This window comes from Heterocephalus glaber, unplaced genomic scaffold, assembly GCF_053883595.1.
Source record: "Heterocephalus glaber isolate CG9 unplaced genomic scaffold, H.glaber_assembly_v1.0 deba00000347, whole genome shotgun sequence".
In the NCBI taxonomy this organism is placed as follows: domain Eukaryota; kingdom Metazoa; phylum Chordata; class Mammalia; order Rodentia; family Bathyergidae; genus Heterocephalus; species Heterocephalus glaber.
Window position 1 is genome coordinate 45,722,842 of NW_028258143.1, and position 244,996 is coordinate 45,967,837.

At 35.6% G+C, this 244,996-nt stretch overlaps 1 protein-coding gene, 1 long non-coding RNA gene and 1 pseudogene across 9 annotated transcripts; 1 reads left to right on the forward strand and 2 right to left on the reverse strand.

Annotated features, from left to right (window-relative positions):
* Window positions 1-9,643: 9,643 nt before the first annotated feature.
* Csrnp3 (cysteine and serine rich nuclear protein 3) lies at window positions 9,644-198,565 on the forward strand. Of its 8 annotated transcripts, XM_087199774.1 has the most exons (7): window positions 9,644-9,878; window positions 22,784-22,954; window positions 41,810-41,895; window positions 121,461-121,631; window positions 172,717-172,976; window positions 185,136-185,432; window positions 187,948-198,565. In XM_087199774.1, the coding sequence occupies exons 3-7, from the start codon at window positions 41,883-41,885 to the stop codon at window positions 188,992-188,994; spliced, it is 1,788 nt and encodes a 595-aa protein (XP_087055900.1). In that variant the 5' UTR covers window positions 9,644-9,878; window positions 22,784-22,954; window positions 41,810-41,882; the 3' UTR covers window positions 188,995-198,565. The 8 variants fall into 8 exon arrangements, with proteins under 8 accessions (XP_087055900.1, XP_021094219.1, XP_087055912.1 ...); XM_021238560.2 differs by lacking the exon at window positions 41,810-41,895 and having other exon boundaries at window positions 9,678-9,878; XM_004857599.4 differs by lacking the exon at window positions 22,784-22,954 and having other exon boundaries at window positions 9,725-9,878.
* LOC106010461 (interleukin enhancer-binding factor 3 pseudogene) lies at window positions 24,724-27,045 on the reverse strand (annotated as a pseudogene).
* LOC147829945 (uncharacterized) lies at window positions 103,908-104,358 on the reverse strand. The gene is made up of 2 exons (XR_015446810.1): window positions 104,238-104,358; window positions 103,908-104,096 (listed from the first exon to the last, which is right to left on the reverse strand). It is a non-coding gene; the product is annotated as an uncharacterized LOC147829945 (long non-coding RNA).
* Window positions 198,566-244,996: the final 46,431 nt, after the last annotated feature.

The following is a 244,996-nucleotide window of genomic DNA, read 5'->3' on the forward strand; positions in this document are numbered from 1 at the left end:
TGGTTTAAGTACTCCCTACTTACATACCTTACCAGTCTCACAAGTAGAATCCTGAATCTTACAAGCTAAGAATCCAGACTCACTTGTAGCTTTTTTGGTTCACATACAGCTTTTCTTAAGGTCCAGTTGCAACACCAGCCATGTGGCTGAGTCTGAAGCCCCAGACATATCTTCAGCTGCTAGAAACTATCTTGTCTCCCTTTACTTCTCTTCCTTCATTTTCATATTTTAGGAAATATTTTCTTTCACTCCTAAACCTGATCCATTCGTACTTAAGGGGAATAATACTCCTTTCAGGAAAAAAATAAAACAACTCTACAGTTTATTTAAAAGAAAAATGATTTTGGTTTTAAGATTTTGCTAAGCTTTTGTTATTTTGTACAATTTGCTTCTGATTTCTGCATTTGAATGTATCTCTGGAATTCCATTATAGAAATCAAAGGTATCCCATTCTAAACATTATAGCATAGATCTCACTTCTTTCAGAAAAATATACACAATTTACTAGATTACATCCTATATTATAAGCTCCCAACTCAAAATTTCTTCATTTCATGTCTCACTTGTATCACTGATAAAAATTCAAATACTTGAACTTATTCCATTGGCAAGGCTGTGACAAAACCAACACTTTCTAACATGGCTGTTGGTTTTCCTACAAACTAGAAGGGCCTCTGAAATTTAAAAATTTGGTAAGTTCTGACAAAACTGCATATGCTTATACTCCTCAGACTATTATATCTCATTATTTTAAAAAGTGACCAAGAATGAAAAAATAAGATTTTTTTCTGCCTTTCCTGTAATAGTTTTAGAAAAAAGAGAAGCTAAAGAAAGTAAATGTGATTCCACTTATTAAATGTACAAAGATTAAAAGGATTAGAATATCACTAACTTTCAGTTTCAAATAAAGTGATGAATGCATATGTTCTGATTCTGAATACCTAACATCACACAAAGAAAGTCAACACAACATTGAATTGATAGAGGTACATGTCCAACCTAGGAGTAAGAAAGCCTGAAGGTGATCAAACCTGTGTATTTAAACACCAGAGAAATGTTTTAAATAACACCTTGGGATAGCAACCAGCAAAAGCAAGATTATGGAAAACTACAAGATAGAGTAAACTGCTTGATCAGCAAATCAATTATAACAGGGAAGACAAATAGCAGAAGATAGATCTGGGAGACTTACAGATGGAAAGAAAATACCTGCAATATGCAGAGTATGGATGGACTGTTTTTGGATATTGATTTCAACAAAAACCTTGAAAAAAGAAAAAATTTTTTATTTTGTAAATAAAATTCTCCTGTTCGCAATGTGCAATTATATAGTTCATTTATTATTCTCCTGTGTGAATAAAATAAATGAACTGCAATATTTTACTTATAAAATAGCATTCTTTTGTTGCTACTTGATTTCTTTTAATATTCAGAAAAAGTCATATAATATAAATAATATATTTTCAGAAATTCTTGTAATGAATTTGTTTTCTCTCCTTTTTGTCTTTAAAAATAGATATCATTATATATTATGGCTATGGTTTCTTTCTATGATAAACACAAATTTTCTAATAATTTTCTAATTACTAAAGAACAAAGAGTGCTACCCCCAATATTATTTAGTAGAAATGCCTCCTGGGTTACAGCAGAGCTCAACTTACAGGTAATAAAATGACAAAGCATCTTTTATTTCTGTCACTCGCTCTGGGATGTCTACAGAAACAAGATGTACAGTCCTGTAATACCATCATAAAGATTTACACGAATTGTTCCCTTCTTTCAGATAGCTGTTACTTTCCTCAGTGTTACATACTGTCATTAAATTCTCCACCCTCGCTATTATGGCTTCCATTACCACCCACATGGCACTACAGCTTTATCCATGGGTGGCAGATGTTATCACCATATGTCATCCGATCAATTTTCCATTCAAGGGTAATGCAATGTTTGGGGGAAAGCCAACTCACACTTTAGTAAAGGCTGTCTCTGTAGTCTTTACTAGCCATAAATGCAAGCATCCTTTCAACTTCTTGGCTCTGATATTTAACCAAAAAACCAGCAAGGATTTTAGAGGCACTTTGCATGTTTTCATGTTAGTTGGGCTTTTTCTCTCACTGTCACTTGCCAAATTATTCCCTCTGAAGGAGGATGGCATTATTTTGTTTCTTCTACTTTTATGTATTTCAAAATAGTCTGAAGAGAGAATCATTTGATAGATGAATAGCAAAGGAATGTATACCTCTCAGGTCTGGCTCATGAGGCTATCATTTATTTTTAGGATTTATATCTCATCTCCTTATTGCCAGAAGTTAGCATTACTCAGAGTTTAGAATTCTTATTCAATATTATTATAAGGAGCAGCTAAAGTTAAGGGAAGAACAATTTGCGTGTGCAGCTCTGATTTGTGCCCCCCCCCAACGTTCTTTCTCCCTGGCTCTCTCTCTCTCTCTCTCTCTCTCTCTCTCTCTCTCTCTCTCTCTCTCTCTCTCTCTCTCTCTCTCTTTAATTGCTGCTTTTTTCTCTATTTCCTCCCAACTCTATGCCAGTCTTTCTGTGGGTTTGTATATTTTCACATTTATGGGACATCTATGATTTGCTAGCCACCAGGTTATGCTGTGTATATTTAAATATTAAATGAAATATAATTCTTCCAAGACTTTTAATGCTTGACAAAACACTTTAAATTATCTTGAAACCAGTCCAGTCTAAATCACTCATCTCCCATGCTCATGCTGTGTAACTAAGTAGCAGAATATGTGCAAGGTGAAAAAGTGGAAACAACTACCTGTTTTTATTGTTCATGAAAATATCGTCCCCTCAAGTGATCAAAGTACCTGCAATTTGGTGCAGACATTTTTGCTTATTTTATCTATGTGTGTTAATATTTTAAAGACTCAGATTCTATCCTTTCAATTTTTACCAATTACAAGTAATCCAAATCTCACAGTCCAATAAAACACCTAAATTTCAATCATCACTTTTTCCAGATATTTTTCAAGTATTGCATATTGTTTTTCACATGCAATAACCAATACTTACTGTAACATTTCAAGTGTAGACAAACCGAATTTTTATATAAAATAATTATTTTTTCTTTTTAAAATAATTCTCATTTAATATCCTTCCAGAAAACAGGTTGGTTGTGTGTGTGTGTGTGTGTGTGTGTGTGTGTTGACAACTTGAAACAATGTGTTTAGAAACTAGCCTCAAGTGATATCAACCATTTGCTAAGTTATGCTTGGTGCTTAAACATCATGATCTTTGAAAACTCACAGTATTGTTTTTAACTTATTTTCACTGATTCCTAACAAAAATCACCAACTATTTTTATTCTTTCATGCTGATTTGTAAAGTTTACCTTGGTTTATTTATTAAAATATTTCCTAGGAGTGTAAATGGAATCAGGAACATATTTTACTGTTTCTCAAGAATATTTTATTAATATACTTTAATTTTTTGTAAAACTAACAATTCCTTGGGAGCTCTTGAGTTCCACTTATTATTATAATCCATGATCTTCTTCAGCATTTATTCCTCTGAGGTGCCTTTCCAGAGCAGGAAGTATGATTACTGTTTAAGATGGATCTTTCCACATTGACTAATTTAACACTAGTTATGTAATGTATATCTGTATGATACAGAGATATATTATGTATATTTTATTTAAAATATAATTTTTCTCCAACACAATGGAATTTCCATGAATTCAGAACGCTTGGTTTTATTGCAGTATTTTAGAACCCAGAATAGGGTCTTTGCATAAAAATGAGGAAAACTTATTTGAATTCATACTCATGTTACTCTTTTTTACAGGCTACCAATGATACACTTATTAATTTCCACTGACCTGAGTGGTTTTATAGAATGACTTGTAACATCTCTTATTGTCTGTGTTTGCTACAGGCCACACTGGTCTCCTGGAATCTCTAGAAATTCAGAATAACTGTTTCAGTCAGTTGCAACAAATTTTACCCTTGAGTCCTCACAAATATTTGGATGGCTGCCATAGAGTTTTGCTGATCTGTTTAATCCTGTGTACTGATTAAATTAGGAGTAGTCTTTAGTGCTTTTTATCAGCTTTTGATTTGACACTTGTGAGTTTCAATTTCAAAAGCCAGTGGAGGAATACTTTAATGACTTCAAGGAAGACTGTCACGAAAAATGATATTCTGTATTTTATTTTTATACCTTGATACAAGACCAGTCATCCTCAATAGTACCTCTGATCTTTCAGCTTTCCTTAACATATTTGAGGGTCTTTTTATCTCTGCAAGTTTGATTCTTTACAAGGGTCTTCTTGATTCTGAACTACATAATTTTAAAAATTAATTTTATTGGTACATTTAACATATACAATATAATGACATTCATCAATGGAAAATTGCACCTTTACATAATCCATCTTGGTTCTTATTTTTCCCCCTTCCCCTGCCCTCCCTTCAACCCCTCCACTCCTCTCAATCTACAAAGACTTTGTTTCCATTTTTTCTTTTTCTCATATTAATTCCATTCCCCTCTTTCCTTTCCCCTACCCCTCTCAATCCTCCTTCCAGTCTGCCCCTTTGCTTCCTATTTCACATTATCTATTATACCTTTTCGTCCTTATTTACACTTTCAGTTTCTCACACTAGAGAAACTATTCGGTATTTACATGTGTGTCCTATTTATTTCACTTAACAGTATCGCCTCAATGTGCATCCATTTAGCTAATTTTTGATTCATCAGGATTACCATTCCTCAAAATCTTCCAAGTTCCATTTTTGGTGAATTTTTAATTTCAAAAATATGGATTTTGTGGAGATAATCTCTTTAGTTAGGTAATAAGAATTTTTACTTAATCATTTGGTTTGTTCCAAGCCTCACTGCTTCCTCAGATGACATTTATATTATCCTAAAACCTTCTGACCACTGCTGGAAGGAGGAAACCTCACATTGATAATGCATAAAAAATAAATTCCTTCTTATTACAACCTTCTCTAATTTGGGACTTTATTTTTTCTTTTTGGTACCAGGATCGAACTCGGAACCTTGCACTTGCAAGGCAGGCAGCAGCACCACTGAGCTAAGTCCCCGGCCCTAACTTGGGACTTCTTAAACACTGGTAATTCTTTTACTCTTCTTTTGAGTTATTTTTATTTCTAGTTTCTAAAGAGCCCTCCCCCCATCATGGTATTCAACCTTTTCATTTTATAATATTTCCTTGGTCATAAAATATTTTTAAAGTCACTCAGATGTGCTCTCTGAAGATCTGTTACTCTTCTCTAACAAGCAGAGCAACACGCAGCAGAGCACCTGCTGTCATCCGTTGTCCACCTGTCACTAATCTTTGGGAAAACATCTCCCATCAACCATGCCAGCCTCTCCTACCCATCGTGTCCTGTCCATAAGTGGCAAGGGCCTTTTACTGTATCTGCTTCTATTCAGTTTCTTTATACAGAAGCAAAATTCTGGTGATCAGTGCGCTAGAAGAGTTATGTTCTGATTATGTGTAAAGCACTGAACTTGTCTCCATTTCTTTATCCCCATTCATTTTACAACCACAGCAGTATGTCTGTAGTGCCTGGCCACTCCACAGAAACTGAGCACTCTCAGTTCATCAAGAACTAAAAGTCAAACACAATGGATGACACCAATGCTTCTGTACATTAATATGGTGTGACTCAAATGAGAATCTTGTTAAAATGAAGATTGTGTTTAGATCACTGTGGTTCTGCTTAATGCCTCACATTCTACATTAGAACCAGTTCACAGGATGTCTAAGCCAATGTCAGGGAAGAACAAGCCACTTGATTTCACCGTAACCTTTCGTAGGGCAACTTCCCAAAATTCTCTATGCTTCTGGATTTACTTCACTTTTCTGACTCTTCTTGTTAACTTCTCCTCCTACGAAACTTCATTCTAATTATTCTTTGTTCTTTAAAAATAACCCCCAGAGTTTCATTCTAAATTTACTCCTCTTCTTCCTCAAGTGATGACTCTCACACTTTTATCTATAAAGAAAGTTATTCGGAAATTTATTAAAAATGGAACTCCCTCATAACTCCTCCATAGATTTTGATCCAATAGAAAGACTTTATCAGATTTAAAATTGAAGTCCATTAGTCTTCAGTTTTAATTCTTTTGTTTTTTAGAAAAACATTTATTGGTACATTTTAGATATACATAACGATAACTTTCATCATAAGGAATTTGTATCTGTACATTGGGAAAAAAAGAAGCAATTTACTTCAATTTTGATTCTAATAAAGTCTCTCTTTTTAAAAAATATACTATATTGTGTACAATTAAGGGATACAACATGAAATCAAGATACATTATGGAGAGTAAAGAAAGGTTACAGTAGAGAAACAATTCATACATCCATCTTTTCACATAGCTACCAATTTTTCTTTGTTTTTGTGGCAAGAGTAAGTAAAATCTACTCATTTAACATGTCTCATATATAGTACAATTGTATTAGCTACAATGATGATGTTGTAGATTAAATTTCTAGATCAGCTTTTCCTAAATATCTGCTACTTTGTGTCTTCTAACCTCACCATACGTTCTCTCCCTACACTTTTTATGGCAACCATTCCTTTGTTCTATATCTCTGTATATTGAATTCTGGGTATTAAAGATTCTACAAATATATGAGAATTTGCAATTTATTTCTTTTGTGACTGGCTTATTTCATTTAGTGTAACATCAATCCAGGTTGATATATGTGACCAATGACAGGATCTCATTCTTTTTCAGGGTGGCATAATATTCTGTTGTGCAAATGTACTATATTAAAAAAAAATCTATTTATACAATGATAGACATACAGTCTGTTTCCTACATCTTGCTATTGTGAATAATATTGAAATAATCATGGAAGTGTAGATATCTTTACTATACTGATTTCATTTTCTTTAGGTATACACTTGAAACAGTGATTGCTAGATCTAGTTCTACATTTGGTTTTCTGAGAAGTTTCCATACTATTTTCTATAATGGCTATAAAATTTACATTAGCATCAATAGTTCCCTTTTCCTCATCATCTCACCAACATTTATCTTTGACATTTTGATAACACTTATCTATTATAGTTTGGATCTTCAATTTTCCTCAAGGGCTGTGGGCTGTTGAAGGCATAGTCCCACCCCATCATGCTATTTGTAAGGTGGTGAAACTTTTTAGTATGTGGGGTGCTAGTAAGAGGAAGTTAAGTAATTAGGTGCATGCCCTTGAAAGGAATTTTGGAATTCCAGTTCCTTCTTGTCTTTTTCTTTTCTTCCTGGCATCCATGAGATGAGCAGCTTCCTCTGTCATACACTCCCAACAAGATGTACTGTCTTGCCACAAAGCCAAGCAACAACGGACTGAAATCTCTGAAACTGTGAACTAAATTAAACCTTTTCCGGGCTGGGGATTTAGCTCAGTGGTTTCTCCGACTGCTATGCAAGCTCAAAGATCCGAGTTTGATTCCTGGTACCAAAAAAAAAAAAAAAAAAGAATGGAAACCTTTCCCTTTTTAAGGTAATTCATCTCAGGCATAATGTTATCAAGATAGAAAGCTGACTAAACCATCATCCTACAGTAAATCTCATAGTACTTTTGATTTGCATTTCCTTGATTGATGATGACTTTTTCAAATGGCTGTTGGCCATTTTTATGTCCTTTTTGAAGAAATATATTTTCAGGTTATTTGTTCATTTTTGAACAGGTGTTTTTCCACTACTGAGTTATTTAACTTCTTTGTAAATTTTGTGTATTCATCCTTTAGGGCACTTTTCACCTTTGATTGCTTTAATCCTATCATAGATAATGACAATTTCTAAATCAGACCTACACCTCAGATTTACCCACTAGTTCACCTATCTACTAATAGCACCATTATCTAGCTAGAAAAAATTTTAAGAGTTTATGTCCAGAAAACACTTGACTATGAGTCCTTGTCTATAGGAATCGTTGGTATCAAAATCAACTGGGAAACTTGGTAAAATCACTGACTTACAAACCATTTAAATGTTGACCCTGAGTCTGGAATAAGGCTTGTGGTATTGTATTTTTAATAAGCCTTCATCTAATATCCCCAAACCACTTCAAGAAATGTTGTCTCTCCAGCTGGACATGGTGGTGTACAACTGTAATCCCAGCACTAGGGAGACAGAGACAGAAGGATCACCAAGAGTTTCAGGCCAGCCTGGGATAGACAGTGAGTTCAAGGCCAGCTTGAGCTATACAAAATGAGACCCTGTCTTAAAGAAAACAAAACAAAACAAAAATGTCTCTCCTAAGGATTCATCTGGCCCTTCCTAGGCAGCAGGATCACAGAGTCTTTGGAGGCACCTTCCCCAGTAGAGGGCTTACGGTGTGAGAATAAGCGATAGTTGAACCTTCTTCATAATCTCTAGCAAACCTCCAAACAATTCTAAATAACAGCGCAAACTAAAACCAGTACTTGGCTCTGCCCTGCCTTGCCTTCCTTTTCCTTTTGCAGTGCTAGGACTCAAACTCAGGGCTCGTACATGCTAGGCAACTGCTTCACCACTGAGCTATATCCCTGTCCCCAGTTCATTTCTATATAAAGGCAGGTATAGATCAAATCACCGGCCACTGTTCCTCCCAACAAAATTCCCTTAAGCCCCTTTATACAGTTATTTCTGCACTACTATGGTTTGCCTTTATACCAGTTATGCTTCAAAATAAGGAATACATGCATGGGCCCTCTCTCTTTTTGGACTTTTCGTATGAAGATACATTATTAATTTAATCAATTGAATGGCAAAGCCTATAAACATCACAATAGACAGTACCTACCTCTATGGTGAAGATAAAATCCATTGATGTTGACACAAACGCTTTAATTTTTATTTCCCAAGGAAGCTTTTCTTCAGACCACCTCCACTAGAAGAAGCTCAATTAATAGCATTTCTATCATAAAGAGTCCTGGTTTGTATTTTTTTAAAATTAGCTTCCTTTACACTACAGATGAATTTTATTAGTTGCCTAAAGGAATTCTAAGTTGATGTTTTCTTCATTGTCCTTTTATTCCTGTTATGCCTTTTAGTGCATATGTGCAATTGTATTGCCCAGTGTTATGAGAATAAAATTAGACTTCAATTAGTCATTTTGAGAGGTGGCAACCAAGTGGCTAATCCTTTTGAAATCTTTAACAAACCTCGTTATTCTCAGATTGATGCTGGCATTTAAGGAATCCAAAATAATACAAACCACATAAATTTGACATATATGAATTGTGTTTTTTATAAAATATGTTTTTTATACTGAGTAGGCCCTAAGCCTAGTTTTAAGTGGAAACATTGCCAGGGGTTGTAATGCAAACAGTATTAATGTTTTGATCCATTGGAATCTTGCCTCTACACAAACGTTATATTCATGTTCTGTGTCCTTCTCTATCTGCATATCAAAATGTGCAATAAAGAGGTAAAATTTTTTCACTAAAAAAAAAAAAAAAAATCAATGGGAGCTGAAAGGACAAGCAATTTACTCAGGTTTTACCAAGATTGTTTTGCTTTGATTCCAGGAGCTCAAGGCACCGATTCACTCTAGTTTTCCAAACTCAGACAGGAAACATTTTAATTCAGCTGAGGTCACAAGCAGACATTTTCCACAGTTTAGAGTTATTCTTTGACGTATCTTTCATCCTTGCTTTTCTCCCCGTAGTTCTCTTTTCGGCAGCCTCCCTCTCTCAGCTGCAGGGATTTGTCCTCCACAAGAATGGGGGTGGGAGGGAACAAGGAATGGAAGCGAGCAGGGAGCAGGAGCTAGAGAATGCCAGGATCTGGCTTTTGTTATTGGTTGGCTGCCGCCTGATGGCTAGAGGAGGGAGGAGTGAATTCTCTTCAGTGTGTTCTGACGGAGCTGAAGTCCAGAAACCATATTACAGGTAAGAACGAAAATATTATAAAAAAGGAAAAAGAGCCTTATATTCTTTTTTGTGTTTTCGAAAGAGAATGCTTCTCAATTCTTATTGAAAAAGAGTATACTGTGAAAATTATTCTGACTACATTTCCAGGAAATATGCCCTTTTATTACTTGAAGAAGCTGTACAGTGAGCTGTTCTTTCTCGCTACAAAACCCTCTGCTGGTAAAAAAAAAAAAAAAAAAAAGGAACCCAGACACCAGAGGCATCTTTTATCCTCGATAATTTTCTCAGCAATTCTTATTGAAGAAAAACTGTTAGATAAAATGAGTGTGTGTCTTTAAAAAAAAAAAAATTGAAGCTTGTATTATTGGGAATCAAAGGAGGAATGAAAAAGCTTGGTAAATTCCACAGGTCCTGAGAAAATGGAGCCTTCTCAGAATATACAATATAAATTCAGTGTGGTGTCTTTTAATGCTTACAATACAGTAAATGGTCTAGGAAATATATTTTTGCACGTTGTAGACTCTTATGCTAATTTAGAATGATCTGTGTGTATTTAAGCCCTTTTACTGAACTTACTTCTCTCACTTAATCTTGTGCTTTTGAGTAAATGTATCATTTTATCAATAAATATTAAGCTCAATCGTCTTTCTATACTTACTGTCGTGTGGGATCATTTTCATTTTCAAAGCTAAGAAACTAAATGTGAAGAATTAAATATTGCTGTAAAAAATAGCATTTTAGCAGGCAAGTTTCACTGGTAGTTTCACTTATCAATCAGATATATCTAGATAAGAATTCCATCACACCATTTATATTACTGGCTATATCTTTAAGGTTTCATTTTCAGTATCTCTAAAGTTTTTATTTTGCTAGTTGCTTATATTTCCTAACATTGCCTTTTATTTTTCTCCAGCGAAAATGAGGAAGATTTATAAATACGTAGGAATGAATGACATACTTATAATAAAGACAAATGAAAAATAATTTTATCCCAAGTATTTTAATCATATACTGATTTTAATCCATAAGTATAGATCATTAAGGTTGAGATACTCCCATTAAAATTAAGCTGTTAAAATATTATTACAGACTTGGCTATTAATACCTGTTGATTATAATAAGTGAAAGTTTTTTCCAGCTATAAATAACATCTGTATGTATGTTTAATGCTTCTTTTTATTGAATCATAGACTAATAGAAATGACTATATATTTTTAAGGATTTTTTTGGTCTTGTTTTTGCTTTCTGCATTTGTTTGGGAAACAGATTTATCTTTAAATAAAGAGATACAGTTTTTGAAAATTGAAATAAATGGGCAAGAAAAACTACTGGATACTGAGTAAAGATTATCTACATGAATGAAAAATTTCCTTAAACTTCCCAAATATACTAAATATAGTTCTTAATGTTTTTATGCACTATATGTCATAATGACCTAAGCAAACATTCTTGCATGGCTTATTTGAGCCTTTTTTGATTTAAAAAATGATATAATATTGAAATTTCACTGTTTCAAATTATTTATGGATTTTTTTTCTGATTTTGGTTTTCCAAGCAAAATAATTGTTGAAATTAATCCATCCCACCTACTAGATTGGATTATGAGGCAGTATATAAAACCAGATAGTCACCTCCTGAAATGTGTTGGTGAGAAATAAGTCAATGAAACTACATATTTTAGAAATTGTAAATTCTGAGCAAAGCTACCTCTAGGAATGAAGGGGAATTGATGAAAATTAGAGAGCAGAGTTCCACATGGTTTTAAATTATTCTGTTTCCTTGGAAACCAGCTGCTGCAGATGCATTTTGCTTTCTTTGGCTAAAAATATCATCCTTTTAATAATTGCTGAGGGAAAGGTTCTGAATAAACCAGAATATATTGTTGCTGCTTTTTATAATTTCCTTAATGGTTTACATATTTTGGATGAAAAGTAGATAAATCCTTTCTCAATCAGCATTTCCTATCAGCAACTGGCAGACGTCTGGAAGCATTACAACTGTGGTAGTTTCTAATATAGAGTCTACAGGGGAAGTGTATGTGTGTGTATGTGTGTGTGTGTGTGTGTGTGTGTTTGCTGGATAGAAGGCAAGAGAGAGAAAATAGCGTGAAAGAAAACAGTGAAGAGGCTCCTGTCCAAGTGAAGGATGAGACAAGGCAAATGAAAACCACGTAAGGCAGCCCAGAAGGGAATGGCAGGCAGGACCATTTTTCCTCCCCTTGGTATAAATTTTGTAATACTTAAATATAGGTTTTTCATGAAGATCACTAAATAAAATTCTATCCCCTTTTGCAAAGTACTTTATTTCCTTTTGGTATTTACAGTGGTTAGTAATATACTCAATAAGACAACAAAATTTTTAAATATTGCCAAATTCAACCATAAAAAGAAAAATTTGAGATCACACTATGGGTAACAAGGATGATAAAATACATATTTTGATATAGTAAAATAAGAATATTTTAAATTGAATGTTTATACCATGTTTCACTAATACAACCATTTCCTTAACTGTATAGTTTACCTAGTAAATAAAAATTTCATTTTTCAATAACCTGAAAACTGTGTTAATGTTAAGGTAATATATTTTAATTTTAATAATAATTATTATATCTGAATATGTGTACTTTCAAGCTTCATTTGAAATTTTTTTTGTTTTATTTTAAAATTTTAAAATTTTATGTGTTTTTACTGTATTAAAAATATCTTGGATATCATCCTACTCTTCTCTAGGTAATTTCTTAGATTAAAATATTTTCATTATGTTTATTTTTTAAATTTATTTTAAGATGGTCATTGCAAACACTTTTTTTTTTCTCTCAGTATTCATTGAAAGGAAAAATAATGTACCAGTTGTGGTTTTCATATATTATTATATTATGTATAATATATTATATATTATATGTGTTACTATATATTATAATATATTATATAATGTATTATATGTATTATATTATATATAATATAATATTATTATATATGATTTTATTATTATTATTTAGGTGAGGTTTATTTTCTCTTCACCACTAATGTAAATATTTTTGACATGTAATATTTTATTTTCATAATATCTTAGTCTATTAGATTTAGTGTTGGCAGTGTAGCAAGTAAATTACCACACATTTAAACCATGTGTTAACACTTATTGAATACATTATGCCCAGTTCATTTGGTACAACACTACTTTATTTTTGAAAAGGAGTTAGTATAATGGCAAGGATTTAGATATTATCATTTAACATGAGCAAAGAACTTCAAGGACAGCACCTTCCTTATAAACACAGATGACGTTAAAAAGTACACTAACAATGAATCAGAGGGAGTAGTAAGTAGACTATATGATCTGTGTGAATAATCCCTATATGAATCACAATCCAAATTATTAAGTTTATTTCAAGTTCCTGAAAGTAACATATTACCTAGGCTTATTTTTAACTGTAGATAATGAAAAAGTACATGTTAGTAGTGTCTACTACTTCATGCTCCTTTATTTGCTAAAAGTAGCACACCACAATTATAGTTGAGTTTGCATGGCCTCTTGGGTTTCTTTTTTTTGGTACTGGGGATCAAACTCAGGACCTTGCACTTGCGAGGAGGTGCCAGAACCACTGAGCTAAATCCCCGACCCAAGGCCTTTTAAAAATTACAAAATGTACTAAGAAAATTGAAATATTAAATAGTTTCTTCTATAATATAGGTAGTCCACTTTATATCTATAATGGAAAATGTGCTAGTTTGACAAATAACCCCACATTGCTGGAAATGGAGGGGAAAGATTTAAAATAAAAGGAAATAAATCAGGTGAAAAAAACTTATGTCAAATTTCACCATGTTCACATTGTACTTAAGATAATCCAAGCAAATGAAAAGTAGCATTAACATTTGTATCACAGGACATAATAACTCAAAAATATTATTGATCTCATTTTGACTCATATATTTAATATATTTTGATAGTTTAATGTAGGGCTTATATAGGAATGGAAAGGAGGTTGGTCCAAAGCAGCATTATTATTTCTTAATTACCATTTTTGTAAATCAAGGAGGAAGGAATTGATTATCAAAGTAATGATCACATTTGGATACTTGACATACCTCAATGAATGAATTGAGCAGATCAGTAGATGTCTCTGAATTGCCTAGATTTCAGTTACAATGCAGTGTGTGGGCTGACCTAAAATATTTTTAATGTGCATGTTTTGAGAATATAGTCTTAATATAACTTTTCTAATCAATTAATTCAAGAGTATGATGATCTTGATAAGTGTCAGTACTAATTCTAAGCATCACAGATTAGTAAGTAAACCACTTTTCCATGAGATAGGCTTTAGGATTGATTTTAGTCTCATGGCTGACAGGGTAGTCAGCCTATGGTTTATTTCCCAAGAGCCTTTACATCTAATTCCATCTAAGATTAAGAATTTAAGATGTTACCTTCCAAAATAATAATAAAACACAGTTCGTACATTTCTTTATTTTTGACTCATGTACATTAACGAAAAATGACTTCAAAAAGAAACCACCAACAAAAGTATTTTAATGTAAATTATTATGTCTTTGAAGAACATTTGCTATAAAACCTGTTGACAAAAACTCCTTTAATTTTCATCTTTTATTTGTGCATATTTTGCTGTTTTAATCTAGATGCCTGGGACTGGCCTATAGAGATAATTCTTCCTGGAATCCTCCTTTTACAGTGAAGAAACAAAAACATAAAGTATGGTTCTTTTAATGGGAAGTTAAACATTTGCTTATGCAAAATTACAGCAGTAAAATACTATATGTTTGTATTAAGTATTACACAAATTGTATTAAACACAGAGTGAAAAAAAAAAGAGTTCAGGGAGTCTTTGAGGAACGTGAACAAGGCATGGTGTGGCCATGTGGTTGATGTAACCTCATGTGAATTTTAGAGTTACATAGAATTTTCCCTTTTTGACCTGCTCCTGGCATACAGAGTATGATGGATTTGACTCACTGTCATGGTGTCTTTGATGTTCTGTAAGTTTGTTCTCAGAATAAAAAAATGCATTTTAGTTTTATTTTCTAACAAGTTTCAAAAAAGTTTCTGTCATGTAGATGTATCACAATATACTTAATAAATGAAAACAAATAATTTCCTGAACAGGACTCCTGAATATATTCACAAAGAATTTCATTTCCTTTTTTATTCCCAGGTTAGGCTAGCCATGAAGAATCAGTATCTGTCATTATTCATTACTCAGGTAATACTGATTGTGATGGTGTCAGCATATTAAGAGAGAAAGATTCTGGAAAAAGTTTCCAAAGTCATAAAAAACTCATTATTTTGTTAAATAAAATTATTTTCATGTAGCTTCCAAAATTCAAACTTAAAATTTTAGATTGTTTAACCACTGCAATGTCCAAATTGGCAAAGGGCACCAAGTAGACCAAATTGGTAAATAGTGCCCCCTGAAGACACCTAGTGGTATCAAATGAGAAAATGAGCTTGGTAACTCCACTGTGATCTTTATATAAAATATAAGTGTGGCTAACAAGATCAAACCTTATCCTGTCCTATGCCACCTTCCATGGCTTCTTGGTGTGGTCAGTGCAGCTGATATTTTGACCTTTCAGTCTTTTGCTTAACCATCTAAATTGTAATTCTTTGTGACAAGGTGTTTCCTTCTCTCTATCGATACTACCATGCCTGATAGGCAGTTTATAGTAGAAAACTACATAATAAAATGAGTACTCTTGACAGATAGTCATCTAGCCTTTCCTAGTATTCTAATGACAGACACTTCTACACTCTAAGATAATCCTTTTCTTTCATGTACTTTTCTATTAATATTCTTCAATGTAAAAAAGTCCATATCATGCAAATGTTATGAAGCCACACAGAAAATTGTATTGCAGATTTTTATTGTATAAATTCCCCTTGAGTTTTCATATGCTAACATGGGATTTCACCTGCATACATTGCCCATTTCATGCCTTTCTGCTTTTTTTCATTATAATAGTATAGCCAGCCCTCCATATTAGCAGATTCTCTTCCACAGATCATCAACCATAGATTAAAAAAAAAAATTTGGTTTAAAAAGTTTGGGGAAGGGACTGGGGATTTAGCTCAGTGGTTCCGCTGCCTGCCTCACAAGAGCAAGGTCCCAAGTTCGATCCCTGGTACCAAAAACAAACAAACAAAAAAGTTTGGGAACATCTAGATATTTAAATAAAACTTATTTTTGTCAAGCGCTTACCATGCCAATGCACAATGAGATTCTCTGAGAATAATATGTAATATTAAAAATTTTCTAAACATATTGGATCATATCCTCCCTTCTCAACACAAAAAAGATTGACTAGTAAAATCATGTGATCATGTTTTGTGTATGCTATACTAAACATTTTTAAGGCTGACGCATATTGACTGTGTTATTGAAGAACTTCAATATTGATTAAATGAGGATCAAATGGGAAAACAAGTCATGTACAGGGAATTTCTGGAAAGGAAATGGACTAGGGAGATTGGTGTCTATTTAGAATATCAATCACTGCTATTCATCTCCAAGGGAAGTAGTACCTCTTTTCTTTTTATAATGGTAACCAGTGAATGTGTTTCAATTGTTTTTCTATCCTGAGGGCCTAGCTTTGCCTAACAGCCTTATAATAATTTCCAACCAACTTAGGTATCTGCAGTAATTCCATTTTGTTTACATTTGTTCTCTATAAAGACAATTCTGGAAATTACTTCTTTGCTGTTGGGTCTTGCCTTCTAGTTACCTTCACTTCTACTTACCTTCAAATAGTCTTTCACAGTTTGTCAAATATTTCTTGAATCTCTAAGTAATAAAAGATGCCACTGACTTATTCATGTCTACTAAGAAATTACCTAGAAGTCCAGGTAGATTTATTGAGGGGGGTACAGCAGGACCATCAAGAGCATAGTCTATGGGAGACTGAGGCAACCTGGGCTTTAGTTCCAGCTCAGTTACTCAGTACTTTTGTCAATGTATGTGAGTTACTTACATTCTATGCTTCATGTTGCCCAATGAAAAAACACAAACAATACTTAGTTCACAGTTACTGTAGATACAAATAAGAAAATACATTCACAGAATTTAGTTTCTAGCACCAGGTAAGGACTTCACAGTCTAGTTATGATCTAATTTAGTTAAACAAAGCAATTTATTAACCATGAAAAAAAGAGAGGCAGGATGTATCATGTACAGATGCAAATTCCCTATGATGAGGTGCAAATTCCCTATGATTATCATTATGTGTATCTAAAATGTACCAATACATGTTTTGCTAAAAAAAACACCAAAATTATTTAAATAAAATAAAAATTTAAAAAGAACTCTGAGAAGGCATCCATGTGTAGAGTGCCTGTGATATATTTTCTCCTCAAAGATAATGTACATCTGTATAAAGTGTTCCTAAATACAATATTTATATAATTCTTACCAGGAAAATAAATAGGCAGTCACACACATACATAGAAAATTATCTTTTAAAAATTTTAGTATTCAGAGAAAAACAATTTCAAACAGTTGAGGCACCATCAGGAATCAAGGAATAGCATGATGACTAAAATGTGCCTTCATATGTGGAAACATTTGAGTTTAAATCTGACTCTAAGTCCAGTACCTCTACGACCTTGGCCTCATAACCTAACCTCTCTATGCTTCAGCTTTGTCTTTAAATTGTATTAATAATAACAATGCCTATGTGATGTGGGTGTGATACAGATTAAATGAGTCAATACATGTTACATTAATTTTCTATTGCTAAGTAACAAATTCCGTAAACTTTGCAGTTTAAACCATATAAGTTTATTAAAGTATGGTGCGTCAGAAGTCCTGCACTCTGTGGGTAGCTGCTTTACTCAGGGTCTCACAAGGCTGAAACTAGGGTATCACTCAGCTAATCACTTGTTTGGCTGCTCTACTTTCAAGCTCAGTCTTGCTGTTGGCAGAGTCCAACTCTTTAGGATGGTAGGACTCGGGTTGTCTATTTCCTCCTTGCTATCACCTAAGGGCTATTTTGTGTTTCAAGATGCTTATACATTTCTTGTCGTGTGTGTAATCCCTTCTAACATTACACAAGGAATCTGTATCACAGTGAATGCCTCCCATTCTCAGTATCTGACCACTAGACTGATTTCAAAGATATATGTGATTAGCCCAGACCCACTTGGATTAGCCTACCAGGTTAGTTCATAAGCAAAATTCTTTTTTGCCATACAAACATGAGCATAATACCTGGGGTTGTATCTCACCATGTTCACAATCCTGGGGTTATACAGGGTGCAGGGCATGTACTACGGGACACAGGTAATATCAGGGGCCATCTTAGAATCCTGCCTGCTACATGTGTTAAGTACTAAAACAGTGCCGGGCACCAGATAAGCACTATACATGTGTTAACCATAATTATTATTTTGAATAGATGGCAGAGTTTCAAAAACAAGTTTTAAAAATCACAGCATTGCCAAAGGTGTGGTGAAATCATGCTCCAGTGCACCATTAAGGAAATACAAATTGGCAGAACATTTCTGGCAGTCAAATTGGCAATGTGTTTGGGTAATCCAATATTTCCATTTCTAAGAATTTGTCCTAAACATATAATCAGAGATACAAAAACCTGAAAGAAGATGTTAATTATCTTGTGATTCCTAACAAATGCATGAAAAGAAACCAAGCTTTTCTGTTTAGAAGTTTGGTTAAATATTGTGGCATAACTGTTCAATGAAATAGTAGATAGCCTTAAACACAAAAATAAAAAGCAAATAAAACAAAACATATGGATTTGAAAAACAAAAAATGTCAAAGGGACATACTCATGTTATAAATGAAAAAAATCACAGCTTATTAAATTGCATATGTCATTTTAATCAAGTCATACACCTTCTGGAATATGAAGTAGGCTTTTGTCAAGAACTAGTCACTTGACCAGATAAAAACATACCTTAACAAGCTGCCTCAGATTGCTATAGATCAGAGTCTTGCTATCACCTCACATGGCAGAAGGGAAACTGGCAGATTCAGTGTCTGATGAGGTCTACAGTTCTAGTTTCTTTTCACTGTAACTTCACAGCAGAATGATGAGAGATGACTTTGGGGGACTCTTGGAAAGGCACTAATTTACCCTCATGATTTAATTACCTCCGTAAAGCCCCAATTCCTAATGCTATCACCTTAGGTGACAGGATTTTAGTACGCATTTTAGAGGAACACAATCGTTCACACCATTGCAGTCTGTTTGATAAACATGCATACTGTAACTATTTTCATATTAGAAGTACCAGTAAAAATTACATTTTATATACCTGTCAGAAAGAATTTTTGTACACAGGAGAAGCATATCTGGACCTTGGAAACATGAGACTTTCTTAGGAAACATCGAAGTGGGATTCAGAAACATCTGACCTCTGACAAATACATAGCAAATATTGCAATTTTTGGTGCTAGAAAATAGATGTTTCTTCCAGCTATGTACTGTCAAAAACAGGATGCTGAGTTAAGAGGATGGTATTTATTATCATTTAAGGATTGCTTTCACTTGACTATGTGGATATGACCCACTTTTTTTTTTTTTTGGTACCTTTCACTTGTGATCCAGGCAGTGCAACCACTGAGCTAAATCCCCGGCCCAAGACACACTCTTTTAAGAGCATTCATAATAACTACCTTCTCTCTTACTTGTCTTCCCTTCTACTTACTACTGCAGACATCTGAACTGCAGTTATGTCTTCATCTTCCTCACAACTTTGTCCTGTATGGTCTTGCTTCCATTGTCATGGAAGTAATTATCATGTGGCAGTTTGGGTAATACAACCTAGAGTGTATTAAAATGGAATCAGATTGGTGAAAACAAAGTAGAATGAAAATCTCTCTGATTCTATGGGACTTCTTTTCCACTCCATTTTTGTGTTTACTCAGTTATGTAATCATATAGTTCGGTTTTCCCTCTAATGACTGAAAAAGAACCTTCGGAGCCTCCAGGGCCAAGCAGTATAAATATGAATGAATCTAAAAACTTGACACAAATTATTTGTATTTACTTCATATCAAACAAAGGAATCAATTAAATACTTTTTAGTGCAATAATTCTAAATAGTTTTCTACAACTAAGGTACAAGATTTGTTAAAAGAATCTACACTAGCTTTCAGTCTCTCCAAGATTTTCTACAATACTTCTAAAATCCCCACAAGTCATTGAAGATAAGAAAGTTCCTCTAAGTAAATAAAAGTTACATTAGACTTCTAAGAGAGTTTTAAAGCTGCAAAACACTTAGCTTTCAATGAAACAAGTCAACACAGAGCCAAAGTCCTGTAATTGCTGCAGGAGCAAGTAGTGGTGTTGTATTTGAATTTTTTTAAATCTTTTTTTTTTTCGGTACCAGGGATCAAACTTGGGACCTTGCACTTGCGAGGCAGGCACAGTGCCACTGAGCTAAATCCCTGGCCTCTAAAATCTTGAATAACTAAATTTAGGGAACTTGGTGGGTAAAATAGTTATTAACCCTGCTTTCAATTTCTCATCCACAAATAAATCCATGACAATGACTACCACCCATATATTGCCTTTTTCTACCAAATTAAATGAAATATTTCCTTAGTGTCATAGAGGAAAGCTTACTTTTCTGTTACCTCTTTTTATTTGACAAAACAGTACTAAAAAGAAGTATAAGGTCCATGAATCTAGTGCTGCTGGAAATCTAGCAAGTAAGATGTCTCTACCATATCAAACAATTGGTAAATCTAAAGACCAGAGGTAGACCTGGGTAAAAAAGTAATCACCTTGCTTTAGGAACAACTTTGACCTTTCTCCTCTTCTAACTTCTTTTTTTTTTTTTCTAACTTCTTAATTCTCTTCTGCTCTGTAAGGAAACCATTGCCTATTTCAGGTAAGGCTTTCTGACTTTAGCTACTTATTTGAGTCATTAAGTCCTCTCTAGGTATTTTCTAAATTCTAGACCTTTGTCTTTTTCCATCAAATGTACTTTCCCTTACGATAAAGCCTCTTTTCTTATGAAATAAAAAGATAAGTAGTCCTTTAAAAATATAAGCCAGATCAATACTTTACCAATTAAACCCTGCAGAAGCTACCATCCTGCAGAGAAGTGGCCAGAGTCCTTAAGGATCCTATCCAGTCTAACCCTGGGCACCTGTCTGACCTCATCATCTGCTGTACCCTCTCAAGGCCTTGGCACACAGCATTCCTTTGTCTCAGACTACTATTTCTTCAGAAGTCCACTCTGCTGGATCTATCACCTCCTCCAAGTGGACCTCCACACAGTGACATTAGCTCACCAAAAGGTTTTTCTATATGGTGCCCTAGCCCTAACTCACTCCATCATTTAACTCCATAGTACTTCTGTGATGTATTATACATTTAACTTTTTATCTGTTTATTGTTTGTTTACACTTTCTCCAATAAATTCTAGTAAGTGAGTATTTTTTGGTATATTGCTTTTATAGCATTCTCCAGTATCAAATATAGTCACCAGAATCTTAGAGAAGCTCAACAGATATTTACTAAATAAGTAATGAAAAGCCTCTTAACAAAAGGTAGTCAAGGACCTCCCTTCTGTAGAATGGCATGTGACCAGTGAGAACATTCAGAATCCCTGGGAAAGCAAATAACAAGAAAAAATGAGTCACAGGTGCTGAGGGTTGAGGCTGGCAGGATACAAGTAGGTAAAGGCAGATGTGTGTGTGCCAGCTTGACACATGGGGAAACAAAAAATTCAGAAACAGAGACAGCTGGTCAGCAGAAGGGGCCCAAGGAAGTATAGCCACCAAAACATTAATTTACTCTCTACAGAGTAGATTTAACCGGGAAAAGATGGAGCCAAAATGACCAGGATCTGTGTAGTCATTCCACTCTTTGGCCTGGATTTATCTGCATTTTCTCATTCACCACAGTTCACACTACGTACTCTCTCCTTGATCATGAGGTCATTTATTATTGTGCTTATGTTATAATTTAAAAGTATTCTTGGTACCTTTGTTACAAATAATAGACAAAAAGAAGACTAAGGACTTTACGATTTTATTACATCTGACCTTATTACTCATTGAGGTTTCTTGCCACTGCAAGAATTTGTGTTTTTGCAATCCCTGATCATATTCACTGTTTCTGTATAGCTGTGAAGAAATTTTTACTCTCAGATTTCAATGATTCATCTCATTTGACACTAACAAATTTTTCTAAAAGATGCATCAGGCTGTATCTGACTTTTACTGATCATATTGATTCAGAGAGTGAAGAGGCTTAAATTAATGTTTTATGCAGCAAAAGATTTGGGGACTGTGGCTTCCCATGTATAAAATCTATTCAGCCAACCTCCTTGCCATAGGACTGGAGTATTCCCTGTAGCTCTGCTGAATTGACTGGAAACATGATAAGACATCTAAATTCTGCCAGTAGAGCCTTTCCTAGCAACCAATTTGATTTTTGATGGACAAAGAGCCCCAGGAAAGTAGATGCCTTTGTACCTGAGAAAAAAGAAATCCCCAGCAAGATAGACATACCCTAATCAGTATGCTCTGCGTATGACAGCATGCAAGCAAGTGATCTATTTTGTTCTGAACTCTGCCCCTGTCAATGACAGTACACGATTTACCAGAACAAATCAAATAAATGTATTTGACTCCTGTTTTGACATTTCAAAACACTGAACTGTTTTTCCTTATGCACTCTATTCCACATTCTTAATTTTGATTTTTGTCTTAAAAAACACTGTTGCTAGACTGAAAATGAAAATTAGCATGAATCAGGATAGGACAGGTTTCTGTGGTTTCCAACATGATAGGGAGAATAGTTTCTGCAGAGATATGATAGTGTGGTCAGTATGTTTCAAAAAATTACTGTCCTTGAAAAGCCTTTAAGACCTTGACTATACAGTCAGTGGTCAACTATTTCAATGCTCCGTTGCTCCCGTTCCTGTTACAGGTACATGTGACAGGGCTGCAGCTATGAGCGGACTCTTAAAGAGGAAGTTTGAAGAAGTCGACATCTCCTCAACCTGCTCTTCTGTGCAAGAATCAGATGATGATGTTTTTAGCTGTGACAGTGCTGAGTGTGTTGATAGTGTCTATCTGTCCACATCTAATCATTTTACCAGTGAGTATGTGAAACTGTATTTCAGGTTATGCTCTAAGTTCTACTGTACTGTTGATTCTTGGGGACTTCAGCTTTACCAACTAGCTTATATATCCTCCCATGCCAAACATATTTGCAAATGTCATTTTAGTTACTTAGACCTCAGCTATATACTTTTGTTCATGTTTATGGAATGAGTATATTGGAGGCCCAATAGAATCCAATAAAAGTAAGCAGATAGCAACTGCAAATAATTTAATATGCATCTTCAGCTTTCTGAAATAAGTCCTCTGTAGAAATATAATCAATTGAGCCTTTTCAGGCATCTCCTGTTGGTCAATAAATAGTGGAATATTTGTAGTGCTGAGTACATGTTCACTTCCTAAATGAGAAAATGATTTTTTTTTTGCACTGCTGGACACTAAACCCAGGGCTTCACACATGCCAAGCTAACACTCTACCACTAAGCCACGTTTTCATTTCTGAGAAAATGATTTCAGTTTTTAAAAGAATTGTTGCTGTGAAATTCAGCCCTGAAAGCCCTGAAATTTTGTTTTGTTTTGTTTTGTTACTTTAACATGTATTGATTAAAAAAAAAAATAAAGAGGAGAAGTTTTCAACATCATTCAGGATAACTATTTCCTGATATAAAAAGACATTATTCTCAATCAATAACTTTCTAAAAAAAATACATCATGCAATCAGTTTTAAAAAGTTTCACTGAATGTTTCAAACCTTGGGGAACAAATCACACAGCAACCGTTTTGACCAGTTTTTGCCTGAATAAACACAAAATCTTGCAAGTCAACACAGATGCAGGCTTTGCTGTGAAAATGAGTGCTGAGCAGAAGCTAAACCCCAGCATCCGAGGGCCATGCAACCAGATGATCTCAGCTAGGAGCCACCATGTCTGGTGCCCTTGCAAGCAATGGAGGAGAGGCGTCGAGGCCACTGGAGCCTGTGGCCTGAGCTCAGCACCCTGGCCCTGCCGAAGCCTGCAGCAGCTCTTCTCTCGCAGACCTGTGGATGGGCCAGGCTCTTTCTACTTGAGTATTTTTAAAGCCCCACTTTAAAAAATCCAGATTCCATGCACTTGCAGCTGTGATCCTGACTTGCAAAATTTCATGTTTTCTGCCCTTTAAAGGCTGTTTCTCGCACAGGTAATGGAAGCACAGTTTTGATACCTTTGAGAGTTCACTTTCTAGCTAAACCAGCCACAAAATACTGCTTCCCAAATAAGAACCCACCAGAGTATTACAAAGGTGGGAGGAGGTAACTCAGCACAGCATACAATTCCCCCCATTCCCAACATTTTACATGCTCGTTTAATTAAAAAGAAAGTCAGTTGCTCTGGATTCAGATGTGGTGAAATTTTCATCACTGTCAAAGGCATCAACTAGATTTGGGAGTTTGTTAAAAGGTTAAAAATTCATACAAAACCTGCTGTAAATTAAGACAAAGGTAGATTAAAATGCTTCATTAACTGTCTCTTTAAATAATGTAATGCTTTCCATAAAAAGCAAAGGTAGGCCTTGATGCTGAACAACGTTGGCTCTAGAATTCTGTGCAAGTCTGCACAAAAATACATTGTCTGAGAAAAGTGTTTTCCACTTAGTGTGAACTTCAATATGACCAAGTTCGAAGGCAAATCACGATAAAAACTGCCATTGTCTTAAATTAAATTCTCCAGGTTAAGAGTTTCAGACAAGTTGCGGTGGAAAGCCATGGTTGAGAAACCCAGTGAAGCACGGACACTTTGGGTTTTGGAGTTGGAGGAAACTGGAGTAAAAAGTTGATTTTGTGTGCAATACTTTTAGACGTTCTAGGAAGACTCAGCATCATGAGAGCCATAGCAGTCTGTGAAAGAGCCACTGTAGCCTGCTGTCACCAACTTGCCACTGTACCCACAGCTTCCCTACTGGGCGCCAACATTCATGTAGCCTCGGTGGTTGTGGCCCCCAAATCCTCAGCCTGGCCTCGCCCGCGGAGGTTGGGGGGCGGGGGCGCCTCATTGTGCATGGGGCCGCCCATCCCAAAGCCCGGGTTGTGTGGCTTGGCAGCAAATTTTGGTCCGCCTAGGACAGGGACTGGTGCTCTCTTCTTTTTGTTGGCATCGAGGGCAAGAGGGGCATCAGGGAAAAGCTTTTCAAGTGCGGCGAGAGCAGCGTCTGCCTTTGCTGCTTTCTTGTTTGAACCAGCACCTTGAAACTTCTGTCCGTCGACCTCTACCTCCATGACGAAGCACTTGTCCTGGCTGCCTCCGGTCTCAGAGATGAGCTCGTACTTGAGGCTTCGCCTCTTCTCATTCAGTTCCTTAACTGGGTTCTTGCCATGCTTAGTCAGGATCGGCCCCTGCTCAGTGGTGGCATCCGAGGGGAAGGTGGCGCTCGGGGTCGACACAGCTTCCACCCCAGGGGCGGGGCCACCACTGTGGGCTTCGCCTCCGTCTCCTCAGCAGAGTCCTCCCCCTTGCTGGAGTCCCTGCCTTCTGCACCTGTCGGCAAGCCCATGTCCTGTAACACCTTAACAGCCACGTGCAGCTTGGCGGTCTTCTTGGAGGGCCCCGAGGCCTCAGAGAGCTGCCATCCACCTCCATGGACATGGTGAAGGTGGGGGCGTGCACAGGGCCTGTCTGGGACACCAGCTTGTACTGCAGCCCCGGCTTCAGCTGGATCAACCGCATCAGCGCATTCATGGCCTGGGGAGGCTCAGCTTTCTCCTTTCTTTTGAATCTTCTTCTTTTTGCTGGGGGACTTCTCTTCCCCGTCCTCCTCCACTGGGCGTTTCGTGGGGGTAATGGTGTAGGTGGTGCTGGAAGGGATTTGAACGATGTAGTGCACTGGGTTCTCCTTCTTTGGTTTCTTGGGCATCTTGGAAGGCAGGGGGTCCACGCCCAGGACTTTGTGGAGCTGGCCGAAGGCAGTGAGCCGCAGTGCGTGCTGCGCACCCTGTGTGATATCTTCCCATTGCTGTCTGTCTAGATGCCCAATAGCACCAGTGGCTTCTTTTTCACAAGAGTCATAAATGCCAGAACCACCTGGCATCACGATGCTGGACACCAGGCACTCTAGCACTCTCCACAGGGCCTCGCCGGCGCCCATCGGCCTGTTGGCTGTGCCGACGGACTTCTCATTCCGGAGCTCCAGGGACCATCCTCTGAGGGGACCCCAGGTGGGCACGAGGATCCACAGGTCCCTCAGGACCTGGATAACAATGACACAGGACTTCAGCCCATTGGCCCTGGCCTGGAACCACTTGGCGTGTTGGAGGGACGCCGAGGCAGCAAGGCATTTCTATCTGTCCAGAATGTCGGGGGCGGGGGGTTCGTTGACTGACAGCGTTTCTCCAGCTAGCACCTTCTCCATCTCTTCTCTGACAATGGGGGATGTCAAGTGAATGGTCAGAGACCGAGGGGACTCTTTTGTATTTTTTATCACAATTGCGGCATCATCCACAGACTGGAGTATCTCGTACTTGTCTTCTGTTACAGCAGCAAGCTGGATGGCCAGGTTGTCAGCCACCTGGTCCAGGAGGGCAGTTGTGGGCTTCTCCTTACATAGCTGCACCAGCTCAAGATCCAAGTCCCCCTTCAGGAGAAGGTCCTTTGCCACCAGGCCAACCCGCATCACGCCCCGCAGGGTCCTGGTCATGTGCTCTGCCTTCTGTTCCTCCGCCCCTTCTTTGCTCTCATCATCCGGGGCCTCATCCATGTTGTCAGACTCGGCCTGCTCGCTGTTGCCTTTCTCTTGCTCGTCGATCCAGGCAGACACAGCTTTGAGAGCCCTCTTGGTGTGGGGCACCATGTTCTGCACTGCCTCCAGCTCCTCTTGTGTTGGATACACCGAAGAATGCTTTGCCATCACATGGTGATCATCATTCACAAAAATCCACATTGGACGCCTTCTTCCTCTCTTGGTGAAGTGGTGATGGTACAATGCCATTTTCACTTTTCTCTGTAGTGTCCGGAAATCAAACTTTTGCTTAGCTTTTCAAACTGTGACAGATTTCCTTGGTATTACCAATACTTCAACTATCTTCTCGGCGTCCCCTTCCCCGACAGCAGCCACCACTGCCTCCTCCCTCCTGCCACAGCCCACCGGAGTCTCCCCCCAAAAGCCGCTGTTGGGTCAAACTGCAGTGGCGAGAAGAGGAGGAGGAGCCGGGGCAAGCGGCGCGCCCGGGAGGTGCTGGACAGGGGACCAATCGGAGTCCCGCCTCCTCCTAGCCGCAGGACGCAGGCCCAACCCCAAAGCTCTGAAATTTCCCTGCTGTCTGGACACAGGTAAAACTCAGATTCAAGTCCAGGTTCATACACTACAGCAAGGGCACCTTTCTTCACATACAGGCTTCGAAGCAATTCGTGTGAACCATTTCATTTAGCTAACACACTATGCTCTAATTTATAATTCTAAACTACATTCCTTGTAAAAGGGGTACATGTAATGGCTTGAAACTGGTGAACCTTTTTCTATAACTCTGTGAATTCCACCCTAGGCATTAAGGAAAGATTGATCTCAAAATAATTTTTTAGAAGAGTTAACATGCAAAACAAAACTAAATAAGATCAATGAAATTCCATATCTTCACTCACCTCTAATGAGATGATTGGTATAAACTTCCCTTTAAAGTTGGATTCCATAAGTTAGGGTAAAAAATTAATCCACATAAAAGAATATAATTCAAGAGATATTATTTGCACAATCATTTTACTTCTATTCTGCAATATTTTGAAGACATTTTCTTTTGGGGATTTTAAACTCAACAAAATACCACTTTAAAATTCACACTAAAGTTTATAAAATGTGGCTCTATTACCCTTAAAATTCCATTTTTGTCCCTCTTCTCCTTCTCCCTCAAGTATTCAAAATTGATTTTGGTACTCTTCTTCACTGTTAAAAGTATTCTAAATTCAAAATAGACAAAATTTTCTAAGAAATTTTAGCCTTAGAATTATTTTTATCTCTTGAGGAATACAGAACTTTTTAAACAAACTTGTAAAATGTCTAAAAAAGTGAGGATGAGGTAAAGAAAAACTTAAAGGAAAGAAGAAAATAATAGTTATTTTGAAGATAAAATTCTTCAGTTACATGAAATTATTGCCCAATAGTGGATTTGGGGGAAGAACTACATTTTATTTGAGGTTTGTTTATAGCCTTTCACACCCTCTTCCAAGTGATTATAATCTTGTGTGGAGGGGTGGGCATCAAGGTTGCCTTTTACTTACTATCTGCCATGGTGCCAGAAGTGTATAGAGCATTTCATGATATTTAGAATTGTTTTTTGAGTGAATAGATCAATTTCAGACAGTTTTAAAAATCTGGAAAGAATGAGTCCACTGAGTATTGTTATCTTTAAAAAAAGCAACAGTGCACATTTAAACTCAGAACTGTCAGGAACCTTCAAATAATTCCCTTTCCATATTCCACAAAAGCTGCCTAACATTTCCCAATTGTTTTTCCTTTTAGCCATTCTTGACAAAACATCATCAACCTAAGACTCTATTTCTTTGAATTTCCACCTGATCCAGTACTATGTTGCAGCATTTTCCATACCTCTGTGACCCACCCCCCCACCTTTTTCAAATCTCCAGCAAAATTTCAAACTTCTTGGTATCTATGCCTCTCCTAACGTTACAAATTGGTTGTCTACTAGAAAAATCAATTTCAAGACTTCTCTATGCAAGATATCTATTGATTTCTATAGCTTGTGAGTTCACAAAGTACCTATAATATTCATTTAAACACCATCAGGTCTTATAGTTGTGGATCAAGATGCTTTCCAGATGAAAGTGATGTTTTGGTTGTTTAGAGGAGTTTGAAAAATTATAGGTGAGGCAGTTGTTCTGAGTACTTGAATAAATCTATGGAGAGTAAAAGTTCCAGTGGAGAGGGTTTTTACTTTTTAATAAGTATCATAAGTATTTTGTCTCACTGCAATTGCTGTAGTCTGCAGAGAAGACAATATCCAGTTCAGTCAGAAGAGAAATCTTAGGCAGCTGCAAAGTGTGACGATATTTTTTTCAGTAGTGCTCTTAACGTGCTTTTCTTTGTAAATTTTCAAAGGTTTTGAGGGAAACATTTGCTGATGCTCCTCTGTGAAGGAATGGAGCTCTGCATCATGGAGCAATTTCTAATTGAATGTCTGATCAAAGCTGAGATTGGGGAATAAACGGTGGGGAGGAAATATGAAGAGATGAAAACTGTGACATAGGGAGGACTTTCTCATGCTGTGGGCTACTCTTAGCTTACTTGTACAAAAAGCTAACAAGATTAATTCATAGTAATTAGTAATACTTAATAAGTCATTTTGTAAAGTTGGGCAAATTGAAGAAAACCCATGTTATATACAAAACTCATGCTTTGTATATAAAAGAGTAAGACAAAAGACAACAGTAGTCATATATCATTTTTAGTTCAAAGGATGTTAGAACTATCAGGGCCTTTGAGAATATCTAGGTTGACTCCCTTCATTTGCAGATGCAGAGACTAAGGCCCAGGGATATTTGATAAGAATCAAAATAGGAGTTGGTAACAAAGGACTTTTATGTAGATCCCTGCCTTTTTACTAGACTGTGCTGCTTTGATGGTCTAGTTGTGTGCTTGACTTAAAAGTACAATGGAAGGGCCCCAGTCATCAAGGAAAAGACATGACTGTATCTTCTGTGTCATATGCTCTTAGAAATAGAACGAATCTATTTTTTGGTAAAGGTAAATGGTATCTTACCTCTTGTTGGCTTTGGGGGATTTTTTTTTTTCTAGTTGTTTCTAGTGAAAGTGCTAGCCTGTCCTGGCTGCAGCGACTGTGATAAGTTTATGGACAGGCTCAATGAGCTAAGTGAAATAGTTGGCAGAGAATTATATTTCAGTGGGAAAGAACATTTCATTTTTCTTTTCATAAGTAAGTGACAGGGTAGACTGTTGAGAATTTCCTTGTATGTCACTGACATTGATAGAAATATCTTACAGCAAACATGTTGTTTTACATTTACATGAATGAAATTGGTTGGTCTTGGTGACATAATGCTACTTGTGATAATGTTACAATGTTGTGGAAATGTTACAATAAAAAGTAGGTGAGATGAAATATGCCCCATGAATCTTTAACAATAGCTAACAAATCAAGGATTGTTTCATTTACTTTCAAAGTAAAAGCCTTTATACATTTCACATTTGCCAGAAGGGTAAATGGGCATCTTACACCCCCTGAAAAAAAAAAAGATAACATCTTTCTATCCCTTGCACTGCAGTGCCTTGCATTACCTGTTCAATAATTCAAGATTTCAGAAACCTGGTTACCTTGCATTTCAATTGGACTCACTTAGTCACAGCTTCTGATTGAATGGAGTAATAATTATATTCCATTTTGCTGGCTAGGCACAGGGTTGGCTTTTGTATTTATTTGTTTAGAGCCCTGAAAAAATATTTAAATTTGGCTCTAAACTTAAAAGCACAATGGAACTGAATTTCAAATGAAATTTTTTGTGTCTATAACAATACATGTAGAAAAACAATTGTTGTGGTTTTAACTCTCAGCTATCTATCATAAAAAACTATATATAAAGGTAGTCCTGTCATGGTAATGGCATCGTCTTTTTCATCTCATTTGAAAGATAAGGCTTTATTAGCATGAGATCTAAAATGCATCATAGAAAATATACAAAATTCCTGAAACTATTAGTTATTCTTGATGTTTATAATTAGACTTGATACTGTAGCTATATGTCATAAAAAGCATATAAATTAAAGTTGCTATTAAATACTAAAGGTACTATCTTCACATTAGTGATCAAAATATTGTCATCTGACAATATGATTTATTTGCAAATGAATCTTATTTTCATTTTATAAACCTCTTTATAAAGAATCACATCCTTACTTTGGGGTTCTAAAAGTAGTCACAGGTGATAAGTGACTGACCAACTGCAAAACACTGTGACTGGAAAAAGGGATCCAAATGAATTTAGATGATTAAAATTCTACTAAGCATCTTCACAGAGCCATAATACTCTGGCTTAGTTTGAATATCAGAGACTGACTAGCTTTATCCTTGCTGTTTGTGATGATGGTGACGATGAAACCAGTGCTTAAAGCAAATGTCCTTGTTTTTCTCAAAAGACTTTAACATTCATTGTGCAGATCTGGCATTCTGATGCTTTCTGACAGCTCGGGGGAAGTATATTTGTGTGCATATGAATACAGGAAAGGATTAAACCTGGCTCTGTTTAAAACTCAAAAGCCAGTTGTGATTTTTGAATAGGCTGCAATATTTAACCCTTTCACTCTGAGAAGTACATGATTGTATGTTAAAAAATATATTTTCTTCTTTTGTGTGAGGAGTTTGAGAATAAACAGAATATTTTAGGTCTTCAGAATTATTGTACCGTATGTTTTATATGCTCAGATACAATGATCTGGCAGAAGAGAAAATACTTACATAAGTCTCAGATTTGCTGAATTCCACTGAGAGCTGATCAAAGGTTATAAGTATAGTTTTTAAACGTGATGAAGAAAGAGCAAGCCTAACAAGTATAATAGAAGATAAATGTTTACTTTTTTAAACAAAGACTAACACATAAAAACTTAGGCATTTTCTTTTAATAATATCTAATTTTCAAGCCTGAAATATTTGTTGTGAGTTATAATTGAAATAGATTCACTGTTGCATTTAATTTTAACTTATCTCACAAATATAAGAATGGAATAGTAGCAAAAGTTGATGCATATTCTTTGCAGTTGGAAGAATTTGAATAAATTTTTTGGAGATGATTTATGTATTAACTATTAAATCACTTTAAGATGCTTATGGATACCTTAATAAACACCATCATACCCCCTCCAAAAGAAAACCACCAAACACTGAAAAGAATTTCCAAAACACTGAAACCTGGTGAAGGATTACTAGATGGTATACTAAAAGTACTAAATATTTCTTTAGTGGTTCCTACTAGTTGAGCTTAAACTAGATATTTGTATGGTGGGATTCATTCAGTAGTGGGTCCTATTAATTGTGTCATGTAACCTCAAATGCATGAATTACTATATTCTTTATGCCACAATTGGATGATAATTTTAGAACTACAGAAAGATGAAAAATACACATATTTTAGTTTTAAATAAAATTAATAAAATAGACAGTTTTAAAGTAATATCTATATTTCATCATGAAATTTATTGTGATGCCTACGACATCTACATTTTTGAAAACATGTATAATCTAATTCTTAATGCCAGAACATCAATTCTATCTTTAAAGATTTTGGTTTGCAAGAAATAGTGACAATAAAACCTCAATATGGTTAATTTCTGCAGTAAAGTTAGTCCTACTTCATGAACCCCCTAAAAATATTGTCCATTGATTTTTTTTTTTTGCTATGTCAGAGTCGACTTTCTGTCATTTGCTGTTTCTATGGCAATTTTCATTTTGGCTTGGAGAAAGCAGTGCTAATTTCAGATTCATTTATATTTTCAGATATGTATTTCAAGAATTCTTTCCTTACAAAACATACATACGTAACATATTTATTTATTTCTTTATTTAAAAAGCTATGTAAAATGTTTTAAGCCTTATGGATAATTTTTACAATATTTTTAGAGTGACATTTGTATAGAATATGTCATTATGCAGTTGGTTAAATAATCTCTAGAAATCCCAGACAGTGAGTAGACATGTGACAGATTAAAAACTATTGGTAAATGTATATACTGATATTAAAATATATTCAAGTTACTAAACAAGTTTACAGAACTGTATTTATTTCATCAATTTTGTGAAATCTCATGTAACAGGTATGAATATAACACGATCAAGAAGAAAAAAACAAAAACCTATTTTTTATAGAAATAGAATAAATCTTTAAAGAAAGTTTTATCTAGATGGTGTAATTATGGGTGATTTTATTATCTACATATATTATCATATTTTTTAGCCTAACAAGATTTGCTGTGTTCATTCATTATAATAGCTTCCTGGAATTTTTTTCACCAATATGATTTCTGCTTATAGATAAAATCATAGAAAATTACCTAGAGGTTGTTATCTTATTTCAAAGTGTTTTGCTTTAATTGTCCCCCAGGAAAATTTAACTGTTTATATGTCCACTTCTAACATTAGAGTGCCTATTTCCTGAATGCTTTGACAAAACTGACTTGGTAACTTTTTCTATATTTCTTTTTATCTTTCTCTCTGTATATTGTATACATATGCATGTATGTGTATGTATAGGACATGGACAGATACACACATATAAATACATTGGCCAATATAATGATATTCCATTGATATTTTAGCTAGAATTTATCTGACTACTAGGAAGCTAATCATTTATACATTATTTAGTTGTCTTTAAGTATGTGTGTATGTTTTCATAAATTACCTACTTAGATTTTTTTATTACTGTGATGATTTTCTTTTTCCTTGTTTTATCATACTAAAGATTAGTTATTTGATGAATGCATATACAATATCTTTCCCAATTGGTCATTTGCCTTTGCACTCTTTATGTTTGCCTTAGAAATATATTTATACAGTCAAATATAACATAGATTTAGCTTTTAGGAAATGCTTAAGAAGAATTTTTCTGCTCCCAAATTAATTAAACACAAATAATTTCCTCTATCACTTGCATCTGCCCACTCCTATATATGCTTAAATATTTAGTCTTGAAAATTATATCAGACTATTTAAGAAACTGAAAGATAATTTTCCAGCTTTTCTAAAATCATACTTATATAATATAGTATTTTCTGTTTATCTGTAATTCTGTCCTAAACTACACTGTTGCACAGAGTGTATTTTCTTTGCATTTCATGATCTGGAAAATTTTATCTAAGCCAATACTATTTTATTATAGCTCTATACTGTTTCATTGTTTCACACAGGAGTTCTCAATTTTCCCTAACCCACCACCATTACCAGAAACACAATACAGTACCATACTCTTTAAAGATTCTATAAATTATTTTCACATGATTATTAGTTAAATTTTAAAATACTGTTAAATTACCAAAGAAACCATTCTTATGTTATTGGAACTACATTAAATCTAAAGATTAATTTTGGTCATACAGCATATTGACATATTGACATCTTTAAAATATCATCTTTCCATTCCAGAAATATTAGAAATCTTTCAAGTTTTTTTTCTAAATTTAGTACTGGGGCCTAAAACCAGAGCCTTTTCCCTGAGCTACATCCCTAGTCCATTTTTAATTCAATTTTTTTTTTTTTTAATTTTGAGACAGAGTCTCACTAAGTTGCTAAATTGCCTAGACTGGGGTTGAACTTTATCCTCCTGCCTCAGCCTTCTAGAGTGCTGGGAATAAGGTGTACACCACCAAGTCCAGCTTACTTAAAAAAAAATATTGCCAATGGTTCCCTTTCAATTTGGCACACAATATATTTTATCCTACAGTAATAACATATCCTTTCACTGAGTTGTTAATTAATAATGAATACAAAACTATATCAAATTCTTTACCAGTACATTTTAGATAATCCTATTTTAATATATTAATGTTGACAAACTGAAAATATTTTCCTAATATAAAACTGTTATAGTCTTCAACACTACTTCATCACAGAGTAATTTCTTTAATCTCATATAAGGATCTAAATTCAATCCAACAATGTATGTGCATTAAGGGACCTTTAAAAATGTTACTTTAAACAGTGGAAATCTGTATGGAGATACCTCAAAAAACTAAGATTAGAGGTCCCATTTGACTCAGCTATTCCCCTGCTGGGTATCTTCCCAAAAGAATTAAAAGAACTATACCACAGTGATATATGTGCACCCATGTTCATAGCAGCACAGTTTGTAATAGCTAAAACTTGGAAACAGCCCAATTGCCCAACTGGAGACTGGATAAAGAAAATGTGTGGTTTTAAAAAAAATATATAAAATAGAGTACTACTCAGCCATAAAGAATGAGCTAAATGGATGCACACCGAGGCCATACTCTTGTGAAATAAATAGGACACACATGTGTAAATACCGAATAGTTTCTCTGGTGTGAGAAACTAAAAATGTAAATAAGGATCAAAATACATAATAGATAATGTGAAATAGGAAGAAAAGGTCCAAAGGGGAAGGGAAAGTGGGAAGTGTAGAGGAAAGGAAAGAAGGGAAAGGAATAAATCAGAGAAAAAAAAAAAATGGAAACAAAGTCTTTGTAAATAGGGAGGGGTGGAGGGGTTGAAGTGAGGGCAGCAGAATGGGGAAAAAATAAGAGCCAAGATAAATTATGCAAAGGTACAAATTTTCAATGATGAATGTCATTATATTGTATACCCAAAATGTACCTAAAAATTAATGAATTTTAAAAAGTTATTTTAAAATGAATTTCAAAATATATTTCAAAATGCAATTCAAATTCGTACATACACAAATAGAAATGGTGCAAAAAACACTGACAGTAATGCTTTGGGGTTGAACTTTTGAATGTCTTTGAAACATCATTATAAATAATCCTAAGAAAACAATCTTTGAGGTGAGTGGAGGTAGTGATCATGTTGGGAATTATTCTGAAGTTATAGATGAGGAAACAGAAACCAAAAAGATAGTAACTAAGTTCACAATCTCCGGAGCCCCCACTGCTAGCCAATAGAGCCTGGTATATTCTATACACTCCACAAGAAAATAAAAATAATTATTCTATTTTTAGGTCATATGACAGATAGATGTATTAAAATCCTTTTTTAAGAGGAAGAAAGCTTTTTGCATTAAGTATAAGGGCCCTTAAGCTCTCATCTATATTAGTATTACTTAGAAAAAAATAAAAATATACCTGAAAATGATAGAGATTGTGATTCTGATCAAGTTTACCCATCTATGCTGATTGCCATTGAAATTAGGATGCTAAAATTCATGTCCTTGCCTTTTGTACCTCTGGTGACTGAAGGGATATAAATTAATTACACAAGAGCTTAGGTTCTGTTCATAAGAGAATTACTGGGGTACATTGACCATCCAGAAATCAACCAATAACAAATGCTGATAAGGCTGTGGGGAGAAAGAAACTCTTCTTCATTGTTGTCTGCAAACTGATATAACCATGGTGGAAATCAATAAGGAGATTCCTCAAAAAACTAAAAGTATAATGTATACCCATATTTATAGCAGCATAACTCATAGTAGCTAAATCTTGGAGCATCCTAGGGTGAACAGATGAAGAAAATGTGGTGTCTGTACCCAATGGAGTACTGATCTGCCATAAATGAAGATGAAATTGAGATATTTGTAGGAAAATGGATGGACCTTGAGACCATAAAGTTAAATATAGTGAATCAGACACACAAGCTTAAATATCACATGATTTCCCTTATATGAAAAAGTTAATAGGGCCAGGGAGCTAGCTCAGTGGTGTCGGCACCTGCCTTGCAAGCACAAGGTCCTGAGTTCAATCCCCGGTACAAAAAATATATGTGTGTGTGTGTGTGTGTGTGTGTGTAAAGTATGAAATAAAAGACAGATAATAATTTAAAAAAGAAAGAAAAAAGTGATTGCTGCTGTCGGTTTCTAGTTTCACTCCAATATGGTGTGAGAGCTCACTTTGCAGGATTTTCATTTCTTTGGATATGTTAATGTCTTTATTATTGCTATTAGCAGTCTATTTTGAATTAAAAATTTACCAGAATAGAAAAATGTCTAAAGATAGAGAGTAGCTCTGTGGTTGCCTAGATTTAGCAGGGAGGGATTAGGAGATGATAGTAGTGGCCAGAGTGTTTGCTTTGGGATAACAAAAATGATAAATTTGATTGTGGTTATGGTTGTACAATTCTGATAACACACTAAAATCTACTTAATATTACACTTAAAGTTTGTAAATTGCATACTATCCAAATATTAGTTTAATAAAGCTTTTTTTTAAAGACTACATTAAAGATTTATTACAAGCAGACTGGAAAGTGTGTCTTGGCCTAAAGAATTTATACTCTGATTGAGAATTTAAGACACAAAGACATGCAATTATTATGCTAAAAATGTAATTTTTATCTGGTTCATCATGTGGATTGTAGAAAAATTAAATCCATGTTCTTGGAAATTCAACCTGGAAAGAGTACATCTCTCAGTGGAGAAGAATTGGGGGGTTGTAGTTCATTCTTCAAACAAAAATGTTTACTGATAAGATCTGACTTTCAATTTTAGGTACCCAAAATGAACAAACAAAACTGCTAATCAACTTTATATTTCCTTGAATTTTTATCCTACAAAGCAAAACTCATTGCTATTTATTTTGTACTTAACTGGAAAAGTAAAGGCGTTGCTTGCAGTGAAAGTAACAAGTGATAGAAATATTAGTGTTCAGAACAAATGAAGAGATAGCTAATGAGGTTGATTGGACCTCCTTTTCCTTTTGTTGCCAGTGGATTAAATGATGAACGATTCACTTTATTTTCTAAAAAGTTGTTCTTCATGTGTTGAGATAGAATAAAAGAGGACAACACTGTTCCATTTAGTATCTCACATTCTCTAGCTGCAGAATAACTTTAGAACCACTTTTCTTTTTGTAGTGAATTTTGGATTTGATAGCCTCCATATGGCCTTGATTTGCATTCTTTTTGTAGTCTGATCACCAGATATGAGTCAAAGAAAACAAATGGTTCTTCTGTTTTAAAAGACTGGGAGAAATTGCCTTTCTAGATTGTGGGTTTTTTTTAACTTAAGTTACCTAGTTAAGACAAAAGAGAGGACAAGAACTTATTGAGTCCTATGGAGAACCAACACCAGTCAACATGAACACATTCATTTAACATTTTTTACTAATATTAAATAACTAAATCCATTCTTTAATTTCATTTCTTTTAGTGATAATACTTAGCATTTTTCCTGGCAAAACTTAAAATATTGAACGTTAATGGTCCTGGTTATATTAGTTAAGACTTTTTATTGCAAGTGAGAAAAGTCTGGTACAATACAACTGAAACAAAAAAGAGGTATCTTATCTCATGTCAGAAGTGAGGTCACATCATGCAAAAGGATTTGGGACTCAAACAGCAAGCTCAGCACTCTCCCTATTCCTTGTGACTTGGCTGTCTTTTCATTGTGGGAGGACCTCTTTGATATGCTGTTCTATAAACAGCAGCAATCCTACTGCATATAGAATTACAGGTTTCCCAGATGACCTGTGCCTGTAGACATATGCATCCTTCTAGCACTATGTTCTTGAAGTCAAAAAGCCTTATCTTCCACTCCTTGCTCCAACAGATCATATTTTAAGGATTAACCTAGTTTGTCAACAATATAGTCATCTGTGCTTAGATCCAGTCTCTGCTCTTCTGCAAAATGCATTTTCTAAATTCTATGCCTAGTAGCTTTCCTACTGAGTTCAATAAATAGGAGGCACTGGCTGGGACAGTGGGAGCCATGGGGAAAGGATGCACCAGAATATTCTCACCCATTCAGTTATGTTTTATGTGCTGCATTTCCTCCATAGGGCACTCCTTGCTCTAATGGTCATGTTATTGTGATTCCCAGCCCCTATGCAGTAATTTCCCCAGGGATCTGGCTGCTACCAGACAGCAACTGGTATCCTTTATGCCTCCCACTTTGGACCTCTACCCTTGGCTGTAGAGCATCTTCCTACTGTTGCTAACCATCCTTTTTTTTTCCTTTCCCTGTTTTATTTGGCATCTCAGCTATTTCATAACCTTGTAAATAGTTCCCTTTATGAGATTACTTCCATTTGACTACCTGGAATACATTGCATTTTCTGAATTGGACCCTGACTGATAACCTTAGTATGATTGATTCACTGCACAATGCACAGCCTAAAGGATGGAGTCCTTTGATTGGCTGTCTCTAATTCATTTCCTCATTCTGTGATAGTGAGGAAGGAGACCTAACTATGTTATAAGACAAAAAAAATAGGAGAAAGGAAAACATGTTGGGTCACCAATACCTGTGAGTCCCATCCCCTGATAGTAATTCATTTTTATCCCATAGTTAATAGCCATGAAAAAGATCTAAAGCAAATATGTTTAAAATAAGAACTGTGCAATAAATTCATCTGTAATTAAATAGTGGAAATATATCAATTGATTTTTAATGTATTAATATTCTATTATACTGTGTTCCTTTTTTTGTTCTAAGGAAATCTAATAGTATATTATGAATCTGTTGTGAGTCACATGTTGTATTTAGATGCTTTAATTTTTACTACAAAGTGTAAAATACAAATTCAGATGTCCATTTGACAGATGAAGAAATTGATATCACTTTTCTCAAAGTCACAGATAAGAAATAAGAGGAAGATGTTAACCTGATTTTTGCTAATTTAGAGCTATGTACCTTCTATTACATTATCATGCCACTAATGTTTCTTTCTTAAACTGCATTTAATCTACATTTCTTTAATAATATTTTTTAAAATCTCAGGATTCTTTGAGTATTCACCTTATTGTAAAGTCACTGTATTATAGTGACATCTAAATAGACTTCTGTAATGAAACTTTTTCGTGATATCTAGATTGGATCTCTCTTTTCTTTACATTTTATACTTGACATTGACCTGTGTTCCATGGTGTTACAAACATACAAATTTTAAGTCAGGCTAATTATTTGATTGTATATACTCTTTTGCTGTCTAAAGATACAATGTTGCTAAAGTGTAAAGAAAGCATGTAAACATTTATTTGATACTTATTAGGTGCTAGGTATTTTATACAGGGAATTACTTGAGACATTTCTTACATCTTATTGTGGAAGAAAAGATAAGGACGTTTTCTGATTAGAATGTCTGGGATTTGCTCCTCATTTTAAGAGAACAAAAATTGTCAGAGAAGCTATAGCAACCCGTCAAGACTTTCTTTGGGCATTCATAATGTGCAGGGGGCAGTAACTGTGAAGGGAAAATGTTCATCATAATAATTCAGATAGTCTGCTTAATTAACTACAAGTTGAACTAAGAAATGTTATGAAGATCTCTCTGTTTTATTCCTATCAGTGAATATCAGTTTTTCTTTTTTTAGGGTTCATTTCTCTTTCTGCAGCTTGGCATGAAAGTAAGTGACTAACACAGTCTTCAATTTAGCTGTATTCCTAGGACCATCTGTAAGAATTTATGCATTTCCTGGGAATCTGATCAAGTCTAGCAGAAATTCTCTGTATTCCTCATGAGATTAAGGAATTCTGCAATCAATTTAATGTTTAAAAGTTGATTTCTGTTTTTAAAAATTGTTAAGCCAATGTCCATTTTGACCTTAAAATTGATGAGCTTGAACCATACAAACATGTCTAATACAGGTGTATACATCCTTCTATCACAAAATTTGTTTAATGTTTCGTTCTTTTCTTTCCTGTTGGCCCACTTTTGTCTTGACTTTTCTCTTCTTCATTCATCCTTCTGTCATTCATCCATATGTATAAACTTATGAGCAAATCTTTACTCCTAGCTTTTATATTTTTTAATATAATATAAACATATACACATATTCTCATGAAAGTGTCTTCTAAAAAGTGAGTCATATTATATGTATATATATATTTTTTCTGCACCTTGTTTTTCTCAATGGATAACACTTTATAGAAATTCCCAGTTTTTACTTATAACTTTATTTCATTCTTTTAATAATTAAATCATATTTCTAGATGTGGGCTGTTATATTCAATCATCCTGTAAGTGCTCATGTTTTCCAGGTTATTTTTATGTTACTGTGAACCGACATTAGTGCATGTTTTATTTTTTATTAATTTTATTGGTACATTTTAGGTATACAATATAATGACATTCATCATTGGAAATTTGTACCTTTAGGTAATCTATCTTGGTTCTTATTCTTTTCCCCATTCCCCCGGCCTCCTTTCAACCCCTCCACTCCTCCCTATTTACAGAGACTTTGTTTCCATTTTTTCATTTTCTCATATTAATTCCATTCCGTTCTTTCCTTTCCCCTACCCCTCCCACTTCCCCTTTTCCTTTGCCCCTTTTTTTCCTATTTCGCATTGTCTATTACACCTTACATTCCTAAGAACTGGAGTACAGATCTATGAATAGTCACATATTATTTTAACATAAAGGGTTTTCTTCACCCAAGTAACACATATGTAGTATTTCTAGATATGCTACTGTCATTGGCTATGATTAGTGATTGTTCAATTCTGCCCACCATTCAAACACAGTTAATATACTGCAATTCAGAAGATTCTCTAATTCATTGTTAGGAGAAGTTTTATATTTTCATATGGACATATAACAGACGAGAGCGGAAAATTCATTAATGATCTAGGAAAAGTAATTTTAATTTGTGTAAGTAAAAAGCAGGTCATCACTGCTAGGATTCCATAATCTCTTTAAATTGTAGCAGTAATCAATTTAAATTTTGATAATGTAATTTTAATAAACAAGATTTTTCAGTGCATCTCTATTTTAAAGAATTTTTTTTATTTTTCCAAAAGCCAAAGTTATCTTAAAACCTGAATATATAAACTTTTGATTTTAGAATTCATTTTACTTAAACAAATAAAAAAATTAGTTGTTACTTTATTTCAAAACCTACAAATTTTGGGTGATTTTTATTGAATTTTTGTGGGCCTTGAATATATGAATCTTCTGAGGGGTAAAACTTGCTTAAACTTGTGATATGAAGTGGATTCATTAAGTGGATACATCTTTAACTTCTCCATAAGAATATTTGTGGATTGAAAAATGGAAATAAATGAATTAAAATATGTAAATTATTCAAAATTTACTATATTATTTAGGATTTTTTCTTCACTAAAATATGTACAATGTCGGTAACTATTCCTATACACAATGCTATACTTACATCAAAGATTTCTATTGATTTTTTAAAATGTATTTATGTTTGTACCTTATAGTCATCTTTATTATTTGAAAATATAACTTCTTATAACACTGAAACATATCTCTTTTTTAGGAAAAAATGAGATATCAACAAACTGAAAAAATGTTTTCAGAAGTGTAGAGTCTTCAGGAAAATACTGGAGTTCATGAGATCTCAAGGTTAGCAATTCATACATTATTATTTTCACAATACTGAGTTATAAACATTCCAAATTGTTATTGCTAATACATAATTGGATAATGAGAAAATATTCTTGCTTAAAATACCTGCTTTCAACTAAATACCTTTAAGATCTTTAAAAATTGATTCATATAATAACTGTACTATTTCCATGAGGTATAGTTAAAAGAAAATATTGTTTTAAAAGAAAGCAATGTGTTTTTCAACATTCTCTTTTTAATGGTAGCACTATTAACATAAAAATAAATATTAGGCATCACAAAAATTTTTCTCTCTCATTTGTTAAAGTATGTAAACCTACTTAGTGAAATTTTTATTTGTTTTGTGTATTTGGCTACAATATATACACCTATACACATAAAGTTTAGTAGGATAGCTGATGAATAATCCTAAAGTTCCTTGACTCCCATTTTCTGCCTTTCCTAAGTACAAAGAAATAGTCTTAAGTTTGGAAAATACGACATCCAGAAAATGACCATTTATTTAAACGAAGAAGATATTGAGGATTTTTTCTAAATTGTTTATATTTATAAGACTGGAAAAAAATAAGCCTATCCATTATTACATAGCATATTATAACAACTAATCTAAATATTCACTTAGAAATTACAATTACAATGTTGATTAAAATGATTCATTCAAGGGGATAGCTTGAGAAATTGGATGATTTCTGAGTCATTAATACCATCCAATGTTATATATTCATAATTTTAAATGATAAATTATTGGTGATGTCTTATTTTTACTTTGTCAGGCTTATCCTCAGTCTCTACTGTTTTTGCTTATATATTTAGAGATTTATTTATTTATTTAAAGCTCACCATATGCAAGGGAATGAGGTCTTTGATTGCTTCAAAATTGGCATGATATGGTTCTTGTCCTCAAAAATTGCCCAGCAAATATGCTATCCTCCAATAATTTCATTATTACCTCAAACAACACATAATTTAAAAGAAAAACTAGTTTTATAAAAACATGTAATGAATTCTAAAGACCCAAGGAAGTTATCTGAGGATTATTCATATTTTCACTTTATGTCTTTTATTAGCCTGAAAAACTGAGTTTACACTAATGATCTTGGTCCATTACAACCTACACCCAACTGACTTTTTTTTTTAATAAAAAAAAAGTGACTCTTCAAGTACACCACGAGTAATATGAGATTTTGAGAAACAAAAGTCTTTTTGCAACAGCTACAGATTTAATGTGGAAAATAGGTGTGCAGATAAACATGAAAATAACGAAGGTAGTACTGCTTCCTTCCTTTATTTTAAACTCAGTATATTTAGTTACTTTATAATACTCACCAGAGAACTGAATTATTTCCCCAATTACCTAGAAAGGTTTGTGGGTTCAAAAATGTTCACATGGTATGAACTCCTAATGGATCATATGCAAATAGTAGCTGGGTGAGTAAAGAAATCTGGAACAGAGTAAGAGTCCAGTCCGCTTAAGTGGAGTTGTACAGCACTCTACTTCTTACAAAAGTTTTTTAAAAAAGGTAATACCTTAAGAAATTAAAGCAAGTCAAGTAATTAAAAATTATAAACTTTTTTGAAAAGTGAATGAAGATACCAGATGCCTCATTGTGCCAGTAGAAAAGTACTTCAATTCATTTCTAAGAACCATAACTATTCAATAAATAAGTATCAAATGCCTGTTTTATGAACAGGAGCAAAAGTAGAACAGCAATAAAAAAAGTATACCAATGTCTTTGCTTCAGTGGAAATACAAGCTAGTGTTAGGTAATATGAAGGTAATAAATAACAAAGTCACTTATGTGTAAAGTTTGATTTTAAATGTCATGCAGAAAAAGATAAAAGGAAAGGAAATATAGAGTGTAAGAACAAATTGGGTTTTTAAAGAAGCCTAATGATTTAGTACAGCATGATTTATAGAAAAGAAGTAATTACTATCTGTAGTACCAACTAAAAATAAGTGTGCTAAAATACAACACCTGATGGTAAGTTTAAATTATCGTTAGTCAAGGTAAATTTGTTAATATATGCAAATGACTAGTATGTGTTTTCCACTATTTCACTGGAAAAAAATACTGTTTTAAAAGAGTGAAATGTCACATATCCATAAGAAATATATAATTGGATACAAACCAACCTATGCACTTACAAAAGAGATAAAGAGTATAACTTTTTATCTTTTTATAGTAGACAATCACCCAATTTTCTTTTTCCGGTTTGGAGGAATGGACCCATGCTTTCTAGGCAATTGGTTTACCACTAAGCTATGTCTCCACAATCCATTTTTAATTGAATAACATATTACAAAACCTTTAAAAAAGTTAAAGATCTCCATGTATTATTATTATTTTAGGAAAGCACAGAGAATCAAGGTTGAAAATAGTGGTGAATTACTTAAATACCACCTCCTTCACATAAATTTTTCAATATGTCTCCCTATGTGCATTTTCTGTATTAGAAAAAGTACAGAGTTAAAAAATTAAATTGACCTATTTGTGTTCATCAACAAATGAGGTGCTTTTTGTTGGTGATCTGGTTGATGTCATGTTTGGTGCTGAGTACAGGAGTACAGAGGTGTTTAAGGTCCAGATATTCCTGCACTTTTTTATTTGTGCATTATTACATTCATTGTATGGAGTTGGTACATGTACATAACACAGGTTAATTCTTTCCACCTCCCTTCCCCTCCCTTTCTTCCCACACCATTCTATCGGCTGGTCCTCTTTTCTTTTGCAAGAGATCTTTCTCCCTATTTCCTATTATCTATTTTTTATTTTGCTCTTTATTTATACTTTGGTTACTCATATAAAAGAAACCATGCAATGTTTTTTTCTTTTTTTTGGTACTGAGGATCGAACTCGGGTCCTTGAGCTTGTGAGGCAAGCTGCGGAACCACTGAGCTAAATCCCCAGCCCAAACCATGCAATATTTGAGCTGATGTGTTTGATTTATTTTAATTACCATTATAGTCTCCGGTTGCATACATTTTCCTTCAGATGACTCAAATTTATCCTTCTTTATAAACCATAGAGTACTGCCCAACTGTTTAATTTTTATTATTATTAATTTTATTGGTACATTTTAGGTATGCACTATAATGACATTCATCATTGGAAATTTGCACCTTTACATAATCTCTCTTGGTTCTTATATTTTCCCCATTCCCCTACCCTTCCCTCAACCCCTCCATCCCTCCCTATTTACAAAGATTTTGCTTCCATTTTTTCATTTTCTCATATTAATCCAGTCACTGTTTTCCATTCCCCTACCCTTCCCCTTTGCCTCTTTTCTTCCTATTTCACATTATCTATTATACCTTTTAGTTCTCATTTACACTTTAAGTTTCTCACACTAGAAAAAGTATTCAGTATTTACTCATGTGTGTCCTATTTATTTCATTTAAGATTATTACCTCAATATGCATCCATTTAGCTATAAATTTCTCTAATTTCTCATTTTTATGGCTTAGTAGTACTCCATTTTATAAAAAAACCCTACATTTTCCTTATCCAGTCTCCAGCTGATGGACAGTTGGGCTGCTTCCAAGTTTTAACTATTACAAATTGTGCTGCTATGAACATGGGTACACATACATCACTGTGGTATGATTCTTTTAATTCTTTGGGGAAGATCCCCAGCAGAGGAATAGCTGGATCAAATGGGACTTCCAGTCCTAGTTCTTTGAGTTACCTCCATACTGATTTCCACAGTGGTTGCATCAGTTTGCACTCCCACCAGCTGTGGAGCAGTGTTCCTCTTTCCCCACAACCCCACCAGCATGTAATTGGTTGTTTTCATGATAGCAGTCATTCTTTCTGGGGTGAGGTAGAATCTCAGCCTTGTTTGCATTTGCATCTCTCAAACGACCCCTGATGTTGAACATTTTTCACATTCTTCTTTGTTATCTCTACTTTTTTGTCTGAGAAATGTCTGTTCATTTCAGATGCCCATTTTTGGATTAGATCTTTAAATTTGGGAGGTCTTTTTTTTAAGTTCTTTATAGATTCGAGATAGTAGACTTTTGTCTGAGGAACAGCAGGTGAAAATTTTTCCCACATTATAGGTTGTCTCTTCACTCTGATGGTTTCTCTTGCTGTGCAGAAGCGTTTTAATAAGAAGAGATCCCACTTGTTGATTGTTTGTGCTAGTTCACAGGCAATTTAGGTTTCGTTCATAAAATCTTTTCCAAACCAGTGTCTTCAGGAGTTCTACCTAACCTCTGTTGCAGCCAGTTCAGAGTTTCTGTTTTAATATTTAGATCTTTAATCCATTTTGTTGGGGGTTTTTTGTTTTTTTTGGTACCGGGGATAGAACTCAGGACCCTGCGCTTGCAAGGCAGGTGCCGGAACCACTGAGCTAAATCCCCAGCTTATCCATTTTGATTTTAGTTTAGTGCATGGTGAGAGATATAGGTCTAGTTTTAACCTTTGGCAAGTTGAAACCCAATTTTTCCAGCACCATTTATTAAAGAGGCTATCTTTCCTCCAGTGAGAGTGTCTGGCTCCTTTGTTGAAGATGAGGTGGCTGAGTATGTCTGGAGTTGTTTCTGGATCTTCTAATCTGTTCCACTGGTCCTCAGGTCTGTTTCTTTGTCAGTACCATGCTGTTTATATCACAGTAGCTTTGTAGTATAGTTTCAAGATGGGGGTTGTGATACCCCCTGCCATGTCTCTGTTGCTTAGAATTGCTTTTGCTATTCTAGGTCTCTTCTTGTTCCAAATGAATTTTTGGATTGTTTTCACAAGGTCTGTGAAGTATGCTGCTGGGATTTCAATTGGGACTGAATTGAATCTATATAGAAGTTTTGGAAGTATGGCCATTTTCACTATGTTGATTCTTCCTTCCCAGGAGCAAGGGATATCTTTCCATTTTCTGATATCATCTTCAATCTCTCTTTTCAGAATGCAATAATTTTCAGAGAAGAGGTCTTTGATTTCTTTTGTTAGGTTGATTCCTAGGTATTTTAGTTTTTTGGACGCTATTGTGAAAGGAATTATTTGCTCTATTTCTCTCTCAGTGAGTCTGTTGTTCATGTAGAGGAAAGCTATTGATTTTTGTGTACTGACCTTGTATCCAGCTACTTGACTGAATTTGGTTATTAAGTCTAGAAGACTTTTGGTGGAGTTCTTGGGGTCTTCTATATAGAGTATCATGTCATCTGCAAATAATGACAGTTTGACTTCTTCATTTCCTATCTTTACACCTTTTATTTCTTTCTCTTGACTAATTGCAGTGGCTAATGTTTCCGAGAATATACTGAACAGGAGTGGTGATAGTGGACATCCTTGTCTTGTTCTTGATTTTAGTGTGAAGGATTTTAGTTTCTGATGATTTAATATGATATTGGCTGTTGGTCTTTCATGGTTTTTCTTTATCAGATGGAGGTAGAGACCATCTATTCCAATTTTTTATAGGGATTTTATCATAAATGCATATTGGATTTTGTCAAATGCTTTTTCTGCATCTATTGAGATGATCATATGGTTTTTTTCCTTGGCTCTATTGATATAATGTATTACATTTATTGCTTTGCAATATTGGGGTATTGCAAAAGGTATGTTGAACCATCCCTGCATCCCTGGGATAAATCCCATTTGTTCAGGGTGTTTGATCTTCTTGATTATCTTCTGCATTCTATTTGCCAGTATTTTATTAAGGATTTTTGCATCTATGTTCATTAGTGAGATTGTCCTATACTTCTCTTTTTTCGGTTGGGTTTTTCTCTGCTTTGGGGATCAAGGTTACGCTAGCTTCCAGGAATGAATTCGGGAGTATTGCTTCCCTTTCAATTACAGTGAAGGGTTTGAACAGTAGTAGCAGTAGTTCCTCTCTAAATGTCTTGCGGAATTCAGCAGTGAAGCCATCAGGACCCAGGCTTTTCTTAATTGGTAAGTTTTTAATTACATTTTCAATTTCACTGATTGATATTGGGTTGTTTAGAATTTTTAGGTCTTCTTCATTCAACTTTGATAATTCTTAAGTACCTAGGAATCTGTCCATTTCTTCTGTGCTTTCCATCTTATTGGTGTATAGGTTGTCAAAGTACATATTGATGATCCTCTGGATTTCTGCTGGGTGCATTGTAATTTCATCCTTTTCATTCCTAGTTGCATGGATTTGGGCCTTTTCTTTCCTTTTTCTGATAAGCTTACCTTAGAGTTGTCAATTTTCTTTATTCTTGCAAAGAACCAACTCTTCTCTTCTTTGATTTTTTTTCTATTGTTCTCTTAGTCTCCAATGCATTGATTTCTGCTCTGATCTTTATAATTTCCTCCTTTGTATGGTCTTTGGATTTGTCCTGCTCTTCTTTTTCTAGAAGCTTGAGATTCAGCATCAAGTTGTTTAATTGGGCTCACTCTGTTTTCCTAATATGAGTATTCACTGCTATGAATTTCCCTCATAAGACTCCTTTCATTGTGTCCCATGGATTCCGATGTGTTGTATTGGCATTGTCATTTAATTGTAGGAACTGTCTGATTTCTTCTTCAATTTCCTCTATGACCCATTGGTTATTCAGAATTGTGTTGTTCAATTTCCATGTGTTTATGAAATTCTTGCAGTTTCTTTTCCTATTGATCTCCAATTTCATCACACTGTGGTCTGATAGTATGCAGGGGATAACTTCAATTCCTTTGTACTTACTTAAACGTGTTCTGTGAGCGAGTATGTGGTCTGTTTTGGAGAATAACATGTGAAGCTGAAAAGAATGTGTATTCTGATTTTGCAGGGTGTAACACTCTGTAAACATCTGTTAAGTTCATTTGTTCAAGAGTTTGAGTTCTAGTATTTCATTTCTTGGGTTTTTTTTTTTTTTTTTTTGGTACTGGGAATCGAGCTCAGGACCTTGCACTTGTGAGGCAGGTGGCAGAACTACTAAGCTAAATCCCCAGCCCTAGTATTTCATTGCTTATTTTTTGTTTAGTTGATCTATCTATTTGTTACAGTGGAGTATTGAGGTCCCCCACTACTATTGTATTAGTGCTTATTTGATTTTTCATGTCGGTTATTAATTGTTTTATATAGTGGGGTATACTAGTGCTTGGTGCATATATGTTTATGATTGTCGTCTCTTCCTCTTGGATTGCTTCCTTTACAAGGATGTAACATCCTTCTTTGTCTTTCTTAATCAGTGTTGGTCACTTGATCTGCAAAGAAGATAGCTACTCCTGCCTTTTTTTGGTTTCCTCTTGCATGAAGTATTGTTTTCCACCCTTTAACTTTCAGTCTATGAGTTTCTTTTTGAATTAAGTGTATTTCCTGTATGCAGCATATTGTTGGATCTTGCTTCTTGACCCATTCTGCCAGTCTATTTCTTTTGATTGGTGAATTGAGACCATTAACATTGATGGTTATAACCGATACATAATGACTAATCATTGTCATGACTTTTTCTTTTTCCTGGATTCTCCCCCTTTGTATTTAATTTCTTATTATGTCAAATGGATTCATTCTGCTGGGCTTTCTGGGGTTGTGATCCTCATTGTCTTTTCCTAGGATATTGTCTAAAATTTTTTGGACTGATTTTTTTGTATTTATGAAGTTCCTCAGGTGCTCTTTGTCATGAAAGTATCTTATTTCTCCATCAATTTTGAAAGATAGTTTTGCAGGGTACATCAAGGCTGTTTTCCTTTAGGGCTTGAAATATGTCACTCCATGCTCTTCTTGCCTTGAGGGTTTGCGTTGAGAAGTCTGCTGTGATTCTAATGGGCTTTCCTTTGTGTGTGATTTGTTTTTTTTTCTCTCACTGCTTGTAGAATTTTGTTCTTCTGTTGGGTTTCTGGAATCTTAACTATTATATGCCTACGTGTAGATTTTTTTTTTCATCAAGGTTGGTTGGAGTCCTATATGCCTCACTTATGTGTATGTCAAGTTCTTCTCCCCTGCTTGGGAAGTTTTCTGCCATCACTTCTGTGAACAGTTTTTTTTTTTTTTTTATGTCATCTGCACTCTCTCCTGTTCCTTCATTGGCTCCAATCAGTCTATGTTATTCTTCTTTGCATCGTCTAGCAGCTGCTGGATTGATTTCTTGTGGTCCCTTATTATTTTAAAGAAATTTTTCTTTTCCTTGTCACTAATTGCAAACTTATCTTCTATATCTGAAGTTCTGTCCTCACATTGGCTCATTCTGCTGTGTAAACTTTCAATGGAGTTTTTAATCTCTTGGAAATCTGTTTGCATCTGTTTTATGGGTTCCATTTGTTTTCTATCTTGGGATTCCATCATGTTTCTCAGCTCCTCTTTTTTTATCTGTGTCCACTTTAGATTTATTAATCATGTCTTGCCCTATGGGCACAATCTCTGCAGTTATCTGATAAATTATTTCTGATTTTATTTTCTCCAGATCCTCTTTTGTTGCTAGTTCATGGAGTCTAGGTGGTTGAGTATCAGATTTTTCCATCTCATTTCCCTTTGGGGTTGCTGTAGGTGATCTGGGAGTCTGGTTTTGTGACTTGTTTAAATGTGTTCTCTGTTCAGCAGGGGAAGGGGAGGGATGTGTGTTGCTGGAGCCTGCAGAGCTCACCTCCTTGGTGCTAGTGGCAGTGGTACTGTGACCTGGAAGGTTCACCTCTTCTGCACTGGCAGCAGCTCTTCTCCTCCTCCCCAATTTTTGTAATCCATCTAAACTATAGATGAACCTATCAGACAAATTGTTGTTACTGATGTTATTGGATAGTGTTGACTTTACTAGTTGTAGTTGAAAGGGTCAGTCAATTTCATTATGTAAGAAAAAGTAGCTGTGTCAATTTATTTTTACTGAGGCCAGGGATTTAGTGCAGTGGCACTGAACCTGCTTTGAAAGCGCAAGGTCCTGAGTTCAATCCCCGGTACTGGAAAAAAAATTATTTTCATTGATGGTAAGTCCATATAAAGTGAATATTTGACCATCCAATTAAACAAAACAGAATTTGAATTAAAAAGTCTCAAATCCTTTTATGTATTGTAATGCTCTCAAGTATTTCAAAAGGTAGATATTGTGAAAGTATATATTATCTAAAAAATACTAATTCAATAGTGAAGTTTCAAAAGAAGCAAAATAAAGGTCATGTTTGTTTGGAGGTTATATTTTAATTCAACCAAAGCAGAGAGGGCTTATTACATATTTAACTGGGGAGAGAATTAATGGCCAACTCCTTGAGACTGACCACAAAGAAGAAATGGGTGTTGTGTTTTGAGAAACCCAAGGGAGGTGGGGACTTAAGGCAGAAGAAGGCTGGTAGGTCACAGAGAAAACAAATGTTTCTCATATGTCACTGTATTATGTATTGATTCCTTACAAACCAATATTGTTTTTCTATATTCATCCTAAAACTCCCTGAAGAGCTAAAATGTCTTTTAAGAATATCTGAATCATGACTTTTTTTAAAGCAATTGTTTTCACTTAAATTCAGTTGATTTCATCCTCCTTAAATTTGCTTTATAAATTGCTACCCCAAGAATCATTTTCAAATTTGAGCCACAAATCCAGTTTGCCATGGTTGTTTCCAAATAAAGGCTTGCCCTCTCACTCACAAGCCAAGCCTGCACATAAATCTTTGAAGCTGGTGTCACCTGGCATGCTCCCCAACTTGGGTGGCTCTTCCTGATCTGCATCTATCTTCAGTGGTTCTCCAAACAGATTCATAGCATTTTAATTCTTCTGTCGTTCCTAGAAATAAATAATTAATCTAATTAAGTTTCTCGACTGAAGCACTATTGACATTTTGGTCCATATAATTCTTTTTTGGAGAGGGACTAGCACTCTTCTTTGTATTGTAGAACATTTAGCAACATCTCTGGCACCAGATGCTAGTAGTGTCTCACCTTACAGTTGTGACATGCAAAAATATCTTCAAACATTGCCCACAGTTTCCACAAATCAAAATTATTCTGAGCTGAAATCACTGCTTAAGCCCTAGCCTCTGCAACCTTATTAAACTTGCAGTCTGTATCAAGTAGCAAACCTCTCAACTACCTCCCGCATCATATTTTCAATTAAAATGGCTTAAGAGAGACATTTTAAATACTAATGTTTCTTGCTTAAAGGAAACATGTCTCTGTTTGAATATCTACATACTTTAAATTTTTCTTTACTTGCTTATACCTGGACTTGTATCTAAAACTCATCTTACAAAATATTACGACTGTGTATAAACCAGTTGGTAAAATTAGGATAAAAAGGAAGTAGAGTAGAAACACAAGATTCAGTTAAGAGTTAGGTTACAAATATAATAAACCCTTTTATTCATTTCTTTTTCTTAGACTTCAGTGAAACTTCTAGCAACTTTGAACTTCCCTATTCTCTCTAGTTCTTCCTTGAGATTTTACAAAGAGCTCAGCAGCCTACTGCACTGTTCTACAGCTTGTTCTTTTCTATACAGAACATATGACTGAATTCAAGCTGTAGTGAATCTTCTCTTTCTATCCAGGCTTATGAGTGCAAAAAGAGCACATTATACAACTCTGAGGATTTACGGTTTTTTAACCTGCATTAGTCCCTCAATAGCATTCAGTAATCCTTCCACTCTGACTGTGGTCAGTTGCTATTTCAAAAGTTTATCGCTCCACTCAAGCCACACAATCCCCCCCTTCACTCTTAGTGCACCTGCTATTTTAACAAGAAAATTGAGGTCACTCTGTGAAAACTACTTGTGAATCCTTGCAATTCCTTCCAGAATTAAATGGCTAACTCTATAAACATTCTTACTTTTCATTTCCTCCAATCTCAAAGAAGGATCAGGAATCCTTCCTGCTATTCAAGCAAAGACTGTGTTTGATTTTATTCATCTCACCAGAGGCTGAGACCTTTTGCCATTAATTATCTCCTTTGTCCTTCATCTTTTGCATTTTCTTTTTTGCTTATTTTTTCCCTTCAGCCTATATATGTTCTTCACACTCTTATCCACAAAATTAAATCAACAAATGAGCCAGCAAACAAAAACAAACTGATTTCTCTTTGTTGGCCTCCCTTCCACCTCCATCCAGTCTCTCTCTTCCCAGCTCATTCAAACACTCCCTACCAGCACTCTACATTCATTATTTCCAATTTCTAAGAGTCACTCACTCCTCAGCACAGTTTGATCTGATTTCTAACCCCATTTAACTGAGCATGCTCTCTCTACAGTATGGATGACCTGCATTCCTTATCTTGACTGGCTCTCTCAAGGGTATTTGATATGGTTAACTACATTTTTCTTTCACTCTCTGGTCTGTTGTTAAACATATTTTTCTCATTTTCCCTGACATCTTATGGACTTTTTGTGGAGGCTCCTTTCACAGACTCTTTCTTGGTCTTTCCATCCTGAAAGTCACAAATTCAAATACCAGTAAGTGGCTATAGCTAATATATATGAGTGAAGTTGTTAATGGAAAACAGTAAACACTGTAGAGGTCAAAGAACACGTCCACAAAAGTCCTTGATATTGTATTCCTACCCAGATGATAGTGCTGTCCGGAGATCCATTCTCAGCCTGTTGCTCTGCTGTTCTCACTGCTTGCCCTGATCAAGCAAAGCTACTCTTATGACTTTGTTAATGATGTAAGCAACTCTAACCCTCCTCTTTTGTTAAGCTACAGGACTGTATGGTAGGCATACATGCCTATGGGATATCAATGCCTAATAAGGACACAGAAAATCATTAAAACAATGAAATAAAGAACCCCAAAGAGCAGTGTCTCTCTCTCTCTCTCCCTCCATATATGTATATGGAGATATAGATGGAGATATCTCTATATATGGATATATATATATATATATATATGGAGAGAGAGTCATAAAGTGCAACAAAACAATAATCATGTCATTGAAGAGGGCCTCCAAGTTTATTAACAAACCATGTACACATAATATATTTGTTGCTGATAAAGAGGAGACAACCTAGGGGGAAAAAGAAAGTATTATGGCTTACCAAGTATCTCATCGAACAATTCTTTAACCACTCAGAGAAAAATAAGATTTATCAGTATAGCACAAAATATTAAAGTAAATTGTAAACATTTAAAATATTAAAGATATTTTAAATCATTTCAAAATATTAAAGGCAATTTAAATTATTTCAAAATATTACTAAATGTTGAATAAATACAATAGCTTACAGATATTCATGTGGTCTTTGCCTAGCAGAGCATTTAAGCAACACAAGAACACAAAGAAGAATAAAAAGACACATACATTTTAAAATTTAAAAACAGTAAAATGTACTCTTCTTGGTTTATGGTTCTGCAAGATTGGCAATTGGATAGAGTTATGTATTTACCCTACATTCAAGTACAGACCAGTTCCGTCACTCAACATTCCTCTGAGTCACACCTCATCAAATTCTCCGCACCTTAATCTCTGGCAACTAGTCTGTTCTAGATCACTATTATTTTGCCTTTTGCAGAATGTCTTATAAAAATGCAGTTCTTTATATCTACTTCTTTCAGTAATATAATGCATTTGAGATTAATTCATGCTGTTTCATAGATATATGATATAGATATATGAAATCATAGATATATGATATAGTCAGCTATTTATTATGGATAAGTCATGTCCATTGTATAGGTATATCAGTTTGGTTATGCATTCACCTATTGAAATTCACTTATTGAAGGACATGTGTGTGTTTGGTTGGATTTTTTTTCTTCAGTAGTGGGGATCAAACCTAGGAACTCATGCATGGTAGGAAAAGTGCTCCATCCCTGAGCTATTTCTCAAGATCACTGGGCTCTGCAGTGTTTATTGTTTTCTATTAGCCCAGTTTTGAATGAAGCTGTGATGTGTTGATATAGAAAATTCTGAGTTTTCATTTATTATGAGCAATACTCTAGGGAAATTGTGTGTCACATTGTAAGACACTACAAAAATGTTTTCCAGAATGACTTGTACCGTCCTCCATTTCCATGAGCAATATAGAAGCAGTCTCATTTTTCCACACTTTTACCAGCATTTGGTGTTCTAAGCTCTTTTTTTTTTTGGCCATTCTAATTAACAGAATGATTTTGTGTATCTTTAATGAATACTACTAGTATGAAATGTATTTTCTTAGGCTTATTAACATCTACATTCCCTCTTTCAAAAGAGTTCAAATATTTTGCCCAAATTTTATTACATTGTTTACTATTGGTGAGTTTTGGAATAAATTTTTTTCCTTAAATTTTTTAATTGGTAATTTTAGGTATACAATATGTTTACATTTATCATTGGGTGTAGGAAGAAAAGGTCCAAAGGGGTAAGGGTGGTGGGAGGGGAAAGGGAAACCAAAGAAAGGAAAGGAAAAATTATGAGAAAAGGAAAAAAAGGGCTTACAGGTAATGAGAATAATTTTTTTTAATGCTGGATAAAAGTCTTTAGGGCAAACAAAATGTATGTAATTTGCAAACATTTTTTTTCTCTGATTGTCACTTGTTTTGTTTTTTTATTTTCTAAGCTGCATTTTTTATATAGATAGAGTTCTTAACTTTGATGTAGTCATATTTAGCAAATATTTTCTTCCATTGATTGTTTTTGCTGTAGCTACAAACTTATAGCCTAACCCTAAGGTTACAAAGATTTTCAACCATATTGTCTTCTAATTTTGTTTTATATTTGGGCACAATATTTATTTTGAGGGGTTTTTTGTGTGAAAGACTGAAGCCCAATATTTTGGATACTGATATCCTAATGTTTCATCATCATTTGTTAAAAAGATTAGCCTTTCTCCATTAAACTGCCCTTACATCTAAGTAAAAAAAAAAAATCAATTAATCATTATGTATTGCTGTATTTCTGGCTTCTCCATTTTGCCCACTTTCTCATTATAGCACTATCTTTATTACCACAGTTCTATAGTAAATCTTAAAATCAGACAGCTTCATCTTTTTTATAAAATTGTGCTGGTATTCTAATACTTTTGAGTTAAAATTGTGTTGGTATTCTAATACTTTTGCCTTCCCATATAATTTTTAGAGTCAGTTTATTTATATCTATAAAAAGTCCTGCTGGGATTTTGATTGAAAAATTCTGTTGTGTATAATATGTATTACAGAATGTTCTCCATTTGATTTGAACAACATGTACTGCATATATGATACAAATAGCCAGTATTATTAAAACATAATTATTGGATCTTTTAAAAAATGAATCTTATCCATCTTATTGGCAAGGCTTTGTAAGAAGTTTTCAAAAAAAATAAGCCGTAGTTATTTTAATATTTAAAAAAAATAAAATCTTCATCATAACTAGTAATAAAAGGCACATGTTATGTAATGGTCATATAAGCATATAAAATGTTTTTACTTCCTACATCTTTGAATTAACTTACCTTGTCACCAAGTGCTTATGGCTTCAAGGTAAGAGAAATACAGTAAATACAAATATGAGAAGGGTCCGCTTCTGTGGGCAAGGTAGGAAGTTCCAAGGAGAGACTGGAAAGATATTCAGTAGATACCATATACCAACCACCCATCAATATAGATAGTCCTTAGTAAATTTGGCATAAGCAACTATATCAAATAAATGGAGAAGAAATCTATAGGAAGTTTTTGAAAATATGTTTAAAAAGTTAAGTGATATCTGTCCATCAGTTCCAGCTACTAATTTAGTCAGAGGTTTAAACTAGAGATAATTCTATTCAAATAATATTAATAAGTATATAGTGAATGACTCCCAAATTTTAAAAAATTATTGTTCCAGTTATCTATAATTCCAGACAAATGCAGAAAAAATATAAAGAAGAATGATATTTAGACATTGTATAAGGACAAATAAATGAATGGTAAAATATTTATCTTTCATATTTTATTGTATATATCTGAACATAATGTGAAATAATTGAAAAGGAATTAGTATTTTTAAAATAAAGTCTACATGAATCATAAATTTAAAAGCCTCTGCTGAATTTTTGTTTTACTTAGAAGCTGTAACAGGCCAATCTTTCTCTGGTTTCACTTTATTTTAAGCAGAAGTGATTATAATTAAGTTGTTTATTTAGATTTAAACCAAAAATAAGCATCCAGAAATTTGTGTTACTCTTGGAAAATTCTGTCCCACTCTTACAGATACAGTTCCTGAAAGGATGTTATTTTTTGTCTCACTTATAACTAATCTTCCAGAATCAAAAGAAATCAATATATAAAAAAGAAAAATTAAATTTAGGAAAAAATTAAAACTAGCAATTGGAAATTTATTTCAGGACACAAGAAAGCAAGAAAAGAAAGAAAAAGAAAAAGAATCTCTTAACTTTCAATTCTTTTTTCTTTAAAATGATTTTTCAAAGAAAATAATGCGACATATTTTAAATGTGAGTATTTAAGAAATGTTCCTCAACAGTTTTGATTTACAAACATCATTTAACTATTTCTTTCACACATCATGGGCTTTAACCTTTCTGTTAAATATTAATCAAAGCATTGAGAAAATAGGTGCTATTTTATGTGCAGGTATTTTTATTTTTTAGGTTTCTAAAAATAGCATAAATAACAATTATAAATACAAAAGTAGAATTAGAATGACATGACTGACTCATATCCAAACTCTACTAATTATCCTCATCCCCATCTCAGACAGACTGACTATTCTGCTGTGAAATTCAGTTTTGCATTCGTGATGTAGCCAGGGGAATTTCTTTCTTAGCCATTTCTCCTTGACAATCTTATAAGGTTAAATGATAAAGCAAAGGGCTCAAAGAGGCCAAACTGCTTCACGCTCATAGTATGTACTGTGTTGAAACTTCCAGAGGTTTACTGATGTAACAGGACTTGAGAAATGATAACAGAACCAATTTCCTCCATGGCCTTCCCCATTTCTCATAGACTAAAAGCAAGGGTAAGTATTTTGATAACCACTGTTATCAAAAGAACATAAGAGTTTTCTTTTTCTGTTCTTTTGTCCAACTAAAATAATGGATTTCTTTTTTTTTATTATTCTTTTCTTTTTTTTATTTTACTGGGTTAAATACAAATTCTAGCTGGATACTTTTATTTTTGGTACCGGGATCAAACTTGGTTCCTTGTGCTTGCGAGGCAGGCGGTGGAACCACTGAGCTAAATCCCCGGACCTGGATACTTTTTATATTAAGACAAGCAGTAGACTTCCATTTATTTACCTTTATTACCAACTGACATGAATAATAAAAATGAATAATAAGAATATTACAATAATGTAATATTTAAATTTGAAGTCTTAATACCAAGGTTAATAAGAGTTAGATGTGTCCAGTGCACAGTATTTACATGTATGGAAATATCATAATGAATTCCATTCACTTGTAAAATTAGCATGTCAAGAACAAACAAATTTCAAATGAATTAGGAAATTGTGTTCATGCATGGTCAAAATTCAAGACAATATATTTAACTATTTTTTACATAACTGTTAATGAAGATTTCAGCTGATAAAATCAATACAGCATACCATGAGTCTTGTCTAAGAGAGACTGAATTGCTCTCATAATTGTAAATTTTGAAAGAAAATAAAGTAAAAGTAATATGAGTATGTAAATTATTTCATCAAATTTATGTTGAATTCTTTAATGAATTATGTTCTTGCTTTATAAAATCAAAATTAAGGGACTGGCAACATAGTCATTGGTAGAACATTTGCCTAGTACATGCAAGGCCCTAGGTTTCATCCCTAGCTCAAAAAAGAAAAGTCAAAACTACCTGATTTCCTTTAAGACTAAGGCTAAAACCTGGCAGACTGAGAAATGAAGATATTTTGTTTGACCTTCATATATATTTTAAATTTAAATTGCTGAGTTTTTACTACCTGACATTTTCTTGCTCTGTGCTAATCCACATAAGAGATAAGATGGGATAAGTGTGTTTGAAATGAGGGGAAATATTTTGAGAGGAATTAATGATAATGTGCCTTTTACTGGAATAAAATTTTTTGTTTAAGCTTTCACTGTATGTTTTGATCATCTGTTAGATTTTGTCATCTGTGTGGCTCTGAAGTCATCTGAGTTTGTGATCTCTGCTTGAGAAAATTATTGTATAATTTTGTACACTTCTGGTGGACATGCACAGTTTTTATAATAATTGTGGAGACTATTTTATAATATTTATTAAAACATTTATTCCTTTGACTTTTATTCTCTAGTAATTCTATAGAAACACTCATATAGGGTCAAAAAGGATGTTCATTGACACATTTTTTTATTATCATATATTAATTGGTACATTTTAGGTATACAATACATTTACATTTATCACTGGGTGTTTGTACCTGAACAGGATGTATCTTGGTTCTTCTTTTTTCCCCCATTACCTATGTGCCCTTCACCCCCACCACCCTTCCCTATTTACATAGAATTTGTTTCCATTTTTTTTCTTTCTCATAATTTTTCCTTTCCCTTCTTCCCTTTCCGCTTCCCCTCCCGCCACCCCTACCCCTTTGGACCTTTTCCTATTTCAAATTATCAATTATTCGTTTTAATCATTTTCATCCTTATTTACACTTTCAGTTTCTCACACTAAAGATACTATTCGGTATTTATACATGTGTGTCCTATTTATTTCACTTAAGAGTATGACCTCAATATGCATCCCTTTAGCTATAAATGACTCTAGTTTCTCATTCTTTATGGCTGAGTAGTACTCCATTTTATAAAAAAAAAACACATCTTCTTTATCCAGTTTCCAGTTGATGGGCACTTGGGCTGTTTCCAAACCTTAGCTATTACAAACTGTGCCGCTATAAACATAGGTGCACATATATCGCTATGGTATGATTCTTTTAATTCTTTGGGGCAGATACTCAGTAGGGGACTAACTGGGTCAAATGGGACCTCTAGTCCTAGTTCTTTGAGGTATCTCTATACGGATTTCCACAGTGGTTGCACCAGTCTGCACTCCCATCAACAATGGAGAAGGGTTCCTTTCTCTTCACACCCCTGCCAGCATTTGTTATTTGTTGATTTCTTGATAGCAGCCATTCTTTATGGGATGAGGTGGAATCGTAATGTTGTTTTCATCTGCATCTCTCGAATGACCAGTGATGTTGAACGTTTTTTCATATATTTATTTGCTGTTTTTACTTCTTTGTCTGAGAAATGTCTGTTCATTTTGGATGCCCACTTTTGAATTGGGTCTTTGAATTTGAGGGGGTCTGATTTTTTTCAGTTCTTTATATATTCTAGATAGTAGACCTTTGTCTGAGGTACAGCTGCTAAAAATTTCTTCCCCTATTGTAGGTTGTCTCTTAGCTCTGTTGGGTTTCTCTTGTAGTGTAGAAGCTTTTTAATAAGATGAGATCCCAGTTGTTGATTCTTTGTACTAGCTCCCGTGCTACTGAAGTTTTGTTCATAAAGTCTTTTCCTATGCCAATGTCATTGAGAGTTCTACCTAACTTATCTTTCAGCAAGTTTACTGTTTCTGTCTGATATTTAGCTCTTTAATCCACTTCAATCTTAGTTTAGTGCACAGTGATAGGTATGGTTCTAGTTTTAATCTTTGGCAGGTTGAAATTCAGTTTTCCCAACACCATTTATTGAACAGGCTATCTTTCTCCAATGAGGGTGATTGGCTCCTTTGTCAAAGATGAGGTGGCTGAGTATGTCTGGAGTTGTTTCTGCATCTTCTAATCTATTCCACTGATCTTCAGGTTTGTTTCTTTGCCAGGACCATGCTGTTTTTATCACAGTAGCTTTGTAGTATAGTTTCAAGTTGGGGATTGTGATACCCCCAGCCATGTTTCTGTTGGCTAGAATTGCTTTTGCTATTCTAGGTTTCTTCTGCTTCCAAATGAATTTTTGAATTGTTTTCTCTAGCTCTGTGAAGTATATTGTTGGAATTTCAATCGGTATTGCATTAAATCTATATAGTAGTTTTGGAAGTATAGCCATTTTCACTATATTGAGTCTTCCTAACCAGGAACAAGGGATATCTTTCCATTTTCTTATATCCTCTTCGATCTGCTTCTTCAAAGTGCTGTAGTTTTCAGTGTAGAGGTCTTTTGCTTCCTTTGTTAGGTTGATTCCTAGATATTTCATTTTTTTAGATGCTATTGTAAAAGGAATTATTTCCCAAATTTCTCTCTCAATGGGTCTGCTACTTGCGAATAAGAAGGCTATTGTTATTTGAGTGTTGACCTTGTATCTAGCTACTCTACTGAATCTGTCAATTAGGTCTAGAAGACTTTTGACTGAGTTTTTTGGGTCTTCTATGTAAAGTATCATATCATCAGCAAATAATGACAGTTTCACTTCTTCCTTTCCTATCTTTATTCCTTTTATTTCTTTCTCTTGTCTAATTGCTATGGCTAATGTTTCCAGAACAATATTGAACGGGAGCAGTGATTGTGGGCATCCTTGTCTTGTTCCTGATTTTAGCATGAAAGTTTTCAGTTTTTGACCATTCAGTATGATGTTGGCTGTTGGTTTTTCATAGATAGCCTTAAGTAGGTTGAGATAAAGACCTTCTATTCAAATTTTCTGTAGTGTTTTTATCATGAATGGATGCTGGATTTTGTCAAATGCCTTTTCTGAATCTATTGAGATGATCATATGGTTTTTGTCCTTGACTCTGTTAATATAGTGTATTACATTTATTGATTTACGGATGTTGAAACATCCTTGCATCCCTGGGATAAATCTCACTTGGTCAGTGTGTATGATCTTCTTGATGACACTCTGTATTCTGTTTGCCAGTATCTTGTTGAGGATTTTTGCATCTACATTCATTAGGGAGATTGGTCTGTAGTTCTCTTTTTGGGTTGGGTCTTTCTCTGGTTTTGGAATCAAAGTAACACTTGCTTCCAGGAAAGAATTTGGAAGCCTTGCTTCCCTTTCAATTTCTTTGATGAGTTTAAAGAGTAATGGTGATAGTTTTTCTTTAAATGTCTTGTAGAATTCATCAGTGAACACATAAGGACCTGGGCTTTTCTTTGTTGGTAAATTTTTTTTATTACATTTTCAATTTCACTCATTGTTATTGGGGTGTTTAGAATTTCTATATCTTCTTCATTTAACTTTGGCAATTCATATGTATCCAGGGATCTGTCCATTTCTTCTGTGTTTTCCATTTTATTAGAGTACAGGTTCTCAAAGTAGGTATTGATGATCCTCTGAATTTCTGCTGGATCTATTGTGGCTTCACCTTTTTCATTCTTAATTGCATGAATTTGAGCCTTTTCTTTCCTTTTTTTAATAAGGTTGGCTAAAGGTTTATTGATTTTATTTATTCTTTCAAAAAACCAACTCTTCAATTCATTGATATTTTGGTATTGTTCTCTTAGTCTCCATTGCATTGATTTCTGCTTACATCTTTATAATTTCCTTTCTTGTATGAGCTTTGGGTTTGTTATTCTCTTCTTTTTCTAAGAGCTTGAGGTTCGGCATTAGGCTATTTAACTGAGTTCTCTCTGTTCTCTAATATGGGCATTCACTGCTATGAATTTCCCACTTAGAACTGCTTTCATTGTGTCCCACAGATTTCTGTATGTTGTACTGGCATTATCATTTACTTGTAGAAACTGTCTAATTTCTTCTTTAATTTCCTCTGTGACCCATTGGTTGTTCAGGAGAGTGTTATTCAATTTCCATGTGTTTGTGGGTGTTTTGCGGTTTCTTATGTTATTGATGTCCAATTTTATTGCACTATGGTCTGATAATATACAGGGGATAATTTGAATTCTTTTACATTTAATTAGATTTGCTCTGTGAGCTAGTATGTGATCTATTTTGGAGAATGACCCGTGTGCAGCTGAAAAGAATGTGTATTCTGATTTCGTGGGTGGAACACTCTATAAACATCTATTAAGTCCATTTGTTCAGTAGCTTGGTTCAGTTCTAGAATTTCATTGTTAATGTTTTTCCTAGATGATCTGTCTATTTGTGATAGAGGGGTGTTGAGGTCCCCCACTACAATTATGTTATTGTTTATTTGTTTTTTCATGTCCATTAATATTTGTTTTGTAAAATTGGGGGCATTTGTATTTGGTGCATAAATATTTAGGATTGTCATCTCTTCCTCTTGGATTGTTCCCTTCACAAGGATGTAGTGACCATCTTTGTCTCTCTTAATTAGTTTTGGTTTGAAATCTACTTTGTCTGCAAATAAGATTGCTACCCCTGCTTTTTTCTGGGTTCCTGTGTTGTGGAGAACTGTTTTCCATCCTTTTAGTTTCAGTCTATGAATTTCCTTTTGAGTTAGGTGTGTTTCTTGCATACAGCATATTGCTGGGTTTTGCTTCTTAATCCATTCTGTCAGTCTGATTCTTTTGATTGGCGAATTGAGGCCATTAACATTGATAGTTATAATTGAGCGATATTGACTCATTCTTGCCATGATGTTTTATTGTTGTTGGCTCTTTTCTTATTTTTCCCCCTTTCCCTTTAGTGCCTTACCTTGCATGGTATCTTCTCTCTGTTGGCCCTCATGGATTTGTGTCCTTCATTGTCTTTTTCTAGGATATTGCATAAAATTGTTTGGAGTGCTGGTTTGGTGTTCATGAAATTTCTCAGGTGTTCTATGTTGTAAAAGTATCTAATTTCCCCATAGATTTTGAAAGATAATTTTGTCAGATACAACAGTCTAGGTTGGAAGTTATTTTCTTTTAGGACTTGAAATACTTCACTCCAGGCTCTCCTTGATTTGAGGGTTTCTGTTGAGAAATCTGCCGTGATTCTGATGGGCTTTCCTTTGCAGGTGATTTGTTTCTTTTCTCTAACTGCCTATAGAATTTTGTTCTTCTGTTTGGTTTCTGGGATCTTGACTATTATGTGTTTCGGTGTAGATTTTTTTTTATCATGGCTGGGTGGAGTTCTACATGCCTCACTTATCTGTGTGTCCAATTCTCCACCTCTGTCTGGGAAGTTTTCTACTATTACTTCTGTGAACAGTTTTTTATGTCAATTGTACTTTCTCCTGTTTTTTCATGGACTCCTATCAGTCTTATGTTATTCTTCTTTGCATCATCTAGCAGCTGTTGGATTGATTTCTCATGGTCCCTTTCTATCCTTAAGAAATCTCTGTTTTCATGGTCCTTAACTGCGATCCTGTCTTCTATATCTAATATTCTGTCTTCATATTCTCTTAGTCTGCTCTGCATGCTTTCAGTGGAGTTTTTAATCTCCTGAATAACTGTTTGAATCTGTTTCATGGATTCCATTTCTTTCTTATGTTGGGAGATCATGGTTTCTATTTCTTTCTTATGCTGGGCATTCATGGCTTCCAGCATGTTTCTGATGTCATCTATTTTCTTATCTGTTTCTGCTCTAGAGCCTCTAATCATGTCTTTCACTCTACTCACCATCTCTGTATTTATCTCAGAGATTATTTCTGCTTTGAATTTTTCTAGAGCCCCATGTATCTGCTTTGTTACTTCCTGTGCTATCAGTTCAGGCTGTCCGGGTGGTTGATTATCAGATTTTTCCACCTCATTTCCCCCAGAATTTCCTTTTTGTGGCGTGGAAGCCTGCGTTTGTGCCTTGCTTAAATGTCTTCTCATTTTTGTTTTTGGTACTGTCCTTGGTTTAATTCCTGGGTTGATATTTCAAAATTGCTGAATGAAGGTATCTTTGTTGCTTGTGTTTAAAACCCTTGTGGAATGATTGCTTTTCAGAGGTGTCTTCCAGATATGGCTTGTGTTTAGATTTTGAGGCTGTAATGATTCTGAGGCTATTTTATTTTCCTTATACCAGGAAGGAAAACTGATTAGATCAATCACAACATGTTAGGGCAAATGTTACAATCAGCAATACCATAGCAACAAGCGCAGCTTAGAAAATGACAATTTGTAGTAGTTATTAATCTATCACATTTAACTATGTGAAGTATAATCCCCTGTGCCTCTGAAGTGTGGGACCAGGTAGCAGAAGAGCCAGAAGGCGGGGGGGGGGGGGCACTGGGCCTTGCAGACGCCCTCCTGGCTAAGCAGAGCGCCGGTCGGAGGCAGGGCTCCAAGCCGTTCCCGGGACCTCACTGTGCCATGAGCAGGAACAGGAACGCAGCCGAGTAGCTTCACGCAGCTTGGCTGACCAGCGGAGAAGAGCCCTGGATGAAGGTGGCACTCCAGACACATTTTTATTATAGTAAAATTTTGAAACTTTCTAAATACCTGTCTTAAAAAGTTAATATAGTAAATTATAGTCAATCTATGTATTGGAATTTTACATAGCTCCTTTGTAAAAGAATGAGGTAGTTCTAATTATGTTTACATGGGAAGACATTAAGTGATTATTAAATTTTTTTAAGTGACAAAATATTTTTATTTTTCTATGTATAATGATTTCATATGATTAAAACAATATATTAGTATATTGGTAATATATATCAAACTGGTAATGTTGGTTATCCATGATAGGGTGAGATTTTTGTGCATTCTAAACCCATATTCATACAGTGAAGTTAAATTATTAGAGCAAGTACATATAACACACAATTAAAAGCTAAATACAAATATCCCAAACAGTCAACTTTCTACAAAAATTATCAGAAATCATGTCTCTATACTTATATCCAAGAGTTGACTAACTCATACAGTAACAATAATTGTGTACTTTTATATTATAGACTAATTTGTAAACACTAAGACTATGTTTACCAGTTTTTTATTGCTTTTTAGTTTTCCTTTTAAATAAATAGAATTCAGTTTTAGACATAAAGTAAAAATGTTAAAATGTGACTCATTGTTAGGAAGAAGAAAACAAACCTAAATATTTATGTACATATTTTTCATAGATGTAAGAAGAGAACATAGTTGGGTCTTCATGAAAGGTTGTGTGCTAGAAACCAGATGTATTCTGAAAGCTTTAGCTATGTCTTCTCTTTGCCTACAATTTAAAAAATTTTAATAACCTGTTTTTGAATGAAAACAAAAGCATGTTCTTTCTGTTGTTGAGAGGAATACCTTGTCACCCTAACGTTAATCACAAAGTAGGCAGTGGTTTGAAAAATAAGCTTGGCAAAATTTAGATGCCCTGTCCTTGTACACCATTTGGTCTACAGACAGACAGATGATATACGAGATGGCCTTCCTGTCATCCAGGATAGACTCAGGCATGAGGCAACCTGCATTCAGGGGAAGGAATTTGTGTGCTAGCCTTGGAGATTTTTATGTCTAGCTTGGTCACAGTGGCAGGTTTATTGCCATGATGAGAGAGAATAAAAAGCTTGTTGGCTTAGAGAGGGACTTGAAAATGAGGAAGAGATCACACTCTGGAAAATGAGATCATGGCTTGGATTATTGTCATCATTATCAATAGCAAACATATATTGAGAACTTCCTAGATGAGAGGAATGAATTAAGTGCAGTGGGGGTAAGGTTATAAAATCCACATGAAAACCTGGCAGAATGATTCATATGTACAGTTGATTTAATGGTATACTTAGTCATTCCAGACATCACCAGAATTGGTCAGGTTTGGAAGTTGCTGCTTCCCTTAAAACTATGACTTCACCCTTCAGAAAAATGCACACACACACACACACACACACACACACACACACACAAATCTGGGTGTAAAATCAAAGTCTTGCTCTGACATAGAGTCCTGGTCATGCTTTGAAGTGATTCACTTAGGTTAACACTATATTTAGAAAAGACCATCTAGTTTTCAACCCCAAGGCATGTACCATTTGTGTGACAACACTATACTTCCAAAATTCATTTTAAGTAAGTTCATATACGTCAGAACAACTTTACTGTGCCTTTGTCAGCTTAAGCACAGTACTGTCTTACATATTCTTGTTCTGCTAAGTAGTAATAGTTCTGTTTTTGGTATTATAATGTTAGCTCAGGATACATAGCTCAGTGCTTGAAAATGCAGATTCATTTGACTGCAAATTGTTCTTACTTGTCTAATTTTATTAATTATGTAAATAAGTTTCTTCAAAGTCCATCGCAATATGTTTCTTTATCTCTTTTCTTCCCTAATAGTCAATTGGCTAAGCGTTCCATAATGTTTTCATGAATCTTAGCTGAACATGGTTTTCATATAACTCTTCCAATCAACTAACATGTCAGTACCCAATGACGGCATGAAAATCATATCATATCATTTGAAGTATTGGTTCCATCAGGTGAACAGTAAATAATGACTGTCTTTAAGATTTTTGGGTTTTTTCCAGGTGTTTGTTAACCTCAGCTTTATGAAATTACTTTTAGAATTTCTAGAGTGCATAATGTTAAACATGTGTAATTCCTTCAACGTATTACCGTGACCAGAAATGTACAAGGTTTTTTCAGCTCTGACTCTGCCATGGAGACTTACTTCTGGCAGAATCTGCTCTTCCTTTCAAAAGTGATCTTTAATCCTAACTCATACACATATGTTTCATGTTACTGAAAACATGAAAGTATACATACGCTCCAGTAATTGAAAATATTAAATGTTACACTGCAGGAGAACAAGATTTGAAAATTATGAAAATGTGTATTTTAAATTGAGTAGATGAATAAATAACAGGCATCAATATTAAGTATATATTAATTAACACCTGCTAGAAGAATATGTTACACTGGGTACCTATTGTTTCATATATATGGCATTCCTAAAAGATAAATTAAAAACAGGATGTAAAAAAACAGGATTAAAAAAAAACTCAGACAGGAAACTCTGTCTTCCCTTTCTTCTCCTATACTCAGTGGGCTCTCCAAAAGAACTATCCACAGAAGTTCAGGTTTCTATTTTTTTTTTTTTTGCAACACTCTATTGTCTCTGCTATCCGGGATAGAAGATAAATAAACTTCTTTACTCTCCATTAACAATTTTTTATTTTGAAGTTTCTCTATAACATTTTCCTCTTATTCCTTGTCTCAGTCATCTATAAAAATAAGAACCAAGATAGGTCATGTAAAGATACAAATAAACTTCTTTAAATATCTGGAGTTGGAGATAGTGGAAAATTTATCCTCTTGTTACTTGCATGTTCAACTCCATGCTGCTTTTTCGTGTTTGTGGTACAGGAACAAAGCAAGGGTAAAAGAAGGCATTTACTTAGCATCAGTGGGATTACAAATTCTCAGCTGGTGAATTCTGAGTTTTAGGGATTTGCTGATAAGGCCATTCAGAGAAAGAGCTTCAAGAGGATCAAAGGCCCTTAACATTAGGAATATCACCTTGGATTTTCCAAATTAAAATATCCTTTCTTTCTTTTTTTTTTTGTTACTGGGGATCAAACTGGGGACCTTGCATTTGTGAGGCAGGTGGTGGAACCACTGAGCTAAATCCCTGGCTCTGAAAATATCCTTTCATCCTCACTGTAGGATGAATGATATTTATCTGTTCTCTCACATAAATGTCATATTATGAATAGCTTAAAGGGTTTACTATCATCAATTAATGTGTCAGTTTTTAAAATGTAAATGGAGAGAAAAATTTATTGCTACCTTTAAATTGATTTGTTATGAATTATTAGCAAGTACTCAGAACATAACACCTCCTTTCAAGGAGCTCACATTTTTAAACAAAATTATTTATGGTGTCTAAAAAATCATTAAGTTATCCACTCAGAACTTTCTTTTTTATTAATATATCTATTCACTCCTATTAATGTTTCCTCGCTTTTGTTTTGCTTTTCCTTTCCTTCACATTCCTCTATTTATTTCTCCTTTTATTGATTTGAGTTTTCTGATCTTACCATAATTAAATTGATGATCTAGAACTGCTACTTGCCTTCCAGTTTTCTTTTCAATTTGTTCAATTTAGAACATTTATTACCTGCCTACCACGTGCACCAGAACTGAGAATCCTAAGTGAATGAGAGCTCTGGCTTGAAGAAACCACTGAGCGCTCCATTCCCTTTGGTTCCTCAGGATGTGCTGTGGTTTAGATTGAGAATATCCCCCAAAGGGCTCATCATGCTAATAGGTGGGGCTTTGGAAGGTAATTAAATCCTGAGGGTGCTACAGCTGAGTGACTCTTAGGAGGTGGAACCCGGATGGAGGTTGGCTACTGCGGATGTGACCCAGAAAGTTATATCTCCTTTCCAGCTCTTCCTTTTGCTCCCTGCTTCCTGGATGCCATAATATGATCAGCTTTTTCCCATTGAGGCCCTTCCACCATGCTGTTCCTGGGAGCCAAGTGACAGGACTGCTGAAAATTTCCCAGACTGAAAACATACGCCAAAGGAAATGTCTTTTCCGTTAAATGTTGTGTGTTAGGATTGTGTCCCAGTTACCAGGAAAGTGACTAAGACAGGATAGGTGAGAAAGGTAAGATTTAGATGACTGTGGATGAAGAAGGAGGACAGAATTGGCCTTTGCCCTTGGAATCCTGGAAGGGAACCATTGCCCATCAACTTCCTCAGCGAAACCTTTCATTCCGTGTTATAGAAATGTAAGTATCTATGAGAGATACGTGCAAATACACGTTCAAATATCTATGAGAGAAATCTAGTTACATCCTCTTCATTAATGCTTCTGAACATGGTTCTAAACATTTTGTTTAATTTCTTTATTATTATATTATTATTATTATATCCAGTAATGTTTCTAATCATGTTATTTACCTAATCCAGTCGGAGAAAAGTGGGATGGTCCACTTTGGAGTTCAGAAATTATACTTTTGCATTATAACACCATCTCATTACCATTCTTCTTCTTTAAGGATTATGTCTGTTGCTCCTACTTTCCCATATTCTTCATGATGTATTTATCTATATGTTCTCTCCGACTAGCTCACTATCTCCACTTAACATTCTATCTCTTCTTCCTTTACTCTTGAAGAAGTGAGGTCTTTCCTTATTTCCATATGGCCCCAAAAAGCCATTATGTGGAATTGCTTTTCAAATGGATCATTGACATTTTCAGTGCAGTCTTGCTTAGGACTTTACCTTGACATTCTCTCATATTGTCCACAGTCATCTCCAGGAATACAAATAGATATTCTATTTCCTTGTTTTCAGTTGAAGTATCTCCTACCCTCTTTAATTAAAGCATAATGAAACAGTTTATCTTGGCATGGATTCTTGATGTATTTTCTAATGCGTGAGAAAACATTTGTGAATACTGGCTTAGTAATACACTCTACATTTATAGAGAATCTTGCATTGAATGAAGCACCTTGCATTTTGAAGGATTACGCATCTTGCATCTTGTTTTTGCTAGGTATCTGCCATAACCAATTTTAATATAGTGAAACATTTTTATCACTTCTTCAAAATCAGCCTAAATATATTTAGAGGGTTGTTTATCCACGTTTGATGAAGAAATATTCTTAATAATAAACTATAGGAAACACGAACAATATCATATAATAAGGTAGAAAAGCATAATATTAAAGGAACCAAGCCAGGGACTTAGCTCAGTGGTTTCATTGCCTGCTGCGCAAGCTCAAGGACCCGAGTTCGATCCCTGGTACCAAAAAAAAAAAAAAAAAAAGGAACCAAGGCAGGCTTAAAATTTTCTTTGAGTTTTATTCTTTTTCCTTAAAATTCTTGAAACTTTTTGCATTTGACTCCAAAGTTTATTAATGTTTATTAAAATACAAGATGATGTTTTGGTAACTTAAACATTTTGTCCAAGTATTTTCACTTCCTTGATAGAGATACATGGTTAAACAAGAATTTCCTTTTTTTTCCACTCTGCCCAACTAGGTTACTGGATTTTCATGGCTGAATTACCTGATTTTCTTCCTAGTCATATACATACCTATTTTCTCCCCTCACTCCTCAATGAGCTGACATTTCACCTAACGTTGTATAAAAGCCTCACCTAATTTGTTCAATATTCGATTATTTTCTATTAACATCTGAGTATTTTATATTTTATACATTTTTGCATGGCTCTTTTAGAGATCTGGGTTTTTTTTCTCCAGTACAGGTGATCAAACTCAGGACCTTTCACTTGCCAGACAGGCGTGGCACCACTGAGCTACATCTCTGGCCTGAGAGATCTTTGTTAAAAACTGCCAGAGGCCCAAGGCTTTGGTCTGTTCTGTTATTTACAGTGTAACTTGCACAGCCAATATATAACAAGATGCTTAACAAATACCTTTTTATGATTTTTAAAAATTTCTATTGTTTTTAACATGCCTTTTTCCCCTGCAGTTCTGGAGATTGAACCCAGGACCACACACATGATAGGCAAGTGCTCTACAACTGAGCAATACCCTCAAAGCCTATGACCTTTTATTTGAATTAAGGTGGATTTCATTTTGCACTCCAAGTGGAAACATTTGCCTATTAGAGAAATATTTAACAATTAGAAATAAGTAGGATGTGAAAATAATAATAATAATTGCTGGCATAAAAGTAGTAGGGTATGGAGATGTAGTTCAGCGGTAGAGCATTTGTTTAGTGTGCTTGAAGGCCTGGATTCAATCCTCAGCATATCCCCTCCCCCAAAAAAGTGGTATAAATTTTAAAAACATTTAATTCTGTATCTGGATCCTTTTTATTTTTTTCTGGCCTTGGGGATTGAACTCAGAACCTTGCACTTGCCAGGCAGGCACAGCACTACTGAGCTAAATCCCTGGCCCTGGATTCTTTTTATTGTCATGAGAGACTGATTGTTAGCCATAGGTGTCCATTACTGGCTATGCTGAAGCAAATGGTAGGAAACTATAGTGGTGCTGGGAAGTGGGATGAATCTGAAGATGAAGCCTAATCCTCACACGTAAGAGATGGCCAGAGTCACTGCTAGTGTGCCAACGAACCTGAAGGAGGAAATGCCAAGTGATTGACCTGTAGTCTATCCCCACAAAAACAACAAAGAAATTACGATACTTTCCAGCCAAACCTCTAACCTATTGCTGTTCCTGGATAGCAGAGTGCATTGTCTCACTGGAGCAAGGTGTTGGCAGGCAACCAGCTCTCTCTCTCTTTGCTCCAAAATGCACTGAATAGGCTGTTGGACTTGTTTATATTATTTGCTTCAGTGGCTTGCCTTGGCAAATTACTCCCTGTCTTTATTGTTAAATTCAGTGTACTGATAGTGTTTTAATTTTAGTTTGTACCCCAGTGTTTAACATTTCCACTAGTGTAAACAATATTGGATAAATTGATATTCTTTCTGAGATAGAAGCTTATAAATCTTATCTCCTTCTCTAGTTAGAAGTGTTTTACCTAATAACTTGCAAGTCTTTATTTTTGCAATTAAAATTTTCTGAATTGTTTGGAAAGCATAATACCTGGAATCTTGTCTTTTGCTCTACTGGCAAGCAAGGCAGTATATTCCTTATTTCTTTCAACTATGTAACTGTGAAATCAGCTTCTCTTTGCTATTCTCTGCACACTAAGCCTTGGAGATTCCTGCAGACTTTCCTCCTGTATTCCACAACACACCTCATTGATCTCTCTAGTTTTATTGCTGGAGTTCTTTGTTTTCCCCAGGAATCCCTGCTGGCTTGTCCCTATAGGATTCTGGCTACATTCTGAATTACCTACTTAGTCCAAATCTCTAAAGCTGCAACTCTAGATTCTAGTGACCTACAGGGAGAGCTCAGCCTCAGGATTCCATCTGTAAAATGTCATCCATTTGCTATTGTTGTAAGTTTGGTAGTCCTATTTTTATCTGCAATTTGATTTCTGGGCAATTTGTGTAGCTTATACATCTAGTAATAGCATCATAGGAACATATATTTATATAAATCAACTATTTTTATATGGCAACGTCTTTTTCTGAAAAACATGGCTTTCCAAAAGAATGTTACATTATAATATATTGTATTCATCTAACTCCTTGAACTTGGAACTTTTTTTCCTGTGTTCAATACATATTTTTTAAATAACACATAACCATTATATGTCTTTCTAGGGTACAATGTGATATTTCTATACTACTATGTAATGTGTAATAACAGATAGAGTCAGTGTTCTACATCCCATGAATCAATCTTCTTTACTTGGCCACCCATGGAGAGTTATTGTCCAGGGTACAAAGTCTAGCTTAAGCCCCATCCAGGGTTTATGTCCCTCTCCCTCAATTTTCTCCCTCTAACTGCCACCTGAACAAATCCTCTACAGTAAATGCATTATTTTAGAAAGCAAGGAAGGGCTGCCAGGTTCCTTTTCTTATTGTGGAACTCGCATATTGGAGATTATAGATGTTTATAAAGAAAGGGTCCTTTTGTTTTATTCTCTACCTGATAACCTTTCAAATAGATTTTAGAATTCTTACTTTCGGTGGCTCATGATCACTAGAGACACTGTTCTGTAGGGCAGTGATTGTCCTAAGTTCTTGCTCCTGTCTTTAGCTACCTCTAGATGACCTGAAACTAGAGGTTGCCTTACTACATAATCAATGGTGCCTGTTCTCAGAGAAAGCACAAGTTTGAGGCCAGCTGGGTCAATTTAGTGATCTAGTAAGACCCTGTCTCAAAATAAAAGAAATTTTTAAAAAGCCTGGAGATTCTCACTTATAATACAGATTCTTCTCCCTGCACATTTAGAGTGCTGCAGGGCATCCAGCTCAGGTGACACAGGCTATGGGATACAAAGATGAGTTTCATTCTCTCTGCTATAGAGTACAGATCTACATGTAGTTTCTCCCAGACTCTCGAGTTGCCCCTGGAGACCTCATGCCAGTCAACACCTCATTCTCCTCTTAGAACATGGTGCCATAATCTAAGCAGTTGGCTCCATCCATCTTAGTACCCACTCGGGACGTACGAGTCGAGTCTCTAAACACCCTGATTAGGGTGAATATTCACACTTGCTAGTGGAGTGGGGTACTGAGTGATTTCTTTCTACAGATTTTTATATTTTTCCAAGTATTTCATATTATTATAAAAACAAGATCACATGGGTAGAGAACAATTTTTTTCATACCCATGAGGAAAATGAGGTTCTGTGTGATCTAGTGATGTGTCCAAAGTCTTTGCAGCTCCAGAACTTGGAACTCCTCACCACTGCAGTGGCCATGCTGTCAGTATCCAAATATAAGTATCTCAGTCTTTAAGCAGTGGTTAGATTTTCACAGATTGGTTTTCAAATTGCCCAATCCAGTTGAAAAATTTTTGTTTGTTTTTTGCAATACTGGGGATTAAATCCAGGGCCTTCACATTGAGCTATATCCCCAGGCTTTTTATTTCATTTAATTTTTAAATTTTGACACAGTTTTGCTAAGTCATTAAATTGCCTAGGCTGGGCTCAAATTTATGATCCTCCTGCCTCAGCCTTCAGAATTCTAGAATTCAGGTGTGTACCACCACATACAGCTCCAGAACTTCATCCCTGCGCTCCTAACACTCCAGTCCCTCTTCTGCACAGTTAGTTTGCCTGATGCCCACTAGCACTGATGGGATTGTGCTATGCAAATAAATCCCATGGAAAGTAGAAGCATCAAGAAGAAAGAGGTCTTTGAAACTTAGATGAAGAATTTTGCAAAATAGAAGTGCTCATACACATGATTATTTGCATACACTTTCCTTGCACTCATGAATCTCTTAAAGGTATGTGTGTGTATGTATGTATGTATGTGCATGTATGTGTCTGCATGTGTGTATGGATATGTGTGTGTATATAAGCATAATATTTAAACAAAAGGCTCAAACAATTCAAAATGTAGTATTAAATGCCTTTTCAGTTGTCAATAAATTAACTTCTTCCTGTTTGCGCAAAATATATTCCCATGACTTCATAATTTTAATGGCTATACAATATCGCAGTACATGAATGTATCTAGTTATATGATCAGTTCTCTGATATTGAGTAGTAAGGTTGTTTATATTTTTTCACTATTAGTAGTGATGCTTAACGATACTTTCTTAAGTATACATATGATTGTTCTCTCTGCTTAATTTCCTAAGGATACTTTCTTAAGTACACATATGATTGTTCTCTTGCGCTTAATTTCCTAGAAGTGAATTTTAAGACTTTTGAACAGAAATGCCAAACTGATGGACATTATTTTACATATTGTAGGGGTTTATAGTATTTTCTTTTAATGACAGAATTTTTATGTTGGAATAGACATGATTACAGAAGGATATCAGAGTCCACAGGATCTCTGATGAAAAGTCTTTATGGAATATCAAGAAAATTGAATGATATTTTTTTCTGATTTTGCCAAGAATCTTTGGTAAATAAGCAGCAGTATACTCCTAAAATCCTCTAAAATAGATCAAATAACCTTGTGGCCCATATTAGCAGTTGAAATATGTTGTGTGACTGTGTCCTCTCCTGCATAGTCTGAGGGCAACAGTTACCTAGCTCCCCGGGACAACTGAAACACCAGTTGACTCACATTTAGTATGAGGCTGTGAGATTTTCCTCTCGCTTTCTGTACTATGTTGTTTCATCCATTTTCCTTAACTGTCTAACTGAATTGCAGAGCCTCCATTTTCCATAATATCCTCTGTATTCTTATATATGTTATCCTCTTATTTATAGAATTTGTCTCTAATGGCTCTTTTTGTAATTGGAAGAAGAAATGCTTGTAGTGAAGGGCATACAAGGTAAAGTACATTTAGTTACTAAAGATAGAAATAAAATTTACTGAGCTGTTTTACCTAAGATCTTGGGAACAGTTAAATTCAATTTTAATCAGAATTTGAAGCTGGTTATGTGATTATTACATCTCCACTACAATTTAGTTGTATCTTTAAAAGACTAAATAACGTTATTTTCCGTATATTTTTTAAAAGCTAATTTACTGAGGAAGAAAGACACTTCGGTCATCAAACTCAATTTTTTCCTACTCAGAATCGTGTTGATGTCCTTCAGATGAAGGTAGAAACTGTCAAAAAAATAGGATTTGGCTTATTTTGAAGTAGCAATAAAAGTCATTCAGTAAGTATTGATTGACTTCCTACTATGTGCAAGAAGTGTTAGAGGGCTTTAAATACATCAATAAACCAAATAGATCAAGAAACCTGGCCCCTGGTATCTTCAGTGAGGGAAGACAGACAATTAGCAACTGATGTAATGTTGTTTGTATACTACATATATATATATATATATATATATACCAATAAGAATATTAAATGCATTATATATATAAAATATACAGAATATCATGTATTACAAAGTGATATGGGAAGAAAGAAAGTTAGAGTTAGATAATGGAATCTGAAATACAAATAGGGGAAAGCAAGAAAGATTTGAGAGATGAGGAAGCGAAGGCACTGTCAGGGAAAATAATGTTCGGGGATAGGAAGCCATCAAGACAGATGTCTTTAAGCGCATGTAGGCCCCCTTGTGCCTAGCAGAGCAATGAGTTTATGAGTGGCTGAAAAGGATGGTTTAGAAAATGAATTGCTGGTAATGAAAGTCTGAGGTAAAAAGGACTTGTTTATAGGGACATTTGGCTAAGAAAAAGGCAGAAAGAATAAAGGGGGACATCTTAGGAGGCCTTGAACAGAAGGATCAATGTGAAGATGGAAGAAGTGGTCTGATTCTGAAAATACTTTGAAAGCAGTTCCAGCAGAGTTTGTGGATAGGTTGTGAGGTGGTAGGGAAGAATGGAAAATCAGAAGTTCAGGTGAGGACCTAAGTGTTCAGTGTCTTTTATACATACAAGTATATTGAGGAATAGTTATATTGGGGCATGGAGTTCAGGGGAGCAGACTGGACAGAAATATATAGTTTTAAGAGTCATCAGTATATAGATGATACAAATATGAGAATATGATCACAGAAAGAGCAAATGTGAATAGAAGGAAGAGACAAGAATTGAGACTTGACACTCTACAGTGTAATTGAAGACAAGAAGAGAAGGGGAACCAGCAAAGGAGACTGAGGAGGAGCAATCCTCAAAGCAGGAAGAAACACATAAGAAAGGGTGGCATGGCCACAGGTAAAGAATATGCAGCAGTGGGAAGACTGCTTGGTTGTGTCAGTTGTGTCTGTTTAGTAGTAAAATGCAGACTGAGAATTGGCCATTGCATTTCCGATCCGATCTCAGCAGTTTCAGTAAGATGTTGGGACTAAAACTCTGTTGAAGGAGTTTAAGTGAGAATGAGTGGAGAAGATTTGGAGTATTTGTAAACAATTATTTTACAGCAAAACAGCAAAGAGCTTTGCTGCAAAGAGCCAAAGGAAAAAGAGGGGGTAACAGTGACAGAGAAGATGGCAGGAGGAGAAGGTTGTTATTATTTTAAGTCAGAGAAATAAAAGCATGGGATTATGATAATGATCCAGTGGGCAGTGAAAAATCATCGACTTGGGAGAAGTAGAGGAGAACTGCTTGCTCAGTGACTTTGAACAAGCACGATGGCATGGGGTCTAGCACATAAGGGAAAGGAGGTCGTTTTAGGGAATTTTAACAGTCCAACATTGTGGGTCATAAGCAGTTCAAAGAGCCCAAGATCCAGGTCTTTTTGAAGACATGTGGTTATATATCTGGGGCTATTTTCACTCTTTTCTAGATTATGAATTCTTAATAGGAGCGATAGGATTGGGACCATATCTGTATCATAGAAACTGTGTACCTATTACGGAGGACAGGTCCTGGCACATTAAATAAATATTTAATAAATATTTGCTCACTAGCTGATTAGGTGAAGGGAATATTTTCTTTTCTTTCTTTATATCTGTGATTCTTAAACTTAGAATATTGAGCATTAGTTTTCAAATTAAAGCATAAACACTATTAATATCTAAGAAATAAGAATGCAATTCATGATTTTAAGTGAAACACAGTATTTGAAAAATAATTCATCTGGAGTGATTTATTAAATATTTTATAGTTCCAAACCAAAACGTAAGAGGTACCTGATGCCTCTTGTTTTTAGAGGCTAATATTTGTGTAGTATAATATATAATTTTTAGCTCTGTTATAGATGAATAAACTGAGGCTCAGAGAAGTTAAGAGTCTCACCTGAAATTACAAAATGAAGTGGAAGAACTGGACTCAGCCTGGGTCTATGTAATCCTATAACCTTTCTCTTCAACACTGTGTCTCACATCTGTCTTGCAATGCTGATACCTTGCATGCAAATCTTACCCAAAAACCCAATACAGGGTTTTCTTTGAATCATATTTACTTGAAATAATTTTTCACTATGTAAATTTAGAACTGTTTTCTAAGAGTTCTTTCTTGGCTTAAAAAGGATTTTTAATTAGTAGTCTTTTAAGAAATACAGAGCATATTTGAATGAGTTCAGAGATGTTTTTCTCAAGTGACATAATATGTAAACAGATTGCTTGTTTGTTTGTTTTTCTGTTTTTGCTTTTTGAGACAGAGTCTCACTGCGGTGCCCAGGCTGACCTCAAACTTGGGATCCTCTTGCCTTAGACTCTCAAGTACCTAGTATTACAGGTGTGTGCCACTGTGCCTGGACAGATTTTTTTAATTATTTTTGAGAGAGTAAAATACCTATCTTTTTTTTTTTTTTTTTTGGTACCAGGGATCGAACTCGGGTTCTTGCGCTTGCACAGCAGGCGGCAAAACCACTGAGCTAAGTCCCCGGCCTAAAATACCTATCTTTATTACTGGGAAGAAGGAAGAATTTACAATATTAAAACTATTCATCATTTGGTACTTTGAAAAACTTTAGAAAATGAATTATTTATACTCTTTTTTTTCCAAAAATGGGATCCCAGCTGATTTGGAATTTATGTCAGTTTTAGCTATGTTCTGTTGTTCTTTTTAAATTTGAAGTACATTAGCAAGCATTGGAAAAATATTTTCAAATAATATTAAATATATTAAGCAAAAACGTGAAAATTTCTTGATATCTCTCTCAAACTTACTCTCCTAATGTGTAAGCATTTTTAATATTGGTATGAATCTCCCTGTGCCTTTTTTTGTATACCGTAAAAAAAACTATCTTGATGTTCTTTTTGTTTTGCAACAAACTGAAAAACTCATCCAGTTTTATGTCTGCAGAGCCTCCCAAACTGTAGGTATATGATTGCTCATTTAACTATTTCCAAGTGAAAAATGGAATTCTTTTCAGAATTTAGTATTACAAATATTGTTAAAACCAGCACCTGTATTTTTCCAGAGAATATGTTCCTAGATGTGGAATTACTGATCAAAAAATTTGCACATTGAAATAACATTATACAGAAAATGCCAAAGTACTGAATCAAAAAGATTATTTATGCATCACAAAGATATAAAAAAATAAGGTAAAAATTCTCTCAAAATATGTGCTGTGAATAATCCGAAATTTGCTTTTCCTAACATATCAGGGATAAAACATGTTAGTGGCTTTAATATGGTTGGATTTTTATTTCTGCCACTTAATAGTAAAATTTTAACCATTACTTCACTTTTCTTCAATATGATTTGAAATATACTTGTCCAGTATAGCTCTTGTAACTACCTTTTTGCTAGACTAATAGAGGAGAGAATGTTTTTTTCAACTTATTTGTTTAGATCCAAAAGTCTTGATCTCATCACTAAGATGGCAAACAAGATTTCTTTTTCACTGTTGTGATAAAAAAAACTTCACTAGGTCCTAACATTTATTATTCACAAGCAAAGGGTGTCTAAGTTGTTTAGAAGTCATTATATACTAAAAATTAATACATAACATAGACACATAACCATGAATGAGCAGTATAGAAAATCTACTGGGAATCCCTCAGTTCTTTTTGAAGTGACATATTTAATTCTGCATATCTCATTATTACTGTGATGAATCTATTGTGGACAGGATAGACTTTAAATAGAAAGTTTAGCCAGAATTGTGTCAGAATTAGTACAATTCCTATTCATGCCATTTTCAGAACCACTCTTTTAGGACTTTCTATTCTGGTCTGAATGGTAAAGGAATTAACATTTAAAATTATTTTCCCCCTGCTTATCTTCCTATTCTTTTAACTTCTTGTTTTTAATTGTTTTTCTGGTAATTGTTTTTTAGGTAGTAAAGACTATTATGTCTTACTTAGAAGAATCTACTTTTGAATTCTTGAATGCTTTAAATCTGTCTACTTAATCTATTCTTAGCTTTACTGAGATTACCTTGAAAAATACTGAAGGAACAATTTAGAGGTAGCGATTCATATTGTGAAGGTGACTTTATTTATAATCTGTGCTAATAGAAACTGTATTATAAACCTTTGAATTCTATGAAATCCAGTAAGGACTAGAAATTATCATATTCCAATATGAAAATATAACCTTTCCAAGATTCACAAACTAAAATCTATTGATTTATTGGGACTGTTGAAAGTCAGGATAATAAATGAAAATTTACCTTTAAGAGACCAATTTGAAAGTTTACACCTATAGTTGATTATCCCAAGCTAATAGCAGTTCTAATAACAATTGTCTGCCTACCAAATTAAACTGACAAAGAACTTCTCCATCTGAAAAACATCAAGATTCTTCAGTTGAATTTTTGACTAGGTAAGAAACATACCCCCAAGGGCTTACCCAACCTTTACTTCAGCCTAACTATGATACCTTTCAATTACATATAGCATTGTTATACTCAATAAGCTATTACGATTTTTTTCTGTTATTGCATTTAAATCTCCACAACATTGCTGTATGACATATCTTTTCACTAGCACCCAAATTGGGGAGAATAGAAGGAGTGGGAAATATAACACCATCTAGCATGACAGGAAGATAGAAACCATATTTTTTTCTACCCATGAAACCCATTACAAGGCCACCCAGTCTCGAGTAAAATGAAGATTCATTGTATGGCAGCTTAAAGGGCCTTTCGGTCTTGCAGAGGTCCTCATGGCACAGATGATGAGCCCTTTCATATTTGTAGTGATGCCTAGAGACAATCATCAAAGTGACCTTGGAAATGTGGAGAGAAAAAAAATACCAGCCCACCTCATGGTTTTCCTATAGTCTGTCACTCCTCACTAAAGAGGATTTTAGAGCAGGAAGCCTTTCAAAAATCTTTAGTAATTAAATTGCCATTATATATATATATATATATATATATATATATATATATATATATATATATAGATGTGGGTTACTAACCCTGACTTTAGCAGAGAATTTCAGATGCAGTAAAATGATAAACATTCTTCCCAAACCATTTTGATCATTTTTAATGATAAAGGAGTAAAAACAAGGACATTGATAAAAACCTGTCACATTTTTAATTTCAATGGCAATGAATGGATAAAGAGAGAAAAGAAAGAAATGGATGCCAAAACAAAAGAGGTAAAATGTCACTTTGACATTGTAGAATATTATTTTAGAGAGCAATTCTGTATCACAGAAAGCCTATGGGTCATGCAAGAGAAAGAAAAATCAAGGGGAACAGAGTGGACAATTTATTTTGAATAGTGTGAGAATAGTTTTAACAGCTCAATTAAGTGCCAACAGTGTCGGGCCAGAGATTTAGCTCAGAGGTGCCATCGCCTGGCTCACAAGCACGAGGTCCCGAGTTTGATCCCTGGTACCAAAAAACCAAAAAAAAAATAGCTAAGAGTCATTGTCTTCCCAGGACAAATAAATTCTAGCCATTCTAACTTGCTTTATGTTTTGCAGAAATGTGAACTGAAACATGTTTACCTTGTTCCTGTTGACAACAGAACAAACCAAAAAATCCTTCATTTGCTGAGTAGAAAGGAAGATGCATTCATTCTTGTTTTCTAGAGCACTGTCAAGCCACAAACTCTTTTAGGTTTCTATATTTAGACAAATGTAGATACATTTTCACTAGATGAGTTTGGCCCAGTCTATCCTGAGTCTTGCCCATTCTTGCTGTCCCACTTTCTCCCTCTGTCTCTTGTACATGTTCACTGGCTATTCCTAAGGAGGCTACCATCACTCCTTAGACAAAAAAAATTTTCTGAATCTGTGCTCTAATATGAACAGCCATTTGATAAAGTGATGGAGGTCATATTTTCCTCAAATACATATTCTATGGATTTTTTCCTCTGGAATATTTGCTTTATCACATAACCTCCTTTTCTCTATGCACCTCCTGAAGATTATTTTCTTTCACCTCTGAAGCCACTAAGATCTACCTTCTCTTACCCTTTTCTGTTATCTCCTTACAGACTAGAAAGCTTTTATGGCCCTTTACTATGTTTGGCTGAGCTTTAAATTTCACTCCAAGGTCATTCTCACATGGGGTGCTGAAGTTGCTGTTTCACACCTGCTAAATCAAGCTAATACTCTTAGTCATTTCATCTGTACTGAAAGCCGTAAGCTAGGCATACTGTCATGTGCTCTTCCCACCCACTAGGAACTCTATATAAGTAGGTTGTAACAGACATTTAAACAGTTCCCACTAAGAGAAAATAAAATATCCTTCACACCTTATTTCCATGGTACCTTATCTAATTTCCCCCCAAATCTTTTTGGCCTTCCTGCATAACCCAAGCCAATAGTGGTAACTCCCAGTGTTTATCTGCTGCTTATCTTTCTCTTTCTCTGTTGTTACTCAGTACTCAGTGCTAAACCACAAATGAAGATGGAGAAATTTCACATTAAAACTTTCTCGTGTTCTATGTGTATCCAGTAATGGCAGAAGGCAGTTTCCAAAAACCCCTGCAGATCTTGATAACTATTCCTTTCTAATTCTAGCTGTTCATTGCTAAAATAGAAATCTGGGAACAGAACAAAGTTGAATTCCCAGAGGAATCTAAACTGTGGCACTTTTGAACAAAGTGAAAATTATGTTCACTACAGTGCTGCTTTGCAATCTACACGACTATACCGTGAAACACTGGGTTACCACTCTGCTTCTGGTAGCAAAAAGAATACAGATCATTCCAAAAAGAAGAGCTCAGCGCTCCATACAAATTTATCCTGTGATGCCATCTTGCTCTCAAATGAGTCAGATACACAGAAGAAATTTCAGAGAGCATTTCAAGAGTTGCTAAAACACAGAGAAATTCAATAAATATAAAGAGTATGAAAAGTATTCATATTTATTTTCAGTAAAGAATCTAGCCTGCTGATTCTCATGACATGATGTAATGTATGAGTACTATCTGTATCCTTGGTTCAAGAGATGATTTTGTGAAGCATAGCATTCTTCAAAACATATAGAGCAAGACTGTTGTGATGTAAAATCTGTAATCACTTCCCTTTCCCTACATCATGTATATAGAAACATGTTGAGCGGGTGGTTCAAGTGGACATTTGATTAAAAGAGACAAAAGGCTATTTGTTTTTCAAAAATAGATCATAATTTGATTAATAACCTGAATAATACATTTATTATATACTAAAATAGACTCAATGTGGGAATTCCATGCCCTCGTGTTCTTAATACCATCCTATTCAGAATCCTACAGCCATCCTAATCAGAAATCTGGATCCAAAACCAAACATCCATTATAGTACAAAGCTCATTCTCAGTTATCAGTATTAATGTGAGATATACTTTAGTTTTGGCAAAAGAAGTTTAAGTGACTGTCAGCAGGGACATGGAAAGAAAACAAAAGTTTTTAAATTATTTTTTCATGAATTTGGATCTCCAGTAATCACTGTATATTCTTATCTACTTTAATCTTCACTAACCTGAGAGTTAGAAGTTATGAGTGTTTTTATACTTTATTCTATGGACTCCATATCGTTTCTTCTTTGCACGATGATTTCAGCTCCTATCTCACTGTGATTCTAATATCATGCCTTCGTATTCTTGATAGTACAGCTCAAATACAGCTCATGCCAGCATGACTCCAGACCATGTTCTATCAAACACTATCTTAAAGTGCTGTCCTAGGATGCATAAAATCCTAGATTCAATCCCAGCACCACATACACAAAAACAAATAAATAATCTAAATATCCTGAGAATGGGTCACACTGTCAAAGCAAGAAGAACAAGGCTGGGCACTCTGGGAAATTCCAAGTTCTTGGGTATGGGTGAGTAGAGATTAATGAAGAAGGACTTGCCATGGCAACCAAAAACCAAAAGTTGGAGATATAAAAAAAAGCTAGGATAATTCAATGTGAATGATAGAAATACAACATTTCAAAAGAGATGAAAAAAATAAAGAGAAAAGCTTTCTACTGGATATGTCAGTGTTAAAAGGATTTTGAGTACATCTTCATTGATGAATGAATGAGAGGTGAAAAATTGGAATAATTTTTTTTGGTACTGGGGATCGAACTCAGGACCTTACGCTTGCAAGGCAGGCACAGTGCCACTGAGCTAAATCCCTGACAAATTGGAATAATTTTTTAAAAACTGGATATAAAAAAGAGAGACTTGAACAAAGGTCAAGATGGTAATACAGGAAGCACTTTGTGATTGTCTATTAGTTGTTTATGGCTGGTACCAGCTCAAAGTGCCTGGCTTATTTCTTCTGATCAGTCAGAATCTAGATTCATTGGTTGGTGTTCAGAATCATTGCTAAATATTTTTACTATGCTCTTTAGTGAGATTATAGGCTAGAAGGAAGTAGAAAACAAAGGGTTGAAGTTGTGGTGAGTGGCAATGTTTTATAGCAAAAGTCAGCACACTATGGCATGCAGCACAATTTGACCCATTAGGTACTTTTGTATAACCTTTGAACGCCCCCCAAAAAGAAAAGGTTTTACATTTTAAATGACTTAAAAAAGAATAAAAACTATTGTATGACAAATGAAGTTTTTGTGAAATTCATGTTTCAACGTGTATATATATTTGGTAGAACACAGACTCACACATTTTCACATACATTTATATAGTTGTATATTCATTTATCTACAACAGCTTTTGTATTACAACAGAGTTGGGTAGTTGTGACAATGACTGCATGTCTTACAAAGGCCTAAACTATTTACTGTCTGGCCTCTAAAAGAAAAAATCTTATTGACCCTTGATTTATAGGATGATTTCTGCAGAGTGAGACAAAGGGAGTTAGAGAGAGGAAGAAAATAGGCTCAAGGGCACATAAGGTGGATTAGCCTTGAACAAGAAAAAAGAATATTTTGTCCTACAAAACTAGGGGCAAGGGTGATAGGATTGTGCAAATATAGACAGGTTTGTAGGTGCTGGAGGAGAAAGAGGAGGGAGGTTCCTTTCCCCTCACCACATAGACTCCACACTCTAAGCTAAATGTGTTGAGCTGTCATTGATCATGTCATTCTAGAGGACAAAAACTGCTGGATTCATCCCTGCTTCCCCACAGCTTTCAGCACAGTGCCTTTCTTTCAGCCACTCTCACTAAATACTTAATTGAATCCCAGGTGAAACCCTATTATAAGCACATTCCTAGAAACCTCTGCCCTTAGGGCCTTGCATTTAATTCTCTTACTATCTAGCACCACATGAGTTTGATGTTAATGTTTAGAAGTGTGAAGAAAATGGAAGCCATCTTTTTATTTAGTTAATTTTTGGTTCATTGAGTGAAGCCAATATAGACAGAGAAATTTAATATTATTAAAATTAATTAGTTTTTCTATTTTTTCAGCCTGAATATTTCTGTAAATCACTAAAGGGTTTTGGGAATAAATACTATACAAATATGAGGTATTAATGTAAATCTTCAAAAAGGCACTAACAATGTAAAAAGGAAATGTAAACCACAAAGAGAGTTGACAATTTAAGAGAAACAAAATTATTATGAAGGTAGAGATAAGGAAAACCTGAGTCCTTTTATTCTATGAGCATTGTGGGTTTTAAGAATCTTCTAATGCCCTCCGGTGTGCACTGCCAGAGTCACTGTTGTAGGGTCTTAACACCTGCTCACACAAATGTATGGCCAGCCAAGAATTTAAAAGGATTTGGGTTTATAATGGCTGATAGAGTTATCTGAAAGCACGAGAAAGCTCCACATAACCTACTTGAAGTTTACCTTTTATCATAGCACACATATGTTCAAAAAGGCTGTGCAGAAGCCGCTGAGCAATTTCCTCTGTCTCTAGGGAGGATTATTTCTATACCATTTAAAATGGATATTCACATTGCAAACATATTTTTAGAAAAGAAGTCGATCATTCCATCACTTAATAAGGGGAAGACTTCCAGATAAAATAATAAGAGCTTACGAGATCCACACACACACCCACACTTACATAAATATACATATATTCACCCCATTAGCCAAATAAAGAGAGCTCTCTTGTTTATTGAAAATGTAAACAGCATGCATGTGAAAATATCAGTGATTTTACCTATTATTCAATCTATTGTGAATGTGAAAATTAATTTTGCAAGCACTCAGTTATCTAATGTTCTTTATTCCTCCAATAAATTTTCGCATCTCCAAGGGAGTTATACATGTGATGACCTATAATGACATTCATCTCGGCATGATCATCCTCATCATTAATCTTCTAGTGGATATAGATTGCTAAAAGGGATTTTCTAAGTGACTGATGGGAGTGGTATAGTTCCCTGTGACAGAGAATATATCTATGCATGCAACCTGTGACATAAGAGTAGTGAGGGGGCATTTTCATAGTCCTGTGCCTTAGCCTCTAATCTACAAGCTCATCCATATCATCCACAGTATCACATAGACTTATGGTAAAGTGATATATTGGAGGATAGAGGGAGGGAGAAGAGGGGGAAGAGGAAGAAAGAAAAAAGAGGTAAGAAGAAAACAATAAAAAAAGTCAATTCATATGAGAACTGAAATATGGGAATTTTAGTTGCTTTCTGTTTTCATTGTATTTCAACACACAAAATTTAAGTTCTTTAGTGCTTTACCCCTCTCTTTAATACATCATTCTGATACTAGAAAAGTAGAGAATTTGAACTGTGATGGTAAAAGAAACAGCAATAAGAATATAGCCTGTCAGCTGTTGATCTTTACTGATGGAGCTAAACCTTTAAGATTACTTGTATTAGATTCTTCATAGAAGAAGGCTGGGAGAAATAGAATATGGTCATCAGTTGTACATGGTTTTTACTACCTATTTTTTGGCTTTCTAGTTGATAAAAAACATTTAAATACATTAGACCAAGATAAATATTGAGAAATTGACATGATTTAAAAATGAACAAAACAATAATTTACTAGCAGACTATTCTTGGAAGGCATCTCAGAGATACCTACAAGTAAAGAAAAGGGACACGTGATGAAATCAATAGTTGTACCAATGAAGAAAATCAGGTTCTGTTATCACCATTTAGTTTTGACACATTAGTTTGTGTGTTTTTGTGATACTGGGAATTAAACCCAGGGTCTGGCACATGTTAGGCAAGCACTGTGCCACTGAGCTACATCCCAGCCCTTGTCTTTGTTTTTTTCAGACAAGATTTCCCTAGGTAGCTCAAGCTGGCCTCAGACTCCCATTCCTCCTGCTCCCTTTTCTTCTGAGTGCTGGGATTATAGGCACGTGTCACCATGCCTGGCTTAAATGTATGTATTTGGTCATCTTCCTATTCACGTAGTTATCACAGATTATATAATAACTCTCATGTAATATTTTTAAACTCATTCATAGTCCACTTCTTATCCAAATCTGTGGACAAAAGTTGCAATTACAGTCATACTTTGTATTCAACTGCTTTGAAACTAGTTGAATTTGGTACTGGATATATTTCAAAGCAAAAAAACTTGTCTTGGTGCTTGCTTTTTGTTTGGTACTCAACACGTAAGCTAGAACTTGTTAGTATCAATTGTCTTGTGACTCACTACCCTATTCAGCCTAAACAGTTTGCTTGGTACTAGTCATACCTGGTACTTGTCACACCTCCCAGAATCAACTGACAGTGATTATAGGTCCTATTGCTTACCCTAAGGAGCTCCCAAATTATCATTTACCTGGAAATTTTCCTCTTGCTAAATGGGGGAATGATGGGCTTTTTTCCTAAAAATATTTTTAAATGAGACTATAATTTAAAAGGTATAGATATAGTCCTCCTTAGAGGTGGAAGAAATTGCTCAGTGGTTTCTGTAAAGCCATGTTGAATGTGAGTTATAAAACTGGCCTGTGTTGTGAGAGAATTGGGCAGTTACTACCCTTGCTAGCCATCACCTTTATCACAACTTTTATAACCACTCTGAACATCCTCTTTCTTACAGCCTCTTCCATCATGTCACTCAATAGCTAATCTGAGCTTTTCTCTCTTCCCTCTCTGTCTTTAAGCCGTCTGGATCCCACTGAGTGCTTCTGTCTGTCCCCACAGCTTTCCCATCTCAGACAATGTCCCTCCAAATCCTATGATTCGTAAGTCCTATTTTGCAGTGTCTGAATTGAGCCTCAGTTATTCAAATCCTCCTGTCTTTGATGAGAAGGAAAGCAATATAGCCATCAGGTGGTAAAGTATTATCTAAAAGCAGAGCTTAAAATATCTACATGTAATTTTGTTCAGTATTGGATCAGATATGAAATTCAGGTCTGTATGGTAACACAGACCTTTTCAATTTACGTAGTTGGCTTGCAGGATCTATTTCTTTAGTGATCTGTCTCTAATCTCTTTAAACTGTTTCACCAGTGTTCATGATGTGATTTGGCTCACTGAACCTCACATTTCAGAAGCACAAAACACTATTATTTTTATATTTAGTTATAGCTGTCCAGTTTTACATAGTACGCTTAAAGCCAGAACACATGCCTTTAAATGCTATATGTTTGTCTTACATGTAAAAAAAATACTTTAACTCCTTACATTATAAGGACTACTACTTGTCAAAGTTTACATTTAAATGAAATTTAAATTTTTCTTTAGTTACCAGACAACCAGAATACTCCAGTGAAATGAGCAGTAGGCTACCTTCTAAACTTTTCTAAATTGAATTCTTAATCTAAACTAAGAAAATGGCTTATGGAAGTCTCCGTGCCTTACTTCTCCAATTGGTAAAACTCGATAAAGTGACACATGGTCATTCTACCTTACAGAACTACTTAAGGATAAAAGTAAATCGTTATATTTTCTCAGGAGAAAATTCAAGTCCATAAAAATGTTGAATGCTCTCAAGTTACAAAACACAAGCTCTCTAAAAAGCCATAAGTAATGGGGCATATAAAAGGGAAATAGCTAAGAGAGATTTTTTTCTCCTTACTAAGAATAATTTCTTGCTTTCTCAATTTAGTAACATTTCTTCTGTGTTCTTGATATTCTACAGAAAGTTGTGTCAATTTTTGCAGTTTATTCATTGTATCTAAAATGGAGTATTCATTTGGAGTTTTTCAATCTTTAAATATTACAAAATTACATGCACTCTTTCCTATGAATTTAACACCCATGTTTATAAAATTGTTGCCACATTAGAATGTCTTTTGCCCTGGGAGATTTTCTACAACCAAATTGTAATTTTAGTATTTTTCACAGCATTCTATGTCCTTTGACTTCAGAGAAAAGAAGATCAGGTGGTAAAAAAAAAGAAGATCAGTATGATAAAAAGCCAGTGGGGAATTCCTATTTTGTAACCCTCCCTACTTACAAAAATTTTTATTTGTACGTGTTTGCAGTGCATAATGTTGACATTTGTTGGGTGGTGTTGGAACATGTACATAACACAACTTAATTCCTTTTTCATCCCTTTTCCCTCCCCACCCTCTTCCTCCCTCCATTCTTGATCCCCTTCCCATTTGAAAAGGTTCTACCTCTACTTCCTATCATCTATCTTATACTTTGCTTGTTATTCATAATTTTTTCAATAAGAGAAACTATGTGGCTTTTGAGCTTGCATGTCTGATTTATTTCATTTAATAACATGGTCTCAAGGTACATCCATTTTCCTACAAATGACTCAAGTTTATCTTTGTTTATAGCAGAGTAGTACTGTGTTGTGTATAAATACCACATTCTCTATCTATAGCCTTTCTTATATTAAATACTATTAAAGTCCAGGGAAATTAATTCTGAATGAATCTAAATAAAGAGCTCTGCTATACATACCAGTAATTAGCACATGGACATGTTAGTGCAACTCAAGTAATTTTATTTAACACGTACCATGAATTGACAGGAAGCTTCTATTGACAGAAATAATATTCTTAAAGGGACTTAAATATTGGCAGTTATGTTTATCTAAAATATGAAAATGTTTGCAAAGGCCCATTAGAAAAGCTTGAACATCCCTTGATGTTTCTCTGTCCCTATTCAAAAAGTTCTCCCTGTAACTCCAAGGAGATTGTTAAATCGCCAAGAGTGTGCAAAATCTCAAGGACTCCTCTTGGTCTTGGAGACAGGCTGAAGCACATCTTTTCTGCATTTGAAAGCAAAGCAGGCAAGGGAGAAAAGTTGTTGACAGCGAGCATAGCATAGTAATGATGATTGGTGCTTGAGAAGAAGGCCTAAGAAGTTTTATCAGTAGGAGAAATTTTTAACGAGGCTGAAAAATGTGTTATCAGCTATGGAAGAGCTGCAAGAAGGGAAAAATTGCAAAACATTGTGTCTGATCCAATTCTTGTAACCCTGTTGCTGGGGGAGGAGAATGTGTAATAGCTCCAGCTTTTCATCTGCTTTTTTAAGACAAGCTCAAGAAACACAAACTGAAAGCCTACATCAAATAGTGACTCCATTCTCTGAGCAACCTGAATTTTACCAGCATTATCAAACATTCCAAAGATATCTGTCTCAAAGTTTGTGTACACTTTATGTCTATTTCTGAAAACTTTTTTACAAGAACTTGTTCAAAACTATTGGGCATCCCTTTTGGGAAACACTTGAAGTGTACTCTTGGTATAAACATGAAGAAGGCAGGCCCCTTATCCCTGAGATCTCAGCTTATTGATTATCTGTCTTGAAATCCAAACACATTGGTTTAGAGTATTGAATACAGAGGAAGACTTCACCTGATGGAGGAGAGAAAGTGAGAAGAGATGACTATCTTATAGTTATTATTGTGCTATGGACTGACTATAGCTTCTACAGATTCTCCTATTTATAGACCAAAATTTATTGAACTTCACAGATTAAAAACTACTGCTCAAATTGTTGCCTGGGAAACATCCTACAACTACATAATGCTTGATTCTTTTTCAGTATCAATTAGCAACTATAACAGAAGTCATTGATAGTGTGTTTATTCTTAGAAATCTTCAGCATTGGGCCTCCTTGGGATAACAAGAAAGCAAGAGTTCAATTGCTGGACTTTTGCCTCCCAGGCCATCTCCAAGCATAAGGAGACTTGGTATGAAAACACTATTTTTTCCCAATAGGTGCTTTTACCCCAGATCTTCTCTGTTATTTTGTTTTTGTGTTGTTTTTGCTGTTAAATTTTAACTGGAAATGTGTAATGCCCAGATACAGATGTTTCTAAATTCTCAAGATCTTCTTCCAAAGTAAACAAGTACATACCCCCCTTCCCCTACTGTGTGTGTGTGTGTTTGTGTGTGTTTGTGCGTGTGCGTGTATGTATTTGTGAAAAGTTCAGCCTTCCTCCACCCCCTAGCAAGTAAACTGATTTATTAAAATGTAGGGCTTGGGAGCCGATTCAGGATTGTCACTTACTGGCATCTTAATGTGCCACTTTGAGTCACCTGTTTTGGTCCATTGACACCTAGAGAAATAGTGAGAGTGACTATGTGAACGTCTTTGCAATACTCAGAAAGCAAATTCAGAAAAGCAACCTAGTGTATGATTACTTGAAGAAATGCTAAAGAGGAATGCTCATCGATCAAAAGCAACCTGTTCTCTAGGGAGACTGTTAGACAAGGAGGCATCAAACTTCAAATCCAGCCTAAGGGTGGAGTGCAGAGACAGAGATCAATTTCCTGGATCTAAAACCTTGAACTTATAGCAGCTGAAATTGTTTAAATAGCATTCTTATTTTTAAATCTCTTTCTTATTTTTAAATTAATTTTAGTACAACCAATTCCAATACAATTCTGCTATTAAATATTACAATATATTAGTATCAAAAAACAGAAAACTTGGAAAATATAGAAAAAGTCAATGCAAAAAACAAAATAATCTAGAGCCTAATTCGACGAGATGACTTTTTATTATTTTTATTTTTTCAGTTATTTTATGCTTATATATATTTAAAATATAGTCAGCCCTCAATATTCATGGGCAGACACCTAATTTGGACAATAAAATCTATATGCAGTAGTTCCTTGTATAAAACACTATAGTGTTTATATATTACCTATACAATTCTCCTACATATGTTAAATCATCTCTAGATTACTAATAATACCTAATAAATAGGAATATTATGCAAATATCATTTAGGTAATAATTATAAGGAAAAAGTGTGAACTAGTTCAATACACATGCAATTTTTTTCAAGTGCTTTCTATCTGTGTTTGGTTGAATCTGTGGTTGGGAAACTCAGGGATATAGAGAGTCAATTGTATTGTGCATATTGTGCATATTGTCTTACACATAACTTCTTAATTCTTTTCTGTTACTCTCTAGTCTTCTAAATATACATATGTTAGTTGTACTCATTCATTTGTATTTTAGGTGAATTTTTTCATTATCATTTTTGTAACTTTATTATTTTTGCATAATGATGATTCTGATTTTAATGGCTATCTGATATTCCAGTACATTCATTGGTAAATACATTTTAAATATATTTAGGTGATTTTAAATTTTAATTATTATAAATATGATTTTTAAAGTATCTTTGTATTTGAGAACTGCATTCTTAAAACCCTAGAGAAAATTGGAATACAGGGACTTTATCTCAACCTGATAAAAGCCATCTATGAAAAACCAACAGCCAACATCATATTAAACAGTCAAAAACTGAAATTTTTCACACTAAAATCAGTAACAAGACAAGGATGTCTACTGTCACCACTCCTGTTCAAATAGTTCTGGCAACATTAGCAACAGCAATTAGACAAGAAAAAGAAATAAAAATAATAAAGACACAAAAGGAAGAAGTTAAACTCATTATTTGCAGACGACATGATACTGTATGTAGAAAACCCAAAAAACTCTGCCAAAAGACTTCGACTTAATAACCAGATTCAATAGAGTAACTACTCAACACTCAAAAATCAATAGCCTTCCTGTACATGAACAGCAGACCCACTCAGAGAGAAATTAGGGAAACAATTCCTTTCATGATAGAATCAAAAAAAAAATGAAATAGCTAGGGATCAATCTAACGAAAGAAGTAAAAGACCTGTACTTTGAAAACTACAGCACTCTGAAAAAAGAGATTGAAGAGGATATTGGAAAATGGAACGACATCCCTTGCTCCCGGGTAGGAAGAACCAATATAGTGAAAATGGCCATACTTCCAAAACTGCTATATGGATTCAATGCAATCCCAATTGAAATCCCAAAAGCATATTTCACAGAAATTGAGAAAACAATCCAAAAATTCATTTGGAATCAGAAGAGACCAAGAATAGTAAAAGCAATTCTGGGCAACAAAGATTATAAGTCAGGGGGTATCACAATCCCCCACTTGAAACTATACTACAAAGCCACTGTGGATAAAAACAGGGTGGTGCTGTCAAAGAAACAGACCTGAGGATCAATGGAACAGGTTAGAAGATACACAAATAACTCCACCTCATCTTTGACAAAGGAACCAAACCCCCTCACTGGAGGAAAGATAGCCTCTTTAATAAATGGTGCTAGAAAACTGGGTTTCAACTTGCCAAAGATTAAATTTAGACCTATATCTTTCACTATGCACTAAACTAAAATCAATACAGATCAAAGATCTAAATATTAAAACAGAAACACCAGACCTGCTGGAAGATAGTTTATGTACAACTCTTGAAGACATTGGCACAGGAAAAGACTTTATGAACAAAACCTCAGTTGCATATGAACTAGTCCGAAGAATCAACAACTAAGATCTCATCTTATATTAAAAAGCTTCTGCACAGAAAGAGAAACCACCAACAGAGTGAAGAGACAACCTACAATGTGGGAAAATACTTTACCAGCTGTTCCTCAGGCAAAGGACTACTATCTAGAATATATAAAGAACTTAAAAAAATCAGATCCTCCAATTTAAAGACTCAATCCAAAAATGGGCTTCTGAAATGAATAGGCATTTCTCACACAAAGAAGTAGAAGCACCAAATAAACATATGAAAAAAATGTTCAACATCACTGGTCATTCGAGAGATGCAGATGGAAATAACACTAAGATTCCACTTCACTCCAGAAAGAATGGCTGCTATCAAGATATCAGCCAACAACAATTGCTGGAGGGACCGTGGGGAGAAAAGAACCCTTCTCAACTGTTGGTAGTGTAGACCGGTGCAACCACTGTGGAAATCAGTGTGGAGATTCTCCAAAGAACTAGGATTAGAGTTCCCATTTGACCCAGCTATTCCCCTGCTGGGTATCTTCCCAAAAGAATTAAAAGCATCATACCACAGAGATATATGCACATCCATGTTTATAGTGTCACAGTTTGTAATAGCTAAATCTTGGAAATAGCTAAAATGCCCATCAACTGGTGACTGGATAAAGAAGATAGGGGGTTTCTTTTTATAAAATGGAGTACTACTCAGCCATAAAGAATGATAAACTGCAGACATTCATAGCTAAATGGATGGACCTTGAGACCATACTCTTAAGTGACATATATTGGACACACATGTGTAAATACCAAATTGTTTCTCTGGTGTGAGAAACTGAAAGTGTAAATGAGGACCAAAATGTATAATTGATATTGTGAAATAGGAAGAAAATATTCAAAAGGGAAGGGGAAGTAAGGTGGGGCATGGGAGAAAGGAAGAAGGGAAGGAAATAATATGAGAAAAGAAGAAAAAATGGAAACAAAAGTTTTTCTAAATAGAGAGGGGTGGAGTGGTGGAGGAGAGGGAAGGGGAATGGGGAAAAACAAGAACCAAGATATATCATATATAGGTAAAAATTCCCAATGATGAATGTATACCTAAAATGTATACCTAAAATGTACCAATAAACTTAATGAAAAAAAAAGAACTGTATTCTTCTTGTAGTCCATTAAACCATAAATTTATTGTTGCCATCTGATTCCACAATGGCAAGAGAATATAAAAAAACTGTAGTGATGTATGTAGCCATAGACTTTCTAAGTCAAACAAATAGTGTAGTAACGTAACAAATATATGCGAACAGTTTTAAATCATTTCACTGTGTGTGGCTGGGAAACAGAACAGTGTAGTATATGGCCCAATTTTGTCTCAGCCATCATGATTGCATGTCCCATAGCTAATCATCTATAATGAAAGGGGCAAAGCTTTAAATCATGCTATGGCCTACAAGCAGTAGCAATGGCTGCAGTATCCATGGTTGTCAGCTAAAGTTATCAGTGGTCATAATATTTCCATGAAATATTTTTGCACTTCTCTCTATGTTTAATCCCACATGATTGGCTATTCACATAAGAAAGTCTTAGAATATCTAGAATTTTCTAAGACTCTGAGAGGAAATAACTTTTTGCTAGTTTGATTATAAGGCTAATTGCCTTTCTTCAAAGGCAGGTTGAAGTTCTAAACTTCTGAAAAGAACATCCTTTAGCCAGACCACTCAAATTAAATACCATCACTTTCTAGTATTAAAGAACAGATACGTACCACGATAGCATATATACTTAAAAATAATACCTTGTTATAATAAAGCTTTATACTTTCCTTCCGCTATACATAAAACTCAGTGCTAAATATGCTTAGATCATGGTTTCATGTAATAGTGCTCCTTGACAGAAAATAGACATGAATAATAAATACTAAATAGGAACCTGACTATATGAACAAAAAAGAAATTGCATGTTTCATATCAAAGAAGTCTGCCACTAATATTAATAGGAAGCCTTGGAATTAAGCGCATTAATACATTCGCCTAAAGGAGAAATCTAATTTATTCCTTGTATTTATTCATGTCATATGATTAATATAAAGCATGGAGGTGGATTTCTTGATCAGGAGTATGATTTTAATCTGCATATAACACCTTTATGTAATTTTCTTATATAAACACTACAATTAAGTTCAATCGATGGTATTCAGATTTAATGTTTTATAGCTGCTCTTCATTCTTTCTTCATCTTTAATCAGGTCGCTGAAATTCTGTGCTCTTAAAATTTATCTGTGATGGAGATAAATTGTATCTGGGTAATGGATTTTGCCTATGAGCTTCTCTACCGGCCACTGTGCACTGAGAGGCCAAGATTGAATCACCGTATCCTTAGACCTTGCATTTTTGCTTGGCATGTGGTAGGCTTTTTAAGTTTAATGTTGAATGGATCTATGTCTAAGCTGTTTCTCATGTATTTACCCTTGATTATTGCTACTATCCATTCCATCTCCTAATTTAATAATGGTGGTTTCAGAGTTCTCTCTCTGCCCCAGTCTAAGCATCTATTGATTTGCTCTTTCCTCACTACCTTTCTTCTCTATATAGGGCTGCCACTGTCTTCACTTATTTTTAGAATTTTTTTCTGAGATATTTTACTAGCCCTCTCTCCAATTCATTCTTTTCAGGTGCTCTAGAGTTACTTAAAACACACATGTAATCAAGCCCCTTTAACACACTGACTCTAAGATGACTTCCAAACATCCCAGCATTGCAAAAGCACAATCCTAACAAGATCAAATAAACTTCTATTTTCAGAATGAATTTTTTAGTTTCCTTCACACATACATTTGTCATGCCTCAGAATCTATATGTATTTTAGCCTTTGTGCCTAAAATACTCTTCTCTTTTCCCAGGAAATAACTTCTACTCTTCCCTTAAGTTAGGAGTTCAAAAACTTTTTGGCACCAGGGACAAATTTCTTGGAAGACAATTTTTACACAGACTGGAGTGGGAAGGTGAATGGTTTCAGGATAATTCAGATGAACATGCAAGCTTGATCCATCACATGTGCTGTTCACAGTAGGGTTGGAGCTCCCACGAGCATCTTATATGCTTGCAGATCTGGTAGGAGGAGGCGAAGCTTGGGCGGGTAATGCAAGCCATGGGGAATGGCTGTAAACACAGATGAAGTTTCATTTGTTTTCCTGCTGCTCACCTTCTGCTGTGTGGCCTGCTTTCTAATAGGCTGGGGGATTGAGGACCTCTGCTGTAAGTATTGTTTTCCCCTTTTTTAGTTTTTATTAGTGTGTGTTTACAGTACACAATGACTACACTTCTCCCAGAGAGTTGGTACATGTGCATGACACATCTTAATTGTTTGTTCATCCCCCCCCCCCATCTCTTGATCCCTTTCCATCTGAGGTAGGTCCCTGTCTCTTATTATCTATCTTTTATTTTGCTCTTTTTTCTTTTTTCCCATGTTACCTCTTCTGCAAAGCCTGTGATGACTGTGGGTAATATGCCCAATGGAGCTGTACTGGGTTACAGCCACACAGCTTGGGTTTGAACTTGGACTGTATCATTTGGCACATCGCTCAAGCCAGCCTGTTTTCTCAGCTCGTCTTTAAAAAGGAGATGGCAAAAGTAGCTACCTCCTAGGATTGTGATGGTTACATGAGTTAATTATTACATGTAAAGCGCTTGGGTCTTAGTAAGTACTTCATAACTATTAGCTATTTTTAAGATAGTATTGTCCAGTCCTGTCTTCGAGGTCTGATATATTCTTCAATTTCAAAATTTATTTTATTATGCTTTGACTCTCTTTATATCGATCCCTGCCTCTAGACGGACAGCCACTTAGCTTACAGACTACAGCATTCTTTCCTCTGACATATCCAAAGATTAAACGCAGTTCCAGGCATTGATACTCAGTGGTTATAAAAGGAATAAGTTAATGAATCAACCCAGATAAATAATATGCCAAAGCTGTTTCTGTGTGCCTTTGTTGTGCAAGTCAAATTGTATTTTGTTGTCAAGTATTTTTGGATTTGTGTTGGTGAAAAAAATATAAAAATCATTTGGAATTATGTCTTATCCCTAAAAGTAGTTTTATAGCCCCTTGCTTGTGGTGTAACTTCTCATTGACATGGAAAAGCCATCATTCCTATTATTCTTTGTTTTATCTGTGCAGTTCATGATTGATTTTAGTACATATTGTTTTACTCCATATTTTATTTTGTCCCAATTTAGATATACAATTCAGCACTAAAAAATTATAATTACCTTTGATGGTCTTTAAGAATTAAATCTATCCTTTGTGTTCCCTGAGAGGAGACTTGCTTCATTTGCTCTTTTCTCTCGATAAATACTATTTTCTAATGCCCTTTGTAGTGATAGAGATTGAAGGGTGAGAGAAAAACCTGGATATTTTCTTTTCTGGGTCACTTTGCATTAAGAGTTCTTTGCAGCCATGTTCAAATGATTTATGTACATATTGTAGACACAGTAGCAGCAAGTATAGAGCTATTCCTAACATTTAACCTGCATCATTCTCAGTGGCCATTCCCTGGCTGCTAAACTTAACATCTGCTGTTTTGTTATTCTAATATCCAAATAGGTTGAAAAGTCAAAAAGGCAAAAGTCTAATAGACTTGTTTATTTCCATTGGTAATGGTGGTAGAGTGTGTTTGTTTATGAGTAGGTATATTTTAAGTTTTAGTACTATCCAAAACTATCTGGTTTTTTATTGTTATGTAACTAGAACGTATTTCTTTTCCTTTTATTTTTTCCTCCTAACTTAAGAACCAGACACAAGAAGAAAATGTAAATACTTTCCTTTTATTGTTTCCTAGTCATTTTCAGCCTGCCAGACACATTAAGAATATTTGATATTAAATATTGTTCACAATATTTGAAAGTTGACAAATTAAGACCAGTAATATCAAAATACCTGTGAAATTACTGCAACTAACAAAATTAGTTTAATTAATGCTCAATAATTCTAGATCTAATTATTAGTTAAATCATTGAGCCACTGATTCTTAAGACTATAAATGAGATCAGAGTCCAATTTACCCAACCAATTCAAAATATTCCATCTTCCTTTATGCTGGCTTCCCTTATTCCCTCATTACTTTTAGTTTAGGTTCTCACTATTTCTATCCATCCCCTCTTTATCAGATACTCTGCTGCTGCCCCAGCACTCTATGTATGTGGCTAGCCACTTCTCCACTGCCAAAATTATCACCTTTACTCATTACTTTGACCACACCTCTTCTCCTCCATGGTAAATGTATTCCTTGCATAGCAAATATCTCCTCATCTCAAGCTTCACAGTGCTGAAATAGGGAATACTAGACTTTTCTGCTTCATCCCCCCAACATATATCTAAATCTCCTGTCAACCATCTCAATATCCCTGTGATTATAGTTTGTAAAGCTCTTCCCCTTGGCTCTGGGCACTCCCCATAGTACCATTTTACAGCTAGAAATTTTCCTTCTAGAATGCCTATCTGTGGCTTCTGGAACACAGCAGCCTCTGGGTAGCCAGTTCTCCTATATGGTAGCTCAGTGATCCTGGAGATACTGTCAAGAAGCTCAAGGGGAAGTCACAAGTTTCTTAGGACTTAGCCTTTGAATGTCCAGAACATCACTTGTACAGCCTCTATTGGTCAAGCAAATCACTGAGGCCAGCTACAAATAAACGAGAAAGAAATAAAATTCTGCCTGTTGATGGAGGGATGGCACAAATACATATGACATTTTATTATGACAGAAATAATATCTCTCCTAGATTATAAGATCCAAAAGTAAAAGGATGATTTACAATAGGACATTTGATAAGTGATTCTTAATCACAGTAATAATTTTTCTGATTTTAAGAAAGCCTGATTTTTGCAAGTAATTATATTGATTTTATATAAAATGTATATTTAGTTGATAAAATATTCAAATGAGAAAAAGTCTCTGTATAACTTTATAGCAAAGTGGTTACTTTCCTATAACCTGCTCAGCACATTTTATTTTATTTTATTTTTTAAGCTAAAGAGACAATGGCTTTCTTGGAAACAGTTTGTACTTCATCCTTATATCTCTAGCAACTGTCTTAGAGCTTGGTACATGGTAACTTACATGTTTATTTCATTGAATTGAATTAGTCCTGGACTGCCACATCACTCCTCTTGAGCTGACATAGCCAAATTGCTGACTTCCCTGAATGTGCTGGGAAGGAACATGAAATGTAGGCTGACCAAGGGTAAATCCAACAGCAGGTAATGGTATATGTGCCAGTTAATATGGCTCCAGGTGGTGGTGTCAATAAATCTTCCTTCATGTTGTGGAATGTTTAAGGAATCATCCACTTAGCATAAATCTATCCCTGTATTACTGCAGGAGGTGGGCAGCAAATGTTTCAGATTACCTTTGATAAGCTTTGTCTGTTTTATAGAAAAGGGGCACACACAAAATGATTCTATGATGCCATTTTTCCTTTAGAGATAAACCAAGGTAATAAGAGTCAATAGTAAGTTGAGAATATTTACCACTTCACAATTTTTACTACAGTAAATGAAAACATCTTTTTAATCATGGATAGAATCTGCTCCTGTAAGCTATGATCTTCTGTTTCTCTGTTAATTTCAAATTTAAAGAATTCTTGGCTGATGAAACTGCTGTATAAGCAGAGACCATTGTTCATTGTGTAATGTGAAAATGTCTACTGCAATTCTTTTGCCATGTTGCTAACAGAGAATTCAAGAATTTTGATTGGAGGAATGGGCATATTTTGTAATTTGTTTTAATCTTGTGGCAGTTTTATGAGATTCAAATTACTTCTTAAATATATTTTTTTGTATTAGAAAAAAATTGTTTCCAAAAGTCCTATTTACTATATCTGTCTGTACTATTAGGATAATTCATTTAAGTTATTTTAAGCAATCATAAGAATTTTATATCATATCTCTTTATTTAGTAACATTAATTGACAAGGCTTAAAGTCAAATTAGTGTATTGAAATAAAAAATACTACTATATATTTCCACAATATGCTTTCTATTCCTGGTTTACAAACTTAAAAACTAAGAAATTAGGTACCTTACTCACCAAGGTCATTTAAGACAATAGTGTGCCTGTAGAAATTATTACTATTTCATAATTCATTCTACTACTTCCTAGATATTCCTACCTCTTGTGTCTATCTTTTAATATTTTTCCATGTCAATGAATGTAACAAGCTCATGTATTTAATAAATTCATTTATAGATATGGTTTTCCCATTGAAGACTCATTGTTTAACTGGTAATTTGTCTGAATGGCTAGATATTTCTTATTCATTTTATGTATTTATAGTTCTTTTATTATTAAATTATTTATCTATATACACATACACAAAATTTGCACATATGTAGATTTTTTCAGTTCACAAACTTTGTGTCCTCACCCTCAGCACCTCCTAAGAACTTGAAGTTAACTTGGTTTTCTGCTGATTCTTTCCTTCCATTTGGCAACCATTTTATTTCCCTGTTTTGAAGTGGGGCACTGAGAGAAAAATGGCTGCCTTTTGTTTATTTCCTTGTACATTAGCATGATGACATCATCAAGGATATTAACTACAATGTATATATCTTTAAGAGCCCAGAGGAAGGTATAAGCTAGAACACTTTGTTTTGATTTTTCTTTTAATGCCCCAAGGTTTTGTAGCTTTACAGTAGCTCTTGTGTGCAGAGGGAAAAATGAACATGAGCATTTTGGAACAATTGCATGAAAATGGTGACATTTACAATATATTTAAGTATTTGTTTTAATGTTAAGAAAAAACTCGCTCTATAAGTCATGAAACATCCTACATCAATGCTAACTAGTCTAGATAATAACATAATGAAAGATGTTATGACATTGTATTTAAAGGCTGGACTATTTAACCACGCTTGCCTATTCCGGATTAAAATTTTAAAAAAATTTTCAGTTGACAATAAAAAGTTTACATTGTAAAATTTTTCTGGGAAGTAATTTATTATTGACTGATGGATTAAGTAGCTTTGTGTGTGCATATTTGTAAACATGCATATATATAATATATACATTCTTTTTAAGTTTATTGAGTTATTTACAAGCATTATTAAAATGTACTATATATCTAACTACAGAGAAAAAAATATTTTCTGATGATTATTTATGATACTTCTGACTTTCCTTTCTGTGCTCTTTGTTGCACTTGGCATGTATTATCCTAAGATTTTCACTGAGACAAGCAACAAGCTTTCAAATAATTCAATTCAGACAGATTATTAAAGCAATAAGAAATAGATATTTTCATTAAATTCCAACAATTCAATAATTTTTTATTTGGAAATCCACAACCCATTTTCCATTTCAGGAAAATAATTTTAGATAATTTAAAAATATTTTAAGAAGATGGTAGTCTGAACTCTTCATATACACATATACTTACACACAAATATCTATGGAGGAGAAAATTCCTGTAAATATTGAGTAGTTCTCTCTGCAACTACTTGTTAGCACTGTAATCAGGTAAGGCAAACCATATGCTTTATTGAGGTAAGCTGTCTAAAAGAAGTTACTGAAATTTTAAGAATTAATCTGAACCATATGTCCTGTGGATCTTTAGCTTGAAATCTTCATTGTTCTTTTAAGGCAGCTGTTCTAGCAATGTGTCATCTTTTGAGAAAAATAAATTAATCATCCACCTCATTTATATACATCAATACCAGAGAGTCACTCTCATCTACCTTATCAGAAGGAATCAGTATACCTCTTTTTATTCATATATACATCTTTTAGTGATTGAGATATTAATTGGGGAGATTTGAGGGAAACAGCTCTCATTCTTTGAAGAAAAAAGAAAAAAATGCCAGCAATCATAAGGTTAAAACATACTGTCAAATCATGTATTAGAGCAAGGCTCTTAAATTTAACAAATGTACAACAGTTCTTTGAGAAAGTATAAGTTTGGAAATGGCTTTTTGCAAATTCTCTTTCCTTAAATTGTTTTTCAGCTTACTACTAAAATAAAATCAGATAACTTTTTGAATGCTTGCTCAAACATTTTCTATAATAATAATAATAAAAAAAAATCCTGTGTTGGGATTTCCGTAAGTTGTGCTACATTAATGACTTAGAGCAGCTCCCTAATCTGTTATTTCTTCCTCCTAGTAGACCTTAGCTGATAAAAATATCCATAAACTCAGTGAAGTCAGTGGCACGCCTGGCTTTCTCAGACAAAACTCCATGTGATCACATATAGGCAGCCTCAGTGAGGCTGATGCTGTGCAGCAAGCAGTAGGTAATGAGTCTTTGTGCAGAGTGAAGCTCTTGTCGCTGAACAATAAAGCATATGGTACCAGCAATAAAACATAGGGCTGGGAAATTTAAGAAGATTCTGCTGAACCAGGAAGAATGGTGCCTTCCGTGACGCTGACACATATTATAAAATGATAATCAATTTATTTTGGATCCTAATGAATAAAGAGTACAAGGATTAAGACTACAGCTATTTGAACAGGTCGGTGATTTTATAAATTCCTGCAACACTTCCTTGTGTTTGACTGAATTTAAATTAGGATGGGCTGATGTGTGTTTTGCCTTAAACAAAAACTTTGCAAGATATCTGCCGTGTGCAATATGACAGATGCACTTGAATTGACCCAACATGATCATATTTTTGATGTAGTCAGATACAGGAGAGAAATGTTGATATCGTTATATTAAGCTGAAAAGTTATTTATCCTATTTAAAAATGTATGGTCAAGAAAAAAATTCATCTAGTGATTTCTAATCTTCGTTGTATGCAGAAATAATATAAAATAATACTAGTAATAAATAGCTCAAATGAAAAGGTTCAAATGTATTTTTTCCAGCATTAAAAAATTCTGTATTGCAATAGTTTACATCTTATAAATTAATCATTCCAAATGTATTGATGTTTTTTAGTATGTTACACACAAGTTTAAAATACTAATTTAAAAAATTTTAAAACAAGAAAATATTGAGATAATAACTATTTAAAATGTAATTATAATATATTAATATTTATCTATGTTAATTTATATGTGCTTTCTATTTTCCATGTTCTGTTTCTTGTGACAAATGGACATGATTATTACATAAAACCATTTCTTTCATAGGCATGATTAATTCATATAGAAATAAAAAAAATTAGTTTAATTTTAAAAACAAGAATGGACTAATTATGTAGTTTTGCATATTTCTGTTGGCTCATCATTTAAAAGGGGAATATATGCCTTCACGTATATTTATAAAAATACGTACACACATCACCTTTATCTAGAAAATAAACACTTCTTAGATTTATGAGCAATATAGAAGTTTCTCTATCAAATAGATTGCTGTGTATAGGAAGCCAAGGGAAGAAATAACTAGTAAGTAATAGCACAGCACTAAATATCTTTGCCAAAGACAGACAAGCATTACTGCTATGTGTATCTTTAAATATATAGGTTAACTTTGCTCTACATTTTTACGGCTGTATTATTTTAAAAGCATCCTGGGACCTAAATTCTTTACCGTTAATTTTTGGACACCATTTAGGATGATAGTATCTAAGGCAGTTGGGCACATTTAACATTTTACAGAATTACTATAGTGACTTCATGGTTTTGTATGGTGCTTAATATAAATTTATGCCTGTAAGATGCTGTTTAAAACACCACAACAAAAGAAATAGCCATGTGACTGATCGTATGTATAATCCATATTTAATGTTTTTTAAAAGCTGTGTCTCCAAAACAAGAGAAGTTAATGAAAATTTTAAATTGGCCTTCCGCACATATTTAAATGAAGTATTTGACTATTTAGGTTTCCTTGGTTACCACGGTCGCTGCAGACAGCTTCTTTTGGTGCGGATAGGGTAAATGGTGAGAACAGGGCTCTGAAACAAACGGTGAAATTATGTATCCATTAATAGAGCGAGGGAATGTCAGCCCGCAAAGCCCGTGCCCACTCCCCACCGCTCATCCCTGCTCCCCGTGAGTCAGGTGCCCTGGCAAGACTGCGGCTCCACAATCCTTACCCAGCATTCCGTCTCAGCTGCTGGAGCCCTGCCGGAGCCTTATGCAAATGAACCAGCTCCCAGGCTTTGACTGCAGAAGCGGGAGGAGGGGGGCAGAAGGGAGTTCAAAGGTCACAGAGCTGGTGGAAAGCTGGCTCAGTTGCCTGAAAAAAAATGTACACTGGGCTTCTCTGCAGCAGTGTTTTGCAGCAGTTCAATGAAGTGTGCTTTATTTCTGAAAGCGAAGATTTTGCAGCGGGTGTGCCGTAGTCACTTAAAGTGCGTGCAGGTACGGTGACATGATGCGCCTGGGTTTATTTCCATGAAAGACACTGATGGTGATTGGCCATTTAAATTCATTGTGGCAATTGGCAGGGTATTCCTGGTTTTCAGGCTTTCCTGAACTGTTAATTCTTTTTTTTTTTTTTTCTTTAATGTTTTCACTATTTGAAATTTGAGCTTTTTGTTCTGATGGAATAATTTCATGTGAGAAAAACTGGGGTTGGACTTACAAATAATTTCATTTTCTGAGTAAGTTTTTGGTTGTAGACAGCTATCTGAGTTGAAACGCTGAGGTAAACATCGATTTACATCTTCTAGTGGATTCTCAGATTTTTTAGGAAATGTGTTTGAAATCAGAACTGAGTTCCTAGCCTAAGAGTCTTATGAGGTATCTGAAATTAAATAATGGAGTTCTTTTGTTCATGTCCCATATAACGCCATAAGGATAGTTTTAATAAGTTGTATTTTTATTTCACCGTAAGAGAGCATTTTTGTTTTGACAGTTTTTGTTATATAGTTTATTGCTATATGTCTTACCAGAGAAATAGTTTCTTGTTTCTGAGTTAGAGCCCTTAAATCCTCCTTCGATTTTGCTAGTTGTTATTAATTTTCTTTGGGACCTTTCAGACAATGCTTTCTGAATGCAACATGTTCAATTTCCTATGACTTTTCCTTTCAGTTACATTTGGATTGTAAAGTGATCCTCATAAATGTCACAGGCCAGACAAAAGTCTTTTTTTCCCATCCACTAAATATCACACTTTTGTAAAATGCGAGATTACATCATAGTAAAGTCTGTCCTGCACCAAACAAATGTGTACTCACTTTTATTGTTCATATTGCTTTTCAATTTTCAGAACATTTTAAAATAAATTTAAAGTAGCACAATCCAATTGTCTATATCATTAGAAAATTTAAATGTATCAACTCAGCAGTTGCAATGTTGATTAGAAGAAAATGTTATTTTTATTTGCATCAGCTGTGAGTCTGTCTATATTACATGCTGTAAATGTATCAAATATGTTGGAAAAGATGAAACAAATAGCATTTAGATATAAAATTGCTGCTCTTTTGCTTTTATATTTGCATAAGATATTTAAAAACCAATTTTATGATGTTTACATGCAAAGAACTGGTATATACATAGATAAACTTAATTATTTTCTTTGCACTGGAAAAGAGGTGTTAATTTTGTTATAATTAAGATTCACTAGTTTGGCAACAATATCTTTTATTTAAGTGAAGGAAGAGGGGGTTGAGGGTGAATCAAAACAGGAAGATGGCCATTTAAAACAGTGAAGGACAATTATTTCAAATATTTATAAAATTCACTTTGTAGTGATTATTCATCGCCTGATTCTCACCCTTTATCACTTTGTGGGGACATTATGACATTTATCCAGGATCCTGAGTTAAATTATTGTAAAGGAATTTATGTTTTGTATGTTTTAAAAAATGCAAAAACTACCATTTTCTCCTAAACACTTTTTCTTTTGAAATTTTCAGTGACTTCAACCAAAGCGAATATATTTTAAATTAATTGTTTCCTTTCTCAGTTGTTCAGAACATACTGACCTCAGGTCCGAACAATACTTGGAGATTTCTGCTTTTACATATATATAATATATATATATAATATAATATATTGCACATATTATATATGTTCAAACAGTCACAAAGTGATTCATACATTCAATCATATTTAAGGTAACGTTTTTAATTAAAATTATTTTACCTTTAGAGCAGGTAGTGTCTGTAATTTGTGTCTACTGACCTCTGTGTGTGCTCATGTCAGAAGGAGAAAAGAACCAAGGTTAATATTCATTCAGGCAGTCAGATACTTTTAACTTTGCAAATGCAACTGCTACCAGGAAGCATATTCTGAATATAGAAGTAAAAACACAGGGCAGGGAAAAAAAGAGAGCTCATGAAGATTCTTGGAGAAAACCTGATAATAGATAAATGTGAAATAAAGAGAACTGTTGTGCATCTATGAACCACAAGAGAGCTATATATGTCCTGCAGCTAATTTATGGCTTCGAATATCCTAGATAATTTATCTCTCTATGCAAATTCACTCAAAACTTTGAAGTCTTCTTTGCATTAGATTGAGCTATGCTACTTCCATACAAATCTCAAGAGCTTGTACATAGTAAGCTCATGGTCTGGGTATCTAAATATATATATAAATGTATTTATGTAAATACAATTCAAATCAAATTTGAAGAGTAAAAGAATAGAGTAATCTAAAAAGAAATCCTCGGGGATATGCAGTTAGTGTACTTAAAGAAATAATGTTGTATCAGACTTCAAAGGAATCTTTAAGGATTTTTTAAAACTGAATTTCCTGCTTTCTGATTACTAGTCTGTCTTTGTCATCATTTGAAACTAGAGACCATATTGTAAGCTTGGAAAAGATTTTAGGGCAAACACGTTGTTCTCAGTCTAGCAGCATGGTACATAGTCTAAAATTTACAAAGAACCGTTGTCATCCCAAAATCTCATGTGTAGGTTTTAAGTTTTATTACAGCTATACTTGTCCTTCTCCTGAACTTCTGAAGCCTATGAAATAGAAGAACCAAATGATTTGTAACATAAAAAAGAAGAATGCTCAAAGTAATTATTGAATATTTAAAAACAATCATTATTTTAACATAGTATTTCTTACGAAACTCAAAATAAGCAATTGCTTTTTGATTGCCTATTCTAGAATTTAAATAGAATTGTATCATTTTTGTCAAAAAAATAAAAGCATAATAAAACTACAAAATGATTTAAAAAATCTTAGACCTATAGAAATGCTATAATGGTATTTTATCTAGTAGAATTGAAAAACTTTATACAACAAAAGCCAATTTTCCAAATAGCTAAAATTTATGACTCTAATGATCATTAAAAAAATACTAATAGCTTTCATGGGTGCAAAATATAACATACATAATTCTATTGAAAAAAGTGGAAATCAACTTAGAATTTTTAATAACATCAGAATCATTATGTCCATTATTTTATTCACCTATTACAAAATACAAAACTTCCCTCACTGTTCTTCAACACCAAAAATCCTTTTAGTATAATAAGCTTTCCTATGTAATTTTGCATCCTTCTTACAAGTTTACTGGCTCCTTTCTCATGCTAATATTTATTATTTTTAACATAGTACTTGCTCCTTTTCTGCGAGTAATTTAAACACCAATTTTGTGGTCTTTGTTTTACATTAAATTATAAATCACTTAGACTTTGCTGGGCAAAGGGAGAGAAATAAACATGCCTCTATACTTTTCTTGTACACTAAACTGGTACATACACATATGTAGTATAGTGAGCATAGGAACAGAAAAGAAGCAAATTTTATTTTTAGTTTTTCTTATGCTCAGGAAAAAAATATTATTGGAATTCAAAATATATGAGACATTATTCTTGTTGATAAGTAAGAATCTATTATTAAATGATCAATAATAATTTGAAATTCCTTGATACTTTCTAGAGAAATGAGGAATCTCTAATGTTAAAGTATAAACAAAAAACAAACGAACAAAGAAACCAGCCTTTTGCTGACATTTGACTAATCAGTGGTGCCAGATATATCATTTTTTGCCAATTTTAGGAACTGTATGTAGCCCATCTCACTCCCAAAGGCTTTCTCCACTGTGCTAGTTGGAAAGAGTTGTTGCTTGGGCAATTCTTTATCTGCATATAAGCTTAAAAATCCACATATGCATGCATAAATATAACTAGTAGTACATGGCATGTGTATATGCTTTATATTTTACCCAGTTACAAACAAGGAACATGACAATGAGCCATTAGCTCTCATTTCTTTGAAAATTCACAGCAAATAATGCCATGCAAGTGTTATGATATATACGACAGCTAATATAATTTTAGTAGATACAGTATTCTCATGCATTCTGAAGAACTTTGGAGATCTGAAGGGGTGTTGATTCCACAATCTTAGTGTTAAGAGATACTCTGTAAGAATAAGAACTAGTTCAAAATATTTGAGGAATTGCTTCATATGCTAGTCCCCCTTTGAGCATCAGCATTTTAAATGGTCTGAGAACTCCTACTTTAAGAAACCTGGGTAATTTATGTAATACAATAGGACCTTGTAAATACAGGGCAACTCATGAACAACTAAAAAGACAGCACATGTAAAATACTGTAGCTTTTTCTCTTGATAGTAAGTCCTTTTATTATATAGTTAATTGTGTGTGTGATTCAGGCTACATCCTAAAGTATAGAGAGGCTGAATTGCGAGGAGGGGAATGTTGGAGAGCTCAAGTTTAAGTCCCACTCCTGGTATCAATTCTGAGATGTGTTCTGCACTTCACGAGCCATGTGGTCTTAGGCAGAGTATTTTAAATCTGTAAAGATTATATCTTTCATCTGAAAAGTAGTAAGAATAGTTTTTATATCAAAGGGCTTTATGGCAATGGAATAGTATGATGCATGGCTGGCACATAAGAGCATTTATAAATGATTGCTAATATTAATATTTTTCAGCTCATTGGAATTGATTCCTTGGTCATGATAAACAAGTTCAGCTTGAGTCCATAGGTAAGAGAACCCTGGTGGAGAACACCTTAAATTTCAGTGGATGAAGAGATGAGTTTTCCAGAACTTTACCAGAATTTTATTGGAGGTTATGCCAGGTAGATTTGAGAACCAATGCTTAGAATTCAGATGCAGCAAATAGAGAACAAGGTCACCATGGTTAACAAGTGGCTTTATAGATACCTTGAATCTTTCTAACTAGAAGCACAATCTTCAAAATAACTTCAGATAAGATTTTGCAACATGTACATTTTTTTTTTTTGCTTAAATTCTTTTATTGGTACATTTTAGGTATACAATATGTTTACATTTATCTTTGGGTGCTTGCACTGGCACATATATCTTGGTTCTTATTTTTCCCCCATTCCCTGTCCTCCCTTCACCTCCTCCACCCTTCCTTATTTACAAAGATTTTGTTTCCATTTTTTCCTTTTCTCATAAATTTTCCTTTCCCTTCTTTCCTTTCCCCTTCCCATCCCACTTCCCCTACCTTTTTGGACCTTTCCTTCCTATTTCAAATTGTCTGGGTTTTTTTTATAACGTGTACATTTTTGATGTCTTGTATTTAATATCTTTTATTGCTTTTCAAATTTCTATCTCAGCAATACCATTTTTCCATGTTGACTTTGTACAACTAAAACAGAAAAGTTTCATCTCTGTTCCATCCAGAGTTTCTGTCTTATACAAAGACTATAAGCTGTTTTATTTCAGAGGAAGCCAAGGGTATATTAGGTTCTACCTAATGGCATAAAAGTGCTAGTTTGTTTGATCATGAAATCATTTTTATGATATTGATTTATTGCTATTTTAAACTTCTTGTGAATCATAAGAAAATATTCAGCTGTATTATATCAAATGATTTAGTCACACCTTTTTTTCAAAAGAAATTTAGAAAATATATCTACATTTTTACTTAGAAATTATTTTCACTGTAGCATACTTCAAAGTACTTTTTTGATTAAAAATATACTAGTAAGTTTTGGATAAACTGGATGAAAATTGCGACTCACTTTTGGAAATGGTTTGAAGGGTGAAATTTCTCCAAATACTGATTTCTAGCTTTTAAAAGATTGTATGACTTTGTTGTGACTTACTTCTATTGTGAACAAGTTTCAGTTTGTGCTAGTAAGACATTCACTGAGACTTGAAAAATCCAGGTATTTAATCTTACACTGCATATTATTTTTACTAACTGCTGCCTAAGTCAGTGTCAGCTGCAGGTTGAATAACTATTGTTCTTTGCCTTAGGTAGTGAAAATCTATATCTTGCCTGAGGCGATGATTCATGTCAAAGAATGTCTAAAGTAGTTTTTTCAAATTGTTCTAGTTTTTAAAATCTCCTTTATTGTCTCTGTACTCTTTGGCAAGATTCCAGTGCTTAGATGAGAATGTTTCTAAAGTTGGCCTTATTTTCTTCTGATGTCCACTTTAGAATACTTTACTAGGGAAATGTATTTGTAAAGTTCCTTTTTCTTCACACTATTCTGATGATTCCTCGGAAGGAAAAGGGTATCCTATCTGCTTAAGTATCCTTTTATCTGCACTAATTAGTCTATTTTATTATTCAATCAGAAACTTTCTAAAAGACTGAAGAGAAACTTTTTAATTGTTAAGGAGGAGAAACAATGTTATATTTGAGTGCAGCAATAATAGTAAGTCCAAATTTCTTCTCATCTGTGTGATCTTTTTTTTCATTAATGGGTTAAGGTTTGCCGGTTGTTCGAGGAATTAGACTAAGTACTCTTCTTTAGTCTTCTATAGTGTTAACATCAAGCATACAAAATAAATTTTCATTGATCTCACTGGTACTTTTGTTGTTAGAGTAGGAAAAAAATAACCTTACAACAGGCATCTGACCAATTTTCAACAGTTTTAAAAGGTTGCCATGTTCTCTGCCGGCTAACTGAAAGAATATTCTAAAAGTTAAATTTAAGGAAGGATTTTTGACTCCCAGACCAGTATGGAGTCATTTATACCGTTTTGCCAAATGATGATCAATGTTTGAGGCCAAAAAACATCAAAACCAAGTTCTGGCTTTCTGACATGGGCACTAATCCCAGTGGCACACAGTGCATGGAACATGGAGAACTTCTTGGGAACCTGGTTCCCAGAGAGTCCCCAAGAATCTCTCCACCATTAGTAAGCTGAGTAGCCATCTATCCCTTTATCAGCTCACAGTAGTCCATTTACTTCTCTTTTTAGTAGAACAATAACCATATGAACTGAAAGCTTTAATAGACTGATTAATATATACAAAATTGAAAAAAATAAAGAAATGTATCCTTCAAATGAACACAAGACCTTGATTATTTTGACCTCTGTTAAACCTTTAAGATACAGATAATTACCTAATATTTTAAAAAAACCTCAGTGTGCGCTGCCTGCTGTGCAAGTGCAAGGACCCGAGTTTGATCTCCGGTACCAAAAAAACCCCAAAAAACCTCAGTGTGTTTGCAATACATAATGAATACATTCATCGTGGGGAATTGGTACATATACATATCTCACTTGATCTTTTTGACTTACGCTTCCCATTCTCTCCCTGCCATCTCTTCCAGTCCTCACTTCCAGTCCTCAGGTACTCTGATGTGATTAGCCATTGTAGTTTGCACCCAGAAGGGAGAGGATATGAGTAATGAGAAAATAGCTCATGCATAGAGGTTTGTAGCTTTGTCATTCATGTCCAGACAGTGGGGATTACTTTGTATCAGTCTACTTTTCTAGTCATGACCTCCCCTTTATTTTCATAGATGTGGAAACTGAGACTCAGACAAGTTATCCTTACTTCTTACTTAAAATGAATATCATTTGTCAATAGCTGACCCAAATATGGCTATGCATTTACTAAGCAAGCACTGGGATACATGTTCATTGTACCATGAAATTAACAGCCAAATGTGAGAAAACATGGGTAAACCAGCAAGTATAATATTGGGTAATAAATACTGATGGATGCATGGACAGGTGGTGTGAATACAGAGAGATCACTATTACCAAGTTGGTGCTACCCAGGGAATAGTTAGAGAACAGTCTGCCCTGAAACCTCGAGCAAATGATCTAGACTTCTAAAAACTCAGTTTCCTTTATTAAAACTGCCTAGAGCCCGGGATTTAGCTCAGTCGCACAGTGCCTGCCTTGCAAGTGCAAGGGCCTGAGTTCAATCCCTGGTGCCAAAAAGAAAAAAGAAAAACAAAAATAAAAAACTGCCTTGTAGGGTTTGAGAGTTTACACTGAATAGGTACAAAGTATCTGGCTCACAGCAGATGCTTCCAAAATGCTGATTAAAATTACTATAAATAGAATGAGACAATGTAAACTTCTTTTAGGAAAAACACATTTTTTTTTTTTCTGGGGAAGTGTACCTCAACCTAGAACCATTCATGTTATCAAACCACAAAGTCCAGATAAGACCAGTTTGGGCAGTTGTTTAAGAGTATGTGTTCTCCAAGAAAGTATGACATTGGTAGGGAATGCTCCTCGGAGATGTAGCAGGCCCTTTGGCACACATGCCCAAAGAAAATGAAAAAGCTGCAGAGAGCCCTGTTCTAGACAGTGGGTTACCCTGCTGAGAGAGGGAATGGAGGCGGCAGATTCGCCAGACTCTTTGATACTTTGAACTAACATGTTCGCAACTAATCCTTTCTTCACATTCTGGATATCCACCGAAGCTGATGAAACGATGACCACGAGAGCAAAGGCTCTTGACCTCTGGAAGTCTGTGAATGGATGGCATGTGTTTATGCTTATGTGCGTGTTTTTTCTGGGGAAAGTGTTCATGTCTTTCATCAAATTATCAAACTGCAAATCATCAAACTACAAAAACGTTGAGATTTACTACACAAGCAATCACTCAAATCTTTAAAGTCTCTGGTAACTGGAATTCATAAGGAATTCATACATAATTGGGAAACCCCCACAAACTTTATTTCTCCAATAGTAATATTTACTAGGTAGCAGTGCTCTCTGGGTTCTTGGCTTAAGCAGACACCTGGACAAGAGAGGTGCATTTGGCCGGCTGGCACTTCTCACACTGGCAATTCACCAGCAGTATTTTTCACACTGCTGGTGTCCAGTGGAAACACCTTATGGGATATTACCTTGTAAAATCAGTGCCAAATCCCTCTCCTCTTGGCTGCAGATATGGTAGTTTCTTGCCAAATGGACTTAGGCAGAAATGGTCTTAGCACTGTAGAAGAAAATATCTTTCCTTAATTTTTTTAGAGAAACACATAAGCATTCTGAGAATATATAAAGTTTGAGGCATTTTTTTCGCTGTTTATTTGAGAGATGTAGAATGATGCTTTACATTTTAATAAATAATTACATTACTCATTTCTGTTGAAAGAAAATTTTCCCACATACATGTGCATTTTTAAAATAAAAATACTTTGCATTATAGTTAACATTTTTGGTTTACTAGAAAAGATCCCAATGGCAGGGCGTATAGTGTAGACATACCTATCCCTTTACATAATGGTCTCTTGTCTTGCATTTTTCCTGGTTTACTAATTTTATACCAGTAAAAGAAACATGAAAATATAAGTGATTTAAATAATATTACATTAAATATTTGGAATAAATAATAGAATAATAGAATAAATAAAACAAACACAAGTGTATATAACTTCTCTGCTGGGTTTAAATGAATACTAAATCTCCATGTTAGAAGTACTCTAAGAAGTGTCTGAAACCAAGCTCGCCATGACTGAAACAAAGAATTGGTAATACTAGCAAAGAGACTAATGTGACACTTGGAATTTATTTTAAATGTACATGATGTCAGAGAAATATGATGCCACATAATACTCAGCATTGAAGAGGAATTCTTTGCCTTATCTGATCCCAACTCTGCACTTTAAGACACTATAAAAGTTCAAAAAATAAGAAAGAAAAGAAGGAAATGAATTCTGTAAGGAAAAACCAAGAATTATTCAGATATTATAAAATCTGTCAAAGAACTAATTTCTTTTGAGAAGTGCATTAGAATAATGATTATTTTATTTGGCAGAGACTTTAAACTGTCATCAGTATTTGATTAGCATTACAAATTACTCAAAACTGAGGTTTAAAAATTGGATATGAAAAGAATTTAATGTAAACTAACTTAGTTAAGTATTTATTCATATATCTAGGAACATTTTGTAAACTAAAGATACTATCCAAAAAAATAACATGTAACATGATGTTTGCTCTTTTAACTGAATTCTCTTTTCTTAAATATTGAAATACCACCTACACAGCATCAATTGAGCAAGCCACTGTCCTCTTGCTCCTGTCTTCAGCCACTAGACAATAGAGTGATGATTTGATGTGAGAATTTTATTTTCTCCGGCTAAGGTATTCCTGCCTACCATCACAGTTGAGCCATTCACCAGTATTTTCTTTTTTTTTTTTCTTAAATTCTTTTATTGGTACATTGTAGGTATACAGCACAATTACATTTCTCATTGGGAGCTTGTACCTTTACATGATGCACCTTGGTTCTTATTTTTTCCCCATTCCTAGCCCTCCCTTCACTCCCTCCACCCCTCCCTATTTACAAAGACTTTATTTCCATTTTTTCCATTTCTCATCATTTTTCCTTTCCCTTCTTTCCTTTCCCCTGCCCCTCCCACTACCCCTACCCCTTTGGACCTTTTCTTCCTATTTTGCATTATCGATTATTCATTCTAATCATTGGTACATTTTAGGTATACAATATAATGACATTCATCATTGGAAATTTGCACCTTTACATAGTCTCTCTTGGTTCTTATTTTTCACCCTTGCCCAGCCCTCCCTTCAACCCCTCCATCCCTCCCTATAAGTGAAATTTAAAAAAAATTTTATTAGTACATGTTTGTAATATGTAATAATTACATTCATTGTGGGGAATTGGTACATGTACCTAACACATCTCATTTCTTTTTTTCCCCCTTCTCCTCTACCTCCCCTTTTTTTCTGCCAGTGTCAGAGCTATTTATTTATCTTATAAATCCTTATAAAGTTATTATCATACACACAGATTAACAGTGGGACTAACAGGCTAAAAAACATATAAAACACATAAAACAATTACACAAAATCAAGACACATTTCATCAGCCTGTTGAGGTGGCTCTCTCCTCATCATTTGAATTTGGTGAAGCAACTAGAAGAATCAACAAAAACACCCCTAACGCTAAAGAAGAAAAGCCTCTTTTTCTATGTGACTCCATCCAGTCACTGGTGCTTCCTGGGCCCTGAGTGTGTTGATGATTGAAATGAGCACCCTTACATTAGCAGGTTCATTGAAAGGGAACTGATTTATAACTTCTTAGCATTTTGTACTCGCAGAAAGAATTTGTTGGAAGAATGCAAAATAGATTATCTTGTTCTTTGACAAATCATGAAAAGCATTCCTCACCTGTGCTTTGTTGTAGTGCAGGTTCTTTAACATGGCCCCTGATCGTGCTGCATCACTAAAGTGAAAGGATCTTTGTTATTAATCTTTGTGGTAAAGGATGACTTTCACTTTGCTTAACTGTAAAATTAACAATGCAAAGGAAAACACAGTCTATCAGGTGAAAGTGAACAGAGGGGCTCTAGATGCCTCCCATTGTTCTTAAAAGAATACTCCCTAAGTATGGGTGTTCTACACAGCTCCAGGAAATATGAAACCACAAATTAAATGCTCCCGGAACTCACAGGAATTATACCCCTTGATTCATTCTGCAACAAAAAAGCAACATCTCACTGAAGGACCACCCAAATATCATATAAGGAAGTACTTGTGGGCCTGAATTACTTCCTTTGACATTCATTTCTTCCTGCTTCAGGGATAGGCAGGCCTGCCTTTAACCTACTAACCACTATTCACCCCCTCATTTTTTCCAAGTATTTGCTAAATTCATGATTCACCTTAATGACTTGAAATGTCTTACTGGGTTTCAGCTGATTGGTAAAGGACAGGAATAGAGTTTTCGTGTGCATGATTCAATTCTGTAGGTGGCTTTTCTAATGTTGATTGCATATTCAATTTACTTTCTCACTGACAGCAATTAGAATGTCAGATCAAATGTGTAAGGTTCAGCTAATTTTGAATTTTATATAAATGAAAAACAATTTAATTATCTTCCAAATATGATTCATTTCTTTTTATCTGAAATTCAAATTTAACTAGGTATCCTACACTTGGATTTGATATATCTGGCAATTATGATACTTTTGCAAACAAGGTAACCCAATGATCAGAACTGGGGAATTTAGGATATTCTTAAAGCATGCATGATTTCGGTTGTTGTTTCTTTACAATAGATAACAAAACATTAAGAAATAAGGATACAATATGAGATTAAACATTAGATAAATATAAATGAAATAGTAAAAACTGTGAGTTATCTGTGAAAGTTGTGGAATATTTAAGCCATCAAGAGAGAGTAAAAATCTGGTATGGTAGCACACACTCATAATCCCAGGACTTGGGAGACTGAGGCAGGAGGATTGCAAGTTGAAGTCAGCTTGGGTTACACAGTGAGACCCTATCTCAAAAAACAAACAAACAAACAAAAACAACAGAAAAGAGAGAGAGTAAAATGAGCAATATACTACATATACCCAAAGTTTAGCTTCCGCCCCTTATCCACAGATATTAAACTGCAATTTTGTCTATTTCATAATTTGTGTTTTTAGCCAAACTCTCCTTATTATTGTCACCTTACACCTCTGGATTCTGATACTTGTTCCATTGATCCCACTACTCTCTTTACCTTACCAATAAGCCAGAAATATATTAAATGAAATAATGGTTCTTATAAACATTAAAAAACCTAGTGGCTCTTTTTTTGTCACTATTTTTTTCTGAGCACATTTTTTTATAAGTGTGTGCAGAAGCTTCTAAGCACTGGTTATATCTAATACAAATATGAAATAAATAGTATGTGTTTATCAAGAATAACATGCTGATAAGTGTGTTTATTAATGCTTTTAAAAGTTTCTAAATTAAATTTGGAAATAGAGCAGAGAAAGGGGAATCCCAAGCTGAGATTCTGATTAACAGGTAAATTCACATATTATATTGGTAAATAAAAATAATAAGATAGATCAGTGTTGGATAGGGACAGACTATTGGCTTTGAAATGCAATTGAACTTATTAATGTCTCTGAGGTAGTCTCTGGGCTAGAACCTACTGAATGTAGCTCCCTACTTACAATGTCTCCCTCAGCCCATTGTCCAAGGAGTTGAATGATCAGTGGACAGACAGTTAACCCAGCATAGGCAGAAAGTTTCTCTTCCTTTAAAATATTAAACTTGAGCTCTGATACATACAAAATGTTACTGGACCATAGATGTCGTAACAAAAAAGTCTGGAGGAATGACCAAGGAATTTCTACAGCTATAAGCCCCAAAGCTGTCCTGATACCTGCATTTTCTAAGTTTTGGCTTTCTGCTCTACTTTACATTGCATGAACTAGCCCAGCATTTTCCCAAGTCCTTTTAGTCTAGAATTGTTTTTTGTGTTTTCAGCAAAATGAATAAATAAATAAACAAATAATTGTATGGTGTTGTAAGGTCAATTTTATCTCTCAGTATGATTCTTATTCAATCAAATATGCCATTATATTTTGTTAGTAGGGGTAGATAGAGCAATAAGTGGGAGAAACATGATCTCTACCTCCTTGAAGCTCCCAGTCTGGCAGAGAGAACAGACATGATAAAGTATGGAAATGAAAGGATTTCACTATTCATTTAACAAATACTTATTGAGCACCCATTATACATAAGACACTATTCTATATACTCGAAACATCGACAAAGAAAATAAAGATTCCCTGCCCTTGTCTCTTTTAACAGGAAATGAAAACAAATAATAAACATAGAAACACATAAATATATAATGTGGATTTAGAAGATAGTAAATGCTACGGACAAAAACTTAACAGGAGATCAGAAGGCAAAGTATAGCAGCTGGCCTAAAGGTCAGAAGTGACAAGCTGGAGAAACAGAAAGTTTATAAAAAGCCAAAATATCAACAAGGCCAGTGGCCCAAACTGAGGATGAGGAGGTTAGCCAACCAAGACAAGTTATCTTACACCCTTCTGGATTCTGACTGGGACTTTAAGGACTTTATAAGCCGACTTGAGGATTTGAATTTTAATCTAAGGCAATCTGAAGTCTCTTAAGAGTTTGAACCATAGGCTAGTGTGATCAGATATGGATTCTAAATTTATCATTCTGCCTGCAGCCTGGGAAACACATCATCAAAAGCGAATAGCAGCAGATGGGAAAGGATAGTTAGGAGGCTCTTGTCTTAGTCGAAGAGAAATGGTGGTGCCCTTGCCTAGTGCATGTTTTCTCAACTAAACAATGATAGCTGGGATAAAATGGCTATCTAGGCGTAGATTGTTAGGTTCTTATATCTTGAATAAATTAATGCCTGCCTGATTTTTCTTTGGGCTTTGATGCATATCAGGCAAATTTGAAATGTTTATCCCCTTATTGTTTTCATATCTACCACATTTAATTATGCTTCATCTTTGAGAAGAAAAAGATAAGGTGTTACATTTAAAGAGCCCTGGTAGCAATAGGATAGGCATTCATTCTCACTTGGATCTTCTTTACTAAGGCACATATTGCCATTCTTAGATTCTTGGCGAACCAACACAGGACACAAGCAAACTAGGCGTGCACAAATTTATTAATAGGTTCTTCACCATAAATCCTTGTACCTTTTTCTCTCTTAGTAAGATGATATGGGAGAAAACCACATCTCCCTTTACCCTTCCACTACTAAGTATATTAAAGGATACATTCTGGTAAGCAATGAGCCATTTGCCATCATAATTTATTATGACATTTTGATATAATCATTTGATATCTTTTGAAGGCAGTGAAACTAGAAAGGTGTTTTGCTTCATTGCTGTGCAAACAACTTAGCTCTTCAGTTTCATATGTATATATGTAAAGGTTATGATACTCTAAAATTACTTCATCATTTCATTTCTCCCACTTCAGACAACAGTTCCTTACTTCCTTCATCTTGGGGCTAGCTCAGGCTCTTTCAATACTAGAGATCTGGACAGAAATTATATCCAATTTACATCTCCATTGCTTCAGTCTCAAATGTAATAACAGAAAGAAAAAAGCAACTTTGGAATTTTCAAACCATCTTTCCCACATTCCCCCCTTTCATTGTTGAGGAAGCAAGAAAGGAAGAGAAGAGAACCAAGTACCACCATTTGTGAGGTTGGGACATGGTTCTCTGTAGCCCAAATGGTGTTATTGATTTTTGAGAAATTTGTCTTTCCTGAGGAAGTGGTAGGGAGGGAGAGTAGAGCTTAAGAAAGACAAGGCATTTAACTGTTCCTTTTGCAAGATTTTCTTATAAAATGTACTTGTAAAAATATACTTTTTAAACAGGTTTCTGTCCTGTATTACTTTATTTCTTGGAGCCTCTCCCCCATGAATTACTTTGCATCTTGTTTGAAGTGAACGATTTTAAAATTTATATCTTGTCCTACTTTTATTTCAAGACTTTACTTAAAATATCTCTTTCTTTCCTCTTCACCCTGCTCAGATATGCATGAATATTTTATGCATTTCACACTCTTTAAGATGAAGAAAATAATATGGTAATCTGAATGGAGTAAAATCAGCATCGAATAGATTTTATTCTCAGAACAGTGGACAGTGATATATCTTCCTATTGCTATCAGCTGTCTTCACTGTTACTAAAACAGTCAAGCAAAGACATGGATTAATTAAACAAAGAGGTTGAACATGGATTATGCTGTATTTGATGGAGTCTAGAGGAGTGGATGCTTGCTTTGTGAAGGCAGGTAACATTCTCAAACTCCTTTTTGTGTCACTTACCCCACTCAAGGAACCAAGCATAAGTATGCCAGTTACCCAACACATGCTTAGTTGAATGAGTAAATTGGAATTAAGAATAAATCTTTAAGATATATCTAATACTATGGTTAATTTTATTAGAAATTACACTAGGGGTGATCAAGAGATTTTGACTAAGAACTGAGTGTGGTGTTAAGGGTCTCTCTAGGGCTGATGTGTGGACAAACCCACAAAGAAGGTAAATCCAGGGAGGGAAATGCTGGAGCACAGATAGAAATTAGCCAAGTGGTCATCAAATTTGAGTATGCTTTAAATTGCCATAAAGTACTGAGTGCTGGGGCCTGCTCCCTGGAAATTTCTGACACCAGGAAGTCTGAGATGGGAACTGAGAATTTGCATTTCTAAGCCACCTCCTTCTTGGTGGTACTGCTGCTACTGATCCAGGTAGCACACTTTGAAAACTACTGAATCAGCTGAAAGCTGGCCCAGCTTAGGGGATCTTAGCAGGCTGCTTACTCTGTAATCTGCACAGAGGAGAAATGATTTTAGAGATTCTGTAGAGCAGTACTGAGATCATGTAACTGAGTGGACCTTGGAACAGTTTTAAGGGTCTTGCTTCCTCTTGATGTGCAGGACTGATAGCTATACTCTTGCAGCAAAAAGAAAGCACGGCTTAAAGAACTCAGATGGGTCTCAAAATCAGCTGATACAAAGGAGGTGCAAGGCAGAATGCATGGAATTGATTTAGTAATACTTTCGGCTAAGTTAATCTAATTTAGTAATGTAAGGTCATGTCCATATAACTAATTTATATGTAGTGTATTCTTTAAAACATCCTTAGGTTGCAAAGAAAGTTTATGTCCTTTAGCTGACTCTGCACATGTCAAAGTAAAATGGGAAAGGTTGAGAAAGGGTAGGTGAGGGAGAGGGCAAAGCCCATTCATCCAAGAGAAATTATTTAGAAGAAATAGTGTCTACAGGCCATTCCCAGTGCTTTCCAATCAATCAGTGCTGTCTCCCGGTAAAACAGCCTTAGGAAGTTTTTAAAAAGAATGAGCAACAGCTTCAGCAACCAAGTAGTATGGGGATACATTTTCATTTCATTGTGATAGTGAAACAAAAATGACTTAAAATTCAGAGTAGATTTCAAATGCTTTATTTCAAATGCTAATTATGTTTCTAAAGTTTTCACATAATTTTTTTGGTCATTTCCTCCAGGTGAGTTTTATATATTGCAGTAATCATTTAGGTCTTTGGGAGACACCAGCATTCATCTTCTTTACAGAATTTTATGGGCTCAGGTGGATTTTCTCAATTTGCCAACAAACGGGAATAGTGTTATTACAGGAAAATGAACCATGTCTAAAAAAATAGAAATGTCTTGGTAAACAAATGGTCAACTATTCATATTTAATTTCATTTGAGTTTTGTTAATTTGAAAATAAACAGAAAACAAAAGATCTGCTTAGTGATCCTTTCAAAAGAAAGCTACAGCTCAGCTCATGTATAAAACCCATATAAAAGTGACTCGAGACCTTGGCTCCACATTCAGCGGTCAAATATTTCAATGCTCTGTTGCCCCCGTTCCTGTTTCAGGTACATGTGACAGCGCTGCAGCTATGAGTGGAATTTTAAAGAGGAAGTTTGAAGAAGTTGACGGCTCCTCACCCTGCTCCTCTGTGCGGGAATCAGATGATGAAGTTTCCAGCAGCGAAAGCGCTGACAGCGGGGACAGCGTCAATCCATCTACATCCAACCACTTCACCCGTGAGTACTGGAACATACTGGAAGCCGACTCTCGGCTCTGCAGCGAAAAGAATAGTGCTATCTTGGTTATTTCTGTTTTTCATTCACTCCTTCTTACATTTAAAAAAATTGCTCTAATTGATCTAATAGAACAATGAACTAAAAATGAAGTATTTTTGAGTGGATTCCATTTATTTAGATACCTGTGGTGTGGGATTTTTATCATGCTAACCGATTTCATGAAAATGGACATGTTATTATTACACTTTTTCAAGAAAGAATCCAGTGCCCGGGAAATAGTTAGGGAAAGATGGAATAATTCAGGGTTTTTAAAAAATGTAATCCCTCATAAGTGAAGTTATGTCCTGGGTGGAGGGGCTTATTTAACAGTGGAAGATCTAACGTGATGAGAAATTGCTTAGGCAGCTGTGATTTAGCAAGAGATGTGTAAGCAGCAAAACTCTCTCAAGTGTGCAGCCCAAAGCCTGTTCCCTGCTCATCCCTCTATTCTGTCTTCCCCAAGGAAAAGGTTACCCTAAAGCCCACCTAGGAAAACAACGTTTTCCTTTCGGTTCCTTTTCCTGCCACACTGTAAGGTTAGCTTTTCTGTCAGGCAAGGTACTATGAGGTCTAAAGGATTGACGTGGAATATTCTCAAGCTAATGCATTATGTAAACGATGCGAAACTGTGTTAGTTACTTTTCTCTCACTGCTGAGACAAAATACCTGCCACCCAAAGTTAAAGGGGAAAGGGTTTATTTAGCTGAGTTTGTAGAGGTTTCAGTCCATAATCTGCTGGCTCCAAGGCAGGGATGGCAAACAGGCATCACGGAGGAGATACAAACAGCATGGAGCACACAAAAGCAGCAAAAGCAACAAGGGGACTTAACAGTGTTTTTCTACCCCTTTTATCTTTTTCAGATTACTGGGATTAGGGCAATGGTTTAGTAATCACATGCCCTTAACCCCAGCATCACTCATGCCAGATTCAGCCACCTCTAAAGAGGAAATTCCCACCTCACTTTGAGGGGACATTTAAACACAAGCCTTAACAGGAAGATTTGAACATGTCACAGTTACAATTGATAGCTAGTCTTATTATTATTTTTGATGAGTTGATATTATTAATGTCTGAATTTAGAACACCAAATTATATTGGAAATTTTGGGAACCAAAAAAATAAAATAAAATTTGAGTCAAAACTTTTTTTAAGAGGCAGTAAAGAGGGTAAATGTGGAGGTAAGGCCTATAATCCCAACACCCTGGGAAGTTGAAGCAGGAGGATTGTAAATTTGAGCCCAGCATGGGCAACTTAGCATCTTAGCAAGACCCTGTCACAAAATTAAAAATTAAAATTAAAAAAAGGTGGAGGATGTAGCTCAGTGTGAAGGTCCTGATTTCAGTCCTTACTAACATACACAAACATAAAGGTAATAGAGAAAGCTCAATAACTGTTCAATGGGAGATAAATATAATAAAATCAATAATATTCCTTTAAGCAATCACAACTAATTAGAAAATATGATGGAAGAGCAATTATAACTATTCTGGCTGAAAAATCATAGACTATTTTACATATATCATGATGATATGAAATGGGCTTCACCTTGTGTTTTTTGTTTTTTTGAGACAGGGTCTTGCTATGTAGTTCAGGCTGGCCTTCAGCTCACTGTGTAAACCAGGCAATCGTCCTGCCTCAGCCTCCTGAGTGTTGGGATTACAGGGCTATGCCACCACACCCGGTCGAGTTAATGTTTTTGAGTCAAAAGAAGATATGTGTTTGCTTTTTGATTTTACCAAAAGCATACTCTCACAGAGCTTTGTAAAGATCAAGCAGAGCAAGTGAAATGATATAAATGAAAGAAACTTGTAAAATGTCAAATTCTGGGCACACATTATATTAAAAATTATGATCATAGCTAACATTTTTGGGTACATGCTCTATTTCATTGGTAACAAACCCTTACAGAGGCTAAGAGTCTTGCCTAAGATCACATGAAACTCTAGCCTAGATATATGTGGTGTGATAAAAATACACAGTGAATGATGAAATTTTTGAAAATTTATTGTAGTGCAAAACATCCCCATCAAACTACCTTTCACTTCAAGCACTCTTATCCTATCATTCTTGCCACTTTCTGAAGCAGTTCTGAAGTCCTCATTCATGAGTGGCCTCATGACATGTGATCAAAAACATAGTAAATGTTGCTGTAGAGTACCATTCAATGGAAAAGGAAGCTTGTAAAATCATTCTGGTGCATCCTCATCTGCCTTATTTATCAAATCTGACACCATGAAAATTCTGACTCTTCCCCAAAGTCAAAATGACCTTGAAAGGTAATTATTTTGAATCAATTCAGGGCATCCAGGCAGCCACAACAACACAACTAAAGACTCTTGAAAGGACTTCCAGAACTGCTTCAGGGTAGCAAGAACAATGGGACAAGAGTGTTTGAAACAAATGGAATATTTTGAAGGAGATTTATGACAATGTGTCTTTTACTATAATAATCTTTTAAATTTAAACATTCATCATATTTTTCTATCATTTCTCATAAATCCATAGTTTCCTTCTTAGTGTTTACTTTTGCCACTATTTTATTTTGCTCATGAATTATATAATGTTGAATGTATCTTTAAAATATTATCTTCTTATAAAAGAAGAATTAATGAAGTAGATTATATTTCCATGTATAAAGCTATATAAACCTATTAATATTTTTCAGATTAATTTATAAATATGAGAGTACAATCTCAATAAACTAGATTTTCTTAAGTGAAGGAATAATAAAACTTTACTTGGAGAAATAAGCTAATGAGGAAAAAGGGAGACTTTAAAAAGAAGTCATAAATATTGAAAAGCCTTTCCAGATATCAATTTAAAATAAAAAATATATATAATTAAAGTTTTTTCTAGTGTGCTCTGTGTAGAAAAGCATAGAAAAATCCCAATATGTTACATACAAGAATTTAATACATATATAAAAATCAGCATTACTAAACAATGAGAAAGAGGATTTTTAAATAGTTGTACTATTAGCTAATTTGTAAAAGAAATAATTGAGATTCACATCTCATACCATGAAAAAAATGCATTTCAAATGTATCAAATAAATTAATTAATTTTTTTAATTATGAGAGAAGTTGCATATTTGTGAGACATTTGTAGGATCATTATATGGACTTTGAAGTAGTAGAGCAAGCATCATATCAGAAAACACAACATATTTAATAATATAAAAATATTTAATGTATAAACAAAAACAAAGTCCAATGAAAAAGAAAAATAGTTTATATTGAGAAAATTCATTTGATATGGGGTCATTTTCTAAATAAAGTATTAAAAACACATGTTAATTTTTGAAATAAAAACTACACACCTCCTCAAAGAGAATCTACATAGTAGGAAATATGATGAGCACATATTTTAAAGCATTTAACAACATTAGTAATTAAAACATATTAAAACAATACTATTGAGATTTCATTTTTATGAAATTAGTACTCCTCCCTCCAATATAAAATACTAATACCCAAGCACTGGTAAAGGTCACAGTACACATCATAGGAACACATATTGCTGTTAATGGCAATGAAATTTGGAAAGCACTTTGCAATATAAGAGCCATAAAAATATTCGTAAGTTTGTTCTTCAGAGAGTTTAACTGAAGAGAGAAAACTATAAAAATGAAAGTGTTGCTGTTCAATGCAGCACCAAAACTTAGGGTTGTGGAGACTGGAGAGGGAGAGGAGCATGACATACTTAAGAAAGCAGACGTGTTCCATTAGGTTACGGGAATTCATTTAAATCGTTAATTTTCATAACTATTATGAATATGGGACTGTATAAAACTTAGGAGATCACGGATGGAGGAAAAGAACACAAAATTCGATCTATATTTTCAGCGAATTCTGTAATATCAAAGGCAAAGAATGGTTCAGTGTCCTAAAAACTGGAAACAATTTGACTTGTTGAAGGAGTAGAATGGTGTATGAACTTTTACTAAAGCTTATTTCTGGTAATATATACTTTCCCACAACAAATATGTTCCAAATTTAAAGAGCAAAAAAATGATATCTGCAGCTCACATTGTATTTCTACATGCAAAGCAGCAGATGAAACGGTATGAAGAGCTGAATTATACAATATTTAGCCAACTCACGAAACCTTTTCCATGAGTTGCATCTAGCAGAGATTATTTTTCCCATTAAAGAGAACAGACTTATTTTATGATGTTCAAAAAGTTATTGAAATTTTTCAGCTTAACATTTAATATCAGTGGTAATGCCATGATTAATTCACTAAAAATGCTGATTTAACTTTGTGTTAAGAATGAATCTAGTAGAGATTTTCTATGATTTTTAAAGATTAAATGAATGTTTGTATAAAAAGTTCCCTTCTCGTTTAATAGTTTTGTTCATTATAGTCACATTTTGGAAAGAAGGATAAAGAAAGAGAAATAACAAAGAATCAAGTGACAAAGATTCTACCTACAATATTTGGTTTTATGAATGATCAGAGCATTTTAATGAATGTAAGAGGAGTAGTTAAGAGTTTCTCATTTTCAAAAATGTATTTGAAATTATTTGATACTCTAGAAATCTAATTCCAGATATCTAATCTAAAAGTATTCAAATTTATAAAAGGATGTTTTATTTATTCTAAGATTATAGTAAGGGTTTATCTGCAATATCTTATTCATATGAACCTTTGGCCACATTAATCCTATGTCATTTTTTTTTGCTGTCAAAAATAAAAGTGATTACTGTCTTAGAATAAAGGACTTTGGAAGACTATCAACTTTATATCTCATTAGGAAACAACTTAGTGTCATATTGGGGTTTTGAATAATGTGGTTGCCCTTATTTAAATCCTACTCTCATCATATGCTAATCTTTCCTGTTTAAAATATTCTATGTACCCATTACTTTACAAACATTTTAAGTAACATTACATAACATTTTGTTTTGTATTACTTGTATAGGAATTGATATGATTATTTTGTTCATGCAGCAGTTACGGGAGTAGAAAATTCCATACTACTATAATCATTCTCTTTAAATATTCAAATTGTAGCACATTACATTATGATAATAACAGCTTCCAAATGTAAAATGAGTTTTACATTCCAAATGTCAAAAAGGGTTTGGTGGCTTTTTCCTTGAACTTCTGAGTTTTACTAGGCAGCTTGCATATTTGCCAGTGATCCACCAAGGTCATATCTTATACTTCCCTTGAGAACAGCCAGTTCTGTATGACTATGGAATGCTTTGTTTCACCATACCCCTGTGGCTCTTTAGCCAGTCAGTGTGTATTTGAGCACTGTCAAAAGGAGACCTACAGAGCCAACAGAGAGGAATGATTCTTTTTCTGCCTTCTTGAGGTTCTTGGCATTTCACACAAGTAACAAGAAGCGAGTGATGAAGCATAGTCCCAAAAAGAATATATTTTTTTTCCTGCAACAGAGTATTTCTACAAATAAATGCATACCGATTAAAAAGTAAAAACATCAAGAGGTAAAAGGACATTCTAAATTGCACATTAAACCAATAGGGGGTGTCTTACATAGGGATAACACGTCTAATTTATGGAACATTTTTATTCTTGAGTTCTTTCAGTATCTGAAAAATTTGTGTGATTAGGTAAGAGTTACTATATTCATTTTATAAAAATAGAAATTAACCATCAGAGATATATTTATAATTTACCCTTAGAGCTGAGTTTTAGAATCTGTTTCCCCCTCCCTCCCTCCTTCCATCCATGACTTAACTTTTCTCTGAATATACAGGGAATAAGTCAACCATCATAAGCAACCAGGTTAGAGTATCATGTTATTCCTTTCTGCTGACTGCATACTTCATGATGATACTTGACATTAAAAAAAATAGATTTTTACATGAAACTCAACGGAAAGATGATAACTGAAACATGTCTGTCAAGTTCTCTTTACTAAGAAGTTAAAATGCATTGAAGATTTACATGCAGTTTTGTTATGATTTACATCTAAAATGTCCCCAGCTTCTCCCTTCTCTCTGCTTCCTGGCTGCCATAGGGTTAAGCACCTTTTCTTCTGACAGTGCCCCTCTGCCATCTTGCTTTTTCTTTGGAACCAGCAGACCATGGACTAAAAACCATGAGCCAAAATAAACATATTCTCCTTTAAGTTGTGGGTGTTGGGTATTTGTTTCCTAGAGATGGGAAAGTGCCTAAGACAAGTTTCAACAAACAGAGTATATCTAGTGTTACAGGCTGTGTGCCAGGACCTTTCAGTCAGGTCGAAGCAATAACTTCCAAGAATAAATATCAATTAGAATTACAGTGACAGCTCACATCTACCCAGCATTGTGAGAACTTATCTTTTTAGTGGTTGCAGTCTACCTCTGAATCAATGATTTTTCATACAATGGATGAATATAAACATAGGAGTATCAACATATGAGTTTTAGAAGTCTTTGAACAGGAATCAGCACCTCCTTACCCTCAAAAACTCCTTTCTACTCTGTGATAATAACTCTTAAGAACAAGAATTCAAACTAGTTTCAAAAGTTAGACCGAAAATCAAGTAAGAAAAGAGAAGTAACATAAAGATATCTCTTAACTATTGTTAAATTAGAGATTTCTCCTTATTTTAGAAAAGAACAAATTAGCTTCGGCTTGTGGGATTCTGGAGCCAACTGCAGGTCATATCTAGGACCATACAGATAATTATAAGGTTATGTCCATATTTTAACACCAGACATAAACCATTTGAATTATCAAGTGTTCAGTTTAGTTTGCTGAAATAAGGGAGTTAAGCAGTTGGGATAATTATTAGTGGAGGAAGATAGACATGATCTAGTGGTACTATGGAAAACATTTGCTGGAATATTCTGTAAGGTCTATTGACCTTATCACATCATTTCATTGGGGAGATCTTGGGTTTCAATAATAATAAGTCAGAAATAGCTACTCACTGTTGCATCCTCTAACCTTATGCAGATTATGCTTCATATTGACCTGCCTTTTCTTCTGCCTCCCAATCTATGACTATTTAACTTATAACCTGAGGCAAGATTCATGCCACATGTCTCTGCATGAAAACACCACCAGGTTTCATTCCATTTATCTTCTTCACCATCGCCTCAGAATCTACTAATATTTCACCACCATTCAAAAACTTTGGCAGTACTGTTCTTCCTTCTTTCCATTTCAGTATTTTTTGCCAAACATGTTGATACCAGTAGCCATGTGACCTCTCATCAAAAACACTAGCTTAATATTTGTGCCTTGCATCTACTAAGCACTTAACAAATACTTACGTAGTTGAAAGAATGCATGGACATTAGGCATTTGGTACCTGCCATTTCCCTGCACTATCACTAGGAGCTAGAAGTATGAAAGTAAGATATGATTTATTTTCTGTGGAAACTCATACTCTATAGTCACTTTAGCACTTTTCCAACATTTACTGCATTCTTTTTTACATCATAGTTATTTGTGCAAATAACCTTATCTTTTCTGGAGATTTGCAGAGCTTAACTGTAGTCTTTTTAGTACTTAGACTGGTGCTGGCTCAATTACTGTTAAATACATGATAAATGACATTTAGTTTTGTAAAGACTTGCCTTTTTAAAATACAACTAAACTTTTTAAAGCCAAATCAAAACAGATACATTTATTGTAGGAGTTCATAATGGCATGGACATTAGTGGAATAAATATCAATGTACTAGTTAACTATAATTTATGTTTTTGATGGGTGTTATTGTGGTATATCAAGATCCCGATTTATCAGTTATCATATTCAAATATATGTAGTGCTGAATTGTGTTTTAAATAGGGCCCTGCTGTAATTATGCATTCCTACCATGTATCTTTCTAGTTTCATTTGCTTATATATAGCTTTCTCAGGCAGAAACATCACTGTTTAATTGGATGCTGTGCAGTTATTTATGCAGACGCTGTATAACACACTTGAGGAAACCCAAGTTGCTTTCACCTTCACCATCCTTTAAATCAGCTAGGGGAAAGAAAGCATTGCTAAGTCAGATCACTAACATTATATAAATACAGTTCATTTAGCTCTTGTTTGATTTATTTTAAATTCAGGATGGGGACCTCACATTTAGCCTTAATAAATGATAACAGATTTAGCCCTTTATTTTAGTCTGCTGAGATATATTTAAAAATTGTTTCTGTCTACTTATATATTTGTTCTTTCTCCCACAGTCATATTCCATATAAACGTATCTCAAATCCACCCCTTCATCTCTGTTTGTGTTTTAACACCGAGCTGGCATCACTGTCATCTCCCTTTGTTCTGAGGCACAAGCCTACCACTTGCATTCCCAGCTTCCCCTCTTGTTGAAGCTTCAGCTTCTTCTCCCTGCTGCAATTCTCAACCACTCCCAACCTTTCAGCCACTTTCACTTGAACTCATCACTGTGATTTCCAAAACCCTCAACAGCCCCGTATGATTGAACCTACACACTCCTGACTTCTCTCCATCACCAGACTCCAAGCACACAGACATTCATCAGTTCTTGGAATGTGAAAAACCTTGCACTACGATTCTAGCTGGAACAGGCTTCCCATGAGACTCCTCATATTTCAGTTTAAATATAAGCACTTTATTGTGATTATCCCTAGTTACAACATCTACAGCATGCAGATCCAAAGTTTTCATCTCTTAGCGATACGTATGAAAGTGATAGATATCTTAGAGTTTCTTTCAGTATTCAGCCAAAAGAAAGACGAAATAAGATTAAAAAATTAAAACTGAGGATTTGCTACACTATTCTCCATGTATTCCTATAATTATATTTTCCATAATATGTTAAGATATTATGTAGGCCCAATTTATTCTAAAGTTCCTATGAAAGAATGAAGGACTAAAAATATAGACAAATGTAATTTTGAACAAGAATAATGAAAGTGGAGATCATGCTTACCCTAACAGATCTCAGTACTGAAAATGCTGAAGTAGTTACTTGTAAAACTCATGAAATTAGCTTGAGTCTGCACATAGAACAAATAGATAGCTTAAAACAGACCCATATTTAAATGACAAATTGTGATGAGACAGAGGAGACATTGCAAATAAAATGGGAGAGGATAGACTATTGTAATAAATGGCTTTCAAATTTAAAAAAAGATAAAATTAGATTCCTAATTCATACCAGATATGCAAGTAAATTGCCAGAAAAGTAAAGATCTAAATGTAGAAATACTAAAACTTACAGAAAACATTCAAGAAAATATGTATATTAGGATAACATGAAAAATAAAGTTACATATTTAGGTACATTAAAAGCATATATATATGTCAAATATTACATGAAGAAAGTGAAACGGTAGACTACAAAGTAGGAGATATTTGCAAATCATCAAATGACAGAATTAGTGTCTGAATATAAAAAGAACTACTATCAAAATAAAGAAAAGGTGATGCAATAAAAACAGGTATTGAATATTAACATATTCAATGTAACATATAACAAACAGAAAAACTTATTAATACAAATATGAACAACTGTTAAGAATCAGGGAAATTAAAATTGAAAGAAGACACCATTTAACATATATTGCATCATCAGATCATCACATTTTAAAGTTTGTTAATACAAATTATTGAGAAGTTGGCTGAAGAAGGAAGTTTCATAATGACAGCATGAGTACCAGATGGTTTAATCACTGAAGATGTAATGTTATGAAAAGTTAAGAAACAATTGTTCATCATTATAGGATGGTTTAACTGTAGTGTGTTTGATATAATGATAATTAGATACAAATGGATGAATAACCAGAGTTATATGTATATTGTTAAGGGAAAAGCAGAAGTTGCAAAATTTTACAGTTTGATAGCACTTGTGTAATTAAAACACACATGGAACAACACTTTTATGGAAGTAAAAATACACATAGGAAGGGATACTACAAATGCAATGAAAGAAGAGGAATAGAAGAATGGGTAGAGATGCTTTATTTGTGCTTTCTCACTTTCATTTATATTTACAAAAGCAATCAGAAGTAAATAGAGCAAACTATTAATTTTCATTAAATATGAGTATTAAGTACATGTTCTTTCTGAAAGTTAGAATACTTTTATAATTTAAAAAATAAAATGTACAGTCTTATTATATATGCTTTAAAGATTTACTGATAAGTTTTACATACCTTTCCCTTGGAATAAAAGTCAAAATATTGCCCCCATCTCCATTATTTTTTCTTTCAGTAACTCATACTTTTTATTTTTCATAGTGGATATCAGAGTTTACAATATTGGTTACTTTTAAGTTTCTGTCTTTCTTACAGTGTATTTCTACTAGAAAAGGGCAGATGACACTCATAGCACAACAGAAACTTCCAGGCTTTAGCAGTATATTTTAAGAGCCTTCCTATGTCTTAAAATATCTTTTACCACGTGACTGAAATTCCCACATTAGTGTGATCCCTTCTGGGACGATCCCTGTATTAAAATTAAAAATCCACATATACATAGTAATCTATCTCATAGTAGTCAAATTATCTAAATTCTCATTAAAGATTATCTAATTGGAGGCAAGTATCTCTGAACTAGGTTTCCTCATTTAACGCTAATAGAATAGTGCCGATATTTTAAGTTAAAATCAGTGAATACAGGCAAAATTGCTTTAATTATACTTAATATTTAGTAAGTGCCCCCAAAATGTTAGCTACAGTGGTGGTGTGAGGAGGAGGAGGAGGAGGAGGAGGAGGAGGAGGAGGAGGATTCCAGCAAGGGACAAATCAAATTTTATTCATAGCTGTTCTGAAAATCTAAGAGAGTAGAACGTCTAACAAAAAAAGGCATATGATAGTTGTGTTTTGGGTAGAGTGAGACAAAACCCTACAGAAAGAATAATGTTGTAAATTCAGGTATCTTCAGATATGTAACTGAGAAGCAACCAGGTGTATGACAGGAGATGAATCATAGCCACTATGAAAGTAAGAATTTCTGGTTTGTTCTTCCCATTCTTACTGGCATTCATCATTTTAAAAATCATGAATATAGAATAATAATCACAGTAGTAACAACTGGCACTTACAGAACTTTCATTAACCATTCCATGAGAGGGACAGCACTAACATTTGACATGTATCATCTTAGTTAGCACAACCAATGAGGCATCTGATACCTGGAAAGACATTAAGTAGCTTCCCAGAATCATAAGGTTAATAAGCAACTGGGCCAGCTTTAGATCTTATCTTCAACTGACTCTGTCTTGTACGTCACGATTGTTATGTTATATTGTTCCCCACAATGCTTGTGCAAACAGTAGGATCATTCTTATTCTAGCACCACTTTTCAAACTTTTGAAAACATTTTATATTGAAAAATTAATTAAACAGCCCATAGATTATATTTTAAATGAGAGAAGCTGGACAAATATTACCTAAATTTTGTTCAAACTGTGTATGTTACATTTGCTAACTAGTTCTTCCATACATAAAACTGTACTAGTACCAAGAACTTTTTATTTAAATGCCATGGCTGATAGAATTTTGACTTCTTAGATTTTTTGAATCTAAACCACTCATCTTTTTTTATTATTCTGAGTAGTTTCTTTTCTTTTCCTCAATATGAAAGGAAGAAAGGAAGAAGAGTTGCTGACAGCGTTGGGACTGAGGGGGTAAGACTGGGCATTGTGGCACCACATGGCCAGTCCTGCTTCCTTGCAGGAAGTGCTTCAGAGCTGTGGAGACAGAGGTGTTTTGGCAGCTGCCTCCTCCCTGATTGACCGCACGAGGCTTTAAAAATATCTTGGATTCATTAGCATCAGCCATTTGCTCTCTTGTAGCCCATCTTAATGGAAACATGTGAGAGCTTTTATGAGTGCACTCCCAAGATAGGATTTATGGGAAATAGTCACAGTGAGTGCTTGCTTGATGTCTTTTAGATTCATTCCCTTGAACTCTAGATACTATCAGAACATCAATAAAGCTTGACGTCTGTGTAAATACCAGTACAGGGAAATAAGTGTTAGCACAGGTATTTCTGGAAATATTTCTGTAACATTTATGAAGGAAAATTTGCTAGAAAAAATAGATAGTATGATGCTAAAAAGTAAAAGAGAGGGAATAGGGAGAGAAATTAAAGATGAAGCAATCGATTGGATTGGAAATGAGTCATACTCAGAATATGACCTTCAGAAAAGAAAACGTTCTGGATAGCAACAGGGGAAGCGGTGCAGGACAGAGAACCGTGCTTGGCTCAAGCACACAGCATAGAAAACAAGTGAGTGGATAATAAATAAGAATATGAATCAGAACAACAATTGCTCCTGGTCCAGTTACCAATCTCTTAAAGTTTCCAATAGAAAGGCTGAAATGTTCATTTCAACTTCGTAATAAGGGTGAGATTTTTTAAAATGCTTAAAAAGTGAAGTTTTAAAAAATGTTTACTTTTATACTTTGAATATATTAATATATTTGTCATTTCAATCCTGTGAAATGTGTAGCAGATTTAGATGCAAACCAGACTCCATCATTTGAACTTTTTTTTCCCCAGTACTGGAGAGTAAACCAAAGGGTGTTTATCCCTAAATCTTTTAATTTTTCATTTTGAGAAAGGGTCTCAATAAGTGTTCAGGCTGGTCTCAAAATTTCTGTCCTCCTGGCTCAGACTCTTGAGTAGCTGAGATTATAGGCCAGTTTTTAATTCTTAATACCTAAAGTACCTAGTTGGTGAAAGCTTTCTTTTTCTTCCTTGATGTGCAATTCTTAATCTATGTTTTGTGTAAACATTTGCAGAGTTCTATATGAGTATAATTTAATTTTCTAAGTATAAAATGAAAACATTTTCAAATTATGTAATTTAAGAAAGTTTTCATGCGCAGCTTGTATTTATATTGCTAAGAAAGTAAAAACATCTATAATTTAACACATTTTCTCTTGCTTTAAAATTTTTTCTATAAGGATTACCTTTATATTGTATAGATAATATTTATAAAACCACAACAAGATACTTAGCAAAGTACTAAATGTTTTTTACCATGTGCAATGATTTTCATTTAAACATTTTTTTGGTTATTCTTGGTAACCAATGAATTCCACAGTTTGCAAAATTATACTTTGTGTAGAGTAGCAAAATCTTACCTTAGAATTCCTGAGGAATAGAACTACATGTGTGAAAGACATGTATGGAAAAATACTGCTGGATTTGGCACCAAAAACCCCATGTGTTGCAAGCTTGGTTGCCCATCTGTCATACTATTTGTAGAACCTTTGAGCCATGGGTCCTTGGAGAAGTAGTTAAGTCACTGGAATTGTGCATTTTAATGGAATGTTGGGACTCCTGTCTCTTTCTTTTTGCTTTTCCTGTCACCATGAAATTTACCATGAGGTAAACAGGCCTCTGCCATGGGCTCCCACCAACATGTACTATGCTTCAAAGGTCCAAAGAAATAGGTGCATGAGACCATGGGCTGAAATCTCTCCAAATATGATCCAAAATCAACCTTTTACCCTATCAAGTTGATTATCTCACATATTTTGTTTCAGTGATACAAAGCTGACTAACTCAAGTACTGCATGACCTGCATTTATGTTATCAAAGGTTTAAGACCATTTGGATGAAAATATCAGTTATAACCATCAAAACAGTCAAATTCTTTAAACTATCACTTTACATATATCAAATAGTTTTTTGCTTTTGCTTATATGTTTAATTTGTTTGCTTTACACTGAGTCATTCTCCTAAAAAATGACGTTAACATAATGTGTCAGTTGGACCAGAAGTATTCTAGAAGAGGGTTATGCTTCTGTGCAAGATTCAGTTTTTAAATGTTCCAGAATATTGTGAACTGGTTACTAAACATAGCCATGTTAACATTAAACCAACAAACATAATTAATTTAAGCAAGAATAATATTCAAAACTTGTTATTTAGTAATTATTCGACTGTATTTTGTTATTACATATGCTCTTGATGTGGCTTGCATGTCTAATGCATCAATGGAGGAAAATACTAAATAGTAGTACGCTATGGTACATCTATTCCTAATTCCACCATCAATGTTAAAATAAGGTCAGTGGCTTGAAATCAGCTGTGTGGGAGTGTCTGCAGCATGGAATTTGTCAAACACTACAAATCAGTGTTTGATTTATGGATTTTTAAAGATCATGTAGATTGAAGAAAACAGTAGGAGAAATATGAATAATGTAAGAATAAGCTTAAAGTGAATAGCCCAAAGAGCTCAATAAATAATTCTTCTAGTATTTAAAACTTACTATCTTATTCAGCAAAGTCATTTACATGATTGATGAACAAGTGGTCTCAACATGTTTTTATTGTTTCACTTTTCCATTTACTTGCTTAGTTAAATGAAAATATCAATCCACATTCATATCAAAGTATATTCATCTATCATTTTCTGCCAGAAAGGTTGGCTCTGGATAAAAAAAGTCAGGCAAAAATTAATGTGATATGTATTCTATATATGTGAATATATATATAATTTATACAATTTATAAAAAATTATGCTTTTGAGGAGGGGAGCCAACAGTTAAACATTTATCAGAATGCCACTGATGAGCTGTATGGAGTGTGTATTATCTTCAGTTTGTTGTTTACACTTTGATATTTTTCTGTACTTTTATTCTTCAATATTCTAGAAATGAAACTGTGGTGTTTCTTAACTGGCAATATGTCATTTTGTTAACTTTAATAAATATTAGCCCATGACAAATTCTTAAAATTATAAGAATTTGAGTAATGACATACGTATTTTCTTTTTTTAACAATCCAGCCTTTTTCTTGTGTTTCTTAACTATTTCCAGACTCCTCTTTCTGTAAGCCTTTGTCTAATTTGTAGCCAACCTGCTCAATTAATTAGTGTTTGAGTTTCAAGTTACAGTAAGAGCGCCAAGAACAGCCTCAACCCCAGACTGAGGACTATTTCAACTCCACAGGCCAGCTCTAATTCTGAGAGAGCTACAATATCTATTTTTTAATAATATAGAAACTTGCTAGAAAATAAATAAGGAAGTACAAATACATCACAGTAACAGAAAAAGTATGTGGTGCTCAAATATCTTTGTATAAAGACTATCCCTTCCACTTCCCCTTCCCCTTTGGACCTTTTCTTCCTATTTCACATTATCTATTATACATTTCGATCCTTATTTTGAAGTGTATTGTCTTATTAACACAGCTGTCCTTGTCAGTCAACATTACCTAATATATCTGAGTCACCCAATCAGCACTGTCGTTTAATTAGGCTGTGTGAATTCGTGTTAAGTAGCCTTGCTACAGAGGATAGCGTAGGAAAGCAGTATCAAGAGCTGAACAAACTGAACATTTATACATATTGCATCATTTCATATAATTATATAATCAATATTAGAAAACCTTTGGTATCCATTTGATTTTTCCACTTGCACAGAGCCTACCCAATCAAATCATATACATAGAAGGATTATAGCCTATAAATACTGCACTAAAAACTAGAAGTGATAGCCTTCCCAGGGATTGGAAATGCTCTGAGGTTAATTGCAAATGGTGTTTATTAGGAGAACCAAATTTTAAGTTGGTTTTAAGGAAAGATTTGGCAATGTACGTATTAGAAGTTGAAGAAAGTAGCCTCTACCAGGGATATGTTGGATTATCCTTGCTAATGTTACCATTTGTGTAGCATGAGTTGGGAGTCTGTTCAAAATGCATTAACACATCAAATACACTCCTCTTCGTTTGGACACACCAGCCGCATCATTTAAAGATGGTTAAATATTAGGACTTTGAAGCTATAAAGCCACCAATCTCACTCACATTACTGGGTCTGTTTCTTACAGCAGATGTACAGGGAACTCAGCGGTGTCCTGAGTATCTCCATCATAAGTGAACAGATGTAAAACCAAGAAAAAGAGCAACAACAAAGAGAGCTCAAGGCAAATAGCTTCTAATTTATAATTTTACTGACTTGTTTCAGAAGAAGGCAGAGTAGATGAGAGGTGTTCTGTTAGGCAAGTCTCTGCTCTCTGAGCCCTAGTTTTCCATTTATTGAGTTGTGAAGTTTAAAAAGATCACAAAATATGTTTTGTTCCTACATCAACACTTTTGAATCTAATTTACACAATCTGAAAACTACAACTATGAGTCACGTATACTCATTTTGCTACCAAAAAACATTTTATGAGTTGGTGAAGATAGAATGCAAATAGTACTTCCTGGTAAATTAGGTTGTTGAGGGGTACCTATGTTTTGTTTTGTTCTTTTTGTACCAGGGATCAAACTCAGGACCTTGTACTTGCTAGGCAGGTGGTGGAACCACTGAGCTAAATTCCCCGCCTTCCTATGGTTTTTTTGGCTTTACATTACACCCCATAGCAGCTAGCAAATTAAGAAAGTGGCAGAAATCTCAAGAGAGAACGTGTGTGTGTGTGTGTGTGTGTGTGTGTGTGTGTTGTTAGGAATTGAACCCGGGGCCTCCTACATGCTAAGCAAGCTCTCTACCATTGAGCTACATCCCCAGACAGTGTAAAGCTCTACACATACACACACGCACAGAAACACATAAACAGACACACACACTCACATATGGTGAGTCAAAGGAAATCTTAGAGATTCAGAAATTGTTGTCTGATATTCTGGAGTTTATACCCTGCCCAATATCCTAGTGTAAGAAAATGTACTGTCTACCTGCAATTATTTCCTTACTAGCTCAGTCTGGTAAGTATGCTGAACTGTTTATACAACCACCTAAGTCAGAAGGACTCTTTAAGATTTTCAAAATTTCTAAACTTAGAAATTTCAAGGATATAGAGTTCAAAGAGTTCTTCAAACTTACTAAGGAAGATTCATTTAATTATTAATCCAACGCTACTCATCTGGCTGGAGTAGACTCTTAGTAATGCTTGATAATCAAAGAAATGTCTTCAGATGAAGGGTGTGTATCTGAAGTGGAGGTCCAAAGAAAATGTATTTCTTGTATTTCTAGGGAATTTATATTTCACAGAAGCAAAAGTACTTAATCACAAAATTTATTTATTTATATTTTGATATTTTTAGACAGGGTCTTGCTGTGTAGTTCAAGCTGGACTTGAACTCACTATGCAGCCCAGGCTCTTGGTGATTCTCCTGCCTCAGCCTCCCAAATGCTGGGATTACAGGCATGCACCACCATGCCCAGCAAAAGTTTTTAAAAATAAAAATAAAGGCAGCTTTGTAGTTTAAAAATATTATATTTATTAGCTGGTTTTCTACAGCTAATAATGTTACTGCATATAAGCAGTATAAATTTTATACACTTTTTCCTTTTGATAAATTTGATATAACCGGAGCTTATACCTGTATAAAACTTCAAAAAACTGTCTAATCATCTGCAATCTAAAAGTAAAAAATAAGCAAACATCATCTAAAAAGAGAATAAAGAATACATTTTTAAAATCTATGAAGATGCTGATAATGATCAAAGAAAATATTCACTGAAAATGATTACAGGTTTAAAATGACTTTTCCATGTATTTCCCTAATTAAAAGCGAATGTGAGAAACAATAATTGTAATGTTAATAGGGAGACTCAGGCTTGAAAGTCTAGCATAACCATTACCTAGATACTAAAATATAATTTACTCAAAAGTAAGGATATGTCAAACAGGGCTGTTAAGGTAGGCCATTCAGTACTTGTTAGGATTTCGTAGATGTTTCTATCACTTGTAAATAGATTAAAATCAGCAATACATAAATGATCATGTGGTTTAAGAATTGCTTAGAAGGTTAATAAGGCAGAAAATATTTGATTTAAATATTATCCCAGAATTTGTGAAGTTCTGACAAATTGGAACTGATTTTCCATTATATTCTATAATGCAGGCTGATAGTGGGTGGTATTAGTATTGGGAGCCCTTAAATGCAATGGTTAATATCTTATATTTTGTATATGTAAGATTCCTGTTCATTCAATGTATTCTCACATATTTCCTTTTATTTTATTTTATTTTATTTTATTTTATTTTATTTTATTTTATTTTATTGTTTTGCTGTCTTGGGGATCAAACTCAAGGTTTCATGCATGAGAGACAAACTCTATACCACTGAGCTGTACTCACAGCCCCAGATCTTCACATATCTTTACGGAAGTGATTTTAAAGATATGATGTTACAATTCCTTTTATTGAAGTATTGCCTGTGCATTAAATGGCCTCAAGCTCTGTTTTCTATCCTCAAATTAAATTTCTATCCTTACATATGATAATTATATTTTAATTCTTTATATAAACCAATTATGTAACTGATATTTTTCTAGTCTACTTTTATTTAAAATTACATTTAGGCGTGACAGAAATGACCACCCTACAGGCAACCTACCTTATCTTGCCTTATTTTACTTTCTTTCCTCCACTGTAAAAGAACATAAGGACATGATCACATTATGATGTGTCTTAAACTTGAAGTCAGAATCCAGACTAAGCAAGTAACAGCTCTTGTGAGCAAATCTGGGTTGCCACAGATCAGGGCTGCAGCAGGTCTGGGCTGGCTGCCCATTCCTATCAGCGTTTCCTACAGGTGTCCCACCCAGATGTTAGCGTTTGTGTTCTGTTCGCCTCCGTCCTTGCATTTTTGAAACACCGCTGATGCCATCTCTGGATTTCTTTTTTGCCTTTTCATCTCACATTCCTCCCAGCAGACACTGTTTTCCTTAAATGTTCTTCAGGCTGATACACCAAGAATGGAATACACAAAGAAAACTCATGGGCTGACCCCTCAAAGCACTCATGATTTGTTGGAAGGGAAACGGAAACAATTTTCTTATGGAGTATAGAAATGAATCAGTGGAAATAAGGGGAAATGAATGAAGTGGCACAGAAATAGAATATTACTCTCTAGTTGGGGTATGGACCAGGAAAATCTCATAGAAGAGGGAGGTTGCAGCTGTTTGTTTTTATTCAGATAAAAAGATATATTTTCATTAAAGAGAATTTAGCTCAAGTTGCCATCATTGTCCCTCTTTTTCTTATTCTTGATAAAGATTGTCTCACTGGAAAGAAAAGAGTCTAATTTAAACAATTACCACATTTTAGTCTCTACATTCACATGCACACACACACATACACACAAACACACACCGCACACAAGACTTACTCTTTTTCCTCCATTGCCTCAGCATTTTATCCCTCATCTCTCATTATTTTGATTTCCCACTTGATATTTCCACCTATGTGTGCTATTGAGTGTTCTTACAGGTGAGAACATTTATTGATTTTGCTCGGTGGAGCTCACAAGCCTTGAAAGGCAGGCAGAGCTTCCCTCTTTGTGCAATCTTTTCTCTGTTTCGAAACATCTTACTATGTATATCTCTCACATATATTCCACACTGAAAAATATTAATTTGTGAAGTTACTATAGTGGTCAAAAAAGAGAATGTCTTTTAATTTGAATTTAAAATGGTCTTCCTTGCAGATGCATTTTTTTAAAGTTTAGCAATCCATTTCCCTTCTTTTGTAAGTTTTTAACCTACCATGTTAATATGCACCTAATCCTTCCTAATTCTTATTTGGCTTTATTGATTTTTTTGATGGATTAGCACTAGGTTTATATATTTTTGTAAGATTCAAAATATCTATGTTTTAAAAAATAGCATACTATGAGAAAACACATTTTTATATCTACATAGTAGTTAAACTTCTGTGACCAAATAATAGTGGCTTTAGCTTCACTGTAGAATATAGCCCCTGTTTAAGTATGTTATATACCTTAAAAATAGTTTCTTTCTCTCAGCATAAGGACCTTATCATAATCAGTCTACTCAGTCACTTTGGGAATTCCCCTTACCTTTTACTTGTTCTACCGTACTTGACATAGTTTTCATCTTGTGTTTGAGGATGGCTAATTGAGCTTTTCCCCACATGTGCAGAGGCCTGGAGCAGGTAGCGGTTAAAAAAGAGACTGGTAGTAAAGAGACTTCTTTTAAACACAATACCCAGAAGCTGCCATGTGCTGGTTTCACTCACGCTTATCAGTCAGAACTTCGTCACATGGCCGAATTTAACTGCAAGGGAGGTTGGGAGATCAGCTTAAAATTGTATCACCAGTTAGTATTTGAAAATGTGCAAGAAAGAACTACTAGTCAGTATTACAATTGATACTTATACATCCCATTTTCCTCTCTTCTGGCCAGATGTGTTTTGGGGAATTTGCACCATACCTTTCGGAAGAGCTTCTATATCCAGGGCTTTGATACAACAGGCCTTTTTACTTCATTTACATATTGATTTTTTTTTAATGTCTCTGATCAGTGAAGACTTCAGCTATATGATATTTTGACTGTGTACAGTCACTAATTGTTTCTCTCATTTCTGGGACGTATTCCACTTACAAATGGCTGTTGTCTAGGCTTTTTTTGTGCCCCACCTTTACGTTTTCTGTCATCCCTTTTAGAGCAAATGAAAGTAAGGCAACTCTTGCTTTCTCTTTCTCTCCACAAAATCTATTATCTCCTTGCTGGCTTTTCTTGTCATGGTGGCACATAGAGTCTGTCTGCTTCATTTTCTCAGCTTTCTAGAACCTCCTCTTACCTCTCCCTGTCCCTTCAAGCAATAACAAGAGCCCTCACTGCTTTCAGCTGTTTCTCCAGCTAATGACCTTGTTTCCTCTTTCATTTTGGGTCCTTAAGAAGGTTCAGGAAAAGCATCCTATAGTTTTAGGGGGAAGGGAGCCACATAATCCTTACTGTGTGTAATTTTGTCTCTTAAAGGAATTTTACTACATATCTTTATTGATTTTTAAGCTTTTCCATATACCTTTAGAAGCTAACGGTGAAATAATGTTTCTCAAAACACAGGCCCAGAATCTGGATTTAGAGCACATGTAGTCACCTGAGCCCCATTACACAAGACCTCCTGAAGGGACGACAAAGGATTCAGTGTCAGACTGGTCCTTTTTTCCTCCAGAACATTCACCAAAGTTGGTCTCTTTTTTTTTTTCCTTTGATATAAGCTCACAATTTCCTCACTTTCAGAAATTTCAAGTACTACAAATGTCCTGCAGATTTATCTGTTTTGAAGGTACCACAGTACCTACACAGTCCTTTACTGACCAGCTGTTCTCATCCACTGTTAAAGTGGCACTTCATAAAATTTCCCTGAGAGGTCCTCTTTCTACACAAAAGCTGCATTTTTTCCTCTTAACTAACCTTTGTTTCTTCCTAAGAGCCATGAGGGAAGCAAACCACACTGAGATTCTCACCTTTCCACCCTTGCCCTCCCCTTCCCTCCTCCTTCCTCTGACCTCATTCCTGTATTTATTCTTCCACCTCAGTCCTCTCAGTGGCCATCTGGTAGGATTCTCTGAGGTGCAGGAGGTCATAATTGTTAACCTTACAACCCAGAGAGTGAAACTTTCTCAGTTTACAAAGAGGAACCAGGGGTCATAGAGAGGTCATGAATCCTGGAGAAGGTGAGAAACTACCAAGATTGACTGACTCTGAAGCCACTATGATGTCATATTGTCCTTCAGCCATATTCAATACAGAGCAATTGAAGTGATGTGAAAGTCCAAAAGATACAATTTCAAAAGCATTCCATTGTTTAGGTGTTCTCGGTAAGTCCAAATTCTGGATTCTTTTCCTCATTTGTAAAATGGCACTGGCAATCCATCTTTCATCTAACAAATATTCACTGGGCACCTCCTGTATGTCAGGCATGGTTCTAGGCACTGGAGATATGGCAAGGAATAAGACAGACACTCCTATTCTCTCAAGGAACCAACATTTTAGTGGAGAGACAGGAAACATATATTTCATGTAGCTGTGAGTGCTCTGAAGGAAAATCAAAGAGTACAGAGAGAGGGAATGAAAGAAAAGTAAGAGAACACTTTTCCAACAAGGCAAAACTTAAGCACAGACCCAAATAAAGTAGGAGAAGGATCCATGTGGTTATCTGAAAAAAGAATATTCTTGGCAAAAGGTAAAAGTACAAAGATCCCAGAGGCTGGATTTAATGGTAACTAACTCAAAAGTTTGTAACAATATAATGACCCTTACAGTGCATTAATTAGAGGATTGCCCATACATAAACATCTTCTTTCCCCCTTGAAATTATTACTAACACAAACTATTTCTTTCTATCCAGCAAAGGATTTGGGTGCAGTATTTGGGAGCTGTGCACATTTAAAAGCTTGCTGTGTGTCCCCTGGGCTGTGAAGTGCACTCCCTGCACCACCCTCGGACAGCTCAGCATGCCCTGCCTGGCCCTGCCCGCTTCCTCTTTCGCTCACATTCACTGCTGCTGCTGTCTTTTCCTTGTGCTCACCAGGCAAGGACTTCACCCCATTGGAGACCAGGCTCTCTCACAGGCAAAACTCTTGACTCCTCCTCCACATGTTTTACATCAGGACAAAGTTATTTTTGTTCTTCCCAAACCAGGGAAATCCACACACCTGCCTCTCATTTTCCATAGCTTCCATTACATCTCATTTACTCATGAACGGAATAAACAGATTTGCTTTTCCCGTCTGTTTGCAAATCCTTCATCATCATATAGGTGGTGTTGCTGGTCCCCTTCATTCTTATGTGATATGCTTTTCTTTTTCTAGCTGTATGCTTTTGTTTATGGGTAACTTAGTTACTATTTCACTGCTGGGACAGAATATGAAACACCCACAAGTTAGAGGAGGAAAGGTTTGTTTTATCTTACAGTTTGTAGAGGTTTCAGTTCACAGTTGACTGGCTCCAAGGGAGGATGGCATGGCAAAGGGGAAATAGTCCATGGCAGAGCAGGCAGAAGGCACCTAGCAGTGAACCTCCCTTTCTTTTTTTTTACTTCATACAAGCTATGAGCCTATTGGTTGGTGCCACCCCACCCACGGTGAGTCTTCCGTCTTCAGTAAATCCATTTAGCCACACCCAGCACTGTGCTAATGAAATCAATGAATTAATCCAGTTGCCACCTCCTCAATCCATTATCACGAAGCCATGATCCAACCACTTCCCAAAAGCCCCATCTATGAGTGCATGAGGCTTGGGGGGACATCTAGATACAGCCATAACAATAGGAGAGGTAGCTGTCACTACTTCCTTTGTACTCCTTCACGTCTCATTCACTATTTGTTTTTAGTCCCTCTGGTTATTTTGGATATTCTATTACAAATGCCTCTTCCTGCCCTGTCTTAGTTCTCTAGAGAATTTGTGAGGAGCTGGTTAACTGGGATTGTCCCTTCTCAATATCCTCCTTCTCCCATCCTGAAAAGATCTTTGCCTCTCAAGTACTATATATCCATCCTGTCTCTTCTCTTTAGCAGGTGCAGCCTGCCATTGTCTTGATTTCTCTACTGTCTCTGCTGGGTCATTTTTCAACTCCTTGTTTGGCTTTGCATTCCCTGAAATCTTTTGCCATTTACTCTGGAAGCTCTTTTGCACTTCTCTTCTATCATTCTGTTTTTCTATTATATCTACAGGTGAGCTTTCTTGGGTTCTTTTCTTTTCTTTTCATTCTGCACCCTTGAAGTAAACATAACCTACCTTGTCTGAAAAATGGCTTGTGGCAGTTGGCTGGAAATAATCTTTTCTGCCTCTTTTAAAATAATTCACTGATACTCTGTTTTCTGTGAAAAGTCTTCTCCTTTCACACCACACGGATTTCTTGAACCACCATGCTAAATATGTTTCAGAGGCCCCACTCTTCTAGATGTAATCCCTTCCTGTCTAGGAAAATTCTCAGTCCAGTGAACAACTGTATTTTCCCCTGCCAAGGGACCTTAATTTTCAAAAATGTCTCCTACGCTCATTAGTGAATATGCCTAGACAGATACCCTTATGTGCTCCTCACCAGCCAGAGATGCAGTCAGGACAGACCTTTGCTGATTTGGGAATTAAGAACTAGGCACAGGGCAGTTGCACAACTTCCCTCCACATCATGCAGCCATGAACAGGGCGCTGCTGAGCGGACCCACACTTTCTCCCATGCCTTACTCTGTATACTCCACTCAGTGTCCTGGAGCTGCAAATGCTTCAAAATGTTTGCTAAAACAAAAATTGCCTGGAAGCCGCTGTTAAATTCTTAAAGAAAATGGGTAGTATTTAGCCTCGGCCTGCTCAGTAGACCTGCCACAGGGTTACTAGCAATCCTAGCCTCATATCATGTTATACTAGACCAAAATCAAGGCTTTCCTTGACTTCTTATTCATGTTTAGTCTGTTACAATTAAGAAAGAGCCCTGAAGGGATAGTTCCAAAGATTCCCACCAGTACCCCACCACAAACGCTCTTCTTTCAGGACCATTCTGGTTTTCACACAGCATTTCATGCCTTTATCTCCTTTTCTATTTACCTTGACCTCTATTACTGAGCAATGTGCCATAGCTCTTCAGTTTCTTTCTGTACTTATTATACCCAAAGTTTCTCTTCATACACATGTACTTCTCAAAGTAGACTCCCTGAAATAGATGCACCAGCCATGTGGGAACTTCTAAATCAAACACACTCAGGATAGGGCCCCCAAATCTGTGCTTCTAACAAGCCCTCCAGGTGGTATTGTATGGGAACCAGCTGGAACAGGCTCTTTATATCTTTCTCAAATGTGTGTTCAGTGATTCTATGTTGGTAGATTAAAATTGGTTAAAGTGGGCATATTTACACCACAGAAATTGGCAAACACTATAAATCAGGACTTTTTATCCTAAAAGCCATTTGTTAAACATTTCCTAGCACGCAACTGCTGCCAGATGATTCTGATATAAAGTTTGAGAACATTTTCTTGATTATCTCTGCCACTCACCCTGCTTAGTGGAAGTAGTGTGTGTCTTGCTTCTTCAGGTCATGATATTAATCTCTCCTGCATGGTTCAGTTTCTGCGGGCGGATTAAGGGTAACAGTGTGAGGACTGCTCGCCTCCCGTCTCATTAGATAGCATACAACAGCAGCAGGTGCTCTGGACCTGTCCCCTTTGCTTTCCCTCAGCATGGCCATGCTTTCTCATGCCCTGCTTCATGCATCTCACCTTCACATGTATGTGACTTTTCCAGCACATTTTGTCCCTTGTCAGGTCAGGAGAGAGGCCAACATCAGAGACAGAGTGAAATCTGTCTCCAGGGTCCTTCATGAAATACTTTACCTATATACTGCAGACATGTTTGATTCAGAAATCAAATTAATAAATATTAAACCCCAGATCAGCAAATCACTGTGTGCATGCAAACCTGAAGTAGTGGCCACACATTAATCCTTTTCCATTCCCTTGCCTTTTATTCCCTTTAAAAGTTTCCACCTTTATCTTCATTTTGCACTCCACTTTTCATCGATTCTCTCTATTATTTCTGGCTGCCTTGCCTGCTGCATTTAGCAAGTCATTCCTTCCCTCAGATCTAGAGAACCTCAAGCTGATTTCCTGTGGTTCAGTTCTAACCACTTAAAAGAAAGGTTGCAGCTTTTTCTTTTGTCCTCAGATGAATTTGATTGTTTAAAACAAGCTTTGTTTCAAAGATTCTCAACAGACTATACAAAAGCTTAATCATCATATCTGTATGTAGACTAAAATAAGACCTTGGGTGCACCATCCAAGTGAGTCTGTTCTTTGATTTTTGAAGAAATAAAAAGACTCCTTTTTCTGTCTCTTTTTCTGCCTGAAAAATTAAATTCTAATGTTCTTAGTGAACAATGCATTAATCCTCAGCATGTAGATACATGTTGAATTAGCCTTTTCTTTTCATTTTCTACCTAGACAGCTTTTAGACTTGCAATTTTTCTGACTCCCTTTCTTCCAGGTTTTTGTGTGTTCCTCCTGCCCTGTTGCCTTCCCCTCTCCACCTTGTGATGTTATCCATTTGTAGTGCCTTTTTTTGGTCACTTTGAAACCCACCCTATTTTTCCCATTTGTTACCCCAGCTCCCTCTGCCACTTTGTCTGGGCAACAACAACTTCTCCATCCATCGTAGGTCTCCAGGATCCTCTCCAAAACTGCTCTGTCACATCTGTATCTCATTCTATTATCAAGTGAAAGGCAAACTTTCTTTTACATTTTACATTTACTCTGCACAGCTGTGTGCGTGAATTTCAGTTATGAGACATTTCAGTGGCAATTTACTGAACATTTACCTTGTATAGTTATCCTCTAGTGGAAATTTTATCAGCAATTCTTTTATTTGTTATATCATACAATTAAAGATATTCAACAATTTTAAAATCAACTTTTTGATTCTTCAGAGCTAGTGGACCAAAGGCCTGTTGCCTTTCTTCATTCAACAAACATTTATTAAAATTCTACAAAAGAACATACAGAGATATGTGTATGCTCCAGAAAGGCTAATTATTTGCTTAATATTTTCTAATTAGGGCCAGAGCTTTCAATTTTATGTATACCTTTTTTCATTGTGATCAGAAAAGAGATTTATTATTTGCACTAAACATATAGCATTATAAATTAATCATAAATGCTTTGCTATGGCACTTTTCTGAACTAGATATCTAAGGAAGCATATTAGAAGGCTTTAAATTTAAATGGTAAAATAAATCACTCCTTTCTGATAAACAGCAGTTATATGATGCTTTATGCACTGTCAGGATTTCAACTACTGGTGCCTGAGGCTTTGGGGAACAGACTGGTGGCTGAGGAAAGTGTCTGTATGTGCAGGAAATTGGGTCTGCCTACAGTATCTGTTGAAAGGGGAAGTTTGATGTAAATACTGGGAGTGGCCTCTTCAGAGATGAGAGATGACCTAGTGAAAGTTTTCTGTTTCAGTACTGGGGATTAAACCTAAGGAGCACTGAGCTATAGCCTCAGCCTTTTTTTATTATTTTATTTTGAGGCAGGATCTTCCTAAGATGCCCAGCGTGGCCACAACCTTATGATCCTCCTGTCTTGGCCTCCTGACTAGTTGGGATTGCAGGCATGCACTATCATGTTTGGCAGAGAAAGCTTTTTATATTTGGACTCAAGGGAGCTGTTGACACTGCTTAGAACAAGGCCAACTTACAAGTTGCCTATCTTCTGTGAAAAATTCAACTTTATTGATACATATCTTTTATTTGTTCCACTGATATTTTATAACACTTTATGGATGCCCTTATAGAAAGGAGCCCTTGGCAGCTGCTCTCCTTCAATACCCTAATGCATTGAAAGTATTAGGCCAGGGATTTAGCTCAGGGGCACCACACCTGCCTTGGAAGTGCAAGGTCCTGAGTTCAATCCCCAGTACCAAAAAAAGAGAAAGTATTAAGAGAAAGTGAAAAGGTTAGTGGTTTAAGGTCAGTGATAGAGCACGAGCTTAGCATGCAAGGCCGTGGGTATGGAAGATATGCTCTGTGCTCCAAAAGAGTCTAGCAGAAGAGGCAAAAGCAGAAATAGATAAGTTACATAAATCAATAGACAGTTAGCTTTTTCAGACCAAATTCATCCTATCACCAGTTTTTATAAAGTTGTATTGCACTCAAGCAGTTTCATTTATTTATTTATTGTCTGTCACTGTAACTATAATAGCAGATGAATAGCGAGTGGCCTGCAAATCCAAAATGCTAATATCTGGCCCATTAAAGAAAACATTTGTTGGCCCTGTAATAAAATATGTAGGAACATGTTTCAAAGGGATAGATTCAGATTTTATTGACATTTAAAACCTCAATTCAAGCCTTGCTGACAGGATTTTCACAAATTCTGTACTGCGTGGCTGGGCCAGAATAACAGCAAAGTATAGCCATCATCACACTAAAGATAGAAGAAAACCATTAAGCATTTTATTGGTGCTTAGAATACAGCCTAAGTATTAATACAGAATTTAGAGAGAAAATATTCTTTTTAGTCTGTTGTCAGTGTTGCAAGTTTGTCATCTTAATAAGAAACAAAAGAGGGATAAGAAAAAAATTCTCTATTAACAGTACATTCTTGCAATGGAACTCTAGAGCCTTAGATTTAGATTTTAAAAGTCTAAATCTAGAAATGAATAAATCTAACCATTTATGTTCAAATAAATTCTCCATCTAAATACTTTATTTTGATTAATAGAAAGCTTGGAATAATTGAATGTTTCTTCATGAGAGATTTTCCAGGGATGATAGCACACCTCGTAATTCACAGTGCCTTCACCCTCCCATCATTGTTTCTTTTCCAGCACTGGGAATGGAACCCAGAGCCTTCACTATGTTCCATCTCTAGCCCTTTCTTGTTATGAGACAAGGTCTGGATAAGTTGCTAAGCTGCCTATCCTGGTCCTGAACTTATGGTCCTCCTGCCTCAGCCCCCCAGAGTGCTGGAGTGACAGTTTTCACTGCCCTTGCCACTGTTTTTACCAGAACTATACACAGTCAAGTTTAGTTGACCCAACTTAAGCTAAATAAACTACCAGTTATCAGTTTCTTTTTCCTGTCTGCAAAATAGGAACTCGTTACACCATTTGTAGGGCTGTGCCAAGAGTTAATGAAACCTGGAACACACCTAACACTGTGGAGAACATGGATATTCTCTTTCTTGTTAGGGATACAGTCAATATAATATTTGAACATTTTCACATATCACACTTAATGCAACTATTCCTATCACTTTGATTTTAGCAAAAAAAAAAAAAAGAAAGAAAAAGCCCTGAGTACACCAGATATTGATTGTGCAGCAAAGCTAGTTTAGTATCGCTTAAAGCATTCATCCCATTTATTACTTGTTAGTGCCAATTCAAGTGATTTCACCCTATTCCAAAGGACTTGAGAATCCAGTGATGTTGGTTTTCAAGAAAGTAGCAGAACCTTTTATTACTTCTATGATTTGCATCACCTGTAACTATGATGCAATATGGATCATTAACCTGCTGGAGTTTGAAGATTTTTCAATTTTTAACTTTCAGAAAGAATATAATGTGTTATGTTGAAGCCTAAAATTTTGTCATCAATAACATTTTAATCTTGTTTTTTTTTTTTTTTTGGATTTCTTATGAGCCTACAAAGAAAATATTTAGGAACTTCTTGATTTAAAAAAATGAAAACACTCTTTTCTTAGAAGTACAGCTTCTTTAGTCTTCATTTGTTTAACATTCTATTGCCTTTATTTATTTTCCACATAATAACTTTAGTCTCCCAGCTCACAACTTTCTAAGGCTGCCTACTGAGTATAGAATAAAATCCAGTCCCCTCATCCCAAGATTTAAGACCAAAACCAAGCTAATCTATTTGTCTATTGCATATTGAATACTAGGGCTGTGTCCTTCTCTTTTACTTCCTAGCACACAGTAAGTGCTCAATAAATACTGTATCTGTTATATATAACAAATAACTGAGGTATAAACTGATCCTCCTCTGCACCTACATTTTGTAGCTGCCTGAGTGTGTCATGTTAGGTACAACTCAGGGGAACTTTCCAGAGCCATTGAAATCTTGCCCACACTTCCAAGGCCCAGCTCCACAAAGCCTTTCCTGGTTCTTCAGTGATGAAGACTCATTTCTTCATCAGGCTTTCATAGCATTCCCTACATCTGTTACACTGTTAAACCAATTCATTCATTCTGCAAATTTTCTTTTGTAGATCATGGTTGTGGAATATTGCTTGAAAAACAGAAGCAGATATTGAACATTTGGTCTGTCTGCCAGGCACTCAAGATTGACAAGGGGCCTAATCTGACAAAGCTTACATTCTGATGGTTAAGATGGTTATAAATAGAAAAATGCATAACATCGAGTGGTAAGAGACACTGAGAAAAAATAAATGAGGGAAAGAAAATAGAAAATGATAGATGGGTGATTGTTCAGGACAGGGAAGTTAGAGAAGACCTATCAAAGGAAAGGACAGGAGTAGAGACCCAGATGCCCGAGAAAGAACCTGGCCCTTGTGCTAGGTTCACTACTTTAGAGCCACCATTTAAAAGAACATAAAGACCAGTGAAGCACATTCCTTGCTCCTAAAGCCTAGTAAAGAAACCTAGTTGTACGTGACAATAAATACACCCTAATGTCTGGGAAGTACTCTGAGACAATCTGCAGAGGAAAGCCATTCTAACACTGGTATGGCTGCCTTGCTATTTTATGTGCATCTCTGTGCCTTACTGCATTGTAATCTCGTCCATGAAGGAGCATGTTATTCACATCGGTGTCCCCAGAGTGTTTAACAGTCTCTGATGCATTGAAGTCCCAGCAGGGTATTGAATGTAGCTGCTGCAGTTCTGAAGAGTCCTCCGGACTCACACTGGAGATGGGGAGGAGCCAGCCCGGAGCTCCTGTCTCCCTGTTCTCAGCGGAGCAAGCTGATTGCTCTCCCCCTGTGAATTGCTGTACACACTGAGAAGCCCTGCAGCCGCATTGCTGATGAGTGGGAGGGCTGCCAAAGCCTTGCAGCAAGCTGGGCCCCTGGGGCGCCTGTGAGGTCATCCTTTCCCTTCGGCTTGAAAAGCTTACTGCGTTCAGAGCGGAGGCGAGTGGGTAGAACCCGGACAGACTCATTCTTTTTTTCCACACATATCTATCGGAAATGTACCCAGCTTCACACAGGAAAATTGAATTCATTTTCACAACAAAAGCCTGCCTCCATTTTCCTCCCAGGAAAAAAAGGCATTTTAAGTGGAAATTTTAAATTCAAAAGTCATCGGAAATCCTTCCCCTCATCCTCAGAGGCACACCTGGGACTATGCTGTCTGTAATAATCGGGTGCTTTGTAACGAGTCTGGCATTTGGAGAGCGAAAGCGAGAAAACAAAACAAAACAAAAAAACAGAATTCTTGTGTTCAAACAGGAACATGACAGCACAGAATATTTGTGCACAGAGGAAAATACAAGTTTACAATTCTCACTTTATTAATTGTATATATGAGGCAGTGCTGTCTCATCTAAGGGCAGCATCTTACCTGATGCAGTAGTCTAGACTGGTCTAGTCATTGTGCTAAAAAGATAATTGGCGTGTAGATGCTTTAGTCACAGCCAATTCATCTGCCTTAGTCACTTTCCTCATTACTGGGACAAAATGCCTGACACCCTTAAAAGAGGAAAGGCTTATTTTGAGTAACAGCTTTTAGATGTTCAGTCCTAGTTGGGTGGCTCCAGCTGCTCAGGTCATGGCAGTGAGGAAGGAGAGAGAGAGCGAGAGAGCGAGAGAGCAAGAGCGAGAGCGAGCGAGAGAGAGAGAGAGAGAGACAGAGAGAGACAGAGAGAGACAGAGAGAGACAGAGAGAAAGCGCCAGGGAGATATGACCTTCCAGGTCACCAGTGACTGAGTTCTACCCAGGCACCACCTCCTAACAGCACACTCAGCTGCTGAGCTCATTAGTGTATAAATCCACTCATGAGTATATCTCCTCCATGCTGCAATCACCTTTCAATAGCCCTACCTTAGAGCACATGAGAATTTCAAGGGACTTTTTAGACGTAAACTGTAACAGCAGTTTACCAGGGGTGTGGGCCAGATTTACATGATTCTATAGAATTGAAAATCTGTTGGAGTCATAGGTCATCACTGCATGATGAAATATATAACCCTCCTCTATCTCCTTGGCTCTATTCTTCCTCACTCTATACCCATGGTCTCTTTCCCTCCTGAACTCTCCCCGAGAACTGTAAAGTCATCTCCTTCCATTATGCAAACCCCTTTAGATCTTTCCAAGTTCTGCCCCCAGACACAAAGTGGAGAGTAATAGACCCAAGGGTAAAGAAACCTCTTTACTATTGTAACCCAGCCTGCTGAACTTATGTAAACACACAATACTGTTCTAGTAGTATTCCTGTACACATGAAGAGAAACAAGGCTTTTCACAGACTGAGAGGAACTTGTTCACTCTTACTGGCTGTGGCTACTGACAAGCTTACATGTAAGCAGATTGCTAACATCTGCAAAACCCACATAGAAACTGCTTGGGTTAAAGATGCCTAATACATATTTATTCAGTAAATAAATAAATATGAATGCATACATGTATAACTGGATGCACAAATCGATATTTGTGAGGAGTGCACAGTAAAAAATTCTTAGAATGAAAAATATAGGAAGATGGTATGTGTGCTTTTAGAAATCTGTGTATTAGAATAACAGTTCTAACTCTATTGATGAGATATGAGTCTTGAGATGTTCTCCTGGTAATGTTGATGTTTTGTGTTATTTGAACCATCCTCCCTTATTTACTTCTTATTACCAGAAGCACTAATATTCAAGACAGGACAGATGATTACTGTCACCGTGTATGACCTTGGCTTCACTGGAACTAAATTAGCAAGCATCCTCATTTACTTATCAAAAGCAGATGTATAACTGTAAAAGCACACATACATGATATTTGTACATGTATGTTACATGCACATTTCATTTCTAACACAACTTAATTCTCTCACTTGAAAATTCTATCATGTCCATGCTACTACACTAAACAAAAAGATTAATAAAGCTTAATTGACTTGTCAGATAAAAGTTCTTATGATTTTTACAATGCTGGAGCAGAGCGCATAGATTTGGCTTATGATGGTTGGTGTGGGACTGAGCACAGTCACCGGGCAGTAGGGTTGAACGTTACAGAAGAAACCCAGTAGAGCTATGCACAGTACAATAGGTAACGTGACATATTTGGTTCTGATTAGAACAGGTTTTGTTTGGCGTGTGCGTGCATATGTGTTTGTGTGCGTGTGTTTATGATTGCCAAATGTCTGATGTGATAAGAAGAATGTCAGCAAGTATTACTGGATGTGGGCAATAGACAAGTCAAAGAGCTAGGATTCTAGGTTGAATGAATAAGGTCTTAGTAAGAACTCAAAGAGTAGATTGGAATTAAAGGAACAAACAGAAGAACTGAAAAAGATAAAGGCTCTCATTATGAAAGCTTGAGTTCTAAAACGGAAATAAAATATGAAACCAGGACCAAGAATAAAGCATTGAACTATCCTTGTCTGCATGTATGAGGGGTTATCAAAAGATACAGTGACTGTTTAAATTAAAGCAAAACAAAACAAAAACTTATCACAGTAAAAGACACATTGTCAAAAACAATGAATAAGCATGTTTGAAGCAAGCGGGAGCATTTTGAGAGGGATTAATGGCAATATGTCTTTGACTGTAATAAAATTTTAAATCTAAACATTCATCATATTGTTTGATCACACAGAGTGGATATTTGGTCAAAACACTCCTGCCCAGTGGATGTGAACCTCGCACTGAAATGGAGGAATAGATTAATCATATACCTACCTGTGGTTGCTAATGGAGATAGAGCTTTAGTATTTTCTAGGCTCATTCTCATTGGCTCAGAATTAGGTGGGATTGGTATTTACAGATGGTTGTGATTGGGACAGGAAGGAACAACACATTCATAACTATTATCAAGTACTTTCCGTTCTTGAACATATTTTATGGATTTCCATGAATAAGTGCTAGTGCTTATGCTTAATGGAATTTTGAAAATGTGAAACATATGGTCATAAGTGCCAGAGTATAAGATGACTCCTTTACAGCAATGCCATTTCATGAGTCCATTAAACAATTTTATTGTCTTAAGTTCAGAAAACTATAGAAATATCTCTTAAATGGAAAATAAAGAATTTACAGTCTTTCCAAATCTGTTTTTAGAAATATTCATTGTTTAGGAGTTGGAAAATTCAATGTCGTATAAAGAAACAGATTGTTTTAAAACTGCCATTTTATCACTCCAAGACAAGCAATATTAGCATTGTGGTATATTGTTCCAGTATACATTTTAAAAATGTATTATTATATTGCTACTAAATATTATTTCTTACATGCCCTTTGTTTTCACTGAAAACACTATACCAGGCACTGTACCAGTCATTTTCTAATACTGTTACAACATCTGTAAAATCTTATTAATTTCATTGGTTCAAAATATATATATATACACAAATATGTATATATATGTGAGAGATGCTATAACATTTATTCAGCCAGTTCTATGATGACAATCATTTAGATGGTTTCTAATTTGTCATTATATGCATAACTTAATGATGAACATGATTGGACAAACAGAATTTATAAAATTTCTGCTTATATCCTAAATATTGTCTTCTAGATCTAGAATTCTTTTTTCAGAAGAGCCAAAGATTTTCTAAGGTTCCTATTATACATTGAGAAATTCCTTTCAGAAAATGTTTTAATAATTAATATACCAGTCAGTAGTATAGAAAAGGATCCATCTCTGTACTCTTGCCACAGCTGAAGATAATTTAATTTCACACTATTTCCTAATGATATATGAGAAAATCATATTTTGTTATTGTTTTGATTTTGATTTTTTATGCTTTCATTGACACTTTATATACATTAAACATTTAAATATATATATATCAAACATTTGAATATAATTTTTGTCAGCTTTCTACTCATGAACTTTTTTCATCAATATATTGTTAGAAAAATATGCTAAAACAAAGGAAAAAGTACAGCTTTCCTTATTCATGGCAGTTATGTTCCATAAAGTGATAGTAAACGATGAATTAATGAATTCGGAAGGATTTTTCCTAGTGAAATCAAAGGCTTAGTTTCCTGTGAGTATCTGGTCATAACATTCTCATGCAGCAATCAGTATATATTCTGATTTTGTTTGGTTCTGTTTAAAGATGCCTTATTTATGCATACGTTCTCAACTGGTAAACATTGAGCTCAAGAGCAACAGCACTGCAGCTCATGCTTGAGAACAAAGCTCATCCCACAAACAGTTTCTCCATAGGCGCCACACACCCCCGTACACTTAGGAATAATGGGCAGCACTTTAGCACCGCGCATGCTTTTTTCCGCCTTTTTAAATAGCAAAGCAGCCAGCAGAAAGCACAAAGCTGCAAGTATTGTGGCCCTCAACCTTTACCATATAAAGAATACTTATTTACAGTTGGAGAGCGAAAGCAGGACGACAGTGGTCACCTCCAGAACCCAGCTGGGAGCACACTTGTGGGCAACTCATTTTTTTGTTGTTCTGTGCTATTTCCGAAGGAGCCATACTTAGGGGTTACAAATTGTCTTAGTCACTTTCCTGTTGCTGGACACAGTACCCAACACCCACAGTTTAAAGTAGGAGAGGTTTATTTGGCTTAAAGTTTCAGTCTGTGATCAGCTGGCTATGTGACAAAACAGGAAGGCAGAAGAGCATGATGGAGGAAAAAAGTCTGGACTCATAGGAACCGGAAAGCGGAGAGACATGGGCGGAGGCAGAGATGAGAATACACCTTTCCAAGTCACAGCCAGTGACCCACCTCCTACTGGCCCCACCTCCTAGCAGCACACTCAGCTACTCACCCCCATGATCCATTCACCTTGCACACATGTGAGAATTGGGGGGGGGTGTGCATTTTAGATCTAAACCATAACACAAATAAATTCAAAATCTATTGGTGATGAGGATTGACTGTATGTCTTTTTTTCTTTCTTTTTCTTTTTTTTTTTTTTTTTTGAGACAAGGTCTCGCTACGTAGTCCAGGCTGGCCTTGAACTCATGATGTAGCCTAGGCTGGCCTCAAACTCCTGGCACTTCTCCTTCTTCAGCTTCCTCAATGCTGGAGTTTCAGACTTGTGCCACAGTGCCTAATTATGTCTTTATAGATTACTAATCTGGCCACAGATTATATCATATATATATGTATATTATATATATATATATCAGGATGATGATATATATAAAGTGAATTATCTTTTTAACTCTTATAATTTTAAATTATAGGCAGGAGTTGCTATATACCTCACAGCCAGGAAGGGGGAAAACCGAGGAAGATAAAGTATTTCCCTGACACCTAGGCTAAAACAGAAGCCAGGAAATAGAAAAAGCATCACTGTGAAACCAGAGTTGAGCATGAGCCTTGTACCAGGTTTGTGACATGGAAGAGAACCACTCTGGACCTCCATTCCTCCCACACACAGAGTTGCAATATCTTTCTTAGACTGATTGCCTCCTAAAGGTGCATTTTGTCTCCTATCGGTTATATAGTTATAATCTATGAGGTTATAACCCTAGGACTTAGCATAATTCCCTATAGATGGGTCAATTACACCAGTTCCCTTTTATAGTTTCACTTTCTTCCATCTCAGTTACTTGAGGTCAACCACCACATGAAAAGTATTAAATAGAAAATTACAGAAATAAACTATACCTAAATTGCACATAATTCTGAATAGTGTGATAAAATTTTGCCCTACTTGGGGAATTAATCATCTCTCTTTCAGTGTATCCATGCTGTGTATGCTACCTGCCCAATAGTCATTTAGCAGTCATCTTGGTTATCAGTTTGTGTGTCATAGTAACTCAGGGCTTGTGTTTAAGTAAGCCTTTTTTTTTTACTTTAAAATGCCCCTAAAGCACAAGAGTAGTGATGGAAAGAAGCCCCTATGAAATTAAAAAAAATGGACAGATATTAGCTTTGGTATTCTGTGGCAGCACTATAGGACATATAGAGAAAAACATAGTAGAGATAAGGTTCAGGACAAGCTGTGATTTCAGGCAGCAACCACTGTACTTAACAGATACATTTGTCAACTACTCAATATCTGTTACCTTTTTGTACTAAAAGCAAAAACGAAAACAAAAGGAAATGTATTTAAACTGCAGATTGCTGTACATTTCAAATTCAGAATAAAGCTTTTTAATGGTAAAACCCTTATCATATGAAACTAGTCACTCCCAATAAATAATGAACACATTTTGACTTTCTTATCAGGAACTCTACTGCTTTATATAAACAATTTGTATAAATTCAAATTATATGAGTGCTTTATTGATTTCTTTATTTTTACTTAACAAGTAACAATTATATAGTACTTATTATGTGCCAAAAACTGTTCAGTTCTTTACAAATATTAATTCATTTAATCATCCCAGCAGCATTCCATGGTAGTATTATTAAAAATGTTTTATAGTACAGGAGTATAAAACGCGAAGCAACTTGTACTTGTTGGAGAGATGACTGGACCATTGCAAGATTAAGTAATTTGTTCAAGGTCACACAGCAAGTAATGGCAGACTGAGGAACTGAACTAAATTCTTTGGCTCCAGAGTTCATGTTTAGAACCAATTCTCCTTCACAAAAGCCCTAAAGATCCCACATTTTAAAAGAGTGGAAGAGTAAAGTAGCTGACTCAGAATGGCAGTGAACCTGCTGGCACACCTGATTCCAATGCCTGAATCATTAGGATTTATAGCTCCAGGCCATTAGCCATCTCATAAGGCATCAAAGAACTATAACAGTTGACTACTTGTGCTATGTCTACCTGCTTCTAATTCAGGCAAATGACTCTCTAATTTCTTAAAAATGCAGCTAGATTATCAGTGCCTAATTCTAGAGTATTCTAGGGCTTGGGAGTAGGTGTTCATAGACTACAAGACAGAAAAAAATATTAGACCATTTCCATACTAAAAAATGGAAGCTATTTTAAGGTTGAGATTAACAGCTTGAGCTATGGGTTGACAGTGTCTGCATTTTAATAAGAATGTTCTGGAACCAGCTGTATGGTTTTGGTAAATTACTTCACCTCTCTGAACCTCAGTTTCATTATGAAACTGTATGGTTCTACCTGTTTATACCAGGACCACAGTGCTGAGGATTGAATGAATTAATATCTAAAATATTAAGAGAGGCCTTTGGCCCAAGGCATGTGTACAAATGAAGTATCATTAACAGAAGCAACACTTTGAAATAATCTGAGTTTGGCTTTTACCCGGTGCTACCTCTTATGTACAAGTATGTTGAACTTTATGTGGTTCAATGCCTCTATCATTTAATTAATTAATTAATGTATTTTGTACATGCATCGTGATATCTTTATTTGATGTATAAATAATGGAAATATATTGCTAGAGTAATAAATGCATGCAGTTTTCAAGCAGATTATCAACAATGGTTTACCAAGTCTTGATTCACCTTTCCTGAGTACTCCTGAGCTTCCCTGAAGCACCTCTGGGTTATTAGTACTCACACACTCCCGGAATACTTCTTTAAATATATCATTTCTTCCAGCCTTTCTCAATTTTAATGACGTATTAAAGACAGGGGTGACTTCTCTTGAAGTAATTAAATTCATTCCATCAGGGAACAATAATAGTCCCTTAATACTCCCAAGATTATTTACATACTCAAAAAGTGTCCTATGTTATGCCTACTGAATCCTTCATCAAAGGCCAGGAAGCTGGGGACCAAAGCAAGGTCCACCTTAAAACAATTCTGCTTCTCATTTTTTTATTTTCTCAACTCTAAAATTTTGGGTGAGTGATTTGGTCTCTGACAAGGGTCAGAGATGACAATGCTGCTTATTTAAATCATTGAAACATTAAATTTAGAAACACTAAAGACTGCATACTTGAGAGAGAGATCAGAGGAACTGGCAAAGAGAGAATACCAAGGTCTGGAATTTCAGTTTGCACCAGATGTTGCGGGTAACATGGAAGTGGTTGAGAACTAATACCCTTCAAAGATAGAAAACTTTGAATCCTGCTCTTACAAAATGCAATAATCATTATTATGGTCATTTTTTCTCTTCTATTCCAAGGAACATATGCTCCTAAAATGTAGAAGGAAAAGAAACCTCTTTATATTTTCCCTTCTCTTCTGTATAGTCCAAACCTAAGATTATATTTGGCTTTGGAAAAAAATATTTCTTGTAACAAATAGCCTATATGCCATGAAAGTAGATCCTTGGGACTGTACCTATACATCCTGAAGACATGGAGTGAAATAAATATCAATATACATACAATTTTATTTTACCTTGTTAATGTATTTTTGTGGCACTGGGGATTAAACCCAGGGGTGTTCTACCATTGAACTACAACTCAAGCCATTTTTTTATTTTGAAATGGGGTCTTATTAGGTTGCCCAGGCTGACTGTGAACTTGTGTTCCTCTTGCCTCAGCCTCGCAAGTAACTGGGATTACACCTGCCTGGTCAGTATATACCCAGTTTAAACTACACGTTGGAGCTGCCACAGTCATCCCAAAGATCTTTGTACTGATTCTCTCCTTGGCAAGACACCTACAAAGGGAAGGTATAAAAATGAGCTATAAAATGAACTAGAGGAAAAAATACTATGCTCTCAGGCATAAAAAGACTTTATTAAGCATTCTTTAGGAAAGATTTTAGTTTGTTGATTCTCTACAGGGAAAGACTGATTCTTTTGAGTTTTTGAATATTTTCACAAACTACATGATGGATAGATGCACTTCTGAAATTATCATTTTGTGAGAATTACAGTGTTTAATAAAAATAAAAATTGCATTAATAAAAACTGTAGCCAGCTGGGCATGATGCACATGCCTGTAATTGCAGCACTCAGGAGGCTGAGACAGGAGGATTTCTGCATTTTTGAGGGCATCCTGGGATACATAGTGAGTTTAAAGCTATCCTGGACTATGTAGCAAAACCCTGGCTCAAAAGACAAAAGAAAAAATTGCAACCAAATTGTGTGTGTGTGTGTGTGTATATATATAAATATATATATATATAAATATATATATATGAGAGAGAGAGAGAGAGAAAGAGAGAGAAACTAGCTTTGGAAATTCAGAAAAATATGCTTCTGAAAAGTTTTATTCATTCTTACTTTCCTAGGAATTCTAAAAATAATTATACATATTCTTAAAAAGAAAAAATAATTATACATGTTCTTTATAATATGAGGACACATTAAGGAACTTTACTGTTCAAATTTGCCTGTGGTCTCATGTATCATGTAGAAATTCCAGTAAACATTGTTAGTTGCAATTAAATACAAGGGAAACAAAAAAGGATTAGAAAGAATCTCTATTTTTCTATGAATATTTTAGTATTCCTTTTTTAAAAGACAAAATTACTAAATGGTACAGTGTAAAGTAAATCACAGAGTTTTAACCTATAAACTCCATTTATTCATTCAACAAATCTAGGTTGAATATTTATGGTATGTTGGATAGTATTTTGAGTGCTTGGTATCTCTGCATGAATAAAATAAATAAAAATCCTTTGGGACAACTTTTCTATGGATTTCTTGCATGTCTTCATGTCTTTCTGAGGATACCAAGAGAGCACTGCCCTGATTTGTTTTACTCGGGCCATTTCTCAGTGCTGTTATTGCAGCGAGAGACTCCTGGGGTGGGGTAGTTTACTCTCTGAGACAGAATAGACTTGTAGTAAACAGGTTACAACCAGGAGATTACCAAACTTCTGTAGCAGCTATTTGCCCATTCCACATTGTCCCTGTAGAATTTGGAGGACAAGAAAATTAAGATGTGATACGTATATGTCCCAATTCCCCAAGATTAACGCAATTATTATGTTTTGCTGTGCTGTGATAAAGTATTTGGGGGAGGGGGACCCGAGTCTTATGTCTCCTACCCCCATCCTTGAAATATTAACAGGGTAATTTTTTTTGTTATAGAATAAGATCAGTCTGAGACAACAAAAAGCCCCGCTGTCATTCAACTTATATTTCTGACCATATTGATTTAGTTCTTCCATGCCTTCAAAATTTGAAATCTTCCTTGCTTATTTCTGCTCCTTGCAGCAAGATTTCATCCTTTAGGACTTACTCTGTTTCATCACTACCAATAAAATAAGAAAAATTTATGTGTCTTGGAACATGACTGCATTTCATACAATTTCATAGAGAATTAATAAATCTTAAGTAATATGATGTCTTCACATGGCAGTCACTGCTGTAAGGCACAGATGACAATTTCAATACTAAAAGGCAAAATCATTTTGTAAATCCATAACTAACAGAAGGCTAAAAGCAGTAATTTCAGTCATGCTTTTGCTGGAGGTCAATACCAATTACCGATACATTATCAGCAAGATTTCTCTTTCAAAATCACTTTATAATATTCAGGTAACTCTTCCCCCTAGTAGTCAGTTGCTTTTTAGAGATGGAGTTAAACCCTCATTATTGATGGATTGTTTAGAAGTTTATTATGGTGCTGGGATTGGTTTTGTTTTGTTAGAATTTCTGATATGCAAAATATAGCACATTTCAAATGGTTTCAGTGCAGAAGTTATGTGTGCCCTCCAGCCATGATGGGAATGTGTCCTTTCCTCAATACATATTTTTTCCCTTTGAAATATTCACTAGGAATGTAGGTAAAGTGACTAGAAATTAATGAGGAAAACAGGCATGTTTACCAGGAGGCTTCCAGGAGAAAACATTGAATGTCACCTTATCTAAAAGAGGAAAATATGTGTGGGAGATTAAAATCTGTACTTATTTAGCCTGTTGTTCAGTTATTCATTCATTTAGTGTATTAGACAAACACTTATCGAGTGTTTGTGAGGGCCCAGCAGGGCTGTATTCCAGGGATACCGTCGTGGTTTACACACAGTCCTCTGCCACTAAATCCTCACTCAGCAGTGGCCAGGACAGTTGCAAATATACCTATCTTTATCATCGTTACTGAGGTGAGATCCTTTGCAAGTGTGCAGAAAGAACATTTCTTCATCCTGGGACTCTGGGAAAGGTTTTCCAGAGGTGACATTTCCACTGAGTCTCAATTTCCTGTTTCTAGCAGATAGTAAGTGTTAATCCAATGCAACATCTTCTGCTCAAGCAGTTCCTTTATTCATAGTTTTGGAATATTAGATGCTGACTTAATCCATTTGCACTGCTATAACAAAATACTGTTAACGAATCAGCTTATTAACAACAGGAATTTCTCACAATTCTGAAGTCTGAGAAGCCTAACATCAAGGCAGAGATAGATTTGGTGTGTGGTATGATTCCATTTCCCGGCTCATAGATGGTGCCTTCTTGCTGGGTCCTTATCTAGTAGTCGTGAGGATGAGGGTCTCTCCACTGGGGCCCCTTTTATAAGGACGTCGCTTCTACTCTTGAGGATGGTGTCCCTGTATCCTAGTCACCTTCCAATAGCCCTACCTCTGAATGTTATCACCCTGGGGGTTAGGATTTGAACTTAGGGTTTTCAGAAGGACACAAACACTCAGACCATAACAAATACTGAGAAGATCAGGAAAAGTTGAAGCATATGCTCAATAAAATTAAAAAATAATAGTTAAAAGATTTTCAGTTTGTTTTGATGTCTGCAGCCCTCTCAAATCATTCAGTGGCTTCCAGGAAACAAAGGTACCCAAAACCCAGCTGCCCATGAGACCTTTGCTTTCATTCTGCACCTTAGAATCTCTTTCAAACTTTTTGACATATGAAACCTGTAAGATATCATTGATTAATGTCTCCTTCTTATGTTTATTTAATCATTTAGATTTATATTTGAAATAAATGTAGTAAAGGCTTTTTTTAGGCATAATGAGAGTTTTTTTTAAAATCATGTGTCCAGATTTCATCCCTCCTGGCAAAGTTCAAAGCTCAAATGCATAGTTTTTAACCCAGCCTTATCCTCCAAGAGATCTATTTTAGAAGAGTTTTGTTGCTTTTATGGCTCTTAAGGATTTGTTTTGCTTTGTTTTCTTGTTCTTAAGTGTTGCTCTGACCTGGATTATTATGATGTATTAGGCTTGACAGGGCTATGTTGTTGGACCAGATGAGATACTGTTTGGGAAGTCATTGAGCAGGTGGAAAATGCTGTTTAATCCTTCTAACAGGAGAGGTTTATGCTGGTATTGAGAAAATGTAAAAAAGCAGCAAAACAGGTTAGTAGAGCTGAAGAATAGCAAATGTCTGTCACTGTGTGAGAATGCCGCACACAGCTTTATTTTACACTGAGATATTCCATGTCCCCAAAATATTTCTCCAGTGGTGGTAATGAATTGCATTGCCCTCTTGGTTGTAAGAGCACGGGTGTTCTGCTGAGGAGCCATATGGTTCCCATTTATTTTAATGTGTCTTTGACATCAGGAGAATTGCTGAGACAGCAGAGGAAAGTGCTTGCACTTTGGACTGCAGCCAGAACTGAGTTTATTTATGTGTGGTAACAACTACCTTTTTCCCAATAAGAAGCAATAGGGTCTTAAGATGTTATCCATGTTTGGATTTTAATAAAACTAGACTATAGGTTTATGTATTTTGGAAATAACTGTTACTTTAGTGGCAGGGAAATCTGTCTCTTAAGGATGAAGTTTTAGTGTTTAATTGCAGATGTGACAGATTAAGGAAACAAGCTGGGAAGTAGGTGGTACTTACTTTCTCACCGACAAAAAGGGAATATGCTTTTAATTTGGTTTAACAGCATTACCAAGATAGTACTCTGCATATGTAATTCTTTCCATCTGTGATTCATAAGGATTTTTCCAAAGGTAATTATTTCTTGTAATATTTCTGTAAGGTAGATAAACATATAATATCAAAAGAAATTCAGCTGGTGTAAAAAGAGAAAAGAGTTGGTAACACTGATGAAAATTGTGCAAAATGATTCTCAGTAGTAATGATCTGCCTTGGGAATTGCTGAGTAGAATTTAGTACTTAAATTTAGCAAAATACTTTAATATTGCATTGTGCCATAAATATATTGCTTGAGGATTTGATGTTTACTTTATGTAAGTGATGCATCATTAAGGACAAAGCTAAAATAGAAGGCAGACTTTAAGTCAAATGTAGAATTAAGATACATATATCCATGATGCCTAGGACTATCAATCTGATGGATGAATTGATGTAAAGGGGAAATCGTATGTCTAAATGAGAATGAAAATTGGTCAATCATTCTGTTAGTATTACAATGTCAATCTGTAGTTTAACCTAAAGTTGTTTTAGTTTGGCAATTGACCATCCCCAATATTAATGACATTTTAATGCCAGAGGATTCTGCTGTCACATTACATTTTCTAGATAATGTCACTTCTACACATAAGGGGGAGTCAGTGCTAGGTCTATTACATATAGATTAGTTATAAAAGAGGCTGTGATTTCTTCTTTTTTTAAAAGAACTTTGCTTTTAATTTCAAGTTTATAACTTTAGAGTATAATATATACCACACTTTTCCTAGTAAGCATGCAGATAAAAGACATATTCCTCCTTAAAGATTGTTTATAAGGACTAACAGTAAAAGAGACGGCATCTTTAACACATAGAAATATGTGGATGAAATATTTCTGAAAAGTGTTCATCTCTTCACTGTGAGTTAGTCATTCTAATAACTTATGAAATCAAGGCTGGAAAAGCAGAACATATCAAATAGTTGACTGCTTTGTTGAACTACCCCTACAAAGGCAGATTCAGTTTTCAGAGCACTGAACAGCCAGGCATTTGCCTGTCAGGAGCAGAGAGAGCTGGTTCCCTCCATGAGGATCTCTTGCTGACTCGCATGGATGTAGCCGGCAAACTGAATGGTTGCTGACGTGACATGAATGTTCATGATCCAAAACAAAGCATTAGTCAGCCAGTCTCTAGGGTCATCTTCATATTATTCTTATTCTTCCTATTTTGTTGTTGCTGTTTACATAATATGCAAATTCTGTATGTGGATTGATAAATATTTATTATTTCACATAGTCTTATATATTTTTCTGTAAACTAATGATTTCAACCAAAGAGTCCCATTTTAAATTATTTCACAAAATAATTTAAGCTGTAATGCACAAAAAAATGTTATTAGACTCAAGGGAAATCCATTGTGACTATTTTCAACTTAATATTAGAATGGAAAAAAACTTAAAGCTCAGCAGTGAAACTATCTCATTCTGTCTATACATTACAAATCTAACGCTCCACTGGGAGTGAGATCACAATGACAATTGCTTCTTGTGTGTGCTTATCAGATCTTATAAGTGTAGTCTTATGGTATAGTCTACTTACTGACTGACTAATACATAACATTGTACTGTGGCAGTTTGGATTGGGGTAGGGAAGATGACATACAGGGGCTAAGGAGAGAGGTGCACTATACTTTTAAGAGCATTAAATGGTATCATTTATAATATAGAAAACCAATTATATCAGTAGGAAATGGACTTAAAATTATGGGCATCACTTAAGTAGAAACACTTTTTCTTGGTTTTTAATTTTTGATACTTTCATAATTATGAAGGTAGTAGCTTTTTTTAACCCCTAATTTTCTGTCTTTTGGAATATTCTGACACTTTCTTAGTGCTTCTTCCTCAGTTCTGATTATCTCTTTGGAAGGACAAAGCACTTCAATTCCAAAATATTGAGTAGGTAATGATATATATCATGCCTACATATCATGCCCAGTATTTGTTCTCTTTCTTTTATTTGTGAATGTGTGTTATACTCTTCAGAACTAAATATAAAATATATAATATTGACTTAGCCATAGGTTATTGATCAGTTTATATTACATACTTAAGATAATTTGGATATTGGTTGTAGTTGGAAATAAAATATTCTCTATGCTTTATTTTCATTTTGCCTTTCATTCATCCATGCCTTATGATACTTCTTTAGTAGTATTAGTCTTTTAAAGTTTCCTTCATTTAAATGATGTACAGTCTTAAATACATTGCTTAAGCAAAATAATGAAAGAAATGACTTGGGTAAATATATTGGGATGCTTTGAAATATGATTCAGAGGAATAGAAGGAGACAGTTGGAACAAAGACAGATTGATTTTGGTAGCAAACTAGACTTCACCTTCAAATGAATTATGCTTGTATTTCTGGTTGTTAAACCCATTTTTACTCCTTCCTGGTGGTTAAGACTTGAGACCATATTCATGATACCATGATTAAGAAAAGCTAATTCCCACAATCATGTCAAGTTGGAAAAGTTGAGAATATATGATCACAGGAATTTGTGTAAGTCATTTATAAAGGTTAAATTAATCTTAACAAATGTACTTAATATCTAATCTGTTATGTTCATTTCTATATAAAATGAACTTTCTGTTTATCAGCTAAGCTTCCTAGCTTGATAATTGATTCAACCTTGTTTTGTTCTTCAAAAGATAAGAAGCAGCCTGGTAAGTGCAAGGTCCTGAGTTCGATCGATCCCTGGTACTGGAAAAAAAAAAAAAGATAAGAAGCAATATGCACAGTTTGAAAGTCTCATATTAATTTGGTATATATGATATAAAAACACAAATTTAGATTGTTCAGTATTCACCAAGAAAAACAGGTCAATTTCAGCAACGTAACTTTGCTTCCACCACACTCTTCCCAAATTTAAAATAAACTCAGTGTACAGACTTAACAAATCATGTGGCATTTTACCTTTGAGCATAAGCCATAGGAGACAAAAGCATATTACTGAGTGTATTGGTTACTTTTTCTCTCATTGCTGAAACAAAATACTGACATCCAAAGTTAGAGGGGGAAAGGTTTATTTGGCTTACAGTCCATAGAGGTTTCAGTCCATAATCAGCTAGCTCCAAGGGAGGGTAGTATGTCAGACCTTCCAGAAGAGAAATAGTTCAAGGCACCCACAAGGTAGCAAAAGCAGCAAGGGGCCTTAGCAGGGTCTTTCTGCCCCTTTTATCCAGGATATTGCAATTAGGGGGGGAGTGCCAAACCAATCACTCACCTGTAGATGAGCCTTCAAGGGACATCTAAACACAAGCCATAACATTGAGTGTAGACCCAAGGAATAAAATTACAGTTTTCTGCAATTTTGCCCTTGTTTACCATGAAACTGGACCACAAGCTTTCAAATTCCATGTACCAAATTTAGTGCCAAAATACATACTTCTGTATTATTAAAATACATACCTCAAAATACATATTCTTTTTTTCCATCCATAGCGGGGCTTTGCTGATGGTTATTGATCCTAAAAAAGAGCATGTGTGTCCAAACAGGATGAGCAGCTTGCCACCCAAGCATTCACTCCAGAGTGGCTGTTCTGTAGTGGAATTGGTGGTCCAGAACCTGGCCTTCAATTTTGCAGGCCGAGATACGTGATTGGCTCTGTACATGCAGTGATCACCAAGCTCCGGAAAATGACACACAGTAATGACCTTCACAAATGGCTGAAGTATAAATTAGAAAGCATATGGAATTCTTTTCAGAAAGAAATAAAATTGACAGGTCAGCTAGAGAATCTTATATAGACTTAAAGATGTACTCCAGTGTGCATGCACAAGTGGTTTACAATTGTGGAAATAGGACAAGGTCAGTCGAGGTTTCACAGGGACTAGTGTAATTCAACTTTGAAACCTTGATATCCTCTTCCTCTGTATAGGATCAGAAAATGCAAAACATTCATCTGAGACCAATGTTTCTCTGGATGGTACTAGAAACATTGTCCAATTCTTAGAGCTTTGTTTCTATTTTTAATCTGATTTGCTCATAAATTTTCTTTATATAATTTATAGTACAGATTGTCTCATTTACCTATGTTCTTACCCTGATATTGTTAATTTTTCAGTTCTCTTCTCCATTCATTTCTGAAGCATGTTTAAGGGCAGGTAGCTTCTGCAAATAGCTATATCAATTGCTCTGTGCTCTTTATTCCTTTAATTTGCAAAGATCACTATTGCCTCTACAATAGGTGACCATTTACAGCGATACCGATGAGCCTGATGTGCTGATCATTGTGGTGTTATCAAGGGCTGTGTCCTAGGCAGTACCTAACACACTGATGCACTGAAGACATTTTGCAACAGAGTAGTAACTCTGTTTGGGATGAAGGAAAAGGAACTGAAAGAAAGTTTAAAAAAATGCTATGGAATATGAAACCAGACTAATTATTTTTCAAAGCAGTAATAAAAGCCTGTTCTCTTCCCTCTTTTTCTTGCTCTTGACCCCACAGTGGTAAAGCTCACACTGAACTCAGTAGCACACAAAGTAGAGTTCATTCATTCTGGGAAGGCCATAAATTACTAGGTAGGTAAATCAGAGAGGTTCAGATTCCCTAAGGCAGATGCACTGAGTGAATTTAGTCTGGTTTTCCCTGGCTTGAAGAACACAGACTTTTTTTTTAATGACTTTATTTTGTGATGTTAGTCAAAGCAGGACCTGGAGCCAGGAGATAGCTCATAATGGCCCAGTCTAGCGCTCTGATTGAATCATCAGAAGAGAGCTGTGAGTGGCTCCTAAGTTCAAGAAAGCCACATTTAAAATATCCTCCATTAGGCTGATCTTAAGAGTGCTTCAAAGCCTTTATTTTAAATATATTCTTTTGGATCATTGTCGTTATGGTGCTATTTATAATATGCAAATGTTCAAACAAGCACAAGCACATGTTTGAATTTGAATTATAAACCCTAGTTGAAGGGAGGACACACTATTCCTAGCACACTTCGACAATATTAGCCCTGCCAAGGATACAGCTGAAGGGCTCCTGCTCTCTGCCACTATCATCATCCTCAGAAGCTTACAAAATTATCTCTGTATCCCAGCTTTGGGAAGAAAAGTAATTTGGCTTTTGGGGAAAGGGTACAGCAATGGATTCAGCAAAAAGGGTACAGAATTCTTATACTATAGAAATATAGTATAGATGTAAGTAAATTATTCAAAAATAAATTTGCCTAGATTGCCACTCCTTGTCTAAAAAAATAATAAAATAATCAGAGATGTTTCCAATTGTCCTAAGTAAAACCCTTTTTTCTTATTTCTAAGTTTATGGCTTTTAAAGGTAATGTCCTAAGGCATTGTTTTCATGATATCAAAAATGAAAAAGGTGGGAGGTTATCACCTAAACACCAGAGATTCTGCTTAGCCTGGTGCAAGGAGGTGACGGATGAGGTTGTCAGATGTGGTAGCAGATTACCCGACAGGATTTTGCTTCCTATGGTGATCTTTTACATTTGACAAATTCTTCTCCGTTTCAAGGTGATTTAAACATACAGTTATGAAGGAGATCAGAGCTTTTAAATCAAATTTGAAAATTGTCTTTACTGCCAGCAGTACAAGTATACACACAATAAATAGATGAGTTGTGTACATGTTTGAACACATTTGCTTTCCGGCAGTCTCTTCTGGGGAAGTAAAATAGAAGAAAAGAGGGAAAGTCAGGAAAGCTGAAGTTTCCCCAGTGTCGTAATTCTGTCTCTTATCCTCCAGTCTTCTAAGTCTGGTCATTATGCTCAAGTTTCTCATTCTGGGATGGGAGCTTCATGCGAGAAGAAAGCACCATCTCAATTTTTCACTTATGCCACCTCAACTGCCTAGAAAGTGCCCAGCACATAGTAAGCCCTCACTTTTTATCAAATAAATAAATGTACAAAATGAGATTAATCAGAGCAGTTGCTTTATAGTTGGAATAAATGTCTCATGGGGGAAAAATGAGACAAAGGGATTTAAACCCTCTTGAAAAAATATTCTGATGTAGATCCAAAGTGATGTTACAGTCCAGTGGTGGCGAACCTAGAGCACATGTGCCGCAGCGGGCTGTTTCTAACATTGAAAGCTCTAAAAGGTTAGCCATCACTATTAGTCTCTTTATTTTATTGCTTACACAGCCTTCCAAATCAAAATCACCTTTGAGGTCAGAAAGACTTGATGTCTATTCAGCACTGGTGATAGCAAGTCTCAGACTTATTAATCAGCCTTAGTGTGGTGAAAAGCCTACTCTAGGATAATGAATCCCAGTTTTAACACTAGTTAAAAGACCTTTGCCATGTTATTTAACCTTTGATGGTTTGATTTCCCAAAAATGGGGCCACAGAGAATACCAGGTCAAGGAGTTGTGAGGATAAAGTGATATAATTGATGTAAAGGTTGTTGCACGGTACAGCATGTGTGATGCACTCCATAAATGTTAACTTGCATTGCCTTTCCAGCCAAAAATTTCTGCTCAGTTCATTGTTTCTTTCTGTCTCTTTTTCTACTTGGGTATATGTATTAATTTCCTGAAAGTATCATTTTAAAAGTACCACAAACTGGTTTAGAACATCTCAAATCTCTTTTCTCACAATTTTGGAAGCTAAAATAACAGAATCAAGGTGCTGGCAGAATAGTGCTCCCCTTAAATCCTGTGGAGAGGGCTTTGGCTTATATCTTCTAGCTTCTGGAAGCCCAGCCCTTCCGTGGCTTGTGGCAGCATAATCTTTATGCCCACAATTTTCTTTCTATCTCTTTATATCTTCTTCCCTCTCTCCATGTCTCTGTCCAAATTTTACTTTTGATAAGTCATATTGGATTAGTACTTACCCTAATAACCCCCTTTTAACTTGATTACTTTTGTGACAACACTATTTTTTAATGTGATTACATCCTGAGGTACCAGAGGCTAGGACTTCAGTATATTTGGGGAGGGCCAGGGATTTAGTTCAGTGATTCCGCCGCCTGCCTCACAAGTGCAAGGATCCAAGTTCGATCCCAGGTACCAAAAAAAAAAAAAGATAAAAAGTAAAAAGTTCTGAAATATCTAATCATTTTCAGTTATCTCAATTCTTGGACTAAAATCCCACTGTCTTATAATGCCAGCAAATGAGTTACTGCTTTTTATCAAATGAAACCTTTGCTATATTTAGGTTGTTAAAATATATAAATGGTGCCATTGAGCCATTTTTGCTTTTTGGCTTTTGTTTTGTTTTGTCTTGTTTTGTTTTTTGCTTTTTGGAATTTTTTTCCAATATTGCAAGCAATATATATTTTTATTAACATATAATGATTGTATCTATTTATGAAGTACAGTATGACAATTCAATACATGCACAGAATGTGGAATGACCAGATCATAGTAATTAGCATTTCCATCTTTGTAGGTATATATAATTTATTTTTAGCTCTTTTCTTCTAGTTTTTTGTAAAATATATAACAAATTGTTGTGAATTATAATCACACTACTATGCTCCAGAACGTTAGAATTTCTTCATCTGATACTTTGGTAAAGTTTTTTTAATGCCAAGCATTCTCTTATTAAAATAAAGTATAAAGGTTAGTGCTGTGTACCTTTCTAATTGTAGTAAAATTCAACTTATATAAAAATTATCAGGGCCGGGGATTTAGCTCAGTGGTTCCAGCACCTGCTTTGCAAGCGCAAGGACCCAAGTTCGATCCCCAGTACAAAAAAAAAAAAATTATCAAACCAAAACTTCAGAGACTAGGAAATATGAGACATCCTTTTAAAGAAATAAGAACCATACCATCAGGGTTTATGTTATGTACCTTTTCCAATTGTAGTACAACTTGTGTAAAAATCAAAAGCAAAGCTTAAAGAATTAGGAGAAATGAAAAATTAAAAGCTGTCACTGATTCACAAAAATATTAGCAACTTTCCTGAAAGTTTGGTCAGACTACCAAATTTAAAAATCTCAGCTAGAAAAAAATTGTGAGAAGAGAAATTAAAAGGACTTTGGCAACTCTGAGATGTAACAGTTTAAAGTCCACAAGGCCAAAATGTGTTGAGCACAGATAACCTCATGATCAATCTTGAGCATTGTTTGAGAAAAATTAAAATGTTCTTTTCATCACCTGAGAACTGTTGCCATGTGTTCACCAAACCGTTTCCTTCTCTTTCAGCATCCTCCATTCTCAAGAGGGAGAAGCGGTTGAGGACAAAGAATGTGCACTTCAGCTGTGTCACCGTATACTACTTCACCAGGAGGCAGGGCTTCACGAGCGTGCCCAGTCAGGGGGGCAGCACCCTGGGCATGTCCAGCCGCCACAACAGTGTGCGCCAGTACACCCTGGGCGAGTTCGCCCGGGAGCAGGAGAGGCTTCACCGCGAGATGCTGAGGGAACACCTCAGGGAAGAAAAGCTGAACTCTTTAAAACTAAAGGTAAAAAACGTGAACTCGCTTCTTGCCACACCTCATATCCTTATAGCTATTTGAATCAACAATTTTCACACTTATATTCACAAATCAAACTGTGCACTTTACATGACACACTACCTGCTGAGCCTTCATTTTTTTAAAAAAAGCGAAACAATATAGTGTCTTCCTTGGATACCTACCTGACATCATTTATTCATCTATTCTATAAATCTTTACTATTGAATTTTGCTAGATTTTTACACCTGTGCTTAGACTGCAGCAAGCAGGTCACCAAAAATAGATGTGGTCCCCCCCGTACAGATTAATAGCAAAGAAAATATTAATCAAGTTGTCAAACAAAATTAAAACTTTGTTCAGTGCTGTGAAGGAGAGTAACAAGGTGTTATGAAAGTGGTTGGTAGGAAATTGATGTGATTCTTCCTTTAGGAAGTAAAATAGTCTGAAGAGGTAACTAGGCAAAGAAGATTGGCAAGAGTGTTTCAGGCATTGGGAAAAGCCACAGCTCACTTGTCCCAAGAGAAGCAATGAGCACAAATGTATGTTTGGTCAGAGCAGAGGCAAGAAGAGTAAAGTGACATGCAGGAGGCAGGGAGGTAAGCCACACTAAGATATTTTTCTTCTTCACACTAAGGGTATCAAACATCATCAAGAATTTTAAGCTTGGCGTGGTAACGTAATATCTATTTCAAGCACTGTGTGGAAATAGTGGAGGCAGGGAGAGCCATGGTGGCAGAAGACATATGCAGTTAGATGTGGTGCAAGACTCTTAACACTAGTCCACGAGAGAGGTGACCATAGGTTAGGTTAGACTGACAGTAGGAGGGATGAAGAGAGACGGATAGAAGAAGACATTTATTAAGCAAAACCAACAGTGCGTGATAATGGGTTGGCTTTGGAAGGAAGAGAGAGGGACAGTCAGAGATGACAACTAAATTTCTTGCTTGGAAAACTGAATGATTATAGGTAATAACATTGTTTGCTGTCACAGGAAATGGCTAGGAACACAGGAAGGAGTGCAAACTGGGGGTGAAAATTAGATGATGAGAAATTTTTTCAGAATACTGAGTTTGAGAGGTTTTAAAATTATTTATTAAGAGATGTCAGAAAGGTTACCTAGGTGGATATGGCTATTGTTGTGCCACTTTAGAGATTAAGTGAAGAGAAATACAATGCAGAAAATGTCCTTTTTTTATTGGACACATTCTACTCTTATCAGTGCATAGAAAATAGTCTCCCATTACTAATGACAAAGAAAATATATTTTAGGAAATCCAGGTACTTAACCTAAAGTATCATCCAATAATCACCTGAAATACCATAAGAACACCTGTGCTACTTCAACTTTCATTTATGAAATCAGTCTGAAGAGGTGTGATCCATTTCAAAACCCCTTATTTTTGTGTATTTAATGTGTCTACCTTATTCCCCATTTCATGATAAGACATGCATTTAAATTAAGCTGGACAGTCTATCCTAGACGAAGTCTCATATTTCTTTTGCCAGTATTTTGATAAGTTTTATGGAAAGTCCATTATGTTTTTGTGATAGCAATTCACTAGTATAATTGTTTTTATGGTTGTAGTTTAATTTAATAATAACTATCAAATTTCCTGCTGAAATCTATCCTCTGCCTTTATAATCTGCTGGAAACCAACTCTAGCCTTTACTTGAAGACTGAAGTCATTCTCCAAATCCAATTATTGGTAGAATAGTGGCAGTGGCTACCAGTCATTGATGTTTGTTTGCCAGGCATTTTATAAACAATATTTAATCATCATCGACACCCAATGGGATAGGTAAAATATCAGAACATGTGTACGACAGAGGAAGAAGAAGCACAAAGATGTTCTAGCAAGTGGAACTGTAATGCTGAGAACCAGAATTTTGAGGCATATTTTTTATGTGCTGCATATTAGGGGGAGCCACAAACCTACAGCAACCTTTCTCCACAAGTGGCAGCAATATAGCCTACTACTATAATTTGTATCCAATACCTTTTTTGTTTTGTTTTGTTGGGTACCAGAGGTTGAACATAGGACCTTATCACTGAGCTAAATTCCTGCCTTTTTTGGAACTTTTTTTTTTTTTTTGGTACCAGGGATTGAATTCGGGTCCTTGCGCTCGCGCAGCAGGCGGTGAAACCACTAGCTAAATCCCCGGCCCTAATTACTACCATTTTTAATTTTTAAAATTTTGAGACTGGGTCTTAGTTGCCAAGTTGCCCAGGATAGGGTCAAACTCCTGCCTCAGCCTCCCAGAGTACTGAGATTACGGGTGTGTGCTACCACCTCTGGCTTCCTTCCAGTGTGCGCTCTCTCTCTCTCTCTCTCTCTCTCTCTCTTCCTTCCTTCCATCTTGTCTTCCTGTCTTCCTCTCTTTCTTTTCTTTTTTTAACAAGCTGAACAGGAAGAGAAGAAATAGAACATTCTGTTATTGATTTATTTTTAAAATTATATTTAGTGTTGGAAGTTGGAGAGGCAGTCATCGAGTAGATATGGTATCTTGGTTTGTTATATTTCAAATGTAATTTTTCTAGAATATTAACTTATATGGTTTTTAAAATATCATTGATTACAGTCATCTAAGCCTTGATTATTCAAATGCAAAATTAGCTACCAAAAACATGAGCTATCCAAAACTTTCAATCTGGCACATGAAATTTCACTTTTAATGTGACATTTGTTTTGCAGTATAAATCCCTATGGAGTAATCAACAAAATAAATGTGGCTAAATTGATTCCCTTATTTTGAGTGGGGTTTCAGAAGGGTAAAAGAGGGATCCAGAGAGGAAAAGAAGGATCATTAAAGATAGACTTTACCCACTTGGATTTTGCCTGAAATAGTCTCCTGGGACCCACAAACTGCCTGTTGAGTAAGGACTGAGGGAAGACAGCCCTCAACAAGTTGACATTTCCAAAGCCCTCTTTAGGGAGACCAGGTGAAATACCACGGGAAATTCACTGGATTTGGACTTGAGTAGTTTTCCTTCTATTTATTTCAGAACAATTTTAAAAAGCGAAGAGAGATTTCTCTCTCACTACACCACCGTATTTTCCCAGGGCCTCTCTGCTGAGTTCCAAACAGGCAACTATTTATACCATGGCTCATCTCCCAAACACACACACACACACACACACACACACACACACACACACACACACAAAAGAAGCACACATTCCCAGTTCTAGGTGTTTCCTTATATATTTCTTTATAATAAATGTCTTGAAGCAAATTAAGAACAGAAAATTACATTTTGATTATAAAATTGTTTCTTTGTAATAACTCATCTTCTAAGTTATGTTACATAGAGACTGAGAAATAATATATGGAATTAGATTTATGGAACAAATCTGATTCTGTTGGAGGAGTTCGAGTTTGTCTTCTTAGTTGGTGGTGTTGATGTTTTAAATATTTTCCATAAGCAACAAATGGAGGAAACTGATTGAATAAAATGCATGTTCCCAGAAGAAATAACTAGCTTTAGATTTCTTAATTACAGAGCACAGTCTTTTTCTCTGTCAAACCCATTCAAACATGTCATAAACTTCACAGTAATCAATGCAGTCATCTTAATACTAGACTCTTTTCCAAATGAAGTGCTTAGATTTCATCATGTGCATCACACTATTGAACAGTTACGTTAGACTGTGTTCCCATTTCTCATGTATCTGTAAAATCCCTTAAGCAGCCATTTGTATGTTCTGTTCAACCAGGCTATGGTGTTCTGCTCCCCTCTGGGTTCTGTCCTACTAGATTCTTTTGCCATGTGCTAGCATATTTAATCTGTCTTCCACAGCTTTGACTTGTCTCTCTCCATGTTTTCACAAGTGTAGTCAGTCATTCTTCCTTTCCTTTCTCAAATCAAGGATCTGCCTCTACTCCATTTTCAGTCACATTCTATGGTTATATTCACTTTTCTCAATTTCTCAGTCATATGTTCCTTGAGTTATTCTTGAGCTTCAGCACTTCTTTCCTAATTTTTAAAAACAGAGAGGTCAGATCTTTTAATGATTAACATTTTTTTAAATCCCAATGTAAATCTTCTTCTCCTCAAATATCAGGTTTATGACTGTTTTATGCATTTAGTGACTTTTCCATGCAGCAGTATTTTCTACTCCCTATTTAGCCTTGCCACTTGTATCTCTCCAAAAGTCTTGTAATATTAATACTCCAGGTAAATATATTAAATGCATAAAGAGGGAATAGAGGCTTGTGAGAGATGGTTGAACTGTATCTCAAATTCAGCTTCAAGAATTTGGATATTTTGAAAATTATTCCCCTATACCACAGCTCTTTCTTAGGTGTGTCTTATCCTCTTGGTCATATTTTGGACTACATTTCTCCCAACAGAACTTTTCTGTTAGACTCTATATAGATTATTTCAGAGCACACCTAGTGTGAAAACTTGCAGAATGCATCTCTAAATGGAAGCCTGCTTCAACACCAAATGCAAAATGCAGCTGTGCCAAATACCTGCCCTGTAATATATAAAACCTATGTTGACAAATTACAGAGAAAATACACCAAGCCAAAGTGGTAGAGACTGACAGGGTAGACTTTAGCGCTATGCATATTTAATACATTTAAGAATAAGTTCCTTCAAAATACTGCTGTTATCTTAGTTGAAATGGAACAATTAAGCATATGTAGTTAAATCTTTAAAATTGTTGCTGTGAACAAAGCATTGATTGTTTAATTCAGGGAAATCAATTGCATTGATGTCATTGACTTAAATGTGAGGTACATCCAATTGCTCACTAAAGTGAATTATGTACCATCTCTTCCCAATGGTAGCTTGAAATTGGCTCTGAGGGGAATATTTAAAGCATGGAACTTACCAAACACAACAAATATAACTTTCATTTAGAGTGTCAGTTGTTAAATATTTACCATTTTGCTAGTGGATTCATACTAGTATATTATCTACCACTGAAAAAGCTAATATTGGCTTAAACCAGAAAAAAAGGATTAAAAAATTTAGCAAAAGTGAGTATGTTTTATATGATAATATCATCTTTTCTGTTGACTTTTGCAATGCTACGTATTCAAAAGACTCTTTGTGACTTCAGGTTGTTGACAGAAAAAAAAAATCCTTTTTGAGACAGACTCTCACTATATTCCAGGCTGACTTCCGTTTCTTAGGCTCAAGCTGGCACTAAAGACATATGCCACCACACATAGCTCGAGTTGTTGAAATCCTTAAAGGCTAACAAATAAATATCTGTGGTTCTTCAAGGGCATAATTAAATTGTTTTTAATTTCTCACCTGTGATTAACAGCTAATGTGCTGCAGAACTATACTATAAAACTGAACTGAATATGAATGTTTTCCTTTAGTTTTCATCTGTCCAACTCATGTCGTTAGACAAGCAAATCCTTTTATTAAACATATATCCTTTACTTCCCACTTGTAATTCCACATCTCCTGTGACCTAGAGTACACTGCTCTTTTGAAGCAGGGCATTTCATTTACGCAGCTTTGTTAGAAAGCTCTTCTTTACATTGCATAAGCTGCTGCCATCTTCTTAAACCTTTTGGCTCCAATTCTGCCCTCTAGGAACACAGAGTAATTCTTCTCTAGCCTCTGAATTCCAAGTATTAGAAGGCAGTATTGATGGACATATAAATATCTGAAGACAATTTATGGGCTCTCTGTGTTTGTGTTCTATGGGATTAAGCACCCCTAGGTCTTTCCACTAATCCTCCTAGGCCATGGCTCCCAGATACTTCTTTACTCTCATTTCCCTCCTCTGGATAAAATGCTATATATTAATGACTGCCACACAATATGGTATGCGATCTGGTACTCCACATGAGACCTATCCAGTGCACAGGGATATGGTATGTTATCCTCTGCTAAGTAGTGAATGATCTTTCCATGACTATACACTAAGGTTACAGTAGTTTGGGGGATCTCGGTCATTTGTTTCTTCATATTAAGCTGACAATAAGTTAAAAAGCAAACAAAAACAAAAGAAATAAGAGTAATATATAAACAAAGCTCACTTCTTTTACATCCAGTCTGTATCAGATGTAAACAAACATTTAGAATATCTCTAGGGCAACTGCATTCTGTAGTGCTAAACATGGCTTATAAGGAGAACTGAATAAAGTTCTGTTATATTTAATTTTACTAATCATGATTTTGTAATCTGCATAAGTGATAAGCTTGGCTGTTAAATCCTCATCCAAGTTATGAATTTAAAACTAATTCACAAGGGCTGGGGATTTAGCTCAGTGGTTCCGGTGCCTGCCTGGCAAGTACAAGGTCCAGAGTTCGATCCTGGTACCAAAAACAAAACAAAACAAAAAACTAATTCACAAGATAGCACCAAGTTTATGGTGGAATCCTCTCAGAGTAGTAATCTTCAGGAGGAAAAAGAGAAGCTTCTCTACCTCACCACACATATCCTCCATCAAGATTCCTGGCTTGGCTGTGCCACTGTTCCTGGTGGGATTTAAAGATGCCATTTCCGTCTTTCCTGAACTCACTGATGGTGCAAAAAAGGCTAAGCATTGCTGGTCTTAGAGATATTTTCACTGTCCAGTTAACTAAAAGCCCATGTATCTATTCATACCGTTCAGATTACACTCCATCTTTGCCTGAGAAGAGCATAAGCCATTTTGTCAGAGTTTAGGAATGAGAAATTCTCAGGATTACATTCCTGTTTTAAAGACAAGAATAAGAAATTTTCAGGACTAGAGCACTTGTTTGCCAGCTATCATCCATGCGGTCTGGAGTGAAGGCTGAGCACAGAAGGGGCAGGGCACCATGCACCTCATTCCCACTTTCATCTTTTAGAAGTTGAGGTTCTGCATGGAGTTTATTTGAAAAAAAATGGATATTTCCTTTCTAGTGAACCCAGGCAATAGTTTAGTATTCACTCCTTTGTCTCATGTACTGAGACCATCTGTTTAAATAAGTCTTTCTAGAATATTGTTATCCAGAATTAGCTTTTTTCTTAAACAATTCATTCCCATTTTGATCATCGCTTAATTCCTTTCCCCGTGACTCTTCACAGATGTTAGACTGAACAATCATAACTGTAAGCTATTTCATTGCTCCAAAGCATAATTGTCTGGGCCTAGGGATTCTTACATAGAGCAGCTGAGTACTCTTTCACTGTCTTCCCACCTGGTTTTTGCTTTAAATCCTTCCTGACATGTCTGCCCTCTCATTTCTGGCTTGATGGTTTTTGTCCTTGAAAAAGACAATGGAATCAGAATACAAACTACATAATTCTTATTTTTGTTGTTGTTAAATTCTTTTATTGGTACATTTTAGGTATATAACACAATTACATTTCTCATTGGGAATTGTACCTTTGCATAATGCATCTTGGTTATTTTTTCCCCGTTTCTAGCCCTCCCTTCACCCCCTCCACCCTTCCCTATTTACAAAGACTTTATTTCCATTTTTTCCATTTCTCATCATTTTTCCTTTCCCTTCTTTCCTTTCCCCTGCCCCTCCCACTACCCCTACCCCTTTGGACCTTTTCTTCCTATTTTGCATTATCGATTATTCATTCTAATCATTGGTACATTTTAGGTATACAATATAATGACATTCATCATTGGAAATTTGCACCTTTACATAGTCTCTCTTGGTTATTTTTCACCCTTGCCCAGTCCTCCTTCAACCCCTCCATTCCTCCCTATTTACAAAGATTTTGTCCCTATTTTTCCATTTTCTCATATTAATCCCATTCCCTCCTATCCTTTCCTCTAGCCCTCCCACTTCCTTCCCCTTTGCCCCTTTTCTTCCTATTTCACATTACCTATTATACATTTAGTCCTTATTTACACTTTCAGTTCCTCACACTAGAGAAACTATTCAGTATTTATATACATGTGTGTCCTATTTATTTCACTTAAGAGTATCGCCTCAATGTGCATCCACTTAGCAATAAATTTCTCTAATTTCTCATTTTTTATGGCTGAGTAGTACTCCATTTTATAAAAAAACACATTTTCTTGATCCAGTCTCCAGTTGATGGGCATTTGGGCTGTTTCCAAGTTTTATCGATCACAAACTGTGCTGCTATGAACATGGGTGCACATATATCACTGTGGTATGATTCTTTTAATTCTTTGGGGAAGATCCCCAGCAGTGGAATAGCAGGGTCAAATGGGACTTCCAGTCCTAGTTCTTTGAGGTATCTCCATACTGATTTCCACAGTGGTTGCACCAGTCTACACTCCCACCAGCAGTGGAGCAGGGTGCCCCTTTCCCCACAGCCCCGCCAGCATTTGTTATTGGTTGATTTCATGATAGCAGCCATTCTTTCTGGAGTGAAGTGGAATCTCAGCCTTGTTTTCACTTGCATCTCTCAAATGACCAGTGATGTTGAGCATTTTTTTATGTATTTATTTGCTATTTCTACTTCTTTGTGTGAGAAATGTCTGTTCATTTCAGATGCCCATTTTTGGATTGGGTCTTTAAATTTGGGAGGTCTGATCTTTTTAAGTTCTTTATAGATTCGAGATAGTAGATCTTTGTCTGAGGAAGAGCAGGTGAAGATTTTTTCCCACATTGTGGGTTGTCTCTTCACACTGCTGGTGGTTTCTCTTGCTGTGCAGAAGCTTTTTAATAAGAAGAGATCCCACTTGTTGATTGTGCTAGTTCACAGGCAACTGAGGTTTTGTTCATAAAGTCTTTTCCTACCCCAATGTCTTCAAGAGTTCGACCTAACCTCTGTTCCAGCCAGTCCAGCATTTCTGTTTTTATATTTAGATCTTTAATCCATTTTGATTTTAATGTAGGGCATGGTGAGAGATATAGGTCTAGTTTTAGTCTTTGGCAAGTTGAAACCCAATTTCTCCAGCACCACTTATTAAAGAGGTTATCTTTCCTCCAGCGAAGGTGTTTGGCTCCTTTGTCAAAGATGAGGTGGCTGAGTGTTAGACACATTACATTTAATTCCATATTAGAGTCCCAGCATTACATTAAGAATCAGAAAAAGCTTGCAATATAGGAAATGTAGAGGAAAGTATATTGAAATGCAGGTTAGGGAATTAGATTCTATAAGTATGTCTCAGAGAAGTCACAATGAATCTGAGTCTCATTGAGGCAAAAAATAAAGAAAACTTATTTTAATGAACTAAAGTCTAAAAGGTTAGTGACTGTCTTTTGAGATAGGAAAAAAGATTTAAAAGTAGCACTCATTTCAAGTCAAAAAAGGTCATAGAACATTACAAATACTATAAATGAAGATGAGCATGGAGTAAAAAGCTGATGGGAGTATATGAGGCAATTATGGCACATTTCTGGGATTTTATTTGCTTGTTTGTTTTTGTTTGGGTGTTGTTGTTTTTTACCAAATCTTGAGAGCATAACGAATGTGACTTGGTGAACAAAAATAAGATGCTCGTTGACTTTTCCTCCTATTGCTGTCATCTGGGGAAATGCTTTTGTAAATAATATGAGTAGTACGCTGATCTTAAAATGCTTTTAAAGTCAGTAGTTTGTGCCTGTGTTTTAAAGAAGCAAATGGGCATGGACTGGGAAATGGGAGAAGACTGGGAGAGGGCTTCCATGGGTACAGCAGAGGATGTGTCTCCATGACCACATACCAACCAGAAACTGAGAAAGAGAAGATGACCCGATTTCCCAAGCTTCACTAGAATGTCCCGTCTTCTTTAGAAAATGATACGGGCGAGGTGAGGAGAAAACCTTACCGTATTACCTAGATCTGAATGGAAGGTTTTGAAAAATCTACATGATAACCCTTATAGATTCTTGAACAAGAGCAAGAATAGTATGTAGATGTGTTTAAAAGACTTTCAGATTTTGGAGTAGGAGAAGTGGCAGGGGTAGGGACAAGAAAAGAAGGGAAAAGAAAAAATACGAGAAAAGGAAACAAAATGGAAACAAAGTCTTTGTAAATAGAGAAGGGTGGACGGGGTGAAGGGAGGGCAGGGAATCAAGAAAAAATAAGAACCAAGATATGTCATGTAAAGGTACAAGATCTCAGTGACGAATGTAACTGTACTGTATACCTAAAATGTACCAATAAAGTTAATGGGGAAAAAATTTTAAAAAAATAAAAGACTTTCAGATTTGTAACTGAATTTTTATTTAGAAATGAAATTGCTTGTTCTAATTCAAGCATATGGAAATAAAAAATGAAAATTATATCTAAAGACATTTATATTTAAAGAATAGTGAATCTGTAGTTTTTTTGAGACACTGTTTATCCGTTTCTTGTTAGGAGTCAATTAATTATGTTTCCCTAAAAAGTTTGATATGCTTTTATACATTTAAAATCTTACTTTGCTTTGTAAGATTTATATATTGTCCAATAACAAACATTATGTTTGAAAAAAATTAGCCCTATTGATATAAACTAGGAATGTTGTTGCTGTAATACTACCAATTGAACAAGGAACCATAAATATTGTTTAACATGAAGGTTAAGTAGGAATGAAGTATTAAAATAAGTAATGCTAGCCAAGTCCTTCGTGTCTATGTGTGCCCTGGAATCAGGAGCTTGCTAAGGTTCACTCCCTCCTCATTCATGTAGCTTCGCCTGTCAGAGAAGGCTGGGTGTGTTAGGTAATTATACACTTGAATTTCTTAGAAAATCAGACTTTCATTGGTAGAAATGTACAACTTGTAAGTAAATAAGAATTAACAAAAGTAACCAAAGTAATGTCCTAGTACCGGACATCACAGTTTGACAAATACATGTATAAAGAAATGCCAAAGAAGAAAGTAAACTGCAGATCATACCAAAAAATAAAATCAAATAAAGGGTAATGTCCATTTTGGTAAAATCACAGATTTAAACTCTGAAATATTCAGAAATATAATTAGGCAGCTTTTGAAAAAATCAAACAGGGACCCTTTGTAATGTATTTTAACATGTACTTTCTACCACATGGCTTTCTGTATGAAAGTTTCTCTACTTGAGGGCAAAGTCCAATCTTCTGTTTGTTCTCTCTCTCTCTCTCTCTCTCTCTCTCTCTCTCTCTCTCTCTCTCTCTCTCTCTCTCTCTCCCTCTCCTCTCTCTCTCTCTCTCTCTCTCTCTCTGACTGTTTTGTTTTGTTTTTGAGACAGGGTCTCACTATGCAGTTCAAGTTGACCTTAAACTCACTGTGTAACACAGGAACTCATGGCAATCCTCCTGCCTCAGCCTCCTAAGTGCTGAGATTACAGGCATGTGCCACCACCCATACCTCAATATTCTGTTTGTTCATATATTTTGAGTTGTCCAGGCTGAGGGTTTTGTCCAGTAATTAATTTAAAAATTTAAAAAACAAAATACCTTGTGTACTTAGAATTTTCATGATGTATTCCAAGATAAATCTATTTTTTTTACAAAAGAAACAATATGTGATGATAGTATAATAGTAAAAAATGAAATACTGATTCAAGACTTACTGATGGATGAGATTAATTTAGAAATATAAATAGAAGTAGAGTAGGTGAGAGAATGGGATGCAGTGGTTGTCCCCATGAGCTATTTATTATGCAGAGGTAGTGCTTTGGGCAAAGTCCACACCAGCTCCTCTGAGGACCACGTTTTTTGTTTCACTTGTTGGTTGGAGAGCACTTGCTCTCTCTGCCCTCCCAGCTTGCTTTTAAGAGCACACTGACCTGACTGATTACTTCATATCAAGCCTTCATTCTTGGAATATTCTGGAGAATAATCATGTTTATAATCCCAGTAGCACAGGGCAATGCAACCTTATTTGCTGTGTGCTCAGTTTTGCTGGATTCCAAAAGACAAGGTTATTATTTCAAGGACATCTTGTTTCCTGAGTTAGGTGATGATGCTATCCCCTCTGAACTAGGGCACATGGACTCCAATTTCAGAGCTACCCATCATGGACCGAGTCTAAAGATAACTTATACTGATGGGCATCTGTTACCTGGGGTCTTTTTCACATCATACCGACTCAAGCTTTAGTTGTAGCTATTCATACAACTAAAGGAGGTTGAGAACTACAATTAACAGTTTTCTGTGACCAGAAGCCTGATACAAAGTCTATCATTATTTTAATGCCTTGCTTTTCCTTCCTGTGACTTCTCCTAAAGGGAAAAGGGAAAGGAAATGATCACTCTCCTAGGCACTTACAGGTTATGAGGACATGATGGTGTGTAAGAGTTGGTTTTCCTGCTCATTCTGCATCTCTTATTTACTTCACTGTGTTTCCAGATGACTAAGAATGGCACAGTGGAGTCAGAAGAAGCTAGCACTCTTACAGTGGATGATATTTCTGATGATGATATTGATTTAGACAATACGGAAGTAGACGAGTACTTCTTCCTACAACCCCTGCCAACAAAAAAGCGAAGGGCGCTTCTGCGAGCCTCTGGAGTTAAAAAGATTGATGTGGAAGAGAAGCATGAGTTGCGAGCCATCCGCCTGTCTAGGGAGGACTGTGGCTGTGACTGCAGAGTGTTCTGCGATCCAGAAACATGTACTTGCAGCCTGGCAGGCATTAAGTGTCAGGTAAGGTTTGGATTTCAGGTCATCCAAAGATGAAGCATTATGTACCATCCCTGAAGCAGCTGTGTGGTGTATACCATAATGAGTTCCCCACATGAAGAAGACTACAGCAAGGCAGTTCAGGGAGGGGGAGAAAAAATACTAACTCAAGCATTCAGAGTGCTCATACATGGGAGATATATTGTAAAAGGCAGCCTAAACTACAGCTGAGGTAATTGAAAGAATTTTGTCTTGTATTCTCTTGTCATACCAGCTTATTTTGGCTTTTTAAAAATATTCAGGCAGCGTTTGACATCCTTAACTTTTGAATTTGTGTTTTCTGATCCTCCCATGATGTATAGAGTGATGACTAACTAGAAGTAGTGTAGGATAGTAGTAAATTTGCTAAAGTGGGACCTAAAAAAGAAAAAGAAAACTAAATTGCATTCCTCCTCACCAAGTATATGTGAACTTGGCCAATCAGGTAAATCCCTTGGGCTCAGTTTCTTCATCCTGAAAATGAACAGGCTATAGGAGATCAGGTCAAGAGTCGGCAAACTGTCAGCTCACAGACGAAACCCAGCCAGTCACATGTTGTGATGAGCAAAGTTTATTGGAGCACTGCCATTCTGTTTGTTTGTTTACCAAATATCTATGACTGATTTTATGTTTCTGTGGCAGAGCTGAGCAGTAACACAGAGACTGTATAAGCCACAAAACCTAAAATAGTTACTCTTGCCTTTGCAAAAAAAGTGTCATATATATAGTATATACGTATTATATATTATATGTATGTGTATATATGTATTATATATAGTATGTGTATATATATATGTGTGTGTGTGTATATATATATATATATATACACATTGCAGTTACTCCCTGCTGCTAAGGTTTCCTTAACAAGAAAAAAGTGTCTTCATGGTTTCTCTCTGTCTGATTGTGGGAGTAACGATTGATTAGAGGAATACAGGAGGGAAGCAGAATTTTTTGCAACTTGGCAGTAGCCTTGTAAACAGTGAGAAGCCCGTTTTTCTCCCCCCCAAAAATCTAATACTTGAGTTTATATGAGAAGTGTTAGAAAATAGCCCTACCACTCTTATTTAGTTAATTGTGCTTTGAAAAGCTTAAAGGTTAAAACTAATTAAGGGAAAATAAAAGTGTGCCAACCCTTGTACTAGATGAGTCTGTTTTGTATCCATCTATAATATATCATTGACGTTATGGTTAGTTAGGTGCTGGTATTTTACGCAGAAACAGCTTTTTCAATAAAGAGAATAGAGCCGAGGATTTAGCTCAGTGGTTCTGCTGCCTACCTCGCAAGCGCAAGGACCTAAGTTCGATCCCTGGTACAAAAAAAAAAGAGAGAGAGAGAGAATAATTCAAGCATGGTGAAAAAAGAGGATAGTTCCCATCACTCGAGCAATTGCTTAAGATGGATTCACAGAAAAGAGATTCGTTCATGAGGAAACAGCTACAGAGTATAGCTCTGAAGTCTACTACTTACTACCTTTTATTGGGAACAGGATAACTATTAGAGTTGGCTTTCTCTTCTGTAGCATGCAGTGCCCCTGTGCTTGGATAAGGTGGGAAGCATGGCAAGGTTTTTGTGTTGCCTATATTCTGATTAGCATACAGGTTGATCTGGGGAGTCTGAGACAATCAGCAAATATCTTATGAGTACCTATGGATTGCCTAGAATTCCACTTACCACCTGAGTGAAGAGGTCAGTCTGACAGTACTTTTTTGAATACAATTTTTCTATCTCTAGAGCCCAATCTTTCAAATAGTTCTGGAATATTAATAAGATGGATATTCTCTTCCTTTGAGAAGCTTGTAGTCTAATGGAATGGGTGAAGAAGGCAGACAGCCAGTACCTAAACATGTGAGTCCACTAGTCACAGACATAAATGTGTACATCCCCTGCTCTCCCACTGGACTCACTCATGCACCCATGTACCATGGACCAGAGACTGAGGGAGTAAACCAGCAAGAGCAGATTGTTAGGGTGCATGACACCAGGGGCTGTCAATCTGGATATCTTGAGCAATGAAGTGAATTTTACAATAAGCAAAGGGGAAAAGCATAGGTCACATGGGAAACAAATCAGATTAAAAGTGCAGGTAAGGAGTACAGAAAGTTGTTTACTTAAAATTGGGCAAGTAAGCTGAAATGCAGCAGAAGGGAAAGAAGTTTGGGGAAAAGATAGAAGCACTGAAAACATGTAAGCAAGATCAGAGACACAGAGAAGGAAAAAGTAGGTAATGGAAAACAGAAGTGAAGAAATACTGGAAAAGTAAGACTACCCATTTATACCCCAAACCCATTTTTATTTTGAATATGGGTTTAAAAGCTAGTTAACCCTTACGACTTAAGCCTTCACTTCCCTCTTTTCATTTCTATTTCTCTTTGATTGTCATTTGCTCTGACATAAGTGGAGTAAGTGGATTACTTAATTCAAAGGAGTGGCTGAAAGGTACTGAATTTTTATTTGGTTTGTAATGGTTCCATGGTGCTAATCTATGTTCTTCCTCCCCAGGTGGATCGGATGTCTTTCCCCTGTGGCTGCACTAAAGAAGGGTGTAGTAACACAGCAGGTAGAATTGAATTTAATCCTATCCGTGTCCGGACTCACTTTTTGCACACAATAATGAAACTTGAACTGGAGAAAAACCGAGAGCAGCAAATCCCCACACTGAACGGCTGCCATGGGGAGATAAGCGCACACAGTAGTTCCATGGGCCCTGCTGCTCACTCTGTAGAATATTCTATTGCAGACAATTTCGAGATTGAAACTGAGCCCCAAGCTGCAGTGCTGCACCTGCAGTCTGCAGAAGAATTAGATTGCCAAGGAGAGGAGGATGAAGAGGAGGAGGATGGGAGCAGCTTTTGCAGTGGAGTCACTGATTCTAGCACACAAAGCCTGGCACCTAGTGAGTCGGATGAGGAGGAGGAGGAAGAGGAAGAGGAGGAAGAAGAGGATGATGAGGATAAAAGAGACAGCTTCGTGGAAGGTTTGGGCACCCATGCTGATGTTGTGCCTCTTCCTTCAGTCCTTTGTTATTCAGATGGCACAGCTGTTCACGAAAGCCACACAAAAAATGCTTCTTTTTATGCCAACTCTTCAACTCTCTACTACCAAATAGATAGCCACATTCCAGGAACACCTAGCCAGATCTCTGAGAACTATTCTGAAAGAGATACTGTCAAGAATGGTACCCTTTCGTTGGTGCCTTACACCATGACCCCAGAGCAATTCGTTGACTATGCCCGGCAAGCAGAAGAGGCCTATGGTGCCTCCCATTACGCAGCTGCCAACCCCTCTGTGATTGTTTGCTGCTCCTCTTCAGAAAATGATAGTGGGGTGCCCTGCAATAGTTTATATCCCGAACATAGGTCCAGTCATCCTCAAGTGGAATTTCACTCATACTTGAAAGGCCCTTCTCAGGAAGGGTTTGTCTCCACTTTGAATGGTGACAGTCACATTTCGGAGCATCCTGCTGAAAATCCTTTGAGCCTTGCAGAAAAGAGCAGATTGCATGAAGAGTGCATCAAATCACCTGTGGTTGAGACTGTTCCTGTTTAGTAGCTTAAATTATTCTATTATAGGACCAACTCTTCTATTTAAGGCACTGCATTTAATTGGATTTCCTGGGCTCATCATTGTTTAAACTGAAGACCGAAAAATTTGGACTGTGATTCATCTTCCAGACTGTATTTTGTTTTCTCCTTTTTAGCTACATGACTGTGGCATTGCACAAATACAGTCACTATGGGGGAATTTAAAAGATTTCAGACTGTTTTGATAGAAAATGCTACATTTTAAAAATGCGTATCTCACAGTTGCCTACCTGTCAAACTGTGTGAAACCTGCCAAGCTGTGCAGATCAGAGCTCCAAGTTTTGGATTATCGGGCCTGTGCAAGATTGTTAACTAAGGCTGCAAAATAATAAGATTTAGAGTCCTAATTTTCGATATATCTGAAGATGATGGGGACTTTTTAATGGAAAAGTAATTATTGTAAGAAAAAGATTTACTTGTTTCATGTGTATTTTATTTATAGTAGCTTAGAAGTCATGTTTTGACAAAAATGAACAGCAGCATGTTCATTCAAGCTGAAGAAGCCGATCGACGACCACAGAGCATGCCCACATAGATTGCATCTGGAATTCACTCACGTTTTTACGATCCTGACTGTTCAGGTTTGCAAATACTTTCTTAAGGGTGAAATAGGCCTATTTTTGCTATTTTGGACAAATAAGTGAGTCTATATGTGCAGGTCCTTACCCAGTTTTCTCTAGAGTTAAGAGTTAGGACAATCCTCCGGGGAGGGTCCAGTTTCTTGCCCTCCCTCAGCTGACTTCCAAGGTGGAGGTAGAAGGAATTGCCTTTCTTTTTAAATAGCATCAACTTGGTTCTTAGCCTGGACAGCACCTTTAAACTCTACCCCCTACATCAAAATGCACTTTAGTGCCCCTTCACGGTACCTTGTGTGGGGTGGGGACTGAGAACTCTTTGAGATGAAAAATTTTAAAAATTAAAAAAAAAGATCTGAAACTATTCTAAGGTTCATACATACAGTTAACATAGAGGAATAATCCAGTGACACTTGTGAAGGAAAAGTGACTTGTTTTCCTTCACCACTCTGAGGACCTAACTCAGTAAACGCAAGGAGGCTGAGGCAACATGGAAGAGACATTCTCAGCAAGCAGCCTTTTCTGCAACATGATCGGTCCATCTCTACAAATAAGTGTATAATGAAATTTACACTTAGTGACTAGCTGATCGAAGGGGGCCTCTACCCAAATACTCAACTAGGCCTTACTTTTCTGAAGCATTTTGATTTGTCTTGCCTGGGACAATTAACAGAACAGTCCAGAATGCATTGCATACTCTAATTACCTCACGTTCTCTTATTAAAGAGAACAGATAGAAATAAAACATGCACTCCCCACCTTTAGATTACCTGCACTTAGTTCACCAGAGGACTTCTAAGAACCCTTTTTCCTGTAAATTAATTTAGCTAACAAAATAGTGTGTTCCACTTTCCACCTTGCCCAATGCAATATGACTATGCTAAATCTGTTTCACATTTTTGACCTTCTCTTGTTATATCATTTCACATGTTTTATGACTATTTGAAATGTGGACATGCCTTGCTATTGAGTGACTGCATCGCTACTTATTTTTTATGTCTTTTAGACTTGGGTATTTAGAAATACAGATATAAATATATTGTACATCTCAGTTCCTTAAAAATACTATGTTATTTGATTCAATTTAAAAAAATGTTTGGTTTGGAGAAAGTCCTCCAATGGAAAAGTTTCTACTAGAACTTGATGTGGAGAAAACATGTTTACTTGGCAGCTCTTCCATGGTGGAGTTGGTTCTTGCCCCTTTTCTACCCCATCTCTGGGCCAAGTTTGTAACCACTCATATTCACATTAAAGAAGCTTTGGACTTGTGGAGGTGTAGGCAGCAGTAATGAGATCAGGAATGTTCCATTTTAATGATTAGCCAGGGAATCATTACATACAGTTTTTAGTGCTTGATCTCCAGGATTGTTTTTCCCCCTCTTACTAATACAATATAAAGAGCACAGTCACAAAGAGAAAATGACAAGAGGTTATTGGTCCTTCACTCAAGCATATGAAAAAAATCATGTGTTCCTCATTTGCTGGACCATTACAGGCTCTGGAAGAACTTACATATGAAGAACTCTGAGGTTATTCATGGAACACAGAGTATGGGAGATAAGGGGCAGAGCCAACTAGCTAGAGCACAGTTGAAAGGTGGAATGGCAGTCCAGTTTCGGAACAGATAGACATTTTAGTTCAGCTTTTTTTACTCAAGACGGTGACTATTTTATGACTCGTTATGTCACTGTTTTGTAGTTTTGTTTACAAAAGGATACTGACAGAAAGATTTGTTGAGCTTTGTTGCCTCTGTCTAATTGGATGACAAAGTCACTGCCTTATTAAGTTTCAGCTATCCAACCATAACAACTTTGTTTCAAATTTTCATAGACCTAAGTGAACCTTCAGCATCTCCTACAAATAAATACACAGGATGCCCGTGAAAAAAACTCTCCAGTATAACTGTACCTAAACCACACACGCATGCACACACACACACACACACACACACGCATGCCAAGCACACGTACACAAAACAAGGATACCACATACTTGAGAGTGACAGATTTTAGACAATGTCCAGTAATAAGTTTTCCTACCCTAAAATTTGGTCTGGTTTTATGATCTAAAAATATAGTCTAGAAAAGAGTATAATTTTTAAGGCTGTAGTTTGAAAATATTGGGTCAATGCTGCAAATAATACTAGTGATGGAATCATTTCGCTACGACTTCCTTTCCCAGAAAAACTGAGAGAGCACAGTGTTCCATCTGAATTTTCCTGTTAATAGCCTTCTATTCAACAAAAATTGCCCACATACCAGGAAAGTGCTACAGTTATTCTAAGCTTGTAAAAGGGGGAATCAAGCTAGATGCAGCCTGTTGGGATCTTTGTACCAAGACACAATAACCTGGCCTGCAGCTGTTGTATCGACCCTATTGTATATCTAACCAAATTAGTCTTTTTTGACACACAGCTTTTCAGTCATTCATTGTCAATTGCAAAGCTTCATGCTCCAGACCCTGTTGTTTTAGCACCAGCCCTATACCTTTAAATGGGGGTTAATTCCTGGCTATAATCCTGGCCAAATTGATTTGCAAGTCAAGTGAATGGAGTAGCTTGCATCTCCTTTGTCATTCTTGATCTCCTTTGGGGGAAAGAAATCAAAGAAAGAATTTTTACTTAAGTTTTCCTTCCTATCTTTTGAACATCAATTACTAAGAGATAAGTAAAATCTATTTGTTGCATGTATTTTGGTTTATTGCACAATATATGTAGTTATTTTTGGAAGGCCTGTCTTTTCTTTGTGATGAAATTCCATGTTTCCCTGGGAGTCTGTCACAAATAAAATGTGAAATTAATATTTATTCAGACAATAAAATCTTCTCAATCTTATGTGGCACACAATACCCATCCCCACATTTCCCTCCGCCAAAAAACTATGAGCTGTAGAAACAGATTAATCATGAAACCAATCAATTGTTAAATGATTGTTTTCTTTAAAATTTTAAACTATAACAAATGACTTATAGCCAAAAGTCTTCAAGTTTTCTTTAAACAGAAAAATATGTCATAATCAATATCCTAATAATTGTTATATTACTGGCTCTTTAATATTTGATATTGTTAGTCAAGTTTATGATCCTTTGGTCTCAATATTCAGAATTTATTAATTATTCATTTTTTAACAGTATTTATTAAACACCTGCTATAATAGAACAACTGTAATGGGTAGTAAAAAATAATAAGGAGAAACTACAAATTCTAAAGAATCAATGACAGTAAAGAGTGGCATGAAATAAGTATATTCAAATATTTTTGATATTTGATTTTATAATATAAAATTAGAAAATTGACATCAATTCTTGTCCAATAATATACAAACTGCAACTGCTTCTTTTTCCTAATGAATGGAACTCACTGGATCCTCCTTTTTTCTCCCTTCATCTGAAATATATGAATTAAATCTGGACTCAGGAGTGAACCAAATAAAAAAGAGATTTTCAGGCAATTGTAAGTGATGCTAAATCTATACCAGCAAACTCCCCTCAGATAGTTTCAGAGGGTGGTTGATTCATGCATAACCCAGGAAAGATTTCAGGGAACTTTTGAAACAAAAATACAAAAAACAGTCACTCTTACTTCTACTTATAAACAGGTTATCAAAATAGCAAAACCCTATTCCAACTTCCATAGGCATCACTTAGAAGCAGATCGAAAACAAAAGAGGTCCCTGGGTCTCCTTTGCTTTGAGTTTGGAATTACGAACCACCCTCTCAGCAGTGGAAAATTGACCTCCTCAACAGGAAACTTCCTTTTTCAAAAGGTAACGCAAGCTCCTCTTTCTATAAATATGACTTTAATAAAAATATAACATTAAAATGGAATCTTAATCTCTCAAAACAGCTTCATCGTCCTGAAAGTCCGTATATGAAATACCCAGCTTAAATGGGAAACATATTTCTGCTCAAAGACAAGACTTGACTCCAATTTGAAATAGGAACTGTCTGTTGTGTCCATACCAAAAGTTTAAATCCTCAAGCATTCTTAGTTCTAGTGCACATGTGCAACTTCTGACTGCATCCCTTTTCTGAGATCTGCTAATTTATGCTGAGGTGATTTAAATGCCCCAACCACATGGCACAGGTCTGCAAAAACAGCACAGCTCACCAGATGTTTTCTGTAGCATTAAAGAATTTAATTGACTTAATCGACTGAATACCAGCAACTCACTCGACAACTCACTAGAATTACAAAACTGGCAGGATGGATGTGAGGATGGAACACAAGCTTAATAAGTGGTGGCATCTCTTAGGAACTATTAAAAAGTTTCAACAGAACTGGACTGTGTCTTATAGTACTAGAAAGCTCAGAGAGAAGGCAGTCTCTTCTAGTCTTCATGCCTCAAAGGGGCAGCCTAGCCATCCTCAGCCTAGTTGGTGCTTATGTCAGTGGAACAACACCCACTTCAATTGCATTTTACTATCTACAGGTCACTTGATTCTGTAGAAATAAAAATACAGACCTACACCATTCTAAGAAACTTTTAGAAAGAAATTGAAACACATTTTTATATTAAAATGACTAATAAATGACTTGTGTTATTGTCAAAAATAAGGAATTGAGAAGTAAAAGAGCTCTTTAATATTTTACCAGCCAAAACTATATGTTCAATGTGACTCTTTTAAAAAGTCACTTCTAACCTTTACTTTGACTTTTCTCATGGATTTTCAAGAGAGACCATAAGACCAATTTCCTAAACAGCATAGTTATTTTATTATTTTCTTTCTTTTTAATCAAAATTCAAAGGCAAAAGTTTCATGTTGCCTGGGTTTTCCTTATGCTCGGTCCTGAGCTAGTCCATTACTAGCTGGCATGTCTGGCTTCTGAGAGTGTGGGATCAGAAAGCATGATGGGAAATAGGAAAGTACTCACGATCAGATTCACAGTCTAAGCCAACATGTCTTTAAAGTTCACTTTTTCTATGTATGCTGTTTTAGTCTCATTACTTAAAGCCTGGAATTTTAGTGAATCTAGGTATGTGTTACATCAATAAGAAATGCCATAATTTCAAAGATATAAATCATGTTGTAACTACTCTCACTTGTAATAGATATATCACTATATAGAGTAATTGCTATCTATTTGATTCCTTATACTTGGTTATACTTCAAGAAAAATCAACTCTACTGTGTCATTTTATTCTTGTCTTACAAAAAGATTTGGGCAAGAATATAGATAGAATTTATTTTAAATAGTATTTAAATTCAACATACTAATAATGTAATTCCTCTTTGTATTACTCATTACCATGTTAATAGTAAAGTTATTTCAGTAATTCTGATTTTAATGACATGTATAAGGCCATTGAAATATTTTTGTTTGTTTGTTTGTTTTCTGGTACCTGGGATTGAACTCAGGACCTCGAGCTTTCAAGGCAGGCACAGTGCCACTGAACTAAATGCCTGGCCCCATTTAAATATTTTTATGATAATGTATATTGATTAGAGTTAGGATGAGGCTAATTTATGGTAGAAATTAGCCTTGTTTTTGTCAAAGTTATTTACACTATTAGTTGTTATTTTGAAAAAGCATGATAGTTAGATATCATTTTCCTCTCTCTTTTAGCTTTTTCCCATATTTTTTATCTGGCTTGAGATTATCTTTAAAGCTATTTCTTAATGAGTATTTGGAGGAAACCCAACATAGAATATGTCTCTTTAAAACTTATCTAGGGATTTTTATCTCCAGAGATCTGTATCACATCTTACTGTCCCACTAGACCACCCACCCTCTTCTCTGTTCCATCCATCCTAATATTGTTTTGTTATCTCTATGTAGAAAAAAATATAAAAAGGAAGTTCAAATATTTTACCCTGTTAGTACATTTTACCCTATTTTGTTTTGCTCTTCCTTTTTCAAGTTGACCACCAAGTTTTTCTCCTAAACTTAGGTTATCAGTCTTTACAATTGTAAAGATCTATATAGACTGTGCACGTTTATTTAAATATGAAAGAAAAGGAAAGAGTAAAATTCAAATCTGAATTCTCCTAAAGAGGAAAACCTACATAACTAAATCTAGGACATAAATTGCTGACTGTTTTTTGTTTGTTTATTTGTTTTATAAGTTAGTGTTAATCTTTGAGTGATTTAATGATAGTCAAATAATATCTGAATTTTATAGATTTTAAAATTTAATAGTTGGAGTGTCATTTTGTTTGTACCACAATCAAACAAGGTTTCTTGCCAAAGGTTACCATCAGAACCCTAGTTTATTAGGCACTAGTCATGCCAAATGGATAGTTCAGAATGATTTAATCTTTTTGAAGATACAATGGCCAACTGTGTGTGAATAATGGAAAGTTTGAGATTCTTCTGTATTCTTTAATTTTTATAGTCCTGAGACTAGCAGGGCTCTCTAGAGGTCATCTGGCTCATCCATCTACCTCCAGGGAGGACTGTCACTCAGGCATGCCCAACAGGATAGATAACCATCTATTCTTACCATCTCTAGGGGAGGAAAGTTTCCTTGGCAACACAATCCAGCTCTTTTAGGGTTTCTCACAATAAGAAAATATCTTGGCCACTTTTAGTGGCCTAGGCACCTGGCAACAGTTGTGCTAATTTGGACCATTGTACTGGGAGACTCCAGAGAAGTTAGGTTTCTCCTTACATCTGACTGTTATTACATATGGCTATAAGTTTCCTAAGAAATCAAATTTTCAAAGAAAGATATAACTACTCAAACAGTTCCCAGTTAATGTAACCTGCTTTTGGCAAATGTTGCTATAGATGGTTTTTATTCGCGTCTTTATTTATTTATTTTTGTTGCTGTTAGACCAGGAATTAATATCAGGAAAAGTGACTGTTTCAGATCCCCAGTGACAAACACCAGAACTAGAATCAAGTGACTCAACTTCAACAGTGTTCAACTTTTTGAGAAGTTACAATTACAAAAAAGTAAGCATGTGCTATGTTTTTGCTTCTAAATAAGTACCTTCTCATTAATCTTTCTTTAGCCTAAAATGACAAATAAGAATCTAAAGTTTTTCCACTCCTGCTGGAGAAGATGTAACTGTGAAGAATATGATCTGGAATAAAATGATTCCAGAGACTCACTCAACCACATTTGATCCCAGCCTTTGTCCTCATGTTTTTTAAACAATGGCTGCTGGCTTTCTCAGGGATCGGGAAAATGATTTTTCAAATTATCATCTTGACAAGGTCTGAAAACAAAGGGAGGAGTCCTGGACAATGGTGATTGTGTTTTCTTATTCCATCACTTGACCCAAGCACTCCCTGAAGCTTTCAGAGCCTTTTTCTGTTTCCTCAGAGTTGACTCCAACTCAGAGGCCAAGCTGAATGGACGAGGAGTACCCCCCAAATCAACATTTCCTTTCTCCATGGGATTTGTTTCAATCTAGGAACAGCTGCTTATCTCCCCAACTCGGATGCTCTTGTGAAATGACAGCCACAGCAGTGTGGTTGCTTCCCACAGATAACACTTTGGGGAAATGGCCCTTGTTGTCTTTAAAAAGTGCTGCAGAACGCTCATGTAAAGAATGGTGAATAAAATTTGGCCCATGTTTTAATTGACTCTAGCCACCACTATGAAAATAAGTCTGAGGCGTAGTTTGTGAAACATGTTTCAAAAGTGTTTGATGTATAATAAATGCTAGACATTTACAGTGCAGAAATTGTAAAAACAAAAAAATTAAACCTGTAGATTACAACTCTGTTCCTAAGAACCTCAGCATTTATTGTGTCTTAGTAAAGTTGATCTGCTTTCTTTTTCGTTTATCGCATTTCTGGTGTAATAGCCTCTTAAGATAGAACTATTAATACATATGTACTGGTTAATGCCTGTTAATGCAGAAAATGGCACTTTGTTATTTCAATGTGTTTCCCTCAGTGTCACAGGGTATATCAATTTGACAGGAAAGGTCATTTAACATTAGTCAAAAAGACATTTTTGCCGTAAAATATATATGTATAATTGGTTACATAGGTAAATGTCACCTTTTGAAGTGTCTTTATCTTCATCATAGTCTTAGACATCAACTGTGTCTCTACTTTCCAGCTGCCATAGAAATTTGGTAGATTTGCAAATTCTGGTGAAATCTAGTGAGCTGAATGTATTGGTAGATCAAATGATCCAAAGGACTTAGGTATTATTCTTCTGTCTGTGTTGGACATTCAGACATTAGAAATGGTCTTTACACAAGGGAAGTCTTTTTGGAGTATATGTATTTTATTTTATATTGTGTTTGATGCTGTAAAAAAAAAAGATGTAACTTTAAAAACTCAAAAAAACCACTGCACTGTAAAGTATATTTTGGCATAATGATTGGTTTTATCCTTCAATTGATTTTTTATTATTACTTTTGCTCAATAGATATTTAATTATTATTGTGTTCAATCTAATGATGTATGAAGTTTGAAAAGGAAGAAAATCAAACTGTAATCCATACGTAGCCATTTTACACCAAGATGTCATGTTGTGTGTCACACAGTTTTGAGATTGATTTCTCTTGTGTACAAGTTATAAATAACATCAAAGATGCCAAAGGGTATATAAAATAAGCTACAATAATATTCAACAGAACTTAGTCTGGACTTTATGTTGTAATAATTTATTCATATTAGCTGTAGTTGTCTGTATTTATATTTTCAGTATTTATTACAAATGACATGGAAATTCGTGTATTTATTGTGGCTTTTTCTTGCAATGTGTGTGTATACATATATTACAAATAAGCATTTTTAAGTCTTATCTTTAAGTTTCTTTTACTAGTGGCACTTGTATTATGCTGTACTTTTTATTATATATTGTACAATATCTTGTCCATTTGTTTGCAGCAGAGTAAAACCAGTTTCTAAGTTATATTTACTGTTGAATTTGTGTTGCATTTTGTGTGAAACCTTTGTTCTTACATCTTGAACTGCAATCCCTTATGCTGTCTGTCACAGCACACAGAATACCTCCCTCCCTCTGGGTAACAGATAAAATTCTTGAAAAGTTGTGTGTGAAGCCAGTTTCTGCTAAAATGGCTCATTACATTATCATTTCAAAGATGTGTTAACTTTATTATGATTGATCCCTAAGTGAAGATGCTTACACTTTTCTTTCTCAGCTTTTCAATCCATTCATCAAGTAATGATGTGTAAACAAACATGAGGGCCAAAGGGGAACTCTCTATGTAAATGAAATTTCAGAAGATATTTTTACAAAGACAAATACATTCTCTGTAAGTGGTATCCTTGAAGTCTACGACTTACATGTTTTGCTTTGCTTACAGCAGAATCTGTGTGATTTGATGTTTAGAATATTTATGTACATATAATTCTTTATGTACGCCTATGAGCTTAAAGATGTTGGTTAAAGTTAACAAAAACTTACTTTTATTAGAAGTAGAATGAAGAGGAAAGAAACTGCATTTGTCTTAATCTATTGTATATAGGTCTTTGACCTCAACAACTTGTTTTCTTACATCTAGAGATTGGATCTATATTTTTTAAGGTTAAATAATAATAAGTGATTGTGTAATCATCCTAAAACTCAAATTTGGTATATTACTCACTTAAAATTCTCCACAATGTTTCTTTCTCGCTGCCAACAAAATAAAATCCAAACTCTTTGCAGTGCCTCACAAGGTCAATTTACATGTACATACAAATTGTTGTTCCAGGCTTTTTGCTCACCAAACTGTCTCTGCCTTCCATAACAGAATTCTTAAATTTCACCTGGTTCTCAATTTCTCCCACTTATAGTTAGCATGCTGCTTCTGTTCAGAATATCATCCACCAACAAATCCATGGTGGCAGCACAATAATAATGACCATCGACAGCTTTCAAGGGGAAGCTCAAATGTCTCTTCCTTTATGTCGTTTTTTTGATTCTCCTGAAAATTGATTAACTCGTCTTTTAGGCCCAATGCAGACATTTATTAGAGTGCTTTCAATTCTATTTTATTTTATATTTTTTGCTGTTTTGAAACAGGCTCTCACTATGTAGTCCAGGCTGGCCTCACCTTCTGAGTGTGGAGATCACAGTTGTGTGCGTAATGTGCCTAGATACACTGGGCTTGTTTATCTATCTACTCTCTCCTCATTACTCTCTGAGATCAGGAAACTAGTCTCATTAGTCTCTATGTTCTCAACATCCAGTTTAGTGCCTGAAATCTAGAATATGGTTAAAATATGTTTACTGATGCATGTGAAGTGCAAAAGCAGTACAAAGTAGAATTTTGTGGAGGAGGTCAGATGTGGGAAGCATGGCTGGTTTAGGGGTAGAAAAGGTGACAAATTCAGGAAAAGGGAGAATTTTAGCGATAGGAGCATTCTATAGTCCACATTATGGAATAGTTTGAGAACAGGCAGATCTCTCTTTTCTACAAGTCACTCTTTTCTGTGCAGGTCAGAAAACTTTGCTACGAATAAATGACTCACCTCAGGCACAGATGACAAATCAGATGAGGAAAAAGGATTCAGCTATTGTACAGCTTTAAAGATGAGTCCAAGGAATCTGATGAGTGCCCTTAGGGTAATAGGAAAATCCTGAAGATAGTAGAAGAGGTAGGTGAAACAAACAAGAGTGATTTCGGCAGTGGGACCTACCAGTGTGACTGCCACACATAGAGAGTTTGGAAGGATAGAAATGCCGAAGTGAAAATCTTCCTTATAGCTATTGCAGTCTTTATATATTGAAAAAAATAACAGTGTAAGTAAAGGACTTCCATTATTGAGGACACTGTGTTAGTGAATGAGGAGACAACGGGAAAAAGTCAGAAAGGGGCCTATGTAATTATGGCAGAGCAAAGATTAGTTATTTGAAAACCTATTAACATGTGAGAGATTAATGGCAGCAAGATTAGGAGCTTGAAATACTGTAAGTGTAATATGGAGAAGGACATGAAAGACGTAAGTAGCAGAAATTGGGATGTTATAAAGAGGAAGAGATGCATTCATTTTGGATAGGTTGAATCATTGCTGACACAATCAATGTAAATAACATGGACCAGGGAAAACGTGAGTCTAGAGATTGGATAAAAGTGTCAGGTACGGAGCAAATAAGGTATGGAGCAATTAAGGTACGTTAAGAGGGCAACGTGCCTAGAGAGAAGGCAACAGAGCACAAAACTTTTAAAAAGGTTGGTGTTTCAAGTTGGAGTCTGGCATGCAGTATTTTTTTTTTGGTACCGGGGATCAAACTCAGGACCTTGTGCTTGCAAGGCAGGCGATGGCACCACTGAGCCAAATCCCTGGCCCCAGTATTTGTATTAGGGATCAATATTATCCAAAACAAATACAGTGTGAGCCACAAATGTAAGCTGCATATGAAATTTTAAATTTTTTCTTAACCTTATTAAAAACAATAAATGAAACTACTTTAGTAACATTTTATTTTTTATAAAATTTTTACATGTAATCAATATAAAAATTATTGGTAACATTTTAAATTTTTTGGTCCAATCAAGTCTTTAAAATCCAGTGTGTATTTTACAGTCACAGCAGGTTTCTATTTGGAGTAGTCATGTGTAGCTAGTGGATGCTCTGTTGGACAGTGTGGGTCCACACTTTTATGTATTTTCTGTGTTGGGTGGTTGCTGGTAGGTGTTGATATGGGATGTATACTTCATTCCCATTTCAACCTATCCATCCACAAAGTAGTACGGACCTCCTTTTTCCCTCCTTCTAATTGCTCTTCTTTCAGCTCCCTGACTAGTCAGCCAGACCATTCTCCTCTACCCACAAGTTTAGATACAGTATATTCTGGAAGAGCCACTTCTCCTTTTGTACAGAAAGAATGGTCAAGTGCACACAAAAACTCTATTTTTTAGTTATTATTTTTATTAGTACACGTTTCCAGTACACAATGATTACATTCACTGCGGGGAGTTGGTACAGGTACATAACACATCATAATTCTTTTTTCATTCCCTTCCTCTCTTCCTTCTCATACCTTCCATCTATTGGTCATCTTCCTTTTTGCAAAAGATATATCTTCCTGTCTTATTTTAAGGGTTTTACTTCCCACTGTCTTTCAACGCTACTCGTGAAGCAGCAGTGGAGGTGTCATCCGTTTTTTACTTACATTGCATCCCATTACTAAAACATCTATCCTTGAGCCATATTCATTTTTTTTTCCTTCTCCATATGGAGTGAGGCATGAACTAAGGAAGAGAGGCTGACATGATAGTGTTGAATGAAAGAAGATAAGGCTACTTGCTCATGTGACTTCATGCACACAGAATCTTTTCACACCACCGGTATATATAATACTAGTTTATTTCACATTATAGTGTCAGCCTGGTCACATGGCCCAAGCAGCACCACTTGATGCACTGCAACCAACACCACCTATAAACATAGACCTTTTCTGTTCTATATCCATCCCTCTCAAAGCCATCAGCCATTCATGTTGCTTGGTATAGGGCAGAACACTGATCCTGGATGTGCTATATGTTGCATCCAGAGTCCGAAGAAGTTTACCAGGCATTGCACTTCTCTGTGCATGCCAAGAGTTGCAATATGTAATAATTAATCTCTACTATAAAGGAGATGTCCTCAAACTCCCCAATCAAAGGGTCCCTAAAGATTATTCTGGTGCGGCAGACCCCTGAATTGTCATTAGAGTTTATCTTCTGTCCTCTGTAGTGCATGTGCCTTATCAAAGCCACCAACATGCTGGCAACTTACTATTAATCTAGTCTGATTAGCATAATATTATAGAGAAGTGGAATTCTGTGCATGTATAGCTAATTCCACAGACATGCAAGTCATCTCTGATTCTCTTTTTCTAATTGGAATAGAAAGGAACACATTTACCTAATCCAGTGGTCTCATCCACATACCTGAGTTTGGTCATCCTGCTATAGCAAAGGTACTACATCTAGCACAGCAACTACAATTAAGGCTACCACTCAACTGAATTTGTAGTAAGTACTCCAATTCTCCAGGGTCCATCTGTGTCCTGTAAGGGAAAGTCACTACATAAAGGTAACTTAATTTGGATATGATGGTGACTACCACCTCAACATCTTTTAGATCTTTAAGAGTAACACTATTTTCCCTCTATGGCCTTGGGTTAAAAACTTGTTTTTTATTTGCTGCCTTGATTGGGATCAGGGATACTTGTAGTTTCAGAGACTTCCATCTGGCTTTCCCCACTATAGTAATCTCTATTCTTGAAGCAAAATGTCCAGTGTTGGAACTGTATGCATACCAAATATGCCTACCTCAAATATGTACTTAGTGGCAGGGAAAATGTTCTCTGTGTAGCTCATAAGACCTAGTCCACTGTCAGAAAGCCAGATCTTTACTAGGACTCTGTTTATCACCTCATTCTCCCCATTTTAATGGGGGAGAAATAGTATGTTAGACACCTCTCATCACTGTGACAAAGTACCTGGAAAGTCACCTTAAAGGAAAGCTTTATTTTGGTTCATACTTTCAGAGATTGCAATCGATGATTTGCCAGCTGGTTCCTCCGCTGTGGGCCTGAAGTGAGGCAGAACATCATGGTGGAATGGCACAGTGGAAAAAAACTGCATGGCAGCTGGGCAGCAGAGATATGAGTAAAAAGCCTCCCTTGTAGGAAGAACTGGGAGACTATCATCATGTATACTTGCATGTTGTAGGTGAGCCCTCCTCGTAGAGAACTGGCCTTCTATTTTGGTCAGTGGGTCCTAGATCTAAAAACTAATTCATATTTGGAAAGGCAAAAATTGACAACATCTTATTGGGGTGATTACATTCAGGTTCCTGGTTATTTATCCTTATTTCTTGTCTTAGTATAAATGAAAAATACCCTTCTTGCCTGCCCGTCTATTTTGTTCATAAAGGTAGCAGGTTCTATTAAATGTCTTCAAAACTCTCTGTGGGTCATGACCCCTTGGATGTCTCTTTCACTGCTGATCATTACGGTAACTGTTTCCACCTAGCTTTTAGCAGAGAAGTGCTACAACCTGATGTTTATTGGTTTAGGCTTTTTTCATCTCCACTGGACTATCAGCACCCAGATACTATCAGCAATCCGTGCCACATTATTAGCAAGTGGCAAGTGGTACAACTTCAGAATCCATCTTACCTACTGTTTAGTTGAACCACTCCTAGTACTGTCAAATTTGGTTTTGTAGACTCTGAAATGAGGTTTGACTTCTAGGACATTTATTAGGTTTCAACACCTGTAGAAGTATGAAGGAGGAAGCAATTGGACAGGACAGAAGTTGAACTATGATGCAGGCCTGGCTGAGCCTCAGCCAAATCCTCAAGGGGCACCAGCCATATGACACACTGGAGTTATCCACTTATGAACCAAAGTTTTGAGGTATTTATAGTCCTACCATGATCAGTTACTGGATGTGGGGAGCCAAGGAAAGTTGGTTTTGAGCTAGACATCGCTCTTTCTAGCTGAGGTGGTCCCCGGAGAAGATAATGAGTCGGTCCTGACAGGAATCTCAGTGGTACAAGTCCCTGTTCATCACAGCTAGATTTGAGATTCCAAAGAAGGAAATAAAACATTATTTTTTAAATCCCGGTGAATTTAGTGTAAGAATTAAGAGACAAATAGAATGTCTCACACTTCTAGTTTAAAAAATAGAAAATGCAGCTGTGGGCAGTGGCATTCACCTCTAATCTCAGATATCCAGAAAGCTGACGTAGAAAGACCATTGGGAATTCAAGGGTGGCCTGAGCAACATAACAAGAACTTATCTCAATAATAATATTAACAACAACAACAACAATAATAATAATTACAACATGTGTATTTACCAGTGTAAGATTTGTCTGTCATGATCTCAGACCCAACATAGAGTTCTGAGTTCACTTCTGGTTCCTGAAGTTTAAGGGGAATAACTGCTTATTGGAATGTGTTCAAGGAGAGTGACTAGGGTAGTAAAGAGGCTAAAAACAATAAAAGAGGACTGTTTAAAAGAATTAAGGTTTATAATGAATAGTTTAGAAACTTAAAGGGATTAAAATTATTCCGCATGTAATCAAGAGATGAAAGTGTAGGATGGCCAAAGTTGCCATAATATAGTGAGAACAATTTTAATAAATACAATCTGATGAAAATGCAATGCAGGTGTAAGTCAGATGAAGAGAGGGAAGATGCATTACTGATCAAAGAAGCTATCATAGGCCACTGTGGAGATTTTTGATTGACTAAATAAAAGGCCACAAAAGAGTGACAAGAAGGGAGAATGAACAAAAAGTCCATGCCAGGTCATTAATGATGTTCTAATCCGTATTAAGGACTTTAGCTATTACATGGCTAAGTGGTGGCTGGCTTGGCTTTTAAAGTCTGGCAGTGAGACAGAGTATGGATTAGAGGAGGGGCTCAAGACAGAGAACCAATCAGGGTCAGTCATGATCAGTGGAATGATGTCTGTTTGACTCATCATTGTGTTTGCAGTTCCTGGTGCGACCCAAGTATGAGGAAGACCCTCAGTAATACCAAGTGAACGAGTGCTCTGACACTGTATCAGTGGCTGTCTGAAGTAGGTGAGTGGCTCTGGGAATATAGAGGGGCCAACATGTCCAAACTATAAGTAAGAGACTGAATGGGAGGAAGGAGTCAAGGCCCATAGATCAATTTCATTTGCTTCCAGTAGTATACTTTCTATAGACTGAAAATACTGGAGGAAGATTACTTGGTAATCAGGGGAAGAGAAGAAAGAATCAATTTTAAAGTCCTTCTAATCATCTATGAATAGGAGCTGTCTGTTGTTGAAATTTCTCAAAAAAGGTTAGGAATGTAGCTCAGTTGTAGAATGTTTCCCTGGCATGGACAAGGCTCTGGGTTTGATCCCCAGCTTGAGAGAGAGAGAGATAGAGAGAGAGAGAGAGAGAGAGAGAGAGAGAGAGAGAGAGAGAGAGAGAGAGAGAGAGAGAGAGAGGGAGGTTTCTGAACAAAGTCTCCGCTAATGTGCTTTCTTATAAATGTTTTCTCTGTACATATTCCTCCCGATTACCAGCACCCTGTGAGTATGGAACAGCCTCTGTTTCTTTGTCAGGTTCTCTTTGGTAAAGGAAAGCAGCAAGCCAATTACTGAAATCATTCAGATGAAAATTTTACTTTTGCCTGAATTAGCCAGAGAATTGAAGCATAAATGGACCTTTTCACTTGACTGATTGAGATAATTGCCTCACTTTTCTAAGGGAGACCTGTCACTGGGAGGCTGTGTTTGGTCACCAAAACATGTTTGTAATATGCATTATTGACTTTTCTTGAAACAACTATGCTTGGCTAGGTGCCACACTCAAACAGTTGCCCTCATCTTTTTAGGTATTTGAGACAATGCAGAGAAATACCATCTCTATGTAATTCAGTGGCTTGAATTCTTTCATTTTTGGCCAACCCTAAAACATGTCAGCTTGGGTCTGCATAAGAGGCAAAATGGCATCTAGGGGAGTCCAAGGAGGCGGGAGGGCAAGAGGTTGGTTCAGTGGATAAGATGTAAGAAGTGAAAATTAGCTCCAGGTGCTTGGGAATAAATGGCTTTTCCTGAAAGAATTGGATAGGTGGACTTGAAAGAAACATGTAATTTACATTTATTATTGGAGGGGTAAACAGAGTTAATAAAGAGACCTGAGTAGGAGCAGACAAAGCAGCAGCAGGGCTCAGATCAGAGCCTCTGGCCTGCATCCTACGTAATGGAAGCTTTTTGTAACAGTATGGGACTTGGGTAAAGAAGGAATCTAAAGAAACAGCTGAGCATCTGTGCTTGGCTGTAGCTTTTGCTATCTAGTGGCCCTGCTATGACATCCTGGGAGTGTATAGACAAAGTGTGGTCAGTAATAGCCTCATAAATTCACCAAAGACAGAGATGGACATTAGAAAATCCTCAGACTGTAAGTCTGTGAGGAAAGTGGTCATGTAAATGTGGTGTAATTACTTTGTGATGGCTCCCCTTACTGGCCAACAGGCAGAACGTTCTGGTGCCATATCCTGATGAGATGTAGGAAAAGGTATGGAGGCAGCCTGAATGATTTCTAAATTTCCTCCATTTAAAAAACAGCAAATGTGTTACTAAAACATGCTTTATTTTTGAGCACCAAAGGAAAGGGGAAATGCCTGCCAGATATTGCATTTATAAAAGCCACTGGCATTATTCTTTGATGTGTATATTTAGGTGGGTAGTTATTTTAATTGTTAGGTTTTATGATTATAAACTACAATGACTGCTTTAAGTGTTTTAATTTTTTAAACTTTAATATTACATAAAATTTCAAAAGCTATTTGAGGTGATAGATCAGATACACATACCAGAATTGATATATCTCAAGCTTCATATTTTAGACTATATACTTATGATAAGGAAGCTGTCATTTTTTAAAGCATGTTTGAATTTCTTTTTTGTTTTATTATTTTAAATATTACTATAATTATGACAAATATTAATTCTTTAAAAATATATTTGACATTTTGTAATATTTACAAGTCATTTAGAATCAACTGTGTTAAAATATGGATAATTGGTAAAAAAACATTCTATCTAAAATAATAAAAATTAATTTTATATATTCCAAATTATTTCTGAATGTTTTACAAAAATTATCTTTACAATGCCAAATAATGTACTAAGTGTATATCACTCACTTTCCCCCACAGGTTATGTATGCTGGCATTTATTTAAATATAAGGACTGGAGTATTTCCATTTTAAAAATATAATGTCTATATATAGGGATTATCACATCTTTTTAAGTGTATTTTGTCATCAAGAAATCTGTGGAGTCTGGCATAATGGTGTGCACCTGTATTCCAAGCTACTCAGGAGGCTGAGTCAGGAGTATTGTAAATTCAAATCTAGACTAGGTGACGTATTGAGAATCTTTTTCAAAATAAAAAAAGGCTTGAATATAGATCAGAGGTAGAGCATTTCTGGGTTCCTCGGATGTCCAGTACCAGTACCCCTTCCTCAAAGAGTCTATGGAGAAAACTGAGTTGCTATTACCAGAATGTTTTCTTTAATGTAACCAAGAATAATAAATCTTGCTTGCTTGCAAGACAATACAGGCATGGGGAAAAGTTGCACCATTGAACTGATTTTTAGGCTAATTCTGCAATAGATAATTACTTGTGAATAATTTACATTGAAATAGTTCATTGCCTTCAGAATTTTCATTATTTCTAGTTTCTTATATATACTGTATTATTCAAGAGACAAAACTATGTTGTAGAAGCAACCTTAAAAACCTCAGTGGCTTAAAACACAGTCTTCCTACAGGCTTACCTTTACTAGGTGAGGCCTCTTGATCCAGCCACTCTCATTTAGGTGCTAAGACAGATGGAGGCTTCACCACCTGGGACATGACAAGCAGGAGAAGAAATTATCATATGCTACTTCAAGGTTCCTAACTAGAGGTAACATGTGCCATTTCCATTCATATTACATTGGCCAAAATAAGTCCCATGGACAGAAACAGCTGGATTTTCCTTCTTATTGTTTCAGTTGATTACCTACGAGTATGGTTTAATCTTTCCTAAAAAAATAGTGGGTAATGCTATCCACCACGTGCTGCCAAGAAGAGAAAAGCCAGAGTACAGCACCGATAACTCCCACATCCATACTGAGGAGCTTTATCTGAATGTGGAGAAAGGGCACAGTCAAATATAGTGACAAGACACAGTAAAATTTATATTGTGATTTTTTTAAAAAAATAGAAAGAAGCCTAACAATTTATTTACTGGTTAGGTTTAATCTCTGAACTTCTTTTCAAGTTTTACTTTATACTAAAATAAATTGTGCTTAAATTGAGCTCTCAGGAGAATCTCCCAGTGATTGACTGATAAGACTTCTAGAGCCACACAGGGCAGATGTGAGGCTGGGGCTTCAACAGGAGCAGCTCTTTTCTGGGTTCCAGCCTCATTGTGAGCGTTGTCATGGCGACAGCTGCCAGCAGGAACCTACTGACATCCCAGTAGGAATACTGGCTGCCAGAGCTTTGTATCAGACAGTGCTCCATCCCCAGTCTTTCAGAAATAAACGGCATCAACTCTCCACCAGGCTATCTCTGCTCACTAACCTATGGGATGATTCATTCTTGCTGGGACTGTCAATTGCCAGGCCTTAGCTTAGACAGAGCCACTCGATTTTCTTTTTTTTTTCCCCCTGTATTTTTCCTCTCTGATTATTTTCATACCATACTCCATCTTTTCCTAATTTTATATACAATTAAAAGCTATAAATAGAGCAAACTCAATTCATACCTTTAGATATAATGGAAAATTCAAACAATAAATAAGCCCTCTAGCACAGTGCTGCCCAATAAAACTTTTTGTCATGAGGCAAGTCAATGTCCCTGCTGCTCAACACAGTAGCCAGTGGCTACGTATCACTTGAAATATGTCCAGAGTGAATTAGTAACTATTTAGATTAATTTCATTTGAGTTTATGTTTAAATAGATCTATGTTGCTAAAACACATTGAACACCAGTTTTAGAAATATATTCAAGCCAAGGAAATTGTACCAGCTATAGCTGGACAGAAAGAAACCATTCCTAGTAGCATCCTCTCACTTGGAGTAGTATATTTATTATATACTGTAAAACATATTATTATTATTATTTCATTCTCAGAAATCGTCAGTGACATGATTTTTCTCATAAGGTTTCCTATCAATCTTGGTTAAGTAGCTATACAATGTGTATTGTGTACTCCACTCTTGGAGGTCTAGAATGGGACCCATTCAAAATACAAAATTTAAAGGCTCCAGTAAATCTATTACAGGTTTTGGGAGTAGGCTGGATAATGACTAATGGTGTTGAACATTTTTCATATACTTATTATTTGGACTACTTTTGTGCCTGTTCAGTTTACTTGACATATTGTTTAACTTATTTGTTGTTTTTTTCTTCCTGTTACACAGTATCAGTTATACATTTTTAAAATTACAATATCAAGAACTAGGAGACATTACCACAGATTTTACAGAATTTAAAAGGATATAGAAAGCATATTACAAAAATCTTTTTTGAAATACATTTGACAACTTCTAAGAAGTAACTTAGAAGACAAATGAATGAAACTAACTCTGGAGGAAATATAAAATTTGAATAGCACCTATTAAAGAAAGTATATTCCTAGCTTGAAAACCTACCTATATGACAACAGCAGGCTCATAAACATTTTAACTGATTAAATTATATCAAGTAATTAAAGCAGAAAAAAGAAGGAACACTTCTCCCCTCATTTTAGGAAATCAACATTGTGCTAATCCTAAAACTGGATGAAGATAATAGAAGAAAAAAGTATGAACATAGATAGAAATTTGTTTAACAAGACAAACTATTAGAAGTCAGATCTGGCAGGATGCAGAAAGTGGTTTTGTTATAGGGATGGCAGTGTTGCTTCAGCATTGGAAGATCCACCACCAAAAGTCATCATTTTAACAGAGGAAAGGAAAAAGCCATATGATCCTGTCACTAGTTGGAGAGAAAGTATTGGATCAAATTCTACAGCTGTTCATGGTAAAAGCTATCAGGAGTCTAGAAGTAGAACAGAACCTTCTCAACAAATTAAAGACATGTACTCCATACTTCCAGTGAGAACGCCTTGTATGAATGGAGAAGATACAATGCTTTCTCCTTAAGGTGGGGAACAAGGGCAGATATGCTTACTCTTTATCTGTCCATTAAACTTTGAAACCTAGTCCCCACCAAAATAGTCTGGCAATAAAATGACACAATTAGGATAGGATTGGCAAGGTAGAAGCAAAATCTTCATATGTAGATGAAATGATCATCTACAGAGAAAATACTAAGAAATCTCTAGGAGCCCCCAGAACTTGTATTTGAATTTAGCAGGATTAGAAAACACGGCATATATAAAAATTCAGGTCTGTGTATACTTGCTATAAATGAAGAATTAGATATTGAAATTTAAAAGTTATGTAGGAGTACAAAGGATCTAGAAAAGTTTAAAAAACACAAAAAAACCCAAAAAATAGTGTTGGAAGACATTTAGTACCTAATTTTAAGACTTCTTCTAAAACTACAGTAATCAAGGCAGTGTTGGTGTAAGGAAAGACATATAGATCATTGGAATAAAACAGAGAATCTAGAAATAGAACCACACATATATGTTCCACTCAGTTTTGAAAGATTATTTAACATAAGCATTTTATAGAATATAAACTCGATTCAAGAGCAGAGGAAGAGATAGTGTCTTCAGCAAATGGCACTAGAACACCTGGTATCTGTATATAAAAAATTAACCTCAGCCCTTTTTCTCCATACATGAAAATAACTTGAAGGGATCTATGAACCTAAATTAGAAAGCCAAAAAGTATAAAATTTTAAGAAGAAATTATAAGGGAAAATATTTATGAATTCAGGGTAGGCAAGAACTACCTAGGATACAAAAGACATGATGTATAAAAGAAAAAATTGATAAATGAGATTCCATCAAAATTTAGAACTTTAAATGACATCATTAAAATGAAAAGTAGTCCTTAAACAGACCATATTTACAATGCTTATAACTGATGACCAGAATATATAAACAACTCTTACAGCTCACTAATAGACAGCCCAATTAAAATGTAGAGATAAGAAGATGATAAATAGCTGGTATAGCACCAAAAAAGGTGTGCAACTCTAGAATCAGAAAAATTCTAATCAGTACAATAATAAGATTGAATTATACACTCATTAGGGAGACGAAGTCAAAAGTTTTAAAAGCCTTGTCATGACTTTTTCTTTTTGTTGGATTGTCCCGCTTTGTGTTTAATTTGTCACGCCCAATGGATTCATTCTGCTGGGTTTCCTGGGGTTGTGATCCTCATTGTCTTTTCCTAGGGTATTGTCTAAAATTTTTTGGAGTGCCAGTTTGGTATTCATGAGGTTCCTGAGGTGCTCTTTATCATAAAAGCATCTTATTTCTCCATCAATTTTGAAAGATAGTTTTGCAGGGTACATCAATCTAGGTTGGAGGCTGTTTTCCTTTAGGGCTTGAAATACATCACTCCAAGCTCTTCTTGCCTTGAGGGTTTGCATTGAGAAGTCTGCTGTGATTCTGATGGGCTTTCCTTTGTATGTGATTTGTTTCTTTTCTCTCACTGCTTGTAGAATTTTGTTCTTCTGTTGGATTTCCGGAATCCTAGCTATTATATGCCTATGTGTAGATTTTTTTTGATCAAGGCTAGCTGGAGTCCTATATGCCTCACTTATCTGTATGTCAAGTTCTTTTCCCCTGCTTGGGAAGTTTTCTGCCATCACTTCTGTGAAGAGTTTTTTTATGTCATCTGCACTCTCTCCTGTTTCTTCATTGACTCCAATCAGTCTTATGTTATTCTTCTTTGCATTGTCTAGCAGCTGCTGGATTGATTTTGCGTGTTCCCTTACAATTTGTTAAGCAGTTTTTCTTTTCCTGGTCACTAATTGCAATCTTATCTTCTATATGTGAAATTCTATCCTCACATTGGTTCATTCTGCTGCACAGACTTTTGATGGAGTTTTTAATCTCTTGGAAATCTGTTTGTATCTGTTTTATGGATTTCATTTGTTTCCTATGTTGGGATTCCATCATATTCCTCAGATCCTCTATTTTTTTATCTGTGTCCTCTCTAGATTTATTAATCATGTCTTGCACCATGAGCAAAATCTTTGCTGTTGTCTGAGTAATTATTTCTGATTTCATTTTTCGCAGATCCTCTTTTGTTGCCAGTTCAGGGAGTCCAGGTGGTTGAGTATCAGAGTGTTCCATCTCATTTCCCTTTGGGGTTGCTGTAGGTGATCCAGAAGTCTGCTTTTGAAGCTTGTTTATGTGTCTTCTCATTTCCACAGGGCAGGGTGGGGTGTGCTTCTGGCACCCATGCTGCTCACCTTCTCCGCCCTAGGAGCTTGGGATGGCAGTGGGGGAGCTTCCTTCCAGGTGCTGAGACTGGCTCAGCTTCTCTGCCCTAGGAGCCTGGGATGGAGGCAGGGAGATTTCTTCTGGGTGCTGGGACCGGCTGAGCTTCACTCTTCCATTGGTATTTTGATGGAGATCATAATGAATCTGTGGATTGCTTTCAGTACTGTGGCTATTCTAGCAATATTAAATTTGCTGATCTATGAACATAGCAGGTCTTTCCCATGTTCTTTTAGAGTCTTCTATTTATTTCTGCAGTGTCTTCAGTGTTCTATAATTGTCATTGTAGAGATATTTTACTTACCTAGTTAGGTTTATTTCTAGGCATATCTTTTAAGCTATTGTGAATGGAATTGTTTTCCTGATTTCCTTCTCAGTGGGTTCATTATTGGTGTATAGAAAAGCTACTGAGGTTGTAGATCAGAGGTATAACACTTATTTAGGTAGAAGAAAGAGGAAGAAGAGGAGGAGGAGGGAAGAGAAGGAAGAGGGGAGGAGGAGGCCCAGAAGAACAGACTACTGGTTTTTGTTTATATTGATTTTGTAGTCTGCCGGTAGAGTTTTCTAAGTATAGGACCATATCAAATGCAATTATAGATGATTTGAATTCATGTTTTCTTATTTGTATCATTTTTGTGGCTTTTTCTTGTCTGATTACTCTGACTAAAATTTCAAATATTATGTTGAACAGGAGTGGTGAGAGTGGCTTTCTATAGTTAATTTTAGAAGAATGCTTTTCCCACTCAGTATGATGTTGGCTATAAGCTAAATGTATACAGCCTTTAGCAGGTTGAAGAAAAATCCTTCTATACTTAATTTTTTTTCAAACTTTTATTATAAAGGAATGTTGAAATTTTGTCAGAAGCTTTTGCTGGATCTGTTGAAATGATCATGTGCTTTTATTCTTGATTCTATTTATGTGGTATATTATATTTACTGATTGGTGTATATTGAACCATCCTTGCTTCCCTGGAACAAACCAACTTCATTCAGTTTCTGAGTATTTAATTGAAGATTTTTGCATCTATATTTTGTCAGAAGTGTTGCTAAATAATTTTTTCTTTCTTTTTTTTCTGCTCTTGTTATTGTCCTCTGCTTTTGGTATCATGGCATTGTTCTTTGATAGAATGAGTTTAAAAGCACTCCTCTTCTTGTTTTACATATAAATTTGAGGAACATTGGTGTTAGTATTTATTTATTTATTTTATACTTCTTTGAAGATTTGGTAAAAATTTAGCAGTGAATTTGCTTAGTTCTAGGCTTTTCTTTATCAACAGATTTTATATTCAGTCACATTGTTATTGATATTTAGGTTTTCATCATTTGGGTTCAAATTTGGGAGATCATATGTGCTGATAGGGAAAAGTTTTAGATAACTTAGTAGATTGAATATTAAGGTAGTTGTAGAAGCAAAGTAAGTAATGTGTTCCTTTAAGATTTGCTTTTCCTATAACTCTCCTTGTTTAAGGTGACAGTAATCTGACTCTTTAACCAGTAACTTCATTAACCTAACAAAGTTGCAATGGCTGGGTGAATTTACAATGTATATGTGCTTATCTTGTGTCTGTGACTTGTAAATAGGAACTGGAATTGTATTTACACATCAAAGACCACTAGGGATGAGATAATGGCTAAAAAGGATATAAAAAGGGAACACTGAACAAAGGGGTGCATGGATACTGATGAGATGGTTTCTGGCAGTCCTACCTGCTTGCAAGTAGAACTTTTATTATTTTACCTGAATTCTGTGTCTCAGTGTATTTCTTTCTGAGATTTCTAGAACAGTGCCTTGAAAGTTACCCATTTTTTCTAGTTTTCCCAATTTATTGAAATATGTTTTCAAAATAGTCCCTAATGAACCTCTAGATTTTAGTAGTTTCTGCTGTAATGTTTCCCCTTTCCAACTCTAATTTTAATAATGTGACTTTTCTTTCTCTCTTTCATTTGGTTAATTTGGCTAAGGGTTTATCAATCTTGTTTATCCTTTCAAAGAGCCAATTCTTTGTTTCCCTGGTCATTTGTGTTGTTCTTTTAGTCTCTATGTCACTAATGTCAACTCTGAAGTTTATTATTTGTTTCCTTCTATTGGTTTTTGAATTTGGCCTATTTTTCTTTTTCTAACACCTTGAGATGGAGAAATTATTTATTTGGGATCTTTTGGAATTTTTTTTTTTGGTTCTAGGAATTGAACTCAGGACCTTGCACTTGCAAGGCAGGTGTGGTGCCTCTGAGCTAAATCCCAAGCCCTGGAATTTTTGATGGAAGTAATCATGGTTATAAAATTCACTTTTAAAATTATCTTTGCTGAATCCTACAGATCCTGATATGTTATGCTTCCACTATCATTTGATTCTAGGAATTTTTAAATTGCCCTCCTAATATCTTCAAAGACCCACTCATTATTCAAAAGTGTATTATTCAATTTCCATGTATAATTTCTATAGTTCCTTTTGCTGTTTATTTCTTTAATGATTCATTCCATAAAGATCTGATAAAATACAGGAAATTATTTAAATTTTTTGTATTTACTAAGAGTTGCTTTGTAGCCTAAAATATTATCTATTTTGGAAAAAATTCCATGAGCTTCTGAAAAAAAAGTATATTGTGCTGTTGTTGAATAGAATATTATGCATGTATCTTTTAAGTCCACTTGATCTATTGTATAGTTAAGCCCTGTTTCTTTGTTGATGTTTCTTGGTCTGCATGACCTATTTATTTATGAGAATAGGACATTTAAATCATCCACTATTGTTGTATTAGGCCTTAGCTACTCCTCTATCTCAAGTAGTGTTCATGTTATGAAATTGGGTGCACTGATGGTTGGTTTATTTATGTTTACAATTGTTATATCATCTTGGCAGATTGTTCTTTTCCCCAATATCTAGAGACTGACTTTGTGTTTTCTGATTAATTTTATCTTGAAGTCTGCTTTGTCAGATATGATTGTAGTTACTTCTGCTGGTTTTTGAAATCTATTTGCATAGACTTTCATTTTCCATCTTTTCACATTCAGTCTGTAGATGTCTTTTGCCAGAGAGATGTGTTTATTGCAGGCAACAATCAGCTGGGTATTATCATTTAATCCGACCACCAGTCTGTGTCTTTTAATTAAAGAATTCATATCACTTACATTCTGGGTTATTGTTGAAAGGTATGTACTAATTCCTCCCATTTTATTGTTCTTCTAACATTTTATTGCTTCCTGTTTCTCATTTCCTTACTCCCTCTTTCTCTTATACGTATAGGATTCCTTTAAATGTCTTTTGCAATGCAGATATTCATGGCTTGGTGGTGATGAATTCCTTTAGTTTATGCTTTTATTGGAATGACTTTATTTCTTCTTTGATTCTGAAGGATAACTTTGCTACGTATATTAGCATAGATTGTCAATTATTTTCTTTTAAGACTTGAAATATATTGTTCCATGTGCTACTGGTCTTAAGATTCTCTGCTGAGCAATATGCTGTTTTCTGATGGGTTTGTCTTATGTAATTTCTCTGTTTTACTATTCTTTGTTTTATATTTTTGGCAGCTTAATTCAATACATTATGGAGAGGTTCTTTTCTGCTCATATCTATTTGTGATTCTATATGTCTTCAGTACCTGAGTGTCCATGTTATTTCAAAAATTTCACAATTTTTTCTGTATTATTTCACTGACTGTTTTATATACCTTCAGTCTGTGTTAAATGAAGGGAATAGAGGAAAAAAAGAAAAAGAAAAATATGCCTACATATTTCCAGAAAAGTGTATTCTTTCAGAGCCTGGAGTCTTTATTCTTAAAAGTCACATTCCTCTTTGCCTCTCTTTATAGTCTGTGGGTTTGTGTGGACATTTCTCAGCTCAGTGGGTCCCCTGTTTGTTAACAACTGTTTGTGGGAACTCTTCCAGCTGTCACACCAGTTCAGGAAAGGTGTGGAGCATTGGATTCTGAGGCTCCTGGCATGGATTCCTGCTGGATGGCAGCCAACACTGGGTACCTAATGGGACCACCTCCAAACATCAGATGGAGGTTGTGTCACCTTGGGACCCCTAGAGAAAAGCAGATGCTCCCAGCACTGGCACTGACATAGCAAGATTCCAGCAGGCCCAGTGAGGGTGCAGGGCACTAGGTGGTGTCTCATGGGCATCCTGACTATTGGGCAAAACAGGCAGACCCTTGACCCTTTCTGCTAACCAGGCAGAGGATTGGCCTATTGTGCCAAGCACAATAGTGCCTTGGACTCTTGCAAAATGCAAGGCAGAGACTCTGCTGTGCCCAGAGTGGGGGCAGTGTGACTGGTGCTGAACAGGTGCTGCCACAGTCCAAGTGTTATAGCCAGAGACACATGCAGAATTGGAGCTCCCTGTGGAGACCCAGGCTTCCTAGGACTGGTGTTCGTTGTCAGACAGAGTCTCTGGGAGGTCTAGGATTAGAGCAGGGCAGTGAGGGCTGTATATAGACTCAAGCTAGCCCAGGGTCCCAGGTAGGGACTCAGTCTGGACCAGTATTACCAATGTGTGCCAGATGAATCTTGTATGTGGCATGGTATAAACTGCGAGCTGCAGGCACTGATTCGGGTGTGCCCAGCTTCCAATGCTGAAGATTCTAGACACAAGCAGCAATCACTTGTTTATCTTCTTGTAGTCTGAGAATGGGCAGGTGAGGAGAGAGTCACTCCTGTCATTGGTCACTCACCCTTGTTGTGCACCAATGAAAATGTTGCCAGGCTGCAGCCTCCTTGTGTTTGGAGAGAAGCCAATGGGACAAAGGGGCTCTTACACCCTCAAGTCTGTCCTATGAGGGTAAACCCTGCCGTGCTCCTTGGAGCCTGGTAGCTATTTGGGAAGCTCTCAAAATGACTGTTCCCCAGTGTGCAAGGGTGGAGGCCCTGTGAGTCAGCCCTGTTGGGCCATTTCTGCTCTTTATAACTCCTATGTATATGTTTTGCTAGATCTACAAGATTCCTCTTTCAAATTGACTTTTTCTAATAGAGTATATGACTCTTCCCTTCTCCCAGTTACCTGTGTTTTTAGTTGATCTCTGAGTCTCTCAGATGTGACTCCTCTTCTGTTCTGTTGGATCTCTCAGCTCTTCAACTTTTATGTGAGGATCTTTCTAATGAGCAGACTTCCCTTGATGATATGACCTGAGATATTGGTGTATTGTGTAGCATTGAGTTTAATTCAAAATGTCCTTTGTCTTGTACTTTCCATATGTCTTCTTAGGCTGAGTTAGGTGAGTTTTGACTCTGCATATTGAGTCAGAACCTGAATGACCCAGTTTCTCCCTAGACTTGTGAGAGTGGTTTCCTCTGCTACTTCAAGTAGGTGTGACATAGATAGTGGAGTGTATGAGGTATACTCTCTATAGTTACTCTTCCAGACTTGTCAGCAGTGTGTGGTCTGAGAGGGTTTGCAGGTGACATGTGGTTGACAGTCTCACGGGTGGTGGGTGAGATGGTCCCAAGAGTTGTGCTACATCTCTTTGTTGTTAAGAGGTGGATAAATGTCCAGTAGTGGATCTTCAGCATCTCTCCCCATCTGTGCCTACTTGGGGCTAGGTTGTCAGCTTGGGGCTTTTGTCTCTTCTATTTTTTAAATTGATACAACCTCCAAAGTTTAAACATGCCTAGGTCTTGGTGACATACACTTTCTCTCAGTTGTGCTGTAGGAACAGCTGTATAGATCAGTGGCAGAGCACCAACCCAGTGTGTTCCAAGATTTGGGTTGAGTCCCCAGTAGAATTTTGCGAAGAGCAATTAACCCCTAGTAACAACAGCCATAACTTAAACCAGACAATACAGTAAAAACTTAACAAATACAGTTATAACTCCACTAACAGTAACACAGAGAGCCAGTTGTATGATAGAACAGACTAAAATGTTAAACAGTAGTCACAGCAAAGATAATAATAAAATAAAAACTTTAAAATGGGTGAGGAGGAAGAAAGACAAAAAGAAATGAAAGGGGAAACAATGAACAAAAGGGACTACAAATGAGAAAGAAGAGAGAGAAAAAAGTTCAGCTAAAGAATTTAAAATACATAAAATGAGGTAAAACTCTAAAAAGAAAAACAATGAAAGAAAACTAAAGCAATGAGAAAAAAAATCATAGATTCTCTTTACTAAGTTTTTGAGCTGGAGAACTGTTTTTGGGACTCTAGTTTGGAAATCTACCAAGTATGGGAGAGGATCATGGAAGACAGCTACAGTCCAACAGTCTGTTTCTTATCAATTCCAGCCAAACAGGAAAAACTAGTTAGGGTAGTATGAAGGCTGTTTTTCCCCTCCTTGTCCAATAGCAAGGGCTGAGGGAAAGTTGTCCCCAGTAGGGCTATATTCCCTTCCTAGGCCCCTGAGAGAAGGCACCACGCTAACAGTAGGAGGTGCCTACCAGCCTTCTTGCTCACCAAGCCTGTAGATGGATCAGTTCCTGGACCCTCCAACAGAGTATGTGAAGATAGTAAATGTCCAAGCCAAGGCAATGTATCTTCTGAATGGCTCTACTTGTGAAGAAAGGGACCTAATCAAGGAGATATGCACTGGGGCAGGAAATTATAGGAACCAAGCTTCATTAGTTCCAGCCACAGCATTCCAAGAGCCAGCCACCATGTTAGTCCACACACAGTTGGTCTCACTTCCCATCACAGAAGCCAAACCACTAATTTTAAATGGAAATGCCCACTTCTGTCCATGACTCAGAGACCATGCTATCCGTGGCCTATACCTCTCAGCATATTCGTCACACAGTCACTTTTCTGGGCTCAAAGTGTTTCTAGGGTGGCTGCTCATGTGCCAGTGAAGAGTAAAGGCTGTTGGGACCTAGAGATAACAAAAAAAATGCATGGGCTTCTATCCCAAATCATAAGTTCAGACATAGTTCCCTTCTTAAGATGGCTCCTCACTCTGCCCCATATGTATAAGCTAAGAATTGGTGAAAAATCTGTAACCACTGCTGGCTTGATACACAAGCTCCAGGTTGTTTGTATACTCAGATTCCATCTGCTTGGTGATGGACTCTGCACTCAGGAAGATTGCCAGAACACTCTTTTTCAGGCACAGTCCTACAGCAGGTACTTTCCCTTCCTAAGTTACAAAGTGCTCCATGATAGGGTGCTCTGTTTCTCTTATTATTTTAAAAGCATTATCTCTGGGTTTCATCTGATCCCCTCCACATACTCTGTACTTTCATATGAATCTCCTATCACAACATAGAGCTACACACTTGTTAATTTAGTTCAATCTCATAGAGCAGCAGGAGGGTGCTATATACCCCTATCTTCTATCTTCCTCCTGTTTTCAAGTCTATTGTGTGTAACCCAAGGAATGGAATGGTTGGGTCATATGATCACCCCTATATGACTTTTTGAGGTACTACCAAACTGCTTTCCACTCTTTTAGTGACTGTATTATTTTACATTCCTACAAATTAGGTATAAGAATTCCAATTTCACCATATCCTTGTCAAAAATTATTTTCCTCTTTTTGAATTACAGCCATCCTAGAAAATATAAAATGTTATATCTTTATAGTTTAAATTTGCATTTCTCTAATGGAGAATGACAATGAACATCTTTTCATGTGCATGATTGGTCATGTGTATATGTGTTTCAGTCCCTGACCCCTTTCTTCTCTGACATTATTACCCTGCCCTGTTTCCTGGCTGCCATAAACTGAGCAGTTTGCTCTGCTACACCTTTTGCCATGATGGTCTGCCTTGGAGCCAGCTGACTATGGACTAACTCCCTTAAAACCATGAGCCAGCCCAGCACCAAGAAGGAAGCTCCCCTGCCACCATCCCAAGTTCCTAGGGAAGAGAAGGTGAGCTGCAGGGGCACCAGAAGCACCCCCACACACACTCATAGAAATGAGAAGACATATAAGCAAGTCTCAAAAACAGACTTCTGGATCACCTACAGTAACCCCAAAGGGAAACGAGATGGAACAATCTGATACTCAACTACCTCGACTCGCTGAACTGGCAACAAGAGAGGATCAGGGAAAAATGAAAGCAGAAATAATTACTCAGTTAACAGCAAAGATCATGCTCATGGTGCAAGACATGATTAATAAATCTAGAGAGGACACAGATTAAAAAAAATAGAGGATCTGAGGAACATGATGGAATCTCAACATAGGAAACAAATGAAATCCATAAAACAGATGCAAACAGATTTCCAGGAGATTAAAAACTCCATCAAAAGTTTGCACAACAGAATGAACCAATGTGAGGATAGAATTTCACATATAGAAGATAAGATTGCAATTAGTGACCAGGAAAAGAAAAATTACTTTAAAATTGTAAAGGAACACGAGAAATCAATCCAGCAGCTGCTAGACAATGCAAAGAAGAATAACATAAGACTGATTGGAGTCAATGAAGAAACAGGAGAGAGTGCAGATGACATAAAAAAACTCTTCACAGAAGTGATGGCAGAAAACTTCCCAAGCAGGGGAAAAGAACTTGACATACAGATAAGTGAGGCATATAGGACTCCAGCTAGCCTTGATCAAAAAAAATCTACACATAGGCATATAATAGCTAGGATTCCGGAAATCCAACAGAAGAACAAAATTCTACAAGCAGTGAGAGAAAAGAAACAAATCACATACAAAGGAAAGCCCATCAGAATCACAGCAGACTTCTCAATGCAAACCCTCAAGGCAAGAAGAGCTTGGAGTGATGTATTTCAAGCCCTAAAGGAAAACAGCCTCCAACCCAGATTGATGTACCCTGCAAAACTATCTTTCAAAATTGATGGAGAAATAAGATACTTTCATGATAAAGAGCACCTCAAGAACTTCATGAATACCAAACTGGCACTCCAAAAAATTTTAGACAATACCCTAGGAAAAGACAATGAGGATCACAACCCCAGGAAACCCAGCAGAATGAATCCATTGGGCGTGACAAATTAAACGCAAAGTGGGACAATCCAACAAAAAGAAAAAGTCATAACAAGGCTTTTTAAACTTTTAACTTCATCTCCCTAGTGAGTGCATAATTCAATCTTATTATTGTACTGATTAGAATTTTTCTGATTCTAGAGTTGCACGCCTTTTTTGGTGCTATACCAGCTATTTATCATCTTCTTATATCTACTTTTCAATTGGGTTGTCTATTAATGAGCTCTAAGAATTCTTTATATATTCTGGTCATAGGTTATAAGCATTGTAAATATGGTCTGTTTAAGGACTACTTTTCATTTTAATGATGTCATTTAAAGTTCTAAATTTTGATGTAATCCCATTTATCAATTTTTTTCTTTTATACATCATGTCTTTTGTATCCTAGGTAGTTCTTGCCTACCCTGAATTCATAAATATTTTCCCTTATAATTCCTTCTTAAAGTTTTATACTTTAAGGCTTTCTTATTTAGGTTCATAGATCCCTTCAAGTTATTTTCATGTATGGAAATAAAGGGTTGAAGTTAATTTTTTATATACCAATACCGGGTGTTCTAGTGCCATTTGCTGAAAACACGATCTCTTCCTTGGCTTTGAATTGAGTTTATATTCTATAAAATGCTTATGTTAAATAATCTTTCAAAACTGAGTGGAACATATATGTGTGGTTCTATTTCTAGATTCTCTGTTTTATTCCAATGATCTATATGTCTTTCCTTACACCAACACTGCCTTGATTACTGTAGTTTTAGAAGAAGTCTTAAAATTAGGTACTAAATGTCTTCCAACACTATTTTTTGGGTTTTTTTGTGTTTTTTAAACTTTTCTAGATCCTTTGTACTCCTACATAACTTTTAAATTTCAATATCTAATTCTTCATTTATAGCAAGTATACACAGACCTGAATTTTTATATATGCCGTGTTTTCTAATCCTGCTAAATTCAAATACAAGTTCTGGGGGCTCCTAGAGATTTCTTAGTATTTTCTCTGTAGATGATCATTTCATCTACATATGAAGATTTTGCTTCTACCTTGCCAATCCTATCCTAATTGTGTCATTTTATTGCCAGACTATTTTGGTGGGGACTAGGTTTCAAAGTTTAATGGACAGATAAAGAGTAAGCATATCTGCCCTTGTTCCCCACCTTAAGGAGAAAGCATTGTATCTTCTCCATTCATACAAGACGTTCTCACTGGAAGTATGGAGTACATGTCTTTAATTTGTTGAGAAGGTTCTGTTCTACTTCTAGACTCCTGATAGCTTTTACCATGAACAGCTGTAGAATTTGATCCAATACTTTCTCTCCAACTAGTGACAGGATCATATGGCTTTTTCCTTTCCTCTGTTAAAATGATGATTTTTGGTGGTGGATCTTCCAATGCTGAAGCAACACTGCCATCCCTATAACAAAACCACTTTCTGCATCCTGCCAGATCTGACTTCTAATAGTTTGTCTTGTTAAACAAATTTCTATCTATGTTCATACTTTTTTCTTCTATTATCTTCATCCAGTTTTAGGATTAGCACAATGTTGATTTCCTAAAATGAGGGGAGAAGTGTTCCTTCTTTTTTCTGCTTTAATTACTTGATATAATTTAATCAGTTAAAATGTTTATGAGCCTGCTGTTGTCATATAGGTAGGTTTTCAAGCTAGGAATATACTTTCTTTAATAGGTGCTATTCAAATTTTATATTTCCTCCAGAGTTAGTTTCATTCATTTGTCTTCTAAGTTACTTCTTAGAAGTTGTCAAATGTATTTCAAAAAAGATTTTTGTAATATGCTTTCTATATCCTTTTAAATTCTGTAAAATCTGTGGTAATGTCTCCTAGTTCTTGATATTGTAATTTAAAAAATGTATAATTGATATTTTGTAACAGGAAGAAAAGGTCTAAAGGAGCAGGGGAAGTGGAGGGGTAGGGGAAAGGAAGAAAGGGAAAAGAAAAAATATGAGAAAAGGAAAAAAATGGAAACAAAGTCTTTGCAAATAAGGAAGGGTGGAGGGGGTGAAGGGGGGGCAAGGGAAGGGGAAAAAAATAAGAACCAAGAGACTCATGTAATGGTACAAGATCCCAGTGATGAATGTAACTGTATTTTATAGTGAAAATGTACCAATAAACTTAATGAGAAAAAAAAAACAAAAACCATGAACCAAACCATAAATGTCCTCCTTTAGGTTGAAGATGTCAGCTATTGTGTCCCAGTGATGGGAAAACTGACTAAATGCAAGGGTAAGCTCCAAGGCCCTAACCAGGATCTTGTCCTCTCTTCATAGATTCATTTGTATATTTCCGGTTATCAGCCCCACCATTGTATTTCTTTCCTCACAATACTCAGGCTTAGAATCTCAACAGAAAATGTGTGGAGAAACCATTTTCTCAGCTCTGAAAAGTTTTAGGGTGGCATGTCAAATAGCAGCTTTCTTTCAGTCCGATCTCTGAGAGTCCTTGCTTCAGCATCAAATCTGATAATTCTTATCTGTTTATTGTTGATTATTTGTTCCTCTTGGGAATGTAAATTCTATGAGTCCAAGATATTGCCTGTTATCATTAGGCAAATGCTAACACACACCTACAACATAGTGCATGGAGCTGAGATTAAGTTTCCAAAGGTCTTGCTTTTCAGGAAGTAGGATGTTTCCAAGGGAGATGCGTGACAAAGGTTAGAACATTTCAGAGAGATTGCCAGATCTTTGAGTATCAAAGCTCTTTATTTTATTGTCTTACGTTTTTATGTTTTATGGTTAAAATAATTAATATGCTTTTCGATTTTCTTAGCATATTATACATTTATTTGGAAAAGTACAACAGAACAGTTAAGAAAAATTCTTTCTTTCTTTTCTTTCTTTCTTCTTTCTTTCTTTCAACTTTCTTTCTTTTCTCTTTCTGCCTTCCTTTCTCTTTCTCTTTCAATAGAATCCAAGGCTTTTGCACTGAGTTACATCTCCAGCCATTTGTTTATTTTTTGAGACAGGATTTTACTAAGTTGCTAAATTGCCTAGGCTGGACCGGAACTGGTGATCCTCATGTTACAGCCTCCTAGAGTGCTGGGATCGCTGGTGTACACTAACACATTCAGCTCAGAGAAAACTCTCTTAAGTTCTGGAAACATGTCATGAAGATGGAAGGAGGAAGGAAGGACCAAAAGTGAGAAAAAAAAAGAAAAGAAAAAGAAACAAAGGATTTCTGCATCTTCTCAATGCAATGTCTACTATTTTTTTAAAAACGTGTCTTTCATTATTTTGCATCTTTCTCCTCTGGCCTGCAGTGTTCTCAGAGCTATATCACAATAGCTCAGTCTTGCCCCAACCAAAACACTCTTCCACTTAGCAAATAAGCCCCTTGGTCCTCTAACACTGCAAGAATCTCAGCTAAGGAAGAGAGCCTTTCTTAGAAATTATTCCTAACCTTATTCCTAATCATTGATCAACATATAAGCTATCTCTAAATGAAATCTACCATATTTAATTTATGTAATTTATATGTGTTTAAGTGATATACATATACTAAGCCTTCTTGTTTAATGGAGGCTGTCACCCAAAATTAGATAGATAGAATAAAATTTAGGAAATATTCAGCAATACAAGAAAATGAAGAAATACAATGCCAGCAGTGAAATAAGGCTATGGGCAGGAATACTAAGAGGTCTAACTTTATCCCTCTTTTCAAAAAAAGAAAAAAATACATAAGGAATACCATGACTATAGGGTCTATGGTTATTTGAAATGTGAAATTGCCTATCAAAGCCTAAAAGATTCAAATTTTTATTATCTACATAAAGTAACTCCCCGACTTATGGATGAGTTCTGCTCAGGAAAAACATTCATTAAGTAAGATTCGTTCATATCCAACAAAGTGAGCCTCATACAGTAGACCTGTGAAAGTTCACATCTCATATGTTCATAAATTGGGGACTTACTGTATAGCCCAACTTCTCTTGAATGAGCATTATTTAATATAAATTAATTTACAAAAATAACTTCAAAAATTCTCAGCTTTTATAAATATATCTGGTAGTAAGATTTGGACCCAATCTTTTATTTAAATTAGTTCATGTAACAACATCTTCATTACACTAAGGAAGAAGTGGGGTCAAAGAATGGAGATTTATAGTTAGCGACTGTTTTGTGATTTTCAATTTGCTGCAGCTATTGTTTTCTGCTCGTTTCATTTTTATATAATTTTGATTTTACAGAAAAGTTGCAGAAGTACTTTCTTTGAAATGAATATTTATGTCTCCCTGATACTGAAATCCTATCTCCAGTTGTGATGTTATTTGGAAGGAAGGAAGGCCTTTGGGAGGTAATTAGTGAAGAGGGTGGAGTCCTTGTGAATGGGTCAATGCTTCTATAAAGGGGGCCCCAGAATGCTAGCTTGCCCTCTTTCCACAATGTAAGGATACAATGAAAAGATAGACATCTCCAATCCCAAAGAAGGTTCTTATTCAGAACCCAACCATGCTAGCATGTTGATCTTAAAATTCCAGTCTCTAAAACTAAATTTCTGTAACTTATAAGCCCCCACATCTATGACATTTTGATATAATAACCCCAGCTCATTAAGTACTACAGAAAATTTCCATGTATCCTTTACCTGGACCCCCCAAATGTTATATTTTGCTATGTTTGCTTTATCTCTCGAACATTTTCCCTCTGAATCATTTGCGCATATGTAGCAAAAATGGTGTTCTTTCACTACTAAATCTTTCAATGCTCCATAATGATTGAGATCCACTTTGCTAATGTGGAGGGGGGTGTAGTCTCAAAACTTCCTGAAATACATAGGATGCAGTCTCTTAATATTCCTCCCTGGGCTTTCAGAACAGTTTTAATTCAAGTTTCTAATAGCTGGGACATTTCAGGAACCTGGAGCTGCTTCTGAACTCCCCTGAGGTAGGCAGTAACTATTACCACCCCACAAGCCGGGCCTTTGCTTCCTAATGCTTTTCAATATTCAAAGCAGCTCAACATGAAAAAGTACAGTTCTCCTCCCACCTTAGCTGCTGACCTAATTCAGCAGCACACACCTTATTAAATATTTATTAAACATCAGTTCGTGGAAGTACTATCTCAAATGGGTACACAAGGGCAATGCTCACTGGGCAGGTTTCCAGTTCATCAAAAAGCACAGCTCTGAATTAAGAGGGTGGCTGGCTGATGCTTCTCTGAAAGGAATAAGTACAAGATGAACTTGACTATCTGGAAAAATGCACTGCATAATTTTTGGAGGTATAAAAAGATGGGTTAAAAATTTGAGCCAAAAACTTTATAGACACAACATAAGCTAAGCTACTTTGCTTCTTCCTACATACATATGGGAATTACAATTGTTCATTTTCTTTTGACAACCAAGAGCAGATCCAAGTGTTATGGTGGGTGAAGCTTATATGACTTAAGAGCTTCTCAGTAAGAAAGTAAAATGTGAAATTATGAACACAAAGTAAAATGCAAAGGAAAATATTTGTTTTTAAATCTCAACAAATACATTTCAAAAAGCTAAAAATATATCACAAAATCAATAAAAATAGTATAATTTTTTATTAACTCATGCCCCTATAATACTTTTTTTCTGCATTTTTAAAAAGTATTTATTTATTTATTTTTTGGTACTGGGGATCAAACTCGGGTCCTTGCACTTGCGCAGCAGGCAATGAAACCACTGAGCTGAATCCCCGGCCCCTTTCCTGCATTTTTAGCTGAATGTTCTATTCACATGACAATATATTTTTTTATGTAGAGAATAGGAAAATAATCCCATCTTACATTTAGCACAATTAAATTTATATCGTAATAAACAAACTGACTCCTTTCCTATGGCCAATGTTTAGCTATTGGTTTAAAATTTCCCTTATAAGACATTCTTCCTCTTGACAGTGCAGGAAAAACTTTCCGGTGATTAACAACAGGAGGAGTGATATATTCTGTTAAAGCCTTCTCCTGCAGGAATTTATCAGAGCCTCCCAAATGTGAAACCCTACTAGAGAAGAATGAGAAGGGAGATGGGGAAAGAGGAAGAACAATGAAAATGAACAAGAGCACTGAGAAAAACAAGAGGTAGCAGAAAACAGTTCAGTGAGAAAATGCTGAAATCGTCTTTACTAAATGTTGACTCATAAGGCCTTTGGTAACTTTTTCTCCTTTCCCATGACAAAAAAATTTGAATGCCAAAGGACAGGCACACTTCCACTATTGAAGAAACACAGATCCAAAATTAAGCAGCAAGCAGAAAAGAATAGGCAATAAACAATGAGCACCCTGGTGTCCACATTTAGGTTAAGTATGGAAAGAAATAAGCACAGATGAGGGAAGTTAGTTTGTCTTTGCTGCCGCAGTTATAAAACAAAGACCAGAAAATATAAATGCCATAAAAAATTTGACTCTTCTCAAACCAAAATTTTTGGTTTCATGTTTAAAGCCATGCCCATTTAGAACAAAAATACATTTGTTTGGGTTTTATGGTTTGGGTAAAGGATGGCTGGAGAGGAGGTGGAAGCCACAGCAGAGCATTCCCAGACGATCTGTTGCAGGCCTGGGGAGATCACTATGCAGGCAGCTCCCGTACCGTAATAGTCAAAATAGCAACATGACCACAAGTAATTCAAAGCCTGAAACATTTTCTTTCCACCAGTTCAAACTCTCCTGTTTCTCTCAAACGGCTCCAGCAATCCTGCCTCCTCTATAGAGCTTTTCCTTAGTAAAGTGGCGGCAATTCCCCTTGCACTCTATGATATAAACACACCATTCCCATGGTTCCCTTCTCATGCCATCCAATTCACTTGCTCTCTGGTTGGAACACAATGCAAATCCTTTCATGCTGCATTTGTTCCACGCTTGTTGCTTTGACTATAGCTTTAATACCCTATAGGACCTTCTCATGTATTTTAAGTTCCACATCTCATTACCAAAACATCTTATATCAATGAATCAATATTTATCATTAATATTTTAGAATAAATTAGAGATAAGAGTGCAATTTTGGAAGAAATAAGAAGAAAATCATGAATGGTATGCCAAAGAAACCTTCCCTGTGGTGTGTGCACCCGCTTGCCTTTGCTTTTTACCTCCTCTTTGGCGCCTTACTTCAATCACCCAGCAGTCTGCTCTCACATATGTAAGAAGACTATATGAAAAACATCTTCACTTTAAAGACTAATATAATGACATCCACGTGCCCACTTCAAAACCCAGAATGCGCCGCAGATGGACTGGTCTGTGTGTATCACCTCCCAGTCAACCCCTGTCCTACCGCAGTCTGAGCTGTCACCCCCACTTTGGTGTCGATCACTATCTTTTGGGTTAATTTCAACTTTCAGTACTCCTTACTGTTTCCTACCTATGACTTATCGTTAACATAATTTCATTTTTTAAAATCTCAAAGCAATCACAAGCCGAGTGGAATAAAAGAAAGATCGATTTTGCCACTGAGAGAGGATATACCCCAGAAGAAAATGAGCAAACAGAGCCCCTTCTCTCTGCATGGCTTCAGTTTCCCGGGAGTTTACAGAAGTCATGAAGGGGAAAGTCACAGGCAAAGAGGCTGGGTTGGGGGGGGGGGGGCTCACAGATCCAGTGCCTTAGGCAGGTCTGGGAGCTGTGAGTGTGGAATAGGAGGTCTGCCCGCCCCAGAATTCGGAGAGAGGCCGTTCTGCATCTCTGCTTCTGAGTCCGAAAGGACCCACCCAGCTCCTGCTCCTCATTTGACCCCATCAAAAGAAGAAGTGGCAAACAACTGGAGTCAACCAGGCTGACTCCATTTTGTCCTCCAAAGTAGAGCTCAGAATTTCATCTTCCAGGAATAAGTCCTTCACGCCCACACACTCCATGCCATGACCAGAGTCGTCCTTTACCTCCCTTTGTGCTCTGTGCCAACGTCTACCATAGCTCTTAGCCCTACTAGGATAATCTCTTTAGCTGTTCCTCTTCCTCCTTAAACTGGATGTTCTCTAAAGGAATATATGGTACCTTATTCATTTTAATAAACCATCTGACACTTGTTTTAACTAACGTGTACAGGCATCATTAACATAAAACATAAGATCATAAAAAACATAAATCATAACTTAGAATAAGTGTTCTTGTACTCTGAGTTTATCAGGAATGAAAGATGCTGAGTCTCTTCTATTCAAGTGATTCTAGGAGTCCTCTCTGCTCCATCTTGTAACGTTTCATTACTGTGGCCCCACACGGGTATGGAGACGTCTCACAGCAATGCACGTGGAATAAAGGTTGTAAGAAAGGTAGCATTTTTCATTTTAATTTTAGCTAAAAACAAACATATGTATGTTGTACCAAATAAATTGAAAATGTGTGTAATTTTTCTACTTTCTATTACACAACTAGAAATTGTTTTAGTTTTATAATTATGAAATGAAAAGTACGTGAGCTAAATATTAACAGAAAATGTCAGTGCATTTCAATTAACCTTTCCTAACTATCACTTTTTAAAATAAGAATTTTTACCATTTTAAGCTAAGTTATAAAATGAAGGTGAGTTTAAAAAGCTGTTAAAATATCAGACATTACCCTATAGTCTAAATAAACTATTTTATACTATTGTGTATCCTCCCAGACATGATATTCTTAAAAATGGAACCACCCTGAATAGCTATAGGTTTTGTTTTTGTCTGTGTCCTTAGTGCTAGGGTTTGAACCCAGTGCCTTATGCATTAGGCATGTACTCTACCACTGAGCTACATTCTGAGTCCTAAGCTGCTTTTAAACCAGATTTTTTTTCATACACTATATCCTGGATGTCTCTCCATCTCAGTAAATACACTTTTGAAGTTATAATGTTTAATATCTGTACATTATAAGTGTTAGTAAAGTCATAATGCAAAAGAAAATAGTTTGAAGAATAGATTTCTTTTATGGGAGAAAATGAGATTTGTTAAGAGTCCAGCCATGATTTCTAAGACACAAATGATTTTCATTACTTTTTACAATCTATATGTTTTATATACAAAATTTTCAAATGAATATTATATTACATCATATCAAAATATATTAAAACAATCCTATCCCAATAGAATTAAAAATTTTCTAATCTTTCCCTGAACAAAACCCTCATGAATAATCTTTAAGATGTTTGATACCTTTCTTTTTGTCCTGGAATAAATTTATAGGAATAGAATTGCTTAGCCAATTATGGTTTGCACAATTTTAAGATCGTGAGTACATACTGCTGAAAAGCAATCTAGAAATGTAGTGTCAATTTTTATTCCCACCAGCAATACATGAGTGTCCTTTTCTTTCAGTACTTGACAACATTGAGCATGAAGGAGGTGGAGAAGGAGGAAGTTGGAGAGGATGAGGAAGGGGAGAAAACGGCTCTACCAATTTGATTAGTAAAACCTTGTCTTTATATTTTCTGTAATTTGCATTTTTGTATTTAATTGCCCTTTAAATATGGAAGTGATTAATCTTTTAAAAGCATTCAGCTATTATCTACTTTTTCTTTCAATATTTGCTTGTGAATATTTGCTTACTTTTCTGTTATGGTGTTATTAGTCTTACTGATTTGTAAGAGTTAATCGTATAATTAAAGCTGTCAATCTTTTGTATGTCTCATTTTGTGATATACAGAATAATGACCTCCTCAAAATGTTTATGTCCTAATCTCTGAACAGGTTTTGTTATATGGAAAATAGGAATTCAATTTGAAAATAGAGTAAGGTTCCATCAACTGACCTTAAAATAGGAAGAATATCCTGGCTTGTATGGTGCACCAAACGCAGCTCTGGCAACACCTTGATTTTTGCCCAGTGGACTCATTTCAGCTTCCTGATCTCCAGAAATGGAAGGGAATAAATTTGTATTGGTCTAAGCCACCAAGTATGTGGTAATTTGTTACAGCAGCAATAGTAAACTGTGCAAATCTCTTCCTAATTTTTACATAATCTTTATAAAGCTGTGAAAATCTCTGTGACTCATGCTCCTTAAAATGCATTTCCTTTATCTCTTCTTTTCAATTACAATGAAGCAGATAAAATTTGACCAAAAATATACTGGTTTTAGCTCAGTTTCAAATAATTTTCTTTCTACCAAGTATTTACTTAAAAGAACAGGATATCCCTCCTCCTTTTTATTTTCCCTTCTTTTCCTTCACCATGCTTGGAGGTAGATGAGAGCAAAGTTTAAGATAAGGAGAAAATGATATAGCTAAGGGTTAAGGGGAAGATATTGGGGCCAGAGCTACAAAGATTGGTGGAACTATCAGAATATTAATTACATATGTAAATAAGTTGAGGATAAAGACAGTCACATTTCTCATTGTCAAAGATTGGACTTATAAATGGAAATAATGTCTGAAGTATTCCATTACAGTTGAAAGGAAGAGAGGGCTATGGACAGAACTAAAGATATATTTATAGGCCTCTATCTTGAATTTATATAGATATTGATAATGCTACACAAACACAGCTCTGTCTGCCAAAGGGCTTAAAGGTAATGATTCTTTTGTAGCAATGAGCACAGCAAGCTCCCAGATTTTGACTTCTAAGAGTCTAGACTAAAAGAAGCCAGGGTCCCTGGAGAATGAGGTGATTCCAAGACTGGACAGAAAAAGTACAAATTGAGAAAGTATGGAAGTGTCCAGAGAACAATGAGGACATGGGAAACCTTTCCACGGGAGTTACCATGAAGAGGTTCTTTTGACCAAACCTGGGACAATCAGAGCATCATAATAAACAATAACAGTAACCAAATTATAACCCACTGAATGAAGTAGGAATCTATCAGGCCATTGTAAATAAATGAATGCAATTTTTCCTTGCAGTACAGTACCAACCAATTAATATAGATGGAACAGTGACACATGTCAGGGTGGGAGATGAATAAGGTAGAAGTCTGAGTGGATGCTAAAGCGAGTTGGTAGGAATCTACTGAAAATTTACACATATAAAAATTATGTATAGTCTTGGAGTATCTATCCACAAAATACATTCATCAACAAAGGAGAGAACGTGGCCTTATGGTGAAGGAACCTAGCAGGTACTTATTTGAGCAGACTATTAAAGTTAACATCCCCAGTGGTGGGATGGCTAGACACTAAGGACTCTTTAATGCTCTGAGCATAGTATCGTTTCTGTTCTCTTACTGATAGAATGTATTGCCTGAGTCTGGCCATGAAGAAATGTCAGATGGCTCCATGTGACTGGCATTTTTATGCTCTAAAACTGAACTACATAATTGTCAGGGAAAGATTATCAAGCTACCCCAGATTGAAGGAGACTAAAGAAATGGGACAAATGCAGTGCATGATTCTGGATCTAAAAAGGAAAATGGGGACATTATTGGGACACTTAAAGATTTTTTTTTTATGGTACTGGGGATTGAACTCAGGATCTTGCACTTCTGAGGTGGGTACAGTACCGCTGAGCTAAAACCTCGGCAAGTTAAAGATGTTTAATGAGGTATTTGGAATGGATTGGATGTTAGTGTTGTATCAATATTGATTATCTGATTTTCCATGGTTGGGAGGGTACATCTGTTTCACAGATATTACAGAATATTTAGAAACCACAGGAAATCATTCCTGCAAATTGATTTTAAAATGATTCAAGCAAAAAATAATGAATTGCATGTGCGTATACTTTCTATGCAACAAATACTTATTGAAAGACTATTTGAGGTGCTGATCACTGTAACCCAAGAATGTAAATTATGTCAGAAGTACTCTTTCATTTTATAGGGTAATTTAGAATGTGAACAATACCTAGGAAAAAGATAGTTTGACGAAAGAGTTCATTGAAGTGCTCCTAGAAGACTAACATAGATTTCAAACTTTCAGGGAGAAAGAGAAGAAATAAGGGGCAAAACATGGTGCATAAAAGTGTATGGCATTTTCAGGGAATAATCATATTACTTTATTAGATCTATATAGCTAGAAGGAAGACGGTAAAGGAAATAAATGCCAGAAAATATAATTTATAGATGAATAGTGCAGATCTGTATATTTTATAATGGAGCTTTTGGAACAGAGTGGGAAGCCATTGTAGGCTTTTAGAAGGCATGGTGTATTCAAGTCTGAAAGGTATTAGCCAAAATCAGTTTAAATATAGAACATAAAAATATATATAGTTCAAGAAACAAGTACCAATCCAAGTTATTTCTTAAATGTTTTATTATTTCCAATAGAAATATATAAAATACATTCAATTAAAGAATCTATTATTTTTTTAAAGCTTATGAAAATAAATGAAAAATTCTTCATATTCAGCATCTTCAGGGACTCAAAGATCAGAGTCACAGAACTTTAAAACTGATGTGATTTTTAAAAAGTAGTAGAGACATTTCCTAGTACATATCACAAAGATGTAAAAGTAGTAGCTTATGCTTTTTAAAATGGCAGAGTGACTATTTTTTCATTTACACTGAAATCTTGAATTCTTCTAGAAGACATTGATAGAAGGGAACAACTGACATGGATAGAAATGAAGAATTTGTGGTCCTCAGCTTAACTACATATTTAGAAAAAAAATCAGTACTTTAGAGCCTCTAAAAATTGATGTTGTGTTGCCTAGTAAAGGCTAGAAGCATACAGGATAGCTAAGAAACAGACCTCCTATTCTTTAGAACAAGGCGTTTCCCCAAGCTAATCAGCAACTTACAAGGTACTCAAGGTTGGAAGTCACACAAGTTGCTGAAGGAGACACCCAAAGGCATCGCAAATTGTTGGGGATGAAGAAGGCCAGCAGACAGAGGCCCCTCTAGGGTGTACTAGGCCTTCCCCAGTTGCCCCATGACAGAAGCATGCAGGCCAGAGGGAAGTATTCCTAATTGCAGAAGAGGCGGAGGGCATGCCAGAGAGAAAATATAACTCACAATGACTTAAAGAATTGGACAGCCAGGCTGTAAGGTAGAAAGAGCTCTTGCATAATTTGAAAGATAAGTACCTATAACATAAGTATAAAGAGATCTCTGAATTCTCACGGATGCTCAAAAGTTCTTTAAATTCTCCTGAAGGAAAGACACTAATTTTCTTCTCAAAGTATTTCATACATTTAAAGAACTAAATCGTATTGAAATTGTAACAAAATTTAGATACAGTTTAACAACAGATTAGACTGACACAAGCCCCATCTCTAGCAGCTTGATAGGCACATGTCCTTTGCCGTGGGTAAATATTAATTACGTCAGTGATCACAGTTCTTTCTACGTACAATGCTTAGTACAAAACAAGAAACTAATCAGAAAGAAAAAGAAGCAGAAAAATGTTACCCATAGTAAATAAAAGTAGACAAGGAGGAAATACTTAATACTTAAAATACCAGCTAGAGGCTTGAAAATAAATGTAATAAATATGTAAATGAAAAATTGGGAAATTCAGCAGAACAATGGCAGCTTTAAGATCCAAATGAAAACGCTAAAAATGAAGAATTCTATATCCAAACTGAGGAATTCATTTGACTAACAGTAGATGGGGACAAAGTAAAAAAAGTTCACATGTACACACACACACACACACACAAACACAATAATACTATAGAAGATTTGAACAATATTAATCAGCTTTACCTAATCAATGTCATAAGACTTTACATTGACTCTACATGGAATACTGACCAAGGCTGACCATGTTCTAGGCCACGAAAGGTATCAGTAAATTTTTTAAGGTTGAAATAATCCAGGGTATCACAACAAATTAATCTAAAATTCCACAATAATAACGTATCTAGGATAATCCTAAAATCTTTGAAAACTGAGAGACACTCATGAAGAATCTGTGGATAAAAAAAGGAAAACTTGAAAATGATTTGGACCGAGTGATAATGAAAGCATAACATATCAAGCTACAGATAACATATTATACAGGAATTTATACCTTTAAACGAGAAACGTTTAAGATTAAGGGATTTAGGTCAGTGTTGCTGCCACCTGCCTCGCAAGCACAGGGTCCCGAATTCAAGCCCTGGTGAAAAAAAAAAAAAAGACATTGTAACATAGGTTCTATTCAGGAAAACCTGGAAAGAAAGGAAATAAAAGTTATCCAGATTACAGAGAAAGACATAAAACTATTTCTTTCACAGATAGCCATGATCTTATATACAGAAAATTGTAAGGAAGCCATTAACAAGCTCTCAGAGCTACTATGATTTTAATATTTTAAAAAGCTCAATTTACAAGCTCAATATTTAAAAAAATCAATTGTATTTCTATGTACTTCCAATAACACCTCAAAAAAATGAAGCAGAAAATTTCATTTATAATACCAGCAATAATATAAAAACTTAGAAATAAGTTTATCAAAAAACGAGAAATATATACTCAGTAAACTAAAAAACATTGTTGAAAGAATTTAAGTGTCTCACTAAGAGAAAAAAACATCCATTTTCATAGATCAGAAGACTACCTATAAAAATAGGAATTATGGCAGTGTGCTATGGTTTCAATCTGAAAAGCCCCTCTCTAGTATCATTCAGAGGAGAAGAAAGTCCTTTCAAAGGTTAGTGGATCATGTGAACACTACATCCATCCATGGATTAACCCATTAATGAGTTCATGACTGGATGTGTTATTAGGAGATGGCTCCTCACTGGAAGAGGTGGGTTACTGGCGGTGTGGCCTAAAAGAATATGTTCTTGTCCCTGGCTCCTTCATCCTCTCTGCTTTCCTGGCTGCCATGGAGTGAGCAGTTGTCCTCCACCATGTACTTCCATCATCTTGTTTCTGCTTGGGGCCAGCCAACCATAGGCTGAACCCACTGGCAACTATGAGCCAGATAGATCTCTCCTCCTTTAAATTGTGGATGTTGAGTGTTTTGTCCCAGCAACAGGAAAGTGACTAAGACACAATGTGATACTGAACAAGGAATGATACCTAGAATAAAGAGTTCAGAAATAGATGCACACAGAGTCTATTGACTTCTAACAAGGATATTGACACAATGCCTTTGGGAAAGAAAGTTTCCTATTGTCCCACTGTTGGAAAAATAATATATCTTTAGGAAAAATTAAATAAGTCTGAATTTCATGCATCACCCTACATATAAAAATTATTACAAGACGTATTATTAATACAAAATAAAAGCTCGAACAATAAAGCAACTAAAAGCAAGAAAGAAAAATGTTTTCATGTGCTGTTAGTAAGAAAAGATTTCTTAGCGCATATAAAGCACCAAACATGAAAGAAAACTGACAAAAATGAGAACTTCTCCACACCACTGGACATTTTTTCACTATAAACTATCAAGCTTCAAGTTGTTAAGCAATAAATATGTCTAATAAAAACTTGTATTTAGAATACATGAATATCTATAAATAAATAAGAAATCTATCCAATAAACATATATAAAGTACTTAAACATTTTATAATATAATATGACTGTCAAAGTTGGACATTAAAGATGCTCAAAATCATTATCAGAGAAATAAAAACACCACAAAATACATTTCACATCCACTAATATGCCTAAAATAAAAAATATTGAAAATGTCAAATGTTAGTAAGGATGTAGAGTCCTGGGCATTCTCATGTATTGCTGTAATATGGACTATCACAGTTACTTTTTTTAAAGAAACTATTTGTCAGTATCTTTTAAAGGTATCCTACAGGTCTACCTTAAAAATATAAAAAACACTATTATGGTTTGGATTGGAAATGTCCTTGAAAACTTAGGTGCTAAAGGCTTGTTTGCCAGGTGAAGGGATTTGGGGAAGTGGCTGGATCCTGAGGGTTCTATCTTCATCAAGTGAATCAATCCATTGATGAGTTCATAATTGATGGCATTATTGGAGGTGATGGAAACAGAAAGTTAGACCTAGTTGAAGGAAATGGATTATGGGGCCATGACCTTGGGGACTATCTGGTTCATGGCTCCTTCCTTGTTGGATCTAACCCTCCTTGCTTCCTGGCTGGTATGTGGTGAGCAGCTTTCCTCTACCATGGCCTCCCTCCATGATCTTTCTGCTTTGCCACTGTCCTAAGAGAAATGGAGCTAGCTGAGTATGGACTGAAGCCTCAGAAACCATGAGTCACAATATTTTTTTCTCTTTTAAATTGTTTATGTCAGGTATTTTGTCACAGCAATAAAAAGTTGAGCGAAACACACAATTCACAAAAATATTTGTACATGAATTAAATATTCATAACACCTGTGCTCAAACTAGCCCAATATTTGAAATCACTCAAAAGTCTACCAGTGGAAGAATGGTTAAACTAAATTTAGTATTTTGATACATTGGTGCATGAAATATTACTCAGCAAATAAAAAGTCTACAGAAGAACAAAATCACATGGATTGATCTCAAAAACATTATGGTCAACAATCCAAAACACACAAAAATATAAAATGTATGATCCAGTTTATATGAAACAAAAGAACAAACAAATATATGCTTATAGAAATTATAAAGTAACTGCTTCTTAGGTTGAAAATGTGAGTGGAAAGAGACACAGGCACTTTGTGGTGTGATCAAAATGTATCTGCTCTATTTAGGTGACTGCTATAACAAAATCTACAAACCAAAAACTCATCAAATGGAACCCTTAGTATCCATACATTTTACTCCACATATACTATGTCTTAGTAAATTAATATTTTAAAACAAAATAAAAATTGTTGCTGAAAGGAAACAGATCATTAATATACTATCTGTCTGGCTTAGATGTGGCCTATTCTTTCCAGATTCATGTGCTGAGGGATTGGATTTCAGTGAAGCAGTACTAAGAGGTGGTGGAGCATTCCAAGAGGGAGGCTAATGGAGGGTCATTAGATAAGAGGGGGTACTGTCCTTGGAAGGGGTTAATACTGGTATCATGGATTTAGTTCTCATGAGAATGAGTTGTCACTGAAGACCAAGCCCGGCTCTGAAGCCCACTCAAGCTTCCTGAATGTCACATGAACTCTTCTGTACCCAACCACTTCCCTTCTCACATTTTTCTTCAACCAGCTACGGGGACTCTCACCAGAGGCTGAAATGATAGGGTCATTTGATCTTGGTTTTTCAGCCTCCTACACTGTGAACTAAATAAACTTTTTATTTTTTTAATTTTCCCACCTTGGACATATTTTGTCATAACAACAGTATAGGAACTGATACACTGCCTAAATCTATCTAGTACAGAAATTTAAAAAAATTTCTGTGACCTAATTGAGAGACAAAAAAGGAGAAAATGCCCTTAGCATGACTGTTTAAATGAATATATATATATATATATATATATATATGATCATTCAAATATGCTTGCTTTTCAGTTTAAAGGAAAAGATAATGAGGAAAAAGTACAAATTATGTTGTAGTATACAAATTTTATAATTTTTACTATAATCATTTGTTCTTATTTAGCTGCTTGGCAGCTGAACTCCCTTCCTATGAATTTCACAGCCTGTGAAATTCTCACCTTCCATTGAGGAAAGATCAAAGCTGTGTACTTGCTTTTATAGGCCCCGATGCCTTGAGGGCAGGCACAGGAATAGGCTCCATCACTCTGCATCCAGATTGGAAACTGACTTGGAAGCTGGTGAGAAAAGCAGGAGGCAGTGGAGAATTCATTCTGGCAGGAACAGTAGCAGTAACTGCGAGGATCCAGTCACAACCGCCCAGGGGGAAGGGACGCATCCGATAGCCAATGTCAGCAGTAGACAGTGTCAACGCCAGGGAAATGAGTAGCATAAAACATTCATCTGGTGTTTGATGGCAGCAGAAACAGCATCCTCACCAGTCATTCTGCAGCATAATTTTAGCTTCAAAGCTTTGCACTTTTCTTCATCCTGCTTGTCCAACATTTTTTCATTTTTTTCCCAGTGTTCCAAATTATTCTGTGAACGACTCAATTTCCTGTCAACAAACTCCTTTTCCACTTAAATCATCCAGAATTAATTTTTATTGCTGGCAATGAGAACTTTGATGGAAAACTAAAATAACACTAACACTGTAACACAGAATAACAGAAATAATGTTCCTCCTAGTTAACAAAGACTTTACAAGTAAGTAGCAGTTATTTGGTCTCCTTAAAAAAACAGTAAGTTTGTGAAAATAACTTTTTAACACTCTGAATTCCTTTCACACTTTCCAAAATATTTTTATTATTAAGGTTATGAGGATTTTGTTTTTTGATTTTTGGACAAGATCTCCCTTTGTAGTATGGGCTAGCCTCAAACTCATGGCTATCTTCCTACCTCAGCTTCCTGAGTGCTGGGATTACATGTGTGTGTCACCATACCCAGGGGTTATGTTTTAGTATATGTGCTACCAAAGTGAGCATGTGGGGTTATGTTTTAAAGAGGAATAATTTTCAAAAGATCCACTGAAAAAAGTTAGATTTCTTTCATAAGAATTATATAATAGGCCCAGGGATTTAGCTCAGTGGTTCCACTGACTGCCTCACAAGTGCAAGGACCCAAGTTCGATCCCCAGTACCAAAAAAAAAAAAAAGAATTATATAATAGGTAGCTGAGATTCTAATGGAATATTGAAAAACTATGATATTGTTAAACAGAATCAAACTCTAAGTATTAGCTGTCAAAGGACTGTGCATTCCGTGATGAAGTATTCAAGGAAATGCTTTGGGAAATTTCAACATCTACTACCTTACTGTGAAAGCTTGGAGACATACCAAACATCTTACCTTTCCTTATCAATTGTGAATTTGTCATCCATCACTTTTGGTGAGTTTACTTTATAAGTATTCAAAATTTCCATTTACATAGACCTTTTTAGTAATGAATTTCATAGATTTACCACATGCTGTGTGAACTATATTTTTTTATATTTTACTTATATTTTACTTATGTAAGTACTTATATTTTTTTCATCCCATTATTCTTGTACTGCAGGATCTTGTAAATAGATCTATGTTCTCTGTAACATACCTTTTGAGGAAACAGGCATGTACTCAGATAATTTTTAATCTCAAGTTTTTGTAAAAGTTGATGATCATCAAGCAAAATCTGTCTTTCTTATTGTCTCTGTCTGTCTCTCTTCCCATTTTCCCTCTTCATTCTTCAGTCCTAAATTCATAGCCTTTCCACACTGATATCTAGTCTGTGTTTAATATTAGCATCCCCCAAAAATGTGTCTTTTTATGTAAAAAATGTACTGCGTCTACCTAAATTGTAACGTGATACGGATTTCATTATCTTGCCTTCCTAAGGATGATGTTTTAATGGAGACAAAAGACAAGTTTTCACATAAAATATAGGTAAGACAATTATTGCTGGTAGTAGAAAATACAATAAAGAAAATGAACATGGTAATTTACTAGAGATTGGGTTACTTTGTAAAGTGTGGTCTCTTCTCTGAATGTTATTTGAGCTGAGAACTGAAAGGTGTAAAAGATGCTGCTATTATGAGCATCCAAACAAAGAAAGTACAGCTTCACAAGCTACAATAAGGTCGACAAATGACATAAATAGGCGGTGAAACTTGGAGGACACTGGGCCAGTGAAAAAGTGACCCCAGAAGAGAAAGGAGAAACATGCAAATCCTGACTGGGTCACATAGCTGCATAGGCTTAGCCAGGAGAATGGTTTTAGTCTAAGAATAATTGGGAGCCACTGGAAGGTTGCTGTGAAAGTAATAAAGTAGACTAGAGGAATGGCCCAAAAAGCAAAGGAATTAGTTATGAGATCCTTGGGACTCACATAAACTATAATGATGGTTGAAGCTGTGCAGTGGGACCTAGAAATAAAGCCTGGTGTACTATAGACACCCAGACAGGAAAGTTACAACCTGAATGAGGTTGTAGAAAATTGTTTCAAATATTGCAGAAATTAAATAAATGAGGGAAGGAAAGGGGTATTGAATCTGGTAACTGGGAATTTGTTAGCGACAGAAGATAGACCAGGGTAACTGAGGAATGAGAGAAAGTTTTCATCAAGAATATCAAATTCTACTCTCATTTTCTTCCTCTAGCCAAAAATCCTATGAAAATGACAGTGAAGACGTAGGGAAAAAAATCATAAACCCATTGGGGGAAGAGCAGGAGAGGTTCAGTAATAAAACTATTTGAAGCCTAGAAAGAAAATCAGTAGTGGCTGTCAATAGAACAGAGACAATTAATCCAAAGCTAGCAGTGGAAAAGCTAGATCAAAAATCTATTTCACACTGCAAGACAACAAAGAGAAGCAGGAACTGGTGGTATCAAGGGCCTATGAAAGTGAGGGAGAGTGTGTGTGTGTGTGTGTGTGTGTGTGTGTGTGTGTGTGTGTGTGTATGGGGGGAATGGCTAGCTACCAATCCATTTACTATTAGACCACTCCATTCTCTCCCCCATTCAAGCAGAATCCTGTGTGTCCTTGGCTCCATTCTCTGGATGGCAGGTGACTGGAAGTTTCTTTCCTGGGAATTTAACTTCTCATTTTGATTGTCATACAAGGGCCCCAGTCTGGTCACCCTGCAGGAAAGACCACCATCAACAATCCCTGCTTGCCATAAAATTTCCAATAAGTATGAGACATTCCTCCATTAGAAACAGACAATTAATAACCACCAGACACTTGAGGAAAGCACCTAATATGGAATGCAGAGAGAAAATAAATTTTTTAAAAAGGAGTAAAAAAGACTATAGAATACATGGAAATAAAAAGATATTTTAAAAAATCAGCACCCATTAGTATTCTTAGAAAGATAAAATAATCACATTCATGAAATAACAGAGTGGTACACAAGAAATACTACGATCAAAATGCTATTGGAAATTATAAATGATAGACATAAAAAAACAAGTAGAAGATTTAGAGGAAAAGTAAAATGGAAAATACCTTATTTTATACTCAGATATCAGTTACAGATTTACCACATTAGGGGTCTGATATAATAAAATTTCCAGGAAGAACTAAGAATAAAAAAGAGATATAATTAAGAAATATTTGGAAATTTTCTCAGAATTTAAAGATGTTAAAGCAACAGCAAAATGTATAGAAATATGAGACTTTCTGTCAAATTTTAGAACACTGGAGTAATAAAAAGATATGTAAGTATCCCTGAGGAAGGGGCTTCCAGGCAACCATATGTCCTGCCACTCCCAGCCCAGAGGAAGGGGCTTCTGAGGTGCCTTCCCACTGCTCCCAACTCAGAGCAGGTGAGCAGCACCCCCCGTCGCTGGGGTCGAAATGAGAAGACACGTAAACAAGTTTCAAAACCAGACTTCCAGATCACCTACAGCAAACCCAAAGGGAAATGAGATGGAACACTGATACTCAACCAACTGGGCTCCCAGAACTGGCAATAAAACAGGATCTGGAAAAAAAGAAATCAGAAGTAATTTCTCTGATAACAGCAGAGATTGTGCTCATAGTGCAAGAAATGATTAATAAATCGAGAGAGGAGCTGAAGAACATGATGGAATCCCAACATAGGAAACAAATGAAACCCATAAAACAGATGCAAACATATTTCCAGGAGATTAAAAATTCCATCAAAAGTCTACACAGCAGAATGAGCCAATGTGAGGACAGAATTTCAGATATAGAAGATAAGAATACAATTAGTGACCATGAAAGGAAAAATTGCTTCAGAATTGTAAGGGATCATGAGAAATCAATCCAGCAGCTGCTAGACAATGCAAAGAATAATAACATAAGACTGATTGGAGTCAAAGAAGAAACAGGAGAGAGTGCAGATGACATAAAAAAAACTGTTCATGGAAGTAATGGCAGAAAAATTTCCAATCAAGGGAAAAGAACTTTACATACAGATAAGTGAGGAATATAGGACTCCAAATAGCCTTGATCAAAAAAAAATTCTACACATAGGCATATAATACTTAAGATTCCAGAAACTCAATAGAAAAACAAAGTTCTACAAGCAGTGAGAGAAAAGAAACAAATCACATACAAAGAAAAGCCCATCAGAATCACAGCAGACTTCTCAATGCAAACCCTCAAGGCAAGAAGAGCTTGGAGTGACATATTCCAAGCCCTAAAGGAAAACAGGTTCCAAAGCAGAATGATGTACCCTGCAAAACTCTCTTTCAAAATCGATGGTGAAATAAGATACTTTCATGACAAAGAGCACCTTAGGAACTTCATGAATACAAAACCAGCACTTCGAAAAATTTTACACAATATCTTAGGAACAGACAATGAGGATCACAACCTCAGGAAACACAGCAGAATGAACCCATTGGGTGCAACAAGAAATTAAATGTAAAAGTGGAGAATCCAACCAAAAGAAAAAGGTATGACAATGATACGTCAATACATATCAGTTATAACCATCAATGTTAATGGTCTTAATTCACCAATCAAAAGAAAGACTGGCAGAATGGGTCAAGAAGCAAACTCCAACAACATGCTGCATACAGGAAACACACTTAATTCAAAATGAAGTTCATAGACTGAAAGTTAAAGAGTAGAAAACAATACTCCATGTGACAGGAACCCGAAAAAAGCAGGAGTAGCTGTCCTCTTTGCAGATCAAGTAGATTTCAAACCAACACTGATTAAGAGAGATGAAGAAGGATACTACATCCTTGTAAAGGGAAGAATCCAAGAGGAAGAGATGACGATCATAAATATCTATGCAGAAAACACTAGTGCACCCAACTATAGAAAACAAATACTAACGGACATGAAAAGTCATATATGCACTAATACAATTGTAGTGGGGGACATCAATACCCCACTGTCACAAATAGATAGATCAACTAGACTAAAAATAAGTAATGAAATACTAGAACTCAATCAAACTCTTAAAGAAATGAACTTAACAGATATTTACAGTGTCTTCCACCCCAAAAAATCAGAATACACATTCTGTTCAGCTGCACATGGGTTGTTATCCAAAATAGATCACATACTAGCTCATAGAACATGTTTAAGTAAGTGCAAAGGAATTGAAGTTATCCCTTGTATATTATCAGACCATAGTGTGTTGAAATTGGAGATCCATAGCAAAAAAAACTGCAAAAATTTCATAAACACATGGAAATTGAACAACACACTTCTGAATAACCAATGGGTCACAGAGGAAATTAAAGAAAAAATCAGACAGTTCCTTCAATTAAATGACAATGACAATACAACATATTGGAATCTATGGGACACAATGAAAGCAGTTTTACAAGGGAAATTCATAGCAGTGAATATGCATATTAGGAAAACTTAACAAGCCCAATTAAACAACCTGATGCTGAACCTCAAGCTTCTAGAAAAAGAAGAGCAGCACAAACTCAAAGCTCATACAAGGGAGGAAATTATTAAGATCAGAGGAGAAATCAATGCAATGGAGACTGAGAGAATGATACAAAAAAATCAATGAAGCCAAGAGTTGGTTCTTCAAAAGAGTAAACAAAATTGACAAGCCCTTAGACAATCTTATCAGAAAAAGGAAAGAAAAGGCCCAAATCTAGGCAATTAGGAATGAAAAGAGTGAAATTACCACAGACTCACCAGAAATCCAGAAGATCATCAATACCTACTTCCAGAACCTATACGCCAATAAGATGGAAAACACAGAAGAAATGGACAGATTGCTAGATACATATGAGTTACCAAAGTTGAACGAAGAAGACCTAAAAATTCTAAACAACCCAATATCAACCAATGAAATTGAAAATGTAATTAAAAACTTATCAACTAAGAAAAGCCCGGGCCCTGATAGCTTCACTGCTGAATTCTACAAGACATTTAGAGAAGAAATACTGCCACTACTGTTTAAACTCTTCAATGAAATTGAAAGGGAAGCAATACTCCCAAATTCATTCCTGGAAGCAAGCATCACCTTGATCCCCAAAGCAGAGAAAGACCCAACCAAAAAAGAGAACT

Excerpts from the sequence above, each read along its gene's own strand:
- Csrnp3 (XM_021238560.2), top strand. The coding sequence starts at position 22,807 with ATGAGCGGACTCTTAAAGAGGAAGTTTGAAGAAGTCGACATCTCCTCA. Across the intron at positions 121,632-172,716 it reads TACATCCAACCACTTCACCC|CATCCTCCATTCTCAAGAGG; the intron begins GTGAGTACTGGA and ends CTTCTCTTTCAG. Across the intron at positions 185,433-187,947 it reads TGGCAGGCATTAAGTGTCAG|GTGGATCGGATGTCTTTCCC; the intron begins GTAAGGTTTGGA and ends CTTCCTCCCCAG.